We start from the raw sequence: 258,820 nt of genomic DNA, 5'->3' as shown, positions 1-258,820 counted from the left end.
TCTCAGGCGAACCCTCAGCAGTGAAGATGACTTGCTTCCAACCCTGTGAGGATGGTGGAGGGAGGAGCAGAGTCAGCAGAGGGGAACCCGTAGATGTGGTGCATCTGAACTTCCAAAAGGCATTTGACAAGGTTAGTGTGACTCTAATGCCCCCGTCCCACTTAGGAAACCTGAACGGAAACCTCTGGAGACTTTGCGCCCCACCCAAGGTTTCCGTGCGGTTCCCGGAGGTTGCCGGAGGTTGCAGGTAGTGGAAGCAGGTAGGGAGACTGACAAAAACCTCCGGGAACCGCACGGAAACCTTGGGTGGGGCACAAAGTCTCCAGAGGTTTCCTAAGTGGGACATAGGGGCTTTACAGTGACACATACCACTGACATACCCCTCACCCCAGTGTTACAGAGGGGTGTATCTGTGTAACACTGACACACCCCTCACCTATCTCAGTATCAGACTGCAGCACACACTTTACACAAGTTACTGTCATCTGCCCCACTCCAGTCATCATTGTTCCGACAAGCCAAATCCCATTGTCTAGTTGTGACGTTGTTCACACTGAGAGATCTTCCCAAGCCCTGTGAGGAATGTAAGGTGTTTCACTATAACACACCAACACTCCCCTCTGTAACATGCTCCCCCCCAGTATAAAATAGCAATAAACCCCACTTCCTTCAATGTAACGCTCCAATATCCTCTCCCTGTGTTGTTACAATTCCTCTAACAGAATGCAGTTGAACATGGAATGTTTTGTGGTTGGCTGGTCCTGACTTCTATTACAAAATTATAGATTCAACAATTGCCATTTGCTGAATTTCTCATTTTTTTTGGCTGGAAAAATGTTTTCTAATGGAAACCATCTGGGCTCGGCAAGAGAGGGCCGGCACGCTGGGTGGAGGAGACGCAGTGAAATCCAACACCCAGTGCAACCTGCAAGGGAAACCATGCAGAGGGCTGGGCAGAGAGGGGTGGATGGCCGGGTCGATACATTCTTCCCCCAGCGGGACTGGGGTTCGGGGGGATTCAAAGGACTTCAGCAGTCCCGGCCTTCACTGAGACATGGCCAAACTTCATGTCCCACAGGCAAGTTCCAGGCACCAGGCCAAGGACTGGGGGATGAAGTCAGTGGAATTGGGAATTACTGGAGCTCTGTGTAAATTATAATTACAGCGCGGAGCTCTTGTGAATATTCCCCACTTTGTCTTCTCAACAACCGGGCAGGAGAGAGGGGGGGTGAGGGGGTTGGGGGGGGGGGGAGTAGCGGGACATGCAGTGTCAAGCCCACTGTTTCTCTGCAATTCAATGTCAGGACGTTGGCTTGTCAGAGCCAGTAGACCGTGCCAGAGCTCGTACACTGCACACAAGCACCTGGTGTCCACGAACATTACTGGAATGTTTAGTTCACTTCAGTGTAAATTCAGTCAGAAACATGCCCTCCGGCCCACAGCGCCTGCAGCGACCAGCGGTCACCCCACACGCTAACACTATCCCACACACACACGCTAGAGACTATTTACAATCTTTGCCGAAGCCAATTAACCGACAAAACTGCACGTCTTTGGGGTGTGGGAGGAAACCGGAGCACCCGGAGAAAACCCACGCAGGTTACACGGAGAACATGCAAACTCCGCACAGGCAGCGCCCGCGGTTAGGATCGAAGCCAGGGCTCATGCGCTGTAAAGGGGCCTGTCCCACCTGGGCGACCTAATCCGCGAGTTTGCCCTCGACTCATACTCGCAGCATGGTCGACACGAGGTTGCAGGAGGTCTTCGTAACTCTCCTTCATGCTCGAGAGTGGTCTCCGCGAACTCAAGGCCTCAGCCAGGTCGCGGCAGTTTTTTCAATATGTTAAAAAATGCCCACGAGTAAAAAAAGGTCGCCATGGGAAAAATCGATACTTTTTTTACTCGTAGGTTCAGTCGTAGTAGGTCGCCATGCATAGTCTTCAGCATAGTCGAAGGAGATCGAAGGAGGTCATCTTCACTCTCCACTATTCGGTGTCCAATTTTCCCGAAGTTTGTCGTAGCTAGTCATAGCTAGTCTTCAACATAGTTGAAGGAGGTCGAAGGAGGTCTTCAACATGTCATTTTTTCAAACTAGTGGGACAGCCCTACCACTGCGCCACCGTGCCACCATTGTGTTTGTATCGGCTTTGGGAGAAAGAACGCTTGTACTTGGTCTCACATCTTACCATCCACAATTCCTCTACCTTCTATCCAAGCTCTGTATTAGTTGGTTACAGCTGTTGCAGCTTTATAGATCAGAGGTCTCATATCCCAACCACTCGTAGTGAAAGATTTCTCCTCAGCCCTTCTCAATCCACCAATGGTTGTTTCTGTAGTGTAACTCCTCATCCTGTGGGGAAAGTACGACTGTCCTCTGTGCCAGAATGGCCTGAATGTGACTCCAGTGCCTTCCCAACATGGTGGACCCCTTCTCTGCCCACCTCAGTCATCTGGCCTCTTGAGCGCCCTGGAGCAGAGCCCTGGAGTACTCATTGTATCAGATATTGAGAAGGTCCACCCACCTTGTCACAGGACAGCAGGGATGAGGAACAAATGCAGTTTGTACAGCAGATCCTAATAATGAGTCACTGTCAAAGCACCCCACGTCACGGAAACAGGCCCATCCCCACTGCCGTTCCCCAAGACACCATGGAAGAATAGTGAAAGGCCAGGATAGAGTGGATGTGGAGAGGATGTTTCCACTAGTGGGAGAGTCCAGGAACAGAGGACATAGCCTCAGAGTTAAAGGACGTTCCTTTAGGAAGGAGATGCGGAGGAATTTCTTTAGTCAGAGGGTGGTGAATCTGTGGAATTCATTGCCACAGATGGTTGTAGAGGCCAAGTCAGTAGATATTTTTTAAGGTGGGGATCGACAGATTCTTGATTAGTGTGGGTGTGAGGGAGATGGATAAGGAATGGACTTGGATGTGGACACAGGAAGAGCTCAAGAGGCTCAAAGACATGGGGGCATTGGATTTGTCTTTTTGCTTTATTATTGTTTGTTTGTGTATATATACACACAATTATAATAGAAACACAGACATACACACACACACACATTTATATACATATCCATACACACACACACATATATATACACACACATATGCATACACACACACATATACACGCATATACAAATACCTGCATACATATGCACGCGCACATGTATATATATGTCACTTTTTTTCATTTATTATATTGTTTACAGAGCACTATGTTTACATGGAACTGAACTCTGTCTCGGGAGCGGGTTATGGGGAAGGGGGGGGGTGGGAGACAGTGTTAATTTATGTAAATGTGAATCCATGGGTGGGTTTGGGGAGGGAGGGAGTGTAAAAAGTATGAGTATGTGAATGTTTGAAGTTCTTTTAAATGGAGAGACACAGTAATCTCGTTGTATGTGACACATGCAATGACAAGAAAGCATTCTGATTCTGATTCTGATTCTGATTCTGCTGCAAATAAGAATGTAGTGCCCTCCATAATGTTTGGGACAAAGACCCATCATTTATTTATTTGCCTCTGTACTCCACAATTTGAGATTTGTAATAGAAAAAAAAACACATGTGGTTAAACTGCACATTGTCAGATTTTAATAAAGGCCATCTTTATATATTTTGGTTTCACCATGTAGAAATTACAGCTGTGTTTATACTTAGTCCCCCCCATTTCAGGGCACCATAATGTTTGGGACACATGGCTTCACAGGCGTTTGTAATTGCTCAGGTGTGTTTAATTGCCTCCTTAATGCAGGTGTAAGAGAGCTCTCAGCACCTAGTCTTTCCTCCAGTCTTTCCATCACCTTTGGAAACTTTTATTGCTGTTTATCAACATGAGGACCAAAGTTGTGCCAATGAAAGTGAAAGAAGCCATTATGGGACTGAGAAACAAGAACAAAACTGTTAGAGACATCAGCCAAACCTCAGGCTTACCAAAATCAACTGTTTGCAACATCATTAAGAAGAAAGAGAGCACTGGTGAGCTTACTAATCACAAAGGGACTGGCAGGCCAAGGAAGGCCTCCACAGCTGATGACAGAAGAATTCTCTCTATAATAAAGAAAAATCCACAAACACCTGTCTGACAGATCAGAAACACTCTTCAGGAGTCAGGTGTGGATTTGTCAATGACCACTGTCCGCAGAAGACTTCATGAACAGAAATACAGAGGCTACACTGCAAGATGCAAACTACTGGTTAGCCGCAAAAATAGGATGGCCAGGTTACAGTTTGTTAAGAAGTACTTAAAGGAGCAACCACAGTTCTGGAGAAAGGTCTTGTGGACAGATGAGACGAAGATTAACTTATGTCAGAGTGATGGCAAGAGCAAAGTATGGAGGAGAGAAGGAACTGCCCAAGATCCAAAGCATACCACCTCATCTGTGAAACATGGTGGTGGGGGTGTTATGGCCTGGGCATGTATGGCTGCTGAAGGTACTGGCTCACTTATCTTCATTGATGATACAACTGCTGATGGTAGTAGCATAATGAATTCTGAAGTGTATAGACACATCCTATCTGCTCAAGTTCAAACAAATGCCTCAAAACTCATTGGCCTGCGGTTCATTCTACAGCAAGACAATGATCCCAAACATACTGCTAAAGCAGCAAAGGAGTTTTTCAAAGCTAAAAAATGGTCAATTCTTGAGTGGCCAAGTCAATCACCCGATCTGAACCCAATTGAGGATGCCTTTTATATGCTGAAGAGAAAACTGAAGGGTACTAGCCCCCAAAACAAGCATAAGCTAAAGATGGCTGCAATATAGGCCTGGCAGAGCATCACCAGAGAAGACACCCAGCAACTGGTGATGTCCATGAATCGCAGACTTCAAGCAGTCATTGCATGCAAAGGATATGCAACAAAATACTAAACATGACTACTTTCATTTACATGACATTGCTGTGTCCCAAACATTATGGTGCCCTGAAATGGGGGGACTATGTGTAAACACTGCTGTAATTTTGACATGGTGAAACCAAAATGTATAAAAATAACCTTTATTAAAATCTGACAATGTGCACTTTAACCACATGTGATTTATTTCTATTACAAATCTCAAATTGTGGAGTACAGAGGCAAATAAATAAATGATGGGTCTTTGTCCCAAACATTATGGAGGGCACTGTACTTGTTCTGTTTGGGACATCTGACACTCTTGAGTTAAGGCTGTGTGGGTGAACCCGGGGCAGCAACTCTGGGGGAAACTGTTTGTCATGTCAGAGGTTGAGAGAACATGGCAATTTTCTGCTAAGCTCCACTTCTGGTCCCAAACTCCTGCGGCTTGGCTCCTGCTCAAGACTGGAGATCTCAGAATTTTAAATACTTCAATGTCCCAACTTCACCTCAAACTGTGGATAAATTAAACAACGTTTTTCACTCCCCGAGAGTCTGCAACTGCACTGTTTGCTCAGCACGTCATCTGCTTTGGTCCCATCCAAGTGGTGATACCAGACTCCTGTCTCTGGGCAGGAGGGGAGGGGAGGGGAGGGGAGGAGAAGGTCTCTGGCTAGCAATGCCCCCATTAAACAGCCTCAAGGATCGACTGCTGAGGCTCAACGGCTTGTGGCTTCAGTGTCCTGTCAGCATTTAGTGAGGCCTCCACACCATTGTAGAGGGGATTGAGCTGAGGGAATGAACGGGACAGTGAGCCAGGTCGTACAGCATGGAAACAGGCCCTTCGGCCCAACTTGCCCATTCCGACCAAGATTCAGTTCAGTTTAGTTTATTGTCTCGTGTACCGAGGGATGGTGAAAAGCTTTTGTTGCGTGCTAACATAAAGTTGCATCCCCATCTTCACTGGTCTCGTCTGCCCACTTTTGGCCCCTGTCCCTCAAAACCTTTTCGATCCATGTACCTGTCCCAATGTCTTTGAAATGTCACTTTTGAAAGTTACTGCTGTATTGCCTTCCAGATCTTTGCACCTTACAGCTTGAAAAAAAAGTTCATGAAATCACCTCTGGGCGGTTTGAAAGGACTGGTTATTGAACTAATAGCATTAGATCTGTTTTCCAATGTTGTTTAATCATTGGTTTTGGCTGCTTTGTCTCTCTTTCTACTTTATCTAGTTTAGTTGAGTTTAGTTTATTGTCACGTGTACCGAGAGGCAGTGAAAAGCATTTGCTGCGTGCTAACCAGTCAGCGGAAAGACAATACGTGGTTACAATCGAGCCATTTACAGTGTACAGATACATGATAAGGGAATAACGTTTAGTGCAAGGTAAAGCCAGTAAAGTCCAATCAAGGATAGTCCAAGGGTCACCAGCGAGGTAGATAGTTCAGCACTGCTATCAGGTTGTGGTAGGATGGTTCAGTTACCTGATAACAGCTGGGAAGAAACTGTCCCTAAATCTGGAGGTGTACGTTTTCACGCCTCTGTACCTTTTGCCTGATGGGAGAGGGGAGAAGAGGGAATGGCCAGGGGGGCGAGCCATCCTTGATTATGCTGCTGGCCTTGCCAAGGCAGCGTGAGGTGTAGATGGAGTCGATGGAAGGGAGGTTGGTTTGTGTGATGGTCTGGGCTGCGTCCACAATTCACAGCAATTTCTTGCAGTCTTGGATGGAGCTGTTCCCAAACCAAATCCTCCTCCACCCCTTTGTTTTGTTCTGCACCTCACCCCTCTCGTCATCTCCCCTTCCCTTGTCTTCCTTTCCCCTTCTTCCAACCCTCTTCCCATAAGTTTTCGATTCTTCCTTTCCGATATTTTCATTTCACACTCCCTTTTAGCACAAAGTGTTTCTGTTTACTGACTGCATCAACACACTTCATCGCATATCACACTGCTATTAAATCGTCCTTCACCTTCTCGAAGAACAATCGCAGATTTTCCAGCCCATAGTTTTAATTTGAGCATAAGTAATCTTCTCGTAAAACTATGAACTCGAGACAGGTCACAACACTAGTCTAGTTCTCACTAGTAGAAGATAGAACAGCACAGGAACAGGCCTTTCGGCCCACAAGGTCCATGCTGGACATTTGCATATCTTTCATTCGTTTGTTCTTTATCTCTCTCCATTATCGTCTTTATCTCTCATCTCCCTATCCCCTAACTCTCAGTCTGAAGAAGAGTCTTGAACCAAAACGCCACCTATTCCTTTTCCCCAGAGATGCTGTCTGACCCGCTGAGTTACTCCAGCACTTTGTGTCTATCTTCGGTTTAAATCACCATCTGCAGTTCCTTCTTACACAGGCTAAATTAAACTAACCTTCTCTGCCTACACGTGATCCATATCCTCCCATTCCCTGCATTAGGTGCCTCTCTCAAAGACACTTAAATGCCACTATTGCACCTACCTCCACCACCATTGACAATTCTCAGTGTAAAAAATCTTGCCCCACACATATCCTTTAAACGTTGCCCCTCTCACCTCAAAGCTCTGCCTTCTCGTCTTTGATAGTTTCACCTCGGGGGGTGGGGGTTTAACCTGCCGACACAATCTGTGCTTCTCATAATTATATATACATCTATCAGATCTCCTCTCAGCCTCTGACGCTCCAGATAACAGTTTCCTGGTGTCTTATAAGGTCCTTGTTGTTGAATTCCTGCTTCTACTTTTAAAATAATTGTTTGGTGAGCCAAGAATTCAAAATGGCTTTTAACCCCCTTGGCTTAATCCGCCTCCTTGAGCATCTGTGCATCTGCCGGCCAAGGTCCGGGGTTTCTAAGTTTTCATTGCTTTGTAACTCAAAGCTTCTGGGTTTGGATTACCTTGTTTGGTTTTGATCCCAGGTCACCAGGCAGGAGGTTTGGGACGGAGATGAGGAGACATTCCTTCGCTCGGTGGGTGGCGGACGCGAGACTTTCTCCACCCTGGAAGCCCGTGGCTGGCCAAGTTGCTGAATGTTTACACAAAGGAGCAGAGAGAGAGAGTTCTAGATACGATAAGGACAGAGCTGGTGTATGGTATAGAGCTGGAGGATAAGCAACGGTTGTATCGAATGGCGGGATGGGCGGGCTGGAAGGAACGATTGAACTATTTCTGATCCAGCACCGATAGAGTGGATGTGGAGAGGATGTTTCTACCAATGGGAGAGTCTAGGACCAGAGGCCGCAACCTCAGAATAAAAGGACGTAGCTTTCGGAAGGCGATGAGGAGGAATGTCTTTAGTCAGAGGGTGGTGAATCTGCGGACTTCACTGCCACAGGAGGCCAAGTCAATGGATATTTTTAAGGTGGAGGTTGACAGATTCTTGATTAGTATTGCCCCTGTCCCACTTAGGAAACCTGAACGGAAACCTCTGGAGACTTTGCGCCCCACCCAAGGTTTCCGTGCAGTTCCCGGAGGTTTTTGTCAGTCTCCCTACCTGCTTCCACTACCTGCAACCTCCAGCAACCACCTGCAACCTCCGGGAACCGCACGGAAACCTTGGGTGGGGGCGCAAAGTCTCCAGAGGTTTCCGTTCAGGTTTCCTAAGTGGGACACAGGGGCATTAGGGTGTCAAGGGTTACAGACTCTCCCGCTAGTGGAAGCATCTTCTCCACATCCACTCTGTCCAGGCCTGAGTGTAACGACCTCCACTACTTCCTCTGGCAGCTCATTCTCCTCCAGATGAGTTGGTCGGTTCCACACCATAGAAATGTGGAAACAGCGAGTGATTCAAGGCCGACTATTGAGGGATGACATCAGAATATGACGACATCAGCAGGTATTGATGTCAGTAAATTAAATGAAGCCATTAGTCTTCAACGTTGAGCATCCGTTCGTTCAGGTCCCGACCTGCAACAGCGCCTGTCCACGTCCACCAGAGATGCTGCCTGGCCCACTGAGTTACTCCAGCACTCTGTGTTTTACTCAAGACTCCAGCATCTGCAGTTCCTTGTGTCCTCAGTACTATTTATCTTCAATGACGACCAGAGACATGAAGGCTTCGTGTTGTGGGTCTGCCACCTGGTGGCCGTGTCCTGAATGACGAGGGCACCTTGACACTCCTGAAGTCGCATCTCCTCCAAAAGGTTGTTGCAGGAACTCCTTGGCAGCTGTTGACTCACATTTGGAGGAACATCATTAAAAAACCTCCCTTGAGAGGTTCCTGCTCTCACTCCACGAATCCTAACACAAACCAAAGTAATTTGGGTTGGAAATGAACCTGCCCATATCCAGTCCCAGATTAGCCCCGGGTCACGTTCCACTCAAAATATTGACTCAATGTTCAAAGCCTGTAGGATCTTCCCCGAACCTGGGGCTTCAACCACACAGACAAGAGACGAGGGTTCAAAGGACAGAGGGTTTGGAGGGATATGGGTCAAAGGCAGGCAGGTGGGACTAGTGTAGATGGGGCATCTTGGTCAGCATGGGCATGTTGGGCTGAAGGGCCTGTTTCCACACTGTGAGGGTCAGTGTGTGTGTGTGTGCGTGTGTGTGGGACCCGTACCCCAGTGAGGGTCAATGTCACCCATCCGTTTTGTCCAGAGATGCTGCTTGGCCCGTTGAGTTACACCAGCACTTTGTGTGTATATCTTCAGTATAAACCAGCATCTGCAGTTCCTTTCTACACAACCTTGTTGCAAGCGGCTAGTCTGGCCCTAGAGTCTGAAATTCACTCCCTACACCTTTCTGCCTCTCCCTCTCCTCTGTTCAGAAGCTGCTCAACACCCATGTATTTAACGGCTTCAATGTCTTTGCTGGTTCCCTGGGAAGGTTGAGTAAACAATTTCAAGTTGTGAGGAGCTGTAGGAAACGTTAAAACATTAAAGCTTCTATTTCATACAAAATAGTTTTTGTTTCAGGGACAGCATGAAGCTTAAAATTCCTTACATTTCTCTTCAATGTTAACTGCTCTCACTGCCGAAATATTGTCACTGGGTTACACATTTTTTGGGAAGTGCTAGCTTTACAAATTTCTGGAAAGAATGCAAGACCAAGGGCAAAAACTATTAGATTCACCTCCAATAAAGTTAGTTTAGAGACACAGACTCTTCATCCCACCGAGTCTGCACCGACCAGCGATCACCGCACACTAACACTACCCTACACACACATTCGGGACAATTTACAATTATACCAAGCCAATTAACCTACAAACCTGTGCGGCGGCTCTGGTGTGTGGGAGGAAACCGGAGATCCCGGAGAAAACCCTTGCAGGTCACAGGGAGAACGTACAAACTCTGTACAGGCAAGCGCCCGTAGTCAGGATCGAACCTGGGTCTCTGGCGCTGTAAGGCAGCAACTCTACCGCTGAGCCACAGGGTTGAGGGCTCATTCTTGCCCAGACTGAGGTCAGCTAACTCCTCTAACTTAAACCCAGCTCTTCTGGTCTATGGCCACAGATCAAAACATTCATCCTACACAAATTTCACAGCAATATAAGTTACAGAAGTTTTTGAAACAAATCTATATTTTCTTTGTACAACTCAATGTTATTGCTGTTTATTATGTATTTATTTGTTATATTTCTGCATGAATGTGCCTGTAAAACTGCAGCAAGTAAGAATGTAATTTAAAAAAAGGAACTGCAGATGTTGGATTATACCATAGATACAAAGTGCTGGAGTAACTCAGCATCTCAGGAGAAAATGGAGAAGTGGTTTTTCTTTAAACTGAATGTCAAGTAAGACAATCACACATTCAGACAAGTAAGAATGTCATTGTTGTATTCCTGGTACATGACTATTGAACACTCTTGATTCTGTTACCACAAAGATCTCACAGCTCTGAAAGGTACGAGTTCTATGGTGTGTCCAATAGATGGCAGTGTTGTTCCATTATGGGTGTTAAAGATTTCAACTCGGTCTTCCTTGTTTCAGAACCTTGGTTTTTTCCCCCAAAAAAATAATTCTTGGGAAGGTTGGGATCCTGAAAGTTGGGATTTATCACAAAATTAAAATTTCCGCAGAATCACATAATGTTTAGAGCACAGGAGTGCACTTAGCCTGGATTTCATAACTCACTCAATACAAGAGCTTCACCCAATCCACCGATCAATCCCAGTATCCCCAGATAATCTTTGCTTCCCCCTCCATAATGTTTGGGACAAAGACCCATCATTTATTTATTTGCCTCTGTACTCCACAATTTGAGATTTGTAATAGAAAAAAAATCACATGTGGTTAAAGTGCAAATGGTCAGATTTTAATAAAGGCCATTTGTATACATTTTGGTTTCACCATGTAGAAATTACAGCTGTGTTTATACATAGTCCCCCCCATTTCAGGGCACCATAATGTTTGGGACACATGGCTTCACAGGCGTTTGTAATTGCTCAGGTGTGTTTAATTGCCTCCTTAATGCAGGTGTAAGAGAGCTCTCAGCACCTAGTCTTTCCTCCAGTCTTTCCATCACATTTGGAATCTTTTATTGCTGTTTATCAACATGAGGACCAAAGTTGTGCCAATGAAAGTCAAATAAGTCATTATGCGACTGAGAAACAAGAATAAAACTGTTAGACATCGGCCAAACCTCAGGCTTACCAAAATCAACTGTTTGGAACATCATTAGGAAGAGAGCACTGGTGAGTTTACTAATCACAAAGGGACTGGCAGGCCAAGGAAGACCTCCACAGCTGATGACAGAGAATTCTCTCTATAATAAAGAAAAATCCCCAAACACCTGTCTGACAGATCAGAAACACTCTTCAGGAGTCAGGTGTGGATTTGTCAATGACCACTGTCTGCAGAAGACTTCATGAACAGAAACACAGAGGCTACACTGCAAGATGCAAACCACTGGTTAGCCGCAAAAATAGGATGACCAGGTTACAGTTTGCCAAGAAGTACTTAAAGGAGCAACCACACTTCCTGAAAACCGTCTTGTGGACAGATGAGATGAAGATTAACTCATATCAGAGTGATGGCAAGAGCAAAGTATGGAGGAGAGAAGGAACTGCCTAAGATCCAAAGCATACCACCTCATCTGTGAAACATGGTGGTGGGGGTGTTATGGCCTGGGCATGTATGGCTGCTGAAGGTACTGGCTCACTTATCTTCATTGATGATACAACTGCTGATGTTAGTAGCATAATGAATTCTGAAGTGTATAGACACATCCTATCTGCTCAAGTTCAAACAAATGCCTCAAAACTCATTGGCTGGCAGTTCATTCTACAGCAAGACAATGATCCCAAACATACTGCTAAAGCAACAAAGGAGTTTTTCAAAGCTAAAAAATTGTCAATTCTTAAGTGGCCAAGTCAATCACCCAATCTGAACCCAATTGAGCATGCCTTTTATATAATATATAAACTTTATTTATAAAGCGCTTTAAACAACCGCAGTTGCCACAAAGTGCTGTACATGAGAACTCATGGACAAAAAGTTATTACAAACCATTAAAAACCATAAAACGAAGGACTAAAAATAGTAAAAATTAAAAGACATTAAAAGCACTAACAGGAGCAATGTCTGAGCCAGTGTCGAAAGCCAGAGAATAAAAATGTGTATGCTGAGGACTAGCCCCCAAAACAGGCATAAGCTAAAGATGGCAGCAATACAGGCCTGGCAGAGCATCACCAGAGAAGACACCCAGCAACTGGTGATGTCCATGAATCGCAGACTTCAAGCAGTCTTTCATTTGTGACATTGCAAACATTATGGTGCCCTGCAATGGGGGGACTATGTATAAACACAAGCTGTAATTTCTTCATGGTGAAACCAAAATGTATAAAAATGGCCTTTATTAAAATCTGACAATGTGCACTTTAACCACATGTGATTTTTTTTCTATTACAAATATCAAATTGTGGAGTACAGAGGCAAATAAATAAATGATGGGTCTTTGTCCCAAACATTATGGAGAGCACTGTACTACTGCAGTTCCATTTTGAGTTGGATTTTCCACTGCTCCACCCTCTGGCAGTGCATTCCAGACTCTAGACGTTTGCAGTGGAAAAAAATGTTCTTCCCCTCAAATTAACTTTAGTCATTTCAACCAAACACAAACACCCAGTTTGCTTTCTTCTTAACCTTCCATAGGAATGATCTCTATGTCTATATATTTCAAGAGATCGGCATTGACCCCTTTCCCGACGGAACTGGATTTCTCCCACTTTCCACGATGGGATCAACCAGGCAGGAGAGAGCACCTTCAACTTCTGTCAAGGAGAAGCTGTATTTCACCCTCGTTAGACCTCATTTGGACCAGGCAGTTGCAGCATGGGACCTATACACAAATAAAAACATTTCTTCCATCGAACGTGTCCAAAGACAGGCAGCTCGATTTGTTACTAACACCTATGAGAGAGAAGCGAGTGTCACCAAACTTCTGAATTCTCTGGGGTGGAACCCTCTCCAAGACGGACGTGAAGCTCACTGTTTGACCTGTTTTTACAAAATGTTAAATGGTCAGCTCGACATAGACTACAAAACCTACACCAAACCCAAACCAATTAGAAGCAGACGAGGGCATTCGATCCAATTTGTGATCCCAGCTACAAAGACAGATGTGTACAGCAATTCGTTCTTCCCCCGCACAATTAAAGCATGGAATAATCTCCACCCTACTATAGTTACCCAACCAGATGCAACTCAATTTAAAGTAGCTCTTTCCTCCCAATAACCCTTTCTGGCTTAAGCCCTCCCTTCACCACCTCCAGTTTAAATGCCATTTGGAATATTTTGGAGGACCAAGAAACCAAGAAGAACCTGGAAGAAACCCCTCAGTGGCGCAGCGGTAGAGACGCTGCCTTACAGCGCCAGAGACCCAGGTTCGATCCCGAGTAGGGGTGCTGTCTGTACGGAGTTGGTCCGTACGTTCTCCCCGTGGCCAGCGCGGGTTTTCTCCAGGCGCTCCGGTTTCCTCCCAGGCTACAAAGACGTACAGGTTTGTAGGTTAATTGGCTTGGTGTAAATGTTAAATTGTCCCTTGTGAGTGTGGGATAGTGTTAAGGGTGCGGGGATCGCTGGTCGGTGCGGGGCGCAGGGCCTGCTTCCGCGCTGAATCTCTAGACTAAACTAAAAAAGAAACAGAGCAAGAGTAGATTGGTGGAGCACCTGAGCAAGAGGGTTGTCAATACGGCAGGTTTGGACATTTTTGCAGAAAGGGAAGTGCCGAGGCCCAGGGTGGAATAAGCGGTTCCTTGGCGACATGAGTTTAGTGAACGGGCTCACCCACCTCACCCCCAAACCACCAAGGGAACGAGCTGTATCACACAAAGGGGAGCAGCTTTGAAGAAACAAGGCCAAGCATACGGGCGTGTTCCTCACACGAGAGGCACAGACATCTGGCCAATCGCTCACCAAATCCTTACTACAACCCTTTGCTGCACCACAAACACTACTGCCTCTACTGTGCCTGTGTGCCGGCTCTTTAGCAGAGCTGTTCAATTCAGTTCCCTAATGCCCCTGTCCCACTTGGGAAACCTCTGGAGACTTTGCGCCCCACCCAAGGTTTCCGTGCGGTTCCCGGAGGTTGCAGGTGGTTGCCGGAGGTTGCAGGTAGTGGAAGCAGGTAGGGAGACTGACAAAAACCTCCGGGAACCGCACGGAAACCTTGGGTGTGGCGCAAAGTCTCCAGAGGTTTCCGTTCAGGTTTCCTAAGTGGGACAGGGGCATCAGCCTTCACTAGCAATCCTGCAGATCTTATTCCTTCCAACAATTAATTTGAAAACTGACCCTGAATCTAGTTTTACTCGCAAGACAGAGACAATTCTGTAAGCATCCAAAATGGATCCATGGCGGCCTTCAACAGGGCAGCACGTTGGCACAGCGGTAGTGTTGCTGCATTACAGTCCCAGGTTCGATCCTGACTGCAGGCGTTGTCTGTATGGAGTTTGTAAGTTCTCCGTGGGTTGTACGACCGTGTGGGTTTTCTCCGGGTGCTCCGGTTTCCTCCCGCATTCCAAAGACGTGCAGGTTTGTAGGTTAATTGGCTTCAGTAAAAATTGTCCCTTATCGTGTAGGATAGTGTGTGTGTGTGCGGGGATCGTTGGTCGGCGCGGACTTGGTGGGTCAAAGGGCCTGTGTGTCTCTCAACTAAACTAAACATCTGAGAAGCCTGAAGTTCAAAAGATCAGCATTGAGAAACTGTAATGTTGTTCTCAGTCCTAAAATGGTTATACTTTCACTTTGAGTTAGACAATAGACAATAGGTGCAGGAGTAGGCCATTCGGCCCTTCGAGCCAGCACCGCCATTCAATGTGATCATGGCTGATCATCCCCAATCAGTACCCCGTTCCTGCCTTCTCCCCATATGCCCTGACTCCGCTATTTTTAAGACCCCAATCTAGCTCTCTCTTGAAAGCATCCAGAGAACCTGCCTCCACCGCCCTCTGAGGCAGAGAATTCCACAATCTGTTGACGTCCCTTCATTCTGGATTGTGCTGCTGGAGGCAGAAGCTTGGCAGGGCACCCAGCAGTTTAACTATTGACGGGCTCCGACCCGAAACGTGGTCTCTCCACGTCCTCCAGGGATGCTGCCTGACCCGCTGAGTTACTCCAGCACTCACGTGGGTTTTTCCTTTGGTAAACCAGCACCTGCAGTTCCTTGCATCTCCAACTAGTCCTGCAACCTTTGCACCTGTTCATGAGAGCACCTCGCGACCTTCCCAACTCCAGTGGTTCGAAATATAACAAGAGGTGACGCAGGGTAGGGTACAGGGAAACAGTTTATTACATTGAACACAGAAACAAATTCTAAACCAAATGGCTGCAATCACAGGGCGCCCCGATCTGAATGAGGGTCCGAGACCCTGCCCCATAAACTGCTCTCTCTCTCGCTCTCTCAGGCTGGGAGAGCACCTGCACAGCTCGTGGGACCAATCTGAAAAACCCCACAGTCTCCCCTCTCGGGCAAAGAGCAGAAACTCCTGGGGAATCCCACATCAGTCAGTAACCAGAGTGAACTAGACTGCGGTGGAATGCTCAGACCCGATGGGCATGCAGAGCCACTGATTGAAAATTAAAAAACCAACAGGGAACAATTCTCGAACGGCCCCAGCAACACTTGCTTCCACCCTGCAGACTATTAAAGTATTAACATTTACAATAATTCAGTGAAATTCAATCTAACAAAAGGGATAAAGTTTCATTTATACAAAAATAGATTTCTGTAGACATTTCTCTTCTCTTTTTCTGTTTTTCAGCAAGTGTTTGTAGTGTCAACACAGACTGATCACCGTCTCATCTCAAAACTGACTGACCACAAGGCCGGGCACACCCCACCAGTAAGGCTCGGTCACCAGGGAGGGGGAAGGGGGCTGGGGGTACGTGAGATAGAAACCCACATTGTGTTGGGGCGGAGGGGGGGGGCGGCGAGGGATGAACATACACACGCAGAGACACAGTGAGAGAGCAGAGGGACATCTACAGACAAAATAAGGTGCGCGCGCACACACACTCATTCACTCACACTGGCCCACACACACACCCGCTTGCACACACGCCACACAGACCCACCATACAGACACACACGCGCTCTCACACACACAGACCCACACATACACACTCACACACCGCCCCATACAAACACACACTCATGGACCCACAGACTCGCTTAGAGACCCACAGGCCTACACGCCACACAGACCCACACACACACACACGCTCGCACACACTCACAGACCCACACACACACACACGCTCGCACACACTCACTTGCACACACACACACACATACCCGCTCGCACACACACACGCTCGCACACACAGACCCGCACAAACACACACCCCCGCTCGCACGCACACAGACCCAAACACACCCGCTCACACACACACACACACTCACTCTCACACAGACAGGTTGAATGGGAAGACAGGCAGATAAAGGCATACAGGAGAGATTGGGAGAACTGTAGACAAGTATAGATTTAGCTATGATTGGCCATAAAATGAGATTAAACAATGACACGCAGTGGGCGTGGGCAAATGAGGAAAGGCAATAAAGCTGAACGTCTGCATCCTGAATAAAGGCTCCAGGAACACTGTCTCCTGGTGTGAGCCACCTCCATGGTGCTACTGCCCTGTGGCTGTGTACAGAGACTGGTCTGGTGTGAGCGTCTCCATTATTGCATCACTTTCTGTGCTCGCAACAGTTTTAAAATGCAATTTTTAACTTTCATTTTTACAAAATTGCTGTACTTAAAATATTTATATTTTAGGTTAAAATTCCGATTTGAAGTAAAATAAAGACATGAACCAAAACAAGAGGGCGCTGGAGAGAACCCGCGCACAAGGGCCACTCGCCTCAGGGAGCGGGGCAGTGAGAGTGAGCAACTGGAGACAGGGAACTGGGAAAACAGACACAAGCTGCTCAAGGTCAATCTGCATGGAACTCTCCTACGACCCCCTCCAGCCTCCGAGGATAAAGGGAGAGGGGGGGAGGAAAGGCCAAGCAGAGAGAGAGAGAGAGAGAGGCAGAGAGAGAGAGAGAGGCAGAGTGAGAGAGACAGAGACAGAGACAGAGACAGAGAGAGAGAGAGAGAGAGAGAGAGAGAGAGAGTGAGAGTGAGAGTGAGAGTGAGAGTGAGAGTGAGAGTGAGAGTGAGAGTGAGAGTGAGAGTGAGAGTGAGAGTGAGAGTGAGATGTGAGATGAGAGATGAGGAGAGAGGAGAGAGAGAGAGAGAGAGAGAGAGAGAGAGAGGGACAGTGAGAGAGTGAGAGTGAGAGAGTGAGAGGGAGAGAGTGAGAAGGAGAGAGTGAGAGTGGGACAGAGTGAGAGAAATGGGAGAGAGGGAGATTAGTATTAGTGTGGAGGATGAGGCGTGTGCTTGGGGAAGAGTAACGCTGATCAGTGTAAGTGCAGATTGAACAAAAATTGAGCTCCAATGTTGTAAAGCTAAACTCCTTCTGCCTAGCCCTGTTCTATATCCAGGGTTCGACTTTCACTCATTAATTGGACGATTTCCTTAGCAGCAAAGAATCTTCTGGATGCGAGCCCCAGCCCCGGCCGATGATCACGGACGTGGTCTGGACTGAAGGGGTGACCGATGTACCAATCCATCGTTGGTGGGTCTGGGGGAAGGAGGCTGTTGGGGCCGAGTGATTCACTCACATACACAGGAGGTCACTTCACCCACAGCACGTCCGGCTTGAAGCCAGGAGTTTCATCCCAAAAACCTCACCTGCTGCACGCACGGCCCGACGTTTGAAATGGAGGTTCCGTTCCGATTAATCCAAGATTTAAGGGATAGCGGAAAGTATTCTGTGAACCATTCAGACGGCGGACCGAGGGCAACAACGAGAACTACTCCGACTTCTGCCCGGGATCGGTGCCGTGGAAGCGCGCCCGCTTTGTTCGTCAGCCTCACCTCTCCCGCTGGCCCAGCGACAAAGCCCGGAAGGATCCGTGTCGGCTTGGGAGAGTTCGCCACTGAACTAGCGAGAGGGCAGAGTCCGAGGCGGCCGAATTCCATCTTGAGTTGGTCAGATGAACTCCGCCTTGCTCGGCACTTCCGCTGGGAACGTCGTGCCGGGGCTGGAGGCCTTCGGATGTCCTGGCCAAGTCCAGCCTCCGGCGCTGACCCGTCCCTGGAGGCTGCCCCTGTACTCCAGCACCAAGCCGGCAATGAGATCCAAGTCAGACAAGGCCTCTCCTGCACCGGGGGAAGAGTCGGGACCATAGGCCTTCTCAACAAGCAAGTCGTCACAGACCCAGAGATTGATGCAGAGTGTATATAAAAAGAAAATTATTCCTTTGACAACTCATTAATGAGGAATTACAGTTGAGGGGGGGAGGCAGGGGTGGATGGGGAAGGAGGGGCTGTAAATGTAGAGGGGAGGCCGAGGGCATTTGCACCGAGCCTGTACAAAAGGATGGCAGATTAGATTGTTTCTGGGTTGCAGTGCCCACGGCCCACTTAGGTCATCTGGTGAGGAGCTTCCAGCATCTCCATGAGGAAAGTGTCAATGGGTGTGTCGCCGATCAGCTTGAAGAAGAAAAGGTGCTCCAGGCATTTCAGTCCGATGGATCGCAGCGCTGGTAACCGCAGTAGGAGCTTGGCAAACCTGTCCGGCAACAAAGGGAGGGTTCAGAGTCGATACAAGAGCACAGAATGGCACAAAACAGCAGGGTGGCAAGAGGGCGCAGTGGTAGAGTTGCTGCCTTACAGCACCAGAGACCCGGGATCGATCCTCACTACGGGTGTTGTCTGTACAGAATTTGTACGTACTCCCCGTGACCTGCCTGGGTTTTCTCAGAGATCTTTGGTTTCCTACCACAGTCAGTGTGTGTGAGGGTGACGTGTGTGAGTGTGAGGTGTGTGTGTGTGTGTGTGTGTGTGTGTGTGTGCGCGCGTGTGTGTGTCCTGTACCCCACTGAGGGTCAGTGTGTGTGTGTGTGTGTGTGTGTGTGTGTGCGTGTGTGTGTGTGCGCCGTGTGAGGGTGACATGTGTGAGGTGTGTGTGTGTGTGTGTCTGCGTGCGTGTGTGTCCTGTACCTCAGTGAAGGTCAGTGTGTGTGCGCGTGTGTGTGTCCTGTACCTCAGTGAAGGTCAGTGTGTGTGCGCGTGTGTGTGTGTGTGTGTGTGTGTGTGTGTGTGGGGGGGGGAGCTGTACCTGTACCCCAGTGAGGGTCAGTGTGTGGACCTAGTTTCATGAATTCTCAAAATGGAAAGTAGTTCAGAACCAATGTAATATAGTGTGTAGAAAGGAACAGCAGATGCTGGCATATACCGAAGATAGACACAATGTGCTGGAGTAACTCAGCGTGTCAGGCAGCATCTCTGGAGATAATAGGATGCGTGACGTTTCATGTGGGACCCTTCTTCAGACTGGAAGTAGAGGGGAGGGAACTGGAGGTAACAAAAGGCCAGGGTCGTTTGTTGTCGGCCCTGCTCTGCCCTTTTCTTACCTCCAGTTCCCTCCCTTCTTCTTTCAGTCTGAAGAAGGGTCTTGACCTGAAACTTCACCCATCCTCTTTCACCAGAGATGCTGCCTGACCCGCTGAGTTAGTCCAGCACTTTGTGTCTATCTTCAATATAAAAGTGAGGCAGCACACAGTGTACCATCATGTACACGTCTGCAGCTCTGAATGATGCACTGTGCAAGTTACCTGCCAGGTTGCTCTGGGTATTTCTGTTTGCAGAATCCTTCCAGGGATGCATACACCTTCTCCCGAAGTGCCTCCACTTCCCCAGGGTTGGACAGGCCTTTGGCATCTGCAAGAGAGGAAGGGTCACACAATTACCGCCAAATGTTCTCGCACTGCTGGGGGTCAAAATGGGTGACGCGTGGAGCTCTGCATCATGGGAAGGTGGAGAGCCACCTGTGGTCACTTTGAACTCAAGTGTAACAACAGCTGCATTGCCGTGCTGTATGTACGTGGTGGCTGGTTATCTTTACTGAGTTCAAACAGCAGGTTGAAGATCGCATATGTGAATTATTCCGACTAAATGCCTGAGGCCCAAGTGTGGGGAAAAGTCTGAAGAATGTTCCCAAGTTTATTTTTCAGCTCAGCCCACATTGAGTGCAATGGCAATTATGTTAGTTGCAGGACACTAAAGTGACAAAGGCTTTGTGAGAGCATGGAGAGAATACTCACCACGGCAGCATGGGGTATTCAAAAATCAATGCAAATGCTGGATTAACTCAGGAGGTCAGGCAACATTTCTGGAGAACATGGATAGGTGAGGTTTCGGGGAGAAAGCCGGGAGAGAGGAGGGGCAGGATGAAGCCTGGCAAGTGGTAGGTGAGGGGGGGGGTTTGGGAGGCAGGTCATTGGACAAAGGCCAGAGATGAGACAAAAAGATGTGAGACAAAGATAGAAAGGGAGCAACCCAAAACGGAAGCTTCTTCATAAGTTTGATTTACTGACATAAATCAGAGGATGCCATTCAACCCATCTGATTCTTTCCCCTTCCTCTTCACAAATGATAGGGGAAGAATTAGGCCATTCGGCCCATCATGTCTATTCTGCCATTCAATCACAGCTGATCTATCTCTCCCTCCTGACCCCATTCTCCTGCCTTCTCCCCATAACCCAACACCCGTACTAATCAAGAATCTATCTATCTCTGCCTTAAAAATATCCATTCACTTGACCTCCACAGCCTTCTGTGGCAAATAATTCCGCAGATTCACCACCCTCTGACTAAAGAAATTCCTCCTCATCTCCTTCCTAAAGGTAAGCCCTATAATTCTGAGGCTATGACCTCTGGTCCTAGACTCTCCCACTTGTGGAAACATCCTCTCCACATCCACGCTATCCAAGCCTTTCACTTCCATCTTTACACCTGTGACATCTCTCTCAGATCCCTTGGTTCTCCTGCCACTTTGCCAAGGGGTAAATTACAGAAGACAATCTTAACACTGCTCGGGGAAAAGAAGAACAAACAGAAACCCGCGTGGTCTCAAGGAGAATGTCTCCACGACACAAAGTCTACATGCAGGGTCAGCCTGAAAAATACCAGCGATATATTTTTGATTCAATGTTCTCTCAGTCCCGTGCTGAAGAGTTTCAATCTGGAGTAGGTGTAGTCTGGAGTTGGATTTAAACCTGCAGCATTCTGACCCTGGCGAGAAGCAGGGCCATGTATCCATGGAAAGATAAGAGTGATAGGTAAGTCACACACTCATCTCCCCGCTACCTTCAGGTAAAAGGTACAGGAGCCTGAAGACTGCAACGACCAGGTTCAGGAATAGCTACTTCCCCACAGCCATCAGGCTATTAAACTTGGCTCAGAACATTAATAGCACATTATCTGTTATTTGCACTTTATCAGTTTATTTATTCATGTGTGTATATATTTATATAATGGTATATGGACACACTGATCTGTTCTGTAGTCATGCCTACTATGTTCTATTGTGCTGAAGCAAAGCAAGAATTTCATTGTCCTATCAGGGACACATGACAATAAACTCTCTTGAACCTTGGATCTTGAATCTTGAGTGAATATAACAGAGCTAGAGGAGTTTCAAATTCGCAACTGACTGTAGGTGTGAGTAAAGTGACAGTCACAACCTCTTTCCACCAGGGTGGAAATATCAAAGACTAGGGGGCAGAGCTTTATGGTGAGAGGGGCCAAGTATAAAGGAGATGCAATGGCAAGTTTTTCTTTCACTGAGTGTGGTGGGTGCCTGGAATGCACTACCAGGGGTGGTGGTGGAAACGCATACTATAGTGGCTTTTAAGAGGCTTTTAGATAGGCACGTGGACATGCAGAGAATGGAGGAATATGGATCACGAGATTAGTTTAACCTGGCATCATGTTCGGCACAGACATTGTGGACCAGTAGGCCTGATCCTGTGCTGTACTGGACTGTCCTGTGTCTTACGTGGAGCATTTCATTTAATTTTACAATATGTTACTGTGGTAACGAGTCACATAAAATGACTAGGTCATGATTCAAGGCTGTTCAGGCAGCCCTTTGTGGAAGGAGGTTAACATCTGACAAGAGCTGCAGTAGGAGGGAGTTGTACCTTGTTGCCCCTTACCTGGGTTAAAGAGCACGATCGCTCGCAAGCAGCCCAGTTCTGTCTTGTCCATTTGCATGTCCCGCATTTTAGAAACCAGCTCGGTCAGAACTCTGGAAAAAGGAATTAAAAGTTGGATATAAAACTCAGCTGGCTCCATAAACAATCAGGGAAACCCAATTCCTCAAAAACTCCCCTTTTACATTTCCAATGTAGATTACACGACTTTCAAATAGCACATCTCAATATCACGGACACATGGATTCCTCATCCCGAACCACGTCCCAAATTTGGGTGGCACTTTGGCACAGCGGCAGAGCTGTTGCCTTCCTGCGCCAGAGACCCGGGTTCCAATCCTGACCATGGGTGCCACCTGTACGGAGTTTGTACATTTTCCTCGTGACCTGCGTGGGTTTTCTCCAGGATCTCCGGTTTCCTCCCACGCTCCAAAGACGTACAGGTTTGTAGGTTAATTGGCTTTGGTAAAAATTGTAAATTGCCCCGAGTGTGTGTAGGATAGTGTTAGTGTGCGGGGATCGCTGGTCGGCGCGGACTCGGTGGGTCGAAGGGCTTGTTTCCGCGCTGTATCTCTAAACTAAACTAAATTCCCCATCTCCAACCTCTTGCCCTGCAAACTGCAGCTGAAGATTTTAAACATTCTTTCCCCCTGCTGATACCAAGGGCCACCTCTGACCCAGCAAGACGCCAGCAGCCTCCACCAGCGGCCGGGTGATTAAAGTGCTCACCTGTCAAAGATGGCTCCCACTCCCGCACTGTGCGCGCTGTTCCGATGCACGTGGAGACCGGTCGCCAGCAGAATCCCATCTTTCACAGCGATGGATCGGTGAGAGAATGAAGCGATGAGCAGCTCATTCCAGCCTGTGGACGTAACATCAGGAATCCATTGAACTTGAAGACAGACTGCAGATACCTTCCACAATGCATGTGGCCTTTCAAAACGAATCAACCGATAAAAGCTGGGGGCGAGGTCTCAATTCTCACCATTTACAAGGCACAAGCCAAGAACACAATGGAATAGACTCCACTTCTCTGAAAAGTGGTGACTATTCCATTACTCCTCCATTAACAGTCGGGGATCTCAACTCCACCCTTGCTGTTACATTATCTCATCATTTTTAGCATTCTGAGTATCCCCCTTCACAGCCACGAATCCATGGCTGATTGCAGCCATCCCTGAAGCTGCCCACTTCCCCATCTGAGGCTGGCCCATGTTAGAGAGTGTTTACATCTCTTCCCTCAGAGATCAGCAGCAATGAACTTCGAGATACTGGTGCCAGTAGACAAGAGTCCCAATTTACTCTGACCCTGGGTCTCAGCAAATGGTGGCACCACGGAAGGCAAGACGGAAGTTGCCATAGAGGGAGTACAGAGAAGGTTTATCAGACTGATTCCTGGGATGTCAGGACTTTCATATGAAGAAAGACTGGATAGACTCGGCTTGTACTCGCCAGAATTTAGGAGATTGAGGGGGGATCTTATAGAAACTTACAAAATTCTTAAGGGGTTGGACAGGCTAGATGCAGGAAGATTGTTCCCGATGTTGGGGAAGTCCAGAACAAGGGGTCACAGTTTAAGGATAAGAGGGAAGTCTTTTCGGACCGAGATGAGAAAATCATTTTTCACACAGTGAATCTGTGGAACTCTCTGCCACAGAAGGTAGTTGAGGCCAGTTCATTGGCTATATTTAAGAGGGAGTTAGATGTGGCCCTCGTGGCTAAAGGGATCAGGGGGTATGGAGAGAAGGCAGGTACAGGATACTGAGTTGGATGATCAGCCATGATCATATTGAATGGCGGTGCAGGCTCGAAGGGCCAAATGGACTACTCCTGCACCTATTTTCTATGTTTCTATGATTCTATGAGAGGGGGCACTGGGAGCAAGGGAATGGAGGGAGTTCTGCTCCGTGAGAAGATACACTTCCTACACATACTATGAAGCACAGAAAAACCTTGCTGAATCACTATCCAAAGTACTACTCTTTGAGTCAGAACGACATCTGGAATGGACAGGGTTTTCTTAAGAGGAAATGCTTGATAAACTAGCTTGTAACCATTGAAATTTAGAAGATTTAGAAGAAGGCTTGACTGAAACATTTAAGTTCCTTGACAAGATGGATGTGAAGATGTTGCCTCTTGTGGGAGAACCTAGAACTAGGGATCACTATTTAAAAATAAGCAATTGTCCATTTAAGACAAATTAAGATTTTTTTCTCTCTCAGATGGTGTTGAATCTTTGAAACATTCTTCCTGAAAGGACAGTGGAAGCAGATTCTTCAAATAGTTTCATTGCAATGGGAGAGGTGCACTTGATAAGCAAGGGGATGAAAGTTTATTATAGGTCAATGGAAATGCATATTTGAGGTTACTGCCAGATTAGCCATGATGTTATTAAACGGTAGAACAGGATTACTCATGTTCCTGATTCATCTGGTGTACACTTTCAAATATGCTGGAAGGGATGAAATTCCCTATCGAAACCTATCTTCTCCATAAGGCAGCTTATATGCACCTGGATGACAAAGCTTTTGGCTAATGTTTCTAAGAAATAGGCTCCTAATGTTTCTATGTTGAACATGATGCGACGTGACGCTAATCTCCTCTACCTGTACATGAGCCATGTCCCTCCATTCCCTGCATGTTCATGCGCCTATCTAAAACCCTCTTTAATGCCACTATTGTATGTCACTGATATTGAAATGCTGCCTGTCGTTTATATATTATTAATGTACATAAATATTGGGGGGCAATTTGCAACAGCGTTGACAAACTACTAAGGAGATTTGGAGGTAGACACAAAACGCTGGAGTAACTCAGCGGGTGAGGCAGCATCTCTGGAGAGAAGGAATGGGCGACGTTTCAGGTTGAGACCCTTCTTCAGACTGATGTCAGGGGAGGGGGCTGGACAAAGATAGAATGTAGTCGGAGACAGTAAGACTGGTGGGAGAACTGGGAGGGGGAAGGGGATGGAGAGGGAAAGCAAGGGCTATCTGAAGTTAGAGGTCAATGTTCATACCGCTGGGGTGTAAACTACCCAACCGAAATATGAGGCGCTGTTCCTGAAATTTGCGCTGGGCCTCACTCTGACAATGGAGGAGGCCCAGGACAGAAAGGTCAAATTGGGAATGGGAGGGGGAGTTGAGGTGCTGAGCCACCGGGAGATCAGGTAGGTTAAGACAGACTGAGCGGAGGTGTTTAGTGAAACGATCGCCGAGCCTGCGCTTGGTCTCGCCGATGTAGAGAAGGAGATTTGGACGCAAGGATATGAACTTTAACATTTAGATTCCACGCTGGGAAAAGGTTCTGACAGTCTACCCTGTCCACGCCTCTCATAATTTTTTACGCAAGGACGTCAGAAGAAGGGTCTCAACCCGAAACGTCACCCATTCCTTCTCCAGAGATGCTGCCCGCCCCGCTGAGTTACTCCAGTATTTTGTGTCTATGGTCTATTACGTGGTCAGGGTAATAGGTTTGGGAGAATTGGGAGGATGGTTGTCATGTTTGTTGGATTGAGGAGTTAGGATAGATAGGTACTATGAATGAGACACCAGCAGAGGTCAAAGGGAAAAAAAAAGCTCCTTACCTGCCCTCAAAAGGATGACCTGGTCGTCCAACGGGAGCTCGGAGAAGTGTGGAATCCGCTTGGCCCACTCGACCAGAGTGAAAAGCTGTTTGTCAGCTGCTTGGCAGATGTTGGTAACTGGGTCATTCGGCTGGCCAGGAAAGAGAATAGAATATCACAGTAACACATAAGCTTTGGTCGGGATTCCCTGAAAATGCAGGAGGATAGCTCCACAGCTGACTTACAGTTGCTTTCCATTCAAGAACAGGAAAAGGCCATGTTTGTGAATGAACCACGACAACACACACAGTGAATGGCCTGGATTAATAAGGGTTAATCTACAGGCCATTCATTTACTCCAGTCTTTCCTGACCTTCAACCAATACGTACCAATCTAAGTCATGAAAGGGTCATCTGACCCAAGGGATCTTCAAGATTTTGTGTGAGAGTTCCTGATTTCTACTAACCTTAATGTGAAGGTCTCCTGATTTCATTCCTGAATAAAATTGATTTAGTTTTGAGACTCTGCCCTTCTATTGCATAGGAGAGGCGTGGACAGGGTAGACTGTCAGAACCCTTTTCCCAGCCGTGGAATCTAAATTTTAAAGTTCATATCCTAATCCAAATCTCCTTCTCTACATCGGCTATTCTGGATTCCCTTTCCAGAAGAAATCTTTTCTCCAAAATAAGATTATCTAATTAATTTATGATTTTGAACATATTTTTAGATTAGATTTAGATCCAGCTAGGAAACAGGCCCTTTGGCCCACCGAGTCCCTGCCGACCAACAACTTTCCAGTAGATTTTGATTTTCATTTGCCATCCTGCATATAGAGACCCACTTGACTAGTACTTTATTCACCCACGCAAGCATCCGTTCCCACTACAACTGGAGCAACATGGCAGCAGGGCAATGAAAGATACGATGCTGGGGGGGCATATATCTAATCCATTTATTGCTTAAAACGGCTCTCAACTTTCTAATTAAGGATTGTTTACCGTCAGATGAAGGAAATACACAATACAATTTGTTCCCAGCCAGGTTTAGGGGTAACATGAGGGGGATCTTCTTTACTCAGAGAGTGGTAGCTGTGTGGAATGAGCTTCCAGTGGAAGTGGTGGAGGCAGGCTCGATTTTATCATTTAAAAATAAATTGGCTAGGTATATGGACAGGAAAGCAATGGAAGGTTATGGTCTGAGTGCAGGTAGATGGGACTAGGTGAGTGTAAGTGTTCAGCACGGACTAGAAGGGCCGAGATGGCCTGTTTCCGTGCTGTAATTGTTATATGGTTATATGTTATAAATAGCAATGACCAGCAATAATCCATGTTAGCAATGCTGACTGAGGGATGATATATTTGCCTCGACTTGAAGAACATCTCTGCTGTTCTTGGAACAATGCATGGGATGTTTAACTTCCTCCTGAGAGGACGGGTGGAGCTGGGGCTTAATGGCACAATCTGGAACAATGCAAAACCACAAATCAGTGGTAGCACTGACGGAGTGCTGATCAGTAGTGCGATAAATGCGGAGCAGAGACCGGGATTTATTGCCGGAGCAAGTGCGGGGATTTGTTGCCATCCCGTGTTAGTGGCGATGGCACCCAGGATTTATTTATCTCACAGCTTAAGCACGGGGATTAGTCACGCAACGTAGACACTGGAATTAATGACTTTATCGTGTAAAAGAGGGCGCTGGAATTTATTGCCACCACGTCCTGCAGTGTCGGAACTAAAACCTGAAGCAAAAATAAACAAACTGCTGGAGGAACCCCGGCGAGGCGAACAGCACCTCTGGGCAGAAACGAACTGTTGACATTTTGGGTCAAAATCCTGCATCAGGGTTCATCAGTCATGAGAAAGGGCCTTGATCCCAAAACATCGACAATCCTTCCCCCACCCCCAGTAGATAGATACTGCTCAACCCGCTGAGTTCCTCCGGCAGTTTGGGTTTTGCTCCAGATTCCAGTACTTCCATCTCCACAGACTCAAACGTATTGCCGTGACACTGGGATTTATTTCCATTTTGTGTGGGGACTGGAATTGATTAGCAGAGCATGCTTACAGAGGGATTGTTGTCGAGTGCAGATCCAGGGATTTATTCTACCATAGGAATGTAACAGCCCTGGAGGCGACCACTGAGTCTGAGCCATGACCACATCACGTGGGCTGTTTTTGAAATGCATTACATTTTCAATCAACCACAATTTCTCTTTTAGTGCTGTGCCTGCAGGAAGCAGGATTTATCGGGGGTGCACTGTGATTACAGTTTAGAGGTAAGAGAGATACAGCACAGAAACAGGCCCTTCGGCCCACCGATCCCATGCCGACCAGCAATCCCCATTACACTAGCACTATCCTACACACTAGGGAAAAAATTTGTATATTGTATACCAAAGCCAATTAACCTACAAACGTGCACGTCTTTGGAGTGTGGGAGGAGGGTCCGGGGAAAACCCACGCGGTGATGTGGAGAACATACAAACCCCGTATAGACAAGAACCCGTAGTCAGGATCGAACCCAGGTCTCTGGCGCTGTAAGGCAGCGATTCTACCACTGCACCACCATGCATCCAGGTACTAGGATTCGTAGCTGTGGTGTGTGTGTGTGTGTGTGTGTACTCACTGAGCTGCTGCCCATTCCGAGGTTGGAGTCGATGTAAGTCTCAGTCTTGGGCTCAACAGCCAGCTCGGCCTCCACTATCTTCTCCACTGGCATGTCCTCATTGGCACTGCTCGTTGACTCCACCTCATTCTCATTCCTGTCCTTACCCCGCTGTCTCTCCTCTTGTACAGCTGCAGGCAAGAAGGGGGATAACTGTTGAGGGGCCCAACTCACCATCACTCAGCAGAACTCCTCCTGACTGCAAAAACACCTTGCATGGAGTAACGACGTTTCAGAAACACCTTCCTCAGCGACCTGCCCCACACCGATACTGCCGCTGTGCTTCTTTCAAAGCAATTTGCTTTTATTTTGTCTTATTCTCTCCACGCTGAGCTGTGGATTCTGTATTTGCCAGGACATATATGGGCCTCCTCCACTGTCAGAGTAAGGCCACACACAAATTGGAGGAACAGAAACCTCATATTCGCTTGGGCAGCTTAGAACCCCAACGGTAAGAACGTTGATTTCTCCAATTTCAAGTAACCCCTGCATTCCCTCCCCCTCTCTAGCACCCTAGTAGTCCTACTTGTTCCCCCTGTTCGCATCCTTGTATCCCTCGTTATCACCTCTTCCCCAGCCAACAATAGGCCATTGTGGGCTCCACCCTACCTTGCTTTGTTCTCGCCTTTTCTTACCACCAATTCCCTCCCCTTTATTTTTCAGTCTGAAGAAGGGTCCCGGCCTGAAACGTCACCCATCCTTTTTCTCCAGGGATGCTGCCTGACCCGCTTTAGTTACTCCAGCACCTTGTGTCTATCTGCGGATTCCATTTTTGCAGGGCAGCCTTCAGCGGGCATGTCCAACTCACTAAAGTGAGCTGGTATAGCACAGTCCAATCTTATCCTCAACCCATGTCCATAAATATTGGATGGTGAATCAGATCCACTCCTCGCCTCCGTCAGAGGAAGTTACACCAAACAGTGACCCAGGACCGAATTTTAGAGGAGTGAGGATCTGGCCAGGCTGCCACATGGGAATCCCGCCCCTTATAGGTTCCCCGCCAAGTGGCACAAGATTACAACTTAGAAGGGTAAGGTCGGTCCTTCGTACATCCTGGAACTGCCACCCAACATCTCCACGGGAGTACCTTCACCAGGGAAGCTGCAATAGTTCAATGTGGCAGCTCCCTGCAATCGTCGCTTAAGGCCCTTAAGGATGGCAAGCATTTGTGGGACCTTGCCAGCAAATCACAGAACCAAACAGAGTGGTACGCCTCCCGCTATCAGCCGGGCCTGACCCTCATCTAATCCTCAAGGTGCACTGCAAGGATTCTGTTGACAGGGAATGTCATGTTACAATGCACTTTCCCCCAGTTAACAGTTGAATCTTAAAAGATGCAAAATAAAACACAGAACACGAGCATTCACACAATTCACAAGTTGACAATGTTTGTTGAGAACAGCTCAGATCCTTCTCCTCTGTACACGGACAAGTTACAAATGCAAAAATACTTCTGGCCGGGCCTCTGCTGGAGTGTATTATCTGATTCCAACGCCCACACTTTGGGAAAGATGTCAAGCGCTTGGAAACGGCACAGACGATTTGCTTTAATTTAACCAGGGATCATTTCAAATATGTACCAAAACTGGAGAGGTCAGGGTTACTTCACTTCAGATCAGCAGATCAGGTTATGGAGAAATTTAGCAGTAGTCAACATAGTAGCATTTTAGAAAGAATAAATAAGTTACTGGTTTAAGAAACATTTAGGATAGGATAGATTTAGAAGGATAATGGCCAAACACAGGCAGGTGGGACTAGTGTAGATGGGACATGTTGGTCGGTGTGGGCAAGTTGGGCTGAAGGGCCTCTTTTCACGCTGTATGACTATGACTGTACTGCTCCCACTGACAGGAGGAACTGCAACCGAATGAATAAAGAATGATCAAAATCGATGAACAGGTCGAGGAGGGGATGAAGAGCTGTTTGTATGGAATATGAGTTATGATTTGGAATGTGTTGCTTAAAGGGGCAGTGAAGATGATTCAATTGGAAAAATACTTTTAATGAACATTGTGAAGGACTAGAGCAAAAGAGCAAGCAAAAGTAGCGAATTACTCTTCCAAGATCTTGCACACCATGGATCATATGCCTTCCTCTGTGCAGCAAGGTACACGAGCTGAATCAAGGAGGCCGTCTGGAATCTTATGCACAGCTGAGATCCCAAACACAAATTCTAAGTAGAAGAACAACAAGAGTCGGGAGCAGGCAACAACAGTCACAGTCCAGAGACAGAGCATGTAGAAATAGTGTGTCGCAGAGAGGCAAAGATGTTTGCAGAAAAGTAGATGAGGACTTGCACGATTTGAAAACAAGAATGAAAATTTGAAAATTAAAATGAAAACTCCCAAGAGGGAATTCAATAGACATTTGAAAAGTAAATATTTTAGGGAAAAGAGCAAGGGGTTGGTTTTAATTGAATAGCCCCTATTAACTGTCAGTGTAGGCTTTCATCTGTGCTTTAAGATTCTATGCGCATGAAGACCCAGATCAACTGTATATATCTCCATATCACCGTTTAGGTCTCTCGTTTCCCTTTCCCCTGACTCTCAGTCTACAGAAGGGTCTCGACCCGCAACGTCATCTATTCCTTTTCTCCAGCGATGCTGTCTGACCCGCTGAGTAACTACAGCTTTTTGTGTCTATATGTTGTGTTAAACTTAACTTGGAGTGAGTCGGTGGTATTAGGTAAATGATGCATGGGGCCCACTGAAAGGAGCCACAACATCAGAGCGGAGGACATTGGTGGTCGAGGAGGTGCGGCGACAGGAGGAGGCCGCAAGAAGTGCAAAGGCGGTCTCTCTTGCCAAACAGGGGCAATGGATGCAGTGGGAAGGTGTGGAGCGGAGGAAGATCAGCTGGAAAGAACTACGGGAAATGGAAGCAAGCAAGATCAGCTTCATCATCAGAGCGACTTATGACGTGCTTCCATCACCAAAGAACCTCCATCAGTGGTACGGCGAGGATCCAACCTGTGCCCTCTGCCCAACTCCAGCGACCCTCAAACACATCATGGTAGGCTGCAAGACCAGCCTCACGCAAGGGAGATACACGTGGCGGCATAATCAGGTACTAAAAAGCCTGGCATCAGCCCTTGAGAACAGGCGGTGTGCGACCAACTCCTTGCCTCCGAGAGCAAGCAACCCCCCCCTCCCCTAAGGACAACAACCTTTGTCCGAGAAGGACAGAAAACATCTAAACATCCTTCCACCAGATCAGAAGAAGGAAACCTATGCAGGGCCCGCGACTGGAGGATGCTGGCGGACATCAGCCGACAACTAGTTTTTCCACCTGAAATTGCTTCCATCAACCTCAGGCCAGACTTGGTGTTCTGGTCCCCTTCACAGAAGACTGCTTACATCATAGAGCTCACAGTTCCATGGGAGAACTCTGTTGAGGAGGCCTATGAGCGTAAGAAGCTGCGCTACGCAGAGCTTGCAGCAGAGGCAACGCAGCGTGGCTGGAACACCAAAGTCTATCCAGTTGAAGTGGGATGCAGAGGATTTGTTGCGTCATCTACCATCAGACTGCTGAAGGAGCTTGGAATCCACGGTCAGGCTCTGCGGAAGACCATAAGATCACTCTCAGAGGCGGCTGAAAGAAGCAGCCGGTGGATTTGGCTCAAGCGGAAAGACCCATGCTGGGCCCCAAGTATTTCAGGGTGAATCTTTGGGACGGTTTGACACGGGACACGCGCTGAGGGCTGATCATCCTGCAGCGGGCCGCCCTTGTGGAGGGTGTATAGTGTTAAAAGGCCGAAACACCCAGTGATGCAAGGGTACACTACTGATGATGTGTCCTGTGCCCAACTGTCCTGAAGGTTACCCAGGCCAAGATACACGTATCCCCCCCCCCGCCCTCCACCGATGTTGAGCGTCTACCACTCTCAACAATCAACGAATGTCGTGAAATGCTCCCCACCTATTGGGACAAGGGACTTCTTAACATCTTGTCCTGTGTATTTGATTCTTCTTTGTGTTAAACTTAACTTGGAGTGAGTCGGTGGTATTTGGTAAATGATGCATGGGGCCCAATGAAAGGAGAATTCAACGGTGGTTCTCAATTTAAACAGTGGTGTGCAGTGTAGTCAGCAAAACGGGAATTAACATGAACCAAACACCGTCTGACAGGTGTGGGAACAGGCTTCTCACAAGGAAGTAGACACATTCCTCTATTTAAACGGATCCCTGGCTATAAATAAAATAAAACTTAATAGGAGTCTCCTAACACACCCCCACTAACAGCCAGACACCCTCTTGGCCTGATCTAATCTGTCGCTCTCTGTTGGCAGGCTGCAATCTCAAACATCCCCTGGCGATTTGATGATCACCTCATAAATTCCTCTCTCACTTAGTTATCGCCCCATCACTCAGCACAGAGTGAGGCTGCTGTGATTGCAGGCTCTCAATATGGAGCTCCCATTCCAGCTTCAGCGCTTGCTCTAGGGAAAGACTTGTATCATATCCGAAGTTAAGGAAACGTGTGTGTAATAAAAGATCCCAAGACATTTCAAAGGGAGGTCGCCAGAGAAAATCTGACACCTCACCAGATAACGAGACTAAAAGGTTAATCAAAGGTGAATTGTGGTGCAGCTTTGAAGGAGAAGGAATATAGCGAAGGAATTTTAGCTTTTCCCCAACATAGCTGAAGGCATAACCACCAGTAAGGAAGCAATTAAAACATGGTTAGGGGCAAAAGCCCAGAATGAAAGGAGCACAAAGATCGTAGAGGATTACAGGGCTGCGGGAGATTTTTTGAGTTGTGTATAGATTTTAAAACAAGAGAGAGAATTTAAAATTACATTGAAGCAGGCCAAGGTCAAAATGTGTGCAAGACAAACAGCTCCTTTCTGTGCTTTAAGACTCTGACATTGGTGGGATGGGTGAATGGAGCTCTGTATCAATTAGGGAAGATGAGGTTTGGATGAATCGCAACAAGAGAACCTCGGAATAATCAAACCCTAGAGTACCAAATTTTATATACGTATATAAAATGTCGCCAAATAAAAATCAACTCTAATATTACCTCATGAATAACTCAGCCCACTCCTTTGCTGCCAGCTTTCAATCACCCCCATCACATCCCTCTACAGCCGTCAATCCGCTGCCTCTTCACCAATGCAAAACATCCAGTTCATACAACACTCCCGAAACACAAATTGCCCAATTTCTCCTTCCCATCCACGCCACTATTCTCCCCATCAATACACTTCTCTCCTCACGCTCCTCTCATCCTCTTCCCAAACAATGCTGAGCTGCCCCGAGGTTTATTATTAAAGAGCCATGGAGACAGATTAATACAGCATGGAAACAGACCCTTCGGCTCGACTTGCTCATGCCAGCCAACATGCCCCATCTACAGTAGTTCCATCAGCCTACTTGTTCCATATCCCTCTAAACCAATCCTATCAAGTACATGTCTAAATGTTTCTTAAATGTTGTGATAGGACCTGCCTCAATGACCTCCTTCAGCAGCTTGTGCCATACACCCACCACACTTAGTGTAAAAAAGTTACTCCTCAGGTTCCCATTAAATCTTTCCCCTCTCACCTTAAACCTATGTCCTCCTGGGCAAAAGACTGTATGTTTATCTAATCGATTTCTCTCTCACAATTTTGCATACCTCTATAAGATCACACCTCATCCTCCTGTCCTCCAAGGAATAAAGTCCTAGCTTGCTCAGACTCTTCCCCATAGCTCAGTCCCTCGAGTCTGGTGAGAAGGCAGGAACAGGGTACTGAATGAGGATGATTAGCCATGATCACAGTGAATGGCGGTGCTGGTTTGAAGGGCCGAATGGCCTTACTTCTGCACCTATTGTCTATATATGCCAGTAAATCTTCTCTCGACTCTTTCTGAACCCTTTCAAGCTTGACAACATATTTCCTACAACATAGTGAGCAAAACTGTACTAACACTACACTCCAATGTGGCCTCACCAACTATTGTCTTACACAAGTGTAACATGGCCTCACAACTTCTATACTCAATACTCTGACTGGTGAAAGCATTCTTTATCACCCTATCCACCCTATTCTTCAGTAACATCACAACTCAATAGATTATCCTCTCTGTTGCTGTAACTAAGGGTAACATTATGATGTTGCAATGGCAGAGAGCATTATTTTTTTAAATCAAAAAAAATAAATTATTCAATTAATAAAAATAATATTTCCAATACAATAAAACAAAATAGAACCCACCACCATAATACAAGATAAACAAATATACTAAATAAACTACTATACAACGATGTTACAATCCTTGTCAAGGATGCATTCAACCCCCCGCGGTGCCCAGCGGTCCCGGAAATCCCCCAGGGCGCCCGTGGACAGCGCGCCGTCCCTCTCTAACACCACCCGGGCACGGAGGTAACCCCGGAAAAGGGACAGGAAGCCGGCTCGGGAAGAGCCTTCTTCCGCCTTCGTAACCAGCTTTTTCTTTTAATGTAAAATCAAAACCGTGGTGACACACCCACCACATCATTACAAAGTCACCAAACTATTCAAACATTAAATCACAAACAACTAAGTTACAAATAACACCACCTGGGCGCAGACCTAACCCCGGTAAAGGGGCAAGCAGCATCTGGCTCGGGCAAAGCCCTCTTCTGCCTGGCGCTGTGACTAGCAGATGGCCAGGCCTAGGAGCAACCCAACCAGGACATCTTCGGCCCTGCCCGCTCCCTACATCCCGTCATCGGTCCTCCGGTCACTGACCGCAGAGCCGCTCCTCCCCCTGGTGGTGGTGGTGCTCCTGGCCCTCCGGACCCTGGATACAAGGGACGCTCTACTGGTCCCTCTACCCTCAACAGGAACGACGCTGCTCTTGGTCTTGGCATCGTCCTCCAGGTCTTCCAAGATGAGGATGAGGTTCAGCGAGCTGGTGAGCCCGTGTAAGTTTGGCCACCGGAAGGAGGCCAGTCTGGGCCGATGTTGGGCTCCTTCGGTGGCCGCGATGAACTGGTGGATTTCCCCCACTGGAATGTGCGGAGTGGCGTCGGGTGGGCGGGGAGGGACAGAGAGTATCTTGGTGCACCCAAATAACTACACAGGAATTGGTTCAGATGTCAGTGCTTAAAATATCTACTGGACTTTATTACCTCACTGTCATTGTATTTATTTATTCCACATTAAGTATTTTGGAACATCTTTAAATCATGCATTTATTGGCTGTTAGATGTAAATACAAGGAACTGCAGATACTGGTTTACAAAAAAAGGCAAAGTGCTGGAGAAACTGAGCGGGTCTGGCAACATTTCTGGAGGTTTCGGGCCAGGACCCTTCTTCAGACTGACTCCGAGTTACTCCAGCACAGTGCCTTTTATTGGCGGTTTGATGTGGAGGCGCAACAGGGTGTCAGGGGCTATGGGGAGAAGGCAGGAGATTGGGGTTGAGAGGAAAAGATAGATCAGCCATGATTGAATGGTGGAGTAGACTTGATGGGCCGAATAGCCTAATTCTGCTCCTAGAACGTATGACATGTCAGATGCCACATGTGAAGCACTCCTATGTTAGAGGCCACTCGCTATCCCTATTTCCATCTGAGGGCTTTCTGCCAAGAGCCTCCCTGTGCAGCAAAACATCTGGTGCCTCTGTCGGGGATTCCTCCACCGCTCCCCAGCGCTGCTGCTGTCCAGTTTCCTGTGCTGATTGCTGGTACGTGCTGGCTGGCACAAGGCAGTCTGCTGCAAGAAGCTGCTCCTGGCGCAGGCATCAGACGGCTGCCCTCTCTCTCTCTCTCTCGCTCACCAGGCTGCCAGCAACCGGCAGGAGCAAACGCCCACACTACAGCTTGCTGCTCCTTCGTCAGTACACAGCAGCACTGTCCCAAAAGCCCATGCGACCAGCCGCTTTCTGAAAGGCACGATAGCCCACGTTCACACTCGGGCATCCCTAACCAGCCTCTCAGTGGCTCCACTGCCTAGTCCACACACTGACCCCCACCAATCCCAACCTAACCAGCTGTGCAGCACAATTCAGATCGTTGGCCCCAGGCCAGCAAGTACTGACTTTCATTAAATAACATATACAAATTGTTCTAATGAAACTCTGACCGGCTTCCTGAGGCATGTCACAATTTGATTAGTAATGGCTGCATTTCCTCTATTCGTTAATCCATTCAGCTAATTAATCTCAATTAAAAAATTCAAAGCATTTTCATCGGTTGCATACAATCGCATCAATCTGTCCAAGTCACATTCTCTCCCTGTTTTTCCCTCTGCACTATTCGATGTTTCTCTATCAACCTCATCTGATTCTATCAGGTTAATGTTCAGCGCACCACTTTCAGCACAAGCTCCCACTGCAAGCTGTGAAGTGATCATAAATTGATGCGATTAATATTGTCAGGCTGTCTAACCATGGAAGCCAGAACATCTTCAAAAGCTATTGCATCAAAATATCACCCAATGCCATAGAAACATAGAAATTAGGTCCAGGAGTAGGCCATTCGGCCCTTCGAGCCTGCACCGCCATTCAATATGATCATGGCTGATCATCCAACTCAGTATCCCGTACCTGCCTTCTCTCCATACCCTCTGATCCCCTTAGCCACAAGGGCCACATCTAACTCCCTCTTAAATATAGCCAATGAACTGGCCTCGACTACCCTCTGTGGCAGGGAGTTCCAGAGATTCACCACTCTCTGTGTGAAAAAAGTTATTCTCATCTTGGTTTTAAAGGATTTCCCCCTTATCCTTAAGCTGTGACCCCTTGTCCAGGACCCCTTGTCCTGGACTTCCCCAACTGGGCTAGAGTGCAAGTCTGCGAGGTGGTGCTAAAGGGTGGTCTTGGTACATCTTTACAAACAACCAGTGTGGCCTCAGTTCTGAGCAACATGCTATAGGATGTCAAACCAATGGACAGGGGGAGGAAGAGAAGTGTGGATGAGGATCACTGCCACCTGGATGAGATTTTTAGTTTAATTTAGAGATACAACGTGGATACAGGCCCTTCAGCCCTCACCGAGTCCACACCGACCTGCGAACCCCGCACATTAACTCTATCCTACACACTAGAGACAAGTTACAATTATACCATGCCAATTAACCTACAGACCTGTACGGCTTTGGAGTGTGGGATGAAACTGAAGATCTCAGAGACAAGTCACGAGGAGGACATATCAACTCGGCACAGACAGCACCCGTAGTCAGAATCCAACCCGGGTCTCTTGCGCTGTAAGGCAGCAACTTTACCGCTGTGCCTCCCTATTGGCGATTAGGATCGTTCTTTTCCCTCAGAGCACAGATTAGTGGAGACAAATTAGAAATATTCAAAACGACACCATCTCTAGAGAAAATATGGAGAGAATGCTGTGTCTAGGAAATGAATCAATCCAACATTATGGAATTTAAATTAACAGGTCAAAAGATGCAGGGGCAGGAGGAGAAGCTACATCTTCAGCTGTTACTGTTAAGATCTGAATGGACCACCTGATGGGATGATAGAACCTGGTCCAAGGGAAACCTTCACAGAACATCTGCATATGTATATGTATTCGAAGAGAACTAATCTGCAGGAACAAGAAGAAAATCGTAATATATAGGAAGGAACTGCACATGCTGGTTTAAACCGAAGATAGACATAAAATGCTGGAGTAACTCAGCGGGTCAGGTAGCATCTCTGGAGTAAAGGAGCAGGTGATGTTTTGGGTCGAGACCCTTCTTCAGACTGAGAATCAGGGGAAAGGGAAACAAGAGAAAACTTAATAGACAGGACTAATCTCGGCAGCGCCATTAAATCACCAACATAGCCACAAGAGTCCTCCTTTTGTCGCAACCTATAGATCTCTAAACTGTTTCACCAGAAGGAAGGATTAATAACAAGATTATACAAACTTAATGGGTTTGGCAAAAGATCCAGAGTTGGGAATGCAATTTTTTTTTAATAAGAGGGAAAAGGGTAACTAAAGAGAGAGTGGGGCCTCTCAGGAATAAAATCAGTCACCTCTGTGTGGAGCCACAGGAGATGGGCAAGGTCCTCAATGAGTATTTCTCCTCTATATTTACCGAGGAGAAAGACAGTAGGACGGAGGAAATTGGAGCAGTCAATGGAAGTGTCATGAGAGCAGTCAGTGTTACCGTCGAGGAGGTACTGAAGGTACTGTCGTGTTTGAAGTTAGACAAATCTCCGGGGCCTGATTAGGTATATCCGAGGACATTGTGGGAAATCAGAGAGGAAATTGCGGGAGCCCTGGTTGAAATTTAAGAGTCGTCCTTAAATGCAGGAGAGGTGCCAGAGGATTGGAGGTTGGCAAATGTTGTCCCTTTTTTCAAAATGGTTGCAGGAAAAATGCTGGGAACTATAGGCCGGTGAGCTTAACATCTGTAGTTGGTAAGTTACTGGACAGTATTCTGAGGGATATGATATACAGGCATTTGGATGGGCAAGGGCTGATTAGGGATAGTCAGCATGGTTTTGTACGTGTCTCACAAATCTGATGTTGCTTCTCAGAAAGGAGGCCTGTGACTAGTGGTGTGCCACAGGGTTCGTTGCTGGGCCCGTTACTGTTTGTCATCTACATTAATGATTTGGATGAGAACATACAGGGCAAGATTAGCAAGTTTGCTGAGGATACAAAAGTTAGTGGTTTTGCAGATAGTGAAGATGGTTGTGAACAGGATCTGGATCGATTGGCCAGTTGGGCGGAGGAATGGTTGATGGAATTTAATACAAAGTAGTATGAGGTGTTACATTTTGGGACGTCGAATAAGGGCAGGACCTACACAGTAAATGGTAGGCCTCTGGGGAGTGTTGTAGAGCAGAGGGATCTAGTAGTATGGTTCCAGGAAGATCGAGTCGCAGGTAGATAAGGTGGTCAAAAGGGCTTTTGGCCTTCATCAGAGTATTGAGTATCGAAGTTGGGAGGTCATGTTGCAGTTGTATAAGACGTTGGTGAGACCGCATTTGGAATATTGTGTTCAGTTCTGGAATCCATGTTATAGGAAAGATATTGTCAAGCTTGAAAAGGTTCAGAAAAGATTTACGAGGATGTTGCCAGGACTAGAGGGTATGAGCTATAGGGAGAGGTTGAGTAGGCTGGGTCTCTATTCCATGGAGCGTAGGAGGATGAGGGGAGATCTTATAGAGGTTTACAAAATCATGAGAGGAATAGATCGCGTAGATGCACAGTCTTTTATCCAGAGTAAGGGAATCGAGGACCACATAGGTTCAAAGTAAAGGGGAAAAGATTTAATAGGAATCCGAGGGGTAACTTTCTCACACAGACGGTGGTGGGTGTATGGGACAAGCTGCCAGAGGAAGTAGTTGAGGCTGGGACTATCTCATCATTTAAGAAACAGTTGGACAGGTACATGGATAGGACAGGTTTGAAGGGGTATGGACAAGCGCAGGCAAGTGGGGTAGTTGGCACAATGTTGGCCGGTGTGGGCGAGTTGGGCCAAAGGGCCTGTTTCCACACTGTATCACTCTATGACTCCAATGTAATCTATTTCCATTTTCATGAACTAAAATCCACTGGCTGGAATGGTAATGGGTGATTTAACAGCAATTGGCACAAGAGAATTGAATAAATGCTTGAAAATTCCAGAGCCTTGAGCAAAAATCCAATGTTAAGCTCTTCAAAGAACCAGCATTGGCATGGTGGGCCAAATGGCCTCCTCTCATGCTTTAAAATTCAATCACATATCTGATTAGTGAAACGACCTTTTAGTGACCTAACATTACAAGGTTCATCGCTAGGACACTGCCAGGTTATGGACACTAGTAAAGTCATGTTGTCACTGAAAGCTTTCCCCTTGCAATCACTGGCCATGGAGCCTGTGGAGCCTGTGGAGCCTGTGGAGCCTGTGGAGCCTGTGGAGCCTGTGGAGCCTGTGGACCTACGGACCTACCTCCGTGGAGCTAGCCAGCTTCGGAGCGTGGAGAGCTGCGGGGGCGAGCTGCTGCGACCCGACTCCGGTGGATGGTGACACCGGGAGCTCGCGGGTCCCCGGTGGGAGACTGCTTTGCGGGGCACCGGCAACGGCGACTTCTCCCGCCCGAATTGCGGGGTTGAGAGTGACCTGGAGGGGGGCCTTACAACGCCCGGCGCGGCTGTAAATTGCCGTGGACTTGCTAGCGCCCGCCGGGGGCTCCAACATCAAGACCCGGGGCAGGGCCCTACATCGCCCGGCGTGGCTTTGAGTGGCCGCGGACTTGCTAGCGCCCGCCGGGGGCTTTGACCTCGACTTCGGGAGAGGAATGGAGAGCAGGGGAGAGACAAGTCTTTGCCTTCCATCACAGTGAGGAGGAGACTCACTGTGATGGATGTTTATGTGAATTGAATTGTGTTGGTGTGTGTCTTGGTTCTTTTTTTGTATGGCTGCAGAAACCAAATTTCGTTTGAACCACATGTGAGGTTCAAATGACAAATAAAAGGTATTGTATATTATATTGTATGTTTCACACACCCAGCAGTGGAAGACAAGTATAGAAGATGACATTTGTGTGCCTCTGGAATGGATCAGCAGACAATGTGAAACCTGCAAATCACTGGCGTAAACATAGAAGAAATAAACAATCACTTAAATCAGCCCTTTGGGGCACATGCTGTGAACATGACCCACTGTAAGAGAGCTAGTATAGATTATGATTACAGTCTTAATATTCACCTTTGACAGAGACATCTCCATAACTTGGTACTGGAGCCAGTCTGTGCATCAGCATTGGGAACAGCAGCTAGATTACCGAATGTATTCACTGTCAGCAAACCACACGAGGGGCACCAACACAGTGCCAGTGATACCTCCCTTCTCAGCCCACATCCCAAACAGTGACAGATGCTGCACTCATCTTCTGATTACAGGTATCGAGCAGTGTTACACTCAGGTCACAGAATTCATAATCACCTCTGCCTTGATTAAAGGCCGAGTTTGCAGACAACACTTGGGAGTCATTCTCCGTTACGTGTGCACGTACTCTGCCTGAGGAGGCCAGCCCCATTCTGGAGCTGGAGGTCAATGACAGCCCTTGATAAAGAACTGGAGGCCGAGAAGTGAACGAGAGACGGAGAACAAATCCTTAAGTTAATCAAAATCGTGCTGGGGCTCTTTTTCAAAAGCAGGAAAACGTTAATTTAAGAGAAGAAAGAAAGCAAGTAAATAATTAACTGTGCACATGTAGAGAGCAAACTCTACATCACATAGAAAGGTGTCATTCTTGACATGAAGATTCAGCTGATCAAGGCAATGTTAGCAATGCTCTTTGCCTCACATTTCACTGTACGTTAATTGGTGAATGTGACATTTAAATTGAATCTTGAATCTTGCCTGACAATGAATGGAAATATCAACGTGAATCTCTGCTCTCAATCACCGGCTTTGACCCCCAGGTTAGAGATGGGGATATCGGCCAGAGTTGTGGCCGCTAATCACAATCTTGTGATTTCTGCTGAAACTTGGGCTAAATTTTAATATCAGCATCCCACCCATGTTCGGACTTGATCGTAGACCTTTACTGATCATCAAGGCATCATTGGTTTTGTTTCTATTCTTTAAATCACATCCCCAGGACAGGCTAGAGCGAGGGTCTGGTTGTGGGCATACAGGCGAGGAAGGGGGTGTGGAGGGGGAGGGGTGAAAGAATAAAACTACACACCAGGTGGCACCTTGGAGCTGCATAGGTGGTTTCAGTGTTGATTATTCTGCAATAAAGCTGCACGTCACCAAGAGCCTCCGCAGAGTGAGCCCTGCACACGTCCCTTAGCCTAACTAGACACACCTCTGAAGTCTGCGCCCATACCTTCCCGCTTCATCCCCATGGCTAGACACTTCTGGTAGCGGCAGTACTGGCACCGGTTACGCTGACGCTTGTCAATTATACAGTCCTTGCTATCACGGCAATTGTAGGTAAGGTCTTTGCGCACTGTGCGTTTGAAGAATCCTTTGCAACCTTCACAACTGTAAACGCCGTAATGCTTGCCTGAAACAATAAAAGGGAATATTGTTAATACTGAGTGTGAAACCATGGAACATAACTATAGAAGATAGGCGCATAAAGCTGGAGTAACACAGCGGCTCAGCTTTTTGTGTCTATCTTCAGTTTAAAACAGTTCCTTCCATAACATTAATACAGCATCAGCAACTCATCCTTGAGAGAGAGAGAGAGAGAGAGAGAGAGAGCGCCTTTAATATGAAATAACTTTGGACGTACGTACTCTGCTCACCTTTGAACCAAGAATAAGAAATCCCACAACATGCTGATCATGCTCATGCACTCCAGAAATTGGATAAATAATTGAACGAAAATACTTGCAGGTTTAAGAGAAAACATCAGACAAGTGGGACTCGAAGATAAACACAAAAAGCTGGAGTAACTCAGCGGGTCAGACAGCATCTCTGGAGAGAAGGAATAGGTGACATTTCGGGTCTTGACCTTTCTTCATACTGAGAGTCAGGGGAAAGGGAAATGAGAGGTATAGATGGTGATGGAGAGAGATATAGAACAAATGAACGAAAGATATGCAAAAAAGTAACGATGAAGGAAACGGGCCATTGTGGGCTAGGTGAAAGCCTATATCTCGTTCCCCTTTCCCCTGACGCTCAGTCTGAAGAAGGGTCTCGATCCGAAACGTCACCCATTCCTTTTCTCCAGAGATGCTGCCTGACCTGCTGAGTTACTCCAGCTCTTTGTGTCTATGTTCGGTTTAAACCAGCATCTGCAGTTCCTTCCTAGACAAGGACTAATTGGTCAGCAATTTCAAAGATAATGAAGGCTCAAGAAGCCCACCGGCCTCTTTCCGCATTTTGTTGTTATATTATTATGTGGGGAATTCTATGCCTTCTTTTACGCGCTCAAATAAATTGAGATTTATCAAGCAGAGGCCTTCATTGATGCCATGATAAGTGCTTCCCCTGCACGGTAGCACTATGAACAAGCGTTTCCAGACTCGAGTTTTTACTCTGGGTGTTTTAATCCAGCATTTGAGCACAAGATAGACTTGACAATCTAAATCCCTCCTGGCCTACTCATGTGAACAAACAAATAGTGAACTTCACAAGAGTTCTCAAGTCTCCACAATGTCATTCTGGCTGCAGTCCAGCAATGAGCTCCTTGTGGAATTCAGTGGCAGAGTGCCAACATTTGGCCATTTCTTTGTAGTTTCCCCATTCATTTTTGGAATTTCAGAATCAAGTAACTGATATGTATTAATTGTTAAAAATATATAAAAAGCAATTGTTTTAAATGTTTTGTCGTGTTGTTAGTCTTGATTATGGTAAACTTTTTCTCTATAAAACCAAGAAGCATGTTCAAGCTTTTTACACCAAGGGTAGTGGGTGCCTGGAACGCATTGCCTGGGGTGGTTGCGGAGCCACTCACGATAGTGGCGTTTAAGAGGGCTTTGGGTAGGCACATGGAAGTACAAGTAATAGATGGATATGGATCATGTACAGCTAGATGAGATCAGATTAATTTAGCGTAATGTTTCGGCACAAACATTATGGGCTGGACGGTCCATTCCTGTACTGCCCTGTTCTATGTCCCATGGGGCAGCTCACCAGCGACTGGAGCAAGCTGGGCCAAACCATTTCACAGCCTTGTACACTGTGCATCACTGTAATTCAGGTGTCAGCGTAACCTTTCCAACACCAAGAGCCCTGTTGTGCGTTGCATAAATAGGCAAAGCTGCAATCTCCAAAATCATGAGGGTTGCAACAGGATAACGGGATAAGAGATACTCGAGACCTTTAAGGTGCAGCCCTTTAAAGGAGTGATGAAGGAAAGTTCAAGATGAGGACGAGCAAATCTGCCAATTGGTCATGAATGAACTACCAGGGTATTAGTGCAGGCAAGGAACACCAGAGAGACCATGAACACGCACCCACCTGAAGACCTGTCCCCACAAATGGCACAGATGTGTTTGGTGAGCGAAATCGGACAATTTGAAGAATGGGATGGCATTTTAAGCATGCCATTGATTCCTAAAGGTGGCTTCACATCCTCTGTGCTGCTGACTGAATTCATAGGCGAGTTTATCTGTAACACAAGAGCGAAATGAGAAATTTTTAAAAAAATTTAAAAATTGACAGAAAGGACCTCTTCGAAACCATGTTATGCAGTCAATGCTAGCCCACCCGTCCCCGTGTGAAACAGACATATATGGACACCAGGTGATAAAATAGGAAGCATCGAGAATATAGAGAATAGCAGCCGCATTCTTTATTCAATACACAAGGATATAGATCAGCATTTTAGAACAGCACTGACATTCCATCTTCCAAAGAAATTCTATTGCTTTCATGATACTGCCACGTAACATCAGATGAAGTCCTCCTTCTGTTTGCTCCTGGTACAGGAGCTCAGGGAACCATTTTGGATGGTGGCTGGTGAACTTGCCAGGCCCTCTCGCACAGGGTGGGACATGTTGAATCTACCCAAGCAGGACTGGTGGAACGAGAAGAATTCTGGATAGACACAAAATGCTGGAGTAACTCAGCGGAACGGGCAGCATCTCTGGAGAGAAGGAATGGGTGACGTTTCGGGTCGAGACCCTTCTTCAGACTGAGCTCGACCTGAAGCCCATTGCTTCTCTCCAGGGATGCTGCCTGTCCCTCTGAGTTACTCCGACATATTGTGTCTATCTTTGGTGTAATCTGCAGCTCCTTCCTGTACATTACTGGATAGGGATGAGGAGCTGGATACTTTCCTCCTGTCCCATTGACCATCTAACTTAGGGGAACTAATTCCCCAACGCCAAAATTCCCTTCCCCAACTGAGAACCAGAGAACGAAAGTCAGTGCACTCAGCAAATGGCCAGGGAACGTTGAGTTTTCTTGCTGTGTGCCAAGGTTAACTAATAGAAATTAAAGTTCAATCTTTGGGAATCTTGATAATAAAAATAACGAGAAAAGCACAAAGCACACACGGCGCAAGTTTTCATCAGCAACCCTTTCAAGGGAGTGTGTTTTGAACATTGTCAATTGCAGTGTTTCAGTGGCAGCTTGCCTCACCAAACAGTTGTGTACTTACAGCAAGTCCTTGAAAATACTAAGGGCTTTAGAGAGAGAATGTTGTAATTAATTTGCTCTCCCTTGAACAAGCAGTACACTGCATACAATTCTGGAATGTCGAGTTGCCCAACCTACCTCAAAGGAAAAACAAAACAATGCAACCTCTGACTGCATACATTACTTCATAAATGCAGTGAATCTCAACTCTGCATAATGTATTGAAACACCTTTGGTCAAAATGACAAACTACCCCGTAATTCCTCTGTGACTTTTACCACCAGACTTTTTGCCACTCTACTTCGCACCTGCAGGTTATGATAGCTTTCAACACTGCAGAGATAGATTCTTGGTTAGTACAGGTGTCAGAGGTTATGAGGAGAGGGGAGGAGAACGTGGTTAGGAGGGTGGGATAGATCAGCCATGATGGAGTAGACTTGATGGACCAAATGGCCAAATTCTATTCCTATCACTTATGACCTTATGAACACCAGACAGTCCATATTAAATCACCATATTAAAGGCTCTGTTACCGTTCAAATCTGACTTCTTCAACACTCACCCTGGGGTAACAAAATCTTTATCACTGTGAACAATCAGAAAACTGATTAAGGATTTTCAGTCTGAAACATTAAGTCTGTTTCTCTCTCCACAGATGCTGCCTAACCTGCTGCGTGTTTGAACATTTTCTCTTTTAGTTCCTTAATACAATGGATTTGTACATGTTCTCTGATTTCACCCCACAGTTTGTTAGGGGTCTACATATTGTCGATTGTGTTCAAAATCAATAATTACAGCATGACCCAGGCTGGATGATATTGCAGCAAATGGCCCTGGTCTCCATGACCCTGATTTATATACCAAAAAGGACAGGTCAGTAAATCCCTGGGTAATGTAACATCAACATCCTAGGGCATGCGTACTTCTGGATTACATTCATCCCACATTTAGGGAGATGCAACTAATAGAACTGGCAACTCATATTTCAGTGAGCCAGATTCAATCTTGACCTCTGGTGCTATCTGTGTGCAGTCAATATGTTCTCCCTTCTAGTTTCCTCCCATGTCCCAAAACGTACATGTTGTTAGTTAACTGGCCTTAGTAAGTTACCCTCTTGTGTAGAATAGCAATAGAACCCTGCGGGGGTGGGGGTTGGAAAGAGGGTGATGGAGGTAGATGACGCCAGTGAAGGGGAAATAAAATGAGTCAGAGTGGGATGAGTATAGATTTTTTTGATGTTGGAGCAGGGTTACAGGACCAAGATACAGAGCTTCATGATTCCCTTCTGGAGGCACTAACCTGGTTTAAATACAGTCCTTATCCAAGTCCTTATTGTGTCTTTAACACAACCATGGTTACAGCCCTGTCCCGCGGTACGAGTTCATTCCAAGAGCTCTCCCGAGTTTACCCTGATTCGAACTCAGAGATTTACGGTAAGGGCCACTCGTCGGTACTCGGGGCTTTCGTGGACATTTTTCAACATGTTGAAAAATCTTCACGAGTCTTCCCGTGCTTACCCGCCGTTATCGAGTCTTCCCGAGTACCTGCTGTTAGCGTTACGAGCCGCTAAGAGACGTCCCCGAGCTCCGACGTACCCGCTACGTTCATTCTCCGTGCTTACCACGATTTTGATTTTTTTTAAACTCGGGAGAGCTCTTGGAATGAACTCGCACCGTGGGACATAGTTTACAACTAATATTTTCAACATTTAAAGCAATTCAGGGAACAGCCTTTGCCCGGGCATGACAAGGGCGTGGTGGGTGAGCTGAATCCCACAGCACAATATAAATGCTCTAGCTATTTTATTTTAGAGAAATAGCTGGTGTAGTCCTACCTTGGAGTTCTTGATTACTTTAAAATTACTCAAACTGAATTATCTTCCTACGCCTCCAGTTAACATTGTCATAATTATCCTAATAATCGGAACTTAGGCTCAGGATCTGAAGGGCAGACCCTATGTTTGCGATTAGATTATTTTAATACTATTTAAAACATAAGGTGTCCTATCTAATTGAATAATTCTATCCTTTGACCATTTTGGTCAGCATGGTCACATCCATATAATGAACATACAGAAGGAAACTACTGCAGATGTTGGAAAGTTGAAATAAGAGCACAAAATGATCAAATTACTCAGCAGATCAGGCAGCATTTCAGCAGAGGTAAAAGAGTTAGCACAGGGGTGGGGAACCTGCGACCTCACATGCGGCCTTCTAGACCATTGAGTTGGGCTTTTGAACAAATCCAAATTTTGTAGAACAAATCTTTTTCTTTTTATTTAAGAAGGAACTGCAGATGCTGGAAAATCGAAGGTAGACAAAAATGCTGGAGAAACTCAGCGGGTGAGGCAGCATCTATGGAGCGAAGGAAATAGGCGACGTTTCGGGACCCGAAACGTCACCTATTTCCTTCGCTCCATAGATGCTGCCTCACCCGCTGAGTTTCTCCAGCATTTTTGTCTACCTTTTATTTTTATTAATATCTTTTTGTTCGTCTTTTATTATTTTTTATTTAAATCTTAAAATGAACGTATTTAAAATACTAAAGAGTCAACGAAATAATCCTCCCCGACTGACGACCACAATTAAAACATCAGTAAGTCATGAGGGCTATTTTAACAAAATAATGTACATTTTGAAGCACATCTAATTGAAGTTTCTCGGATGCGGCCTTATTAGATTACAGCTAACTTAATGCGGCATTCCAACATGAAAAGGTTCCCCACCCCTGAGTTAGCACTTCACACTGATGACATTTCATCTGAACCATTCTGAAACATTACATCTTTCCTCTCTTCACCAAACCTGCTGTTTTGTTTCAGATTTTCAACATTGCAGTATTTTGCTCTGGGTGCTAAATTATGACCTTACATTTCCGCTCACAAAAATGCTGCATGACATGTTAACTCGCTTTTTCAGCATTGTTCCAAATCAACTATGGCCCCTAGCTCGGTTTAGTCAGTACTCAGATTGCTGCACTTTGATCTAGTAGTACTCAAAAAGAAAGCAAAGATGGGTCATTCATTTGGTATTTTTGGTTGAAGATGGCTGAAAACATCGCCTATTTCCTTCATTCCATAGATGCTATTTTTTTGAAGGAAGGGGTCATTGGGCATTGACCAAGACGATCAACAACTTACCATCTCTCACGTGGGAGAAAAAAAAAATTGGACAGTGATTCGGAGCCGAAACCTAATCTAACTATTTTTCTCCAACTCAGGGGATCAGCAGGAGCAGCAACCTCTGCAGGCTTTCCTTCTAATCTCAGGAATCACTGGTCACTATCAGGAGAACTACTGTTTGTCTAAGCAGGAGGGTCACTCTACAACAGCCAAGAGTAAGGAGTAACCAGACAGTCTTCATTAGCAAGGACCCTGCCCACCAACTTTCCACGAGGAAGGTACCACGACATCTACCACATCTTTCGTGAAAGATGGTGCTCAGATTTTCACACATTTCATGTTCTCTTCAACATCTGAGCAATCTCTTCAGACCTATTCCCTATCTATTTCCTTATAACGTTTTCTATGAAAGAGGGTCTCGATCCAAAACTTCACCTATTCATTTTCTCCAGAGATGCTGCTTGACCCGCTGAGTTACTCCTGCATTTTTGTGTCTATCTTCAACCAATTCTATCGTACACTCATCCATTCCATCCTGATTGTCCCACCACCCTCCTGCACCAGGGGTAACTTAGAGTACATAATTAACCCACCAAAAAGGACATCTCTGGGTGGAAACCAGAACACCCGAGAAAACCACACGATCACAGGAAGAACGTGCAAATCCACGTGGCACTGAGGTTAAGATTGGGCCCAAGTCTCTGGATATGTGAGGTAAAAGTCATCAGGCCTCTATCCCAGTTTATCCATTCAAGATCTAAACAAGCATTTATGAAGTTTTAGCAAGATTTTTTCTATTAAAAAAAAGCATGCCTTATTCAAGCCACATGCTTATTAAACACTTTATCGACATGTCCTGCCACCAGTAAGAAATTATTTCCCCGGTATGTCTGCTCATCTATTCTTTTCACAATGGTGCCATTTGAAAGTAGGATAAAAACGTAGAAGAATCTTGCACCATAACAAGGAGAAAAACAGGTTAACTTGGTCCTGTGCCCAGAAACAGAAGACCAATGACTCAAGCCAAAAAAATCACATTCCTCATGGGATTTAATCGTTCACAAATTAATTCTTTGCAATAATCAAATTGCAGCAATTGAAACCGTCAAGTCGACAAAGGGCTTCAGTGATTCATTATAAAGAAATCATTATTTATACTGAGGACAGGAGGGGCTGAACTGAAGCTAATGTAAGAGTTAGGCAAAAATAAAAAGTTCAGGAGTAACTCAGCAGGTCAGGCGGCATCTCTGGAAGACATGGATTGGTGACGTTTGGGGTTGGGACCTTTCATCGATTCAGTTTAGTTTATTGTCACGTGTACCGAGGTACAGTGAAAAGCTTTTGTTGCATGCTAACCAGCCAGTGGAAAGACAATGCATGATTACAATCGAGCCATTCACAGAGATCCAGACTAGAGAAATGGTGATTGAGGGCAAGACAAGAATAGAAGATAGCCCAGGGCAAGGAAGTGTAGAGGGCAAGTCGGCCAAAGGAATTGAGGAGAAAGGTGGCAATCCGGAAAGAAAGGGAAGTTACCCATGGAAGAAAGGTCAAACAGGGTGAAGGGGAGTCAGCAGAAAACAGGATGAATTATTCCCAGTGCAGTGCGCCTTTAAGAGAGAGTCACTAAAATAGGTGGTATCGCAGATAATGAAGAAGGTGATCAGGAATCTTGATCAACTGGGTAAGTGAGCCTCGGAATGCAAAATGGAGTTTAATTCAGGTAAGTGTGAGGTGTTTCATTTTGGGAAGTCAAATCAGGGAAGAACCTTCACAGTGAACAGTATGTCTCTGGGTCTCATTATAGTACAGAGGGACACAGTTTCCTGAAAGTGGCATCACTGGTGGACGGACAGGGTGGCTTCTATCATGCTGGCCTTCATCGGTAAGGGTACCGAGTGTAGAATTTGGGCATTTTGTTGCCTTTTAGAGATATGTGGAAACATGCCCTTCGCCCACCGAGTCCACGCCGACGAATAATCAGAAATACACTAGTTCTATCCTACACTCTAGGGACAACTGAATGAAGCCAGTAAACCTACAAACCCGCAGGTCTTTGGAATGCGGGAGGAAACCGGAACACCCGGAGGAAACCCAAGCGATCACAGGGAGAATGTGCAAACCTCGTACAGATAGCCCCTGTAGTCAAGATCGAACCTGGGTCTCTGGTCTCTGTAAGGTTGGTGAAGCTGCATTTGGAGCATTGCGTTTAATTTTGGTCACATTGCTGTAGAAAAGATGCGATTAAAGCAGAAAATCCTTCCCTGAGTGCAGAAAAGGTTTTTGAGGACGTTGCCAGGACTCAAGGGACTGAGTTAAAGGGAGAGGTTGGGCAGGCTGTGACTTTATTCCATGGAGTGCAGCAGACTGAGAGGTGCTCTTCTAGAAGTGTATAACATCTTGAGGGGCATAAATCAATGCACACAGTCTTTTTCACACAGTTGGAGAATTGAGAACTAGAGGGCTTAGGTTTTAAGATGCGGAGGGAACATTTTCGCTGGAACTTGAGGGGCAACTTTTTCCACACAAGAGGGTAGTGTGTATATGGAACAAGCTGCCAGACGAAGTGATTGAGGCAGGTACAACATTTAAAGGACATTTGAACAGGTACATGAATAGGAAAAAGGATTAGAGTGATCTGGGTCAAAACACAGGAAAATGGGATAAGTTTAGATGGGCATCTGGTCTGGCTGGGACAGGTTGGGTTGAAAGGACTGTTTTCATGCTGCATGGCTATGTTTCTGTGGCATCCATGATGGGAGGAAAGCTCATTGTGGACAGTGAAGTGTTTTTTACGGAGTGTGAATGTCTCACGTTCTCTATGAATGGGTGTCCTTCCAATATTTAATTCAGTTTTGTCGTTGCAGTTAAATAATGGGAGACGCAAAATCTGATACTGTTGAGATACAAGAATGAAAGAATCAAACTAAAACCAACCCGAGAGAACAGTGGAGATACACGAGTGTGATTAAATTAAAGACGACAAAGGGTCTGATCACCTAAGCAAATGGATTAAATTAACAGTTTAAATTTTCATTCACCACATGCCAAAACTGAGAGCTGCTCATAGACACACAAAGACAGATCTCAGGTAATGCACAGGATTGATTTAGAACCAATCTAAAAAGTTACATAGAATAAGCAGGCCTAATAAGGGACAATTTAATTACAGCTCTGCTGCCGTCTGAGTGCTCATGCCTGGGCTTGACCATGTCCTGCTTACTCTTCTGTGACAGTGAAATAAAGACAAGACAAGATGAGAAACGTACGCCAAGCCCGTCTGTCAACTTTGGATGTGTAATAAGGAAAAGTGCTGTGCTGTTGAATACACTATGACCTGTTTTGAATACATAACACTTCAATGATACCCTCTGCTGAAAGTGAACAAATTAGCTGCAGCCGTAAATACTGCATGCTCCTGGTGATCATGGCCAAAGGGCTGGAGTTAAGAGGAGCTGAGGTTAAAAGAGGTGGAAGGCAGAGGGGAGGCATTAGACATTCTGCAGTGTGCAGCAAAAACATGTTAGCGTTTTTGTTGGTTAACAAGCTGAATGACTTTAATCATTTTAGAAACAATTCTAATGGACCTTCATTGGAAAATATTGTTATATTATTTTTTAAAAATACACTTTCAACGGCTCTTTAAGTAGGTCATGGAGGAAGAGAAAGAAGTGGAAGGGAGGTTGTTACTATGCAGAAAGAAAGGTTTACAAAAGCCTATGTGTAGGAAAGAACTGTAGATCCTGGTTTAAATCGAAGATAGACACAAAGTGCTGGAGTAACTCAGCGGGACAGAATGCTGCCTGCCCCGCTGAGTTACTTCAGCATTTTGTATCTGTAGATGGTTTATGCACTCCACTCCTTTACAGTATCTATTTACAAAACCCTATTTTCCTTTATTAATACATAATCTTCAAGACATTATCATTAGCTTGCAAAGACCAAGTACTTCATTCAAGGTACACAAAAATGCCGGAGAAACCCAGCAGGTGCAACAGCATCTATGGAGCGAAGGAAATGGGCAACGTTTCGACTACTCCATTTAACCCTGCTGCACCCGCTGAGTTTCTCCAGCATTTTTGTGTATCTTCGATTTTCCAGCATCTGCAGTTCCTTCTTAAACTCTTCAGTACTTCATTCAGATCAGTCAGATACGACACATTGTTCAGCTTGGGGTCTGTGCAGCTTAGTTAATGTGGCCATTAACAATGACCATCTGAATTACTGGGGAAATGCTTTGGTTCACCATCTTTCTGTTCCTTGGTGATATTTACAGATCAGCAAAAGATTAGTTCTGTGACAGATATTGTACTAAAGGGAGTCAGTTGAGTGCAAGAGGAATGAATGTGGGGATTGAAGAGCAGTACGGTTTGACAAGCCCTCCCCTGACAGTCAATACTTCTTCCAGCAGGCATGTAATCTTCAACAAAACATCACTTGTTTTATGAGAGGGAGAGAAGAGGAGGGATGTCAATAGAGCAACATCCGAAACTTTGGCTCAGTTGCAGAGTAAAGCTCGCCCTGAACCGTGACCCTAATGTGGCGAACAGAGTGAAGTAGACAGACCCATCAGCCACACACACGACACGTGGGATCAACAAGATTCAAACTATTACACCATCTAAACTATTCCTCAATCGAACAGAAGGCAAGTGAAACACACTTGATGCAAATGATACTTCCAAGTATTCCCCTTTGCAATGTTTTGCGGAAAGGGAAATAGAATGTAAATAAAAATTACACCATTGATTGCGATCTATGAACACAATGTGCTCCTTCGTACGTGAATCATGTGTCGTGCCGTACCTTGGGTGGCAAGGTGGCGCAGCAGTAGAGCTACTGCCTTACAGTGCCAGAGACCCAGGTTCGATCCTGAACACGGGTGCTGTCTGCATGGGGTTTGTACGTTCTCCCCGTGACCTGCGTGGGTTTTCTCAGAGATCTTTGGTTTCCTCCCACACTCCAAAGAAGTACAGGTTTGTAGGTTAATTGGCTTCAGTATAAGTGTCAATTGTCCCTAGTGTGTGTGGGATAGTGTTGGTGTGTGGGGATCGTTGGCCGGTGACCATTCGGTGAGCCAAACGGCCTGTTTCCACGCTAAACTAAACTAAAATAAACAAACTATTACACCACCTAAACGATCCCTGAAACTGAGGGCAAGTGAAACACATTTGATGCAAATTACACCAAGTATTTCCCTTTGCAATGGTTTGTGGAAAAGGAAATAGTTTGTAAAACAACAATCTTACACCCCTGTGCTATCTATGAACACCTAATATGCTCCTGCATGTGTGAATTATGTGTCTCGCATGCACATCAGCTATTCCAGATTGGTATGATACATGGTCATCAAATGGCCTAGTTAATACTCAATCTTCACACATCATAAATGAGAATGAGGTACCACTGTGTCCGAGCCTTGCACCCGAACGTCACAATTCTCGTGCTCACTGACTGACAGACAATGGCTCCCAGGCCCAGGAAACATTATCCACATTCACTGCATGACTCACTCCTCACGATCGCTACTCTCTCACAGCCCCTCAAATGTTTGAGATGTCTGCACTTCTCCACCTCTGCTCTTTGTCGTCCCATCATGGTCAGCCTTTATGCAGCTGCGCAGATCCTAACATAACAGAATTTCCTCCATAAACATCTTGAGCTCCCGGTCGTTAAAGACGTTTCAACTCTCCTCCTCATTCCCACACTGTTCTCGGTCTCCTCTGACGCCAGGGTGAGGCCAAATGCAACTCTTGGGTGCTCAACAGCATGAAGATCGAGGTCTCCAATCTCAGGTAATGCACACCACCCCACTGTTCAATTCTCTCTTCCTCTGAATGACACATGACCTCCCACACACATTTCCCCTCCCAACCCATCCTGCCAGTGTCCTATTCCCCAGCATCTTTCCCCTCCACCACCTGTTTCCAGCAGCCTATCGCCCACACACACAATCCACTGAGCCCCCATTGCCCTCTCTGTTGTTCCCAACTGTCCACCAATGATAGGCATATGCAGGGAATGAAGGGATATGGATTATGTGCAGGCAGATAAGAGTTGATCTTGGCGTCATGTTCGGCACAGACATTGTGGGCCGATGGGCCTGTTCCTCTTCTGTTCTATCCCTTATCTGGTTCCACTCACCACCTTTTATCAGAGTCAATAATCCGCAGCTCCCTCACGTATCATCTCCCAGCATCTGTTCCCATCTCCACCCTCCCCTCCGCAATCCCCACCCCTCTCAACCACACTTGCCAGCCCTTGCCTCCACCTCCACCCCTTGTTTCTTCACATGGCCATTTCCCCTCGACAGCCAGAGTCCTGATGCAGGGTCTGGGCCAGAAACGTTGACTATCTCTTTGTCTCCGCTGATGCTGCCTGTCCCACTGAGCAACTTGTTTTTTTTTTTGTTTCAGTCTGAAGAAGGGTCTCGACCCAAAACGTCGCCTATTTCCTTCGCTCCATAGATGCTGCCTCACCCGCTGAGTTTCCCCAGCATTTTTGTCTACCTTCGATTTTCCAGCATCTGCAGTTCCTTCTTAAAAACGTAAAAACTTGGGGGTTTTTTTGCTCGCATGACCAGTTAGCTTATGCCCGATCATAATTCTTCTCACATACTACCCACATTTTACTGTGGTCCGATAAAATGCAAAAATGCAAATCTAGCTGCATCCCATTTGGACCGACAAAACTTAGAATGTCTGACAGTGCAGTGAAGAGAGGGAGCATGGAAACAGTTTCATAACTTCACACACCAGAGCAACGTCTCACAGCTCGCAGTGAATTAAATCAAACACGATCAAATTACTGTTGCCATTCAAAGGCTCGGATTATGCAATTGGTCAAGCATGTCTGAGAGGGGATGTCTGAAAAAAAGTCGATAGTTAAAGCAGAAACCAACAGACAATTTCCTGAAACTGTTGCAAATCGTCTACTTTAATGAGGATTGTGAGCGCTCTGAAAATTCAGACGTTAATAAAAGACAGAGACAGCCGAGTGTGTGGGGGGGGGGCTGAGAGTATGAGCTAAGAAGCATGAGCAACACCTGCAGGCAATAAAACTCAGAGAGAGAAACAGGAAGTCCAGGCCAGGGTTGCCCGGGAGGAGGTGCTGGTGACGCCAGCCAATTCATCTTGCTGCCGATTAGCAGGAGGCCTTCGCTGGGACAGGCTCCTAGCTCGCAGGCATACAGGAAGGCAGCTAATGAAACCCATAAGGGAGCTGTCTGAATCAGCCATGGAGAATGGTATTCTTGGCACAGGCACTGCTCTGTATTTATCCTGCTGACCTCATGCAAGCTTCCACACACAGTCGTCTCATGACTCTGTCATTTTGAATGCAGCAGTTCAGGAGTGCCAGGGGTTCGAGGCCAGAACAGGGGGTGGGAGGAAGGACAAGATCCTTGGCAATTTAAAAAAAAAAAAAAATTCTCTACCCAGCGCTGGCTTTCTGAGGTTAGCGACTGCCTTACTTGTGTGTTCGAGCACTATCCAGTGCTGTCGCGGAGGTGGGTGCAGTTCAGAATGAAGAAAACATCGCCCCAAGAAGCTATTTAAAAAACACTGACAGCAATCTCACTTTTGCAACAGCACCTCACCTCAGCTCAGCTCAGCAACCCAGACTCCATTTGCTTAAGCTAAGGAAAAACATAGAGATCCAAGGAAAAATGTATCCCATATGTAGATCAGGTTACAAGCTTGGTACACCACACCCCAACTCAGGGTCAGCAGAGTAACGCAGGCCGCTCCACAGTCGAGTTCAGGAAAGATTCAGGCACAGGGAGCCAACTTGCCTCGCCTCGCCTCATGGTGGAAAATGAGGTACACCAGAAGCCAACACAATTCACAAAGCACTCGCAATATATTTCGGGAACCCTTTAACTCCAGCTCGCAAGATCATCTGCCCTCTGGTCACTGCACAAGCAGGGCACTCCCCACCGTAGCACAAGGACACTGTCGGGACACTCAATCCAACTCTCTGTCTGCAGAGATCCGGCCACTCTGTCACCCTGGCTCGCTGTGGGATCCCAGGCAGCTACGCCTCAGCTCATTGTACAAACCCAGGCATTACTTGTACTCGCTCACTGAAATAACCCAGGCAGCCCTCTCCCCAGCTCAACACAACAAACCACGGCACCCCTCTCCCCAGTGTAATGTATGAACCTCAGCACCGCTCACCCCAGCTCAGTACACAAACCCCAGCACCCCTCTCCCCAGCTCAGTACACAAACCCCAGCACCCCTCTCCCCAGCTCAGTACACAAACCCCAGCACCCCTCTCCCCAGCTCAGTACACAAACCCCAGCACCCCTCTCCCCGGCACAATACAGGACCCCAACATCCCTCTGCTCAGCTCATGCAACAATGCAACTGCCCCTCTCCTCTTAGCGCATGGCTAAATTTGGCACCCCTTGCCCTAGCTCAATTGAGGAGGAAACAAGGTAGCCCTCTACGTTCCTGAGCAGGAACCGAAGCACCTATCAACCCTCAATCCCAGCAGGAACACGGGTACCCTCATCCCCAGCTCACGGCAGGACACCGTGCAGCTCACACCCCCAGATTACTGCAGGAACTGGGGCACTCCCGTCCCTAGCTAACAGTGTCAACGGGCACCCCTTTACCTACATCACTGCAGGAACCTAGGTAGCTCTCTCCTGAGCTCACTGAAGAATCCTAATCATCAGCTCACCACGGCAACACAAGCACCCCAATTCCAAGCTCAGCCTCTGCAGGATTCAAAGTACAGGAATTTGGTGACAAAGTGAATTTGAATCATAGTCATAGATTCATAGCGTGTGGAAATAGGCCCCTCGGCCTAAGTCAGCCAACATGCCCCATCTAAACGGGTCCCACCTGCCTGCTTTTGGCCCATATCCCTCTAAACCTACCCTTTTAGCGGAGCTGGCTGTTGTGCTCAAGACTGAGACTTACATCGACTCCAACCTCGGAATGGGCAGCAGCTCAGTGAGTACACACACAGACCACAGCTATGGATCATAGTACCTGGAAGCACGGTGGTGCAGCAGTAGAGTTGGTACCTTATAAACCCAGAGACCACGGGTGCTGCCTGTACACAGTTTGTACTTTCTCCCCGTGTTTTACCCAGGTTTACCCAGTTTCCACCCACACTCCAAAGACGTACAGGCTTGGAGGTTAATTTGGCTTCAGTAAACATTGTAAATTGTACCTGGTGTGCCGGATAGTGCTAGTATGCAAGGATCGCTGGTCGGCACGGACTCGGTGGGCCGAAGGGCTTGCCTCTGAACTAATGTTCATATCCCACTGAATGCAGATGTAAAGCTTGCACCGGATCAACTATACACTGCTATTAATAGTTTTGAAACAAGATCTTGTTTATCATAGGTGGGAACATCAAACAAGCAGAACTGAAGAGTGTTGCGACCAATATATATACCAACAGGTCTCCTGTCCTAGATGCCCAAATTACAGTTCCGTAACCATCACCTACCACCATATCCCCTGGCCTCACCAAGTAAAATATGACTAGGCGACAATGCACCGACTGCCATTCAGAAACTGAAGTGCAACGTTCTGGCACAGAATGTCGTACAGTGCTGTTCTGAGCAAAGAGATGAACTCCTACCTGACTGCTTTGAGTCTGTGGGCTGGTCCACGTGCAAGGACTCCGCAGCCATACTAAATGAGCATGCCACTGCCAACAGTGTGGCATTAGGTGTGTGGAGGATTGCGTGCCAAAAAAAAGTCAGGCCTAGTGTTGCTCCAATTCCATTTACAAGTTTGCAGGTGACGCTACCATAGTGGGCCAGATCTCAAATAACCGTGAGATGAGAGTGGAGAAAGGAGATAGAGGGCTCAGCATCATGGTGTCAAGAAAACAACCTCTCCCTTCATGTCAGCAAAATGTCGGAGCTGATCATTGACTTTGAGAAGTGGGGCTGTGTATAAGCCCCAGTCTGCATCAATGGAGCCATAGTGTTGATGGTCAAGACTCTCGGGATCATTATCGGTATAAATATCACCAACAATTAGTCTTGGACCAACCATATCAACCTATAGTCAAGAAAGCACATCAACACCTCTACGTCCTCAGAAGGCTAAGGATACTAGGCATGTCACCAATGACTCTCACCAGCCATAAAGAACATCCTCTCACAGATTGGTATGTCAAGAGTGCAAAACATTGCAGAGTTGTAACTGCAGTCCATCAACAAACAAGCCACCACCCCAATTATCTTGTGTAAGAAAGAACTGCAGATCGAAGGTAGACACTTTAAAATGCCGGAGTAACTCAGCGGGTGAGGCAGCATCTCAGGAGAGAAGGAATGGGCTGAAGAAGGGTCTCAACCCAAAACTTCGCCCATTCCTTCTCTCCTGAGATGCTGCCTCACCCGCTGAGTTACTCCAGCATTTTGTGTCTACCCCGATTATCTCCATATATCTAATTGCGACCATTACACGTTTTGTAATCCGCACTTTCTCTGCAGCTGTAACACAATATTCTGCACTCTGTTTATTTTCTCTTTGGTACTGCCTGATGTCATCATTGATGGTACAATTTGCCTGGAGAACATACAAAACAATGTTTTCCGATGTATTTTTGGTGCACATGACAATGATAAACCAATACCAAGTAGTAAGAAATAACTTTGGCTCAGAAGTTCAGGAAGTAGAATCCGGTTGGGTGCGGATAAGAAATAAGAAAGGAAATAAATCATTGGTGACGGTAGTCTCTCTGCCACATCATCACAGATTCAATCGTGAAGTAAATTAAGAGGGCATTGTAATTAAGAGTTATTGAATTTAATCTTCATATAGGTTGAGCAAATTAAATTGACAACACAGCAGTTCTTTGAATGCATTCATGACAGTTTCCCAGAAAATAGCATGGCGACAGTAGAGCTACTGCCTTACAGCACCAGAGACCTGGGTTCAATCCTGACTACTGTACAGAATTTGTACATTCTGCCTGTCACCTGAGTGGGTTTTCGCCGGGAGCATCGGTTTCCTCCCACACTCCAAAGACGTACAGGTTAGTAGGTCAATTGGCTTGGTATAAGTGTAAATTGTCACCCTCGTGCGTGTTGGATAGTGTTAATGTGCGGGGATCGCTGGTCAGTGCGCACTCGGTGGGCCGAAGGGCCTGTTTCCGCGCTGTAAACTAAAACAGATTGTGGATATAATAAAAGAATAGTCTAGTTTAGGTCTGGTCATGTACACCTTTTATAGATGATTAATCAGTGATCTGAGGGTAAAGAATGCTCTGGGAAGACTGGTCATAACATGATAGAATTTCACATTCAGTTTGGTCCAAAATTACAGTCTTAAACTTAAATAAAGGCAATCACATTGGTTTGAAGGATATTAGATGAAAAGGAACAAAGCTGGGCAAGCTGTGACAGACAATTAAAGAAATGCATCAGAAGTCTCAAAGATATATATTCTGCCAGGAACAAAGACTCTACAGCAAAGTGGATTCATCTGCAGCCAATTCAAGAAATGAAGAATTGGACTAGAGCGAAAGAAAACATTTATAAATATTATAATAAAAATTGGCAGCGTGAGATTGGGTAAAATGTTTGAAATCAGCAAAGGAAGACTAAAATTAGAATGCAAGAGTAAACCATCAAGAAAAATAAAACAGATTATCAAAGCAAACGGTAAACATTGAACACTTAGAAGCCAAGACAAAAGAATTATTAAAGTGGGGTGGGTGGGGAATAAGGAAATGGGAGAGACGTTAAACAAATACTTGCGTTCAATTTTACAGTATTAAACTAAAAGTGTGTGATGGGACCAATGGGGAAAAAAGGGTCAAGGAAGGTACATATTATGTCAAAGGAGGCAGCCATTCAGCCCATTGAGTCCATGCCAGCTCTCAGCAGTCCCATTCCCACTTGTTTTATTCTTATGTCACCCATAAACATATTCTCTCAAGGCAAACACAAAATGCTGGAGTGGCTGAGCGGGACAGGCAGCATCACTGGAGAGAAGGAATGGGTGACGTTTCAGGTCGAGACCCTTCTTCAGTCATCCATACCTTCTCTCCAGAGATGCTGCCCGTCCCGCTGAGCTACTCCAGCATTAAGTGTCTATCTTCAGATTAAACCAGCATCTGCCGTTCCTTTCTACACATATTCTCTCACATTCACTCTAATTATTTTGCCACTTACCACGAAGGGACAGTTTACACCAGCCAATGTAGCCTTCAAGCATACACTCATTGTTGTGCCATCATGGCACCTCAAGTATATTAAAGGGACTGAAAGTTGACCAGCCCCCTGGACCTGATGGGCCTGCATCTTCGGCTTCTAATTATGGTGCATTTCCAGGGAATGCAATGGTTCAATCTTTGGGCACTCCTGCCAGAGAAGGATCTACTATCATCCAGTACAATCACTCTGCCTGCAAGTATAACGACATTTAACTACAATGATGAGAACTGTATTCTGCACTTTGTATCTACCCCTTTGCTCTTTTATCCTTGAGTTTGACGATTGTAGTTATGTACAGTATATCTGATCTGCTTGGATCGCGTGAAAATCAACGTTTTTCACTGTACTTTGTGACGGGTGACAATAATAAACCTAAACCTCTCAAAATTCTCTACATGCTGCAACATTCCCAGCAAATTGGAACATTACAAGTGTGACACCATGATACAAGAAAGGAGGTAAAAGAGAAAATAAAGAACAATGGGCCATTTAGGCAAAGATCTGTCATTAGGAGGCTAAAAATACCATCCATTGAGAAAGTAAAAACAAAACACCCAGAAAAAAAATCACAACCCAATTACAGAAAATCACAAGAATTTTACAAAAGCATATTTGACTAGCTTCATTGGAATCTGTTTGAGAATATAATAGCGGGGTAAATGAAGGGGAGGCCCTGGATGTAGAGTATTTTATTTTCCAAAAACTTTTGAAAAGTTGCCATATCAAGTGTTACTTAATAAGAGATTTTGTGGTACTGAAAGTATCGGATTCACATGTATTGAGGATTGGCTACCCAACAGAAAAGAGACAAGAAAGTCATTTTCAAGTTGGCAAGTTGCAATTAGTGGGGTGTCACTGGGAGCATTGAAAATTGACATTAGTGACTTCAGATGAAGAGAGCTTTATCATATTGTAGACAAAGATAGGCCAGAAAGTAAATTACAAATGCATAGAAAGTCTGCAAAGAGACACACACAGGTTAAGTGAGGCAGCATGGACGAGATAGACCAAGGGCCTGTTTCTATGCTGTATTACTCTGTGACTCCAAGATGATGGGAATGAGGGAACTGTGAGGTTCTATGCTTCAGTAGGAAGTACAGAAGGCAGGAAACTAATGAAGATTGGCAAGTAGAGAAATCTGATGGCCCTCATTGAGTTTACAATACCAGCAAGAATATTGTAAGGATGGCCATTATTGTAGGATTGAAGTGTAGAAATGAGCACAAGGTACAATTGCTGCAATTGTACAAGGATTGAGTGGGACCCCGCCTGGAATTTTCTCCCCTTAGTGAAGGAAGGATATATTTTCCTTTAGGCAGGCTGAAAAAGGCTTAGCAGATTGATTCCCAACGTGAAGGATTTGTTTTAAGAAACAAAAAGGATAGTATCCTCTTTGCAGGAGAGAGGAAATCAAAGTTAAAACACACAACTCAAAGGGATCTTGTTAGATCTCCTCCCAGGTGACGGAATCTGGAATCGGGAACATAGTCACACGATATAGTGGGATGAAAAGGAATTTATTTTCCCAGGAGTTGCCAATTTTTGGAATTCTCTGCCTCAGAGAGCTTCATTACTTATGGTCAAGGCTGGGATAGAATTTAGACTTCAGGGGAGACAATGACAGAAAAGTGTTGACCAAAGGCATTGATCAGACCAGCTACGGTGTTAATGAATGGCAAAGTAGAATCGAGGGGCCACACTGCCTCTTCCCGTTGCTAACATTACATTCCCGTAGCATGAAGCTCAGTACACCTCACCGCCACTCACTGCAGGAACGCAGGTGTCCCTTATTCAGTGTCAAATGTTGTGGTTAGGGCAGGATTAGAAGAATCCCTGAGCAATACACCACAAGTATATCAGTCCTGTTTAAACAAGTTAAGACACAAATGAATTATATCTCACTGATATGTTTGCTGTCTGAAGCCATTCTGCTGAACTTTGCAGTTTGTTTTATGTTGTGTTCAATGCCCTCTCACCTCCCAAGCACAAGCTCATTTAAAAAACATATCGAAATGAAAGAGATTAATTAGTTCACCAGAATATGTAAAACAAAACAAAAGAATCGAACAGCAGGGAGAATGTCAAATAAAGGGCAGCAAAATATTCACAGCAGAGGAAATGAAAAAGATTGGCTAGAATTTGGGGTGTGCGAGACACTAAATAAAACACTTATTTTTATTCACTAATGTACAAGTGATGAGGAATCGGAAAATGATGCATGTTTCTGCAGAGGCCATTCAGCCAATTACACTTTGTCAGCTCCTTGGCAGTTCCACTACCCTGCTAAGTTTGCCAGAATTCTGCGTTTTCTTTCCCAGTCATTTACTCCAAACATTTTTGAGATAAATGGATCCACTTCCACACTCTTTCAGTGTGCATAATTCCAGAACTTAACACCTCATTTCATAGAAAAAAAAGATTTCTTTCACAATGCATTGGCTCTGGTGTCAATTAACCCAAATCCCCAAACCACTGACGGTCTGGCACTGGAAAAGGCACATCCACTGACATCTCTCAGTGCTGTGCATTCAAGCAAGCAGTTGGGATAAACGACTACAATCTCAGAGGGAAAATGCTGAAGGGCAATGTTATTTGCTGTGGTAGAGTTGCTGCCTTACAGTGCCCGAGACCCAGGTTCGATCCTGACTACGGGTGCTGTCTGTACAGAGTTCGTACGTTCTCCCTGTGACCGCGTGGGTTTTCCCCGGGATCTCAGGTTTCCTTCCACACTCCGAAGACGTTAAGGTTTGCAGGTTAATTGGCTTCTGTAAATGGTAAAAATTGTCCCGAGTGTGTAGGATAGTTCTAGTGTACGGGTTGATCGCTGGTCAGCGCTGACTCGGTGGGCCGAAGGGCCTGTATCTCGAAAGTCTAAAGTTATCATCAGACATGGCATAAAATCATAAACCTGGGAAGAGCCAATAAAATGTAGGTACATCTACCCATTCAAATTTGATGCAAAATATCCCACAGGTTTCAGGATGTAGGAAAGGGAAAGCTCTGGCTACCTGATCAGTATTTATCCTTCAATAATCAGCACTTACAAATACCGTATGATCATTATCACATTCACAGTTGCAGGCAAGTTGTTTACCAGATTTTCTACATTGTAACAACAAATATAGTTAATTGGCATTAACGCACATTGGTCATAATAGCTAGACAAATGGTACCTCTTCCCCCCCCCCCCACGACACACAGGAGGACCAGATACCTTGCTAAATGTTGCATCATTTCAATTAACTTGTTTAAATGATTTGGTTTAGTTTAGTTTAGTGTCATATGTACCAAGGTACCGTGAAAATTCTTCTGTTAAGTTTATAGTCACGTATACCGAGAAACAGTGAAAAACTTTTGTTGCGGGCTATCCGGTCAGCGGAAAGACTAAATATGATTACAATCGAGCCGTCCACAGTGTACAGATACATGATAACGCAATAACGTTTAGCGCAAGATAAAGTCCAGTAACGTCCGATTAAAAATATTCCACGGGTCTCGTCCAAGGGTCGAGAACACCAGAACTAACTGTTGGGCCTTCCCGAGGTATCGTGGGCCTAACTCTACGAAACACCAGTGAAGGGAGGTGCCCACTTGATAACCCCTATGATATACTGGCATCTACACGATTAGTTTTTAAGTGCTTGTTAACTTGGAGATAGCTTACTATTGCACATGGAGTTTGTTATTGTTCTTAGCATAAGTGTGTGTATAAGCAGTTTAAATACTACTTTGGCTTTGGGCTTGGTTTTTTTATTTGGTTGAGCGTTTATCCTGGTGTTATAGCACAAGTACTTTGTGTTTTAATAGTAAGTTCTCATCTATTTTGGAAGGAATTACCGGTATTCAAAACTTGTGCAGGAAGGAACTGCATATGCTGGTTTAAACAAAAGATAGACACAAAAAGCTGGAGTATCTCAGCGGGTCAAATAGCATCTCTGGATCTCAGAAAAGGAATAGGTGACGTTTCGGGTTGAGTCCGTTCTTCAGTCCAAAATCAAAATTTGTGCTTTATGTCAAGTTGATAATGAAGCATTGACTCTTCTGACACACTGCACTGAAATGCCAGTCAGATTGTCATCAGGAAGAGGACGTGTCAGGCCTATAACGATGGTGGATACCCCCACCCCCACCCACCCCAGACAGGAAGTGTCTCTTGCCAAGTATTTCCAGCACGTACAGGAAGTGCTGCTACTCTAACGTCCCCCGACACTCTGGGGCCAGGAAAGCACACACATACAGTGCCCTCCATAATGTTTGGGACCAAGACCCATCATTTATTTATTTGCCTCTGTACTCCACAATTTTAAATTTGTAATAGAAAACATCACATGAATGCACATTATCAGATTTAAATAAAGGCCAATTTTATACTTTTCTGTTTCACCATGTAGAAATTACAACAGAGTATACAAATAGTCCCCCCCATTTCAAGGCACCATAATGTTTGGGTGTCAGCAATACAGCAATGTCATGTAAATGAAAGTAGTCATGTTTAGTATTTTGTTGCATATCCTTTGCATGCAATGACTGCTTGAAGTCCGCGATTCATGGACATCACCAGTTGCTGGGTGTCTTCTCTGGTGATGCTCTGCCAGGCCTGTATTGCAGCCATCTTTAGCTTATGCTTGTTTTGGGGGCTAGTCCCCTTCAGTTTTCACTTCAGCATATAAAAGGCATATTCAATTGGGTTCAGATCGGGTGATTGACTTGGCCACTCAAGAACTAACCATTTTTAAGCTTTGAAAAACTCCATTGTTGCTTTAGCAGTATGTTTGGGATCATTGTCTTGCTGTAGAATGAACCGCAGACCAATGAGTTTTGAGGCATTTGTTTGTAGTTGAGCAGATAGGATGTGTCTATACACTTCAGAATTCATTATGCGACTGCCATCAGCAGTTGTATCATCAATGAAGATAAGTGAGTCAGTACCTTCAGTAGCCATGCATGCCCAGGCCATAACACCCAAAACTGTGTTTCACAGATGAGGTGGTATGCTTTGGATCTTTGGCAGTTCCTTCTTTCCTCCACACTTTGCTCTTGCCATCACTCTGATATAAGTTAATCTTCGTCTCATCTGTCCACAAGACCTTTTTCCAGAACTGTGGTGGCTCTTTTAAGTACTTCTTGACAAACTGTAACCTGCCCATCCTATGTTTGCGGCTAACCAGTGGTTTGCACATTTGCAGTGTAGCCTCTGTATTTCTGTTCATGAAGTCTTCTGCGGACATTGTTCATTGACAAATGCACACCTGATTCTTGAAGAGTGTTTCTGATCTGTCGGACAGGTGTTTGTGGATTTTTCGTTATTATAGAGAGAATTCTTCTGTTATCAGCTGTGGAGGTCTTCCTTGGCCTGCCAGTCACTTGGCGATTAAGGGAGCTCACGAGTATTCTCTTTCTTCTTAATGGTGTTCCAAACAGTTCATTTTGGTAAGCCTGACGTTTGGCTAATGTCTCTAACAGTTTTATTCTTGTTTCTCAGTCTCATAATGGCTTCTTTCACTTTCATTGGGTCAACTTTGGTCCTCATGTTGATAAACAGCAATAAAAGTTTCCAAAGGTGATGGAAAGACTGGAGGAAAGACTAGGTGCTGAGAGCTCTATTATACCTGCATTAAGGAGGCATTTAAACACACCTGAGCAATTACAAACTCCTGTGAAGCCATGTGTCCCAAACATTATGGTGCCCTGAAATGGGGGGACTAAGTATAAACACAGCTGTAATTTCTACATGGTGAAACCAAAATATATAAAGATGGCCTTTAATAAAATCTGACAATGTGCACTTTAACCACATGTGATTTTTTTTTCTATTACAAATCTCAAATTATGGAGTACAGAGGCAAATAAATAAATCATGGGTCTTTGTCCCAAACATTATGGAGGGCACTGTAACTAAACAGTGGGGGAATAGGTCCAAATAAATGTTCAACAGTCACATACGCTTGACAGGAAGCTCTTTCAACGAGAACACCGTTCACTGCTGTATCGTTAGCTTGCAAAGCAGCTATGGAATCTGATAAGTTAATTTACCCGTTGAAACAGTTTCTTCACTGAAGAAAACGCTTCCAACTCCCATTCAGCTACGGAAAGGCTGATTCAGGGCAATTGAAGTACAAGTGAGTTATAATTTCACCTAAAACAGTGGACAAACCTGCACTGTGACTTGATCATACCTGGGACAAGAAGGGTGGGAATCGTCCACGGATTACAAGCAAAAATAGAGCCAGAATCCCTTCCCCCATTCACCTCATTAGAACCTGGTCATGTTCTATGAAATGATTCACCTGGTCCAGTTCCAATCTGGACCCACCTGCAGGGCATGCAGTTTGAGGCACACCCTACCCTATTGCTTGGTTGTCCCTAACCCCAGACTCAATGATGTTCAAGAAGGAACTGCAGATGCTGAAAAATCAAAGGTAAACAAAATTGCTGGAGAAACTCAGCGGGTACGGCAGCATCTATGGAGCGAAGGAAATAGGCAACGTTTCGGGCCGAAACGTTGCCTATTTCCTTCGCTCCATAGATGCTGCCGTACCCGCTGAGTTTCTCCAGCAATTTTGTCTACCCCAGACTCAATGACTCTGATCATCATGCCCTATGCCCATGAACCCGTTGTCTTGTACCGTGTCGCAATAAATGATCCAATTTCTTTCTGAAAGTTACTCATGAATCTTTGCCACCGAGCCGTTCGAGCAAGGCATTTCTGCAAATCACTGCGGCTCTTCATCCTGGCTTTGCTGCTCAGTTACAGTCAATATCCTTTGCCCTCACATTTCAAGCATCTCCACCGACCGGTTGCTGCCTATTTCTACACGTACCTGCGGACTGTGGCCACCGTATCCCATGCTGTGAGACGTCGGGATGGATAGCGTGTGCGGGCCTAACGGCGAGCTGATAACCGAATAGGGAGAGCCCAGTCCATTCATTGGAGAGTTCAAAGTGCTAATGGGTGAATGAAGCTGCCCTGGGGAGGTGAGGGAGGGGCTGATCCCAGACCCCATCATCTGAGGGTGAAGAGAAGGTGCATTCATGGCTGCTTCCGAGGAGTCGCAATTCATGGACACATTCACTCGCGCTGAAGAGTCTGTAAGAAGATCAAATATTTTAAAATGCTGAAATATAACATAACACTATCCTCATTATATGGCTCAACATCCCTTTACAATTGAGGAAAAGGCACAAAACAGGAATTAGTTACACTGACACAAGCCTCAGCATTCCTCAATACAAGGACGTCTTTTTGCCACTGAAGTGATTTTTCAGATTTGACGCATAATTGGCAGAAACAAGATGACTGCAGAATGCACCACATGACTCAAAGGAAATGTACCGTCATATCCAGCCTTCTGAAAGGACAAGTGAATGTAGAGCTAACACAAAACCTGATGTGGGATTATCTTTAACACTTTGTTTTAATAAAAAGTAAGACATATTATAACAAGATAATAAACATGAGAGGCACATTTTGTAAACAGCATAAAGTTAACTCAAGTTAAAAAGTGAGAATGTTGCCAAATTTCAATCCACTTCTGAAATATGTTGGTACTCCTGAAATTGAGAGACGGAGAGACAGTGTTTTACATTTTCCCTAATCAGTCCTGCTCCTCTGACAATGTGCCACTCCCATGATACCATGCTGCAATATTTATTCCTTTGATGACCATTAAAAAGATCTGGTAATTATCTCATTGGTGTTTGAGAGGGTTTCCCATAGGTTAATTTATAGTGACATTTTTGATATCACAGCAGTGACTGCACTTAAAAGTACTTAATTGTCTCTTTGTTATCTCCCGATAGATCAGCCATGCTTGAATGGCGGAGTAGACTTGATGGGCCGAATGGCCGACTTCCTCTCCTATATCTTATCTTCGGGACGACAGATGGCACAATGGGCTAAGTGTTCGGCTGGCAACCGGAAGGTAGCTGGTTCGAATCCCGCTTGGAGTGCATACTGTCGTTGTGTCCTTGGGCAAGACACTTCACCCACCTTTGCCTGTGTGTGAATGTGTGTGAGTGATTGGTGGTGGTCGGAGGGGCCGTAGGCACAGATTGGCAGCCACGCTTCCGTCAGTCTGCCCCAGGGCAGCTGTGGCTACAGAAGTAGCTTACCACCACCGAGTGTGACTGAGGAGTGAATGAATAATGCGATGTAAAGCGCCTTGAGTATTAGAAAGGCGCTATATAAATCCCATCCATTATTATTATTATTATTATCTTATGAACATCACCAAGTGACAGGACTAAAGAGTGAAAGAGAGCCTTTGCTTCATTAGCAGTCTCACCAGGGCTTTGTACAACTGCAGTAGGACCTCCTTGCTCCTAGGTCAGACTTCAGGTCCAAGAACACTGTACATTTACAGCAAACGATCAGCAAAAATAAATAAATAATTAACTTCAACAATATGCGCAGTAGCGAGTAGGTCACAGTTATTGACTGATGCCTGCCCTAATTACGGATTTAGTGAGAGTGTCAATACCAACACCAAACACTCCCAGGGTAGGTACAGCTTGGGTTAGAAAGCAAAATTCCCTCCGTGCTGAAGTGGGAAAGAAATGGGATGGAAAATATGAACAGGGCAGACTATGACTGGAAGGAGGATACCGATGGACCTACCTGGTCAGGACCTTTGCTTAAGATCGGTTTCAATGAAGGATCCACAGCTGAATTTCTCCACAGATCTTGTCTGACCCAAGTTTCTGTAACCACAGGAAAAAATGTAATTAATTCTCCTTGCCTGCTCTTGACCATGGGTTTCTCTGCACTACACACTCACACCGAGCACCTGATCTAACAGAAACGTCATGCTAAATTCCTCCCCAGCGTGTGTCAGCACCTTAGCGATCATGTCATCATATGTACTAATTCCTCTGGGTGTTCCCTGTCCCTGTATTTTTTGTTCTCTCGTCTCACGATAGTCTCCCTATCCACTCCTTTCCAAGTCCCATGTCATTAACTTGTACCAAAGCAGGTTGTACCACTGCCGAAGCTGATAAAAATAGACGCTGTTGGGAAATACTCAACGGGTTGAGCAGCATATGTGGGGAGAGAAACAGAGCTTCAGATCAAAGAGGAAATATTACATTGGTTTAATTCTCCACGAATGGTGTCTGGCTTGCTGAATTTGTGCCACACCCAATTTTCATTTTTATCATTTGTGTATGATGTTGCAATTGTCCCTTTCAGGTTGATTCACAGTGATTTTAATATTGCTTGTTAATTTAACCTCGACAATAAACGGATTCACTCCCAACAAATAACAGCATGTAGTATTGTTTCATCAGAAGGCTTGTTTGTCCCTTCTTTCCAATCCAGGCCCAAACATCGAAATTCACTGATCAATGTTTGTTGATTTTGACTTTGTGACTTTGTGGTGAGATTTTTGATTTGCGAATCAAAAGTCATCAGTTGAATACACTACTGCAGGAGCGACATACTTAGAGGTACGAGCTTGAAAGATTAAACATCGGACAGAGAGCTCGGCCCGTGCATTATCTGAAGAGCGAAGGGAATACTCCCAATGATCTGTTCAATCTTCCTCATTAATAGCCCATTCACTTCAATTCGATATGTGGGATTAGGTCAGGTAGAAAATAGTCATTGCAATGAGTAAAAAGCAATAATCATTTAAATTAATTTATGAGGAGGAAGAGGAATGCCAATTTGTCTTTTATGTTAATATGAAACAAAGGTTTGGGAATGAGAGCTTTGACTGACGTAACTACATCCAATCCCGAACAGGGCTGTACTAAAATAAACTGGGAGAGAATCTTTTTTTACTTCATACTGTGACTTGTGACCTAACAGGGCCATGTCAGAAAGGCAAGGAATTGCACATAACGTACCCTGGGCCAGATTAGCCAAAAGGAATTCTTCAAGCTATTTTTGAGATACCCCACAGAACACTCCATCAGAAGAGATTATACAGTGCCCTCCATAATGTTTCGGACAAAGACACATCATTTATTTATTTGCCTCTGTACTCCACAATTTGAGATTTGTAATAGAAAAAAATCACATGTGGTTAAAGTGCGCATTGTCAGATTTTAATAAAGGCCATTTTTATACATTTCGGTTTCAGCATGTCAAAATTACAGCAGTGTTTACACATAGTCCCCCAATTTAAGGGCACCATAATGTTTGGGACACAGCAATGTCATGTAGATGAAAGTAGTATTTTGTTGCATATCCTTTGCATGCAATGTCTGCTTGAAGTCTGCGATTCATGGACATCGCCAGTTGCTGGGTGTCTTCTCTGGTGATGCTCTGCCAGGCCTGTATTGCAGCCATATTTAGCTTATGCTTAATTTTGGGGGCTAGTCTACTTCAGTTTTCTCTACAGCATATAAAAGGCATGCTCAATTGGGTTCAGATCGGGTGATTGACTTGGCCACTCAAGAATTTGACAATTTTTTAGCTTTGAAAAACTCCTTTGTTGCTTTAGCAGTATGTTTGAGATCATTGTCTTGCTGTAGAATGAACCGACAGCCAATGAGTTTTGAGGAATTTATTTGAACTTGAGCAGATAGGATGTGACTGTACACTTCAGAATTCATTATGCTACTACCATCAGCAGTTGTATCATCGATGAAGATAAGTGAGCCAGTACCTTCAGCAGCCATACATGCTCAGGACATAACACCCTCACCACAGATGAGGTGGTTTGCTTGGAATCTTGGGCAGTTCCTTCTCTCCTCCATACTTTGCTCTTTCCATCACTCTGACATAAGTTAATCTTCGTCTCATCTGTCCACAAGACCTTTTTCCAGAACTGTGGTTGTTCTTTTAAGTACTTGGCAAACTGTAACCTGGCCATCCTATTTTTGCAGCTAACCAGTGGTTTGCATCTTGCAGTGTAGCCTCTGTATTGCTGTTCATGAAGTCTTCTGCGGACAGTGGTCATTGACAGATCCACACCTGACTCCTAAAGAGTGTTTCTGATCTACCGGGCAGGTGTCTGGGGATTTTTCGATGTTATAGAGAGAATTCTTCTGTCATCAGCTGTGGAGGTCCTCCTTGGCCTGACAGTCCCTTTGCGATTAGTAAGCTCACCAGTTCTCTCTTTCTTCTTAATGATGTTGCAAACAGTTGATTTTGGTACGCCTGAGGTTTGGCTGATGTCTCTAACAGTTTTATTCTTGTTTCTCAGTCTCATAATGGCTTCTTTCACTTTCATTGGCACAACTTTGGTCCTCGTGTTGATAAACAGCAATACAAGTTTCCAAAAGTGATGGAAAGACTGGAAGAAAGACTAGGTGCTGAGAGCTCTATTACACCTGCATTAAGGAGGCATTTAAACACACCTGAGCAATTACAAACACCTGTGTCCCAAACATTATGGTGCCCTGAAATGGGGGGTCTTTGTATAAACACAACTGTAATTTCTACATGGTGAAACCAAAATGTATAAAAATTACCTTTTTTTAAATCTGACAATGTGCTCTTTAACCACATGTGATTATTTTCTATTACAAATCTCAAATTGTGGAGTACAGAGGCAATTAAATAAATGATGGGTCTTTGTCCCAAACATTACGGAGGGCACTGTAGTCACCTCCAGCAGCGAGGCTAAGGATATCAGATTTCAGAGCTCTAGACAGGCTCCAAAACCGCCCACGCTACCAGGCATCAGCACAGAAAGAGGAACTGTTGACACAAACTTGGCAGAGCAGGCAATTCCAGGACCATTTGAGAACTGTAGGGGGTTGTTTGGAAGGCGAGCGGAGGACTTCCAAGTCATACAACTGAGGGAGCTTTGCACCACACCGACTCGCAGAAAGCAGCCTCAGGATTTAAACTGAAAATCCCCATCTGATGCTCACCCTTGTCGAGGCAGAGAGACAAGAGAAGCTTTGTAGAATCAGTCCTATGTACCAAAGCACGGCCGCAGCTTGCAGGTGACAAGAAGATTCAAGTGCTGCAGGCAGCCAACAGTTCAGGTTCTGATGAGTTTGATAGATTCTCAACAAGCCTACAGGGAGCTCCACAAATCCAAGTGATCTCGGAGCCCAGCTGGGACTGTTTTGCTAGGGAGCGGTCCTGGAAACTGCAGAACTTTTAATAATTGACACAGGCTTTCACGATCAGGCAAACAGTTAATAAGTATCAGTTACAAGAAAAGAAGGACAGGATACTGAAGGACACCAGCACTACAAACAATATCGGGCAACATTAAAATAAAGGCAAATATGCTCATATTAAATGTCACTTCATTGTACCAAAACTGCACATTTTTCCAAAGGGTCACATACAGATGATTCATGTTACCTTGCTCAGAGAACTTTCAGTAGAATATATTGAGTACAAATTCCTTACTTCCATCTCTCTGTTCTGCAGTTCCCAAATGGTACAGGCTATTCTGGTCACCAGCCCACCGAGGTATCACATATCATGATCTTTCACATGGAAACCCTGAACAGTCCACAAGTCACTCTCCACAGCTTGCATAAAACTAAGCACGAAAGTTCATTAACAAACTTGCAGTTACATCAGTGGATAACTTAAAAGGTGTTTCAGAGCCGCATCGACCAACAAAATATGGGGCAGAGAAAAATGTAGTCAAAGGGGAAACTGTAAGAACAGGAATGTGTTCCTGAAACATTAGGCTTTGCACTACAAGCAATGCAAACCAAGGGAAATCAGCAATGTGGAGAGAGCAGACCTGTGAAATATCTTGGAACAGTTTACACCTCTAAAGACCCGATGGGGTAATGTGAGATATTGCAACAAGCACGAGGCTTCAGAGTTTAAAATTCTTCTTCAGTTTTTCAAATCCTGTCTCATGATCACTGATTAGTTGAACACCCTTTCTCCTGCTGATAGTTAAATAAGTGAGTCTGAGAACGAGTGTTAAACAGCAGATGTGATCCAGACAGTGTCGGCAAAGCCCTTTCCTGGGGTTTAAGAAGGAACTACAGATGCTGGAAAATCGAAGGGAGACAAAAGTGCTGGAGAAACTCAGCGGGTGCAGCAGCATCTTCAGGGTTTCGGCCCGAAACGTTGCCTATTTCCTTCGCTCCATAGATGCTGCTGCACCCGCTGAGTTTCTCCAGCACTTTTGTCTACCTTTCCTGGGGTTGATGTTTACTACCGAATTTGCCAAGTCAGGAGCCTCCCCCAATACTTGCTCAGCCTCCTGACAACTGCCAAAGTGATAGGATCAGAATTAGGCCATTCGGCCCTTCAACGCCACTGCCATTCAGTCATGGCTGATGTATCTCTCCCTCCTAATCGCATTCTCCTGCCTTCTTCCCATAACCCCTGACGCCCGCACTAATCAAGAATCTATCTCTACCTTAAAAATATCCATTGACTTGGCCTCTACAGCCTTCTGTGGCAATGAATTCCACTGATGCGCCACCAAGTGCAAATAGGATGATCTGATCAAAATTAATTATGTCACTACTCCTTGACTAGGGCCTCATTAGGTCAAATCTTTCAGAATCCATCAATCTGATGAATCTCTTTAGACTTGATACAAAGAATTAACTGAGAAATACATTTGGAAAATATCACATCACCATCAAGGTTCAATGGGAGAAAAAAAAAATTTGGAACATATTTTTATTTTGAATATTTGTCCATTACTTTAATTTCAAAATTCAATACTTTCTCCAGCCACCAGGGAGGAGGGAAATTATTTTTTTCCAAGAAAACAAGCCAATCCTTGAGAAGGTTCAGCAGCTGCCAACCACGTTGAACTTTCCATAAACAAAGGGCCTGTGAAAGCTCAGGCTCTGTGATGCTGAGATTCAAAGTAATGAAAGACGTCTGTGGAATCTGTCCCCTCGGGCAAAGCACAAGAGCCAGAGGGCTCCCCTTCCCTTCCCTCTTCTTCCATGTGATGCTCAGAAGCCAGAAAAAAAAAACATGATTACTGGGAAGGATCTATCCACAACAGATAGGGTTTATTTTAAAGCAGGGTTATGAAGCAGATGAGGGAGAGGAGAATAAACCAGAGAGAAGGGGCCTGGAGGTGAAGAAGGAAAATGGGAGGGGAGAGAGAAAAATAATACTTTAAAGTACCTTGTAATATTTTGCAATCAAATGGTACTGGCTATTGATATGTGTTGGAAGGAACTGCAGATGCTGGTTTAAACCAAAGACAGAGATAAAATGCTGGAGTAACTCAGTCTTCAGATCAGTCTGAAGAAGGGACTCGGCACGAAACTTCACCCATTCCTTCTCTCCAGAGACGCTGCCTGTCTCGCTGACTTACTCCAGCAATGTGTGTTTATCCGAGATTGATCCCTGGGATGGCGGGACTGTCATATGAGGAAAGATTGAAAAGACTAGGCTTGTATTCACTGGAGTTTAGAATGACGAGGGGGTATCTTATAGAAACATATAAAATTATAAAAGGACTGGACAAGCTAGATGTAGGAAAAATGTTCCCAATGTTGGGTGAGTCCAGAACCAGGGGCCACAGTCTTAGAATAAAGGGGAGGTCATTTAAGACTGAGGTGAGAAAAAACTTTTTCACCCTGAGAGTTGTGAATTTATGCCATTCCCTGCCACAGAGGGCAGTGGAGGCCAAATCACTGGATGGATTTGAGAGTTAGATAGAGCTCTAGGGGCTAGTGGAGTCAAGGGATATGGGGAGAAGGCAGGCACGGGTTATTGATAGGGGACGATCAGCCATGATCGCAATGAATGGCGGTGCTGGCTCGAAGGGCCGAATGGCCTCCTCCTGCACCTATTTTCTATGTTTCTATGTATCCAGGAAAGTGATATTTCAGTTGAATAACTCAGATGCCTTTGACACTGCTGTACTCCCTCCAAAGGATGCTCCAAAACCACAAAGCACCCAGAATTGAGTACCATGCACCCTTCCCACCCACATCTCTTTCCTCTCCCTCGACGATGCAATGTCCCCTCAGCGCTACTCCGGACAGTCAAACACTACAAATGGCTCAAGATGTGGAGTAGTGCTATTAACCTTCTGACTCGGAGGAGAATATTCTTCATACAAAACATGAAACCTAGGCTGACTGGTACTTGGATCAAGTTTCCAGATCCATTTTGTGGTGAGTTTGCATTGTGAGCTCTGCTCCAGATCCCTGAAGATGGCATTACTGCCCTGGATGATAATGAGCTGCTCTGTAAAGAACGAGTACACCTTTGTACTTTGATACAATGTTGTTCAATGGTCCTTTATTGTCACATATGCACAGCACAGTGAAATTCTTTTGCACAACCACGGAGGCCACAGTGGCCGCAGTTTTAGCGCCGTTTACAATAAAAGCAGAAAACACAAACAGTCCAAAGCCCGGTCCATATGCTGGAAGTCCTGGAACGCCCCCGATCCAGGAAGCCAGCAGGCCTGCGAGCCGGCGGGACTCTCTTCTGCTGACTGCCTCTGTGTCTTGGGGTGTAACTCCTGCAGGTGACGGCGCTGGAGGCAATTCCCTGGGATCCTCTCGTACCGGTCGGGCCACTCTTCCTGTCCGTCGCTGCCAGCGGCTCCCTCCTCTCCGGTCTTCGGGGTTTCCAAGATTCCACTGCATGTTGCCATTGGGTCTTCGTTCCGATTGGCCGCAGGAACATCAAACCAACCTCCTCCCTCCAGGAACACCACTCCCAACATTAACGCAAGCTTTTTTTAAAAAAATGTTCCAGGGGCCCAGGCTAGAAGGTCAAAAATCTCAATTTCAGCAAGCCGAGGTTTCTCTAAATCCTAAAACCCCAGAGCACCACAGTGGAAGGCAGACACTTTCATCCTACTGGTCTGCACTCAGATGCAATGACTTCTATACACAAGCACCTATCACCACCCCAGGACATCTCAAAGCACCTTACAGCCAATGAAGTAGTCCACAGGATCAGTTCCTGTGGACTGGAGGGTAGCCAATGTAACCCCACTTTTTAAGAAAGGAGGGAGAGAGAAAATGGGGAATTACAGACCAGTAGCCTTATATGGATGTTTTCAAGAGAGAGTTAGATTTAGCTCTTAGGCCTAAAGGTATCTGGGGAAAAAGCAGGAACGAGGTACTGATTTTAGATGATCAGCCATGATCATATTGAATGGCGGCGCTGGCTCAAAGGGCCAAATGGCCTTCGCATGCACCTATTTTCCTATGTTTCTAACAGCAGGCTATCTCTGTCAATGCTGTCAAATTCTTGCTTCAGACATTGCATCATGTCATCTTACCGGCTGGGATCCTCAGGTCTCCGAGAGATTGAGTTTGAGACGGTTAACTTGTCTCTCCAATGCTGACAGTCTCAAACTCAATATCCCAGGCACTTTGCTTCCTGAGATAGGACTGGCTTTGCATGAGAACAACATTTGTGCCTTTGCCCTAGTACCGAATCCTTACAGCCGAGGTCATTTGACTGCATCAAATCAAATTTCATTAACCTATCATGGTATATCTGTATTTAGAGTCATCGAGTCATACAGCATGGAAACAGCCCCTTCGGCCCAATTTGCCAACACCAAACAACATGTCCCAGCTACACTAGTCTCACCTGCCAGTGTTTGGTCCATGTCCCTCAAAACCTGTCCTCTCCATGTACCTGTTTAAGAAGGAACTGCAGATGCTGGAAAATCGAAGGTAGACAAAAATGCTGGAGAAACTCAGCGGGTGAGGCAGCATCTATGGAGCGAAGGAAATTGGCAACGTTTCGGGTCGAAACCCTTCTTCAGACTGAAGAAGGGTTTCGACCCGAAACGTTTCCCATTTCTCCAGCACTTGTCTACTCTCCATGTACCCGTTTATTTGTTTTTTAAACATCTGGTCGGTGTTATCTCCACAGAATTAAGTCCCTGCCTCAACTACCTTCTCTGACAGCTCGTTCCATGTACCCACTACCCTTTGTGTGAAAAAGTTACCTCAAATTCCTATTAAATATTTTCCCCATCACCTTAAACCTATGTCCTCTAGTTCTTGATTCCCCAACTCTGGGCAAAAGACTCTGCGCATCTACCCAATCTATTCATGTATACATGCACTTGATCCATCCCTTGCACTGCATGTCATCCAAGTACAAGTATAACATCTTTCTTATCTTTCATGATTAAACTCTCATCATCTCTCAATTCTGATGCAGGATATCCAACTGCATCCGTTTGCCTCCACAGATGCTACCGGACTCACTGACTTTCTCCAGCAGTTTGTCTTTTGTCCATCTCTCAATTCTTGCATTTGCCATCACCAGGCAGTACTTCCCGGGCAGCTGCAACGTAGTCTCATTGCACACTGACAGCGCATCATGCAGGTTTTAATTGATTATTTACTTCAGAAGAACCTTACATGATGCTGCACAGTTGAGATGAAATGTTATTGGCTTTCCTTGCATCTCTTGGCATGGATACATCTGGTCGGTGTTACCTTGACAGAATTAAGTTCATTTGGCATCAAGTATATTGTTTTTAGCTTGTTTCTCCGAATTTGACCTGCAGAGCTCAGAAAGGCCATGACATGGACTTTATTGGACTTGGATTGATTTCTGTGGAGCATCAGAGACTGAGGGGGAGACCCAATACAAGTTTATAAAATTATGAGAGGCAGAACCTTTTTCACATGGAAATGCCAGACCTGAGAAAATAGCTTGAAAGTGGGAGTGGAAAAGTATAAAGGAGATGTGTGGGGAAAGATTGTTTTTTCCCCATAGAGTGGTGGATGTCTGAAATGCGCTGCCAGGGGTGGTGGTGGAAGCGGATCTGATATTGGCTTTTACAATAGGAACATGAATATGCAGCGAATGGATGGGTATAGACGACATACAGATAGTGGGCATCTCTGGGGAGAAGGAATGGGTGACGTTTCGGGTCGAGACTATTCCATCAGACTCGATTCGAAACATCACCCATTCCTTCTCTCCAAAGATGCTGCCCGTTGCGCTGAATTATTTAAACATCTGGTGCCCATTTGGATTGGATTGGATTCCTTTATTGTCATTCAGACCTTCAGACATTTCAATATTTGTGTCTAATCCAATATTATTCCAACATTTGTGTCTATCTTCGGTGTAAGCCATCATCTGCAGTTCCTTCCAACACAAAGAGGCATTGGTGCACTTTCTTGGCCATAGCTTCAATGTGGTTGGCCCAGGACAAATTATCTATGCCCAGGAGCATGAAGCTCTCAACCATCTCCACATCAGCACCACTGATGGTGACTGGGGCATGTAAACCACTTCACTTCCAGAAATCAATGACTACCTCCACCATCGTGTTGACATTGAGGGAGAAGTTGCCGTCTTGACCACCAAGACGTCATCACTCCTTGCAAGGGTGACCTTAAAGGAACAATTTAACGTCCAAAGACGTACATGTTTGTCGGTTAATTGGCTTGATATAAATGTATAAATTATCCCTAATGTATGTAGGATTGTGTTAATGTGTGGGGATCGCTGGTCAATCGGTGGGCCGAAGGGCATGTTTCCGCAATGTATCTCTAAGCTAATCTAAATTAACAATGACAGACAAATAGCATACAAAACATATGCTTCAATATGCCCCCAGTTTAATATTTCATCAAAAAGATGGTACGTTCAACAACGCAACACTCTGTCAGCACTGCTGCTCCCATAGTGCAAAACTCACTGTAGACACAAAATGCTGGAGTAACTCAGCACATCAGGCAGCATCTCTGGAGAAAAGGAATAAGTGATGTTGCGGGATCGGGACCCTTCATCAGTCTCACTGTGACTGTTGTATTTGTAGCGTTGAATTGGATTGCAAGCTAGAGACTTTTGGGGCTCAAATCAACAAGATTCCACTGCAAAAGAAATCCCACACCTAATGACGACTTTACAAATGAGTATTTGGTTCATCAATCCTGCTGACGTGTGGCAAAGCAAAGATTCCATCTACCAATCTGCACTGCAAGCAAAATCAAATTCTCCATTAAAAGGGACCCGAACATCCAATCCCACGCAAACTAATCTGCAGTCTCAAAAGCCGCTCCGTTGGAGGTGGAATCGTTTATCAGTCGCTGCGTGCCACTCTCATGTTCATTCAATTAAAAGGAAATGGCACCTTGATCGTCTCCCCATTTGAACCACAGATGGCAGCTCAGATTACCACAACGCCGCCCCCACCCACCCACGCAAATATTCCAGCAGCACACACAAGGTTATAACTAGGGGCAGAAACTCCAGTCAACTGGCCTCTACCCTTTACATGGGTGAAGTCATCTATTGCTGTCACTATCCCATCAGAAACTTCAGAAAGACTTGCTGTATTGAAATTCCGTAAAACTGGGCATTCAGCTTTTGCAGTATATCATGCTCACCACAAGAATGGATTTTATTAAGAGGGTAATTTTATTTTATACATATTGTTTTCCTGTTACATTTGTCTTTGGCATATAGTTTTCATTTGTAATGGTAAGCGGGTAGTAAAATCTGGTAACTCTGCCGCCTACCAGTCCTCTAGTGAATTAGGTCACCAGCTTTAACTAGTTAGTGGAAGCTATTGCCGACTGACTCTGAACTTGTGGTCATTGTGGTCATTCTGCTAAGGCACACCATGTTTTAGTACAGCGTGCAGTGATCTCGAAAAGCTCCATATTTAAGAGAGTTTACTTGGCTTTTAAGGATCGTCAACAAGGCAAAAGCAATGGTGTAATTTTATACTTAAGTAAACAAAATAGCCTTAATCACATCTTCTCTGTTCTGAATCAATAATTAATCTGATGCACATTTCAAAAACCAAAAAGTCCTGGTTCAGAGATTAGTCTTTTCTCAATCAAATCAGTTTGCTTTGAATTGTAATCCTCTGCATTCATTGAACCAAAACACTGTCATGAAACTAGATTAGCAACTAGAAAAAAAGTTAGAATTAACCAGGATAAATAGCCTGTTGATAAGTTATTAATTAAATACACTGACTAAGACAGGAATGGCAGCATCGGCGATGTTTGCAGTGATAAAATATGGCAGCTGATGGAAACCACCAACAACCACAAACCAATCTACACCACGAGGCTGAGCAGCGGTAGCGTGACTGCCTTACAGCGCCAGCGACCTGGGTTTGACCCTGACTGCGGGTGCTGTCTGTACGGAGTTTGCACATTCTCCCTGTGACTATGTGGGTTTTCTCCGGGTGATCTGGTTTCCTCCCACACTTCAAAGACAGGTTGGCAGGTTAATCAGCCCCTGTCCAATGTAAATTGTCCCTAGTGTTGGATATTGCTATTGCATGAGGTGATCGCTGGTCAGCATGCACCAAAGGATCTGTTTCTATGTTGTATCTCTAAACTTTAAAAGGTAGTACCTAGCTCAGAATTGATCACCTGGAATCCAAAATGTAGCTGCTGCAATTAACTTGGGAGGAAAAAGTTACCTGGACACACTGTTATGTAAAACTGCAATGCCTCCCAGATTAAGGACTGCAGAACTAGTTAATCAAGAGAAACGGGAAATTATTACTAAAGGCGAGGCAAGGATAAGGATTCAGGAGTGGTGCTGGAAGATCACCAGGCCTTGTACTTATTCAACAAACAGAAAATGATCACAGCTTCAATGGGCGAGAACAGAAAACACAGGGATGGTGAGCAAACTGACCACAACAGTTGTTCAAGAAGGAACTGCAGATGCTGGAGAATCGAAGGTAGACCAAATTGCTGGAGAAACTCAGCGAGTGCGGCAGCATCTATGGAGCGAAGGAAATACGCAACGCTTCGGGCCAAAATCCTTCTTCAGACTGCATAGTTGCTGGGGCCACAGGTTGAAGGAATGGAAAGGAATGTAGTATTAATAGGGGATAATATAATAAGGTTAGTAATACTGTTCCTTGCAAACCTAACAGCAAGTCCTGAAGACTGTGTTGACTGCCCAATGTCAGGATCACAAAGATTAAAGAGCTAAATGCACCTATCTACAGTGCCCTCCATCATGTTTGGGTCAAAGACCCATCATTTATTTATTTGCCTCTGTACTCTACAATTTGAGATTTGTAATAGGAAAAAAATCACATGTGGTTAAAGTGCACATTGTCAGATTTTAATAAAGGCCATTTTTATACATTTTGGTTTCACCGTGTAGAAATTACAGCAGTGTTTATACATAGTCCCCACAAGTCAAGGCACCATAATGTTTGGGACACATGGCTTCACTGGTGTTTGCAATTGCTCCTTCATGCAGTTATAAGAGAGCTCTCTGCACCTAGTCTTTCCTCCAGTTTATCAACATGAGGACCAAAGTTGTGCCAATGAAAGTCAAAGAAGCCATTATGAGACTGAGAAACAAGAATAAAAATGTTAGAGACATCAGCCAAACCTCAGGCTTATCAAAATCAACTGTTTGCAACATAATTAAGAAGAAAGAGAGCACTGGTGAGCTTACTAATCGCAAAGGGACTGGCAGGCCAAGGAAGACCTCCACAGCTGATGACAAAATAATTCTCTCTATAATAAAGAAAAATCCCCAAACACCTGTCCGACAGATCAGAAACACTCTTCAGTAGTCAGGTGTGGGTTTGTCAATGACCACTGTCCGCAGAAGACTTCATGAACAGAAATACAGAGTCTACACTGCAAGATGCAAACCACTGGTTAGCCGCAAAAATAGGATGGGCAGGTTAGTTTGCCAAGAAATACTTAAAAGAGCAACCACAGTTCTGGAAAAGGTCTTGTGGACAGATGAGACGAAGATTAACTTACATCAGAGTGATGGCAAGAGCAAAGTATGGAGGAGGGAAGGAACTGCCTAAGATCCAAAGCATACCACCTCATCTGTGAAACATGGTGGTGGGGGTGTTATGGCCTGGGCATGTATGGCTGCTGAAGGTACTGGCTCACTTATCTTCATTGATGATACAACTGCTGATGTTAGTAGCATAATGAATTCTGAAGTGTATAGACACATCCTATCTGCCCAAGTTCAAACAAATGCCTCAAAACTCATTGGCCGGCGGTTAATTCTACAGCAAGACAATGATCCCAAACATACTGCTAAAGCAGCAAAGGAGTTTTTCAAAGCTAAAAAATTGTCAATTCTTGAGTGGCCAAGTTAATCACCCGATTATTATAACCTTGCAGCAAATGAGAATGTGAAAATATCCATTTTGGCGAGAAAAATAAGACGTCATATTTTTATGGAAAATATTGTAGAATTCTGAGATGGAATGGGAGTCCGTCCGCATGTCCAAATGCACAATTCTGATTCCCAAAAGGCTCATACGCTGGTATAGCAAGTACTTCAGAAAGCGACAGAATGTTATAACTTATGGCCAGGGAAATGAATACAAATGTTGGGCAGTTATACTTTAGTTATATAGGGCATCAGCGAAACCATGTTTGAGAACAGTGTGGAATGTTGTTCTCCTTATTCAACGAAACACATGAAATCACTGGAAGCGATTCAAAGGAGTTTTACCAGCCTGATATCATGAATGGTCGGGTTTCCTACTGAGCAAAGACATGTCCTACTAGAGTCTAGAAGAAGAACAACCTGATTAAACAAACAACGACCTGAGCAGGTAAATGTAGAAAGGATGGTTCACGTTCTGGAAGAACATGGGGCTTACTGTTTAAAAAGAGGTTTATGATCAAGACGACAAATATTTCTCTCAGGGGGCTGGAAATCAGAGTCATACAGCACTGAAAAAGGCCCAACTTGCTCATGCTGTCTCAAATGCGCCATCTATACTTGTCCTACATGCCTGCCCTTGGCCCATATCTCTCTAAACTTACCCCTCTACATCCTATACATGTACCTGTCCAAGTGTATTTTAAGTGTTGTTATAATACCTGCCTCAATTACCTCCTTTGGCAGCTTGTTTCATCTACCCTGTGTGGAAAAGGCTGCCCCTCATGTTCCTACTAAATCTTTCCTCCCTCACCTTAAACTTATGTCCTCTGGTTGTTGATTCCCGCTGCTATCACCCTATTTACCCTATCTATTCCCCTCATTTTCATACACACCTCTATACAATCATCCCTCATCCTCTTGTGTTTCAAGGAATATTGTCTTAGCCGGACCAACCTCTCCCTGCAGCTCGGGCCCTCAAGTCCTGGCCGCATCCTCTTAAATCTCCTCTGCACTCTTTCCAACTTAACAACATCCTTCCTATAGCAGGGTGACCAACAGTGAACAGAATACTCCAAATGCGGCAACACCAGTCTTTTGAATTCTCTTCCTCGAAGGGCAATGGACTGCAGATGCTGGAATATCGAAGGTAGACAAAAGTGCTGGAGAAACTCAGCGGGTGCAGCAGCCAGCATCTATGGAGCGAAGGAAATAGGCAACGTTTCGGGCCGAAACCCTTCGGGTTTCGACCCGAAACGTTGCCTATTTCCTTTGGGTTTCGGGTCGAAACGTTGCCTATTTCCTTCGCTCCATTGATGCTGCTGCACCCGCTGAGTTTCTCCAGCACTTTTGTCTACCTAATGTAGACAAGCAATTGCCAATAGTTAATGTATATATCAACAAATTAATATATCTTATGAGGTGCAAAATCCTGACAAGAAAATTGATCCAATCTTGGCCAAGAAGACAATTCTAGCGGGCCAGGCAGCATGCATATCTCTACTCCAGCACTTTGTGTCTATCTTTAGTTTATACCAGCAACTGCAGTTCCTTTCTACACAAGTTTAAGAGATTATTGGACTAAAGGAAAAGGATTATAATTTTGAAAAAAAAAAAAAAAGAGTTTGTAGGGTGAGGGTTAAGAACATTTCACAATTAAGCAGAGGACTAACGTTGATAAGAAAAAAGGCAGAATACACACGTAGCAAGGAACGCAATGAAAGAGTAACGCACTTGAGATATGTACGGAAAAGATTGGCATACTGTGGATCCCTTACGGACTGAGACACGAGAGATTGTTTCAGTGAATAAGGAAAAGCACTGAACAAATATTATGTCTGTCCTCACCGAAGACCACAAAATACCCCCTGGGAATAATGAGCAATTATGGGACTGAAGGTCTAGTGAGGAGACCTCACTATAGTGAGAGCCACATCTATAATGGAAGAGGAGAACACCCTTTTCCTTAAGAATGAGGACATCCCCGATGACCTGGTATGGAAAACCTCATCCTGGGTGCAGACAGAGGAATTGGGAGTAGGGGGATAGAGTCTTTACAGGAAGCAAGGTGGGAAGAAGTGTAGTCTGGAGAGCTATGGGAGTCAGTGGGTTTGTAATAGATGTCAGTCAATAGTCTGTCTCCTGTGATGGAGACGGTGAGATCTAGAAAAGGTAGGAAGATGTCGGAGATGGTCCAAGTGAATTTGAGTGCAGGATGGAAATTAGTCGGGGGAGGGGGGGGGAGCTCGCTCAGTGGCGAGCCAAGATGATCATTCAATGATTGATTTGAATGATGAATAACAGTGAGGGTGATAGATAGAGGAGACACGGTAAAGGTCAGAGGTGGCCAAGGGAAGGAGAGTGAAGGGAGGTGGTCCCGGTAGGAGGACAAAGGGCAGTTTAGGATATCCTCAGCTGTAATTAATAGCTGTTTCCTGAAGCAGATTTACGAATTCAGAAGAGGCAGTCCCTTCAGGTGGCGCCGCCGTGCCCTGTGCCTCTTTCCTGTCCGAATTTCCTGAGCAGTGGAACGAGCAAAACAACCTCCTGCATGTGAAAAAATTCACCAAAGTGCTGCGACCAGTGATGCAGTGTTCGGTTCAAAAGCAGAAGGCTAATTTCTCTGAACAATGCACTATGTTGCAACAAAGCTGGAATCAAACTAAATTGATTACTGTGCTCCCGGCAAATCGACGGCAACCGTTTCAAAAGGTACTGCTTTGAAAGACATTCAAAGACAAGCAGGGGCGGCACGGTGGTGCAGCGGTAGAGTTGCTGCCTCACTACAGTACCACAGACCAGGGTTCGATCCTGACGATGGGCGCTTTACTGTACGGACTTTGTACGTTCTCCCCGTGACTTGCGTGGGTTTTCTCCAGTTTCCCCCACACTTTAAAGACATGCAGGTTTGTAGGTTAATTGTCTTGGTATAATTGTAAATGGACCCCAGTGTGCGTATGGGATAGTGTTAACGTGCAGTGATCGCTGGTCGGCACGGACTTGGAAGGCTGGATCCCTAAAACTACATTAAACATTACCAAAATGCACAACTTTCTTTCAATATTACCTCTTTGATGCAGCAATTCAGACACTAACGTAGGTTAAATATATAATGTGGATCCATGCTATCAGATTCATTGTGCTATTGGATGCAGTCAGTCACCGGTGAAGCCTCTCAACTCTGAGTGCACTTTCATTGACCCAGATGTGTCCGCCTCTGAACCGAGGCTTTGCCGCACCAGCTTCTCCTCCATGCCAACAGGAAGCAGAGGTCACACATTCTGTGCTCAGACTCTGCCACTGTCAGCACGTGTAATATGAGACGTAAATGAGCAAAACACATCTGCATGCACAGACGCAACATGCAAACAGCTGATTGAAAAACACAAAACCAGTTCTTATTACACAAAGCTATTATGGAGCCGAGAGAGATAGATGGTCAAATTACACACGACCCATGATTAAGTGGCAGTAGAGGATAAAGAAATGGAGTCGCTTTCTACTGTTCCTGTGTGACATGCCCAACCAGTTCTCTCCTATTACAAACAGTTGAAGAAGGAATAGGCCACACGGCCCTTCATGCCTGCTCTACCTAACCATTCACCTTCTTGTTTACAAAAAGGTATCAACCTTGGCCTTAAACATGCACAGAGACTCGTTGAGAAAAATTCCAAAAATCTTTAACCGTCTGAAAAATAAACTGCCTTACCACGAGACTGATTTTTTTTTTTTAAACTCGGGAGAGCTCTTGAATTAGCTCGTACAGTGGGGTAGCCCCTTAACACCGCCACAAAATGAAATATCTTCTCCACATTCATCCTATCAAGACCTTTCAGGATCTTTTGCATTTATTACCTAATGCCACCTTTAGTTTAGTTTTGTTATTAGTTTGGAGATACAGTGCGGAAACAGTGCCCCTCAGCCCACCCGAATCGGCTCCGACCAGCGATCCCCGCACATTAACACTATCCTACATATATTTGAGACAATTCACACTTATACCAAGCATACAAACCCAAGCCAGTTAACCTGCAAACCTGCATGTCTTTAGAGTGTGGGAGGAAACCAAAGATCTCAGAGAAAACCCACACCGTGACGGGGAGAAAGTACAAACTCCGTACAAACTGCACCCATAGTTGGGATCGAAAGGCAGCAATTCTACTGGGCACTCGTTCTTCACCCGCACTCGTTTCATGCAGAAGCTTCAAAGCGAGCACCAACAGATTTGTAGACAAAAGTGCTGGAGAAACTCAGCGGGTGCGGCTGCATCTATGGAGCGAAGGAAATAGGCAACGTTTCATCCCGAAACGTTGCCTATTTCCTTCGCTCCATAGATGCTGCCGCACCCGCTGAGTTTCTCTAGCACTTTTGTCTGCCTTCGATTTTCCAGCATCTGCAGTTCCTTCTTGAACACCAACAGATTTGTTCCGGAGTGCCTTTTTTTTTGTAAACCAGCATCTGCAGTTCCTCGTTTCACATACTCAGGCACCCATAGATAAATGACGTTTGGTGACATTTCATCAAATTCTCCCTCATCCACTTAGGATCAGAAACTTAACTGAACCTGCCTCAAAAATCCCATGACAATTGTCTGCTGAGAAACCTATTACAAGAATCTCCAAAGCATTTCTATCTTTCACAACACACAAATCAAGAGTGTGATGGAGCGTTACTCACGTCCACGGATAACAAAACTTCAACGACACTCACAATATTCAACAAGACCGAGGATGGAGCAGCTTGTCAACTTATTTAGTTTTAGTTTTAGAGATACAGTGCGGAAACAGGCCCTTCGGCCCACCGAATCCGCGCCGACCTGCGATCCCCGCACGTTAACACTATTGTACACACTAGGGACAACTTTACATTTACACCAAGCCTATTAACCTACAAACCTGTATGGCCTTGGAGTGCAGGAGGAAACCGAAGATCTCGGAGAAAACCCACGCAAGTCACGGGCAGAAGGCACAAACTCCGTAGAGACGGCGCCCGTAGTCAGGACCCGCCACAGTGTTTTGCACAACCTCTCAAACCTTGAGTAACAGATACACGAGAATGCCATCACTTGCAAGTTCTCCAAATCAAACACTATCATGATTTGCAAATATAATCATGGCTGCTTCGTCATCACTTGATGCAAATCCCACAACTCCCAATCCGGCAACAACAGCAATCACGAAGCTAGCTCACCACCGTTGTTATGTTGAGATACCAGCCTGTTCTGCCAGTTTGTGAATTTTCTGTGATTCTCCCGATCGTTTGCCTTGCCAGCATCACAAATCCATCACGTAATTGAACAGGATCTGTGTGTTGGGTCAGTGGCCCTCTGAAGCGACTCCCCATTACATAGCTATGCAAACTCTCAATCTTAAAGTAAATGCCCAATTGCCGTTTGACAATCCTCTACGGGTTTGATGTGCACACATTCCCAGGTAGTGTGTTTAGATGTTAACAACTCGCGATTTCATATAATAGCTCCATGGCTCTTTTGACAATTAGTTTAAATCTGAGATTGCTAATTATGGATACATTTGCCAGAAGAAATTGTTTCTCCCGACTGGTTCCATTAAAACCTCAGGTGAGAGGTCCCTTCATAACCTGTAGGCTTGCTGCAGAATGCACAATGTCACAAACAGTTGCAGCATGATGTAGTGACGGGTGAGAAGGCTGGATCTTACACTCACTGAAGTCCAATACATGAATCAAAAGGCACGCAGAATAAAATGGGCGGCACGGCGGTGCAGCGGTAGCGTTGCAGCCTTACAGCGCCAGAGACCCCGGTTGAATCCTGACTAGGGCTGCTGTCTGTACAGAGTTTGTGCATTCTTCCCATGACCTGCGTGGGTTTTCTCTGGGATTTCCGGGATTTCCTCCCACTCCACAGACATACAGGTTTTTAGGTTAATTGGCTTGGTATAAATGTAAATTGCCCCTAGTGAGTGTAGGATAGTGTAAGTGTGCTGGGATCGCTGGTCAGCGTGGACTCGGTGGGCCAAAGGACCTGTTTAGGCGCTATGTGTCTCTAAACTAAACTAAAAACGAGGGCAACGGCAATTCTGATTCTCATAGGCAGTGAGCACAAGGAACTGATTACCGCAAGCACACATGAATGAAAGCAGACACTTGGCAGGAGCACAAAACTGCTCTGTGGTCCCAATGAAAGCTGCTGCTCTGACAAAAAGTTCTTTCTGCAACTACTGGCTCAGCCACCACTAGCCCTGACGTGATCTTCAATGTGGCAGCCCACAGCAACATCAATCAGAGAGAGACAGAGAGACACAGAGACAGAGAGACAGAGACAGAGAGAGACAGAGACAGAGAGAGAGACAGCCAGAGAGAGAGAGACAGAGACAGAGAGACAGAGAGAGAGACAGAGAGAGAGAGAGACAGAGAGAGAGAGAGACAGAGAGAGAGAGAGAGAGACAGAGAGAGAGAGAGAGAGAGAGACAGAGAGAGACAGAGAGAGAGACAGAGAGAGAGACAGAGAGAGAGACAGAGAGAGAGAGAGAGACAGAGACAGAGACAGAGACAGAGACAGAGACAGAGACAGAGAGAGAGAGAGAGAGAGAGAGAGAGACAGAGACAGAGACAGAGACAGAGACAGAGACAGAGACAGAGACAGAGAGAGAGAGAGAGACAGAGAGAGAGAGACAGAGAGAGAGAGAGACAGAGAAGGAGCAGAGTAACAGGTAGGTGGTAGGTGTGACTAATGGCAAGATTGCAAGAGGTGACCACAGCAAGAGCAGACAGTGGCACATGTGGACAAGCAGGCATGCAATGGCAGAAGTGGATCGTAAATGAACAAGTGCAGTTGTGAATGGCAGAGAGAGTGGAGGAGATGAGAAAAGAGAAGAGGTGGCAAGTCAACCAAGAGAGAGATAGAGGCCATTGCTTCCTCATCTACTGATACAAAATATGTTGCATCAGAAATTGATTCAAATCGAGATAAGTGCATAACTAAGATTAATTATCCATTGTAACAGAGGGTTACAGACTTTCAGGAGTCAACTGCCCCAGGAGGCTAATCATCAGTAAACTGCCATCAAGCCTCATGCAAATGAATTCATGCCCAAAACCCAAGAGGAAAGGAGATGTTAACGAGTAAAATGGTAGCTCTTTCACCATCTGATGTCCTGCGATCAGCCTCTGCTGAAGAAGGCAAGAGGGGCGAAGGGTTTAGGGATTGTTTTCCAGTGCTTTGGATCGAATCAACTGAAAGTATAAACTTACGGTGTGATGCCCAATAGCCTTGTATTGGAGGGGGGGGGGGGGGGGGTAGAGGGTGTAGACAAAAGTGCCAAAGAAACTCAGCGGGTGCAGCAGCATCTATGGAGTGAAGGAAATAGGCAACATTTCGGGCCGAAATCCTTCTTCAGAAATGAATAGGGTGACTAGTGTAATGGGGAATAGTGGGAGAAATGTGTGTGTACTGGGATGGGGGGGGGAGGGTCAGAGGAAAGAGAGGGCAAGTATTACTTGAAATTGGAAAACTCGATACGTGTGCCATTACGTAGTAGGGTGCACAAGCGGAATGTGAGGTGCGGCTCTTCCTTTATCAGACATCCTTTTCACCTTTAAGCTTTGCCAGTTAATCCACCAATCTGCCAATCACCACCCACTCACAACCTGTATCCAGCTGTTCTGCTCGAGATTGCAGCATCTGCAGTCACTTGGGTCTACAATGGCTACCGGTCTGGACAGAACCCCACTGACACCAGCTGATTACCTGTTCTCTGCCTCCACTCACAGTAAAATCTCTAAGCCTGCCTTGGTTTAAGTCTCCAAGACGAAGACTCCGGTGAATGTGAGCTGCCTGGATTAATCATAATCAGTCTCTGCAAAACTGGATAAAAATAGCACAATCTACTGCTTATGTGGGGAAGCTCAGATTCGCAAAGGGATTTCCTGTGTATGGTGTGTAGTAGGACATTGAAGCTCTCCCACAGGATGTATGTTTTCTATAAAGGCAACCTCAATTATGCAGATTTTCACCGAAATCAAAGTAAAAGATTTGTCAACGAACTCAAGCAACGAACGCTCAATCATAACATATTACCAGAAAAAGTAATCACGACTAGAGAGGGAAAGCGAGGGAAAGCAAGAGAGAGAGAGAGAGAGAGAGAGAGAAAGCGGGAGCAAGTGAGAAAGAGCGAGAGAGAGAGAAAGATAGCAAGGGAGAGAGGGAAAGGGAGCGCGAGAGTGAAAGAAAGGGAAAGTGAGAGAACAAGCATGTGAGTGAACGTGGGAGCATCATGTAATGCGAGACAACATAGCTATCAACTTCAGACATGCCATTTTTGTTAACCAATCCAACCAAATGTCATTGAAGCTGAAAACTGCAACAGTAGACCCAACCACACTAACAATAAAACATGTCAGTTACCACTTCCTCAAGAAACAAGTCTCATTCAATACCTTACCAAGGATGATTTGCAAGCTCAATGCCTGAAATTCAGAATGTCAAATTTAGTGGCAGATCTTATCTTTGGCAAATGGGATTAAGAGTCCAGGGTGCTAAATTAATCCTTCAGGGTGTCCCAAACTTTCTCATGAATTACATCACATCATACCATCTTCAAATCAACACGAAAAGATTGATATCTTCTCACCTCAGGTGTGTGTGTCTTCAGTGCCCTTTCAACTTAACTATCCGTCTGATGAACAAATTTACCCAACTCCCTCCTCATCATCCCATCTGAGTCTGAACCCTTGGGTCAGTTAACCCCTGGGTCAGTTTTATGGAATATCTTCAGAATCCTGCAAACTTCAATGATACGTTTAGATCGTTTCTTGTGCAGGAAAGAAACCCCATGATAGTATCATAATCTTGTATCAGTGATTCACAGATTTGTGTTTCATTTAAGTTCAATTGATTCACACAATAGAAATTTAAAAAAATCTGATTAATCAGGCTTCAATTTTGTAGAGAAAAAAAACAGCAGCAGAGAGGGAAAGGAGGACAGGAGCAGGGAGACGCAGACAGGGGGAGAAAGGGAGTGGGATCAATTCCTGCATTTCCCAGTGCAGTTTCACTCTATCCCTGAGAACATTTTCTAATAATATCCCAACTATTCACGTTGGCCTCCAGTCAGCAAAACAGCCCTCCACCATTACCTGTCTCCTGCGATTAAGCCAATTTTGGATATAATTTACCAGGCATATAAATCCAGGTATAATACCAGCAAGCCTGCATGGCTGGGGAGAGGGGGAGGGAGGAGGTAAGGTGGGCTGGGACAGGGGGAGAGAGAGAGGGAGAGGTGGGCAAGAGGAAGGGAGGGGAGCAGAGGGAGAAAGAGAGAGTGGGGGTAAGGAGAAGGAGAGGTGGAGCAGAGGAGGAGGTGGGCAAAGGGAGAGGGAAAGGGGTGGGCAGAGGGAGAAAGAGAGAGGTGGGCAAGGGAAAGAGGGGGGAGGTGGGCAAAGGAAAGAGGGGGGAAGGTGGGCAAAGGGAGAGGGAAAGGGGTGGGCAGAGGGAGAAAGAGAGAGGTGCAGGTGGGCAAAGGAAAGAGGGGGGGGTGGGCAAAGGAGGAAAGAGGGGGGAGGTAGGTAAAAAGAGGGGGAGGTGGGCAAAGGGAGAGGGAGGTGGGCAAAGGGGTGGGCAGAGGGAGAAAGAGAGAGGTGCAAGTGGGCAAAGGAAAGAGGGGGAGGTGGGCAAAGGGAGGAAGGGGGAGGAAGAGGCAGACACGGGCAGGGGGAGGTGGGCAGAAGCAGACAGTGACAGTAAGATCGAGCTAGGGACGGGTGGGGGTGGGGGCAGGGCGCGGGAGTGGGCCCGGTCCGAGGGCAGTGATGTGGGGGGGGGGGGGGGGGTGGGGTGACAGAGGAGAGGAGGGGGGGGCAGCGACCCAGGCCTGCGATCCCCGATGCCCGGCCGGGGTTAGGATCCGGCGCTCCGCACTCACCATCCGTCAGCAGGCTCGGGGGGGGACGCGCTCCATGCCGGGCCGTGGCCTGTCGCCGGGAATCGGGGAGAGCGCAGCAGGCAGAGGCCGAGGCCGCACCGCCAACTAGGCCAGGCCTCGCCCCCCGACTGTGTGCCCTCCTCGCCAACCAGGCCCCGCCCTCGCCTCCACCCACCGCGGACCAGCCCGCCCATGGGCCGCTCCCCCTCCCTCCCCCCGAGACCCAGCCCGCCCCCTTCCCGCCCCTCCCCCTCCCCTCCTCCCCGGGCAACCAGGGGCCCCTCCCCCCCTCCCCCGGCAACCAGTGGCCCCTCCCCCCTCCCCCCGGGCAACCAGGGGCCCCTCCCTCCCCGGGCCCCGGCCCGCAACCAGGTGCCCTCCCCTCCCCCTCCCTCCCTCCCCCGTGCAACATGGCCCCCCCCCGAGCCCGCCCGCCCCCTTCCCTGCCACCTGCCCCTCCCTCCCTCCCCCGGGCAACCAGTGGCCCCACCCCCCTCCCCCGGGCAACCAGTGGCCCCTCCCCCCTCCCCCGGGCAACCAGGGGCCCCTCCCCCCTCCCCCGGGCAACCAGGGGCCCCTCCCCCGGGCAACCAGGGGCCCCTCCCCCGAGACCCGGCCCGCCCCCTTCCCGCCCCTCCCCCTCCCCCCTCCCCCGGGCAACCAGCGGTCGCACATGCGCGCTGCTACCACCAACAACACCAACCCAGCCCCCAGGCCTGCCCATCACCGCTGTCTCCGCCCCCCGGCCCCTCCCCCCAAGGCCCGCCCCTCCCCCTCCTGGGCAACCAGCCGGCCCCTCCCTCTGGGCAACCAGCGGTCGCACATGCGCGCTGCTGACACCAAGACCAACCCAGCCCCCAGGCCTGCCCATCACCGCTGTCTCCGCCCCCCCCGGCCCCGCCCACTACCCGCCGCACACGTGCACTGCTGCCACCCGCCCTGCCCATCATTCCTCGCCCCGCCCACCTGTCCCCTCCCGTCAGCACTAACCCCGCCACTCACCGGCCCCGCCCATTATGCGCCCGGCCCCTCCCCCCCGCCAATCACTCCTGGTCCCTCCCACTATTGGCCCCGCCCACTGCTCCTGGCCCCGCCCTCCACCCAACACACACTCTGACAATCAAACACACACATTTATCCAAACATATGTGCAGGAAGGAACTGCAGATGCTGGTTTACACCAAAGATAGACACAAAATGCTGGAGTAGGGGGTCCAGAATGGTGACGTTTCGGGTCGAGACCCTTCTTCAGACTGGTCCGAAACGTCACCCATTCCTTCTCTCCAGAGATGCTGACTGACCCACTGAGTTACTCCAGCTTTTTGTGATTATCTTCTTTATCCAAACGTACCCTGTATTTGTGCTGTCAGTCTGCTGGTCGACCTGATCGAGTGCCAGTGGTTAGTCTTTACTTGCTCATTAATACCAAACCATCGCCCCTCAAATATAGATACAAACTGCACTCTCTGGTCAAACCCAGCAAAATTTAAAAAACACACATATTCATCCAAATGCACCCTGCTCACTCTGAAGCCACACCGTATTTGTTCCATCTGTTTAAGAAAGAACTGCAGAGGCTGGAAAAGATCGAAGGTAGACAAAAATGCAGGCAAACTCAGTGGGAGAGGCAGCATCTATGGAGCGAAGGAATATGTGACGTTTCGGGTCGAGACCCTTCCACAGTTCCATCAGTCTGCTCCGTATAGGGCGGCACTGTAGCACAGCGGTAGAGTTGCTGTCTTACAGCGCCAAAGTCCCGGGTTCAATCCTGACTAAGGATGCTGTCTGTACAGAGTTTGTACATTTCTCCGGGTGCTCCAGTTTCCTCCCACACTCCAAAGACATACATGTTTGTAGGTGAATTGGTTCCGGTAAAATTGTAAAACTTCCCTAATGTGCAGGATAGTGCTAGTACATAGGGTGATAGCTGGTCCACATGCACTCAGTGGGCCGCTGTTTTTCGCGCTGTATCTCTAAAGCCTAAAATCCCCATCCTGATCGAGTGCCAGTAGTCATTCTTCACTTTCTCATTAATTCCAATTCATTGCCAGCTTCAAATGGAAATATATGGATAGAATATGGTCAATCCCAGCAAAATAAAAAAAACATTTAGGACAAAGATAACTTGTTTGTAATGAACCAATCTCCACTGTACCTCGATACGCATGACAATAATAATACACTGACTAAACTAACTCCTGCTACTCAACCCCCCCCTCCCCCACATCCCAACATTCTGTAGCTCTGATAAGATCATTAACCACTAAGAGACTGATCAGGACCATTCAGAGGCAGAAATCTGATCTCCTCCAGGGGTTTGGTCACTTATAGATTAGCTGCTCTGTCTGTTCCACTTAACCTCCTCTCAGACACAAAATGCAATCTTAAGGTTCCCTCAGCGAGTACCCTGCGTGGACCCAGGAGCAATCCTAATCCTTCAATCATCCCCGCTGAAGGCGAGCAGCTGTTTGACCTGCTTAAACCCCTGGGTGTTGTGGTGATTACATTTTCACAATTGTTGCGTCACATTATTTGTCCGTGGGATGATTGGGCTGCTGGAATGCCTGGGGTGGAATGTGACCAGTCAACATAACATGATGTAATGTAGACAAAAATGCTGGAGAAACTCAGCGAGTGAGGCAGCATCTATGGAGCGAAGGAAATAGGCAACGTTTCGGCTCTCGGCTCCACCCCCACCCTCACATCAGTCTGAAGAAGGGTCTCGACCCGAAACGTTGCCTAATTCCTTCGCTCCATACATGCTGCCTCACCCGCTGAGTTTCTCCAGCATTTTTGTCTACCTTCGATTTTCCAGCATCTGCAGTTCCTTCTTAAACAAATAACATGATGGCGCACCCTTGGCGCACCTAAACCATCCTCCGTCTCTGGTGCATCGGGGCTTGCTGTCTCTCCCTGCGGGGGAATGCGACTTTTTTGTCGTATTCCCCTTCTCTGCCTCCGTCTGCGCTGAGGCCTAATGGCGGAGCTGGCGACCTCGAGGCTCAGGAGGCAGAGCCCGCCAGGACTCGCCAGGAACGGGGCTCCCGTCGGAGTGGCCGAGCTCGGGGAGGTACGGCGTTCCCAGCCCGAGGGAGGAGTGGTGCCCGGTCGGGGCGGCCCAGCCCGAGGGAGGAGCGATGCCCGGTCGGGGCGGCCCAGCCCGAGGGAGAAGCGGCGCCCAGTCGGGGCGGCCCAGCCCGAGGGAGAAGCGGCGCCCAGTCGGGGCGGCCTGGCGCGAGGGAGGATCGGCGGCCTGGCGCGAGGCTGAGACGGTGGCAGTACTCACGTGAGGGCGATCCGGCTCGGGGCTGGAACGATGCTCCGGGGGCTGGGACGGCAGTTCTGGTGGCGGTGGCCTGAGACCGGGGTTCGGCCGCGGGCCAGCGGCTGCGTCAGCAGGTCTGGTGAGCGGCAGCTTCGACCACCCCGGGCCGCGGTGTTTGAGCCGTGGGACAGGTTTTAACATCGCCCGGGGGGTATCGCCTCAGCGCAGAAGGAGAAGAGGAGGGAAGAGACTGCAGCCCTAAGACTTTTGCCTCCATCACAGTGAGGAGATGTTGGGTGGACTCACTGTGGTGGATGTTAATATGTGTTTATTGTTGTTTTTTATTGTATTGTATTGTATGTATGACTGCTTCAATTTCGTTCAGACTTCGGTCTGGATGACAATAAAAGGCTATCTCATCTCATCTGCTGGTGAATCTGTGGAATTCTTTGCCACAGAAAGCTGTGGAGGCCAAGTCAATGGATATTTTTATGGTAGAGTTAGAGAGATTCTTGATCAATACGGGTGTCAGGGGTTATGGGGACAAGACAGGAGAATGTGGTTAGGAGGGTGATAGATCAGCTATGATTGAATGGCACAATAGACTTGATGGGCCGAATGGCCTAATTCTGCTCCTATTACTTATGAACTCTCTGTACTAATTCAAGCTACATTCTGTGTGATGACACGTCTTACATCACCAAACTCTCACGCAGATTTTGTTTATATCTTCCCGAACTCTGTTGGTCTGAAAATGACTCTTTAAAAGTTTCTGACTTGTATGTCATCTGGCAGTTTGGGTTTCGCACGTACAAAATTTGGAAAGCATCGAACCCCAGGGTTCTGTGCAGTGATCATATTTTGTGCTCAGCATATTGCGATCGTTTGAATCAAGAGTCTGAAATTTGCCAATGATGTAGAAGCAAATGGCTTAGCAAATATTGAGAAAGACTTTGGGGTGGGAGATTGCAACCTTCACGTGGTCCACCCGGTTTCGACGAATGCAATCAACCCGGCGTGCACAATCAAATAAGATCAAATAGAACAAGTTGTCGTACAACTTTAGGCTGTGCACGCCATACGCAAGAAGAAGAAGAGAAAGACTTCAGGAGTTATGGGATGGGAAGACAGAGAGCAGATAATGGAAACCATATGCATGGACATAAATAAGTGTTTTTCTTCGGAAACTTTTAAAGTAACGGTTAAAGGTAAGGCTTTAACCCTATTTTTGCAGGACTTCATGATCTGCCAAGAGGATCTGGAGTTCAGAAGACTCTCACCAACCACAGATTCAATGCTTTTGAATGCGTTATGCAAAACCAAGACTGTACTTGGAGTCCAAAATGATGAGGTTATCTCCAATCATACAAGACAAATGAAAAGCAAAACCATTGATAATGAGCTATCACTGTCCCCATGAATTATACTTGATCAGATTTAAGAATTAATTAAAGAGCATTCGATGCTTCTTACTAAAATAAAGTGAGCCTCTTTGCCTCAAAGAGACTCGGATCAGGGCAAGATTGAGTGTACTCTTCGGCTGAATGACAGTACTTCTGTCCACTAATTGGGGTCTTCCTTCATTCCTGCAGTTCATAGACATTGTGGCCCCACTTTCTGTATGCTCAATATCATAAGATCATAAGAGATAGGAGTAGAATCAGGCCATTCGGCCCATCAAATGTAGTCGGCAATTCAATCATGGCTGATCTGTCTCTCCCTCCTATCCCCATTCTCCTGCCTTCTCCCCATAACCTCTATCAACAAGACCAGGTTCACAGCACCTCGAGTCCCTGCAGCATCCTCTCTGCAACTCACAAAAACCCGGTAACCCAGTTATCATTGGAAGCCATTGTGGAAATGCTACCCTGTGAAATAGCGGAAATACCTGGCTGATTAGACAGAACCCATGGATGGCGAAAGAGTGTTTCTCAGCAACACTGGTCAAGCTGGAAAGGGTACAGTGAAGATTTATGAGGATGTTGCCAGGACCAGTGTCTGAGCTCTAGGGAAAGGTTGAGTAGACTGGGACTCTATTCCTTGGAGCGCAGGAGGACGAGGGGTGATCATATGGAGGTGTATAAAGGTGTATGGAGGAATAGATTGGGCAGACGCACTGAGTCTCTTGCCCAATGTAAGTGAATTGAGGACCAGAGGACATAGGTTTAAGGTGAAGGGGAAAAGATTTAATAGGAATCTGAGGGGCAACTTTTTCCACACAAAGGGTGGTGGGTATATGGAACAAGCTGCCAGAGGAGGTAGGAAATATCCCATCATTTAAGAAACATTTAGACAGGTACATGGATTGGACAGGTTTGGAGGGATATGACAATAGACAATAGGTGCAGGAGTAGGCCATTTAGCCCTTCGAGCCAGCACCGCCATTCAATGTGATCATGGCTGATCATCCCCAATCAGTACCCCGTTCCTGCCTTCTCCCAATATCCTTTGACTCTGCTATCTTTAAGAGCTCTATCTAACTCTCTCTTGAAAGCATCCAGAGAACCGGCCTCCATCGCCCTCTGAGGCAGAGAATTTCATAGACTCACATCTCTCTGTGTGAAAAAGTATTTCCTTATCTCCGTTCTAAATAAGCACCCCTTATTCTTAAACTGTGCCCCCTGGTTTTGGACTCCCCCAACATCAGGAGCATCAGGATAGGAACCAAACGTGGGCAAGTGGAACTAGTGTTGCTGGGACAAGTTGGGCCGAAGGGCCTGTTTCCACACTGCGCACATGACACTCTGCACTCTCACCTTTGTTCCCAGCCCCCTACACCATTTGAAAGAAGTGCCGAGGACAGCATTTTGTTTCTCTTTGAGGAATATAACAGTGTCTGAATTCATCATTGCATCCAACTATTGTACAGTGTATGGTGGTTCTTCCATTGACAATATAAAAACAAAGTATAGTGACTGCCCGACAACTGAATTACAAACAGATAAAGCTGGCAAACTCACCAGGTCAGAGAAAAAAAAGCAAAGTCCTGGAGGAACTCAGCTGGTCAGGCAGCATCTGTGGAGGAAAAAACCAGACAATGTCATCTTCAAATACCTCGATTCTATCTTGTCTCCCCTTATCCAGTGTCTTCCCATCTACATCCAGGACACCTCACATGCCGTTCCCCAGTTTAATAACTTCCAGTTCTTTCCCCCCCATCTCACCTAATATTCCCCTTGCGTAGCCTAACCTAAACGCAATTCCCTTTATCGTGTATCTGCACACTGTGGACGGCTCGATTGTAATCACGTATCATCTTTCCGCTGGCTGGTTAGCACGCAACAAAAGCTTTTCGCTGTACCCCGGAACACGTGACAATAAACTAAACTAATTAACTAATCCAACAGTATGAAAATAGAATTCTCCGATTTCAATAATACCCCCCTAACCCGCTGCCTTTAGCCTAAAGCCCCCCCCCCCCCCCCCCACACACACAACCTGTTACACATATTTGTCCCTCCACCCCAGTCACCTTGCTCCTTTCTCCTCTGAAGTGTGCTGACCTACCATCCGGGTCTCAAATGCTCCCCCTTTCTCTCCCCCCTCCCCCCCTCTCCATGTTCTTTCACCCATATTCCTCCCTCCGACTTTACATTTCACTTCTCCTCCTCTTCTTTCCTCATCTCACATCCTTTTGTCTCCCATTCACCTCTAGCCCATGTCCCTTACTCCAGCCACCTGCCAATCGCCCCCTGACCTGCATCAACCTACCACTTGGGTCGGAAAGAACTGCAGATGCTTGTTTAAATTAAAGGTAGACACAAAATGCTGGAGTACCTCAGTTACTCACAGGCAGCATCACTGGAGAGAGGGAATGGGTGACGTTTCTCGTCGGGACCCTTCTTCAGACTGATGAAGGGCCTCGACCCGAAACATCACCCATTCCTTCTCTCCAGAGATGCTGCCTGTCCCGCTGAGTTACTCCAGCATTTCGTGTCAACCTACCATTTGGCAGGCTTGTCCCACCCCCACCTCTCTTACCCAGCATTCTCCCTCCAACTACATCCGTCTAAAGAAAGGTCCCGAGCCACTGATTGCATGCCTTCTGAAGAAGGGTCTCAACCCGAAACGTCACCCATTCCTTTTTGCCTGTCCCACTGAGTTACCCCAGCATTTTGTGTCTATCCTCCTTAATACCATCTGTTCATTTCCCTCCACAGATGCCGCCTGACCAGCCGAGTTACTCCAGCACTTTGTGTTTTTTTGCTCAAGATCCCACCATGTGCAGTCCCTTGTCGCACAGTACAGTATCTATGGTGGCTGGGAGCACAGTTAATATTTTAAGACAGTGGCTTGTTCTCAGAACTGCACGTAAGTACAGATGAACAGGTTTCATGTTCTGTGATATAGTGGAAGGCAGGAGGGATTAAATAATGGAAAGGTTGACAGTACAAGTTAATACAAGCCTACAGATGAAAATGTTGAATAATCATCTGAAATTACTTAAAAGCATGTGCTAGGAATGCTGGAAATCTGGAATAGGAAATGCTGATGATTCAAAGCTGCCTGTTTTGTAGTCGACCCCAAGAAGGTTCAAACATGCTCAGTCAAAGTTCAGCTGCTGTTCCTCGAACTTCATTGGAGTAATGCAATACCGTAGGAGGTCAAAGACAAGAGGCCAGAGGAGGAGTGAGATGGAGAATTAGTTTCTCATTTCTCCTTATGATACACAAGGCCACCATTTGGACCATCAAGTATATGCCAACCACAAACAGTCCCATCAGTTTCATTCAGTTTGAGCTTGAAGTCTGCACCCTGTTCTGATACGTCCCACTGAAGCTCAATATAACCTGGAGGAAGAACACTTCAACTATTGACATTGAACTCCATAAATCTCCAACTACTAGGGGCAGCGGCAGAGTTGCTGCCTTACAGCGCCAGGGACCCAGGTTCAATCACGACTACGGATGCTTATCTGTATGGAGTTTGTATGTTCTCTCCGTGACAATAGACAATAGGTGCAGGAGTAGGCCATTCGGCCCTTCGAGCCAGCACCGCCATTCAATGTGACCGTGGCTGATCATCCCCAATCAGTACCCCGTTCCTGCCTTCTCCCCATATCCCCCGACTCCGCTATTTTTAAGAGCCCTATCTAGCTCTCTCTTGAAAGCATCCAGAGAACCTGCCTCCTCCGCCCTCTGAGGCAGAGAATTCCACAGACCACGTGGGTTTTCTCCAGTTTCCTCCCACACGCCAAAGACGTGCCAGTTTGTAGGCTAATTGGCTCGGTATAATTGTAAATTGTCCCGAGTGTGTACAGCACGGGCTAGATGGGCCGAAGGGCCTGTTTCCATGCCGCATCTCTAAACTAAACTACTTCTGGCATTCAGTGTTTTTTCCAATCTGTTTCAAATGTTCAGCGTTTGTCTCTTCCTCATTACACTTCCCTCCAGATGTCTTTTGTTACTCCCGTGTCTTTACCACAATCTTTCAGCTGGCATCACCAACTCTTGCATCAATTTAACAATCCCGTGGTATGAATACTGATTTCTCTAACTTCAAGTAACCCCTGCATTCCTCTCTCTCCATCCTTCCCCCACCCCAGATGCACCAGCTTCTCGTTCTTACCTAGCAAGCAGCTAACAATGGTCTGCTTCCTTTACCAAAGTCACTTTTTTTTGTTGCATATCTTTCATTCATTCATTCTTTATCTCCTCCACATCCATCTATATCTCTCATAGAAACATAGAAAATAGGTTCAGGAGTAGGCCATTCGGCCCTTCGAGCCTGCACCGCCATTCAATATGATCATGGCTGATCATCCAACTCAGTATCCTCCTCATTTCCCTTAATCTCTCGTTTCCCTTAACCCCGACGCTAGCCTGAAGAAGGGTCCCGTCCCGAAACGTCACCCATTCCTTCTCCCCAGAGATGCTGCCTGTCCCGCTGAGTTAGTCGGCATTTTGTGTCCGTCCTCAATGAGTCTCCCATCGTTCTCACCCGACCAGACTTTCACTTCAGCTCTCTTTCCCCACCCCCAACCCATAACTATTTTGCAACTGCAGAGCTGTTTAATTTCCAGCTTTTCCCAGTGATGAGGGGAGGTCATTGACCTGAAATTTTTGCATCAGTTTTTTTCTCTCCACAAAGGAGTCCAAGAAACGACGTCGCCAATCCCCCTCCCTTATCCGGTTCCCCAGTACATTGGCGACTGCATCAACACTTTAATCTCCTTCTCTTACCACTGCTCATTTCTTCTCCAACTTCAACTTCCCATCACCGACTTCCTTCATTTCTCTACCTTTATGCAGAAAAGTATGTTAAATGCCAAGCAGCGTGGAGAGGGTAGATAGTCAGAACCTTTTCACCAGGGTGAAAATGTCAAAGACTAAAGGGCATAACTTTAAGGTGGACAAAAATGCTGGGGAAACTCAGCGGGTGAGGCAGCATCTATGGAGCGAAGGAATAGGTGACGTTTCGGATCGAGACCCTTCTTCAGACTTTAAGATGAGAGTGGGCGGCAAAGTTTAAAGGAGTTGTGCAGGGGAAACTTTATTTTTAAACAGAGAGAGTGGTGAGATGGTTATAGAGGCAGATATGTTAGTAGCGCCCAGGAGGCTTTTGGATAGACATGGATATGAGGGGAATGGAAGGATATGGATCATGTGCAGGGATATAAGATTAGTTTATTTTGGCATTATAGTTGGCACAGACATTGTGGGCTGAGGGATCTATTCCTGCACTGCGCTGTTGTGTGTTCGACCTCCAATTCAGAGGATTGCTTTGTGTCCAATTTTCATTTATCCAGCTAGTGCATTTCATTCTCCCCATTTTTTTCCAGCATTCCTTTGGTGATATAGAATTTTTCGAACGTAGACAAAAATGCTGGAGAAACTCAGCGGGTGAGGATGCATCTATGGAGAGAAGGAATAGGTGACGTTTCTGGTCGAGACCCTTCTTCAGACATGTGGTGTTGTTGCTTCCACTCACCCTCAACCACATTGACAAACTACATTGACAAACCACATGTACGAGGATTATCTTCTCACCCTTACCGTATACAGTCTACCCTGGTTATTATTGACCTCTATGTGGTTTTTTTGGTTATAGCGGATCGAGGGCTCCGATCGTGGTGGTGGCTGTCGGGTGTGGTGCAGTGAAGCAGAAAGGCGGCGGTGGGAGAGAGCGTGAGCGAGCAGCAACCATCTTGAAGAGCGTCGCATTGGCCACGGGTTTGCAGCGGCTGCAACAAAGCGAGGTCCCGGGGTGGTAGATGCAGACACAGTGGCATGCAACGCCACTGCAGCTGCGCCTCCCTGGCCATGCATGCCTCCCGGCACCCGTTGCATCGCCCAACCAGTCACCCAACGAGCTGGCGCTTCCAGTTGCGGTAGCGGTGAAGGCGGAGTAAAGTACCGGGACCGTCCAAGGTGCACCGTGTGTTGAGCCGGCAGCTCTGTGGCTCCCTACCCTGTGAACTCCCACTGGTTTAATCCCCCCCCCCCTCCCCTCCTCCCCCAACGCTGCATTTCTTCCCACACGGCTTTCGGATAAACTAGTTCATATTCATTCCCCTTACTGAGTTACAATAGACAATCGGTGCAGGAGTAGGCCATTCGGCCTTTTGAGCCAGCACCGCCATTCAATGTGATCATGGCTGATCATCCCCAATCAGTTCCCCGTTCCTGCCTTCTCCCCACATCCCCTGACTCCGCTATTTTTAAGAGCCCTATCTAGCTCTCTCTTGAAAGCATCCAGAGAACCTGCCTCCACCGCCCTCTGAGGCAGAGAATTCCACAGACTCACCACTCTCCATGTGAAAAAGTGTTTCCTCGTCTCCGTTCTAAATGGCTTACTCCTTATTCTTAAACTGTGTGTGGCCCCTGGTTCTGGACTCCCCCCAACATCGGGAACATGTTACAGCGCACAGTCGGCATTAACAGACACCATCTCCCCGCCCCTTGGTTCATTTACAGCGAGGGTTCTTTCCAGGCTGATTCCTGCAGTGGACATTCATCAATACTTGTGTAGGGAGGAACTGCAGATGCTGGTTTAAACTGAAGACAGACACAAAAAGCTGGAGTAACTCAGTGGGTCAGACAGCAAGCATCTCTGGAGAAAAGGAATAGGTGATGTTTCGGGTCGAGACCCTTCTTCTGTGCTTAGTTCCAGTACATCAATGCTTGGTTTGTATTTAACTGGAGCAGAATAGTTCCAGATTTCATCACAGGCCTGAAATGGCCATTGATGGAAGGATTGTATGTATGAACAGCCCAGGAGTTTGACGTCAACACAACATGACACCAGGGCTCCCAGGAGTAACTGAGATCATTGGGAAGCAGAGAGTCACATGGCTGTGGCTGTCAGAGGCCAATCAACAAAAAACCCAGGACATCACCACTGAAGATAATATCCTTGATCTAATGATCTAAGTCGCTTAATGTTTAACTTTCTTACCAGTGTAGGGTCAGGAATGGAATTATTCAACAATAATTTCCAAATCTTAACTCAATTAATCTCAAGAAGCATCTCACAAATAGCCGACCTCCTCGTGAATAATTGTTGGTCGTGCAGCCTCTATGATTTCAACAGCCACTAACTTAAATAAAAGAACAGGAATACCGTGCATTATGAGGGTGGGGGGGTGTATTCCAAGAAAACAGTCCATATCACTATTTACTGAAGCATCATCTGTGTGTTCGCTTCAAAAAAACAAGGGCTGGAAAATAAATAAACGAGTTTATGTACAGATTCTTACATTGTAATTCTGTTAGAGCAAATTTTTATTCCAGATCTCAACATTTTGGGTCGTGATTTGTGAATTCTGCAACAAGCAATTTGTGTTGCCTGTTTAAGAATAAACTGCAAATGCTGGAAAATCGAAGGTCGACAAAAGTGCTGGAGAAACTCAACGGGTGCGGCAGCATCTATGGAGCGAAGGAAACAGGCAACGTTTCGGGTTGAAACCCTTCTTCAGACTCAAGAAGAGTTGCCTGATCAGCTGCAATATAGAGGGGGAGAGGGGATCACCTGTACATCACTGGTGGTGAAACACTGTTGGACCTTTGAAGTCATGGAAGAAGCTGCAAAAATGCACATTAATTCTTTACTCATCTCTCTCTCTCTCTCTCTCTTTCTCAGTAATTAAGTATTCCATGAAAACTATTATGTCTTTTAGTTTAGTTTAGAGATACAGCGCGGAAACAGGCCCTTCGGCCCACCCAGTCCGTGCCAACCGGTGCACCCCGCACACTAGCACTATCCTACACACACAAGGGACAATTTACAATTATTCCGAGCCAATAAACTTACAAGTGCGGGGGGAAACTGAAGATCTCGGCGAAAACCCACGCGGTCAGGGGGGAGAACGTTCAAACTCCGTACGGAGAGCGCCCGCAGTCGGGATTGAACCCGGGTCTCTGGCGCTGCAAGGCAGCAACTCTACCGCTGCACCACCGTGGTCACCCTGGACAGGTAATGGAGAAACACGGAACTGCAAATGCTGGTATACAACAAAAAAAACACACAAAGTGCTGGAGCGACTCAGCGGGTCAGGCAGCATCTCTGGAGAACATGGATAGGCGAGGTCGGGATTGTGTTCATTCCACAATAATCAACGATGGCAGGTTGATAGGCTGGCTAAGAGAGAATGCAGATTCAATTTCATGCGATCAATCCCCTTTATATGGATATCCCCTTAATCAATGAGGTGTAAAAGTAATACAAGCTCCTCGTTTACAACAGCGTGTAACCACTTGGACTGCAGCCAGGTAACAGGCAGCATCACAGATACACACAAAATGCTGGAGTAACTCAGTGGGTCAGGCAGCATCTCTGGATGCTTATTCACTACTAATTTCCATCCTGCACTCAAACTCACTTGGATCATCTCCCTACCATCTTTTCTGATCTCACCATCTCCATCACAGGAGATAGACTATCGACTGACATTATTTTATAGATGTCAGTCGTAGGCTTGGCGATCGTTTCGCTGAACACCTCCGCTCAGTCCGCATTAACCAAGCTGATCTCCCGGTGGCTCAGCACTTCAACTCCCCCTCCCATTCCAAATCCGACCTTTCTGTCCTGGGCCTCCTCCATGGCCAGAGTGAGCACCAACGGAAATTGGAGGAGCAGCACCTCATATTCCGCTTGGGCAGTCTGCACCCTAGCAGCATAAACATTGACTTCTCCAATTTCCAGTAGCCCTTGCTGTCTCCTCCCCTTCTCAGCTCTCCCTCAGCCCTCCAGCTCATCCTCTTCCTTTCTCCTTTCTCCTTTCGTCTCCCCACATCAGTCTGAAGAAGGGTTTTGGCCAGAAATGTTTCCTATTTCCTTCGCTCCATAGATGCTGCTGCACCCGCTGAGTTTCTCCAGCACTTTTGTCTTCCATCTATTTTATAGAGTCTGAAGAAAGGTCTCAACCCGAAACATCACCCATTCCTTCTGTCCAGAGATGCTGCCTGTCCCACTGAGTTACTCCTGCTTTTTGTGTCTATCTTCGGTGTAAACCAGCATCTGCAGTTCCTTTCTACTCAAGATGGAAAGCATTATCTCCACCATCTCCGGGAAATAAAGAATGGGAAGTAAATGTGTAGGAAGGAAGTACAGACTCTGGTTTACACTGAAGAAGGGTCTTGACCCGAAATATCACCTATTCCTTTTCTCAGTAACCCGCTGAGTTACTCCAGCTTTTTGTGTCTATCTTCAATGGGAGGTAAATGGTGATCTTGTCAGCAGTGTTTACATTTCATGGCAGAGAGCGGAGATGAACAAAGGGATTGGTCACACTGAGGTACTAACAGTAAAAGCATTGAGGGAGGAAGAAATGCAATGAGAATAAAGAAGAGGGGGTCTGTGGCTAATCCAGGTCTCTGATGCTGTAAGTCAGCAACTCTACTGCTGCGCCACAGTGCTGCCCTGTTCTTGCTTAGTTCTCCGCCCTGGAACCCGGGCTGACTGCAGCAATGCAGACATCACCACAGTGCTGCAAGACTGCAGCAGCAGACCCATGCGAGGACAGGGTCAAATAGACATCAAAGATCGACTCAAAGAGCTGGAGTAACTCAACGGGTCAGCTAGCATCTCTAGAGAAAAAGGATGGGTGATGTTTCGGGTCAGGACCCTTCTTCAGACTGCCAAGTAGTCAGTGATGTCAAATAGACATGACTGGGCATTAGGGGCATTTAAGTGCTGCATTCTGAGGATACTGAGTTGGATGATCAGCCATGATCATATTGAATGGCGGTGCAGGCTCGAAGGGCCGAATGGCCTACTCCTGCACCTATTTTCTATGTTTCTATTCCCCTGCTGCACCCATTAATATATTCCCCTGAAGCTGGAGTGACTCAGCGGGTCAGGCAGCATCTCTGGAGAAAAGGAATATGTGACGCTTTGGGCCAAGACCTCTCTTCCTCGTGCCTAGCTGAGAGTCAGGAGAAAGGAAAATATGAGACACGGAAGGTAAATAGGACAAATGAATGAAAGATGTGCAAAAGGCAATGACGATCAAGGAGATGTGGAACCCACAATGCTCCATTGTTGGCTGTGGGGTAGATGAACATGTGCAAAATGCAACGATGATCAAGGAGATGTGGAACCCACAATGCTCCATTGTTGGCTGTGGGGTAGATGAACATGTGCAAAAGGCAATGATGATCAAGGAGATGTGGAACCCACAATGCTCCATTGTTGGCTGTGGGGTAGATGAACATGTGCAAAATGCAACGATGATCCCACCATGATCCAAACTTCCCGTTCCCCAGACAAAAGCCCCACTCCTCCTCCAAATCCAACCTATTCATATGACGTGGCCTCAGAAAATATTGCTTAGTCCACTTTAACTAAGCCCTCGCATTCAGGGGATACATACGGGGAAGCCATTCGAGCTCATCACAACCACTACCCGTGGCAGGCTTAGACGGTATTCTGTGCAAGCACCAGTGCAGAACTAATGCGATGAGTGAGGTACTGTGTGCATTACACCTGGGGGCCGCAATTCTTCTGTTCTGCTTCACTTCCAGGTCAATAAAGATGAAAAGGATCCAATTAAATTGCGGGCAAAGCTGTTAAAAATCATTCAATTAGCAAGCGTGCTTCTGCAGCGGAGTCTGATCTAAATGCAGCAGGACAGTGAGCAAACTAAAGGGCCTGTCCCACTGTACGAGGTAATTCAAGAGTTCTCCCCTGATTCGAGCTCGTGTAATGTACGTAGCGGGTACGTAGGGGCTCGCACGAGTAAAAAGTAACCATTTTTTTCATCACGAGTATTTTTTTACTCGTGGACATTTTCCACAGTGTTGAAAGAAACGTCAAGAGTTTACCGGATTTCCCAAGTACCTACCGTTACTCGTACGAGCCGCTACGTGACATCCACGAGCTCCTATGTACCCGCTACGTACGTTACATGAGCTCGAATCAGGGGAGAACTCGGGAGAACTCTTGAATTACCTCGTACAGTGGGACAGGCCCTTCACTCTCCACGTCTTGACCGCAGGGACTGAGCAAGGCATTGCATTACTGTGCAAGAAGGAACTGCAGATGCTGGTTTAAACCGAAGATAGACACAAAAAGCTGGAGTAACTCAGTGGGGCATCTCCGAAGAGAAGGAATGGGTGACATTTCGGGTCGAGACTGCGTAGTAATCAAACTTCTCCATTGGTAGAAATCAGAAAATCGTGAAACAATCAGTGTCTAATGAAGGTCTAATTGCACAATTGTGCAACAACAAACAATGCGATGAAAGCACAAAATCTGCGGATGCCATAGATCACACTACTCAACAATGTACCCCGGTGACTGCCAATCACCCCCCCCCCCCCCCCCCCCCCCCCCGGACACTCCTCCCACAGGAAAAACACTATGACTGTATGCATGTAAATAGATTTATTTATTGAAATCATATTCTATGTCGCTCTTCCAGGGAGATGCTAACTGCATTTCGTTGTCTCTGTACTGTACACTGACAATGACAATTAAAGTTGAATCTGAATCTGAATCTGAATCCAAATCTTTTGAAAAAGATAGACACAAACAGCTGGAGTAAATCAGCAGGTCAGACAGCATCTCTGGAGAAAAGGGATAGGAGACGTTTCGGGCCAAGATCCTCCTTCCATCACCTATTCCTTTTCTCCAGAGATGTTGCCTGACCCTCTGAGCTGTTCCAGCATTTTGTGTCTATCTTCGATTTAAAGCAGCACCTGCAGTCCCTTTCTGCACATTTAAAAATAAAGAAATGGCTGGAAATATTCTGCAGGTCGTGGAGCAATAACAGAGAAAAACTGTTTCAGGTCGACGGCCTTTCATCATGATCCAGAGAAGATCAGAGGCGGGTGGAAGGTGTTCACACACAGATCGTCGATTCTGAAGGCAAGTGAAAGGATGCACTGTGTGGGTGAAGGGTCCTGGCCAAATACGTTGCCGTGGAGATGAAGGCAGTGGAAGAGGAACTCGACATCGGGCCAGACCTCGCTGGCTAAACCTGGTCATTCTGAACAAAACCAGAACCATTTGGCAGCACACACGGCAGCGAGTTCAAGACATCTACGAATGAATACACATTCAAAAACAAAAAAAGTCCTGGCCTTTCTGACAGATTTGGAAGGCGGATCCCAGTCTTGGTGAGATCCCCTTATTTAAAATTCTTGGATTCGACACCAGGATCTGCGAAGGCGATGATTTCAACAGAATTGTATTAGGATGCAGTGAGCAATGTAACTACTATATACTTTTATTATTGAATGCTTCAAATTATTTAAATATTTTAGATACTTTTGGTCAGCCTTATTTTTTCTTGTAATTTTAAACGTTTTATATATTTTAGGTCAACTTGGCAACACTGTGGTGCAGCGGTAGAGTTGCTGACTTAAGGGCCTGTCCCACTTTCACGACCTCTGCCGAGTTTGCCCTTGACTCATACTCGCAGCATGGCTGTCACAGGGCCGTAGGTAGGCCGTGATGCTAGTCGTAGGCACTCGTGGCATCGTAGCACTGTAGGTCGGGGCGTTTTTTCTAGCCTGATGGAAAATGTCCACGAGTAAAAAAGGTTGTGAAAGTGGGACAGGCCTTTTACAGCACTGGAGACCAGGGTTCAATCCTGACCACGGGTGCTGTCTGTACGGAGTTTGTACGTTCTCCCTGTGAACATGTGTGTTTTCTACGGGTGCCCCGGTTTCCCCTTAAGGGCCTGTCCCACGAGCATGCGACTGCATGCGGCAAGCGCGACCAAATCAGAAGCGGGGGCCGCGCGGAGGTCGAGTGAGTGACATGAAGTTCAAGCAAAGTCCGCGGGAAGTTCACGCGTGACGTACGGTGTCGAGGTGGCTGCGGGCCGGCAGGCCGCTGCCGCGCGAAATTTTTGAACACGGTCAGTTTTTCGGAGTCCCGCGCGATGTCGGGACCAGCTCCGCACAACTCCATACGGCTCCGGCGATCGAAGTGGGACCGGCCCCTCGAGGCCGTACGGCTCAAGCGACCACGTTAGGTCGCGCTTGCCGCATGGAGTCGCATGCTGGTGGGACAGGCCCTTTACACTCCAAAGATGTGCAGGTATGTAAGTTAATTGGCTTTGGCAGAAATTGTAAATTGTCCCTAGTGTGCAGGGTAGTGTTAGTGTACGGGGTGAACACTGGATGGGGCAGACTTGGTGGGCCGAAGGGCCTGTTTCTGCGCTGCATCTCTAAACTCCAAAATTATTTTCCTTATCATTCCTTACGGCTTTTACAATCAGCGTATCTGGAGCAGACTTTGGCAATTGTTGGAGCTTCTGTGGGCGTTTCAATGGTCAGGGCAGCAAGACCATGGTGCTGGAGTCAGAATGCTTCACGACATGATGGGTCCTCTGCATTCCAATCACGCAAGTGCAGGCATGGAGAGGATGCAGTGGATGTTGGGAGATGAGGAGGTGTGGGTTGGATGGGAGAATGTGGCGGAAGGACATGGCCTAGCTGAAAATGTACTGAGGTCTACGTTTACATTTATTACTGTCACATGTTCCAAGGTATTGTGAAAAAGCTTTTTGTTTGGCAAGGTATCCAATCAGATCAGATAATACTACATATAAATACAATCAGGTCAAACTCGAGTACAGTAGGCAGAGCAAAAGGGAAGATACAGAGTGCAGAATGTAGATCTCAGCATTGTAGCGCATCAGTTCCATAGACAAGGTCCAATGTCCACAATGGGTTCGATGTGAATTGGAAAGTACTCTCATTTATGGAAAGACCTTTCAGAAGCTTGATAACAGAGGGGAAGAAGCTGTTCCCGAGTCTGGTGGTGTCCTCTTTCATCTTCTGCACGATGGGGACAGAGAGAAGAGGGAATGACAGGGTGGGATAAGTCTTTGATTATGTTGGTTGCTTTTCAGAGGCAGAGTGAAGTGAGTCAATGGTGGGATGTCCAGTCTGTGTGATGGTCTGGGCCACATCTACAAGTCTCTGCAATTTCTGTCGGCCTTGGGCAGAGCTGCTCCCAAACCAAGTTGTGATGCAACCCGATTGAAGGCAGGGCAAATCTCCTCAGTCTTCAATGGAAGTGGAGGCGTTTGTGTGCCTCCTTGGCTGTCACTTCAATGTGGTTAGTCCATGGCAGATCTTATTAACGCCATGGAACGTGAAGCACTCAACCATTTCCATCTGAGAAGATTCAGCCAAGATTCTTGCAGAAGATCCTAAATAGATCGTCGACCAGAAACGCTGACTCGACTCGATTCTATTCCACACTCGTCTGACATTTCTTCAAAATTTTAATTTAGCATCAAACGTGGGGAGGATGTTTCCACCAGATTAGATTAGATTAGATTTCCTTTATTGTCATTCAGACCTTTCGGTCTGAACGAAATGTTGTTGCCTGCAGCCATACATGTAATAATAACAACACACAATAAACACAAATTAACATCCACCACAGTGAGTTCACCAAACACCTCCTCACCGTGATGGAGGCAAAAGTCTTAGAGTTACTGTCTCTTCCCACCTCTTCTCCCTCTGCGCCGAGGCGATACCCCACCGGGCGATGGTATCAGTCCCGCGGTTCAAGCTCCGCGGCCCGGGGGTGGTCGAAGCTGCCGCCCTCCAGTCCAGCGGACACAGCTGTTGCAACGGGAGCTCCGGAAAACAGGCACCAGCCTGTGACCTGCGAGCTCCCGACGATGTCGTCCACTGGCCCGCGGCCGAGCCCCGGATCCAGGTCGCCGCCGCCAGAACGCCGCCTCAGCCACCGGAGCACCGTCTCCGCCCCGCGGGAGCACCTTCCTGCCGGGAGCCGGTCCGCCCTCACCGGAGCGCCTTCCAGCCGGTAGCTGCGCCGCCTACACGGGAGTGTCTCAGCCCCGCGCCGTCCGCCCTCACCGGAGCGCCGGAGCTGCCCGGACGTCGCCACAGCTCGAAGACGGCCAGCCTCGCGTTGGTGAGTCCTGGCTGGCTCTACCTCCGGACCCTCGAGGTCGGTCGCAGGTTGGAGGCCGCCAGCTCCGCCATTAGGCCTCAGCGCAGGCGGGGGAAGAGAAGGGGGATACGACAAAAAAGTCGCATTCCCCCGAAGGGAGAGACAGAAAGCCCTGTTTCACCCTCCTCCCACACACATAACACCACCTAATAACCAAAATATTTACTAAACTAGACAAAAAAACAACACAAAAAAGTAAAAACAGACAGACTGCAGGCGAGCCGCAGCCGTATCACTTCCATTAGTCTAGGAACAGAGGACATAGCCTCAGAATAAAAGGATGCACCCTTAGAAATGGGATGTGGATGAATTACTTTAGTCAGAGGGTGGTGAATCTGTGGAGGCCAGGTCAATGGATATTTTTAAGGCGGAGATTGACAAATTCTTGATTAGTACGGGTGTCAGGTGTTACGGGGAGAAGGCAGGAGAATGGGGTTGAGAGGGAAAGATAGATCAGCCGTGATTGAATGGCGGAGTAGACTTGATGGGCCGAATGGCCTAATTTTCCTCCTATAACTTATGAAACTGATGAACAAATTGCAGCAGACCTTAAAAAATAGAGACTAAAAGTTGGGAATGGGATGGGGAGCAGAAGTGCTGAGCCACCGGGAGATCAGGTAGGTTAAGACAGACTGAGCGGAGGTGTTCGGCGAAACGATCGCCAAGCCTGCGCTTGGTCTCGCCGATGTATGGGAGTTGACACCTGGAACAGCGGATACAATAGATGAGTTTGGAGGAGGTGCAAGTGAACCTCAGCCTCACCTTGAAAGACTGTTTGGGTCCTTGGATGGAGTCGAGGGGGGGAGGTAAAGGGACAGGTGTTGCATCTCCTGCGGTTGCTGGGGAAAGTACCTGGGGAGCGGTTGGTTTGGGTGGGAAGGGACGAGTTGACCAGGCAGTTGCGGAGGGAACGGTCTCTGCGGAAAGCAGAAAGGGGTGGAGATGGGAAGATGTGGCCAATAGTGGGATCCCGTTGGAGGTGGCGAAAATGTTGGAGGCTTGTAATCATGTGTTGTCTTTCCGCTGACTGGTTAGCGCGCCACAAAAGCTTTTTCTCTGTACTTCGGTACACGTGACAATAAACTAAACTGAACTGGGCAGCAGGAGCCGAGCAATCCCAGAGATATGAACCTGAGATGTGGGCAGATTGTACCAGGTTTATGGGAGGTGGGAAGGAGGACAGATGGGCAAGAGAGGCAAGCATCTCATCGCAGCATGGCAGCCAAATTCAACCTTGCCCCGTACAAAACCTTCCCTCCACACCAGAGTTCAGAGCAATCCCCTGACACTTCCCCTCTCAAGGAGACGGGATGTCTGTGAGATATTTCAGCGAGAAGCTCCAACCAGCCTTGTGACTGTTCCCTTTGGCTCCGTTGCAAAAAAGAGAAGTCAAAGAAAGCAGGCACCAGATCGAGCGATGGCAGGGAGTTCAGCGGGAGGTCAGCAAGTGTCCTCAGCAAAGCCTTGTGACTTCATCTAACGAGGAACATTGTCAATGGAGCAGCCCGCTGGCTCCCTTGTACATCTGAATCGGGCTCCATTCCGTTTTTCCACTTACTGAACTTAAAGAATTCACAACAGGTAGACACAGAGTGTTGCACCACAGATGCTAGTTTACACGGGAGATACTGCAGCGCTTTAAACGCACCTCAATCAATCTTCCCGAACAATTAAAGAGAAATGACCCTCCAACCCTATCTTTGTTCCAGATACAGACACAAAATGCTGGAGTAACTCAGCGGGTCAGGCAGAATCTCTGGAGGTAAAGGATGTGCGACGTTTTGGGTTGGGACCCTCCTTCAGACTGAAGGTATATTGTATTCGTTCTGATTCTCATCCCCTTTGATATCTCGTTTTCACACCTTACACTTCCTTATCTCTGTGTCTCCCTCGCCCCCCCCACTCTCAGTCTAAAGAAGGGTCTCGACCCGAAACATCACCCATTTCTTCTATCCAGAGATGCTGCCTGTCCTGATGAGTTACTCCAGCATTTTGGGTTTACCTTCAATGTTCATTACGCTGGGTTGTAAGCTACCCAAGCAAAATATTAAGCAAAAATATGAATTCACAATTCAGTAGAATCAAGTTATGGACAAATTTGCCCATCTAACAAACCACACGCCCTAACTTCCCATTTAAACACATCATCCATATAAACAAATCAGTCTATCCAGTGAATTGGAGTTAGTGTTCAAACAGAGTTAAGGGCCTGTCCCACTATACGAGTTTACCCAAGAGCTCTCCCGAGTTTAAAAAAAAATCAAACTCATGGTAAGTACGCAGAATGTACGTAGCGGGTACGTCGGAGCTCGGGACGTCTCTTAGCGGCTCGTAACGCTAACGGCAGGTACTCGGGAAACGCGGTAAGCTCGTGATGTCCACGAGAGCCCCGAGTACCTACGAGTGGCTATTACCGTAATTCTCCGAGTTTGAATCAGGGGAAACTCGGGAGAGCTCTTGAATTAGCTCGTACAGTGGGACAGGCCCTTTAGTGTGGAGACTCTACTCCAAGACACACTTTAATTTCTCAGTCTCAACGTCTTGGTGATGTTAAAATGAAGGGCAATGTACTCAATAAGCATTATGAACGCAGAAGTACTGTGTCAGTGTGTCGAGACATTTCACTGTAAAACTCTGGCTGAATGATATTAGTTTTTCTTTTAGTTCTATTTTATATATCGTCACTTTTACCGAGGTACAGTGAAAAGCGTTTTTTGTTGTGTGCTATCCAGTCAGCGGAAAGACCAAACGTGTTTACAATCAAGCCATCCACAGTGTACAGATACATGATATGATAATGGAATAACATTTAGGACAAGATAAAGTCCAGTAAAGTCTGATTCAAGATAATCCGAGGGTCTCCAATGAGGTAGATGGCGGCTCTCTAGTTGGTGATGGGATGGTTTGGTTGCCTGACAGCAGCTGGGAAGAAACTATCCCCGAATCTGGAGGTGTGCATTTTCAAACTTCGATACCTCTTGCCTGACAATAGACAATAGGTGCAGGAGTGGGCCATTCGGCCCTTCGTGCCAGCACCGCCATTCAATATGATCATGGCTGATCATCCCCAATCAGTACCCCGTTCCTGCCTTCTCCCCATATCCCCTGACTCCGCTATTTTTAAGAGCCCTATCTAGATCCCTCTTGAAAACATCCAGAGAACCTGCCTCCACCGCCCTTTGAGGCAGAGAATTCCACAGACTCACCACTCTCTGTGAGAAAAAGTGTTTCCTCGTCTCCGTTCTAAATGGCTTACTACTTATTCTTAAACTGTGGCCCCTGGTTCTGGTCTCCCCCAACATCGGGAACATGCTTCCTGCCTCTAGCGTGTCCAAGCCCTTAACAATCTTATATGTTTCAATGAGATTCCCTCTCATCCTTCTAAACTCCAGAGTGTACAAGCCCAGCTGCTCCATTCTCTCAGCATATGACATCCCGGGAATTAACTTTGTAAACCTGCGCTGCACTCCCTCAATAGCAAGAATGTCCTTCCTCAAATTAGGGGACCAAAACTGCACACAATACCCGATGGGAGAGGGGGAAAGAGGGAGTAACCAAATCAATGTGAAGTGTATAGATGATATAAAACTAACTGAGATTACAGCACCATCCGGGTCTGAGGAGAAAGGGATGGTTAATCCTGCCAAAGATCCAAAAAGAAGGACACAGGATTTTGTTTCTCACAATCAAATGCATCATAATGAATACGATAGCTGTTTTGGGCCCTTTTCCTGAACAGATCAAACTGGATTCAGTCCTGTTGGGAAGAGGCTCGTCACTGAGTTACTGCAGGGTATAGAACTCTCACTGTTTCGGAATGGAGTTCAGTGTTGACATTTTCTCGCACCGGGGTCATTGTACAATTGGGCTACAGACTTTAAGAAAGAAGGTGCAATTACCAGATTAACTGTGTAAAGGGCCTGTCCCACACGGTTGTGAGTAGTCACCCAAAGAGTTGTACCTTTTTCTGGTCGCCGCTGGATTTTCAACATGTTGAACATTTTCGGCGACCTGCTGCGACTATGACGGGTGCCGGCAAGTCACCGAAAAAATCTTGTAAGTGAGACAGGCCCTTAACCGATTCTCTTATTCTCAGACAGATACAATGTAGAGAATATTTTATCGAGATGAAGAGCAAATTATGATTTTTTTCTTTGGTAAATATGTTCTTCACACAAGAGCCATTCTGCGAAACAGCATTGAAACATGCTATTTTGGGCCATCTTGCCCATGGCATGACGACCAAATTGGTGTTCCAAATGGTTCCATTTGCCTGAATTTGACCTCTATCCATCAATATCCTTCCTATCCATTTCTGATAAAGTCGTAGAATTACATATATTGGCATTGTAGCCTCTATTTCAACATTAATACTGAAACGGGCCTGTGGGGATAAATAAAGGATCTTAATTACTGTTTTAATCTTGGTTCCCACCAAACCAGCTGGAAGTCCTAAAGCCATTTGCCACTCTGACATTTAAAAGGCCAAGGACTTTGATTCTCTGATATTCTCTAAACTGATCAAAGCAGACAGACAGATAAACAAACTCTGAAGAAGGGTCTCGACCCGAAACGTCACCCATTCCTTCTATCCAGAAATGCTGCCTGTTACTCCAGCATTTTGTGTCTATCTTCGGCAGAGTAGACTTGATGGGCCGAATGGCCTAATTCTGCTCTCAAAACGTATGAACTACAGTTGTTCAAAGGTTATTTATTGGTCACATACACCATAGGTGTAGTGAAATGCTTCTTGCCATTCTGACAGTCCTGTACTCCTTCAGTACTTGTTCTCTAACATGGTAGTTCCCTCTCTCTGTCTCTGTCTCTCTCTCTCTGTCTCTCATGTCTTTTTGAGAGGACAGTGCTCCCTCAGCACCCAAGACTCCGTCTGCACTGACTCTCCGGAATCCCATTGGTATTTTACTTGCATTTAACCGAGATCTAGATTAGATCTTGGGCTCAGGATCTTATGCAAGAATTGCATCTTCAGAAATGCGTGCTACTAACCAAGCCAGAATGTAGAATCATAGTTCGACACATTTTCACAGGGAGTAACAGAATAAACATGGAAATTAAAAATATCTGCGGGCAAAATTGCCTGCAGATGGTACTTAAAAAAAAAATTGTTTTCCATGATCTGGGTATCATATAATGTGTCAGATGCAATATGGTCTTGATCCAAAATATTTTTCGACAAGAGAGGGAAAGCTAATTACTTAAAGATGACAACTTTTGACCTGGTAACTGAATACACAAATACTTTTTGCAAATACCAATTCAGCAGCAAGAAAGTGGCTCAGAAGTGATGAAGCCAGGTTCATTTGTGCCTATTGCAGCTATAAAGAGCCAACTGTTCTCAGCTGCAGAATGACACCGTACAAAATTCCTACCAATGTTAAGCTGATGCCGAGATTTCCACTTGTCATACAGTGAGAGGCGAGAAGTTTACGCATATTGTCGTGTCATTCGTAAATGTGCGTTTTGTATCAAAGCAGGTAAAATGAATCGGATTTAAACTTTAGAGACACAGCGAGAAAAAAAGGCCCTTCGGCCCACCGGGTCCGCACCGGCCAGCGATCACCCTGTACACCAACACTATCCTACACACTAGGGACATTTAAAAAACAAAACAATATACAACAGGTGCAGGAGTAGGCCATTCGGCCCTTCGAGCCAGCACCGCCATTCAATGTGATCATGGTTGATTGGCTACAATCAGTACCCCGTTCCTGTCTTCTCCCCATATCCCCTAACAAAGTCAATCAACCTACAAACCTGTACGTCTTTGGAGTGTGGGAGGAAACCAGAGCACCCGGAAAAAACCTACGCAGTCACAGAGAGAACATGCAAACTCCTTACAGACAACACCCGTAGTCCTGGCGTTGTAAGGCAGCAGATCCAACACCGTGCCACCCTTGTGAAGAGTGGTTTAGTTTAGTTTATTGTTGTCACGTGTACCAAGGTACAGTGAAAAGCTTGTTTTGTTTCGTGCTACCCAGTCAGTGATAATACAATACATGATTACAATCAAGCCGTCCACAGTGTACAGATACTGGATAAAGGGAATAACATTTGGTGCAAGATAAAGCCCAGTAAAGTACGATTAAAGATAGACTGAGGGTCTCCAATGAGGTAGATGGTAGGTCAGGACCACTCGCTGGTTGGTGATAAGGTGGTTCAGTTGCTTGATAACAGCTGGGGAGAAACTGTCCCTGATTCTGCACTGGGAAAACAAAGGAACTTCACAAAATGCCGGAGTAACTCAGCATGCTGCCTTCATCTTCTTCTTCTTGCGTATGGCGTGCACAGCCTAAAGTTGCAGGTCAACTTGACTGACCCGCTGAGTTACTCCAGCGTTTTGTGTCTTTCCTTGGTAAACCACCATCTGCAGTTCCTTGTGTCTACATTTTAGAAAAACAAAGATGCGTGTTTAAAATACAATGCGTTTCCTGATTAGGATCCAACCTAGTTCAGTGAGTACAGAGGTGATCAGGATGTGCGTTATGTTGGGAATCAGGATACAGGCAAATGAGCTGCTTGACAAGGCATGGAAAGTGGAGTGTACGGCATGATGGCCAAGGAAATGGCTGCACCCGTACTTTAGCTGGGGCAGAGGTGGAGACAGGCAGTGTCAGGTAGGATTTGACAGGTTTTGCTAATGAAGTGGATGTGGGTGGTTGGAAGGCTCACCTCAGGGTCAAACAGGATGCCAAGGTTGCAATGATATAGTGGCTGTGAAGGGAAAGGAATCAGGGAAAGGCTAGTGTGACCAGCTTGCTCTACCCGAATCCCAGGTTAATTACCGGGATGGCGGGACTGACATATGATGAAAAAATGGACCGACTGGGCTTGTATTCACTGGAATTTAGAAGGATGAGAGGATATCTTATAGAACCATATAAAATTCTTAAAGGATTGGACAGAGTAGATGCAGGAAAAATGGTCCCGATGTTGGGGGAGTCCAGAACCAGGGGTCACAGTTTAAGAATAAGGACATTTAGGACTGAGATGAGGAATAACTTTTTCAACCAGAGAGTTGTGAATCCGTGGAATTCTCTGCCACAGAAGGCAGTGGAGGCCAATTCACTGGATGTATTCAAGAGAGAGTTGGATATAGCACTTAGGGCTAAAGGAATCAAGGGATTCGGAGAGAAAGCTGGATTCTGAATGATCAGCCATGATCATATTGAATGGCTGCGCTGGCTCGAAGGGCTGAATGGCCTACTCCTGTGCCTATTCTCTATGTTTCCATAACGCAGAACGTTACAACCCAAGAGGGGAGATTAAAATACATAAATCACAATAAATTCACGTCAAAGGCTAGAGGGCACAGTTTTAAGGTGAGAGGGGAAAAGTTTAAAAGGGATAAGTGGGGCAAGTTTTCTTTTACACAAAGGGTGGAGAGTGCCTGGAACGCACTGCCAAGGGTGGTAGCAGGCAGGTACAATAGTGCATGTTAGGATATGCGGCAGGCAGACACAATCGTGCAGCACAGGCATTGTGGGCTGAAGGGCCTGCCTCTGTGCTGTACTGTTCTATGTTCTAAATTCATATCCCTACTATTTGATTCAGCACAGAGGAAAGTTTCTTCTAAAGCAGAAATGTGGTGTGAAACTGGTCTTCTCGGGGTTTGGACGCCTAAACCCAGGGAGCCAGGGAAAGGGATAAAATGCAGTTTAGATTTCACCAGTGAATCCTACAAAAGCTTGTACAGATTCTCCGAAGGAAGAACATCCTATGATTAGGCAGCAAACGAAAATCTGGGTCAACCAGTCAGCACCGTGTGACATGGCAGGCGTGGCTACAGCCAGAGCTCACTGTAGATTTAATAAAAACAAGACCCGTGACGTTGGTTTAAGTTCGCCGCCAAGTTTTTACTCAGCTTTACATCGCCGTGTGGTTCATACATTTTCCACTTCATTATTTCACCGCAACCCTTCTTTGCTGAACTTCTTCCAGGCGTCAGACTTCACTGGCTGTTGCCCACCAGAGTGGAGTCACCACCCACGCCAATAGCCACCAGACCGTGGGCACACCGTGGGTATCCCCCACTAGAATCCCCTTCAGCTATTCAAGGGGGCAGCTCAATACCACCTTGTCAAAGGAGCGTTAGCAACGGACAAACACCGAGTAATAAAAAATAATGTTCCCACAGGGACAGAGAGCGAAGGAACTGCAGAGGCTGGTTTACAAAAAAAAATGACAAAGTGGTGGAGTAGGCAGCGGTAGAGTTGCTGCCTTACGGCGCCAGAGATCCGGGTTCGATCCTGACTAAGGGTGCTGTCTGTACGGAGTTTGTACCTTCTCCCCGTGACCTGCGTGGGTTTTCCCCGAGATCTTCGGTTTCCTCCCACATTCCAAAGACATACAGGTTTGTAGGTTAATTGGCTTGTTGTAAATGTAAAATGTAAACTGGGGTTAGGTTAGGTAAGGGGTCACAGTTTAAGGATAAGGTGGAAATCTTTTAGGACCGAGATGAGGAAAACATTTTTTACACAGAGAGTGGTGAATCTCTGGAATTCTGTGCCACAGAAGGTAGTTGAGGCCAGTTCATTGGCTATATTTAAGAGGGAGTTAGATGTGGCCCTTGTGGCTAAAGGGATCAGGGGGTATGGAGAGAAGGCTGGTACAGGATACTGAGTTGGATGATCAGCCATGATCATATTGAATGGCGGTGCAGGCTCGAAGGGCCGAATGGCCTACTCCTGCACCTATTTTCTATGTTTCTATGTAAGGGGGAGGTGCAGCGAGACCTGGGTGTCCTTGTACACCGGTCACTGAAAGTAGGCGTGCAGGTACAGCAGGCAGTGAAGAAAGCTAATGGAATGTTGGCCTTCATAACAAGAGGATTTCAGTATAGGAGTAAAGAGGTTCTTCTGCAGTTGTATAGGGCTCTGGTGAGACCACATCTGGAGTATTGTGTACAGTTTTGGTCTCCTAATTTGAGGAAGGACATCCTTGTGATTGAGGCAGTGCAGCGTAGGTTCACGAGATTGATCCCTGGGATGGCGGGACTGTCATATGAGGAAAGATTGAAAAGACTAGGCTTGTATTCATCGGAGTTAAGAAGGATGAGGGGGATCTTATAGAAACATATGAAATTATACAAGGACTGGACAAGCTAGATGCAGGAAAAAAATTCCCAATGTTGGGCGAGTCCAGAACCAGGGGCCACAGTCTTAGAGTAAAGGGGAGGCCATTTAATACTGAGGTGAGAAAAAACGTTTTCATCCAGAGAGTTGTGAATTTGTGGAATTCCCTGCCACAGAGGCCAAGTCACTGGATGGATTTAAGAGAGAGTTAGATAGAGCTCTCGGGGCTGGTGGAGTCAAGGGATATGGGGAGGAGGCAGGCACGGGTTATTGATTGGGGACGATCAGCCATGATCGCAACGAATGGCGGTGCTGGCTCGAAGGGCCGAATGGCCTCCTCCTGCACCTATTTTCTATGTTTCTATGTCCATAGTGTGTGTAGGATAGTGTCAATGTGTGGGGATCGCTGGTCGGTGAGGACTCAGTGGGTTGTTGGGCCTGTTTCCACACTGTATCCTTAAACTAAACAAATTCAGCGGGTGAAGCAGTATCGCTGGAGAACATGGATCGCTGGAGAACATCTTTTCTCAGATTCTACATTGATTCTCACTGGGTTATGGGTTTCAAGTATGTGCTCTCGCTGGTGTATTTCTGCCACAGTACAGGTCCAATTTGAAAGGCAATGAAAGATATTAAGGAGAGATGCAGCGGGGGCAATTGGCTTGATATAGCGTACTTCACAAAATGGCTACTCCCTAAGGACAGGCCTAAGCCGACGAATACTCTCTTGAACTTCTGCAGGTGTATAGCGGGGAGCAGATTGGCCGGTTGCATCATGGCCTGGTTCAGCAACTCAAACGTCCAGGAACGAGGAAGATTGCAAAAAGTCAGGAACACTGCCCAGTCCATCACGGGTTCCGACCCGTCCCCACCATCGAAGGGATCGATACGAGTCGCCGCCTCAAAATGGCAGCCGGCATCGTCACAGACCCACACCACCCTGGCCACTCTCATACCATTGGGAAGAAGGTCCAGGAGCCTGAAAACTGTAATGTCCAGGATCAGGAGCAGCTTCTTCCCGACAACTAACAGGCTATTAAACACTACAACCTCCAAATAAGCTCTGAACTACAGTCTTGGGGGCGTTATTTTTGACTTTGCACTCTTGTTTGTTTATAGATATATGTTTATAGATATATGTTTATATATATATATATCGATACATACATATATATATATATACACATATAAACACACACATATAAACACACACATATAAACATACACACACACACATATATACACACGCACAATAAACAATATATATATATATAACATGTGTGTGTGTGGGTGTGTACATACATATATATGTGTATGTTTATATATATATATATATAGAGAGAGAGATATGTGTGTTTATATACATTATTTACATATATACACACACACAGAATAAACAATATATATATATTTTAAAAGTTATATATAGATTTTTTAATTGGTGTATATTATGATTTTTACAGAGTACTGTGTCTACATATCTGTTGTGCTGCTGTAAGTAAGAATGTCATTGTGCCATTGACAATATGACAATAAGCCACTCTGGACTTGACGTCACTGAAGTGACTGTAACTAAATGAGATTGCAGATGGAGAATGCTCATCTGTTCTGAGTATCACCGGTGGCCAGCGAACAATATCCATTTCTGGTCCGCTGATTCACCAGGGACCACACAATTAGCAGCAGCAAACCGCACATACACAACACTTATACTCTCAAGATTCTCCGCACAGGTGTTAACAGACAACTGACATGGTGCCACATGAGCAGATGTCAGAGATAGGCGCACTGAGAATTCCGCGTGTATTTTTTGTGTTTCTATTATATTACAAATAAAGTTTACTTAAAAAATGTTTTTCATTGGAAATAGGCAAGAAACAAACTTTTGTAAAAGTCCAAAGAGAATGTTTAAAAAGTAAGCACCCAGTAGGTCAGCCAGCGTCCGAGGAGAGAGAAGGAAAGATTTCAGGTCGATGACCTTTCATCTAATTCTGACGAAAGGCCATAGATCTGAAACATGGACTCTGTTCCTCTCGCTGCATCTTCTGCCCAAATACTTTGAAGATTTTTCTGCTTTTAAACCAGATTTGCAATATCAGCAGTTTTTATTCCTGATTTAAGGTTTGGTCATAATAGCTGTGGGATTTAAAGGGTTTTAAATTAATTAAAATTAAAATAATTACTTAATGAGAGTTGGTGCATCGGCGCAAGAAGCCTAAAGCACCTCACCACAGTTCAGCTGAAGGATATTGTGGTCAATTGGTGGTCATTCATTGTGATACCACAATAACACTGCGTATCCTGTGCTGAAAGCACCAGCAGACCAGGTCAAGACCAAGTCAAGAGAGTTTGTTGTCATGTGTCCCAGATAGGACAATGTAATTCTTGCTTTGCTTCAGCACAACAGAATATAGTAGGCATGACTACAGAACAGATCAGTGTGTCCATATACCATTATATAAATATATACACACATGAATAAATAAACAGATAAAACGCAAATAAAGAGATAATGGGCTATTAATGTTCAGAGTTTTGTTTCATTTGAGTTTAATAGCCTGATGGCTGTGGGGAAGTAGCTATTCCTGATTCTGGTCGTTGCAGTCTTCAGGCTCCTGTACCTTCTACCTGAAGGTAGTGGGGAGATGAGTGTGTAGCCAGGATGGTGTGGGTCTTTGATGATACTGCCAGCCTTTTTGAGGCAGCGACTGCGATAAATCCCCTCGATGGAAGGAAGGTCAGAGCCGATGGTGGACTGGGCAGTGTTTACTACTTTTTGTAGTCTTTTCCGCTCCTGGGCGGTCAAGTTGCCGAACCAAGCCACGATGCAACCGGTCAGCATGCTCTCTACTGTGCACCTGTAGAAGTTAGAGAGAGTCCTCCTTGACAAACCGACTCTCCGTAATCTTCTCAGGAAGTAGAGGCGCTGATGTGCTTTCTTTATCATTGCATCAGTGTTCTCGGTCCAGGAGAGATCTTCAGAAATATGCACGCCCAGGAATTTGAAGCTCTTGACCCTTTCAACCATTGACCCGTTGATATAAATGGGGCTGTGGGTCCCCCTCCTACTCCTCCCTAAGTCCACAATCAGTTCCTTGGTTTTCCCGGTGTTGAGGGCCAGGTTATTGCGCTGGCACCATTTGGTCAGTCGGTCGATCTCTCTTCTATACTCTGACTCGTCCCCATCAGTGATACGTCCCACAACAGTGGTGTCGTCAGCGAACTTGATGATGGAGTTCGCACAATGACCGGCTACACAGTCATGAGTATAGAGTGAGTACAGCAGGGGGCTGAGCACGCAGCCTTGAGGTGCACCCGTGCTGATTGTTATCAAGGCTGACACATTTCCACCAATACGAACAGTCTGTGGTCTGTGAATGAGGAAGTTGACAATCCAATTGCAGAGGGATGCGCAGAGACCAGGTGGAGTTTGGTACACGAAGCGTATGCACACACTTGCAAATGAAAACTGCAATTAGGGACCTTAACCACAGCAAATTTTAGGATGTATGTGGGGGGAAGGTTTCTTCGTGTGGGAGAATCTAGGACCAGAAGTCACTGTTTAAAAATAAGCATTGCTCATTCAAGACAGAGGTGATGTGATTTCACCCCCCCCCCCCCCCACACCCACCCACCCCCCAACCTTTGAGGGCTACCAGTCTTTTGAACTTTCTTTCACAAAGGGTAGTGGAACTGTAAAGACAAAAAGAGATAAATTCTTGATAAGCAAGGAAGTGAAAAGTTACCAGGAGTAGATGGCGGATTAAAATCAGACCAGACCTGAATAAACAGCAGGAAAAACACAAAGTGCTGGAGTAACTCAGCGGGTCAGGCAGTATCCCTGGAGAACATGGATAGGTGATGTTTCACGCATATTCTGAAGACTGTAAAGGTCACCTATCCATGTTCTGCAGAGATGCTGCCTAACCTGCTGAGTTACATTGTGTGTTTTTTCTTGGCAAACCAGCGTCTGCAGTTCCTAGTTTCACTTACTAAATGGCAGCACAGACACAAAGAGTCTCTTTTCATGTTCAGAAGTTCTCGGAGCAGAATTAGACCATTCGGCCCATTAATCAAGAATCAGACTGATTCCTGGGATGTCAGGACTTTCATATGAAGAAAGACTGGATGGATCCGGCTTGTACTCGCTAGAATTTAGAAGATTGAGGGGGGATCTTATAGAAACTTACAAAATTCTTAAGGGGGTGGACAGGCTAGATGCAGGAAGGTTGTTCCCGATGTTGGGGAAGTCCAGAACAAGGGGTCACAGTTTAAGGATAAGAGGGAAGCCTTTTAGGACCGAGAATTGAGAGAGTGGTGAATCTGTGGAACTCTCTGCCACAGAAGGTAGTTGAGGCCAGTTCATTGGCTATATTTAAGAGGGAGTTAGATGTGGCCCTTGTGGCTAAAGGGATCAGGGGGTATGGGGAGAAGGCAGGGATGGGATACTGAGTTGGATGATCAGCCATGATCATATCGAATGGCGGTGCAGGCTCAAAGGGCCGAATGGCCTACTCCTGCATATTTTCTATGTTTCTATGAACCAAATGCCGATGCGCTCGCCTGCGGCAACTACCTGAAAGACGTGATATAGAGGATGGCCAGACACGAGGAAGAAGAACTCTAGATTAAACTCCATAGAAGGCTTCTAACCCAAAATATATCTGCTCATTCTCTACCGATGTTGCCTGACCCACTTTTAGAGATACAGCGTAGAAACGGGCCTGAAGAAGGGTCTCGACCTGAAACATCACTCATTCCTTCTCTCAGTTACGCTGCCTGTCCCGCTGAGCTACTCCAGCATTTTGTGTCTCTCTTCGGTGTAAACCAGCATCTGCAGTTCGTTCCTACACATAGGAACCAGCCCCATGGCCCACCGAGTCCACGATGACCATCGATCAATGATTCGACAATACATTATTGTCACATGTACCTTGGTACAGTTACATTCTTTGTTTACAATCCAGTAAAACCATACAGCCGACCTCGCCTGGGCAGCACACAAACAGTCACCATGTATCTGGAGCAGACAAAGTTTAAAAGGTTCACACTAGTTCTGTTATCCAACTTTTCCATCCACTCCCAACACACCGGGGACAATTTATAGAGGCCAATTAACCTCTCGAAACCCACACGTCTTTGGGACGTGGGAGGAAGTCTAGCCGGTCACAGGGAGAACGTGTAAACTCCACACAGACAGCACCCATGGTCAGGATCGAACCCGGTTCTCTGGCACCATGAGGCAGCAGCTCTGCCAGCTGCGCCAATGTGCCCAGCATTTTGTTTCTTTAGCTCAAGATTCCAGCATCTGCAGTCTCAAATGTGCTCCAGATTCATTTCATATTTGCAAGTGGAAATAAGACACTAACAAACTGGTGTTCCCCACTCAAATTCGACTGTCAGCAGTAAGTCCCCACAGTGGAGGCCAAGTCAATGGATATTTTTAAGGAGAAGATTGATAGATCCTTGATTAGTACAGGCATCAGTGGTTATGGGGCTAAGACAGGAGAATGGGGTTGAGAGGGAAAGATAGATCAGCCATGAGTGAATGGCGGGATAGGCGATGGGCCGAATGGCCTAATTCTGCTCATATAACTTAGGAACCGGTTTCATCACGACAAAACTTTTCTCCTCAAACTTAATTCTCAAACTAGCCGAAGCAATAAAGGAAACACGTCTCAGGCTGTAAGCAAAGAGTTAAAAAAATATCTACAGGATGGCGCTCTCTGGTTTAACACATCTCGCCCTGTGGACCCATCCTCAAGTGTAAAATGTGTTAAAACAAATGGAGAAACCTCCACCCCTCCCTGGGGGAAAAAAAGAGACTTGGAGAAGAAGGCATGATCTATTTTTACACCCAGGAGTGCGATAGTACAAGGGCTTTCTCTCAAGTCGTGTATAATGAGACTAAAAGTTCAGGCGGCGTGTGTGGCGCTGGAGCCGGCACCACCCATCCCCCCCCTTCCCTCTCCTTCCCTCTGTCCCTCCCTCTCTGCTTTCCTCCCCCTCCCTCACCTTCCCTCTTCCTCTGTGTCAATCTCTCCTTCCCTCTCTCCTCCCCCTTTCCTCTCTCCTCGTCTTTCTCTCTCTCACCCCCCTCTCCCCACACCCCTATCTTCGTCCCCCTCGCCTTTCCTCGCTCTTGACTCCCCCCCCCCTCTCTCCACCCCTCCTTGCCTCTCTTCCCCTTCCCTCTCTCGTCCCCCTCTTCTCTCCCACCCTTCTCTCTCCCCCATTCCCCTCCTCTCCCCCTTTCCTCTCTCACTCCTCACCCCTATCTTCTTCCACCTCCACTTTCCTCTCTCCCCCCTCTCTCTCCCTCTCCTTTCCTCACTCCGCCCTTCCCTCTTCCCCCCTCTCTCCCACCCCCCCTCCCTCTCTCCCACCCCCTCTCCCTCTCTCCCTCTCCCTCTCCCCTGTACAACAAACTTCAGCTGGCAGCTTTTTGCTTGCTCAGCCTTTCACGGGAAAGGTCCCGATTGAGCAATCTCTCACACACACACACACACAGTGCGACCAGATTTTGTTCTTTAAAAACAAAAACAAAAAAAACTTGCAGAACATTTCAGTGTTGCAACACACAGGGGGCAGATAAAGCAAAAAACAACAGCACCCTCCCTCCCTCCCACAAGCAGGGGGGAGCAGATTTACCCCCTCACCCTGCCTGCCTGCCCCACTCCACACACACACAGCAGACTCCCCTCCCCGCCCGGGAGGAACAGCAGCCTCACCTGAGGAATCATTCTGTCATCTTTGCCGGGACCTGTGTGTTGTCCCAGGCAGAGAGAGCCCTCGTCCCGCTGGGCGGCGGCGGCGCTCACTCCCCGAAGCTGCAGCCAGCGACGGGCAACAAAAATCCCAACAGGCTTCAGCAGCCACGCTGATTGACTGGAAAGAGAGGAGTTCCTTCACTCGCCGGGAGCGAGAGCTTTTTTTTTTCCCTCTCTCTCTCTGGTCGATCATTTACCACTCCCGTTCCCTCCCCACAGCGGCTGCCCCGGATACAGAGAGAGCAGCACACCACACGTCAAAAACATTCCCAATCCCAGCGGCAAGCTGAACACAGCTAGAACCGTCCCAGTACTGTATACACTCCAACAGAATATTACCCCAAACCCTCCCAGTACAGGCTCCAGCAGAACCCTCCAAGTACAGACACACCAGCAGAACCCTCCCAGTACAGACACACCAGCAGAACCCTCCCAGTACAGACACACCAGCAGAACCCTCCCAGTACAGGCTCCAGCAGAACCCTCCAAGTACAGGCTCCAGCAGAACCCTCCAACTACAGACACACCAGCAGAACCCTCCAAGTACAGACACACCAGCAGGAAAAAACCTCAACCCCAATATAGGAACCAGCAGAACACAGCTCAGACCCTCCTAGTACAGACTCCAGCAGAATATTACCTCACCCCATCCCAGTATACACTCCAACAGAACACACCTGAAACTTTCTGAGTACAGACACCAGCACAACACATCACAAACCCAATACAGTCACCAGCAGAACACACCTCAAATTCAATCATTGTTGTCCCCTTTATCCTGTATCTGTACACTGTGAACGGCTCGATTGTAATCATGTATAGTCTTTCAGCTGACTGGATGACAGGCAACAAAAGCTTGTCGCTGTACCTTGGTGAAACATAGAAAATAGGTGCAGGAGTAGGCCATTCGGCCCTTCGAGCCTGCACCGCCATTCAATATGATCATGGCTGATCATCCAACTCAGTATCCTGTACCTGCCTTCTCTCCATACCCCCTGATCCCTTTAGCCACAAGGGCCACATCTAACTCCCTCTTAAATATCGCCAATGAACTGGCCTCAACTACCTTCTGTGGCAGAGAAATCCACAGATTTGGTACACGTGACAATAAACTAAACTAAATAGGAACCAGCACAACACACCACAAACCCTCCCAGTACAGAGACACCAGCACAACACACCACAAACTCAGTGCAGTTACCAGCAGAACACACCACAAACTCAGTGCAGTTACCAGCACAACACACCACAAACTCAATATAGGAACCAGTACAACACACCACAAACTCTCCCAACACGGAGACAAACATAACACACCTCAAACAAAGGACACAACATGGTGGAGTAACTCACTCAGCGAGTCAGGCAGCATCTCTGGGGAACATGGATAGGTGACATTTTGGGTCCCTACCCTTCTTCAGATTCTCCAGGGACTGACTTTGTGTCCTTTTCTGTAAATAAGCATCTGCAGTTCCTTGTTTCTATATTTCACTGCTCTGCTGTACAAGGTATACCTATTTTGAAGAAGTTCTCCTCCTCTCTCTGAATTCTGTGAGACCTGAGTCTGAAGACATGCCCCCTTCCATCCATTACTCATGCTCTCCAGAGATGGTACATATCTGTTGTGCTGCTGCAAGTAAGAATTTCATTGTTCTGTTTCGGGACAGAGGGCAATTAAACTCTCTTAGCGCTCTTAACAAAGCAGCCAGCACAACACAGCACAAATCCTGCAATATTAGGATTAGTGTAGTGTAATTTAGAGATGCAGTGTGTAAAAAAAGCCCTTCGGCCCACCGAGTACGTGCTGACCAGCGATCCCCGCACGCTAACACTATCACACACACACAAGGGACAATTTACATTTATACTAAGACAATTAACCTACAAACCTGTATGTGGGAGGAAACGGGGATAAGGTACAAACTCCATACAAACAAGCACCCTTAGTCAGGATCGAACCTGGATCTCTGGTGCTGTAAGGCTGTAGCTCGACTGCTATGCCACCATGCCGAAGAACACATCTCAAATACCTTAACACAAAGACCGCAGAACACACCTCAAAGTGTCCCTCTTCCAAAACAGAAACCAACAACCACCAACATCATGGACTAGTGGAACACACACTTACCACCACCACCTAAAACAGGAATTCTCATCGGAGGGGTGAGAAGAACTTTGAAGAAGTCAAATTATCCCAACAAACCTGAATGTAGATACAAAAAGCTGGAGTAACTCAGCGGGTCAGATAGCATATCTGGAAAAAAGAAATAGGTGACGTTTCGGGTTGAGACCTTTCTTCTCGACCCTAAATGTTGCTTATTCCTTCTCTCCAGAGATGCTGTCTGACCCGCTGAGTTACTCCAGCCTTTTGTGTTTAAACCAGCTCTCTGCAGTTCCTTCCTACACATCCTACAAACCCGCATGTCTTTGGAGTGTGGGTGGAAACTGGAGCACTCAGGTAAAACCCATGCAGCCACAGGGAGAACATACAATCTCCATACAAGACAGCACCCGTCGTCAGAATTGAACCCAGGACCCTGGTGCTGTAAGGCAGCAACTCTACCGCTGCACCAGCTACTACTTACAGAGTCTTAAAGGAAAGACAGGATGAAGCAAGTTTATGAATGGCTGGGACAGCCTTGGGCTCTGGGGCAGGTCAGACCAGTTATCCATCCATGGTTCCGTCACAAGACCATAGGACACAGGAGCAGAGTTAGACCATTCGGCCCATCAAGTCTGCTCCACCATCCGATCAATTTTTCCCTCTCAAACATTCTCCTGCCTTCTCCCTGTAACCTTTGATGCTCGCACTAATCGATGGGTTTCAAGCACAGTCAGTTCCAGGTTCGGAGTTAGTTTTATGGCCCTTTGGTCATTAACCATGTCTGAGTGTTGTTTCCCAGGTCGGGGGCTGGTTTCATAGTTTCTGGGTCATGTCTGAGGTTAGTTCCAAGGTCATGCAATCAGAGCCTGAGTCAGGGTTCATTCCCGGGGTCAGCAGCTGTGATTTAACACCCGGTCTTGGGAACGGGCTTCCCTAAATTCCCTAGGATCTGGCCTATCTCAGAGCCCAGACCTACCCAGGCCCAAGCCCGCACACCGAGGGCAGCATGGTGGGGCAGCGGTAGAGTCGCAGGTTCGATCCTGACTACGGGTGCTGTCTGTACGGAGTTTGTACATTCTCCCCGTGACCTGCGTGGGTTTTCTCCGGGTACTCCGTTTTCCTCCCACATTCCAAAGACATCCAGGTTTGTAGGTTAGTTAGCTTGGTGAAATTGGATATTGTCCCTAGTGTGTGTAGATAGTGTTAGTGTGCGGGGAGCACGGACTCGGAGGGCCGAAGGGCCGGTTTCCTATGTGGGTAGAGAGTGAGGATATTGTTAATGAGAGTGAGCCACAGAATGAGGCAGAATGTGAGGCATTGGAGAGAGTAAAGAGGGCAAGGCAGGTTCTGAGGTAGATAATGGGGCGGGGAGAGGGAGAGAGGGGGGAGAGGAGAGAGGGTGAGGCCAGGAGAGAGAGAGAGAGGGAGAGGGAGAGAGAGGGGAGAGGGTACGGCAGAGAGAGTGACAGGAGAAAGTGAAGGCCATGTAGAGAATAAGACGGAGAAAGAGAGAGACAGAGAGACAGAAGGATAGAGAAAGAGTGTGAGGTAGAGATAGAGTGAAGACCATGAGATAGAGAGCAAGGTAGAGAGAGAGAGAGTGGTAGTGCGAGACAGAGAGAGTTAGAGAGTATGGTGGGAATCTCAATAACGTGACTGGTAACTGAACAGTTGCATCACAAAGTCACTTTACAATCTAATCCACATCGTCCAAAGTTGTGCCGTATTCGAGGTTTACAAATGACTGTTAATGACTGCACACTACCAAATTGTACCCACTTTGCAACATACACACAGCATTTCAAAATAACTGCTGCTCCTGTCTTAACTTGCACCAAATCCTACCCACACATCAACCATTGCCTGCTAGCCTACAGTAGTCTAGCCACACCTTAATTCTCAGATTCTCCACTCCCATCTATGACCTTGGTCAAGCTTCAGTTCTTGATTAGTACCACGGGTGCCAGAGGTTGTGGGGAGAAGGCAGGAGAATGGAGTTAGGAGGGAGAGATAGATCAGCCATGATTGAATGGCACTGTAGACTTGATGGGCCGAATGGCCTAATTCTACTATTCCTTCTGGCCTTATTGGGGTTATCAAGTGGACACCTCCCTTCACTGGTGTTTCATTAAGTTGAGACTCGATGGGCAGAATGGCCTCTGTCTGTGCTGCAAGAAGGAAATTACGCTAAAAATACATAACTACCCATTCACTCAACCCAGGAATGTAGATCATTTTGTCATTCTCAGAACACTGCTTGCACGAGTCAGCTAAACATGTTGGCTTCTGTTTCCTCGATCACAAGAGCGGCCCCGATGCCAAAATATTGCTTTGGCAGTAAACTATTTTTGGCACAACCTAAGGTCATTAAAATCAATATATAGATAGAGTCTTTCATTCTGAGTTAGGGTCACCTCCCTTAATATTTCCGTAGGTGGGTCGATGTCCAACTCAGTGCCTTGTTCCAAAAAGCTGGAGTAACTCTGAAGAAGGGTTTCGGCCCGAAACGTTGCCTATCTCCTTTGCTCCACAGATGCTGCTGCACCCGCTGAGTTTCTCCAACACTTTTGTCCAAGCTGGAGTAACTCAACGGGACAGGCAGCATCTCCGGAGAGAAGGAATGGGGGGGGTGACGTTTCAGGTCGAGACCCTTCTTCAGACTCGACCCGAAGCATCACCCGTTCCTTCTCTCCAGAGATGCTGAGTTACTCCAGCTTTCTCCGGTTTAAACCAGCATCTGCAGTTCTGTTCTCCACACTCAGAGTCTTGGTAGATTTGTGGAACTCTTTCGGGATGTTTCACTATGTTGATGGTCTGCATAAAAGCAGGTTGGTGCGGCAGAGCCAGCGAATGAGAAGTAAAACCTGGGCATACGTTTCAATCAATGTTCCTCTGTTTGTTGTGAGCAGGAGCGTTTGCATTTGTTTGAGCTGTGAGTTGAATTCCATTCAGTGGCTCCCTGCTGCTCCCCCCATCCCCTTTTAACAAGGGCTAAGTGAGCCATTAATCTCCTCACTGACCCTGGGGAGCAGCACAGTGACGAACGAACCATCCCTCACCCCAGAGAGGAAACTCCTCGTTTTTGTTTTTAATTTCACATATATTGAAGGAACAATGATAGGATTTGTATTGGGAAGTTTATCATCGACCTGTTTTCCTTTTCATCCCCTGACAGACAGAGTTTAAGGATTTCAAACCAATTCCCTGCCTGTGCAGCATTTTGCCCGTATGGTTAATATTCAGGATTTCTTCAACCCCACCACCAACTCCTCACCTTCTGCTCACTCACACAGCCACCGACCACTTTGTCTCCCTGATTTATGCTCTGCTGTCCAGGCACACACAGCAAGTGAATCTGATTCTCACTTGGCTGACAGGCCAGGACTCTTCCTCTCAATGTAGACACAAAAACCTGGGTGGGTGACACAGCAGCTCTGGAGAGCAGGAACAGGTGACGTTTCGGGTCGAGACCCTTCTTCAGACTTCAGACACGAAACGTCACCCGTTCCTTTTCTCCGGAGATGCTGCCTGACCCGCTGAGTTGCTCCAGCATGTTGTGTCTATCTTCTGGAATTGTGGAATTCCCTGCCACAGAGGGCTTGGAGGCCAAATCACTGGATGGATTTAAGAGAGAGTTAGATGGAGCTCTAGGGGCAATAGTGGAATCAAGGGATATGGGGAGAAGGCAGGCGCGGGTTATTGATTGGGGACGATCAGCCATGATCACAATGAATGGCGGTGCTGGCTCGAAGGGCCGAATGGCCTCCTCCTGCACCTATTTTCTATGTTTCTATGTTCTATGTTTCTAGCCTTGAGTCCTGGGCGTTATAATGTTCCTGAAAGGTGCATCACAGGGAGACTGTTTCTGAGGGTCATGGCCCAATGAGTAACACTATGCCATCAGAGTCAGAAGGTCATAGGTTCATATAGATGGAGGGGCGCACTGTCAGAGGGGCAGTACTGAGGGATGGCCACAGAGGGGCAGTACTGAGGGAGCACTTTGTGCAATGAGGGAGTTAGATGTGGCCCTTGTGGCTAAAGAGATCAGGGGGTATGGAGAGAAGGCAGGTACAGGATACTGAGTTGGATGATCAGCCATGATCATATTGAATGGCGGTGCAGGCTCGAAGGGCCGAATGGCCTACTCCTGCACCTATTTTCTATGTTTATGCCCACAGACACTTTTTGAGAGGAACATCCCTGCTATATCTTCGGCAACCTCCTCGATTCCTTCCCATAACATCCTGGAAAAAAATCCTGTCAGGCCCTGGGGATTTATCCATCTTAATGTCTCTGACATTTCTTCCTTCCTGACTTGGATATGTTCCACAATATCTGCATGTCCTTCCCTAATCTTCCCACCGTCATTCACATCCTTCTCCCCGCTGGATACCCATGAGAAATATTCATTTGGGATCCAGACCATTTCCCCTGGCTCCACACTTACTTTAGACTTGAGAGATACATTGTGGGAACAGGCCCTTCGGCCCACTGAGTCCGCACCGGCCAGCGATCCCCGCACACTAATACTATCCTACACACACTAGGGACGATTTACATTTATACCAAGCCAATTAACTTACAAATCTGCACATCTTTGGAGTGTGGGAGGAAACCAAGGCACCCGGAGAAAACCCACGTGGTCACGGGGAGAACATACAAACTCCATACAGACAGCACCTGTGGTCAGGATTGAACCCGGGTCTCTGGTGCTCTAAGACACAACTCTACCGCTGCGCTGCAGTGCCTCCCATTACCCATTTGATCACATAGAAACATAGAAAATAGGTGCAGGAGTAGGCCATTCGGCCCTTCGAGCCTGCACCGCCATTCAATATGATCGTGGCTGATCATCCAAATCAATATCCCATAACTGCCTTCTCTCCATACCCCCTGATCCCTTTAGCCACAAGGGCCACATCTAACTCCCTCTTAAATCTAACCAATGAACTGGCCTCAACTACCTTCTGTGGCAGAGAATTCCACAGATTCACCACTCTCTGTGTGAAAAATGATTTTCTCATCTCGGTCCTAAAAGACTTCCTTCTTATCCTTAAACTGTGACCCCATGTTCTGGACTTCCCCAACATCGGGAATAATCTTCCTGCATCTAGCCTGTCCAACCCCTTAAGAATCACTGAGGGGACTCACTCTTTCTCCAGCTAATCCCTTGCTTCAAATATAGTTATAAAAGGTTTCGGGTTTTCCTTTCTCCCTCTTACCAAGGCCATTTCATATTCTCTTTTTGCTCTCTTAAATTCTCGCATACACCCTCTGCAAACCTCCAAGGACTCACTCGATACCAAAGGTCAACACCTGACACAAACCTCCTTCCTATTTCCGACTAAACCTACAATTTCCTTTGCTAGCCAAGGTTCTCTAATCCTGCCACCGTTGCAGCTTACCCTGACTGGAATCAGCTGACTTTGAGATCTGACTATCTTGCTTTGTAATGCCTCACACTTTTCGTGTATTGTTTATCCCTCGAGGAGCCTTGTGTTACCTGTAGGTGGCATGAATCATCAGTTGGCAGATGACACAACAGAGCCAGTAACGTCGGTGATGATGATGAGAATCGTCACAGACTCGTAATCAGCATTAATGAGTTGGCAAAAACAGAAAACGTCGGAAAAACTCAGCAGGTCAGCCCGCATCTGTGGGAAAAGTAACAGAGCTGCTTCCTAACTTCATAAGTTCTAGGAGCAGAATTAGGCCATTCGGCCCATCAAGTCCACTCCGCCATTCCATCATGGCTGATCAATCTTTCCCTGTCTTTGTCCCATAACCCCAGACACCCAATACTAATCAAGAATCTGTCAATCTCCACCTTAAAAAAATCCATTAACCTGGCCTCCACAACTATCTGTGGCAATGAATTCCACAGACTCACTACCCTCTGACTAAAGAAATTCCTCCTCGTCTCCTTTCTGGAGGTACGTCCTTTTACTCTGAGGCTGTGGCCTCAGGTCCTAGACTCTCCCACTAGTGGAAACATCCTCTCCACATCCACTCTATCTAGGCCCTTCACTATTCGGTAAGTTGCAATGAGGTATTTGCCCTTGTCCGTGATGACAATGTGGGTCTTTTGCGCCCACACCTCTTGGATGGATGTGACTTTAGTTTCATGCCGCCCGCACCTGACACCCATGAGACAGACCTTCAGTGTGTAGAAAGGAACTGCAGATGCCGGTATATACTGAAGAGAGACACAAAGTGCTGGAATAACTCAGCGGGTCAGGCAGCATCTCTGGAGAAAAGGAATAGGTGACGTTTCGGATCGCGACCCTTCTTCAGACCCTTCATAAGTTCAACAGTCTTAGGAGCAGAAGAAGGCCATTCAGCCCATCAAGTCTATTCCGCTATTCGATCATGGCTGATCTATCTTACCCTCACAACCCCATTCTCCAGCCTTCCCCCCAAAATCTCCGACACCCGTACTAATCAAGTATCTGTTAATCTCCGCCTTAAGATTACCCAAATGACTTGGCCTCCCCAGATCTGAAGCGGGGGTCTCGACCCGAAACGTCACCCATTCCTCCTCTCCAGAGATGCTGCCTGACCCGCTGAGTTACTCCAACAATTTGTGTCTATCTTCAGTGTAGACTTTCAGTGCAACCCACAACGTCTGTCTCAGACAGCAGGCTGCTGCCTCCCAGCCAGGGCGAACACCGTCACTCCCACTCACCCTTCCAGTTCATCTTTTCCTCACCGCAAGCATGGATGTTCCACTCCGACAGACAGCGAGCCGATTCACACACAGGGCAAAGCGATGGCAGAGATTACTTTACTCTTTCAACCAACTTTCCTTTCTTGTGGTGTTCGAAGTGAGCTGCAGACAGGAAACATTTAATAGGAAACTGGCAGCGATGACTCTTTCCGTTGAGTGAGTGTCTCAGTGAGTCCACGTGTCCTCAGCTGGCACCGGGACCACAGGGTAGAATCAGATTCACCCACCAGTGGAAACTATGAACCCAGGCTGAACCAGTTCAACTGAGCCATTCATCCCCCTGTGATTCACTTTAGTCCCTGTGTTCAGTTTAGTCTAGTTTAGTTTAGAGATACAGTCCCTTTGGCCAACCAGGTCAGCGCTGACCAGTCATCCCCACACACTGACACTATCCTACACACACTAGGGACCATTTACATTAATACCAAGACAATTAACCTACAAACCTGTACGTCTTTGGAGTGTGGGAGGAAACCGAAGATCTCGGAGAAAACATATAAGATTGTTAAGGGTTTGGACACGCTAGAGGCAGGAAACATGTTCCCGATGTTGGGGGAGTCCAGAACCAGGGGCCACACAGTTTAAGAATAAGGAGTAAGCCATTTAGAACGGAGATGAGGAAACACTTTTTCTCACAGAGAGTGGTGAGTTTGTGGAATTCTCTGCCTCAGAGGGCAGTGGAGGCAGGTTCTCTGGATGCTTTCAAGAGAGAGCTAGATAGGGCTCTTATAAATAGCAGTCAGTGGATATGGGGAGAAGGCAGGAATGGGGTACTGATTGGTGATGATCAGCCGTGATCACATTGAATGGCGGTGCTGGCTCAAAGGGCCAAATGGCCTACTTCTGCACCTATTGTCTATTGTCTTTGTAGTGTGGGAGGAACCCGAAGATCTCGGAGAAAACCCATGTGGTCACGGGGAGAACGTGCAAACTCCATACAGACAGCACCCGTAGTTGGGATCGAACCCGGATCTCTGGCGCTGCAAGCATTTTGAGGCAGCAACTCCACCCCTGCGCCACCCTGCAGCCCTGTGTGTTCCTCCGTCAGTACCAATACATGTGCAGCACAGAATGTGAAGGGAAGAACTGCAGATGCTGGTTATCACAGAAGAAAGATGCAAAATATGGGGTAACTCAGCGGGTCAGGCAGCATCTCTCGAGAAAAGGAACAGGTGACTAGCATTTTGTGTCTATATTCCGTGTAAACCAGCATCTGCAGTTCCTTCTTCATACGAACAGGTGACGTTTCGGGTCTGAAGAAAGGTCTTGACAAGAAACGTCACCTATTCCTTTTCTCCAGAGATGCTGCCTGACCTGACCTGCTGAGTTACTCCAGCATTTTGTGTCTATCTTCATTTGCAGTAACGCATGGATGAAAGGGATCAAACCCAAGAAGTGTTCCTTCTCAATGAGTTTCCAGTATGTCGAAAGCAGTTTATTTCAGCGGGGAAAAATATGTGAATATGTAGTCCCTTCAATATAGAACATAGAATAGTACAGAACAGGAACAGGCCCTCTGGCCCACAACATGTGTGCTCAACATGATGCCAAATTAAACTAAATACTCTGGAGCACTAGAGATCCGGGTTCGATCCCAACTTCTCTGTGGATTGTCACCTTGTCGTGGTGGAGAAGCTTGCGTGGACCTGAGATCCTGAGAGCGATGCTGTCTGGAGCTGTGCTCCTGGTAGGGCCACCCATGGCGGTAAGGTCGAGGGGGAGGTCCCAGACAAAGAGTAATCCAACCAAGACCTCAACGGTGGAGGACGATGGCTGACCTTAGTGGACCTTAGTCACAACGGCTGGGAAGGCGGATGAAGGCTGCAGCAGAAAAGGGTCTCCGGTCGTCTTGAACTCCATGCCACTGGATCCTGACCCAGATCTGTCAAGGACCGTGTGTGGGGTGGCTGTCTGTGCACCAGTCTCCCCACGTTAAACAAAGTCACGCACAGGCGTCCTCCATGTGAGGACAGTCATAATCGTTTTGAGTGGCCGCCGATGAGATAATTCTGGCTTCACCTGACCCATATCCCTCCATTCCCTGCACATCCATGCACCTATCTAAAGGTCTCTTAAACGCCACTATAGTAACTGCCTCCAGCACCACCCCTGACAGCACATTCCAGGCAAGTACCATCCTCTGTGTAAAGAAATGACCCCTGTAAATCTCCTTTGAACTTTGCCACTCTCACCTTAAAGCCTCGCCCTCTAGTCTTTGACATTTCCACCCTGGGAGAAAGGTTCTGACTGTCTACCCTATCTATGCCTATGATTTTATAAAGCTTGTTTTAGTTTAGTTTAGAGATATACGCCACAGAAACAGGCCCTTCGGCCCATCGAGTCCACGCCGACCCGCGATCCCCGTACAGTACCATTACCCCACAGTGGAATGTGGGAGGAAACCGGAGCTCCCGGAGAGAACCCACATGGTCACGGGGAGAACGTAAGCAAGTAAGTACGTTTGTTGGCCAAATATTCACATACAAGGAATTTGCCTTGGTGCTCCGCCCACAAGTAACAACGTGACATACAGTGACAGTTACGAATGACTCAGAAAACACTAAACATTAATAATAATAAGACATTAATGATAAAACAGTACAAACAAGCACCCGTGGTCAGTATTGTACCCGGGTCCCTGGCGCTGTAAGGCAGCAACTCTAACCCCGTGCCATTGTGCCGCGTGAGAACACTTCGCCACAGTGTCCGAGGGCCCTTCAGAAGGGCTTAACCATGCATAAAAAAATTGTCAACTAGATAGAGAAGTAGTTGTTACACTAGCCTAGCAAAAACCTCTAGAAAAAGGCAGGCTTTAAAAGGCACAGTGTGAAATAGCAAGGGCCAAAAGGTTAAGGAGAGGAAGCCTGAGAGCTGAGGCTTTGAAACTGAAGGCTCAGCTACTAATGATGTGCTGATGAAAATTAGGGGCCGGTGTTGGAGGAGTTCAGAGATCTCAGGGGGGGGGGGCGTGGGACTGAAGGTCACAGAGACATGGAGACATTGAGTCACAAAAGAATTGAGCAGAAGAAGGGGGATTTTTAAATGCAGGCACTGCCAGGTTGTTTGTGGAATTGCAAACATTCTCCCTTAAACTCCCATATAGGTTTGTATTAAATCGTCCCCCACCCCCCCCCCCCCCCCCACCCCTTCACCTTAAACCTATGTCCGAAGATAGCTGGAGTAACTCAGCGGGACAGGCGGTGCCTCTGAAAAGGGATAAGACCCTTCCTCAGACCTGATACATCACCAATTCTTTCTCTCCAGTGAAGCTGCCTGTCCCGCTGAGCTACTCCAGCTTTTTGAGTCTATCTTCGGTTGAAACCAGCGTCTGCAGTTCCTGGTTTTGTACAATTTTTTTTTTACTCACGTTGGCAGGGGATGGGATATGATCCTGGTTTTCTGCTGGCACCAACCTGCGTTCCCTGCTGCCTCAAAGTCAGATATTGACTGAGGAGCGTTTAACTCCCCCTACTAATGATCTGCCATTTCTGTCATTGCTGTATAAAGTGACGGAGCCAGGGGTGGGGGGGGGTGGGGGGAGGTCACCACCGGTCAAACCTGCAAAAGACCCTCTCCCTTTGTGCAGGGAGCTCCTGTGTTGTGGGCACTGAGGGCAACTCTTTTAACCGGCCTGCTTTTCCCATACTCACCATGTCATCCAACGCTGACTAATGAATTAACCCTGACAAGGATGGATGGTTGTCTTTACATCGACCTCTCTCCCCCCTTCTCCCCATTCCCCAGGGTTAATCATCACAGCCTCCCTCTTCCAGTGGCTCTGGCCACATCAGGCAGCAAAGGGCCCCCCGCCCCATCCATCTTCAGCTCCCCTCACACAGAGGTGGGGGACACACCCCCCTCCCCCTCGATCCACGGTGGCCTTTTGTGTCCTGTGCGCCACGAGACCGGCAGAGACAAAAGGGCGAGGCGGTAGATGGGAACTAAACATTAACGCCAGGGGCTGCACCTGCTCGGGGGTCTCGCTGGGGGGGGGGGGGGGGCTGTGGCAGGGATATCGGTCAGGCTCAGTCCCTCCCCGACCCACAGAGACAGGCCGAGTTGGGAGCGCAAATCACAACCAACAACCAGCCGGAGAGGAACGAAAATAATGGAGTCATTTCAAGAGTCAAGAGTATTTTATTGTCATGTGTCCCAGATAGAACAATGACATTCTTACTTGCAGCAGCACAACAGAATACGTCAACATAGCACACTGTAAACAATAGAATAAACGAGAAAACAGTTCAGTGTGTGTCTATATACATATATACGCACATTATACATACATACATACATACATACACACACACACACGCACAAACACAAGCTATCTATATATATATAGAATAGACTAAGTGGGACCCGTTGGGGGCTGTGGGGGAGGGGGAGGTGTGGGGGAGGGGAGGTGTGGGGGAGGGGGAACCTTCAAAAGCTTCATTACTTTTGTACTATTTCACCCATCGGAACAAAACCTATTTGACGCATCAGAGGAGAATGGTGAATAAGGTGGCGAAAAATCGTAGCGCTATGGGGGATCGTTTTTGCGCAAATTTAATTACAACGCAGACAGGAATTGGTCAAGATGAGAGTTTTAGAGATAGATAGATAGATAGATAGATAGATAGATAGATAGATAGATAGATAGATAGATAGATAGATAGATAGATAGATAGATAGATAGATAGATAGATAGATAGATAGATAGCCTGAAGAAGGGTCTCGACCCGAAACGTCATCTCTTCCTTTTCTCCAGAGATGCTGACTTGACCCACTGAGTTACTCCAGCATTTTTGTGTCTATCTTCAGTTTAAACCGGTTTGCAGTTCTTCCTATATATACTGTATATATATATATATATACACATACATACGTACACATTTTAAAAACGCAATAATAGTGTCATGAACCATTGGTGATCAACTACACAGAGTGCATAGTACAGGAACAGGCCATTTGGCCCAGCTAGTCATGCTGGTGTTGTGAACCACACAAACCTCCTTGACCATATTTCATCTCCATATAACCATATAACAATTACAACACGGAAACAGGCCATCTCGGCCCTACAAGTCCGTGCCGAACAATTATTTTCCCTTAGTCCCACCTTCCTGCACTCATACCATAACCCTCCATTCCCTTCTCATCCATATGCCTATCCAATTTATTTTTAAATGATACCAACGAACCTGCCTCCACCACTTCCACTGGAAGCTCATTCCACACCGCTACCACTCTCTGAGTAAAGAAGTTCCCCCTCATGTTACCCCTAAACTTCTGTCCCTTAATTCTGAAGTCATGTCCTCTTGTTTGAATCTTCCCTATTCTCAAAGGGAAAAGCTTGTCCACATCAACTCTGGCTATCCCTCTCATCATTTTAAAGACCTCTATCAAGTCCCCCCTTAACCTTCTGCGCTCCAGAGAATAAAGACCTAACTTATTCAACCTTTCTCTGTAACTTAGTTGTTGAAACCCAGGCAACATTCTAGCAAATCTCCTCTGTACTCTCTCTATTTTGTTGACATCCTTCCTATAATTGGGCGACCAAAATTGTACACCATACTCCAGATTTGGTCTCACCAATGCCTTGTACAATTTTAACATTACATCCCAGCTTCTATACTCAATGCTCTGATTTATAAAGGCTAGCATACCAAAAGCTTTCTTTACCACCCTATCTACATGAGATTCCACCTTCAAGGAACTATGCACAGTTATTCCCAGATCCCTCTGTTCAACTGTATTCTTCAATTCCCTACCATTTACCATGTACGTCCTATTTTGATTTGTCCTGCCAAGGTGTAGCACCTCACATTTATCAGCATTAAACTCCATCTGCCATCTTTCAGCCCATTCTTCCAAATGGCCTAAGTCACTCTGTAGACTTTGGAAATCCTCTTCATTACAGATTCTCACCCCATTAAATCTTTGTTCTCCTTTCTCGTTCTTGTCTTTATCTGACTCCTGCTTGAACATGAGGGATGGAATTCCACAATCTTATCGTTCTTGGTAGAGAGGTTGGGACAAAATGTTCCTTATAGAAAATATCAATATTATTACTGATAATATCTATTATCACTGATAATGGATATATTCAGTAATAATATAGATAACTTCTATAAGGATATTATCACCAATAATATCTATTATCAGTGATAATCTTATATTTATGGAATTTAATTCTAGAATCCCCGATGATAACCACTGTTCCTATGTCTACGCTGTTAATTCATAATAAAGATTCCTAGCAGGCTCGTTTTTTCTAAGTTGTTACAGAATTGTGGTTCTGCTTTCATTCTTGCCGATTGTTTTGTAAAGTTTATAGAATCTTTGCAGGATTTTTATAAAAGGGGAGAGGACTGAACTGTTCAACATGTGCCAGATCGAGTGCGATGCTCTGGTGCAAGTTTGCCATGGCTTGCCCTGCTCGTGAGTAGGTGACTGTTTGAAGGGAATGTAATCCTGCTGTGACCTCCCTGGGGAACAGCGTCTGTCTCCCGCCTGACTCCGACTGCGGCCGCTCCAAGTGAAAACCTCCTCGAGGCTCCAGGGAAAAGGCCGTGCACGCTGGCCGACCCCGGGACATTTTTTCCAAACAGTATCAAAACAAAACCCGGGAAACACAAGAATCTGATGTGAAAACAAACATGGGCCAGAAAGAAGCGTCACACTGGTCGGCGGCTGAGACACAAGACGGGGTGTGATCGCACATTCGTGAACACATCTGACATTTCTCCTGCCTGTCTCCAGCACATTTAGAAACATATAAAATAGGTGCAAGAGTAGGCCATTCGGCCCTTCGAGCCATGGCTGATAATCTAAAATCAATATCCCGTTCCTGCTTTTCCCCCATATCCCTTGATTCCTTTAGCCCTAAGAGCTAAATTTAACTCTCTCTTGAAAACATCCAGTGAATTGGCCTCCACTGCCTTCTGTGGCAGAGAATTCCACAGATTCACAACTGTCTGGGTGAATTCCACAGATACACAACTCTGTGGGTCACCACCGCCAACCCCAGACTAGTCCAGGGCATTTGGGTTTTAGCCCGAAACGTTGCCTATTTCCTTCGCTCTATAGATGCTGCTGCACCCGCTGAGTTTCTCCAGCACTTTTGTCTACCTTCGATTTTCCAGCATCTGCAGTTTCTTCTTAAACACATTTGCAAGCTGCGTCGGGATGAACTGTGGATGCTGGTTTACACCGAAGATAGACACAAAACGCTGGAGTAACTCAGCGGGACAGGCGGCATCTCCGGAGTGAAGGGATGGGCGACGTTTGCGGGTCGAGACCCTTCTTCAGACTGGGAGCCAGGGGAGAGGGAATCTAGAGGTGTGGGAAGGTACAGAGAGCAGAGCCTGCACTGATGAAGCAGGAATGGTGGAGCCCACAATGGTCCATTGCTGGCTGGGGACGAGGTGATAACGAAGGGGTACAAACAGTGAAATGAGCAAGAGGACTAGGGTGGGGGAGGGTGGGTTACTTGAAGTTGGAGAAATCAATATTCATGCTGCTGAATTGTAACCTGCCCAAGCGAAATATGAGGGGCTGTTCCTCCAATTTTACAAGCTGACTGGCTTGCCCTCTGGAAGAGACTCTGGATGGGTCAGTCAATTAAAAGGCCATGTGATCAGCATCAATCTTTTTAGTCATGCCGGCAGGGTTAGGATATGAGCCTGGTGCCTGTTGGCTAAAAACCATAAACTCAGGCCTGTTCATCCTGCAACCCACCCTGACTAAGGATTCACCCAACATTGACCAGGCCCATCATAAAAAGATTCCCAGTTTCCATCTCTGCCTCGCACTCTCCCTGTGTCCAGCCTTTCCCATTCATCCTCTCCATGTCTCAGATCTTTCTTTTCCCATTCTTTTATTCCTCTTGTCCCATTCTCGTGCCGTTCCCTCTCTCTCGGTCCCCCCGCTCTCGCCTCCTTCTCTCTCTCTGCTGTCCACCACGTTTGTGTAAACTCCTTCGTTCCTGGGTGTTCACGATCCATTGGTGCAGGTTTCAAATCCACGCCTTATTTAAGTTTGCAAAAAAATGGACACAAAGTGCTGGAGTAAGTGGACCAGGCGGCATCTCTGAAGGAATTAGCTTGATGATGTTTCAAGGGTCACCTATCTATGCCTCCAGAGAAACTCTGACCCTCTGAGTTGCTCCAATGCCGAGTATGATTGTCCTCCTCGTGCGGCCTTTCTGAGGGTCATGAGATGGCCAACGAGGCTGACCCTGGAGCCACAGCCCTTGCTGCAGTGAGGGTATGAAGTCCTTGGCGCCTGCCTGGAAAGAGGCCCTTCAGCCCACTGAGTCCATGCCAACCAGCGATTACCCCATACACTACCACCATCCTACACACACTTGGGTCAATGAACAAGTTTCACCAAACCCAATGAACCTACAAACCTGCGTGACTTTGGAAAGTGGGTGGAAACCGGAGCTCCCAGAGAAAACCCACGCGGTCACACAGGGAGAACGTACAAACTCCGTACAGACAACACCCGTAGCCAGGATCGAACCGGGGTCTCTGGCAGCAACTCTACCGCTGCGCCTTAGATGTGGATGGACTTTTCTGTCTCAGATCCCACTTCTCCCCATCTTCCATCCCCCAAATGGTGAAAGTATTCTGCACCCTTTCACCCAGAGAGTTGTGAATCTGTGGATTTTCACCCAGAGAGTTGTGAATCTGTGGAATTCTCTGCCACAGAAGGCAGAGGATGTTTTCAAGAGAGAGTTAGATTTAGCTCTTAGGGCTAATGGAATCAGGGGATATGGGGAAAAAGCAGGGACAGGGTACTGATTTTGGATATATTCAGCCATGATTATTTTTACACCTAGAGTGGTGAATCTGTGGAATTCTCTGCCACAGAATGTAGTTGAGGCCACAGTTCATTGGCTATATTTAAGAGGGAGTTAGATGTGGCCCTTGTGGCGAAAGGGATCAGGGGGTATGGAGAGAAGGCAGGTACAGGATACTGAGTTGGATGATCACCCATGATCATATTGAATGACGGTGCAGGCTCGAAGGGCCGAATGGCCTACTCCTGCACCTATTTTCTCTGTTTCTATGTTTTCTATGATCATATTGCATCAATATGAAGGGCCGAATGGCCTATTCCTGCACATGTTTTCTATGTTTCTATCAGACGCAGGACAACCGGAGGTGGAACAAGTGAGGGCAGAGGGACATAGCCGCTCAGTTTCGTGGCTGCTGCTCAGATGTGATGTTGCAGGTAGGGTTGAGGAGAGCTCCCAGCGTGGGCTGAATCTGCGGGGGGATTGCCAAGGGCACCTTCCTTGCCAAGGAGAAGTCTCTCCCAGGCCACCCAGGTCTGAATCAAGTGTTTGTGCGTATGTTTTTAAGTCACCAAAAAAAAAAAGTACTTCAAGCCAGGCCACTCCCTACAGACCAATGAAACTTGTAACAAGTACAGAAACGGGTCCAAAACACACAGAATGGCAGGAACTGCCAGAGGACATTAACCAGAAAGTAACCTTTACCGAGAGAAAGACTCCAAGCATCACTCACCACATCCCCAAGTACTTTCAATTATGGTCATAGCTGTAATAGACACAGCGTGGAGACAGGCCCCTAGGACCAACAAGTTCCCACTGACCAGCGATCACCCCGTACACTAACACCATCCTACTCAATAGGTGGCAATTTACAATTTTTACCAAAGCCAATTAACCTACAAACGTACACGCCTTTGTAGTGTGGGTGGAAACTGGAGCACCCAGAGAAACATAGAAACATAGAAACATAGAAATTAGGTGCAGGAGTAGGCCATTCGGCCCTTCGAGCCTGCACCGCCATTCAATATGATCATGGCTGATCATCCAACTCAGTATCCCATACCTGCCTTCTCTCCATACCCTCTGATCCCCTTAGCCACAAGGGCCACATCTAACTCCCTCTTAAATATAGCCAATGAACTGGCCTCGACTACCCTCTGTGGCAGAGAGTTCCAGAGATTCACCACTCTCTGTGTGAAAAAAGTTCTTCTCATCTCGGTTTTAAAGGATTTCCCCCTTATCCTTAAACTGTGACCCCTTGTCCTGGACTTCCCCAACGTCGGGAGCAATCTTCCTGCATCTAGCCTGTCCAACCCCTTAAGAATTTTATAAGTTTCTATAAGATCCCCTCTCAATCTCCTAAATTCTAGAGAGTATAAACCAAGTCTATCCAGTCTTTCTTCATAAGACAGTCCTGACATCCCAGGAATCAGTCTGGTGAACCTTCTCTGCACTCCCTCTATGGCAATAATGTCCTTCCTCAGATTTGGAGACCAAAACTGTACGCAATACTCCAGGTGTGGTCTCACCAAGACCCTGTACAACTGCAGTAGAACCTCCCTGCTCCTATACTCAAATCCTTTTGCTATGAAAGCTAACATACCATTCGCTTTCTTCACTGCCTGCTGCACCTGCATGCCCACTTTTAATGACTGGTGTACCATGACACCCAGGTCTCGCTGCATCTCCCCTTTTCCTAGTCGGCCACCATTTAGATAATAGTCTGCTTTCCTGTTTTTGCCACCAAAATGGATAAACCCACACAGGCCACGGGGAGAACGTACAAACTCCGTACAGACAGCTCTCATAGCCGGGATAAAACCCGGGCCTCTGGTGCTGTAAGGCAGCGACTCTACCGCTGCGCCACCGTGCCGCCCTTAAAGGAAAAAAAACAAAATTTTTCTTCAAGTGACTCCATTTCATGATGTTGTCTACCCGAGACTCACTCCAGGAGGGACCCCTGGTAGACGCAAGGAACCGCAGATCCGGAAATCTCGTGTAGAGTACAGGATGCTGGAGTAACTCAGCGGGCCAGGCACCATCTCTGGAGGACATGGATAGGCGACGTTTCGGATCGGGACCTTACGTCAGGCCCTGTGAGTCTGAAGAAGGGTCCCGACCCAAAACATCACGTATCCATGGCCTCCAGAGATGCTCCCTGACCCACTGAGTCACCCCAGCACCTTGTGTTCTAAGCAGAGATCTCTGTTCCATTGATGAGGGGAAAGGGTTACTAAAACTCCAACTTTGCCGAGAGTAATTTTTGTGGTCAGTAAGATAAAAAAAAGTATGTGTTGCTTTTCCAAATTAGAGATTTTTATTCTGAATTTAAATTCCACAGCTCCCAGAGTGCGGTTTGAATTCAGGCCTACATCACTGCTCCGCTGAATCGCTACTATGTATATTTTATTTCCCTCTCCTTGCCTCCACCCACCTCATAAAGTATCTGAGGTGAAATCCTCCCTTCTTCCACAAGAGTTTGTTCATCTTGAGAAGGGGTGGTCTCTCAACATGCCCAGAGTGTGTGGGTGGACTGCAAAGGGAAGTCCAGAGGGCTGAGACCAACTACACTGGCCTTCATTGTGCTCTGCCTTTCCATGGCTCTATTATCTGCAGTAAATATTGTTCCTTCATGTTTGTCTTTGGCCAGCGGCAATCCTGCACCAAACACATCATCTCATCGTGTTTGCTTCAACTAGTGGGATCTCTGCCTCCGCAGTCAGGGCCCGACTGATTAACAGGTAGACACAAAATGCTGGAGTAACTCAGCGGGTCAGGCAGCATCTCTGGAGAGAAGTTTCGGGTCGAGACCCTTCTTCAGACTGAAGAAATCTCACCCATTCCTGCTCTCCAGAGATGCTGCCTGGCCCGCTGAGTTTAGCTTAGTTTAGTTGAGTTTACCGATGCAGATTGAAGAAGGATCTCGACCCGAAACAAGTTCAAGTTCAAGTTCAAGTGAGTTCAAGTGAGTTTATTGTCCCTGTATAGGACAATGAAATTCTTGCTTTGCTTAAGCACACAGAACATAGTAGGCATTTACTACAAAACAGATAAATATGTCCATATACCATATAAATATATACACACATATATATACACCTTTCCTTCTTCAACCTGAAGAAGGGTCTCGACCAGAAATCTCACCAATTCCTGCTCTCCAGAGATGCTGCCTGACCCGCTGAGTTACTCCAGCATTTTCTGTCTACCTTTGATTTAAAAACTGCACCTGCAGTTTTTTCCTGCACCCGGCTGATTAACATTGGGCCATCCATCCTTCTCGGGACGGAGTCCTGACTCAGACCTCCTGGTGTGGGGTCTCGACGCTAAGATATTCGAAATGACATTATTCGTGTAAAGAAGGAACTGCGGTTGGTTCCTCAGTTCTGTCCGTTAACAGTTCAGCTTTTCCCCAGTACTGTTCCATCGATAGCTCAGTTTAGTTTGGAGAATCACCATGGTATCAGGAACTTTGGTCCACCGGGTCCAAGCCAACCATCGATCACTCATTCGCACTGGTTCTATGTCCAGAACCAGGGGCCACACAGTTTAAGAATAAGGAGTAAGCCATTTAGAACGGAGACGAGGAAACACTTTTTCTCACAGAGAGTGGTGAGTCTGTGGAATTCTCTGCCTCAGAGGGCGGTGGAGGCAGGTTCTCTGGATGCTTTCATGAGAGAGCTAGATAGGGCTCTTAAAAATAGCGGAGTGAGAGGATAGGGGGAGAAGGCAGGAACGGGGTACTGATTGGGGATGATCAGCCATGATCACATTGAATGGCGGTGCTGGCTCGAAGGGCCGAATGGCCTGCTCCTGCACCTATTGTCTATTGTCTCGCCTTACTAACAAGGGGAGGCCGATAGTGGGAGGAAACCGGAGCATCTGGAGGAAACCCACACAATTACAGGGAGAACGTGCAAACTCCACGCAGACAGCACCCGAGGCCAGGATTGAACCTGGACCTCTGATGCAGTGAGACAGCAGCTCAACCTGCGCCGCCCCTCAGTGCTGCCCCTCTGACGGTGTTTCTCCAGCATTGAGTAGCAGTTGCTAGCTGCTACACAGCCATATATATGAGCTCTCTCTATCCTTGTTCCGCCCACAGACAGATTTGTACTGGAGCTGTGATGTCGGCTCAACAAACTTAATTCATCTCAGCGTGTATCAGATGTTAAAGGGTATAAAGAGTGGGTTGTTTCCGCGAGTCCCCCACTGTACCAGGGCTACGGGTCTTGACTGGACACCCCCCCCCCCCCCCCGGACCCAGCCCTGGCCCAGACTGGTTTCTTCATTGACAGGGTGTTCTTCCCCTTTCTCCCTGAGTCCGGGCGTCAATTCAAAACCACTGGAATGCACCACATATGCTGACACGGATCCTCCCAGTGAAGCAGCAGTCTGATGCAACACAGCCAGCCGTCGGGCTCCAGGGTAGCAGCAGTCTGATGCAACACAGCCAGCCGTCGGGCTCCAGGGTACAACAGCCCAGGCACTTGGACCCAGATGAGGGAGTGAAAAGGCTGCAATTTAAAACCAATTACAAGACCTCCAGCAGTCTGGATGAGGCAAACTCGAGCCCTCCCTGCAGTTGTAAATCCCACCTGAACTCACATCTGAGGAACAGTGGCAGGGTGGCACAGCTGGTAGAGCCGCAGTCTCGCAGCGCCGGAGACCCGGGTTCAATTCTGACCTCCAATGCAATCTTTGTGGAGTCTGCACGTTCACCCCATGATCCCATGTGTTTCCTCCGGGTGCTCCAGTTTCATAAGTTCATACGCTATAGAAACATAGAAAATAGGTGCAGGAGTAGGCCATTCGAGCCTGCACCGCCATTCAATATGATCATGGCTGATCATCCAACTCAGTATCCTGTACCTGCCATCTCTCCATACCCCATGATCCCTTTAGCCACAAGGGCCACATCAAACTCCCTCTTCAATATAGCCAACGAATTGTGGCCTCAACTACCTTCTGTGGCAGAGAATTCCAGAGATTCACCACTCTCTGTGTGAAAAATGTTTTTCTCATCTCAGAATTATAGGAGCAGAATTAGGCCATTCGGCCCATCAAGGCCACTCCGCCATTCAATCGTGGCCAATCCATCTTTCACCCTCAACCCCATTCTCCTGCCTTCTCCTCATAAGCCCTGACACCCGTACTAATCAAGAATCAATCTATCTCTGCTATAAAAATATCCATCGACTTGGCCTTCTGTGGCAATGAACTCCACAGATCCATTACCCTCTGACTAAAGAAATTAGTCTTTGGACACTCCCACTAGTGGAAACATCCTCGCCACGTCCACTCTATCCAGGGTCAGTCGGCATCTATGGAGAAAAGGAATGGGTGATGTCTGAAGAAGGGTCTCGACCAGAAACATCACCTATTCCCAAACTGAACAGGTGTGTGCAGGTGGAGTTTGAACGTTCCGTGTTGAAAGGCAGCGACTCCTGGGGGAAAATCTCACTAGGACAGGCAAATAAATCACAGAATTGCTTAAAAATGGGAAGTCAGAGAGGATTGCCCAAGGTGAGGTTGGAAACTGGGCGTGAGGAAGTGAAAGCCCACAGTCTCTGGCATGTCACCACCCTCGCTGTGTGTTGCAAGAAGAGGAACCTCAACAGGAGACAAGGTGACTAGGTTGTGACTCACTCGCTGCTCAGGAAACATCAGTCGTCAGCAAAATCTCTCTCGCGTCCCCCCCACCCCCGGCCCCCCTTGAACCCACGTGTTAGCCCCGTCACCCTCATGGAAAGATTCTGTTCCAGTACCACACAGACGTTATTTAGACTGAGGCAGCAGCTTTGGCCAGGCCACATCATTGACACCAGCCTTCTGACACAGACGCACTGTTCTGGGCACTGTCACTGCATGAGATCATCGGGTGGGTGGGCGGGAGGGTGGAGGGAATGACCTTCTCAAAATCCTCCATGGAAAAGTGCGGCATTTTGCACCAACCTGTGGAATTCCTGGCCAGTGACGGCTCAGGGTGGGGAATGAGCATTCAGTGGGGCACTGGGAGACTGGTGTATGTGTGTGTGTGTGTGTGTGTGTGTGTGTGTGTGTGTGTGTGTGTGTGTGTGTGTGTGTGTGTGTGTGTGTGTGTGTGTGTGAGTGTGTGTGTGTGTGTGTATGAGTGTGTGTGAGTGTGTGTCTGTGTGAGCGTGTGTGTGTGAGCGTGTGTGTGTGTGTGTTTGAGTGAGAGTGTGTGTGTAAGTGTGTCTGTGTGTGTGATTGTGTGTGTGTGTGTGTCTGTGTGTGTGTGTGTGTGTCTGTGTGTGTGATTGTGTGTGTGTGTGTCTGTGTGTGTGATTGTGTGTGTGTGTGTGATTGTGTGTGTGTGTGTGTGTGTGTATGTGTATGTGTGTGTGATTGTGTATGTGTGTGATTGTGTATGTGTGATTGTGTATGTGTGTGTGTGTATGTGTGTGCATGTGTGTGTATGTGTGTGTGTGTGTGTTTACACACGTGTCTGTATTTGCATTTTCATGTCTGTGCATATGTGCGCACAGAGCAACACACACACACACACACGGAGACCCATTTGCACAGGGAGCCGCAGAATGATGCAGCACAAGAGGCCTTTCATCGTGTGATCCATGCTGGCTTTTAGCAACAAGTCTCCAATTTGTTCCACTTCTCTGCACATCCAAGTATTTTTCCCTTCAAGCGTTTATCCAATCCACTTTTAATAAGAAACCAAATCTGCTTCCTTCGCTCTTTGGGTTAACACACTCCGGATCACAACCCCCCATGTCACGTCTGAAGACCCAGTCCGACCCAAACGTCACATATTCCTTTTCGCCAAAGATGCTGAGTTACTCCAGCGTTTATGTATCTAACCCGTATAAAATACTAGTTTCCTCTCATAAGGTCATAAGTGATAGGAGCAGAATTAGGCCATTCAGCCCCACTCCGCTATTCAATCATGGCTGATCTATCTCTCCCTCCTAACCCCATTCTCCTGCCTTCGCCCCATAACCCCTGACACCCGAACTAATCAGGAATCTATCTATTGTATCTCTGCTTCAGAAATATCCATTGACTTGTGGCCTCCACAGCCTTCTGTGGCAAGGAATTCCACAGATTCACCACCCTTACTACTCTCCTCCCCTCTCATACTCGTTCAATTATCCTAACTCCTCTGATTTAACAACCCGCTTGCTGATGCAGACTCAGCTAACAATGAACCGTTCTACATCTCCTCTTCATCGTCTGCTTTGATCTGCCCGTTTCCACACCTTACCCCTCCATATCTCTAGACTCCCTCTCCCGACTCTCAGTCTGAAGAAGGCTCTCGACCGAAACGTCACCCATTCTATCTCTCCAGTGACGCTGCCTGTCCCGCTGAGTTACTCCAGCATTTTGTGCCTATGTTCGGTGTAAACCAGCATCTGCAGTTCCTTCCTACACAATGGAAACTTTCAACTTTGCAACTCGACTCTTAATCCTGATCTTGAGCACCTTCAACAAGTCTCTCCTCAACCTCTGCTCAAGGGAGCACCATCCTGATAAGGCTTCTCTCCAGGCACTCCAAGGCCCTGACATGCATCCTAATGTCAAGTGCCCAGCAGTAACCCCACCGCTTCGGCTAAGGCATCCTCGGTCTTTCTTTGACACAAATTCTTAACACCATTATTTATTATTTTGCCACCTACAAAATTCACATGAGACAGGAAATGGCGTTGGGAAGACTGATGGGACTGAAGGCTGATAAATCCCCAGGGTCTGATGGTCTGCATTCCAGGGTACTTAAGGAGGTGGCTCTAGAAATCGTGGACGCATTGGTGATCATTTTCCAATGTTCTATAGATTCAGGATCAGTTCCTGTGGATTGGAGGGCAGCTAATGTTATCCCACTTTTTGAGAAAGGAGGGAGAGAGAAAACAGGGAATTATAGACCAGTTAGCCTGACCAGTGGTGGGGAAGATGCTGGAGTCAATTGTAAAAGATGAAATAGCGGCACATTTGGATAGCAGTAACAGGATTGGTCCGAGTCAGCATGGATTTACGAAGGGGAAATCATGCTTGACTAATCTTCTGGAATTTTTTGAGGTTGTAACTCGGAAAATGGACAAGGGAGAGCCAGTGGATGTAGTGTACCTGGACTTTCAGAAGCCTTTGATAAGGTCCCACATAGGCGATTAGTGGGCAAAATTAGGGCACATGGCATTGGGGGTAGGGTACTGACATGGATAGAAAATTCATGTCTGAAGAAGGGTTTCGGCCCGAAACGTCGCCCATTTCCTTCGCTCCATAGATGCTGCTGCACCCGCTGAGTTTCCCCAGCAATTTTGTGTACCTTGGATAGAAAATTGGTTGGCAGACAGGAAACAAAGAGTAGGGATTAGCAGGTCCCTTTCAGAATGGTAGGCAGTGGCTAGTGGGGTACCACAAGGCTCGGTGCTGAGACCGCAGCTATTTACAATATACATTAATGATTTAGATGAAGGGATTAAAAGTAACATTCTCAAATTTGCAGATGACACAAAGCTGGGTGGCAGTGTGAACTGTGAGGAGGATGATATGAGGATAGAAACATAGAAACATAGAAAATAGGTGCTGGAGTAGGCCATTCGGCCCTTCGAGCCTGCACCGTCATTCGATATGATCATGGCTGATCATCCAACTCAGTATCCTGTACCTGCCTTCTCTCCATACCCCCTGATCCCTTTAGCCACAAGGGCCACATCTAACTCCCTCTTAAATATAGCCAATGAACTGGCCTCAACTACCTTCTGTGGCAGAGAATTCCACAGATTCACCACTCTCTGTGTAAAAAATTATTTTCTCATCTCGGTCCTAAAAGACTTCCCTCTTATCCTTTAACTGTGACCCCTAGTTCTGGACTTCCCCAACATTGGGAATAATCTTCCTGCATCTAGCCTGTCCAACCCCTTAAGAATTTTGTAAGTTTCTATAAGATCCCCCCTCAATCTTCTGAATTCTAGCGTGTACAAGCCAAGTCTATCCAGTCTTTCTTCATATGAAAGTCCTGCCATCCCAGGAATCAGTCTGGTGAACCTTCTCTGTACTCCCTCTATGGCAATAATGTCCTTCCTCAGATTAGGAGACCAAAACTGTACGCAATACTCCAGGTGTGGTCTCACCAAGACCCTGTACAACTGCAGTAGAACCTCCCTGCTCTTATACTCAAATCCTTTTGCTATGAATGCTAACATACCATTTGCTTTCTGATGCAGGATGACTTGGGCAGGTTGGGTGTCCAAGCCCTGTGCTCAACCTCCAACCTGGAGGACCAGTGGATCGCACTTCGTCTCACCTCTACCCTTCAACCTGTCCAGCATGGGAGACCCTAACAGGAGACGAATCTCCCGCTGGCCTTGCTCTAGGGGTCACTGAGACACACACAAGCTCCCTGACCACGACTAGGTGGTAATCCAACCTCATGTGCCTATCTAAAAAACTGTTTTTATTCATCCACTAATATCACCATAACAGTGTCAACATTTGGAAGTCTGGCTGCCTCATTGTCTCCATCACACAGTAATTAGGTTAAGAATCATCTTTGAGTGGCTTGGCGTGGTGCAGGGTGAAGTATAAAGAACTCATTAGTCAGTTCTACGAAGATCTGCCTGCCTGGGTTAGAGCACCGTGTTGGGGCATCGTGAATGTTCTGGTGTTTGACCCCAATCTGTTTTTTTGAAACTTCGAGCGATGATTTCACAAGCCGTAGGTAAACAGCAGCTGACAGTGTCACTACAGTGACCCAACATTGCATCAAAGTAAAACTCCACACGTCAAATAGAAGGCCGAGGATAATGTTTGGAAGATCGTTTTGCAATACTGCCTTTACCAAAGGCTCATCAGCCATTAAAGAGCCTCGTCCATTGCTTCTCTGGCCAAAGACTCGGGTGGCCCCTGAGTGAGGCGGAGGCACCAGAATAAAAGCTTCCAAAAGACACCGAGTCAAGAGTCAGGTCAAGAGTGTTTCATTGTTGTGAGTCTGTGTAAATTCTCTGCCTCAGAGGGCGGTGTAGGCCGGTTCTCTGGATACTTTCAAGAGAGAGCGTTGGGGGGACAGACCCAACGGGTCTGCACTTGGTCTAGTGGCTCTTAAAGATAGCGGAGCCAGGGGATATGGGGAGAAGGCAGGAACGGGGTACTGATTGGGGATGATCAGCCATGATCACATTGAATGGCGGTGCAGGCTCGAAGGGCCGAATGGCCTACTCCTGCACCTAGTGTCATATGTCCCAGATGGAGCAATGGAATTGTCCCAGATGAACAATGGACAATGTCCCAGATAGGACAATGAAATGAACAATGGAACAAACTAAATTGGTTGACCAGACGGTGAAAGAGCAGGTACCAGGAACAGAGTTGGTACTGGACAAAAAGTGGAGGCAGGACATAGAGAGGGCAAGTATAGTATAGTTTAATTTATTGTCACGTGTACCGAGGTACAGCGAAAAGCTTTTTTGTTGCGTGCTAACCAGTCAGCGGAAAGAGAATGCATGAATACAATCGAGCCGTCCAGTGTACAGATTACATGATATATCAGGGACTAGCTTTTACTGAACCACTCCACTGCTTTTTTTAAAAATTGCTGTTTTTTTCCCTTTTTCCTTCCGTCCAACGATATTTAATATGTAAAAGAATATGTGATTCTGTTCCATTCTGTTTGTTTGTCATTTTGCACAAAGTCCGCGATCATCGCCACTTTTCATTTCACTGCACATCTCGTATGTGTATGTGACGAATAAACTTGACTTGACTTGATAAAGGGAATAAAGACACAGAGAATGGCAGAGGCCTGGGCAAGAGGGCCATAGCAGGCAACAAGGGAAGAGACGGTTGCAATGGGCAGAACATCACACAGGGAAAGGGGCAGAGTGAATTGAAGGGTTGGGTGGGCGAGGGGCAGGATTATTGAGGGGAAACCATAAAGGGGAGGAGCAAGGGGGGCTTAAAGCAGGAGGGACATGTGGCAACGTTGAGACTGGAACTGGATGGCCGAGGCTCAAAGTGCCAAGGCTCCGTGGTATGACGGACTGAATCCACGGGTTCTAATGTGACCACACATGGTTAAAAAAAGATCAAAAGTGTAAATAACCAACCAATCGATTCCACCTCTTATCTCCACATTCTGTTTACTGCTAATGTCCACAAAGCAGAAAGCAGTAAAACAACAAACTGAATATACAAATATATCTTGGACCTGTACCCCAGTGAAGGTCAGTGTGTGTGTGTGTGGGACCTGTACCCCAGTGAAGGTCAGTGTGTGTGGGACCTGTACCCCAGTGAGGGTCAGTGTGTGTGTGTGTGTGGGACCTGTACCCCAGTGAAGGTCAGTGTGTGTGTGTGTGGGACCTGTACCCCAGTGAGTGTGTGTGTGGGACCTGTACCCCAGTGAAGGCCAGTGTGTGTGTGTGTGTGGGACCTGTACCCCAGTGAAGGTCAGTGTGTGTGTGTGTGTGGGACCTGTACCCCAGTGAGGGTCAGTGTGTGTGGTTGTGTGTGTGTGGGACCTGTACCCCAGTGAGGGTCAGTGTGTGTGTGTGTTGGACCTGTACCCCAGTGAAGGTCAGTGTGTGTGTGTGTGGGACCTGTACCCCAGTGAAGGTCAGTGTGTGTGTGTGTGGGACCTGTACACCAGTGAGGGTCAGTGTGTGTGTGTGTGTGGGACCTGTACCCCAGTGAGGGTCAGTGTGTGTGTGTGTGTGGGACCTGTACCCCAGTGAGGGTCAGTGTGTGTGTGTGTGTGTGGGACCTGTACCCCAGTGAGGGTTCATGTCTATAGCAGAGGTTACAATGCTGCATTTGGGAGTACAGAGAATGAGGTGCATTTTTTGGTCAATAGCTGTTCAATTCTGAGATTTGGACAAATGTATCTGCAATTTACATATTCCACCTCTGCACCCAGTCCTTCCTGCGCTGCTGCCTTTGATTTCCATCAGTTCCTTACCTGGAAAGAATATTCTGTGTTCTCTCTCTCTGTGTCTCTCTCACTAGGAAGGGAGGGATCAAACTGGGGTCAAAGCTCAGGGAGGTCAGGCCTTCTTCACTAGTTGAGTCCCTGATCAGTGAACTGACTGCCACCTGGTGCCCTGCTTTTGTACTGCAAGTCACCCATTCCCATCACTCATGCAGACCTCATGGGAACACCAAGAGATATTGGGATAATCCGCTCGGGTTTGGGGGCCAGGGAAACTCTCACTACTCAGGGAGCCAGTCCAGTCGTAACAGAAAGAAGCTCCCTGCATTTATGTAGCACCTTCCTTGGCATCCCAAAGTGTTTTACATACATCGAAGTCGCGGTTGAAATGTCCACACCATTGCTGTGTAGAAGGTACACAAAATTGCTGGGGGAACTCAGCGGGTGCAGCAGCATCTATGGAGCGAAGGAAATAGGCGACGTTTCGGGCCGAAACCCTTCTTCAGACTGTGTAGAAGTTGGGGTGACCAACGTGGACGCTCCCAGCATCAGCACTAACAACCAGATAACTATAGGGCCTGTCCCACGAGCATGCGACTCCATGCAGCAAGCGCGACCTAAAGGGCCGGTCCCACCAGCATGCGACTGCATGCGGCAAGCGCGACCTAACTAGAAGCGGGGGCCGCGCGGAGGTCGAGAGTGACATGAAGTTCGAGCAAAGTCCGCGGGAAGCTCGCGCGTGACGTACGGCGTCGAGGCGGCTGAGGGCCGGCAGGCCGTTGCCGCGCGGAATTTTTGAACACGGTCAGTTTTTCGGAGCCCCGCACGATGTCGGGACCAGCTCCGCACAACTCCATACGGCTCCGGCGATCGAAGTGGGACCGGCCCCGCGAGGCCGTACGGCTCAAGCGACCACGTTAGGTCGCGCTTGCCGCATGGAGTCGCATGCTGGTGGGACCGGCCCTTTAGGTCACGCTTGCCGCATGCTCGTGGGACAAGAACTTTAATGACACAATAGTGGTGGAGTAACTCAGCAGCTCAGGCAGCATCTCCGGAGAACATGGATGGGTAACGTTTCGGGTCAGACTGAAACTTCACCCATTCCTTCTCTCCAGAGATGCTGCCTGTCCCGCTGAGTTACTCCAGTATTTTGTGTCTACCTTCGAATGATACCAACCCTATTATAGCCTGCAAACCTGTACGTCTTTGGAGTGTGGCAGGAAACCGGTGATCCCGGAGAAAACCCACGCAGGTCACGGGGAGAACGTACAAACTCCGTACCGCATGCACCTGTAGTGTGGATCGAACACTGGTCTCTGGCGTTGTGAGGGACTGACTCTGCCGCTGTGCCACCGTGCTGGCCATCGATAAGGTACTAGAATGCCGAGGTTCTGGAAGCAGAATGTATGGGGGGGGGGGGGGGGTTGGAGCCCATGTTTGAAGAACACTTTATTCAGCATTGCAAGGCATTCCAAATATAATGGAGAAAGAACTGGAGTGATGGGCTGAATGGCCTTTGGTGCTTATTTCAACTAACGTGAACTCTGCTTCAGCATCTTGATGAAACTGTTGGCTTTGACGTGAGACACAGGGAGAGGAGGAAGAACCAGTCAAGGCACGAGATAACATGATGGAAAAAGTGAGAGGTGGGAAGAAAGTTGGTCATCAGTTAATGAAGGGAGGATGGAAAGAGGAGAACCAGCCATTACCTCATGTCCCGGGAAGCTTGGGTGGCAGGAATTAGAAGTCTTTACCGAGCCTGCTGCTGGATCCTCAGTGCCGGCTCGTATGGTGCAGTGGCTGAGACACTAAACTAAACTCAAATACAGTGAATAACCCACTCTGAGTTGGGGAGAGGAGCGGTGATGCTTGGGGGAGGATTAGAAACACAAGGCCTTATACATTTAAACCTCACTTATGGTCCACATTCTTCCAAGGTCAGTGTTGATGTTGATTCCAAGCCATAGAATCATAGATACAGTACTTGATATCCGTAGAGTTTGTACAGAGTTTCTCCCTGTGACCGCGTGGGTTTTCTCCAGGTGCTCCGGTTTCCTCCCAAGCTCCAACGATGTACAGGTTTTGTAGATTATTTGTTTTAATATTATGTAACATTGTTTAGTACAGTGTTAGTGTGTGGTCACCTATTCCTTCTCTCCAGAGATGCTGCCTGTCCCACTGAGTTACTCCAGCATGTTGTGCCTATCTTCGGTGTAAACCAGCATCTGCAGTTCCTTCCTGCACTGTAAATAAACTTCCATCTAAATCCACAACTAACTCCCCCGCCCGCAAATACCCCCTTAATATCCCCAGCGGCCGCTACTGGTGAATGAAACCTTGAGCCATTGCCAAATAACAACTCATGAATTTGTCCCCTCGAATAACAGTCCTCAATACAATCTGTTCAAAAACCACCTTCAAATAATCAAACCAAATGTTCAAATAATCCCTCGGAGAATGCCCTGTTTGAGTGCTCTCATTAATCGTCAGAAAATACTCTGCTCGAACCTCGTAAAATAAACCTCACCTTCAACAAACCCCCTGAAAAATAATCCCCATCCCACTTAACATTCCATGAAAGAGCCAGAGTTAGAACTAAAGAGGGCTCCTGCTTTTCTTGGACGGGTGCCAGTGTACACGTCTAAAATATTAGACGGCTAAAACTCTCATCTGAAGGACAGCCCTTCTAACAGCGCAGCTTTCCCGCGGTCCAGCATCCGTGTGGCGCTTTAGTTTAGTGATACAGCGCGGAAACAGGCCCTTCAGTCCATCGAGTCCGTTCCGACCGACCAGCGATCCCCGCACATTTACACCACCCTACACACACCAGGGACAATTTGACATTTATACCAAGCCAGTTAACCTACTAACGTGCACGTCTTTGGAGTGTGGGAGGAAACCGAAGATCTCGGAGAAAAACCCACGCAGGTCACGGGGGAGAACATGCGAACTCCGTAAAGACAGCGCCTGTAGTCAGGGTTGAACCCGGGTCTCCGGCGCAGTAAGGCAGCAACTCTAACGCCGCGCCACTTGCTCACAAACATCCCTCTGACTGTACAGTGTTCCACTGGCCACAGGAGACTTCAACCAACGACCTCCAGAAGTTGAAGGTAGACACACAATGCTGGAGTAACTCTGCGGGACAGGCAGCCTCTCTGGAGAGAAGGAATAGGTGACGTTTCATGGTCGAGACCCTTCTTCAGACCCTTCATAGGTTCATCAGTCATCGGGGCAGACATAGGCTATTCGGCCCATCGAATCTACTCCACCATTCATTCATGGCTGATCTATCTTTTCCCCTTAACCCCATTCTCCTGCCTTCCCCTCGTAACCCCTGACACACGGACTAATCAAATATCTGTCAACCTCCATCTCAAAAATACCCAACGACGGCCTCCACAGCCGTCTGTGGCAATGAATTCCACAGAATCACCACCCTCTGACTAAAGAAATTCCTCCTCATCTCCTTCCTAAAGGTATGTCCTTTAATTCTGAGGCTATGGCCTCTGGTTCTAAACTCTCCCACTAGTTGAAACATCCTCTCCACATCCACTTTATTCAGGTCTCTCACTGACCTTGAAGTCTTTGGAGTCATCGTGAGGGAACTACAGTGTAAAACGGTGCCGAAATGGCGGCTCTTGTATATGGACTCAGTGTGCTGCTCTGTACATTCAGTACGAACTAGGGGATTGTGCTATTGTGTGGTGGTAGTCTTGCTGAGCTGTATGCAAAAAATAAAAAAGCATTTTGCTGTACCTTGGTATACCTAATAATAAATAAACAATTGAAACCATAGCGTGAGTTACGTCAGGCACCGTTTTAAGCATAAGCAGAAGGAAGCAGTAGAGTTGCTGCCTTACAGTGCCGGAGACCCGGGTTCGATCCTGACTACGGGTGCTGTCTGCGCTTAGTTTGTATGCTCTCCCCGTGACCAGCGTGGGTTTTCTCCGGGTGCTCCGGCTTCCTCCCACATTCCAAAGACGTCCAGGTTTGTAGGTTAATTGGCTTCGGTAGTGTCCCTAGTGTGTGTAGGATTGTGTTGGTGTGCGGTGATCAGCCATGTTCACAGTGAATGGCGGTGCTGGCTCGAATGGCCGAATGGCCGACTCCTGCTCCTATTGTCTGCTGGTCGGCCCGGCCCCGCTTCCTCTCTGGGTGCCCGGAGCTCGTCAGGCAGCAGCACTAACCGCTGCAACACTCCGCCATGGGGAAAGCTGGGAGTTGGGAGGGAATAGTGAGATTGGCACAGCTGCTGCCTTACAGCGCCAGAGACCCAGGTTCGATCCTAACTATCGGTGCCATCTGTACTGACTTTGTACGTTCTCCCTGTGACCTGCGTGGGTTTTCTCTGGGAGTTCTGGTTTCCTCCCACACCCCTAAAGACGTACGGGTTTGTAGGCCAATTGGCTTGGTATAATTGTAAATTTTCCCTAGTGTGTTTGTGTGTGGGAAAGTGTTAGCATGCGGGGATCGCTGGTGGGAGTGGACACGGTGGGCCGAAGAGCTTTTTCCGTGTTGGTTCTCCAAGCAAAAACTAAAACTAAAAAACACGAGAGCGAGCAGCAGGTGCAAACAAAGACCTGAAATGCTGGAGGGATGTTGACCTCGTCCAACATTTGTATCTCCCACAGAGGGCGTAAGGAGGAGTTTGCTGCGGAATTTTTAAGTTATCAGCTGCACAGAGAGCAATATTATTTCTGGGCAGAACTGACATCTCCATGATGGGCCGAAGGGCCTTTTTCTGCACTGCCGCTCCTCAGACTGAACCCATTGTGCAATTGGCCACCTCCTACCATCCTGCCCAGCCACCCTCCCCTGCAGCCACGGCCTCACGGAAAACATCAGAAGTCTTCGTAAAGTTCCAGTTCGCTTGGTGACCTCTGGTCCAGGTCAAAGCTCTCAAACCCCAGTAGTGGCTGCGATTCCTCCTCACAAACCAGCTTCTGGTCCCAGCGCATTAGCACCAGTGAAAGGAGGAAGAGCAGGGATCCTGCAAGACAAGACAGTGTGGTAACACAGTTTAGTTTAGAGGGGTAAGGGGAGAGGCAAAGGGGAAGGGGGGAAGGATGAAATGGGGTTAGAGAAGGCAAAAGGAGACTTCTTCTTCTTCTTGCGTATGGCGTGCACAGCCTAAAGTTGTAAGACAACTTGTTCTGTTTGATCTTCTGTTTGTGCACGGCAGGTTGATTGCATTCGTTGAAACAGGGTGAACCACGTGAAGGTTGCAATCTCCCACCCCCCACAAAAAAAAGGAGACTAAGATGGAGAGACAATAGACAATAGGTGCAGGAGTAGGCCATTTGGCCCTTCGAGCCAGCACCGCCATTCAATGTGATCATGGCTGATCATCCCCAGTCAGTAACCCGTTCCTGCCTTCTCCCCATATCCCCTGACTCCGCTATTTTTAAGAGCCCTATCTAGCTCTCTCCTGAAAGCATCCAGAGAACCGGCCTCCACCGCCCTCTGAGGCAGAGAATTCCACAAACTCACCACTCTCTGTGAGAAAAAGTGTTTCCTCATCTCCGTTATAAATGGCTTACTCCTTATTCTTAAACTGTGTGTGGCCCCTGGTTCTGGACTCCCCCCAACATCGGGAACATGTTTCCTGCCTCTAGCGTGTCCAAGCCCTTAGCAATCTTATATGTTTCAATAAGAAAACCTCTCATCCTTCTAAACTCCATAGTGTACAAGCCCAGCTGCTCCATTCTCTCAGCATATGACAGTCCCGCCATCCAGCCAGAGGCTTGATACAGGAGATAGAGGAGGAATGGATACAATGTTGTGGCCATAATGGATTTGCTACAGTCAGTCACGTGAGGTTTGGCCTTCCCCGTGTGTTGTCATTACGGGGTGCGTGTGCCACGGGGTGGGTGTTGGACGTACCGGCCACGAACATGCCGGGACACAGGACGAGCAAGGCAAGGCGCAGGCTCCAGCGGCGGGTGAGGGGGGTGACCAGGAGAGGGGCGTTGCCACCGATGTTGGATATGATGAAGATGTAGATGGCCACGACGGGAGTGCGAACTGCGGGCGCGACCAGCTCCACCACGATCGTCAGCGCCACCCCGATGCCCATCTCACCTGCGGGGGGGGGGGGGCAAAGAGAAAGGGTAAAGGTCAAACCAAGAGAAACATCAGCAGAGACTCGCAGCTCACGGAGATCCCTTCACCGGACACACAACCCCCCCACATCCTCGTGGGAGCACAAACGCTCCGCACGCCCACCTTCCTTATTGTACGCAGGCTCTCTCCAGCACAGTGGCGCAGCGGTAGAGTTGCTGCCTTAAGCCCCTGTCCCACTTTGGAAACCTGAACGGAAATCTCTGGAGACTTTTCGCCCCACCCAAGGTTTCCGTGCGGTTCCCGGAGGTTTTTGTCAGTCTCCCTACCTGCTTCCACTACCTGCAACCTCCGGCAACCACCTGCAACCTCCGGGAACCGCACAGAAACCTTGGGTGGAGCGCAAAGTCTCCAGAGGTTTCCGTTCAGGTTTCCTAAGTGGGACACAGGGGCATTACAGCGCCAGAGACCTGGGTACAACCCTGACTACAGGCGCTGTCTGTATGCAGTCTGTACGTTCTCCTCTGTGACCTTTGGGTGGGTTTTCTCCGGGTGCTCCGGTTTCCACCTACACTCCACAGACTCCAGCGCAGGTTTGTAGGTTCACTGGCTTCTTGTAAATTGTCACTCGTGTGTAGAATAACATAGAACTAGTGTACGAGTGATCGGTGGCGGGTGCGGACTGGGTGGGCCGATGAGCATATATTGCCACACTGTGTCTCTAAAACTGAAACTATAAACAGTGTTGAACCTCCCCGTATGCACACGGAATCCATGTACAGTGAGGGCCTGTCCCACTTGGCCGTCGTTTACGCAACAGGCCGGTCGGTAGTGTCTGAGGTGTGACGGTCGCTCATGTCATCATGCGTCCGCACAGCCGTCTGGAGCGTGTGACGTCATTTGAAGTTAGACACAAAATGCTGGAGTAACTCAGCGGGACCGGCAGCATCTCTGGAGAGAAGGAATGGATGATGTTTCGGGTCGAGACTCTTCTTCTGTCGGAAGAAAGGTCTCGACCAGAAACGTCACCCATTGCTTCTCGCCGGTTCCGCTGAGTTACTCCAGCATTTAGTGTCTATCTCCGATCGTCTTGGCCCCGCTCTGGGAGTAGGAGTGGGGGCGGATCTGGAACCGCAACGGCCGTGAGCCCCAGGCCGAGCTTGGCGATCGTTTGCCTGCTTCTGCTGGAGGGGAGACGTTGCGCCGCGCCGCGCCAGGGTCTTGGGCCTGTCCCACTTTGGCCGTCAGTTACGCCACAGGCCGGTGGCGGGCGAAGGTTTCATGCAGGACGAAGTCCACACTCCTCCACGCCACTCCATGCGCCCGTCCCGCGCTACCCACACACTACCCAAGGGTTTCGGCCCGAAACGTTGCCTATTTCCTTCGCTCCATAGATGCTGCCGCACCCGCTGAGTTTCTCCAGCAATTTTGTCTACCTTCGATTCTCCAGCATCTGCAGTTCCTTCTTGAACAAACTCACCAATTATATTGGCCGGGATTAAAGAGATGAAGGAATATGGCGGTTTCAGCCAGAGTGCCCCGGCAACGAAAGGAGCTGCTGCTACCTGTAGGAGAGAGAGAACGAGAGAGAGAGAGAGAGAGAGAGGGTAGCTGTCCACTGTGACGGTGTGGATAATCACACCTGCACTGGGGCAAACCATGGGTAGTGTTGAGACCAGAACAGGCTGGCAATGGACCCTGGGCTCTCCCCACCTACAAAGGACTTCCGTCACTGAAGGTGTCCCCTCAACGCACGTCTCCGAAGCGTTGCGGCAGAGGGTTAGCGCGGCAACCATCTTGCAACCTCCCCGAGACGGCAGTCTGATCAGATGATTGCAATCAAAAGCCAGATAGCATGTGTTCAAACATCCCTCTGACTGTACAGTATTCCACTGGCCACAGGAGACTTCAACCAACAACCACCAGAAGTTGAAGATAAGACACACAATGCTGGAGTAACTCAGCGGGACAGGCAGCGTCTCAGGAGAGAAGGAATAGGTGACGTTTCATGGTCGAGACCCTTCAAAGCCAGACGCAAAATGCTGGAGTAACTCAGCGGGACAGTCAGCGTCTCTGGTGAGAAGGAATGGGTGACGTTTCGGGTTGAGAGACTTTTTCAGACGTCACCCATTCCTTCTCTCCAGAGATGCTGCCTGTCCCGCTGAGTTACTCCAGCATTTTATGTCTATCTTCGATATCTCCCTCAGTACTGCCCCACTCTAACAGTGCAGTGGCGTCCCAATATCTAACGGGGCCTCTCCTTGCCTTCTGGCTGCCCTTCACACCCACCATCCTCACCTTTGGACACCCCTATACGTAATCCTGATTGGGTCGCTCCTGGGCCTGGCCAAGCTGGCCATCCGCCAGTCACGGCGCCAGGCGGGAGAGGGCTCTGCCCGAACCAGCTGTCTGCCTCTTTTCCAAGGTTTTAGAGAAGGACTGTTTGGGACCGCTGGGCACCGCGGGGGGGGGGGGGGGGGCATTAGATAGACAAAATTGCTAGAGAAACTCAGCGGGTGCGGCAGCATCTATGGAGCGAAGGAAATAGGCAACGTTTCGGGCCGAAACCCAAGAGTTTCGGCCCGAAATGTTGCCTGTTTCCTTCGCTCCATAGATGCTGCCTCACCCGCTGAGTTTCTCCAGCATAGAACCATAGAAGATAGGTGCAGGAGTAGACCATTCGGCCCTTCGAGCCTGCACCGCCATTCAATATGATCATGGCTGATCATCCAACTCAGTATCCTGTACCTGCCTTCTCTCCATGCCCCCTGATCCCTTTAGCCACAAGGGCCACATCTAACTCCCTCTTAAATATAGCCAATGAACTGTGGCCTCAACTGCCTTCTGTGGCAGAGAGTTCCACAGATTCACCACTCTCTGTGTGAAAAATGTTTTCCGCATCTCGGTCCTAAAAGATTTCCCCCTTATCCTTAAACTGCGACCCCTTGTTCTGGACTTCCCCAACATCGGGAACAATCTTCCTCCATAAGGATTGTAATACAGTTATTTGAAAATGAACGTCTTAGATAATGAGTTAATTTTGCATTATGGGGGTGGGTGCGTTACCACAGTTTTCGTTTGTAAATGTTATTTTGTATCGTAATTGAATAAATTATTTTAGATTATTTTAAGAAGTCAGTGCAGTGGCCATGGTGCCAGTGAATCTGCCAAACCACACAGGCTTTGACATCCCCTCAGTGGAACCTTTCCCCTCACACCCTTGTAATGGATTGTCCGAACTACTTCCTACCGGCAGACGTTACAAGGCCTTCTAAGCCCGCACCTCCAGACTCAGGAACAGCTTCTTTCCCAGAGTTATAGCGGCTCTGAACCGGCCCTGCTGAGTGCCCCCCCCCCCCCTCCCCCCCCCCTCACGGACGGTCTCCCTCGGATGGTCACATCGCACAAACACATCTGCGCTTTAGTGTATTTTGACTATTTTACTGTTGTAATGATATTTTACAAACCATGTTCTCGGGGTATCTAAATCTAATTTTTAGTAGTTACTTAAGTTATGAAATCGGATGGAAGCTGCATACCTAAATCTCATTGCACTTATGTGTAATGACAATAAAATATATTATTATTATTATTATTATTAGTAGTCGGTCCAAAGGAGAGTGTGAGAGATAGCGGCCAGTGTGAGTCAAGGCTTACCTGACTGAAGACCAAGACCCACACGCGGGCGTACAAGCCTCTTCTCTTGACCAATTGATCCGCAATAAGCCCTCCAGCAACTGCTCCAATGCAGCCCCCCACTAGCGGTATCCATGACAACCAGCGGCCCACGTCCACGCCGCTGAAGTACAGGTTGAAATATACTTGGGTGTTGTAGGCCCAGACATACCCTGCTGGAAATGGGAAAACAATATCTCAACACCAACACCATTCCCCCCCCCCCCCCCCCCCGGTGAGATGTAGCAACACAAAACATCTACTGACCACACATCTTTCTCTCGTTTCACACAATGGGTGGTGGGCGAATGGAACGAGCTGCCAGAGGAGGTAGTTGAGGCAGGCAGGTACTATCACAACATTTAAAGGGCATTTGGACAGGTACAGGGATAGGAAAAGTTTAGAAGGATATGGGCCATACGTGGGATTATTATAGATGACCAGGGATCACCCCCTGCCCAGTAACCGACACACACAAAGGACAATTTGACAATTTACCAAAACCAATTAACCAACAAGCCTGTACGTCTTCGGAGTGTGGGAGGAAACCAGAGCACCTGGAGAAAACCCACGTGGTCACAGGGAGAACTCCGTACAGACAGCTCCCGTGGTCAGGATTGAACCCGGGTCTCTGGTGCTGTAAGGCAGCAACTCTACCACTGCGCCATAACTGCCCACCTCTCTTGGCTCTGGATTGTCTCTCTGTATCTCTCTCTCTCTCTCTCTCCCACTCACTTACCAGCATTCCTGACAGAGCCAGCGAAGGAGAAGAGCAGGAGTGAGGGCCTGAGGAAGGGCCGCAGACCCTGCACCAGCTTGTGCCGGAGGCCGAGACCACGGGCGCTGGCGCTGCCCCTCCTGGTCGCAGCCTCCCGGACCGTCAGCAGCAGGACGGCGCTCACGACAAACCCGGGGAGAGCGCTGAGGAAGAACGCCCATCGCCAGCCCTGAAACAAGCACAGGGTCACACACGTGCACCCACCCCACCCCCCCCCCCCCCCCCCCGCCACAAACCTGCTCAGATTAACCCAGGCGGCAGTGGACCCCAAGACGATGGGTATGTTTAAGGAATAGGTTGACACATTCTTGATTAGTACGGGTGTCAGGGGTTATGGGGAGGAGGCAGGTGAGCGGGGTCGTGAGGGAAAGGTGGGTCAGCCATGATTGAATGGCGGAGTAGACTTGTTGAGCCGGATGGCCTCACTCTGCGCCGACAACTTATAAACCCTTTAAGGTCACGAACAGCAAAACAAGAACTCCTCCTTCTCTCCCCGATGGCAATTCCCACGTGTAATGATCTATAACCCTCCCTGTCAATTCTGTCCAAAGCACCTCATATCATCCGTGGCTCGGACTAGTGGACCAGCTGGCTGGATTAATGCACATTCAGCATGAAAAGTTGGTTGATGGTCAGCATCAACTCAATGGGCTGAAGGGCCCGTTTTGGTCATCGAATTGTATGGAGCTAGTCGTGATCAGAAAGTGGTTATTGCCGTATCATTAGTGAGAAGGTGAGGAGGAGTTTCTTCAGTCAGGGGCTGGTGAATCTGTGGAATTCATTGCCACAGATGGCTGTGGAGGCCAAGTCATTGGGTATTTTTAAAGCGGAGATGGTCAGATTCTTGAATAGTAAGCAAGAGCACCTGGACCAAACCCACATGGGCACAGGGAGAACATGAATAAGTTAGGTCTTTATTCTCTGGAGCGCAGAAGGTTAAGGGGGGACTTGATAGAGGTCTTTAAAATGATGAGAGGGATAGACAGAGTTGATGTGGACAAGCTTTACCCATTGAGAGTAGGGAAGATTCAAACAAGAGGACATGACTTCAGAATTAAGGGACAGAAATTTAGGGGTAACATGAGGGGGGACTTCTTTACTCAGAGAGTGGTAGCTGTGTGGAATGAGCTTCCAGTGGAAGTGGTGGAGGCAGGTTCGATGGTATCATTTAAAAATAAATTGGATAGGTATATGGATGGGAAAGGAATGGAGGGTTATGGTCTGAGTGCAGGTAGATGGGACTAGGGGAAAATAATTGTTCGGCACGGACTTGTAGGGCCGAGATGGCCTGTTTCCGTGCTGTAATTGTTATATGGTTATTATATGGTTATATGCAACCTCCGTACAGACAGCACGGAGGTCAGGATTGACGCAGTGAAGCAGCAACTCTACCAGCTGCGCCAGTGTGCGGCCACGAAGGGCAAGGTTTAGCTAGAGTCGGCGGGTACAGGAATGCCAGGACAGGTGAAGAACCGTACCTGCCCCAGGATGTTGGCTCTGGTAACGTAGTTGCCAATAGCGTAGGAGAGGCTGTAGCCAGCGTAGATGCCCCAGTTGTAGAAGCCAATGGCCGAGCCTCGAGTCACCTTGGGGAAGTAGTCCACGATCAGACTGATGGCAAACGGCGTGCATCCCGCCTCACTGAGAAACAGGGGACACCAGGCGTTGAAAACAAAGCATCGCAACATAGGAAACATTCATGGTTTTAGGGAATCAGCCAGAATAGAAAAAGCCTTTCAATACATTGAGCCTGTGCCTTCACTTCTAGAAGCTGCCAATGAGACATCGAAATATAGAAAAATAGGTGCAGGAGTAGACCATTTGAGCCAGCACCGCCATTCAAGGGGGGTTTCGGCCCGAAACGTTGCCTATTTCCTTCACTCCATAGATGCTGCTGCACCCGCTGAGTTTCTCCAGCACTTTTGTGTACCTTCGATTTTCCAGCATCTGCAGTTCCTTCTTAAACACATTCAATATGATCATGGCTGATCATCCAAAATCAGTACCCCGTTCTGGATTTTCTCCCCATATCCCTTGATTCCCATGCCCCAATAGCTAAATCTATCTCTCTCTTGAAAACATCAAGTTAATTGGCCTCCACTGCCTTCTGTGGTAGAGAATTCCACAGATTCACAACTCTCTGGTTGAAAAAGTTTTTCCTCATCTCAGTCCTAAATGGCCCACCACTTATTCTTAAACTGTGACCCCTGGTTCTGGACTCCCCCAACATCGGGAACATTTTTCCTGCATCTACCCTGTCCAATCCTGCAAGAATTTTATATGTTTCTATAAGATTCCCTCTCATCCTGCTAAATTCCAGCGAATACAAGCCCAGTCGACCCATTTTTGCATCATATGTCAGTGCCGCCATCCAGGGAAGTTAACCTGGTGAACCTACGCTGTACTCCCTCAATAGCAAGAATGTCCTTCAGGACCTACTCCAATGTCCTAGACCCAGAGCTTCCTAACTTCCCTCCTGCAAGTTGCCACATAATCTGCTTCCCATCTGGTCAATTGATGCACCTGGGTCATAAATACATGAAAGGCAATCCCACCCTCCTCAACTCTTGTGTCCGTCACCTTGTACACCATTGAATCATCTTGAATCACCATCACCTTGTTGTTTGACGACAGGCCCTTCAGCCGATTGGAATAAGTTCTCGTTTATCCCATTGTAACCTTTCATGGACCTTCAATATTAGTGGCCCAGGCTTCCCCTGACCCTCCAGACATGGTTCCATCCCGACTATGGGTGCTGTTTGTATGGAGTTTGCACGTTCTCCCCGTGATCGGCCTGGGTCCCCCCCCCCCCCCCCCCCGAGATCTTCGGTTTCCTCCCACACTCCAAAGTCACACAGGTTTGTAGGTTAAGGAAGGAACTGCAGATGCTGGTTTAAACCAAAGATAGACACAAATTGCTGGAGTAACTCAGCGGGACCGGCAGCATCTCTGGAGAGAAGGAATGGGTGACGTTTCAGGTCAAGACGTAGGTACAGCAGGCAGTGAAGAAAGTGAATGGCATGTCGGCCTTTATAACAAGAGGACTTGAGTATAGGAGCAAAGAGGTCCTTCTGCAGTTGTACAATGCCAAAGTGAGACCACACCTGGAGTATTGTGTGCAGTTTTGACCCCTAATCTGAGGAAGGACATTCTGGCTATTGAGGGAGTGCAGGGTAGGTTTACAAGGTTAATTCCCGGGATGGCGGGACTGTCATATGCTGAGAGAATGGAGCGGCTGGGCTTGTATACTCTGGAGTTTAGAAGGATGAGAGGGTATCTTATTGCAACATATAAGATTATTAAGGGTTTGGACCCACTGGAGGCAGGAAACATGTTCCCGATGTTGGGGGAGTCCAGAACCAGGGGCCACAGTTTAAGAAAAAGGGGTAAGCCATTTAGAAGGGAGACGAGGAAACACTTTTTCTCATAGAGAGTGGCGAGTCTGTGGAATTCTCTGCCTCAGAGGGCGGTGGAGGCCGGTTCTCTGGATACTTTCAAGAGAGAGCTAGATAGGGCTCTTAAAGATAGTGGAGTCGGGGGATATGGGGAGAAGGCAAGAACGGGGTACTGATTGGGGATGATCAGCCATGATCACATTGGATGGCGGTGCTGGCTCGAAGGGCCGAATGGCCTACTCCTGCACCTATTGTCTATTGAGACCCTTCTTCAGACTTCAGGTTTGTAGGTCAATTGACTTGGTGTGAATGTAAGATTGGCCCTAGTTTGTGTGGGATAGTGTGTGAGGGTCGCTGGTCGGTGCGGACTGGGTGGGCCGAAGGGCCTGTTTCCGCGCTGTATCTCTAAACTAAACTGTAAACGGAGTGTGCTGGCATCACCTGATCCCTTGCCCAAAGCGCAGCAGTACCAGGTGCCAGTATCGCTTGGCAAAGCCCATCAGGAACGTCATCAGGCTCCAGAGGAAGACACTGGCCGACAGGAAATTCTTCCGATTCACAGAATCCGCCATAAACCCGACGACAATCCCTGCGACAAGAAAACGCCGGAATCTGGTATTAAAGTGTTGTCATCAGATGCCGGGGGGGGGGGGGGGGGGGGGGGGGGGGGGGAATGATCTCAATGTTGGAAAACCTCTGACTCAAAACACTGCGACACACACCACTCAAACATAGAGGCTGTGTAACATCTGTAGGATGCAACCGCAGGTGCTGGTTTATGCCAAAGACAGACACAAAATGCCGCAGTAAAGGGCCGGTCCCACCAGCATACGACTCCATGCGGCAAGCACGACCTAACCAGAAGCGGGGGCCGCACGGAGGTCGAGTGAGTGATGTGAAGTGCGAGCGAAGTCCGCGGGAAGTTCGTGCGTGACGTACGGTGTCGAGGCGGCTGCGGGCCGGCAGGCCGTTGCCGCGCGGAATTTTTGAACACGGTCAGTTTTTCGGAGCCCTGCGCGATGTCGGGACCAGCTCCGCACAACTCCATACGGCTCCGGCGATCTAAGTGGGACCGGACCCGCGAGGCCGTACGGCTCAAGCGACCACGTTAGGTAGCGCTTGCCGCATGGAGTCACATGCTCGTGGGACAGGCCCTTAACTCAGTGGGACAGGATGCAACTCTGGAGAAGTGTAATGGCTGACGTTTCGGATCAAGAACCTTCTCTGAAGAAAGGTTTCGACCCGAAACGTCACCCATTCCTTGTCCCGCTGAGTTACTCCAGCATTTTGTGCCTAGCAAAGTAACATCGCGCATTGGACTCAGAGGTAAGTCCCTATTCCATGTGGACATAGCCTGATCCAAAATTGACTTCCATCTCTATGGGATCTGGAGGACACAATTGTTGGGCTTTTATTCGTTGACTCCTCCCCTCCTGTAGAACTATGCATTGTATTTGTAACACCCACTATTCCTACACCGACCCATTGCATCTGCACCTGGCCTCCGCACCTGTACCAATATACCCTTACCTGCCCACCACACCTGTACCGACCATGGTACCTACACAAGCATACCATACCTGTATCTACATCAGCCCACTGCACATGTACCAATTACTGTACCTACACCAATCTACCACACCTGTACCAACTCATTGCAGCTGCACCAGCCCACACCTGTACCAACTATTGTACCTACAACAGCACGCCACACCTGCACCAACCCACCACACTTATGCTACGCCAGCCCACACCACCTGTACCGACCTACTGTATCTACACTAGCACACACACCACCTGTATCGGTCATTGTACCTACAACAGCCCACACCTGTACCAACCACGGTACCTCCACCAGCCCACAGCACCTCTACGAGCCACTGTAGCTACACACCAAACACCACACCTGTACTAACAACTATACCTACACCAGCCCACTACACCTGTGCCAACTTACAGCCCACCGCACACCTGCATCAAACCAGGTGGCTTCCCACCTGTCGCCTCCCTTACCTGGAGCAGGATCGCACCAGGTAGACAAAAATGCTGGAGAAACTCAGCGGGTGAGGCAGCATCTATGGAGCGAAGGAAATAGGCAACGTTTCGTGCCGAAACGTTGCCTATTTCCTTCACTCCATAGATGCTGCCTGCACCCGCTGAGTTTCTCCAGCACTTTTGTCTACCTTCGATTTACCAGCATCTGCAGTTCCTTCTTAAAACAAGAGGACATGACTTCAGAATTAAGGGACAGAAGTTTAGGGGTAACATGAGGGGGAACTTCTTTACTCAGAGAGTGGTAGCGGTGTGGAATGAGCTTCCAGTGGAAGTGGTGGAGGCAGGTTCGTTGGTATCATTTAAAAATAAATTGGATAGGCATATGGATGAGAAGGGAATGGAGGGTTATGGTATGAGTGCAGGCAGGTGGGACTAAGGGAAAATAATTGTTCGGCACGGACTTGTAGGGTCGAGATGGCCTGTTTCCGTGCTGTAATTGTTATATGGTTATATGGTTAAACAGCATCGCACCAGTACTGGTCATCTGATGCCATGTCCCTTAGAGTCAGCAGGTCAATGGTTCCCAACTGATACAGATCCAGACGAACATCAAACGTGTGCTCCAAGCTTCACTTGCTCACAGCGATGTGCTTGGTGCGTTAGACAACACTGCTCAAATAAGCACTCACCTGTCAAGGTGTAGACAAGGACGAAGACAGGACCAGCCATGATTTGATACTCCCATCCAGTCCCATCGTAGTTCCATTGACAATATTGTGTCTGGTTCTCGCTGTGGAAGGAGAGACAGCTGGGAAGGAACAATAGCTTTGGTTATTTAAAAAACTGTAAAAAGCACAGAGCTTACAGCCATTGTGTGGGTCTCTTCCTCTTTCACTCATTTTAGATGATGTTGCAACCACTCCCCGACACTCTCCCACGAATGGTCGGTCAGTGACTATTCAAACCCCTTCTCATCTTTCGCCTTCATCCGTTATCCAACAGTCACAGATTGTACAGGATGTACCTGTGGTCAATTTTATCTGCCATTATCCTGTGCATTGGACTGGAGGGCGGCAGCTTCGACCACCCCGGGCCGCGGAGCTTGAACCGGCTCGTTCGCGGAGCTCGGTTGAGCCGCGGGACTGACTTAACATCGCCCGGTGGGGTAACAACATATCGCCTCAGCGCAGAGGGAGAAGGAGGAGGGAAGAGACAAAAACCCTAAGATTTTTGCCTCCATCACAGTGAGGAGGTGTCTGGTGAACTCACTGTGGTGGATGTTAAGGTACACAAAAATGCTGGAGAAACTCAGCGGGTGCAGCAGCATCTATGGAGCGAAGGAAATAGGTCGTTTCGGGCCGAAACCTTATTGTTAATGTTGGATGTAAAGGTAGATGTTAATTTGTGTTTATTGTGTGTTTTGTTGTTTATTATTATATGTATGGCTGCAGGCAACGACATTTCGTTCAGACCGAAAGGTCTGAATGACAAATAAAGGATCTAAGTCTAAGTCTAAGTCTAAGTTCAGTCTCCTAGCTGGTCTTCAAGGAATACCTGCTATATAAACTTGCAAATAATAAGGGAGCCAACAGGGAATATGTTTCTACATTGATTTTTGGATAGGCCAAAAAAAGACACAAAGTGCTGGAGTAACTCAGCGGGTTAGGCCGCATCATAAGGTCATGGGGAATAGGAGTAGAATTCTCTACTGAGACCAACACTCAGCTGGTCACAGCCTCCCAACTCAGAGATTACCCTGGGACCACTCCATTAACCACTCCTCAATCTCATGCCAGTGTGTTTCAATAGTACATTAACGGTAGAGTTACACAAAGTGTATTTCGTATCAGTTTATAGCAGGGGAAACTGAGGAAATACAAAAATAGAAGAGAAACTAAAACTAAATAGGAGGAACTTACTGACTGCAACATTAGTTGTCGAGTGGAGATGAGGAAGATGGGCGTCACGGTGGAGTTACTGCCTCACAGCGCCAGAAACCCAGGTTCGATCCCGACTACGGGTGCTGTCTGTACGGAGTTTGTACATTCTCCCTGTGACCCTCTGGGTTTCTCCGGATGCTCTGGTTTTCTCCCACACTCCAAAAACATACATGTTTGTAGGTTAATTGGCTTGGGTAAAATTGTCCCTAGTGTGTAGGATGGTGCTAGTGTACGGGGATCGCTGGTCGGCACGGACCCGGAAAAGGGGAAAAATAGATCAGCTGTGTTCGAATGGCAGAGCAGACTCGATGGGCCGAATGGCCTAATTCTGCCCCGATGTCGTGTGGGTCTTGTAACAAAATCAAGAACATTACCTGGAGACACAAGGAACAGCACATGCTGGAATCTTGCCTGGAGGACAAAGTGCTGGAGTATCTCAACAGGTCAGGCAGCATCTGTGGAAGGGGAGTCTGAAGAAGGGTTTCGGCCCGAAACGTCGCCTATTTCCTTCGCTCCATAGATGCTGCTGCACCCGCTGAGTTTCCCCAGCAATTTTGTGTACCATCTGTGGAAGGGCCTCTCCATTCCCTCCACAGATGCTGCCTGAGCCACTGAGTTACTTTGTGTTATCCACCCACTAGCGATTAGGCTCGGTGGTAGCAACCTCGCTTCAGTGTAAGGTGGCTGCAAGTTCAAACCCAAGTGAATGACTCAATCCAGAGAGCACTGCGCTTCCAACCCTTCTGACCAGTGGTTAGATCGAGACCTCTTACATAGCCCAACTTGGACAGTGAAAGGGCATGTTCCACTTGTTGCTCCAGCCAGTAGTTCCAACCCCCCCAACCACCCCTGCCCCCAATCATTCATCGCCGAGCTGTGCATAAAATCATTGGGACTGCTTGTATGTTTTTTTTGCACAAAATGAGTTCTAGTAAAAGACCATCAATTGGAGAGTAGGTAGATAAAAATGCTGGAGAAACTCAGCGGGTGAGGCAGCATCTATGGAGCGAAGGAAATAGGCAACGTTTCAGGCCGAAACCCTTCGTCAGACTGATGTGAGGGTGGGGGAAGAAGAAAGGAAGAGGTGGAGTCAGAGGGCTGAGGGAGAGCTGAGAAGGGAAGGAGAAAGTAAGGACTGCCTGAAATTAGAGAAGTCAATTTGCATACTGCTGTGTGATTTACATGACCATGTCAAAGGAGCAGATTTAGGCCACGTGGACCATCGAGTCTGCACTGCCATTCCATCACAGTTGATCTGTTTTTCCCTTCACCCCATTCTCCTCCCCTTAACCTATAACACCCTTCTGCAGCATATTTCAGCATTTTCTGATCATATTTGTAAAATGACGTTATTTCTATCCCTCTCTTCACGCTCACTGTCATTTCAATTTCCCGGCGTTTCATCCTCCACCACCTGCCATTTTCTCGACATGAAAAACCACAAGGGGTACTTCCTAGTTCCATTTAATTTGGTTGAAAATCCCCCCCGTGAAAATTATCTTCCTGTTTCCACAAACCTTGGCCTGGTTTAAAGTTGCTGCCCCAGTCAATAGACAATAGACAATAGGTGCGGGAGTAGGCCATTCGGCCCTTCGAGCCAGCACCGCCATTCAATGTGATCATGGCTGATCATCCCCAATCAGTACCCCGTTCCTGCCTGCTCCCCATATCCCCTGACTCCGCTATCTTTAAGAGCCCAATCTAGTTCTCTCTTGAAAGTATCCAGAGAACCTGCCTCCACCGCCCTGTGAGGCAGAGAATTCCACAGACTCGCCACTCTCTGTGAGAAAAAATGTTTCCTCGTCTCTGTTCTAAATGGCTTACTCCTTATTCTTAAACTGTGGCCCCTGGTTCTGGACTCCCCCAACATCGGGAACACGTTTCCTGCCTCTAGCGTGTCCAAACCCTTAATAATCTTATATGTTTCAATGAGAACACCCCTCATCCTTCTAAACTCCAGAGTGTACAAGCCCAGCTGCTCCATTCTCTCAGCATATGACAGTCCCGCCAACCCGGGAATTAACCTTGTAAACCTACGCTGCACTCCCCTTAATAGCAATAATTGCTATTCTTGACAGTCCTCCTGCCCCTTGCCTAGCCCAGCCCACCACAGAACCAGGCCACCGTGATCTGACCCCACTCCTGCTCAGACACCTCAGACAAAAGCTCCACGCTTGACATTCATCCTCTCCGGCCTTTCCAAAGCGTCCAGAACGCCCCTTGTCGCTGAAACCTTATTCTCTCATCGTGTTCTCTCGCTTCCGACACTGGGAGTTTTGGTTGGTTGGTTGAAAGATACAGCGTGGAAAGATACAGGCCCTTCGGCCCACCATCGATCACCCGTTCATACTAGTTCTATGTTATTCCACTGACACATCCACTCTCTACACACCCGGAGGCCAATTCACCAACCAACCCGCACGTCTTTGCGATGTGGGGGGGGGGGGGGAGGAAATCCATGAGGTCACAGGGGGAGCGTGCATACTCCACACATACAGACAGAACCAGAGGTCAGGATTGAACCTGGGCCTCTGGCGCTGTGAGGCAGCAGCTCTAGCAGCCGCGCCACTGTCTCGCCCCAAGGTTGAATCGTCACTTGAGCCTCTCCAATAAAACCCAGTTTATTCCCAATCTTATTCATGGTACAATGAATGTCAACCCAATCTCAGTCTTGAACCAATACTCAACCACCGTTCCTCTGAGGCCACTCCTCGCCCCTCCCTCGTGTCCCAGTCATGGCAAATGTTGCTAATGTGTAGGAAGGAACTGCAGGTGCAGGTCTAAACCGTAAATAGACACAAAATGCTGGAGTAACTCAGCGGGTCAGGCAGCATCTTGAGAAAGGGAATAGGTGATGTTTTGGGTTGAGACCCTTCTCCTCAAACATATTCCCCAACCTCAAGTCCTGACCCCCCCACACATACACACATTCTCTCCCTGATCCCATTCTCCATCTCGCCCCCTCCCCTGACTCAGGGAAGATGGGAACACTCAGCGGGTCGGGCAGCATCTCTGGAGAGGAGCAGCATGAAGCTTTCAGGTGGAACTCGTGTTGCCAGCTCTGGTAACCCCCCCCCCCCCCCCCCCAATCTTCTCACCTCTCTTGGGAGCTGGCGTTGCGACACTGCACCTTGCTCCCCTCCGCACCCCCGGCCGAAAGACAGCTTCTATCCCCAAACTCCAAGTCCTGCGCCAGCGGTTGTATCACGATGGCCAGGACATAGCGATCAAGCTGGTTGAGCAGATAGGCGGCGAGGAGACAGCAGAGAACATACACAGGGTAGGAGCCTGCCTGGCAGAAGCCGAGGGCTCCCATCGACTGGAGCAGTGGCGCCCGAGCAGGTTTAACAGGAACGTCTCACTCTAACAACCCCGGGACGGGAACAAGGCTCACAGCTTTCTCGTGTTTGCAGAAACATCCCTCCCCCCCCCCCTCACCAACCAACCAACCACCGCGGAGGCAGACGTTCAAATCTCAGGTTAATTTCACTTCCCGAAACGCTGCAGAGACAAGTGTAGGAAAGTCCAGCAAAGGCGATGGCGGCCGAAGACAATGCTACTTACTTTGTTACTTTATTACTTTGCTACATGCCTCGGCAACACAAAATATTCCGCATGGAGTCAGGTGGTGGTGGTGGTGGTGGTGGTGGTGGGGGTTGGGGGTGGGGGTGGGGGTGGGAATCCCTGGAGAGTCAGCTGATATAATGAAACTTTAGTCCTTCAGCGAGGGTCAGCTGTGGAACAGAGAACTCGGCGAAACACTCAGCTTGGAGGGAAATGTGGAGAGAGTGGATGTGGGGAGACAGATGTGTACAGCAATTCGTTCTTCCCCCGCACAATTAAAGCATGGAATAATCTCCACCCTACCATAGTTACCCAACCAGATGCAACTAAATTTAAGGTAGCTCTTGCTTCCCAATAACCCTTTCTGGCTCAAGTCCTCCCTCCACCACCTCCAGTTTGAATTCCATTTGCAATATTTTGGAGGACCAAGAAACCAAGAGGAGGATGTTTCCACTGGTGGGAGTCTGGGGCCAGAGGCCAGAGCCTCAGAATAAAAAGGCATGCCTTTAGATATGAGATGGAATTTATTTAGTCAGAGGGTGGTGGCTGTGTGGAATTCATTGCCAAGTCAATGGATAGATTTAAGGCAGAAATTGACAAGATTCTTGATTCTTCTTCTTGCGTATGGCGTGAAGTTGTAGGACAACTTGTTCTATTTGATCTTATTTGTTTGTGCACGCCAGGTTGATTGCATTCGTCGAACCAGGGTGGACCACGTGCAGGTTGCAATCTCCCACCCCAAAGATTCTTGATTAGCGCGGGTGCCAGGGGCCGCAGGGCGAAGGCAGGAGAAACATAGAAATTAGGTCCAGGAGTAGGCCATTCGGTCCTTCGAGCCTGCACCGCCATTCAATATGATCATGGCTGATCATCCAACTCAGTATCCTGTACCTGCCTTCTCTCCATACCCTCTGATCCCCTTAGCCACAAGGGCCACATCTAACTCCCTCTTAAATATAGCCAATGAACTGGCCTCAACTACCCTCTGTGGCAGAGAGTTCCAGAGATTCACCACTCTCTGTGTGAAAAAAGTTTTTCTCATCTCGGTTTTAAAGGATTTCCCCCTTATCCTTAAGCTGTGACCGCTTGTCCTGGACTTCCCCAACATCGGGAACAATCTTCCTGCATCTAGCCTGTCCAACCCCTTAAGAATTTTGTAAGTTTCTATAAGATCCCCTCTCAATCTCCTAAATTCTAGAGTATAAACCAAGTCTATCCAGTCTTTCTTCATAAGACAGTCCTGACATACCAGGAATCAGTCTGGTGAACCTTCTCTGCACTCCCTCTATGGCAATAATGTCCTTCCTCAGATTTGGAGACCAAAACTGTACGCAATACTCCAGGTATGGTCTCACCAAGACCCTGTACAACTGCAGTAGAACCTCCCTGCTCCTATAGTCAAATCCTTTCGCTATGAAAGCTAACATACCATTCGCTTTCTTCACTGCCTGCTGCACCTGCATGCCTACTTTCAATGACTGGTGTACCATGACACCCAGGTCTCGCTGCATCTCCCCTTTTCCTAATCGGCCACCACTTAGATAACAGTCTGCTTTCCTGTTTTTGCCACCAAAATGGATAACCTCACATTTATCCACATTATACTGCATCTGCCAAACATTTGCCCACTCACCCAGCCTATCCAAGTCACCTTGCAGTCTCCTAGCATCCTCTTTCCTGGATAAAGTCCAGTAAAGTCCGATTATAGATGGTAAGGTCTCCAATGAGGTAGATATTAGCTCAGTACGATGTCCAGTTGATCATCGCCCATCACTGAACTCAAATAATGTAGGTGTTGGAAACCAATTATATCAACCCAAACTATTGTACAAAATTCGGCCTTCTTAAACTCTCGTCAATCTACTGAATGTTAAATTATGTTCCAATGGGGATGAGAGGGTAAGATCAGCCATGCTTGTATGGCGGAGTAGACTTGATGGGCCGAATGGCCTAATTCTGCAGATGGACACAAAATGTTGGAGTAACTCAGCGGGGTCAGGCAGCATCTCTGGAGAAAAGGAATAGGTGACGTTTCGGGGCAAGACCCTTCTTCAGACCGAGTCAGGGGAAAGGGAAACAAGAGATATAGAGGGTGGTGTAGAGGGATATCTAGAAGAAATAAATGAAAGATATGCAAAAGATGTAATGCCGATAAAGGAAACTGGTCATTGTTTGCTGGTTGAGAACGAGTACAATGAGACTCAACAAGATGACTTTGAAGCTGGTACGACTTGGGTGGGAGGGATGATTCTTAGAACGTGAGGTCGGCTAGAGAAAGGAGACGGCAGATAGCTGGACAGGAATTATAGATTTCAGGAGTTACGGGGTCAGGATTCCTAAAATTCATTCGGGGGAAGGAAGGGACGCCTGAGTGATATTCATTTTAGTTTAAGGTAGACAAAAATGCTGGAGAAACTCAGCGGGTGAGGCAGCATTTATTGAGCGAAATAGGTGACGCTTTGGGTCGAGACCCTTCTTCAGACTGATGTGGAGGTGGGCGGGAAGAAGAAAGGAAGAGGCAGAGACAGTGGGCTGTGGGAGAGCTGGGAAGGGGAGGGGAAGGAGGGAGAAAGCAAGGACTACCTGAAATTGGAGAAGTCAATGTTCATACCGCTGGTCCTCCAATTTGCGGTGGGATTCACTCTGGCCATCATTTTAGTTTGGTTTATTGTCCTGTTGCATGCTATCCACTCATAACCCCAGGGAGGAGGAGGAGGAGGAGCCAGCTGGGAGAGGTATCATCCGCTCAATAATCTTTAGGTACCATGGCAGGATCCCTCAACGTGAATAGGAGGAACGAGAACCTCACTCCTTCAACTCCCAGAAAAATAATTGGTGGAGATTTGCAGAACGGGGCGCTGAGCTATTCTCAGCTGCTCTACAAAACTTGCATGAACTTTAGAAAAGTACATCACAGGAAAAGGCCCTTCGGCCCACTATGTCTGTGCTGAACACAACTGAGTTTAGTTCATTGTTACGCGCACTGAGGTACAGTGAAAAGCTTTCTGTTGGGTGCTATCCAGTCAGCAGAAAGACTATACATGATTACAATCCAACCGTCCACACTGTACAGATATCGGATAAAGGGAATAGCATTTAGTGCAAGATAAAGTCCGATTATAGATGGTGAGGTCTCCAATGAGGTAGATATTAGCTCAGTACGCTGTCCAGTTGATCATCGCCCATCACTGAACTCAAATAATGTAGGTGTTGGAAACCAATTATATCAGCCCAAACTATTTAGTTCCCCAAAATATTGTACAAAGTTCGGCCTTCTTAAACTCTTGTCAATCTACTGAATGTTAAATTATGTTCCAAATTCAGTTAGTCCAAGATATTATCTAGGACGGTGAAATTCATTTTTGTGTACAATGCAACAAAGGTATCACTATACACAAGTAGGCAGATAATATTAGATAAGTATCTCAGATACAGTCCAACTATATAGCAGTAGTGCACTGAGTCAGTGCAGTCGCCAGTTTGGTGCCATTTTCAAGTCCCAGTTGTTGTAGATGCAGGGATCTCGATCTGACCATGAAGGTCTGTTGTCCTGGTGGCGTTGCTGGGTCGGCCCGACCCAGCGTAGCCGTTGGTGGCCTCCGCCGCTGTAGACTACGTGTGGTCCACACGCTCGGCCTCTTGGAGCGGCGCCCGGTCCAACCGAGCCGCAGGGTCTCGAGCAGCCCACTCCACCATCGATACAGTGCACTGCCTCCCGCAGCCAGTCCTCCAACCGGCTCCTTCCACTCTGGGCGGGTGAGCTTGGTCTCCCGGGTGTGTTCCCGGTCCATGGCGCAGTGCCCTCGATCCTGCCGGGTGGGTCTTCCACCCATGGCAGCCGGGTCTCCGGGTGAGTTCCTAGTCCGCGCCGCAGGGTCCTTGATCTGCAGCGGGCGAGTTGGGCCGACCAGGTGGGCATGTCCCCGGTCTCCAGCGGACAGGTAGGGCCCCATCAGGTGGGACTTACCAGTACCATACCACACAGGTAGCAACGTTACACCTCAATACTTGTCACCCATGCTACAGAGACTGCCCCGCACTGATTCAGATCCCCGGTGTAGAGAGACGGCAACATCCACCACTGAAGCCCTTTGAGAGTCAAGGCCAATCCATTGAGCAGCGCCACAATGGGATTTGCATGCACCAGTATCACACTATCTAAGGTCACCTTGGTTGCACAGGTATTTTTGTCAAAAGGTATTTTGGACAAAAATACCTGTGCAGCCAAGGTGACCTTAGATAGTCATCTGAAGGCCCCATTGGGATTAATTTGGCCATTATGCAAGGGTGGGTGAATTTCACACATAGAACACAGTTCACAATCTGATCCCAGTTGCTGTTTCACTGCTAACTGGTTAAAATAATACAAAAGCGAGTTTTATGTTCAAACCTCTTGTATTAACAGGGAATCAAGGGGAAATTACACCAACACCTCAGAGCTGGATGGACTCGACCCCAGCATTCCAGGAGAGATCATCACAACTGCAACACTATTCACAGGTAATGGAAAGATTTCCACAGTGCCTACTTAGTACTGTCGTCAATTCAAACTAAAAATATTAAAAGATACTGGCTCCACAAAATCATGAGGTTCTGTAGGCCGTGACCAGGAAAATCTGTCCGCCGGTGGTCAGAGGAAAACATGGGAGGGGAGGGAGGGAGGGGGAGAGAATTTCAGCTCCAATCTCCGTACAACTCTTCCATCTTCCACGTCACTCCCGACATCACCTTGCTTGAAGCTCCGTCAGTTTCCAGCAGTTAGCAGGGCCCTACAGCTACCAGCCATGGCTCTGCCATGTTGCTTTATCCAAGGAGCTCAGACAAGGAAGATCCAAGTCCCAAACCTGGTCTGTAGCTTCAGCTGATGCCCAATAGTGATTTGCGTTGGCGAATGAAGGATCTGCTCAGGATCACGGACCCCGGCTGATTTTAACCCCCCCCCCCCCCCCCCCCCCCCCTTGTCGTGCCAAGTGGCATTAAGACCACGGGTGAGCCTTACCTGCTATAAACCAGGGCAGGTGGGGTGAACCTGGTGCGTGCTGTCTCACACAGCCCCACAATACGAGGCGTAATCACTCGCACCACCCTACGCAGACCTGCAATGCAAAACATCCGATGCCAGTGTGCCTCCTGTTCAAGTACACCTTCAGGAGTGCTCGCTTATAAGAATGCTTTCTCTCAATTTGGGTCTGTGCAATGGAGATAGAATCACTATTATCCGCCCTTATTCCAGAAATGAAATTTAGAACACTATCAAATCCAATCCCTTCAATGTTCATTGCCCCAGGTAAAGCCTACTTCGATTTCATGGCACCTAGCATAAGGGAGGCAGGTGAGGGGAGAGAACCAGGAGTATGTCCAAAGTCACAAGGAACAATCATCTTCGACACTGCTTTGAAATTGTGATGCATTGGAAGAGTGAGGGACTTATAACTCTGCTCCTCCCAGCTTTCTGCAACACACAGCACTGCAGATGATCAATATTATGTATGGGGAGGGGGGAGGGAGTGGGGAATGATACCAGCACGCAATCTCGCCAGAGCTGTATCTCTCAAAACCCTCTGGCGAGGAGAGTTAGGAATCCCAATGGAGACCATTATAGCACCAATCCTAAAATAGCTCCCCCACCGACCATGCCCAGTATAGCTGGCAGCACTGCCTATAATGCTGTGTTGGCTTGAGTACCACCAGGAACATTCTGCTTGAAGGTTAGCCGGAAGGGCACAATTGCCAACTTGAATCTTTCTGGATGGTACTACCACCTGATCTGGGAGAAGAGATGGCCAATACAGACTCCTGCAGCAGGACCCTCCAAGGTCCCAAGGCCAGAGACAGTGAGTGCTCATTATAAGTGGTATGTTAGTTCAGGGTCAAGGCCATAGAAGCACTTGAGGTAAAGGCAGGGAATTGAGGAGGGCAAGAGGAAAGGGCAATGGCAGACAATCGAATACCACGAGATACACAAGAGGAGGAATTTTAAAGACAAATAAAAAGAGAGTTGACTGGCTAACTTTAAAACACAGCCAACCGCCAACAGCATGTTTATATATAAAAAAAAACATTCCACTACCAACTAAACCCACTAATTAAAAGATAATTTTCACAAGAATGGACAGGGGGATAAAGTCACAAGTGATTTGGTCACAAAAAAAAAAATCTTTAGACGGGGGAGTTTGTGAGAGTGCGTTTCTGCGCACACGAGGGTGTGGTTTAAGCATACAATAACTCGATAAGTGTTACGAGTCCGCAGTAAAAATGGGATCTGTTCCGACACTGCCGCAGGGTCTGTAATGCTGGGTCACCAGTTTGAGCAGGGACTGCACAGTCTCAGACGTCAAGACTACCAGGGGCCTGTCTCTGTGTCCAGGCAGGCAGGCAGGCGGGCAGGCAGGGACAGGGCACAGTTCTCTCGGTGGTAATGCTGCTTGCTCTCTAACAGTCACTTCTCCACAATTTGATCGTCTTGTCGTTCTCCAGCGCCGCCGACGCGATGATGTTCTCTGTTGGGTGACAGGCCGTGGAGATCACAACGTCTGCAACAGAAGAGGACACGGTGAAGCAGACCCCCAGAAGTGGGACGGTGGATAGGGAGGAGATTGGGGGAGAGAAGGAATGATTCCTTCAAGAATAGGCACCAGTGAATTTAAAGAGACGTTCGTCAAAACAGAATGGACAGAGAAATTCTGGAGGTCAGGTCAAGAGATGGTTGATGTTTCAGGTTGAGACTTTTGGGTTAACATATGTTAAGTGTTTGTCGGCACTGGGCCTTTACTCACTAGGGTTTAGAAGGATGAGGGGGTACATTGAAACTTACCAAATAGTGAAAGACCCAGATAGAGTGGACGTGAAGAGGATGCTTCCACTAGTGGGAGAGTCTAGGACCAGAGACCATAGCCTCAGGATAGAACATATCTTTAGAAAGGAGATGATGGAGGAATTTATTTCGTCAGAGTGTGGTGAATCTGTGGAATTCATTGCCACAAAAGGCTGTGGAGGCCAAGTTAATGGATATTTTTAAGGTGGATATTGATTGGCCCCTGGTTATTTAAGGGTGTCAAGAGTTATGGGGAGACATCAGGAGAATTGTGATGAGAGGTAGAGATAGATCAACCCTGATTGAATGGCAGAGTAGACTTGATGGGCCGAATGGACTAATTTGGCTCCTACAACTTATGAATTGATGCGAGTCTACATCAGGTTTGAGAGTGTAAAGGAGAGATCGGCAGTATAAAGAGAGGAGGGGGGGACGATTGAGGCAGGAGTTGACAAATGATAGATGGTTCCAGGAGAAGAGGGGTTGATGGGCAGATGCCAGAGTCAGGTGGGGGAAGCGACAGAGGCTGGCAGATAGTTAGGGGAGGCAACAAAGGGCTGCAGACTATAGACTCTGATATAGAAAGTGCTTTGTAGAACCAGATGAGGGAGGGATGCTGTGCAGATGGGAACAGAGGGGGTGGGGGGAAAAGAGCAGGCACACAACCGCACACTCTAAGGAATGATGCTAATCTCAAGTCAGAGCTGTGTGTTTAGGGGCTTTGGGTTGAGGACATTATGTTCCAGAATGAAGGAGCTATCAATGTCCAGAACATGAGGCCGAGCCCGAATTAGCACAGGGAAATTCAGGAACGATGCCACGAAAAATGCATTGCATAATGGGTTTTACCATTTATAATCTCGGTGCTTCTGAGTAGACGGCCTAGCCCAGACATGGGAATCAAGCATGATGTTAATGGGATCTCATTAACCAGTCACACAATGGAGCTGCTGCCTCAATGACAAATAGTGGCTCGAGCCAAATCCTGACCTCCATTGCAATCTACAAAGTCTTAACTGGCGAATGTAAATAACCCATAGTATAGGGAAGTGGTAGAATCTGGAGGGAGTGGATGGCAACGTAGGAAGAATTAAATGGAATTAGTGCAAATAGGTGGATGATGGCAAATGGCCAGTTTACTCGCTGTGGCTCCAAAGTGACATTCAGAATAACTGAAAGACTGGAGAATGCACCAATGATAGATATAATGTACACAAAACCCCCACAACACTTTGTGTAGCTCAAAGCTAAGTCTTCATTTAGGTCAATATTATAACATCACTGGCTGATGCAAGAGCAATCCAGGTATAATGGAATTTTGTGGCAAAGTCAGCCAGTAAAGCATGTTACAAAACACGTGTTAAAATTCCACATCAGTATTACGCTGACCACAACTACAGCACAAGACACACTCTGACCCCGCCTGCTCCCTTCAGTGCGAGACCAGTTCCCTTTCCTACATCTAAGAATGCGATTAGCGATGCATCCTCAAATGTTCAATTCCAACCTCATCTTTGTGCATTTTTATTCCTTTAACCAACTGATTTCATAAGTAATATGAGCAGAATTAGGCCATTCGGCCCATCAAGTCTACTCCGTCGTTCAATCAAGGCTGATCTATGTTCCCCAACCCCATTCTCCTACCTCATTCTCAACCCCATAACCTCGGACACCCACATCAATCAAGTATCTATCTCTGCCGTAAAAATATCCATTGACTTGGCCTCCACAACCTTCTGTGGCAATGAATCCCACAGATTTACCACCTTCTGACTAAACAAATTCCTCTTCATCTCATTGAAACATCCTCTCCACATCCACTCTTTCCAGGCCTATCACTAGTCTGTAAGTTTCAGCGAGGTCTCCGCTCATCCAAAACAGAGGGAGAGGGGGAGGGAGAGGGAGAACAAATGAGGACCCGATGTGGGATGCATTGTAACTTTGTCAGCGACTCTTTGCATACACTGGGTATGCAAACCAAAAAGAATTACTGTGACTTATAACATGTGACAAAGCATTAATTTACAAGACCAAATGGAAAGTTATTTTTCATCTTAAGGGACTGGAATACAATGGGGGAAACCTACAGTGCTGCCGCTACCCCTAGTTGGACCCCATAAAGAGCACTGTATTTAGTTATGGGGACTGAGATTCAGTGACAATGTGCAGAATTTAGAAGGACACGAGTTAAATGAGTTGAGATTAAGAAGGTTACCTTTGAGAATGTGATTCATTGACTAGGCTTCTATTGTTTGGTACAAGTGACCTCTTTGGTATTGAAGTTGGAAGGATTTGATGTGGTGCAGAACAAGGAAGAATGGCATTAAACAGATGTGCAAAGGCTGCCTCAAGAAGAATGTTATCTCATAAAAAGTAGTGCAAATCTGAAAATACTGTACACGCACTCCAACAGTAAATAAAGACCGAGGCTGCATATCTAACTGTTTCACCCAATGAGTGGAGCGTTCATGTTGAGACATCTACACAGCCAGCCCAGGCAGGGGTTCCCAGTTGCTCACCTGTATGCCCCTGTAACTTCTGCACAATCTCCTTTGTCTGAAGATTCCAGATATAAACAAAATTGTCTTCAGATCCTGAAACGATCCACTTCAAAAAGAAAGAAAAATATTACTTATCAAATAATTGGGGAAAAAATTACAGGCGGAGACGGCTTGGGAACAAACCATTCACTTTTTTAAAAGTTTAGAGATACAGCATGAAAACAGGCCCTTCAGCCCACCGAGTCGGCACCGACCAGCTATCCCGCACACTGAGACTATCCTACACACACTAGGGACAATTTACATTTATACCAAGCCAATTAACCTACAAACCTGTACGTCTTTGGAGTGTGGGAGGAAACCAAAGATCTCGGGAGAAAACCCACGCGGTTGCCGTGAGAACGTACAAACTCTGTACAGACAGCACCTGTAAACAGGATTGAACCCGGGTCTCTGATGCAGTAAGGCAGCAACCCTACCGCTGCGCCACCATGCCGCCAACTGGCCTGTATATGTTTACGTTCCACAAGAGCCATCTCCCATTGATTTCATTCATTTCATTTAATTCCTTGTCCCAAATCTTGTTTCCCCCTTAAATGCATTTGTTATTCATTGCAAATACTATGAGTAGGTTTGGCATTCTCACCACTCGCCCATAAAGAATTCAGAGTTCCTCATTGATTCAAGTCACAATTCCCCTTTGTGAATAAGATTAAAACTAAAACTAAAGACCATGCCCTCTTGGAAAATCGTAAACTCAAGCTGACGGGCTGGCCCAGACCCATTGCCAATCTGCACATTGTTATCCAGTTCAGTTTATTGTCACGTGTACCGAGGTACAGTGAAATGCTTTTGTTCCGTGCTATCCAGTCAGCAGAAAGAAAACACATGATTACAATCGAGCCATTCACAGTGTACAGATACATGATAAGGGGATAACGTTTAGTGCATAATAAAGTCTGATCAAAGATAGTCGGAGGGTCACCAATGAGGTAGATAGTAGTTCAGGACTGCTCTCTTGTTGTGGTAGGATGGTTCATTTGCCTGATAACAGCTGGAAAGAACTGCCCCTGAATCTGGAGGTGTGTGTTTTCACACTTCTATACCTTTTGCCCGAAGGGAGAGGGGGGGAAGAGGGAGTGGCCGGGGTGCATCTCGTCCTTGATTATGCTGCTGGCCTTGCCAAGGTAGCATGAAGTATAAAATGGAGTGAATGGAAGGGAGGTTGGTTTGTGTGATGGTCTGGTCTCCATCCACAATTTGCTGCAATTTCTTGCGATCTTGGATGGAGCTGTTCCCAAACCAAGTTGCAATGCATCCCGATAAAATGCTTTCTACGGTACATCTGTAGAGGTTGGTGAGAGTTGTCGGGGACATGCCAAACTTCCTAAGCCTTCTAAGGAAATAGAGGCGCTCAGTTCAGTTACAGTTTAGTCGATTGTCACGTGCATCAAGGTACAGTGAAAAACATTTGTTGCATACTAATCAGTCAGCAGAAAGACAATACATGATTACAATCGATCCATTTACAGTGTGTAGATACACGATAAGGGAATAACGTTCAGTGCAAGGTAAAGTTAGCAAAGTCCGATCAAGGATAGTCCGAGGGTCATCAAAGATGTGGATAATAGTTCAAGCCCGCTCTCTGGTTGTGGTAGGATAATTCAGTTGCCTGATAACAGCTGGGAAGAAACTGTCCCTGAATCTGGTGGTGTGTGTTTTCACACTTCTATACCTTTTGCCTGATGGGAGAGGGGAGAAGAGGGGATGGCCAGGGTGCAACTCGTCGTAGGGTGGTCCAGGAGCAACAACCAAGGACAGTCATACAGTGAACGTCCAAACCCATTGACAGACTTATCCTTGTTCATAACTGATGGTGCCAGATCCAAGGGCATTGCCAGGCATGGTTCCTCAGTTCACTAACCCAGTTCATTTGGAGTATTTTAGAAATAACAACCCAGACTCCAGCAGACAGCCAAAGGTTTCAGGGGAGGAAGAGCAAAGAGGGAACTACAGCCCCACCACAACGTCTCGCCAATGGCCCTGCATACATGTCAAAATAAAACATGCAGGCGGAGGAACTGCAGAAGCTGGTTTAAATCGAAGATAGACACAAAAAGCTGGAGTAACTCAGCGGGACAGGCAGCATCTCTGGAGGGAAGGAATGGGTGACGTTTCGGGCCAAGACTGATCGGTCTGAAGAAGGGTCTCCCATTCCTTCTCTCCAGAGATGCTGCCTGTCCCACTGAGTTATTGTCAAAATAAAACAACACGCTTGAAATAATCACGAAGTCATGAATAGTCATTGGGCACAGAAACAGTTAACATGGGCTCGGTCGACAATTTATTACAATTACATCACGGCAGAATGAAAAGAATTCTTCAGCACTGCAATAAACGCTGGCTGAAGCTGACCCCAATGGGTCCTGCAATCACAATTAAATTATAGGGAACTGTAGCACACTAGAGTCCTGAAATAAAAGCTGTGCTATGACAGAGCAAAACGTAACCACAGACCTGCAAACAATAGCAAAAAGTTGATCTTACCTTCCCACCGGTAACAGAGAAGTTGGCAAATATGCAGTACTTCTCATTTTTATGGCATGTGTAAGTCTTTAAACACTGCAACACAATATTAACACAGTCATCCATCTCAACCAGTAACAAACATAATCAGCTAGTATCAGCTAAAGGCAGTGCACAATGGCTAGTTAACAATCATTTTATTTATAAATATAATGTATGAAAATTGTCAAAATAACATATGTAGGAAGGAACTACAGGTTCTTAAGTTAGACTCAAAAAGCTGGAGTAACCGAGCGGGTTAGGCAGCATCCCTGGAGAAATGGAACAGGTGACGTTACTGGCCTCCCCTGACTCTCAGTCTGAAGGGTCTCGACCCAAAACACCCCGTTACTTTTCTCCAGAGATGCTTCCTGAGCCGCTTAGTTACTCCAGCTTTTTGTGTCTGTCTTCATTGTCCAAATAACATGTATTTACAGAGACAGACACAGGCATTCGTGCTCCAGAGTATCTTGCATCAAGGATACGGGATGCACCGCAGATGCCTTCTTGGTGCTGCCACATAAACCAAGGCCCCAACTGCCCGAACCCTGAGGTAGGAACATGGTGGAGCAGGTCGCCATTTAGAAACAATTAAAAAAAATGTAGGCAAGTGGCTCCTCCTTGTGGTCTGAGTGATAAAATTATTTTTAAATTAATAGTGTAAAAAGAGGCCTTCCCTTCTTGCATATGTTTTGTTAAAAAGCTGTTCCAATTGCTGCACTCCTCCTGCCTTCTCCTCATGAACCTACTTGAGTTCTTTCCTTATACTCATCAAAATTCTCTTTTTAAAGTCACAACCACATCTGGCACCTCTGCTTTCTGTTATCAGAACGCAAAAACTTCATTAAAAAAGTCCCTGTCTTTGTTTTTTAAACTTTGTTTCTTAAATTCCAATCCAGAGTTGTGAAGACCAGGCAAGGGTCAGGTTCCATCTCCTAACAGTGGAGCGCAAAGCAGGAAAGGGAAAAGTTGGTGGAAAACTACTCATAACATGTGATCTGTCCATTCCTGTCAGAAAACACAAGAAACCAAACAACAGACAGGATGTGCACAGGGCACGTTCACCAATCTATCCTGACGTTCAGCACCCAGGGGTAACTGTGTGAGAAACCTGGACCCCAGTGAGGGTCAGTGTGTGTGTGTGTGTGTGTGGGACCTGTACCCCAGTGTGTGTGTGTGGGACCCGTACCCCAGTGTGTGTGTGTGTGTGTGTGTGTGTGTGGGACCTGTACGTGTGCGTGCGTGTGGGACCTGTACCCCAGTGTGTGTGGGTGTGTGTGTGTGTGGGACCCGTACCCCAATGTGTGTGGGTGTGTGTGTGTGTGGGACCCGTACCCCAGTGTGTGTGTGTGGGACCCGTACCCCAGTGTGTGTGTGTGTGTGTGTGTGTGTGGGACCCGTACCCCAGTGAGGGCGAGGGTGTGTGTGTGTGACGCGTGTGTGTGTGTGTGTGACGTGCGCATGTGTGTGTGTGTGTGTGTGTGTGTGTGTGTGTGGGACCCGTACCCCAGTGGGGGTGAGGGTGTGTGTGTGTGTGACGCGTGTGTGTGTGTGTGTGACGTGCGCATGTGTGTGTGTGTGTGTGTGTGTGTGTGTGTGTGTGTGTGTGTGTCCCATACCCCAGTTGCAGTCATCACCCTTGCAATTCATATTCTGGTCAAAATGCTCACGGAACCCACGTGTCTCTCCAATTCAGTGCCAAAAAGAACCAGTATTCCACATATTAATCTCCATGGGATCAGTATCCCTTCAATGTACCATTGCAGAGTCCATTTGTCGTGGGGGTTACACTCCAGTACCACAAGATCATGCACACTGCAGAATGTGAAGAGTAAAGTAAGCGAACTAGTCAGAAAATACAAAAGTGGAATATGTACCTTTCCTTTACTGTAGTCCCAAAGTTTCAGAGTGCTGGAAAAAATAGACATTTATTTTAGAAATGAGTGTCAATGAAACTGGTCCCATTCCCCAATCCCTAGTCATTGCCATTGTTGCTTGAACATGATCTGTCTAGGTTACTATATCACTGGGAATTGCTTGCCCAACACCATGCAACTCATTAAGTTAAAGTCAAACACATCCAGAATAGCCCCCTGCCCCCGGTGCAGGCAGGCTTGCATAGTTTACTCTGCAATGCCTTTACACAACCTCAACAGGAGCCCCACTTCAAATAGGAGGCCACCCAGACACAGACCCTTCCTCCCAGTCAGTGTTACTGAGTCCACAAGGAAAGGGAGCAGGGCACAAGGCCAACCAATTGTAAGAGTCTACTTGGGCCAATGGGCCCCCTTTTACTGTGTCAAACCGCTTACTCGGGTAGTCCCAGTTTGTGTTCCAGCTGGGTGTTATCTAGGTGGTAGGTCAGGGGATGGCATGAGACTTTGGAGAAGATACATGCAGCTATTTTGATCCCTTCCTTACTGCATCAGATCTCCTCTCCTCAGAGTGCAGAGGTTAGAATGAGCTGGCACTCCCAGGAACAGGATCATACTGTAGCTCCCAACTGAAATGGGAAGGCTGCCAGTGTCATGGGACAATGCATGGGGAAGATGACTTTCGCTTGCTTTAGTAACCAGCAGAACTTTTGGTGGCAATAAACGAGACCAGTGGCAGATTCTTTGCATGTTTGATCAGAGCCTCCTTACTTGTCAAGTGTTGCTGCCAAAATGTATTTTCCATTTGGGGAGAATTTCACAAAAGACACAGGAGGATTATCATCATCTGTTGAAAGAAACACAGTTAGTTTGCACTTAAGAAAGCCCAGGACAACCCGAGGCTGTGAAATTAAGTGAAATGATTCATGAACATGCTCCCGTGAAACGGCAACATTTAGCAGTGTGCATAGAGATACAACACATCCCCGAGCTTCCATTAATGATGACACTCTCTGGTGTGCATCAGAGCCCTGCAGAACAGAGAGGATTTCTGGCTCCTCTCCTTGGCCCAAATAGAGTTATTCAAACATGTCAAGAGTATTGTAGTGTAAGGAAGAGATGATAATTTTTGGGGGTAAGGACAGAATTTATTTGGTTGGAGTTGTGGAACAAAAAAGGGGACAAGCAAATTACTGGTGATATTTTAGTTTAGTGATACAGTGTGGAATCAGGCCCTTTGGCCCACCAAGTCCACACTGACCAGCAACCCCTCTCCCCTTGCACAGTAGCACTATCCTACACACTAGGGACAATTTACAATTTTTACAAAAGAAAATTAAACTACAAACCTGCACGTCTTTGGAGTGTGGGAGGAAACCAGAGGACCCAGGGAAAACCCAAATAGATGGGAGAAAATCCAAGAACTTATGGGACCTCCAAATAAAGGGAGTGAAAGAAAGAGCAAATCTATGGGGTAAACTACTGTGACTGAAGAATGTTGGTTCATGGACTCTTCAGGTACCCAAGTATCAACAGGGAAAATATTGGAAGCACATGGAAAAGAGAGGGAGGAATTTGTTAGAAGCAATCAGGAGAACATTATTACTCAGTATCTTCTTGGTTGAACTAAGGAATAGGCATTGCTGGATCCAGTGCGGGGAAAGACGAATAGCAAGTGGCCTCTATGAAACGATCATTATTCTTTTGTTGGGGAAACTTTTTTTCAATCTCTTATCTCGCCAGAGATGCAGTTTTTTCGGTATTGGATCCCACTATCTCATTAGGCTTGACAATCACTTACCAATCAGTGTTTTAAGGCATTGCCCTGATGCAGTGTCCCAAATTCGGCTGCAAAAACAGAGACAACCATTTAATGACAATCTTTAACATAAGTGTATCCTTTCCTTCAGGTGTTGACCAACATTTTCATTTTGGCCAGTTAATGTCTCATGTAGGAATATGGGACTTCAGAGGTTCTTGTAAGAGAAACTACACGAGGCACATACTGGCTAATTAAGCGAAGAACCCAAAGGAAAGTTTTATATTAAAAAAAATAATGACCTTTTGTGATGTGAAAGAGAGTTGGATGCAAATTCAAAAATGTTTGAACTGGATAGACATTGATATTGGGGACGGGCAGATGGAAACTTTGATGCTCTGGGGAAAGTGGAGGTTGTTGAAGTATTTAGATAACTCCATCAAAGAACAAGACATACCACGTGGGTTCTACCTGTGCGGAAAGTAATTAAAGATTCTGAGAGACTTTGAGAAAATTATTTTGAACTAGTAAAAGTTTAAGAGAAAAAACAGTAATCTTTGTTTTGAAAAGGAGTTGGATGCAAATTCAAAAAAATTTTGAATGCTAAACACTGATTAGACTTCTTTTACTTTAGAAATACAGTGCAGAAACAGGCCCTTCGGCCCACTGGCAATCACCCTGTACACTAATGCTATCTGTGGAATTCTCTGCCTCAGAGGGCAGTGGAGGCAGGTTCCCTGGCTGCTTTCAAGAGAGAGCTAGAAAGGGCTCTTAAAAATAGCGGAGTCAGGGGATATGGGGAGAAGGCAGGAATGGGGTACTGATTGGGGATGACCAGCCATGATCACATTGAATGGCGGTGCTGGCTCGAAGGGTGGAATGGCCTACTCCTGCACCTATTGTCTATCCTAGACACCAAAGACAATTTTACCAAAACCAATTACCCTACAAACCTGAATGTCTTTGGAGTACAGTAGGAAACCGGATCACCTGGAGAAAACTCACACGTTCACCGGGAGAACGTACAAACTGCATACAGACAGCACCCGGACTCAGGATGGAACCTGGGTCTCTGGCACTCTACCGCTGCGCCGCCGTGCTGCCCTGATATTAGGGGAACCGGGGCGGATGAAAAACTTTGAAGCTCTGGGGAAAGTGAAGGTTGTGGAGTTAATTAGATAACTATTTAAGGATAAGAGGAAAGTCTTTTAGGACCGAGATGAGAAAATCATTTTTTACACAGAGAGTGGTGAATCTGTGGAATTCTCTGCCACTGAAGGTAGTTGAGGCCAGTTCATTGGCTATATTTAAGAGGGAGTTAGATGTGGCCCTTGTAGCTAAAGGGATCAGGGGGTATGGAGGGAAGCCAGGTATGGGATACTGAGTTGGATGATCAGCCATGATCATATTGAATGGCGGTGCAGGCTTGAAGGGCCGAATGGCCTACTCCTGCACCTATTTTCTATGTTTCTATCAAAGAGCACAACGTGCAAAGTGGGATCCCCCTGTGCTGGAACATTTTAGAGATTATGTAAGACTCTGATAAATGATTTAAAATTAATTCTGCATTCAATTGGAAGCTTCAACTCTGAACAAGCTGCACAACCTGAAACAGTCCAGGGCTCTGCATGCTTGTCTTTGTGCAGATGCTGGTTTACATTGAAGATAGACACAAAGTGCTGGAGTAACCCAGCGGGTCAGGAGAATCTTTTTTCCTCCAGTGATGTTGCCTGACCCGCTGAGTTACTCCAGCACTTTGTGTCTATCCTTGCTGTAAATATCCCTTGGTGCTGCTTGCGAGGCAACTGTCCTCAAAGCTGGGGTATAAACTGTAACTACGCTTTGCTAACACTCCATTACCCATATAGTCGATGAGCTGTGGAAAATGGCTTACAACTGCATGTTACTTCTTCACCCTTTTATGGTGACATCGACAGCATATGTTTCTGATCAGTAAGCAAAATGTTTTACCGGGCAAAATTCAGAAAGTAACACTTACCACAGGCCATCGTAACTACTGGAGACAATGAGGGATCCATCTCTGTTAAAATGTACCTAAGAGGATGAATTCAACATACATCAGTCATATAAACAGCTGAGAGAACATCACTATGCAACATGAATTTACACAAGGCGATTCCGCATCTACACACCTCCCCCCAACAATGTGCACTTTATGAGAGAGTAAATCTGTGCTGTGGGATAGGTGATGCTATAAACGTGGATTTTCCACAACAGAATTTATAAACAAGAGAATTAAAACTACTGATGAAGTTATGATGTATTTATCCAGCCACTGGTATCGTCAAAGTTAAAGCATGCAGTTCAGGTGGCAAATGTGTTTTGTGGTCATAGATTATAGATTCAGAGCAATGTTCCCGAGGATGTGGTATTGGAGTTAAGAACAGGGTCAGATATTTATGTTTTTCATTTGGTGAAAAGATAATTTAACGTTAGCTTTTTTGGATTAAGGAATGGACTACGATGGGGTAAACTGGGAAAAAGAATAGTTATCTGGCTGTGGACCTGTTGATAAGGGGGGGAAATAAATTAAAGACATTGAGGTGGAGAATCTGGAGAAATTACTTTGCATGTTGCTGGACTGCAATACTTTGCCACAGGAATGAGCAATTGAATCTTTCCATATAACCATGTATGTAAATATTCATTTGCCTCACCCTAACTATAAAGAAACACAGCTCCGAGAACACAGGGCGGGAAAAGGAGTGTGGAAAACAGGAGGTGGGATTGGGAAGTTTGGGATTGCTGCAAGCTGGAGATACAGAAGACTGAAGATGCTGGAACAAAAAAATATATATGGTGGAGGAACAAGCAGCAATCCCAAACCAGCAATAGTCAGTTTCTGGTTTAAATCAGCTCCCTCTGTGAGTAGGTATGAGGCATCAACACTTACAGCAGATACAGGGTCAGAATGGGCTGGCAGGGTCTTCAGGCACTTCCCAGTCTTCACGTCCCAGATTCGTACACTCTCATCAAACTTGCAAAACAAAAGTCAAATCAAAGATCAGCCAAGAACCGCAAATTAAGCAGCCGATTAGTTGTTTTAGAGTCATAGATTCCTCCAGCACAGAAACAGGCCCTTCACCCCAGCTCACCCATGCCAACCAAAATGCCTCATTGTTGCCAGTATTTGCCCCGTATCCCTCTAAATCTTTCCTATCCATGTAATAATAATAATACATTTTATTTGTGGGGCCTTTCAAAAGTCTCAAGGACACCTTACAGAATTTAACAAGAGTAAAAAACATATAATCGGAGTAAAATAAATAATAAAGACATCACCAATACACAAATTAAAGACAGAATTCGATCCAAAGACAAAAAAATCAAGAACACAATGTGAAGAGAGAGCAGCGGCAGCTAAACCGCGCCAGCGTACACTCTCCCTTCCGACAGCCATCTTGGACACAGACTAACATAATCACTTACACACAAAAATCATCCCCCCACAATGGTTACCACTGTGGGGGAAGGCACAATGTCCAGTCCCCATCCCCAGTTCTCCCAAAGTCAGGCCATGTACATGTTTTTTAAATTCTGTTATTGTACCTGCCTCGACTAAATCATCTAACAGCTCGTTCCACATACCCACCGCCCACTTTGCGAAAAATTGGTCACACGGGTTCATCTTTTCTCTCTCATCTTAAACCAGAGAGCAGTGCTGAACTACTATCTACTTCATTGGTGACCCTCAGACTATCCTTGATCGGACTTTGCTCGCTTAACCTTGCACTAAACGTTATTCCCTTATACATGTATACACAGTAATGGCTCGATGGTAATCTTGTATTGTCTTTCTGCTGATTGGATAACACGCAACAAAAGCTTTTCACTGTACCTCAGTACACGTGACAATAAACTAAACTAAACTGAATCATTTGGATTCCCTAACCCTGGGTAAAAGGCTCTGCATTCATCCTATCTATTCCCCTCATGAGTTTATACGCCGCTATGAGATCACCACTTCACCTCTTGCAGTTCAAGGAATACCTGCCCAATCTCTCCCTGTAACTCAGGCCCTCAAGTCCTGGCAGCATCCTCGTAAATCTTCTCTGCACTCTTTTCAGCTTAATAACATATTTTCTATAGCAGGGTGACCAACAGTGAACACAATGGTCCAAACGCAGCCTTATCAACGTCTTGTACAACTAACATTAAGTTCCAACTTCTATACACAATGCACTGACTGATGAAGACCATTCTACCAAAAGCCTTCTTCATCAATCTACCTCCGGTGACACAACTGTGTACCTGTACTGCTCGATTGTACTGCTCCATAGCACTCCCCTATCATTCACTGTGAAGACCCACTAATACTGCTAAGTTGTTTTGGTCCTACAGCATTCTCTACACTGAACCTGGACAATCAACTGCACTTCATCATTAAGAATCAGTTTTGGTTAAGCTGGCAGCCCAGTATATAAATGTTTCCCATTGGATGGAAGTCCCCCAGCCACAGTACTGAATATGTACTGTACTGTCAGAGGAAGACGGCTGAAAGACTAAGGTACTCTCAGAAGTGACAGCATTTGAAGGAAACAGTAAATGAATAAGAAATTTAAAGACCCCACAGTATTTTTCCATTTGAACAGCTGGGGAAAGTTTGAGATAATGGATGGTTAGACTTTGGACTTTACATGAAGGAAGTGAAATTTAAAATCAAATGGCTGCCAAATTAAGAGGCAAGTGTAAATGACATGGGTAACAATGGGTAAACAGGACCATTACATAATTACTGAGAGGCCCAGTAAGGGTCGATGCCGAGGAACCCCACGCCTCAGGGAGGGTCAGTAAAGTGGGACCCCGTGCCCTGCGAGGGACAATGACCGATGGGCCCCATGCCCCAGTGCCGAAGAAACTCACACTGCAGTGAGGGTCAGTGCATCCACCGGGCAACCTCGCCCCAGTGAGGGTCAGTGAAGTGGGCCCCCATGCCCAACGAGGGTCCGTGCCTGATGGGCCCCATGCCACAGTGCGGGTCAGTGCCGAGGACCTTTTATGAGAAACAAGAGCCATACCACTTATACCCCCGGCACGGGTCCTGCTTCCACGGACAATAACTACGTCCTCAACAGTCTGGTGCAATGCACGTACATCCTTAGTTTCACTCTCAAAACAGCAAGAAAAAAAAAGTCAACATTTCGAGCCAGCTACTCACCGATCCTGAAACAATCAGGTTTGACTGAGGGTTGAAATTACAGCAGAAAACATAGTTACTGTGGCCCTTCAGCGTCTTCAAGCATTTTCCCTGAAATCATAGTCAATTCAAACAGAAAATTCAGAATTATAAAGTACATGTCATAAACCAAGTCCAAAACACTCCTCAGCCAAATAAAGTTCATTTTCCCACAGTCCATGCTTTTTTGCAGTGCCCCATTTGGACACATTTCAATGCTCCAAACAGCAATGTGAAAATGGGCAGAATCTCCAATTCAATTAGTTTGGATGAGGAATGAACAATGGCTTGGAGTTTTGGGGAACTTTCTCAGATTTAATACACAAGACTAAATTCATCCTGAAGGCAGTCTCCCCGGCGGCTTGGAGCCCCGGCTTCCGACTGGCACGGTGTACCAGCGAACCCCTCTTTAGCAGTTCACACGGCTGTCGTCGCGGGTCACGTTTGTAGCCCCTGGGGATGGCGTTTTCTTCGGGTCACCGCCCACCCACTGCTCGCTTTAGCCCCAGGATGACCAGTGAAGCCTAACCTCCCGCTGGCCCTGCAGTCTTTACGCTGGTGACAACCCCAGTCCCTGTGATAAGCACCGATTTTTCTTACCGAGTTCACGTCCCATATTTTAAGGGTTTTGTCATCTGAAGCCGATACAAGCAGGTTTGAATCTGTGGACCAGGCAACATCCGAGATTCCCTATTTCAAAGCAGAATAAGGGAGCATGAGCACTGAAAAAGCAGTTTATATCTCTGAAGACAACAGAGCACCACAATGACAAGAGTACAACAATATCTTTAAGCTCACTCCCCCACTGCCACATTCATAATAGGTTCATCTGCCGCTTTTTAGAATTTAGAGATACAGTGCGGAAACAGGCCCTTCAACTCACCGAGTCCACGTCGACCAGTGATCACATCGCACTGGGGACAATTTACTATTTTTACTGAAGCCAATTAACCTGCAAACTTGTATGTCTATGGAGTGTGGGAGGAAACCAGAGCACCCGGAGAAAACCCACACAGTCACAGGGAGAACGTACAAACTCCATGGACATCACCCACAGTCAGGATTGAACCTGGGTCTCTGACGCTGTAAGGCAGCAACTCTACCACTGCGCCATCCATTTTGCAGACAAACTGGAGGTCATCCCATGGGATAGCCTAAACCAGTTTGGCAGGGTGCTGAAATGAAACTTATGACTGGCTTAAATGGGTTGAGTGCATGACCACAAATGCGTCTGGCATGGCACGCAAGGTAGACACAAAATGCTGGAGTAACTCCGCGGGTTTGACCCGCCGAGTTACTCCTGCATTTTGCGACTACCTTCGATTTTACCAGCATCTGCAGTTCTTTCTTTCACATAGCAAGCAAGGCTGTAGCACAAGTGGAATCCTGATATAGTGGCAATATATCATAAATCAAACATATGCGCAAACTAGAGATTAATATGCCTGGCATTCGGGAAATATAGGGAAGAAATAAAAATCAGGACATCATTGAATTGATTCAAGTTAAATGTGAACCATGTGTACAATGCATAGCTGCATCAATGCTACTCACGTCACCATTATAACGTAGGTATACAAAAATGCTGGAGAAACTCAGCGGGTGCAGCAGCATCTATGGAGCGAAGGAAATAGGCAACGTTTCGGGCCGAAACGTTGCCTATTTCCTTCGCTCCATAGATGCTGCGTTTCTCCAGCATTTTTGTGTACCTTCGATTTTCCAGCATCTGCAGTTCCTTCCTAAACACCATTATAACGTAGCCTGTTTGTATCAGCTGGTCAGAGTAACACAGAAGTTTGGTCCCCAAAATTGTGCTGAGCCTCAAGCACTCAATGTTATATCAATGTTACACTAAACCCACTAATCTTGACATTCTTGTCAATTCCCCACAGATTCTCTCACTCAGCAACACACTGGGACCATTTACACACAGTGGACAATTAATTTACCAAGTCACATGTCTTCAGCATGTGGGAGGAAGCTTACACGGTCACAGAGACAATGTCCAAACTCCAGCACCAGAGGTCAGGATTGAATGCAGATCGCTGGAGCTGTGTGGCAACAGCTCTGCTAGCTGTGCAGCTGTGACTCTGCAGGGAGCATTATCACAGTATTTCAGCTCCCAGCACCAACACCTCATTCTAATGTAGGGCCAGGAGAAGCATTGGCCGAGTTAAACTGCTGGGCATTGACTGCAACACAATTCCTACATGTACAGTCAGAGGCAGGCGCAAACTCTTGAGTCTATGCTATTCTAAGCCCTGCTGTTTTATTCATGTCATCTATCCTTATCAATCACCAATACTTATCTCCCTAGTTTCCTGCCTGTCTTCTGTCAAGTTTTCTAACACCGAGTTGGAAGGGTCATGGACATATTACAGTACAAGATACAAGCCCTTCGGCCCACAACGTCCATGCCAAGACCATCACTTATCTTCCTGCACCCATACTCCTCCATATTGTGCATATCCATATGCTTTCTAAAAGTCTCTTAAATGCCACTAATGTATCTTCTTTGACCACCCCCCTAGCAGTCTGTTCCAGACACTCACCATCCTCTGTGGCCGGGGGGGGGGGGGGGGGTAACTTTCCTCATACATCTTTAAACTTTGTCCCCCTCATCTTAAAAGTTATGCTCTCTAGTGCATTTCCATCCTAGTAAAAAAGATTCTGACTCTTTACCCCACAATGCCTCCTGTTAAGGGCCTGTCCCACTTGGCCGTCATTTACGCGACAGGCCGGTAGTGACTGACGCGCGACGGTCACACGCGTCATCATGCGTACGCACAGCCGTCTGGAGCGCGTGACGTCATTTGAAGATTGACACAAAGTGCAGGAGTAACTCAGCGGGACCGGCAGCATCTCTGGAGAGAAGGAATGGATGATGTTTCGGGTCGAGACTCTCCTTCAGTCTGAAGAAGGGTCTCGATCCGAAACGTCACGCATTGCTTCTCTCCAGAGATGCTGCCGGTCCTCCAGCATTTAGTGTCTATCTTCAATCGTCACCTCTGCCCCAGTAGAGATCCCAATGGTCTAAAAACTGAATCCCTCCCCCTGCACCAATTCCTGAGGTATACATCCATCCATCCTACCTTCTTATTTCTACCCTCATTAGCACGTGGCAGTGGGAGTTATATAGAAATCATTGTTATTCGTGAACATTTTATTGCCAGTCATGAGATTGTCAATAGAATTGTCATTCATTCAGAACACAGATGATCTGCAATGACTAACTGTACCTGACTTTAATAATGCCACTCACAAGTCATTATTTGCATGTTATATTGTGTTATTCTTAATAATATCCGTTGACATTGGGTTAAAGGAAGTACTGAATGTTGTATTAATATTTCTCACACTCACCAGTTTGTGTCCTGATATGGTCTTCTCAAACTTGCCATCATAAGCACCCCATATTTTAATTAATTTATCAGCAGCTGTGGAATTAGATGGAATAGATATCAGGTTCCAGATAGAGCAGATCTCTTCCTCCTCATCCACACCATGCACCGCTCCGAAATGGTCTACTCAGCAAATTCACCATCGCTGGAAAACTTACACGAATAAGATCCAGCCCATCTGCAATTTCTATTATGTCCATGGATTGTGGACAGGGGTGGTGGTGTAGTGGTTAAATTACTGGCTCAGCAGCCAGAGTTCTAGGTTGTTGGTGGGTTCAAATCCCACCCTGACTCTGCAGGAATTTGAATTCAAGTCATTGAATAAAGTGAGAATTGTCTGAGCATTACAATGACACAGCTAAGTAGAGCCGCTGGCTCACAGCACCAGAGACCAGGGTTCACTCCAGACCTCAGGTCAGTCTGTGTGGAATGTGTGTGCTCATCCTGTGAAGGATTTCTTCCTACATCTCACAGATGTGCAAGTTGGTAGGTTAATTAGCCACAGTAAATTGCTGCAGTGATGTAGTGAGTGGAAGGAACTGAGGGAACTAGGATAGAAAACTGGGATTAATGCTGGATTGTTGTAAATAGTGGCTGACTGTTGGTACAGACACGCTGGGCTGAAGGGCCTGTTTCTGTGCTGTATCGCTGACCCTATCTTGGTGTGCATTGCCTCCGGAGGGGCAAGAAGAGCCCACCCATCTTCTTCCCACTCATGTCTGCAGAGCTTATCCAGCAACACTAGATACATCCTCCCTCCAGGAAAAGCAGCCAAGGGCAGAAGATGAGCATGGAGACAAGGAGGTCTGGTTTTGATTTATGGTTAAGTTCAGCTTCTATTGGCCTCGATGTTATGGAGAGAGGAGCAGTGACAGCACCTGCTTTAATCACATTCCAGACACTATTAGGCAAAGTGAGGTGGTCGGAGTTGGGCAAAAAAAAAAACACACCTGGCAGGGAAGATTAGGACTAATTCTTGAAAAAAAAAATCACAACCTATTCTGATGCAGAGGCTCTGTAAGGCACTGGTCAGGCCACTTTTGGAATATTGAGCGCGGTCTTGGGCCCCATATCTGAGGAAGGATGTGCTGACATCAGAGAGGGTCCACAGGAGGTTTACAAGAATGATCCTGGGGAGGATTAGGTTAACGTATGAGGAGCGTTTGATGGCTCAGGGTCTGTCCTCGCAGGAGTTTAGAAGGATATGGTGGGTGGGGAGGGAGGAATCGCATTGAAATCTACCGAATAATGAAAGATCCAGATAAAGTGGACATGGAAAAGATGTTTCCAGTAAGAGAGTCCAGGACCAGAGGGCAGAGCCTCAGAATAAAAGGACGTACCTTTGGAATGGAGATGAAGGGGAATTTATTTTGCCAGAGGGTGGTGAATCTGTGGAATTCAGTGCCACAGATGACTGTTGAGGTCAAGTCATTGGGTATTTTTACATAGCAAAGATTGATAAGAGTCTTGATTAGTAGGGCTGTTTAATGTTATGGGGAGGAGGCAGGAGAAGGGGTTTGAGCGGGAAAAATAGATCAGCCATGATTAAATGATGGAGTAGACTCAATGAGCCAAATAGCCTCATTCCGCTCCTATGTCTTAAGGGATGCTTTTATGTTACAAAATACTCTACATTTATTGAATGAACTGATCAATATAATACTCACAGGAACTTGCCAGCCATTCTCCATTTGGACTGAATTTAACAGAGGAGACGGCTTTCGTGTGTCCGGCCAATGTAAATTTCAAAGTATAGTTGGGCTTCACTGTAGAAGGCTGGAATCCAAACACAAGGGAGAGTTAATTTAAAGCAACTTGCATTTATCATTACCAGGTCAAACAGTAATTGCAGGTAGTGTTTAAGTACTGCTCCAACAGATGCCCAACCTGCACTCACCCCCCCACACCAGCTCAACGATCTCACAGCTACCGTAATACAACAATTATAAACATGTCAGACTGCAAAACCCACCCCAACCTATAGTTCATTCTTCATAGCTTATGTAAAAATCATGGTTCATTATCTTTGTTTGGACTTCTTTTACAGAACACATCAACTGCAGAATCACTTTAGATTAAAGGACCTCGTTTTGAAGGTACTAGTCACCACCTACCTTGACCAACGGAGAGATAATTAATTCTATCCCTCTGCTTCCTTGTGTGTAGCAAATGGTTGAAATAGACAATAGGTGCAGGAGTAGGCCATTCGGCCCTTCAAGCCAGCACCGCCATTCAATGTGATCATGGCTGATCATCCCCAATCAGTACCCCCCCGTTCCTGCCTTCTCCCCATATCCCCTGACTCCGCTATTTTTAAGAGCCCTATCCAGCTCTCTCTTGAAAGCATCCGGAGAACAGGCCTCCACCGCCCTCTGAGGCAGAGAATTCCACAGACTCACAACTCTCTGTGAGAAAAAGTTCCTCGTCGCCGTTCTAAATGGCTTACCCCTTATTCTTAAACTGTGGTCCCTGGTTCTGGACTCCTCCAACATCGGGAACATGTTTCCTGCCTCTAGCGTGTCCAAACCCTTAACAATCTTATATGTTTCAATAAGATACCCTCTCATCCTTCTAAACTCCAGAGTATACAAGCCCAGCTGCTCTATTCTCTCAGCATATGGCAGTCCCGCCATCCCGGGAATTAACCACGTAAACCTACGCTGCATCCCCTCAATAGCAAGAATGTCCTCCCTCAAATTAGGGGACTGTAGGATGTCACCATTATACATCTTCCAAACACCTTCCAGCGTATTATTTTATCCAGTCCAGTTAAGATTTTATCCAGTCCAGTTAAGATTCTGAGCACCGGTGACTTACCGGGACTATGTCTGTGACAATGCCATTGGCTACCAGGAGTAAGTGCTTAATAGTGTTCAGATCATTGCTGAGCAGAACATATTGTAACTACTGATATGGGCCCCTGTTTGGTCCACACTCCTTCAACATCTCGCTAATCCAATTTTTACATCTATTCCCTTAATTTTTGGCCTTTCTGCTCCGACCAGTAAACTCCTCCCTTTCACAGTCTGTACCTCATTATTGATTAAGTCTCTCTTCAGCCTTCTCTGGTCCGAAGAAATCAGCATCCGCCAACATAATCTTTCCTCGAAACCAAACGTTGCCATCCTCGGCAACATCTCCTTAATCGCCGATAACATCCTTATTGTATTGTTATTCGAACACACAATGTTATATCTGGAAAACCTTGATGTGGTCTAACAAATGTTATTCCAGCACAATCTCCCTGCTTTTATGTTTATGGTTTGATCAATGAGGTATTCCATATGCCTTCTTAACCATTGTCTACCTGCCCTGGCATTTTTGGGGAAATGTGAACATCCATTCCAAGATCGCTCGGCTTCTTTGCACCTATTTAACATTGGCTAACACTGCTTGCTTTCCCCGAAACAAATTGCCCTGCCTTCAATTCCTTTTCCACTATTATGCCCAGATGATCAATCCATCATTATACTGGCAAAGATCAATAGATTTCTATTGTAACTACTGCAGACAATGTTTGTATCCTCTGGAAACATTGTAATTGTGCGATTATTAATGTAATGCACATGCAGAGAACACACAGAGCATGGAACCCTGCTACAGACAGTCTTCCACTCACAAAAACTTAATATTGCATCCTGTCACGGAGCCAGTTTTGAATCTTGCCACTTCACTTGGATCCCATGTGACTTTAATCTTCCAAGCAGTTTGCCTATTCGGATTTGGTGAATACCATGTTAAAACCTATGCACATTACATCCAACCATTATCAGCACTGAAATTCCCTGCAACTTGCTCAAAATGTCCAATTGTTAATCAGACACAACCTTAATTCATGAAGAAAGGTCTCGACCCGAAACGTCGCCTATTCCTTCTCTCCAGAAATGCTGCCAGTTACTCCGCAATTTTGTGTCTACCTTAATTCATGTCAACGGTTTCTGTTTCGTCTTTTTCCCCATCTCAATGATTTAAACTGTTTCTCCGAATATTGTCCAATTACTTGCTTAGCACTGATTGCACAGGCTGACTGCTCTGGAATTGTAAGGCATGTCGCTGGCTTCCCTTTTAAACATCAGTACTGCATTTTGCATCTTCCTGATATCTGACACGTGCAGCCTGAGGGGATTGCTGCTTTTAACAGTCTTAGGCACAACTCATCTGAGTCTCGTGTGTCCATGTTGTATAATTATTACTTCACGCTCAATCCTTTTTAATATCTTCCACTGCTCATGGCATGAACTTCTTGCAAAAGCTCCTGTCAAATAGAGCATTTACTTCAATCCCCTACCTCTGTCCCATGAATCTTTTCGAGCTTACATCCACCACTCCAAATGCTCCTTTCTATTCTCATGACTAGTTAAAACTGGAACTTACTTCCTTACAGAGGTATATGCTGCTCATTATTCACAGTAAAATGAAGCAGCTTTACCAATAGTTAGAAGTGGGATATCACCATTTTTGAGCGCGAGGGCATATCCTTACATCTGTGTAAGGATATGGTGCAGGCTCGAAGGGCCGAATGGCCTACTCCTGCACCTATTTTCTATGTTTTCTATTTTCTAAAGGCGACTGTTCCCACAAGAAGCAGGAATCCTGATTTACTGCTTATGTCCACTTCAGATGTTTATCAACCCTATTCCCTGATATTTCAAGTTCAAGTTCACGTTTATCGCCACATGCACCAGTTAGGGTACAGTGGAATTTGACTTGCCATGCAGCCACACAATCAAAATGAGCACAATACACCATAGAATACAACGCGAACATCCACCACAGTGGAATCAACATTCTTCACTGTGGTGGAAGGCAATAACGTTCAGTCAGTCCTCCTCCTTTCAATGCGGATGCAACTTCTTAACGCAAAGCCTCTTAGCAAATGGATTCTCAAAGCCTCCATTTTAAAACTTCCACTCTTAGGCACAACTTCAATTCAAAGGAAGTAAAATTACGACAGGCAGCAATTGTCAAAGAGCTGTTGAAACATTCACTGCATTTATTTTTAAGAAATCACCTTATTAATAATTTAGTTTCGAAAAACTTGCTATTGTTAGGACAGTGACCACAGGTTTATATAATTCATGCCCGACACAAATTAAAGAGTTCTTCCATTTGAGAAGAAAAGTCACTTAAACAATCCCTCAGTACTCTGGCAAAAATATGTGCATTTAAAACACTGTGATTAGAGTGATATTTCCCCTCTGATGTCTCATAAATCCAAGTCATCAGGGTTCAGAGACCACTTAGAGTTCCACCACAGGAGACAGAGTACATGCAAAATATGCAAGCTGCTTCACACACTTGGGGTTTAGTACAGATCAGGTTTGAGCCTAATCTGCAGAACTCCCTCAGAATTGCCACCATCAATACCTTCCCTCAGCACCAAGAGATCAGTGTTTTGTCTGCAAACTCAATCGTTATGTTTAACTTGCCTTATTTTGATTGGAGGAAGAAGGCGCTGACTGTGTTTTTGTGCACTCGGTCTCACATTTCTTGTCTTCGGTCGCCATCCTTGCTGTCTGTATAAACCCGGCAGAACTTGTGATGGAGCAGCAGGTAAGTGGTGGCCAAACCCTTCAGAATACAACCGCCTGGCCAGATACACGCAGCGAGAGCAGTATCTACAAAAAGAAATGGAGCTGTCAGAAGCATAGTATAAATCCACGCAAACATGACCATGAAGCAGCATAAAAAATATTTCAGAGCTAGACGTTGTATGTTCACACAGAAAATCTCTCGAGCAGTGATCTGGGAATAGCTTCCAATTAACAACATTAAAAACACCATTAACATTTGATTCTGCAAAATGCTTATGGTAGAGAAAACAACTACTAACAAAAGGCACAAATACTTTGGCTCCCTACTGGGGAATAGTGAAGGAGAGTCAGAGACAGATTCAGAACACAGAGTGCACTGGCATAACAATTCAGAACACAGAATGCTTGAAGAACTCAGGCAGCAGCTCTGGAAGATATAAGGTCATAACCATGGCTGATCTATCTCTCCCTTCTAACCCCATTATCCTGCCTTTTCCCCATAACCTCTGATACCTGGATAGGCAATGTTACGGGTTGGGATCCTTCTTCAGACTTCACATCTCTATGTATGTCCTCCAGATCCTTTGGAGTTACTCTAGCACTGTGTTCTACACAAGGTTCCAGTATCTGCAGTTCCTTGTGTCTGCAAGACAGTTCAGGGATGGCTTGGGGTAGTGAAGCTAAGGAAGCACAAAACTGCCATCGGTCAGCGAGCACCACATTATCACTGATGGTCACCAATGACACAAAAATAGGTAGGCGGATGTTGGTAGACTGCAGTTGATGAGAGATAATTTGAGAGAATGGGCAAAAGCTTGACAAATTTAATTTAATGTGGGAAATTGTGAGGTTATGCACTTCGGTAAGAATCCAAAGACATAATTTACATAGACGGGGATTGCAGATGAGTGAGGTACAGATCTGTGTGTTCTTGGGCACAAATTGCAAAATTTTAGCAGGCAAGTGCAGCAAATGGTTAGCAAGGCAAATGGCACATTGGTCTTTATTGCAAGACAGTTGGGAGTTTAGAAAGAGAGAAATATTGTTCAAGGGTACTGCCTGGGCTACTTGTGTGCACGTTTAATGCAATTTAAGAACGGATATACTGGCATAGTAGGCAGTCCAAAATAATTCACCAGACTATAATGAAGAGTTGTCCTACCAAGAGCGGTTCAAGAAATTAGATCTATATTCTTTGAATGACAGCAGAGTAAGGGGTGATCTAATTGGAACGTACAAGAACCATAGGGGGCAGGGAGGGATGGGAGAAAAGGACATTGTAGATGTTGTTAAGTTTCCATTCGTGGTAGAATCTCAAATGAAGGGATACAGTTATAAGCTTAGGGGACAGCCATTTAAAACTAAAGTGCACAGGACTTTTTCAGTGGGTAGTATATCTAGAATTCTCTAACTTGTTAGGTTGTGGAGACGAGCTCACTGGAGGTATTTAAAGAAGTAAATACATTTGAGTAAGAACAGTGAATAGAGGGCCATGGGAACTGGCACAGAAGAGAAGAGGAGGCCTGGGCCAGATCAGCCCTGATCATACTGAAATGCTGCCTGACCTGCTGAGTTACTTCACCACTTTGTGTCCTTTTGTGCATTAACCAGCATCTGCACTTTGTCGTTTCTACATATTGAAAGGCAGAACTGGTTTGAGGGGCCGAGTGGCCTACTCCTATTTCCTGATGCTCCAATGCTGTTATTGAAGACACTCTGTTGCAGGATGATGGTAAGAGGGAACCGTGGAGTATGATTGAGCACCGGCTGTTTTAATATCACACCCAGGTGAAAGAAATGTGTTGGCATATTTCACACGGCGACGTCTCTGCAATCAGCAAAATGACAGCTTTTTATTGCTGATGAACTGGAGAGTATTCATTGCAAAGTACGCAGGCATTTTGCTTCGCTTTTATGCAAATTACACCATAGGTCAATGGTGGTTTGTAAGCTGTACACTGGCAATCTCTGTTGGTCACCATTGTTCATGAATAATCGCCTCTTTGGGTTCCGGTTCACCTGCCGCCAATATGATCCTTTCATTCAAGCATGATTTCCCTCCCCTTTATGTACTGTCACTGTACTATTATGTGTCAGAGCTTGATCTATGACCAGTAGAGCAATCTGAGGAGGAAGCACAATGCAATGAGAGGGCATTCTTTGGTATCAGACCTGTATATGAAGGACACAGAAATTGCTGGAGTAACTAAGCAGATCAGTCAGCAGCCCTGGAGAACATGGTTAGGTTATGTTTTGGGCCTGTATCCTTGTTCAGGATGAAGCATGTCTATACAGTTAGAAAGGATAATCAAATTAACCTGAACCTAATAAAATGAATTGAAATTCAAAGTGAAAAAAATCATTCAACATTGTTGGCTTTGGATGTTGTGACACCTCTATGCAAATAAAGGACACCCACTTCTCAATTTATCATTAGCAGGAAAGGTTCTAGCACCATTTCAGAAAAATACAAGGTATTTCAGAGAATAAGAGAGAGGCTTAGATTCTCATGGTGTGGAAACAGGCTCTTCGGCCCAACATGCCCACACCAACCAACAAGCCACATCTACACTCGTCCCACCCACCTGAAATCCATATACATCTGGCCTTATCAACCTTTTGTCACATCTTCAAAAAACTCAACCAGATTCGTAAAACACTATCTCCGACATACAAAACCTTTAACTACCCTTTAAGAAAGGTAGGTAAACTAACCACCCTTAATCTGCTCATCCATCTACATGCATGCATATTTTATCCCTCAGAACATTCTTTTGTAACTTTCTGACCACAGACATTAGGCTCAACAGATCAGATTTATGAAGAAAATACGATTCTGTTTTTCCCAAGTGTTTTTAAGAATTTATAACTCAGATGGGATGACGGTTAAAAAAAATGAGGGTGGGTAATAAACTGAAGAAATAATTTATCTTTTTAAGCACAAAATGGAGCCGTCTTTAGGTCAACAGGCCAACCAGTGAAAGGCATATAAATAACATAATAGGGAAACTGGGGAGCCATGCAAAGAACTGCATGTAATTTTGAGGATGAAGGGTCTATAGGGGAATAAAATAACAAAACATCCTGAAGATGCTGAAGTCTTGCAATAAAATAAAACAAAGTTCTAAAACAAGCAAATTAGGAATATGTATGGACAAAGAAAATGGATGTTTGCACCAGATCTATGACTGCCTAGTCAAGACTTTCAACTTTACTTCAAGGTGAGAAGTTGATAATTAAATATCCAATAAAGTTAATTAGGGAGAGTTGCAAGGTGACAGTTTGGAAGGATGAATGGGATAGGAAGTGCACGCTGATAAAACTTCAACAGAAAGACTTTAGGCAGAAGGGCTAATATGCACAACAATTTATTGGAAGACAGTAAATAAACCTATAAATAAATCACATGAAAGGTTTTATTAAAAAGGGAGATGTTTTAACGGAGGAGTGTTAAACCTATGTACGTATGTAAATGTTTCTCACCCGAGATAGGATCTGCTGTTTAGTTTTGGGACGTCCATTAAAGGAGTAAACAGAAAACAAAATCCGGGAAAAAATCCGCTCAAAATCCCAGACGTAAGAAACTTTCACTTTATCAAAAACTGAAGTGATTAGAAGTTTGAAAATAAATCTCAGAGATATTTAATAATCTTATGCGATTCACCTTGATAAAGAAAAACTATGATCAGTGTTCACCGAGTCAATCCCAAGCAAATTCAGGTTCATCACAAAAACAACGGCAAGTTTATAAAATATTTGACTTTATACACATTCTTTTTTGGACAGAATATCTGAGCAGGAAGTGGGAGCAGTCACAATAAACACTTAAAATTACTGGTAGACAAAGGTGCTGGAGAAACTCAGCGGGTGCAGCACCATCTAAGGAGCGAAGGAAATAGGCAACGTTTCGGCCCGAAACGTTGCCTATTTCCTTGCTCCTTAGATGGTGCTGCACCCGCTGAGTTTCTCCAGCACCTTTGTCTACCTTCGATTTTCCAGCATCTGCAGTTCCTTCTTAAACACTTAAAATTACTGAATACTTTCAGGAGATATACTTAGCCAGGTTGGGATAAAGGGAAGAGCTGAACCGAATGGCCTCCTTCCACACTGCACAAGTTCTACCTTTACAGCAGTATAACTAACTGAAGCCAGGACAGGTCACGACGCCCCACTGTGCCGCGTTATCATTTCATAAGATCACACCATTTCTACACATCATACACTTATCTACCCAAACCCCATGCTTCTCAATCTTTCTTTGTCAGTCTCAGTAGTAAATTATATTTAATTACTTCGTATCCTCAGCCCCTTGGATGGAAAACTCCATGGTTTGCAAACTTGCAATGAAGAAATTCTCATCTCATGAGCCAACACGTTATCCTCAGATGCTGGTTTACACCGAAGATAGACACAAAATGCTGAAGTAACTCAGCAGGACAGGCAGCATCTCTGGAGAGAAGGAATGGGTGACATTTCAGGTTGAAACCCATCTCCAGTCTGAAGAAAGGTGCCAAGCCAAAACGTCACCCACTCCTTCTCTCCAGAGATGCTGCCTGTCCTGCTGAGTTACTCCAGCATTTTGTGTCTGCCCTTAAGACAATGCTCCCGATTCCACAATCCACAGCCTGATGAAACGGCCTCGCTGCATCAACCTTGTCACACCTCACTCAGAACCCTGTAAGCTTGTGGGATCTGCTCCCATTTTCAGGTGGGTAAGGATTAATTTTACTCAGTTTCTCCTCAAGGAATACACTGTCCATCCCAGTAATCAATCTAAATTGGACCATCTCCTTGTCCTCCTTCATGGATGGAGACTACAATGGAAAAGCAGCAGTTCTGTGTTGCACTCAGCATGATCCTGTATAGTTGCAGCAAGTCAGTCCATCATGTACGCCCGTTCCCATTGCTCGTGTACAATTCCACAGTTCACAACCAATCCCATTTGTTTACTACTTTCTGGAGTATTGGAGTACAGTTTTGGTCTCCTAATTTGAGGAAGGACATCCTTGTGATTGAGGCAGTGCAGCGTAGGTTCACGAGATTGATCCCTGGGATGGCGGGACTGTCATATGAGGAAAGATTGAAAAGACTAGGCTTGTATTCACTGGAGTTTAGAAGGATGAGGGGATATCTTATAGAAACATATAAAATTATAAAAGAACAGGACAAGCTAGATGCAGGAAAAATGTTCCCAATGTTGGGCAAGTCCAGAACCAGGGACCACAGTCTTAGAATGAAGGGGAGGTCAAAGACTGAGGTGAGAAAAAATGTTTTCACCCAGAGAGTTGTGAATTTATGGAATTCCCTGCCACAGAGGGCAGTGGAGGCCAAATCACTGGATGGATTTAAGAGAGAGTTAAATAGAGCTCTAGGGGCTAGTGGAGTCAAGGGATATGGGGAGAAGGCAGGCACGGGTTATTGATAGGGGACGATCAGCCATGATCACAGTGAATGGCGGTGCTGGCTCGAAGGGCCGAATGGCCTCCTCCTGCACCTATTTTCTATGTTTCTATGTTTCATCATTTAAAACATGTTCTCTTTCTATTTTTGTCACCAAGGTATATACCTTTGCATGCTCCACATTATACTTGATCCGCCATCTCCTTGCACTTTCACTTAAATCTCCATCCCTTCAGATTCACTGCAGCTCACTTAGCTGTTAATGCAAACCAATGTCTCTCTCAAAAATATATTACAAATAGCTGAGTGCCATGTACTCATGCCTGTGATAACCTACCAATTGTAGCCCGTCAACACAAAAATGGTCCTTAATTCAAATGGCTTCTATCCTTTATCCAAGATTCTTTTCATATATTGCCCAAATCCAATGATCCTTTATTTTATGTTACAACCTTTGAATTTCATATTTAATAAAGTGCTTACAAGTTGTACTGGTGATGAAAACGGCAATGAGCGAAGTAGTGGAAATTGTTGTGGAATAAAATGGGGAGATTAAAGAAGCAAAATAAAACTCTATCATTCCATCAAACAAATGGGGGATGATTCTTGCAAAGTTCAGGTCATGGTACTGCTGTTCTGAAACAAATAACAGATTTGTGGTGACTATCCAGTGGCACCACTGCCACCTCTTTGACCCATCAACTCCACACCGACCAGTGATCCCCGCATACTAACACTATCCGACACACACTAGGGACAATTTACAATTATCTCACGCCAATTAACCTACACACCTATATGTCTTTGGAGTGTTGGAGGAAACGGGGGATCCCGGAGAAAACTCGCGCAGGTCATGGGGAGAACGTACAAACTCCGTACAGACAGTACCCGTAGTCAGGATCAAACCCGGGGGTCTGGTGCTGTAAGGCAGCAACTATTCAAGCGTCACCGTGCCACCCAATTGGTATTTCTGCTGCCTCTCACTTTGTGGTAATATTTCCAAAATATCACATTACACCCTACTTTCACCCATCTGGGATAGTGACTGACACCTGGCTACAATTCCACAGGCCTTCTACTGCCTCAGCATTCGTTGTGTGAAAGTAGCTGAGCTCCAGTGGGATGCTGTGGTACAGTCTGACACTACCTCTGCAAAACAAAGAGTCACTACGCAGTGAATTGAACCTTCACATGCTCTTTCTAACATACCACTCCTATTTGTAAATCCAAGGGCTAGTTTAATTTTGTTTAGAGATACAACATGGAACTGTCCTTTTCAGAATGGCAGGCAGTGGCGAGTGGAATGCCGCAAGGCTCGGTGTTGGGGCCGCAACTGTTTACCATATATATTCATGATTTGGAAGAGGGAATTAGGAGCAACACTAGCAAGTTTGCAGATGACACAAAGCTGGGTGGCAGTGTGAACTGTGAAGAGGATGTTAGGAGGTTGCAGGGTGACCTGGACAGGTTGAGTGAGTGAGTGAGTGAGTGAGTGAGTGAGTGGGCAGATGCGTGGCAGATGTAGTATAATATAGATAAATGTCATGTTATCCACTTTGGTGGCAAAAACAAAGGGGCAGATTATTATCTCAATGGGGTTAGGTTAGGTAATGGGGAGGTACAGCGAGACCTGGGTTTCCTTGTACACCAGTCACCGAAAATTGGCGTGCAGGTACAGCAGGCAGTGAAGACAGCTTATGGAATGTTGGCCTTCATAACAAGAGGATTTCAGTATAGGAGTAGAGAGGTTCTTCTGCAGTTGTATAGGGCTCTGGTAAGACCACATCTGGCATATTGTGTACAGTTTTGGTCTCCTAATTTGAGGAAGGACATCCTTGTGATTGAGGCAGTGCAGCGTAGGTTCACGAGATTGATCCCTGGGATGGCGGGACTGTCATATGAGGAAAGATTGAAAAGACTAGCCTTGTATTCACTGGAGTTTAGAAGAATGAGGGGGGATCTTATAGAAACATATAAAATTATAAAAGGACTGGACAAGCTAGATGCAGGAAAAATGTTCCCAATGTTGGGCGAGTCCAGAACCAGGGGCCACAGTCTTAGAACAAAGGGGAGGTCATTTAAGACGGAGGTGAGAAAAAAACTTTTTCACCCAGAGAGTTGTGAATTTGTGGAATTCCCTGCCACAGAGGGCAGTGGAGGCCAAATCACTGGATGGATTGAAGAGAGAGTTAGATGGAGCTCTAGGGGCTAGTGTAGTCAAGGGATAGGTGGAGAGTGCAGGCACGGGTTATTGATTGGGGACGATCAGCCATGATCGCAATGAATGGCGGTGCTGGCTCGAAGGGCCCAATGGCCTCCTTCTGCACCTATTTTCTATGGTTCTATGAAACAGGCCTTTCAGCCCCCACTAACCATTGATCAATCACCTGTTCACAATAGCTCTATGTTACCCACTTTCTCATCCACTCCCTACACCAGGGTCAATTTACAGCAGCCAATTAATCTACAAACCCTCATCTCTCTGAGATTTGGAAGGAAATCAAGGCACTCGGAGGAAACCCACGCAGTTACATGGAGAATATGCAAACTCCATATAGACAGCACCCGAGGGTGGGATTAGACCCGGGACTGTGCAATGTGAGGCGATGGCTCTACCACCTGCATTACTCTCTCCAGATCAGATATGGAATTCAGATCCACAAACTACTTAGTGACCCCAAATGTAGACCAACGACCGTGAGAAAAATGAGCCTCGATGAAATTGAAAGCTGTTGGTAAATTGTAGGAAAACAAAAAGGGATGAAAAAGAGGATTCAGGGGTATGGTGGGGGTGGGAGAATAATGGAGATGAGACTCATTAGGAGAGTTATCAATCATTGCAACTGAAGATATGGAGGAGACTTGGATAATGTGGAATTTAGGGATGGAGAAATTAGGGAGCTGCCTGGGGAATGGGGTGGGATTATAGGGAATGTGGTTTGGAGAAATAGGAGGCTCCCTGGGGAGGAGGCGGTGGGATTACAAAGAGGGTGGAGGCAGGATTGTGAGGAAGGTGGGGGAATGGGGGCTTCCTAGAGTGGCAGGTGGGATTAAGGTGGTGGGGTGGGATTAAAAGGAAGGTGGATGAAATTATAAAGGTGGGGTAATAGATAAAATATAGGGTGGGGTAGGATTATAAAGGCGGTGGGGTGGATTGTAAAAGCGGTGGGGTGGGATTATGAAGGGAGTAGGGTGGGATTATGAAGGGGTGGGGTGGGATTATGAAGGGGTGGGGTGGGATTATGAAGGGGGTGGGGTGGGATTATGAAGGGGTGGGATGGGATTGTGAAGGGGTGGGTGGGATTATGAAGGGGTGGGATGGGATTATGAAGGGGATAGGGTGGGTGTAAAGGAGGTGGGGTGGGATTATGAAGGGGTGGGGTGGGATTATGAAGGGGGTGTGGTGGGATTATGAAGGGATAGGGTGGGTGTAAAGGAGGTGGGGTGGGATTATGAAGGGGTGGGGTGAGATTATGAAGGGGTGGGTGGGATTATGAAGGGGGTGGGGTGGGATTATGAAGGGGTGGGGTGGGATTATGGGGGAGGTGAGATTATTGGGGAGGTGGGTGGGATTATAGATAGAATATTAGGTGGGTGGGAGGGGTGAAATAGGGGGCCTTCCTGGAGGAGGGATTATAAAGTGAGGCGGGGGGGGGGGGGGGGGAACAAGGGGTCTCCAGGGAGGTGGGGGTGAGATTGGGGGGTGATAGTTTGTTGGGAGAGGGGGGGAAATCCACGACCCAGTCACTTGGGATGTCTAGAGAAGCGAATGCTATGGTAAATCACGGGGGAGATGAACTGCCCCGGGGGTGGGGGGGTTTAGAGCCCCTCTCTCGGGGGGGGTGGTGGTGCCTGAGCCCCCGGGCCCACGCTCGGTCCGTCCACTCCTACCTGGCGCTGCTGCTGCTGTTGCTGCTACCGGCGCCTCTCGCTGCAGCTGGGGGTTGATGGACGGAGGGAGGGAGGGAGGGATGGAGGAGGAAGGGGGTGGTGGGCTGGCTAGTGTTGCTAGTGGCGCTCCTGGTGCAGCCCGGGCCCGGAGCTCCAGCCGCCGCCGCCGCCGCTCCTGCCACTCGAGGTGGCGGGAGGCCCGAGTGCGCATGCGCCGCGCCAACCCCCCGCACCCGGGCCCCGGCCAACGAGCTGCCGACGCACAAGAGCACACCCCAGCCTTGGTCCTCCCGCGCCGGCGCCCCCTGCCGCCGGAGGACTGCAAGCTCATTCAGCTGAGTTGAGTTCTTCTTCTTCTGGTTCTTCTTCTCCTTCTTCTCAAAGGTTCAAAGGTTGTATTTATTGTTACATACACCTAGGTGTAGTGAAATTCTTTTTGCCAATGCAGCACATAAAAAAGAATACAAACATAGCAATAATAAATAGCTTCAACATAAAAACATCCCCCCACAATGGTTCCCATTATGGGGGAAGGCACAGAGTCCAGTCCCATCCCCAATGTCCACCCATAGTCGGGCCTATTGAGGCCTCCACAGTTGCCTCTACGGAGGCCCGATGTTCCAGGCCGTCCTCGCCGGGTGATGGTGTTCCGGCGTCGGGAGAGCCAAGGCTTTTCTTCTTCTTCTACTTCTTCTTCTTCTTCTTCTTCATCTTCATCTTCTTCTTTGGAGTTTTACGGCAGCCGGCATCCACAATGTTGCATTGCTGCCAGTTGGCTTCACTCCACTGTCCTCATGTCTTTACATGATATCCTTTTTATAAGGCCAGAGGCCCTCAAGAAATTAAACAACACCTTTACTCCTTTTCCTTCCCCTCCACACTCTAGAATGTTCTTTTCTGATATTTCTGTCATTCCAATTTTCTTCATTTCACTGATCAAAACTCTTCTTTCTGTTTCATATCTTCTACATGCAACTAGGGCATGCTGAACTGTTTCCGGCTGATGGCATTCCTCACACAGCCCAGTAGGGTGTTTTCCCAATATTTTTAATGTGCTGTTCAGGTGAGTGAGTCCTATCCTCAATCTTGCTAATACTACCTGTTCTCTCCTGTTCCCCCCTCTTCTTGCTGTAACGCCCACTCTATTTTGTAGCGAATAGAGGTGTCTCCCCTTTGTCTCCTGTTCCCAGTATTGTTGCCATTCCTGATTTATTTTTTTCCACACAATGTGTCTTCCTTCAGATTTGGATAATTGTAGGTTTACTTCTATGTTCTCTTTTTTAACGGCCTCTTTTGCTAATTTATCCACTTTTTCATTTCCTAGCACACCATTGTGTGCTGGGACCCACAACAAAGTCACGTCACTGGCCTTCCTTGTTACTTGGCTTAATAATAGTAGAATTTCATACACTAGGTCAGGCCGCCTATGGGATGCACCAGACCCAATACTCTGGATTGCAGACAATGAGTCGCTACATATTAATACTTTGCATGGTTGCACCTGTTCTATCCACCGAACTGCCATCAAAATAGCGTATAATTCCACTGTATACACTGCCAAATAGTTATTTGCTCTTTTGCAAATCTCAACATTCATCCCTTGCACTACCACAGCTGCCCCTGTTGTTTCAGCTACTGGGTCCTTTGATCCATCTGTGAAAATTAAGAGGTGTTCCCTGTATCTATTATATATATGGTTATGGTATTCTGTTTTTAGGCCCGAATTTTTTTCCCTCCTTTTTGCCTCCCATATCTCCAGATCAACTTTTGGGATGTTCAGTAACCATATTGGGACAGATGGCCACAATACTGCAGGGCAGAACTCTTTGTCCTCTACTTCCATGTCCCTTGCCACACCTCCTCCAACCCAGCCGAAGCTTCCAGACTGAGCCACCCCTCTCTCCCAGCACTCCTGTACTACCTGTTTTGTTGGGTGGTTCTCTCCATGACCCTTAAGGCTTAGCCAGTAATTAGCCATTAGTTGTCTGCGGCGCAGTCTCAACGGCATCTCCCCAGTTTCCACCTGTAGTGCACATACAGGTGACGTCCGCACACCTCCTATACAGATTCTTAGAGCTTCCGCTTGGACTTTGTCTTCTTTTCTTTGTAATTTTCTTCCTTGTGAAAACCATTGTCTTTGTCTTCTCTATAGAGAATTTAAAACCCCATTTCACTCCCCACTCTTCCATCTGGGCTATCCCTTGCTGCATTTTTTCCACGATAAAATCTATATTCTTCCCCTTTCTCCATAGGCTGCCATCATCTGCAAAGTGCGATCGCCCCATCTCTGGTTGAATGTTTGCAAATATATCATTGATCATGATTGAGAATAGGATCGGGCTTATCGCACTTCCTTGGGGAGTTCCATTCTCGACTACACATTTACTAGAGATGTCTGACCCTATTTTAACTTGGATACTTCTACCGTTAAGAAAATCCATTATCCAGTTAAAAATATTTCCTCCTACTCCCATTAAATGCAGCTTTATTAGAAGACCTTCTCTCCACAACATATCGTAAACCTTCTCTATATCAAAAAATACGGTAACTACAGATTCTTTTTTGACTTGTGCTTTCCTTATATCATCTTCCAAGCACAGAACTGGATCATTAGTACCTCTCCCTTTTCTAAAGCCACTCTGATAATTAGCCACTATACTGTTTTTTTCCATTAGATGCATTAATCTTTCATTTACCATTCTTTCCATCAGTTTACACATGTGTGCTGTTAAAGCTATAGGTCTATAATTTACTGGATTACTTGCATCTTTCCCTGGTTTCCTAATAGGCACAATGATTGCTTCCTTCCACCTCTCCGGTATTCGCCCTTCTTCCCACACCTTGTTATATAGTGCAAGTATCTTTTGGAGTCCCTCCTCACTTAGATGCTTTATCATTATGTAGCAAATATCATCCTTCCCTGGGGCTGAGTTCTTACACTTGGCCAGAGCTCTCTTTAGCTCCCCCAAATTAAATGGAATATTGTACTTGTCCTCTGCGATACCTTTCCTTTGTAAGGCCTCAACATTTCCCTCTCTTGTTCTTTCCCTACCTCTTCTTCCTTCATCTGACAAGTTGCGGGAGCGGTGAACCCTACTAAAAGTGTTAACCATTAGTTCTGCTTTGTCTTTATTTGAGACTACAGTTTGATCTCCATTTGTTAAGATAGGATAACTCCACTCCCTTTTATCACCTTCCATTTTTTTAATCATCCCCCATATCTCCCCTACCTGTGTTGTGTTTCCAATTGAATCACAATACTTCCTCCAATATGCTCTTTTTGTTTGTCTTATAGTCCTCCTTACAATTGCCTGAGCCTGTTTGTAATTAATCATGTGTTGGTAGTTATGAGTTCTTTTTAATAATCTGAATGCTCTGTTTCTATTCACCACCGCCTCTTTACATTTATTGTCCCACCATGGCACAGCTTTCCTTTTTGATCTTCCTTTGCTTTTAGGTATGGAAACTAATGCTGCTCTTTTGATACCTTCTGACAATTTATTCTCAAAGTTTTCTATATCTGTCTCTTCTTGTATCGGTTTTACATATCTATCACTTTCCTCCTTAAATTTCTCCCAATTAGCCTTTCCAAACACCCATCGTCCACTTCTGTTTTCTTTACTCATAGTTAAAGTAATATTTATTTTGCATAGCACAGGATGATGATCACTTCCTATGGTACCCTTTTCATATACTTCCCAGTTACATTTAGCAGCAATCCTATTAGAAACAAATGTAAGGTCCAACACAGACTCCTTCCCTGTCCTAACATCTACCCTGGTCTTCTTTCCATCATTTAGACATACTAGATTACCATCATTTAATAATTCCTCAATTACCTCTCCATTATTATCTGACTTTCCACTGCCCCATAATGTATTATGTGCGTTAAAGTCCCCACACCAAATAACATTAGATTTGCTCTGGCCTTCTACTTCCTGTAACTTATTGACCTCTAATCGCTTACATGGATTATAGTAATGTATTACCACTATTTTACTCCTCTCAGACCACACTTCTATTACCACATATTCCTGTTCCTGCCCAATTCCTAATACCTTGTATGGTATCCCTTTTTTAATGAAAGTGGCACAACCCCCTCCTCCCCCATTTCCCCTATCACATCTCACTGCAACATAATCATATAGAACAAAATCTAAACTTGGTTTCAACCAGGTTTCCTGGATACATACGACATCTGGTTTTTCCTTCCTACTGTCTATGAATTGCTTAAAGTCTTGCCCATTGGCTAACAAGCTTCTTGCATTCCATTGTAGGATTAACATTAATATTATTAACCCACACATGTTGACTCTTGGCTCGCCTGGATACTGAGACCATCATGTATTTCCTCCCACTTCAATTCTGCCATGCCCAAGTGGTGGACTGCAGCCTTTACAATGATTTGGATCCTTTCTGTTTTGGATTTTACTTCTGCTGTCGCATTTATTACTCCTGCTATAAATATAACCAGGTTTTTCTTTTCTTTCCATATACTCTTTTCTTTTTCTTTTATTGTTTCCATTATGCCCATATCTTGCTCCCTCCTGATCCTTCTTTCATTCATCTGTTTTGTAGGGTCAGCCCTTTTTGCTGCCTCTGCATAGGAGACCTTTTCCTTCACTCTTATGTTTTGTACTTCAGCTTCACGTTTCATCACCTCACAGCCCCAGTAAGCCACACTATGCTCTCCTCCACAATTACAGCACTTTGGTCTGACCCCCTCTCCACACTGACCATATTCATGGTCCCCACTACACCTTGCGCATTTCCTCGCCCCCTTGCACATTTTAGCTATATGCCCAAATTTCTGACATTTGAAGCACCTCATTGGTTTGGGTATGTACTCTCTTACACTATATCGCATGAATCCAAAATGGACCACTTTTGGAAGGGATTCTGTCTTGAATTCAAGCAGGACTGACTCAGTTTCCTCTTTCTTTGCTCCTTTGGTCATTCTTTTGGCATTCATAATTAATTCACATCTCTTTCTGAGTTCCTGAACCAGTTCACTCATATTGACTTTGAGAGGGATTCCATAGATAACCCCTTTACACCCTGCCCTCCTCCGTTCTCCCACTCTCACTACTTTGATTATTTTGATTTTGTCAATCTTGTTCATTTTCATTGCCTTTTCAACTTGAGCCTCACTGTTGCACCCTATTAGCATGTTTCCATCTTCCAGCACTCTTGCATACTTTACTTCCCCAACCTGGGCTCTGATTATTTTTGTCAGCTTCATTGGCTCTATCTTCTTTACTCCTCCTTCTCCTTCAAACCTCACCACTACATTTAACGAAATTTCCTTTTCTGGTTCCTTGTCTTCACTCTCCGATCCACCAATATTGCTTTTCCTTCTTTTACGGCTGCTCTTCCTGGGACTACCCCGCGTTCCCACGGTTTCCCACTCCTTCTCAACATTTCCTTCATTATCCTCTCCTCCACTGGCCTCCATACCACTAGACCCACTCTCTCCTGTCATTTTGTAACAGCAGGGAATATTGCCAGAGCACCGTTTACCGGACCTATACAGGCTGTCGGCCGATCTCCAGCAACAGTCAATCAACCGCTGAGTTGAGTTGAATTGAATAAGTGTTTAAGAAGGAACTGCAGATGCTGGAAAAAATTCAGATTCAGATTCAATCTTTATTGTCATTGTGCAGTGTACAGTACAGAGACAACGAAATGCAGTTAGCATCTCACCCAGAAGAGCGAACATAGAATAATGAACAGCAGAATATATATATGTAAACATAGAATAATGAACAGCAGAATATATATATGTAAACATAGAATAAGGGACAGCAGAATATATATATGTAAACATAGAATAGTGAACAGCAGAATATATATATGTAAACATAGAATAATTAACACAGCAGAATATATATAGGCGGCGCGACTCTCGTCAGCAGCGGCCTCTGTAGTCCGTCTGGGTTTTATTATTTTTTGTCTCGTTTTTATGTAGTTTTTGTTATTTTTTTTGTTGGGGTATGTGTGTGGGGGGGAGGGGGTAACTTTAAAATCTCTCCCTGCACGGGAGACCCGACCTTTTCTTTGTCGGGTCTCCGTTGTCGTTGGGGCTGCAACGTGGAGCGGCCTCCAACAGGAACGACCTGGTGTTCCAGCTGCGGAGCTGCCGACTACTCACCTCACCGTCACGGGGCTGGCCGAGTCCGGAGCGGGTGGAGCTATGGTGGAACGCTGCTGCGACCCGACCCCCGGAGATTCGGAGGCTGCAACTGCGGGTTTGGCGGACGGCGGCACCGGGAGCCCGCGGGTCCCTGCTGGGAGACCGCTTTTCGGGGCTTCCGCAACGGCGACTTCTCCCGCCCGAGTTGCGGGGTTGAAGAGCACCTGGAGCAGGGCCTTACAGCACCGCCCCGCGCGGCTTGGAATGGCCGCGGGACTTTGCGAGCGCACGCCGGGGGCTCTAACAACAAGACCCGGTGTGCGGCCTTGCATCACCCGGCGTGGCTTTAATGGCCGCGGGACAATCGCCATCGCCAGCCGTGGGCTTTGACTTTGACTCTGACATCGGGGGGGAGAGTGCAGTGGAGAGATAAGTTTTTTTTGCCTTCCATCACAACGATATGATGGATGTTTGTGTAAACTGTGTTGTGTCTCGGGTCTTTTTGTTTTGTAATGTATGGCTGCAGAAACGACATTTCGTTTGGACCTCAAGGGGTCCAAATGACAATAAATTGAATTGTATTGTATTGTATATATATGGAGGCAACGTTTCGGGCTGAAACATTGCTTATTTCCTTTGCTCTATAGATGCTGCTGCACCCGCTGAGTTTCTCCAGCATTTTTGTCTACCTTTGAATTGAATGTCAAGTCTGTATACATACAAGGAATTTGCTTTGTTTAAGAAGGAACTGCAGATGCTTGGAAAATCGAAGGTAGACAAAAATGCTGGAGAAACTCAGCGGGTGAGGCAGCGTCTATGGAGCGAAGGAAATAGGCAACGTTTTGGGTCGAGACTGAAGGAGGGTGCTGAAGCAAAGCAAGAATGTCATTGTCCTATCTGGGACACATGACAATAAATTGACTTGACTTGACCCAAAACTTTGCCTATTTCCTTCGCTCCATAGATGCTGCCTCACCCTCTGAGTTTCTCCAGCATTTTTGTCTACCAAGGAATTTGCCTCGGTGCTTTGCTCGCAAGTAACAACACGATATACAATAGATCAGTTAAGAATAAAACATTATAATTTAAACATGTGAAAAATGAAATAAATTTCAAAAGGAGACTGCAGACTTTTGGTTTGTTCAGTAGAGCTACTACTCATGGAAAAAAGCTGTTTCAAGGCCAGATAGTGGGTCCAATGGTACTTACTTGATGAGAGACACTATCAATAACTTTACTGGTACTTTATTGATAGGTCTGAAGAAGGGTCTCAACCTGAAACGTCACCCATTCCTTCTCTCCAGAGATGCTGCCAGTCCCACTGAGGTACTCTGTATCTGCAGTTCCTTCCTGCACATTTGGCACTTTATGCTTTTTTTATATGGTACAAATAATACTTTTTTGCATATCTTTCATTCACTGTTCTATATCTCTCCACATCATTGTATATATCTCTCGTTTTCCATTCCCGTGAATTTCAGTCTGAAGAAGGGTCTCCACCTGAAAAATCACCCATTCCTTCTCTCCAGAGTGTCTCGCTGAGTTACTCCAGCTTTTTGTGTCTATCTTCGTAATTTATTGATACTTTATTGGTACTTTACCGAAGATAGACGTAAAATACTGGTCTGCTACCAGTCAAAAACTGAACTGCAAATCCTGGTTTATACCGGAGATAGGTAGCACGATGGCACAACACTAGAATTGCTGCTTTACAGTGCAAGAGACCCGGGTTTGATCCTGACCATGGGTGCTTGTCACTACGGAGTTTGTGTGTTCTCCCTGTAAACAGTGTGAGTTTTCTCCGGGTGCTCCGGTTTTCTCCCACACTCCAAAGACGTACAGGTTTGCAGGTGAATTGACCAGTAAAATTGTAAATTGTCCCTAGTGTCTGTAGGTAGTGTTAGTCATTGGTTGGCATGGACTCAGTGGGCCGAAGGGCCTGTTTCCAGGTTGTAACTCTACAAAATAGACACAGTGCTGGAGTAACTCAGCGGGTTAGGCGGCATCTCTGGTAAAAACAATGGGTGATGTTTTGGGTCGGAATCCTTCTTCAGACAGAATTACATTTTGGAGATTTAGATTTAAATTTAGATTCCTTTATTGTCATTCAGACCTTTCGGTCTGAACGAAATTATGTTGCCTGCAGTCATACACAGAACCAATAAAAACAAAACATACAATAAACACAAATTAAACATCCACCACAGTGAGTTCACCAAGCACATCCTCACTGTGATGGAGGCAAAGTCTTAGTCTCCGTCTCTTCCCTCCTTCTTCTCCCTCTGCGCTGAGGCGATCCAGGCCGGAGATGCCGCCCTCCAGTCCAGCGGACCTCTGTGGTGCCGCCGCCGAAAGCCGGAACGCCATCTCCGCTCCGAGACGGCCTGCCACAGCATTAGCTCCGGGCAGCTGCCCCAGCTCCAGGCCGCCGCCCCAGCTCTGGGTCCTGCAGTCTCCGCTCCGGGCCGCTGCCCCAGCTCCGGGTCCCGCAGTCTCAGCTCCGATCCGTTAATCCACACAGCGCAGTTATGAGCGTAGGGTTACTACAGTAAAAATCTGTTTTGTATACAATGCAGTATAATGTTAAGCATATCATACTAATTACAATAGAGCAAAATTTGGAAAGGAGATGAGTAATTTCTTTAGTCAGAAGGTGATGAACATGTGGAATTTATTGCCACAGACGGCTGTGGAGTCCAAGTCATTGGGTAGTTTTAAGGTTGAGATTGACAGATTCTTGATTAGTCAGTGCGTCAATGGTTATGTGGGGAAGGCAGAAGAATGGCCTTGAGAGGGAAAGATAGATCAGCCATGATTGAATGGTTGAGCAGACTCGAGGGGACGAATGGCCTAATTCTGCTCTGACTTATGAAGTCTAAGAATAGTACATGTAACAAATTGTACAGTGTAATGAATGTAGTGTAAGAATAGTAACACAACAGCTCTGTTTGTACTGAGGCAGTATGCAAAGAGTCGTCACGTTCCGGTGCCATCTGGTGCTCTTTGTTTGAAGGTTTTTAAAAATGTAAAATCTTATCTTGGCCTTGAGGCCCGTTGTCCCGGTGAATGTACTGGGTCGGTGTTGCTGGTGTCAGCCTGGCAATGTTGTCAATGTTCTCTACTGCTGCTCTGCCATGGTGAGAGAAGATTAAAGAAAGAACCTGAAAAAACATTAGACAGCATATTTCTTAAGAGGATTAAATAAGCCTTTGGAATGGAAAAATGTACAGGTCTGTGTTGCATACACATGACAATGCACATTTCCAATAATGAGCAATAAAAAAATTAATGGACTGAATGGATTTCTTTCATGCTCAGTCTGCTCAGTTCATTGGCCTGTTTCTCATATTTACAAATGATGATCCACCTGCAACAGCACAATGGGGGGAACTGTGGAGGTCTCTGTAGATTTGTTGGGGTCCAAATACACAGCCAAGATGTGGAGATGAAGGCAGGAAAATAGGGTGAGGACGGAGAGATAGATCAGCCTTGATTGAATGGCGGAGGAGATTTGATGGGCCGAGTGGCCTAATTCTGCTCCTATTACTTACGGAAGTATAATTGTAAGGGGCAAAAGAAGGGGGAAAAAAGTTAGCCCTGAACAATGGGAAAGGAGGATGTAAAATAACAGGTATTACATCTCCTATGGTCTCACAGGAAGTTGAGGTGGAAAGGGTAGCTAGTGTTACTGGTATTGAATGAGTGGATCAAAACATTCCAGAGGGAACAGTCCCACCTCAGAAGGATATATCATGATGGTTACATTTAACAGAATGCTGCTAGAGCTTGTTCAAAAGGGAACTGCAGATGCTGGAATATCGAAGGTACACAAAATTGCTGGGGAAACTCAGCGGGTGCAGCAGCATCTATGGAGCGAAGGAAATAGGCGACGTTTCGGCCCGAAACGTCGCCTATTTCCTTCGCTCCATAGATGCTGCTGCACCCGCTGAGTTTCCCCAGCAATTTTGTGTACCTGCTGCTAGAGCTTCCCTTGTAACAGACTATCTGAATTGCTAGGCTTTCTAGGCATTCCTTACTATTTCCGAATACAACTAAAGGGCTATGATGTGTATTTCAAAGTTCCAGCAGTTTTCTGTTTACTTTACTTTAGAGATACAGCGTGGAAAATGGCCCTTTGACTCACAGAGTCCACGCTGATCAACGATCACCCGTACACTAACACTATCCTACAAACTGGGGACCATTTACAGGAGCCAATTAACCTACTAACCTGCACTTCATTGGAATGTGGGAGGAAACCGGAGCACTCGGAGAAAACCCACGCAGTCACAGGGAGAACATACAAACTCCGCAAAGACAGCCTATGAGGTCAGGATCAAACCCAGGTCTCTGGCGTTGTAAGGCAGCAACTCTACTGCTGCGCCACTGTGCCGCCCTGTTCTGTACTCCCTTTATTTAAACCCCTTTTAGACATAAAAACCAATAGTTACAAGCTCAGTTAATATATTTAATACAGCATCCTAGAAAGATACAAAGTGCTGGAGTCTGCATTTTTTTTTTTCACCAGCAGCTGCAGTTCCTTGTTTCTACATACAGTCATAGGCACATGTAGAATAGATTAAGATTTTAGTCAGCCAAGATCTTATTGAATGTCCAAACAGGTTTGACAGACTGAATCATTTACCCGGGTTCTCATGTTCCTTAGCTATATATTTTGTTCAAGTTTTCTGCTTTGTTACCTTAAGTTTATAGAAAACCATCGGGGATGTGGAGAAGTTGCTTTCCTGTCGGGGATCAAATTCCAGAAAGAAATTCCACTGTCAAACTAAAAAAATTCTTGTTGCTCTGAAATACCCCTCGCATCCTCTTGCGACTCCCACTGTTTGGGAGAAATCTGGGCTGAAGCTCACAGATGTGTAGGGAGGAACTGCAGATGCTGGTTTACACCGAGGATAGACACAAAATGCTGGAGCAACTCAGTGGAACAGGCAGCATCTCTGGGGAGAAGGAATGGGTGACGATTTGGGTCGAGACCCTTCTTCAGACTGACTGCCATATGTCAGACTGGCTCACATATGCTGATGGACGCTTTCGAGGGGCAAGGACACATAATGCTCATTGTACAATTAAGAGTCTGATAGCTGATTGTACAACACCAATAGTGATTGTGTTTACAGTTCTTATTGCTGCTGCAATTAAGAATCTATTTGTTCCGTCGTTGGTACATATAACAATTAAACACTCTTGACTCACGGCAAGAGGTCGAAAGATTGATAAAGTGCCCCACCATGTCTTCAACTGCATTTTGTTGTTTTTCTGATTGGTTAAACAAACTTTAAAGTATTATTCGCATCCAGATCAATAAAGAGACATTAGTTTAGAAATTAGAACCATTCTCACGAAGTTTAAGGAAATGTTAAAACGTCTTGGCTTAAATTTAAAACTACAAAAGTGAGTCTGACGTATGTGTTTTGTAGGAGTATTTAGGATTACAGAACAAAGGTGGATAAATGGAGTACAGATACACCTATAGCCCATTTGAATGGTTTGAGAATCGAACAAGCTCCTCAATTAACTGTTTTAGTCCAACTGCTATTGTCTTAGTATTGGTATTGTATAAGTCATACTATACATGCATACAATCAAGCCAAACACAAGTACACCAGATAATACAGAGAAAAATTTCAGAGTGCAGAGTATATTATTACAGCAATATAGCTATAAAGTGCAGATTAAAAAATGCTTTCAAGCTTTTGAACTGTCTGCCTGATGGGAGACGGGGGAGAATGACCAGGGGTGGAAGGTGAGGGGATGGTTCTTTATATTGTTGGTTGCTTTCAAGGCAGTGTAAGGTGTAGACAAAGTCCATGGTAGGATGCTGGTTTGTACGATGGAATGGACAACATCCACAACTCTCTACAGATCCTTGCAGTCTTGGGCAGAGCTGTTGCCAAACCAAGTTGTGATGCTTTCTCTGCTGCACTTGCAGAAGTTGGTGAGAGTCGTTGGACACACGCTGAACGTCCTTAGTTTTCTGAGGAAGTAGAGGTGTTGGTGTGCATTATTTGCCATGGGTTCAATGTGGGTGGTCCAGGACAAATCGGTGGTGATATTTATACTTATATAAGCTTGAATCACTTTATCATTTCCACTTAGGCACCTCCTTTCCTGAGGTCAATAACTAGGTCCTTTGTCTTGCTGCTATTGTGGGGAGGTTTGTTGCCTTGACACCATGCTACAGAGCTCTATCTCCTTCCTCTATTCCCTCTCATCATTGTTTGGGATCCGGCCACTACGGGTATCATTTGCAAACCTGTAAATGGAGTTAGAGCAGACTTTGGCTGCACACCCGTGAATGTACAAGGTTGTTATTTAATTGATGTCTCCCCTTGTGTAGTGATCCCTTAAATCAAATACCTGTACAGCATAAGTAGACTCTTTCAGATTGATATTTAACAAGTCATGTAACGAGGTCTGAACTAGACAACAAACATATTTTATTGAAGACAGTCAACAGTACCAGTACCTCCTGTATATCGGCGAGACAAAGCGCAGGCTTGGCGATCGTGCCGCTGAACACCTCCGCTCAGTCCGCCTTAACCTACCTGATCTCCCGGTTGCTCAGTACTTCCCCTCCCATTCCCAATCTGACCTTTCTGTCCTGGGCCTCCCCCATTGTCAGAGTGAGACCCAGCTCAAATTGGAGGAGCAGCACCTCATATTTCGCTTGGGTAGCTTACACCCCAGCTGTATGAACATTGGCTTCTCAAATTTCAAATAGCCCTTGCTTTCCCTCTCTCTCCATCCCCTCCCCCTTCCCAGTTCTCCCACCAGTCAAACTGTCTCCGACTACATTCTATCTCTGACCCTCCCACACCCCTGACATCAGTCTGAAGAAGGGTCTCGTCCCGAAAGGTTGCCCATTCCTTCTCTCCAGAAATGCTGCCTGCCCCGCTAAGTTACTCCAGCATTTTGTGTCTACCTTAGATTTAAACCAGCATCTGCAGTTCTTTCCGAAACAGTACTGGTTGGTACAATAGGGTATGAAAAGTCTCACCATAAGATATAATTCTTAAATATGCATGAACACTCAGGTTACACTACATCAAACTACCCATTTGTCCTGTGATAAGATTACAAGTATAAACGATCTTATTAGTTAGTATAGATAAACATGTTAGTTAAGTGTTTGAGTAACTGGACAATATTGTGCCAGTCGAAATTCTACACCTGAAGCAACATGTTGTATTATCAAAGGTTTAGATTTCAATGGGATAGATACTGCCCCAGTGCCGTGACTGAGTTCCAGAAGGTATAAAACATACCCGAATGGGCTGCACGGTGGCGCAGCGGTAGAGCTTGCAGTGCCGGAGACCCGGGTTCAATCCTGAATGTGGGCGCTGTCTGTACGGAGTTTATTCGTTCTCCCCGTGACCTGTGTGGATTTTCTCTGAGATCTTCGGTTTCCTCCCACACTCCAAAAAGACGTACAGGTTTGTAGGTTAATTGGCTTGCTACAAATGTAAATTATCCCAAAGGTAGACAAAAATTCTGGAGAAACTCAGCGGGTGAGGCAGCATCTATGGAGCGAAGGAACAGGTGACGTTTCGGGTCGAGACCCTTCTTCCGACCCGAAACGTCACCTATTCCTTCGCTCCATAGATGCTGCCTCACCCGCTGAGTTTCTCCAGCATTTTTGTCTACCTTCGATTTGTCCAGCATCTGCAGTTCTTTCTAAAGGGCCTGGCCCACTTTCACAACTGAATTCAAAACCTCTGCTGTGTTTAAAGGACAAAAAAAAAAAATCAAGATCGTGGTAATCTGCGAACTCCTACGACCCTCCACGACTATATTCACGAACTCCTACGAGTCTGTCTACGAATTCCCACGACTATTTAGATGCCCTCCTTACGAGTAAAAAGTTGCAATTTCTTTCATCCCGACCATTTATTTACTCGTGGACATTATTTATCGGGCTGGAGAAAACGTCCCGACTTACCTATGCCACGAGTACCTACGGCTAGCATAACGAGCCGCTACGATATATCTACGAACTACGACCTTCTATGGACTCGTTACGAACATTCTGCGAGTCTGAATCAAGGGGAAAACTCGGGAGAATTTGTGAATTACCTCGTGAAAGTGGGACAGGCTTTAAACATAAGACTTTAAACATCTTAAGTCCTATGAGCACACCAAGAGACAAAAAATATTACAACAGGCATCCTGGGCACTTAAGAGAATAACTGACACCATAGAGTCCTCTTTATACTTGAACTGAAAGGGAGAGGGTCCTAAGCCTAAGAACAGAAAATGTTGCAAACATTCAATAGATCTGGTGGCATCTGTGAAAAGATGCTGTGAAAACTGTTAATGTTTTAGGTCCAGGACTTTTATCAGTACTGTTCTAGGAAAGAGAGAAAAACAAGTTGGGGGATGGGATGCGTTAGAACAAAGGTGTCTCTGATAGGGTGTGCATCTCTCCCCCACTTTATCCCCTTTGTTTCAATGATTAACCATGCATTCTTTTGAGTCCGACAAGATTGCTCATCCAAATCAATTTCCTCAGTTTTCTCAAGCCAGCGATCAAACTGGAGAACTTTTGCTGTATTATCTCAAGACCGAGTAAGTACTTCCAAACATGCAGAGATGGAAACTGATTATGATACGCAGTCCTGCAATATATTCTTATTTTTGTACTGCAATTGCAACAAGGTTCAACAAACTGAAACAGCTGCTTTATCTTCATGTTAATTTTGTATTTCATGTACAAGATCAGACAAATTCCACCGAACACCAACTTTGAAGATTTTCACCTTTTAAAAATATGCTCTTTTACTTTTCTTCCTTTTCTCCTGAGAATTTGATTGTTGGTGAATCATTAACATTCATAATTAGTGTTTGAACATCTTGAAAAATTATAGCTAATTGGGAGATTGAATAGATATGTAAAGGGTCGATTATGCCTTTATTAGAAACATAGAAAATAGGTGCAGGAGTAGTAGGCCATTCGGCCCTTCGAGCCTGCACCGCAATTCAATATGATCATGGCTGATCATCCAACTCAGTATCCCGTACCTGCCTTCTCTCCATACCCCCTGATCCCTTTAGCCACAAGGGCCACATTTAACTCCCTCTTAAATATAGACAATGAACTGGCCTCAACTACCTTCCAGAGTTCCAGAGATTCACCACTCTCTGTGTGAAAAAAGTTTTACCCATCTCGGTCCTAAAGGATTTCCCCTCTATCCTTAAGATGTCCTGGACTTTCCCAACATCAAGAGAAATGTCTAACTGGACATTTATGAATTTTGATGGCAATTTTGTCATAATATACAGCTGACTACAATTAAATCTGAAGTTGGAGTGAAAGTGTTGACCTGAAATTGGATGAGTGATAGAATATAAAGACCAATAGTGAAAAATAGTTATTCTGATGGCCTGTGATACCCACACCATAGATGCTGCCTCCCCCCGCTGAGTTTCTCTAGCATTTTTATCTACCCACAAAGATCAATATCAGGTTACAACGATTCATCCTATTTAAAAATGATGTAAGTTATTGCCAAACAATGGCAAGTTACATGTCCCAGAGGTAAATGACACAAATGAAGGTGGACCTGCACACAGTGTGGATGGAAACACAAAATCATTAAAGGACATTAAGCAAATAAGTAAAATCATGATTAATCGATTTAAATAATAGGTTTATTATATTGTTTACAGTGTACGATGTTTACATATTTTGTTGTGCGGCTGCAAGTGAGAATTTCATTGCTCTATCTGGGACATATGACAATAAAAAACTCCTGACTCTTAAATCCAAAGGCAAGATCAAATTTGGTACTTAACCATTATTATTCACTTAACGCCAACTACTGCGAACTACACTCCACTACTATCCTCACTCTTTCTTCTTTCTCTCTTTTCCTTTCTCTTTTTCTATTATAGCTTAAAGTTAAAAAAAAAAGAAGTTGTACAAGAAATGTAATATGTTGCATATTATGATTAAGATGTAAGTACATTGCTTCTAATTTAAAAAAAAAGAGAAATAAGATCTAATTTGGACGTAAAAGAAAGATAGATCAAAGTTGTTTCTAAAGAGTGAAAGTCAATGAGTACCGAAGAACGTTACTCCCTTATCATGCATCAATACGTTGTAATCATGTATTGTCTTTCTGCTGACTGGTTAGCATGCAACAAACGTTTTTCACTTTCCCTCAGTACTGGTGACAATAAACTAAACTGATACGGATCAGAAACGGAGGGTAAATTAACATGCCATAAGAGGACATTGAAAATAAGCAAAAAGGATAGAATGCTGTCTAACCGTCCAGTGGACTTGGAGATCATCAAACCCACAGGGCAACGAGTCACGTGCAGTATCTTTCGGACATTTGAGACCCACTTTACATGCAAAATTATTCTCTTTTTTGTGTGCTGATATTTCAATGCGTGACACTTATAGAAAAATGTCACAAGACATTTGCTGCATTATGTTAATCACTACAAGATGTTGAACCTTGAGGGTCTCCAGTCTGGTCCATACTTCTTTGGAAATCTCGTACCCATACGAGGTGACCACAGACGTTACTTAAAATTTAACTGGATGGAACAACTCTGGCAATATAAAGTGCTGCCAAATGGGCAAACATCAGCCAAGGCTGTACACAAAAATGTAAAAACCAGGCCTAGCGTTTCTACGCAAACGCAAACATATGGTTATGGCATATTTGGATGACATACTCATGTGGGCATAACTTTGGAATTGGCCATACTAACTGTAACAGCCACAAAAACAGTTGTTGGGGAAAACTGGGATTTATCATCCATCCAATTAAATCTAAACTAACACCGTCCACTACTATGGACTACTTGGGATTCACCATTGATTCAGTTCACAACGGTGACACTACCCAAGGGAAAGGCCAGAGAAATAATAGAGGTTCTAGCAACCTCATTGACATCACAAATCCATCCATCAGATTGGTAGCCAAAATAATTGGTAATATGGTGGCTGCTTTCCCAGCCACACAATTTGGATTACATTACCAAAAATTACAGAGAGCTAAAAATCAAGCTCTAAAAATCAATGCAGGTCACTTTAACAGACCTATGAGACTACCAATTCAAGCCAAAACGGAGCTAAAATGGTGGATCGATAACATCTGGCTTTGTTTCAAACCTATCATTGTCAGTAACCCTTCGATGGTACTACAAACGGATGCCAGTGCACTGGGGTGGGGAGCCACCATTACCATCACCAGCTGTGGAGATAGATGGACAGTGCAGGAGGCATCCTTCCTACTGACACTGGGTATAAATTACTTGGAAATGTTGGGTGCAGTTCATGGACTTACACACCACCAGCATGTTAGATTACAAATAGACAATACCACTGTGGTAGCATACATCAACCACATGGGCGGCAACAAATCGATATCATGTGACAATCCCGCTAATTCAATTTGGCAATGGTGCATCCAGAGAAATATTTGGATATCAGCCACTTACCCACCACGGAGACTAAGTTTAGTGGCAGACACCAGGTCACGCAAATTTAATGAAAACACCGAATGCATGTTAAACAAAACAGTGTTTGCTGAAATCACAGCAAATACGGGAAACCGGATATCGATTTTGTCGCATTTAGAAGATATCTAACTATGTTTTATGGGAACCAGACCCTGGGGCAACGGCAACAGATGCATTTTCGTTGCATTGGGGGAAATGGTTCATTTACGCATTCCCTCCCTCCTGCCTCATCAGTCGGGTATGAAGCAAAATACAACAAGACTCTGCGTCTGGTATTTGGGAGTACCCGATTGGCCTACTCAACCATGGTTCTCAGTGGTGCAAAACATGGTATTCGAACCATGTATTACAATCCCACACAGACCAGATCTACTACTACATCCCGTGACGGGATAGCCATCCAAGCCATAAAGCTGGAACCTGCTAATTTGTAGAGGTTGTTTAAAAACAACGCTTCTACAACTGGGACTCACGGACCGAACAGCAAACATCATCTCGGAGGCCCAAAGAGAGTCAACCAAGAAGAAATATCTGGTCTACATCAGAAAGTGGGAAACGTACTACCATAAGAACAAAACCACCAACAGAAATATCAACATCCCATCTGTTCTGGAATATCTGGCAGGCCTCCACTATGATGAGGGGCTCAGCTACAGTGCCATCAACAGCGCCAGAGGTGCCCTGTCGACATACCTATGGCAAGGGACAGAGCGTTACACGGTAGGGACTCACCCTCTGGTAACCAAGCTCATGAGGGGAATATTTAACACAAACCCCCAAAAAACCAGGTACTCCCATGTATGGGATGTAAGCATTGTCCTGAAAGTACTCAGGAACTGGTCACCAGCATCTACCCTGTCCCCATACAGACTAACGTTTTAAAAAACAGTCATGGTAATGGCACTGGTCACGGCACAGAGGGTTCAGTCACTGCACAGACTGGACAACATGACCTCCTCACCTGACGATATTACGTTCCATATTTACGAACTAGTAAAACAGAACAGACAGGGATCAGCAGGCCTCAATATCCAATGTAGGTCATACCCTGCAGATGACCGCCTCTGTATAGTTAAACATCTATCACTATACATGGTGAAACTAAAAACCTGAGAGGCATGAGAATGGACTGCTGATCAGCCATAAGAAACCTCACAAAAAAGTGACGGTCCAAACGACCTCGAGATGGCTGAAAAAGGTACTGACGCAGGCTGGGGTGGATACTAATGTGTTCAAATCTCATTCCACCAGGGCCGCAGCTACATCAGCGGCAGTACGACTGGATCTGCCCATGGACCAAGTCCTCGAAGCAGCAGGATGGTCAGGGGAAAGAACTTCCAATTATTTTATAACAAACCAGTTAGAGAGACCGGAACATTTGCAGAAAGAAATTTAAATTCTGTAAATTAATTAAAACCCATAAATAGGGTTATATTTGTGTTAATACATTTTATGATTTCAATAACGAATCATGTGCAATTGTGTTAACACTATTCCTCCCACAGTCAAGGCAGACGTGTGCATGGACGTTTCTACGGCATGAGATCACAGAGCTTTGAAGTCTTCACGTAGTCACTCACGTGACTCCGAAGTAAAATAGTAAGATTAAACGAGAACTTACCAGTTTGAAGTTTGATCTGTATTTTATGAGGAGTTACGATGAGGGATTACGTGCCCTCCGCTCCCACCCAGGTCATATATACTTAACTGGTACCTCTTCTCTAATCTTACTATGTTTAGTCATTACAGTTATCTGTGATCTCACACCGCTGCTTTGAAGAATGACACGCATGCGTGCTGAGCGGGTTCTTCACGTAATCCCTCATCGTAACTCCTCATAAAACACAGATCAAACTTCAAACTGGTAAGTTCTCGTTTAATCTTACTATTAAACACTCTTGATATGGGATGTGAATTATTGATACAGCCTCTCAAAATAAACTTCCGAACAACTAGTAATGATAAAACTCTTGCTCATTCTTGGTTGTTTCACAAGTTTGTAATGTTCAAGTTTCCAAATCATCAGAACAATTTAACCCCAAATTCAGTTTAAGTTTAACCTCCAGTTTAAATTCCATTTGGAATATTTTGGAGGACCAAGAAACCAAGAACCAAGTTTAGTTTATTATTGTCACATGTACCGAGGTACAATGAAAACCTTGTTTGCATGCTATCCAATCAGAGAGTATACATAAATATAAACAATGAACAGATTTGTTCTGACAGTTATGGTAATAAATGCATTTTTTGGAGAATTATAAAATAAAATTGGAAAGAATATTAAAAATGTGGATCTTAATACCTAGTGCATGTTGGTGCAGTGGTGTCTCGGCATTCCTAGACTCCTATTTTCTACTCAAAATCTACAAGCGAAAAATAAATTATATAGCTCCTTTGACATAAAGTGCTGCTAGGCTTATGGAACTAAGAACAAAGCAATAATGACAACATAATCTGGATTTAGTGATGGGGAATAAATGTTGATTAATACACCAGGGAGTAGTTTCCAGATCTACTTCTAATCACAGTGGGGTCTTTTCCATCGTTTAAAGGGACACCTGCGTCCAGCTTTGAAGGGTCTCGACCCAAAACGTTACCCATTCCTTCTCTCCAGAGATGCTGCCTGTCTCGCTGAGTTACTCCAGCATTTTGTGTCTATCTCCAGCTTTGAACATCGCACTCAAATAACTCCATTTCCAATAGTATAGCGGTACAAAGATTATAGGTTAAAGTCTATTTTGGGGTGGAGGGGGCTCAAATTTACAACCGGCTCGATCAGGCTGAAGGCTTGCACAATTAAATCATTTTGGGGGAGTGTTATTGGTTCCATATGTCTGGAAATGCTAATACAGCAAGAGTTCCACCTGAAAGAACAAGTTAACAAGAACGAAAGGAAGCAGTAATTAAATGTAACTTGAAAACAATGTTTCAAAGCACAAGAGGCAGGCGATCGGCCTCTCCGTGCTGCAAGCCAGTAGCTTCTTTTGCCTTTGCCCGATGTAAGGGAGAGGTGGAAAAGCGCCATTATGTAATGGAGCCGCGACTTGGCGCCTAGAAGCAGCTCACTGACAGTGCAGCTCACTCTCCCGCCCACAGAGGCGAACAACTCCCCTCTGCTCTAGGATCTTTGCCTCTGCCGAGGTGACACAGAAGGGAGGGAGGGAGGGGGGGTCTCCAAAAAATCCCCAGCCAGAGTCCTCCACTCCGGGATCATTAAAAAACAAACTAACCCAACTGGGATCAATTTTCTTGCCGCTACTTAGTTTAGCTTTAAAAAAAAATACACACCTCAAACAGCGGGGAGAGTACGCCTGTATGTGGGGAGGGAGGAGGAGGGGGTTGCCTGTTGCATGCTGGGAGTTGTAGTCCTCGCACGCTGAACCCCAGGCGCTTCCGGACGGGCGGGCGCCAGCGAGTGGGACTACAACTCCCGTCGGCGCCCGCGCGCCCGGCGCAGGCGCAGTGTCTCGGCGGGCTCCTGTCTGTGGCCGCGGAGGATGCACGGAGATTAGACGCGGGCGAAGCAAGCGGCCGCTGCCTACGGCGCTGCGGAGCCGCGGGGGCCAGGTACACACTCTCCCATTTCTCTTGTGTCCGTCGGGATGAGGCCGCCCAAGCCTGGGGGGGGGTGGGAATGGGAATGGGAGAGGGAGGGAGAGGTGTGTGGAGTTGGAGCACAAGGAATAGCTGGGGCCAAGTCCCGGTCGATACATTGTATCCAAGGGGCCGCCGTGTAACAAAGCGATTGCTACATTGTTTCGGCTCCACTCAGATCGCCAGTAACAGGGCGAATGTATCAATCTCCGCCCCGTTACAGTGTCTCCGGCTCCCGTGTATCGAGCTCGGTCAACCCTCCCGAGCGGTAGCCAGTCTCAGCGACTAACCCGCGGGAGGTGGCCGTCCAGCCCGCCATCTTTTGTGGCCGCTCGGGAAAAGTGGGGAGGGAGGGAGGGGGGAGAGAGAGAGGGAGAGAGAGAGTTGGTGGTGGCGGTGTTGGGAAGAAGGGAACAGGACACAGACGCAACTCGCGTCCCGTCCTCGCTGCCGGGGAGGGAGGGAGGGAGGGAGGGAGCGGGTTCCCATACCGCCGCCTGCTTCCTGGAGAATTGTAATCCGACTGGCCGTGGCGAGCGGGAAGTGGGTGGTCGTGCGATACATAAATGAATGATGGATACGGCTTGTTTGTCTCCGGGATTGGTTGCAAACAAACACACCTCGGTGTTTTGGGAGGAGCAGAGACGGCTCACGGCGAGCCCCCAGTATTAAAAAAAACAGCGTGAAACAAGTATTTCCCTTGTTCCGATTGTTGTGGTCCAAGACCGACCGGATTGGTGAATAAGGCTAACGGAAGTTCCAGCGATTTTAAATGTTAGTAGCCTTTTAAAGAACAACATACCAGTGATCAATCCCTTTCCGTTTGTTGGGGGCGGGGCACCTGCTCGCTTACGAAATAGTCCAAAGATAGACACTAAAAGCTGGAGTAACTCAGCGAGACAGACAGCATCTCTGGAGAAATAGTCCAAAAGTGTGAATCGTGAACCCCATCGGAGTCTTTAGTCTTGGTCCGGATCAATACCAATAGCAAAGTGAATTGAAGCAGGAACTTCTCATTGCCACGCTAAAAGCGAGGATTCTAAAACTCATCTGGGCAGATACAGACTGGTTTCAATCTGCAACTGTGTACAGCATCCCCCTTCCCATCAGAACTGCCCCCTCCATCGACTGTTTTAAGTCTAGACTAAAAACTTATCTGTACTCCCAAGCCTTTCCTGACGTCCTCTGAGCGAGGGCTATATGTATATATGTATGTAGTTTGTTTGTTTATACTATTCTTATAACACATGTAAAGCACTTTGGTCAACGAGAGTTGTTTTAAATGTGCTATATAAATAAATGGGACTTGGCTTGACTCTTATTAGTAAATATATCATTCTGTATCATTTATTTAAAACAAGCTATGTTTAATTGATTAATCTGGGCACAATTCCACGATGTTTATCTAAAAAGTTCAAGAAACTAGCTTAATTTTTTTATAACGTAGACAGATTGTAAGAACAGGTCCTTCCAATCACTCTACAGTTTGTATGTATCTTTCTTGTCAAAGTAGTAAAGCAGCACATATTTATTTCAAGCCTTTTTAGAGTTGGATGGTTGCTTGAGCAGATTCATGTTAATTTTGCAACTATTTGTTTGTGTGATCATTGAATACAAGTAGAGATTGCAGTCCCTGTGGAGAGGGTGGTTCCTGGTTTCCAATAGTTTATCGATAACAACACCTTTAATTCACATCGGATGCAGTCCTGATGCTATGTCTAATCGGGAAAACTCAATATACAAACAAACTGTTGTCAACTCCAGCAGGAGATGCAAACTATATTCATTATTTCAGATTCTGTTTTATGCCTCACTAGCCCAGTCCTAAAAAGGGATTCACAAAACAGTACAGCACAGTAGAGGCCCTTAGGCCCACAATGTCTGGGCCAAACATAATGGCAAGATAAACTCTCAACCTGCGTTTGATCCATATCCCTCCATTCCCTGCATATCCATGTGGCCATCCAAAAGCCTTTAAATATCACTATCCTATTTTCCTCCACAACCATCCCTGACAGAACATTCCAGGCACCCACCACTCCACAATAAAAAACTTTTGCCGTGCGCATCTCCTTTAAACGTCGCCCCTTTTATTGCTTGAGAACTGGATAAAGCCATTAATCCTTTGATACGGGTATCAGGTTATTATGGGGGGGAAGGCAGGAGAATGGGGTTAGGAGGGAGATAGATCAGCCATGATTGAATGGCGGCGTAGACTTGATGGGCCAAATGGCCTAATTCTACTCCTATCACTTATGACCTTATGATCCTGTTCTCCCAGTTAACCTTGGTTCACCTGTCGCACAATCTATGCTCCTCCTCCCCCGATCATTTTCATTGATATCCAAAAAAAGTCCATTCAGCTCAATGTTGATATATTCAACAATTTATTTTGGAAAGGAGATGAAAAATGTTGCACTTTTCCACTCTTATCTGTGGGGGGAAATGCCCCCTGATACTGGCTCAAAATAGCACGCTATAATCATAAATAGGAGATATTAGAAAAACTCTGAGGCAGGCAGCATCTGCGGCAGGAGAAACAGAAATAATATTTCAGGTTAAAGACCCTCTTCAGCAGCGAGTTGTAATTATAAGATTGTGTGTCCACCAGATAGTTTCTCCCTCCATCAACAGCACTTTTAAAAATAAAGTTGTGTTGTTTTGTAAACATTTTTTTGAAACACTGTTTTAAGTCAAAAAAGCTTGAGCAGTATATTTTAACTACCTACATCTAATCATTTAGTTAATGAGCAGAAGATGTGTTGTTCGGTTCTGCTTTATGGAGCAAAGCAGAACAGGGAGCTGTGGGACTTGTCTTGCATCCCAAGAGTACGTTGCTGACACCTTGCTTACTGACTTAGTTTGAAGGTTTGCAATGAATAAATCAGAACTGTGATGTGTTCATGTGAAATCGTGAGTTTTAAAAGCTATTGTTTGGGGATCACATTCTAAGATTCCGAGTTCAATGGAACTCAGATAATTCGGCATCGTTAGCCTGGAATGTGAGCCGGGGGTCTAGAGTTGCCAGCAAGGTGTGTGACCAAACCCAGAGGCCGGAAGGTGGGTCGTGTGTTGGACCCAGGTATACAAGGGGGTCAAGAAATGTGGATACCCTTATGGGTATCAGGCTTCTATATATTTATTGTGTCCTTTAATCTCACCAGGTTTGCAAAAACAATTATTATATCATTGTGTGGGAAGGAATTGCAGATGTTGGTTTAAACTGAAGATAGACACAAAAATAGACAATAGGCAATATGTGCAGGAGTAGGCCATTCGGCCCTTCGAGCCATCACCGCCATTCAATGTGATCATGGCTGATCATCCCCATTCCTGCCTTCTCCCCATATCCCCAGACTCCGCTATTTTTAAGTGCCCTATCTAGCTCTCTCTTGAAAGCATCCAGAGAACCTGCCTCCACCGCCCTCTGAGGCAGAGAATTTCACAGATTCACCACTCTCTGTGAGAAAAAGTGTTTCCTTGTCTCCGTTCTAAATGGCAAAAGCTGGAGTAACTCAGCGGGACAGGCAGCATCTCTGGAGAAAAGGAATGGTTGACGTTTCGGGTTGAGATCATATCATTGTGTAACATGTAAGAGAAGAGAAATCAAGCTCTGTTTTGGGTGTTAGAAACTAAAAGCTGGAGTAACTCAGCGGGTCAGACAGCTTCTCTGGAGGGGATCAATGTGAGAAGATGTTGTGGAACTCGTCGGAGAGAGGAGAACTTCTTCAAAGTTGGCATACCTTGAGGAGATTTAGCAGTGGAGCAGACAGAATGTGTCGTAAGAAACTGCAGATGCAGGTTTAAACCGAGATGCTGTCTGACCCACCGTGTCACTCCAGCTTTTTGTGTCTGTTTTATTGTTAATAGGAATAATGTTCACCTGCCTGGAACATCTGCCAGTCTGGCATTAGCAGTCCCAAGGGTGCTGAATTATCAGCGTTTCACTGTATTTGATTTGAGGTTTGGTTGGGATTTTTTGATGTTTTTTTGATAAGATATCAGAGAGGAATTTGGTTTGTCTGATGTTTTGTGGTTTTCTTGAGTGTGTGTGTGTGTGTCGTTTGCAGAGTCATGGGTAGCTTTATTGGGGTTTGCATTAGTTTGGAGTTTGGTAATGAACAGGTTGCATCGTTTTTGGGTATTTGATTCTGGGTGGTATTGTGGCCAACATGGAGCTTCAAATAATTGTAATTTATTTAGTGGGGTATTGGATGGATGGTGCTGCATTTGTGCTGTATTTGCTGGCTGGGTTGTGGTTGTTTCTCAGGTGTTTGGTTTGTGGATATTTGATTTATCGGGGTATTTCTGGGGTATTTGCATTGTAGCAGGGGATTGAGGGTTATTTGACGTGTGGATAGTTCTGACACTGCTTTTAGAGTCATGGAGTGATACAGCGTGGAAAACTTGCCCAACTTGCTCTCACGGCCAACATGTCCCACCTACACTAGTCCCACCTGCCCGCGTTTGGTCCAAATCCCTCCAAACCGGTCCTATCCATGTACCTGTCTAACTGTTTCTTAAACGTTGGGACAGTCCCAGCCTCAGCTGACTCCTGGCAACATGTTACACACACACACACACACACACACACACACACACACACACACACACACACACACACACACACACACACACACACACACACACACACACACACACACACACACTGTGTGGACCTTTTGGAGCATTGTAATTGATATGAAAGTCATCAGTGATGAACGACTTGCATTGTTACATGACTTTTATGATAATCCTTTCCTGGTAATTCATAAGATAATTATTTTCTGGTTATGATAGCACTACCTTCAGACTAAAGTTAGCATCGTGATGTTATCGCATCATGTATGGTCGTGGAGCACGGCGACATGCCCTTCGGCCCAACTTCATGCAACCAAGATGCCACATCTAAGCCTGACAATAGGTGCAGGAGTAGACCCTTCGCCCTTCAAGCCAGCTCCGCCATTCAATGTGATCATGGCTGATCATCCATAATCAGTACCCCATTCCTGCCTTCTCCCCATATCCCCAGACTCCGCTATCTTCAAGAGCCCTATCTAGCACTCTCTTGAAAGTATCCAGAGAACTGCCCTCCACCGCCCTCTGAGGCAGAGAATTGTGTTTGGCCCAGCTTCCTTTAACCCCTTCCTATCCATGTACATATCCAAATATATTTTAAATGCTGTTACAATACATGCCTCAACTACTTTCTCTGGCAGCTTGTTCCATAAACCTACCACCCTCTGAGTGAAAAAGTTGCCCCTCGTGTTCCTATTAAATCTCTCACCTTAAACCAATGTCCCCAGGTTCTTGATTTCCCCTCCCCTGGGTAAAAGATTCTGTGCGTTCACCTTATCTATTCCACATGGTGTAGACGTCAATGGCTTTTTCTTTGTTGGATAACAGCTTTAGTTTATGCTCTGTGAATGGTTTCAGTTCTCATATTTCCTAATAGCCCTGTTGCTTTGTCATGTGCATTGAATGCCTTGTGAGATCAACAACAAGCCCGTAAAATACTTGAAGTTCCGGATATCATGAAATGCACGACCAAAATCATTTATCTTTGATGCCTCTCTGACTCTGACACAATAACCTGGATAATTTTGGTACTTAGAAAACGTAGAATCTGATGGTAAAATCCAGTATTCATTCTGAAGAAGGGTTTCGGCCAGAAACGTTGCCTATTTCCTTCGCTTTCCTTCGCTCTATAGATGCTGCCTCACCCGCTGAGTTTCTCCAGCATTTTTGTCTACATTCATTTCTAGATTTGTTTTCAATGTGTCCACCGTTCAGCAGGGAGGTACTCACGGTGCCCTCCATAATGTTTGGGACAAAGACCCATCATTTATTTATTTGCCTCTGTACTCCACAATTTGAGATTTGTAATAGAAAACATCACATGAGGTTAAAGTGCACATTGTCAGATTTTATCTAAGGGTATTTCTATACATTACAGCAGAAATCATAGTAGTGTTTATACATAGTCCCCCCCATTTCAAGGCACCATAATGTTTGGGACACAGCAATGTCATATAAATGAAAGTAGTATTTTGTTGCATATCCTTTGCATGCAATGACTGCTTGAAGTCTGAGATTCATGGACATCACCAGTTGCTGGGTGTCTTCTCTGGTGATGCTCTGCCAGGCCTATATTGCAGCCATCTTGAGCTTATGCTTGTTTTGGGGACTAGTCCCCTTCAGTTTTCTCTTCAGCATATAAAAGGCATGCTCAATTGGGTTCAGATCGGGTGCTTGACTTGGCCACACAAGAATTGACCATTTTTTCTGCTTTGAAAAACTCCTTTGTTGCTTTAGCAGTATGTTTGGGATCATTGTCTTGCTGTAGAATTAACTGCCGGCCAATGAGTTTTGAGGCATTTGTTTGAACTTGAGCAGTTAGGATGTGTCTATACACTTCAGAATTCATTATGCTACTACCATCAGCAGTTGTATCATCAATGAAGATAAATGAGCCAGTTCCTTCAGCAGCCATACATGCCCAGGCCATAACACCCTCACCACCGTGTTTCACAGATGAGGTGGTATGCTTTGGATCTTGGGCAGTTCCTTCTCTCCTCCATACTTTGCTCTTGCCATCACTCTGATATAAGTTAATCTTCATCTCATCTGTCCACAAGACTTTTTCCAGATGGTGAAACCAAAATGTATAAAAATGGCCTTTAATAAAATCTGACAATGTGCACTTTAACTGCATGTGATTGCAAATCTAACTGCAAATCTCAAATTGTGGAGTCCAGAGACAAACATTATGGAGGGCACTGTATTCCCAGGATTCTAATTGGGGTTTTTGGTCAAAGTTTTGAATACATGTAAATTCATGTAATGTCCAAAATGCTAATGGAGTGTTCAACTCACAGCTAACCAAAACAAAGAATTTTGTAGTACCTAGGTACATGTGACAATAAAGTATAATTGAATCTGGTGTGAATCGGAAATACATATTTTGGCACAGGCAGAGAGAAATGAATGACTGGCTTATCTTATTTTATCTTTGAAGTCCACCTAGAAATTAATTGAAAATGGCTACTCTACCACAGGTAGTTGAGATTTGTTTATTGTCACATGTGCCGACTTACAGTGAAGAGGTTTTGTTAGACATACCTTCAGTGTTTGTACATGCTCCGGTTTTCCTTCATTGAAAACATTCTGCCTTTTTCTTCTTTAAAGATGGTCCCTAGATACCACTTGAACCAAACTATCTCAATAGACCTTCCTTAGCTCAGCGTCTAATATCTGTTGCGTAGGAAGGAACTGCAGATTCGGATTTAAACTGAAGATAGATACAAAAAGCTGGAGTAACTCAGCGGGCCAGACAGCATCTCTGGAGAAAAGGAATAGGTGACGTTTTGTGGAAGATGGACTCAACGCGAAATGTCACCTATTCCTTTTCTCCAGAGATACTGTCTGACCCACTGAGTTACTCCAGCATTTTATATGCAATATCTGTTCTCTTAACTGAAACGTCTTGAAGTGTTTTACCGTATTAATGGTGTGATGTAAATTCAAGATGTTGCATTTGAATGTTGTGATAAACCGTTTGCCTAATAGCTACCTCTCGATACCATCCACACTCTTGGGGGAATGATTATGTTTAAAAGGGAAGCATATTGGTCAACTGATACAGAAATTATGTCTGTGTCTGTTACAGATATTAAAGTTGTCCTTTGACAGGGCGGTTATAACTTTTTTTAAAGTTTGATAGGGTCTTGGATGCCTACCTTCACAAGGAATCCAGGATCATAGAGAGGGAGTAGAGAGGATTCAGTAAGGTGTTCCTAAAGGTGAAGGATTTTGTGAGGGAAGAAAAGAGTGCGTTTCTCATTAGAATTAATAGTATTTTACTTGGGGAAATTTGGGGAGTACTATTTCTCGTCATTAATTTCTGAGCAATCAGAGGACGTGGCATTAAAACAAGGACGGAGAATTCTAAAGAACTTTTTGCGGGCGAAGAATAACTTTTAAGTAGATATAAATACAAAAGCAACTAACATTTAACATGATCTGTGGAATGGGCAAAATACGAGTCTTTCACAGAAAGAGTGTATGGATTGAATAACCTCTGCTGCAATACAATGATGGTGCTTTTATACTTTACTATGGTTTTTATGGGAGGTTTTTAGGTTAGAAACTATCTCCAACAGCCCCACAAGGGATGGTGAGTGATAGAAGCAGGATCATGACAATTGTTGATGCTGGTTCACACGGATGTTCAACATAAAATGCTGGAGTAACTCAGCGGGACGGGCAGCATCTATGGAGAGAAGGAATGGGTGACGTTTCGGGTCGAGACCCTTCTTCAGTCAACCTGAAACGTCACACATTCCTTCTCTCCAGAGATGCTGCCTGACAATAGACAATAGGTGCAGGAGTGGGCCATTCGGCCCTTCGAGCCAGCACCGCCATTCAATGTGATTATGGCTGATCATCCCCAATCAGTACCCCGTTCCTGCCTTCTCCCCAAATCCCCTGACGCCGCTATTTTTAAGAGCCCTATCTAGCTCTCTCTTGAAAGCATCCAGAGAACCTGCCTCCACTGCCCTCTGAGGCAGAGAATTCCACACTCACCACTCTCTGTGAGAAAAAGTGTTTCCTCGTCTCCGTTCTAACTGTCCCACTGAGTTACTCCGGCACTTTGTGTCCATCTTCATGAGAGGTTGGATATCAAAATGAAAGGTTGAGTTCCTCAAGGGTAATGGCATGAGGGACTGAATGGGCTTTATTTACCTCGCTACATGTTCTTTTACCCATTGAAATGCTGAGTATTTGTTCTGTGTACTCAGCCGCATACACGTTGAGTGCAGATGGATGCAATCCCAAGTACTAGCTTCAGTGAAAAATTGAACCTCCGTGCTCCGCAGTTCAAAACTGTGAACTTTTATTGCTCATCCTTCTTTTGCCCACGAGCAGCCTTTTTGAACTGTGCCAAATTATTCTGGGTTAGATCATAAGACATTGGTGCAGAATTAGTCCATTCAACCCATCGAGTCTGCTCTGCCATTCGATCATGGCAGAACTATTTTTCCCTCTCAACCCCATTCTCCGGCCTCCCCCCCCCCCCCCCCCCATAACATTTACTAATCAAGAACCGATCAATCTCCATTTAAAAAATACCTACCACCTCCTGTGGCAATGAATTCCACAGATTTGTCACCCTCTGGCCAAAGAAATTCCTCCTTGTCTCCATTCTAAGACGTACAACACAGATTCTTAGGCGGATTGCATCTTCTCTTCCGTGTTTTTCCAATCCTTTTTCTCGTTAGCCTTTTTTGTCTTTTGCCCTCTCTTCCGTAACCTCTTTCCTGTATTTCACACCCCTGATGCCTGTGCCACCTCAGATTAATGAACATCTGAGATGAGAATCTGGGGCTGAGATCCACCTTGTTGGGTTGGGTGCTCTAATTCATTGAAGACCTTTGAGCTATCTTGACTCGGACATTATCTTGCACTCTACGATATACCCTGTATCTGCACACTGTGGACGGCTTGATTGTAATCATGTATTGTCTTGTGGTTGACTGGAGAGCAAGCAACAAAAAGGATTTTCACTGTACCTCGGTGACAACAATAACCGAAACTAATTCCAGATTAATCTGTGTGTCTTCTTTTCCTGTCCTGCAACAAACTTTGGCTATTTTTAGTCACTTGGTATTTCATAACCTTTTTAATACATGACACAATCAAACAATAGGGCATGTGAAGTAACCTACTGACAAATTTCGTCACGCAACCAGCCCGGTTTCCCTGTCAGTTCTTGTTGATAGCCGTGTGTTGCTGGCTGGGTGATTTTAAAACATCGTATGGCGTAAAAGACATGTCGGGATGGTCTCATCAACTTCCATCTCTGGTTCAGTTTGTAAAGTAAGCAGAGGTATTGTTTGTTTTGTTTTTGTTTTTTGTCTTTTGTTTTTACCTTGTTTGGGATGTGTTTACCTTGTGTGGGACTAAAGATGGAAATTAGCTACTGGCTACAATCTTGCGTATTACATGTAAATGTTTATTAATATGCACTGTCCCTAATAAAATCAATTCAATTCAAATTGCACGCAAAGGTACACAAAAATGCTGGAGAAACTCAGCGGGTGCTCAGCATCTATGGAGCGAAGGAAATAGGCAACGTTTCGGGCCGAAACCCTTCTTCAGACTGCGCCTCTAATTGCAAGCACCTGATTAACCTTGCACTCAATTTGCACATCTTCGGAGTTTACTGAGAATCGTGTTAGTCACCAGAGTCGGTCACTGGCTAATGTCTGGCTCCAAGCGTGCTGTAAGCAAAATAATTTATTGGTTTGCAAAGTGATTATTAATACCGTACCTTGGACAAAATCTCTTCCTTGCAGCAGATGAACTTTCAATGTCATGCTCAGTGCAGGCTGTTGGCACAAAATTACTGGTTCAATCCAGTGGCAACACGATGGCGCAGCGGTAGAGTTGCTGCATTACAGCGCCAGAGACTCGGGTTCGACCTGACTACTGCCGCTGTTTATATGGAGTTTGTACCTTCTCCCCTGTGACTGCGCAGGTTTTCTCCGGGTACTCCGGTTTCCTCTCAAACTCCAAAGACGCACAGGTTTGTAGGTTATTTGGCTTGGTATAATTGTAAATTGTCGCTGTTGGGTGTTGGATAACGTTAATGTGTGGGGATCGCTGGTTGGAGCAGACTCGGTGGGCCGAAGGGCCTGATTCCATGCTGTATGTCTAAACTAAACTGAACAATCTCCATAAAGAACAACATCTCACGTTGATCTTTGGTGTGATGCAGCGTGTATCACGTCACTTGACCTCTTGTCATCTCATTCTAACGCGACTTTTTTTATTTTTCCAGGTTGCACCGTGGGCGAGAGGTTGGAGATGGGATTTGAATCGGCTCTGGGGTCCGTTGAGCAAGAAAGAGAGTCGAGAGGTTGCCATTGATGTGTAACGTGTCGTGGTGCCTACAGATGTCAGCAGCAGCTCCAGCTCCTCAGCCACTGGCCTCTGTTGGGACAGCTCTCGCTTTGTCTCCAGAGGTAATGAACCCCAACAAGCCTGGGCGAGTGACGAACCAACTCCAGTACATGCTGAAGGTGGTGGTGAAGACACTGTGGAAGCACCAGTTTGCTTGGCCTTTTCACGTACCAGTTGACTCGCAGAAACTTAACTTGCCGGTAGGTCATGGCTTTACATAGACGGCGCAGTTGCCGTTGCGAAGTGTCTCGATCAAAAAACGGCGCTTTACTTATTGCAGCTTCAGTGGTGGCTGGCAGGTTGACCACGCACGGTGCGGAAACAAGCAGGACTTTCGTCGTCCCAACCCCACCCAAGGGCTGTAGTGTGTTGTCAGTCTCACGTTGGGGGAAGGATAGACACAAAGTGCTGGAGTGACTCAGTGGGTCAGGCAGCATCCTCTGGAGAAAAAGGATGGGAGATGTTTCGGGTCGGGACTGAAAGTAGAGGGGAATTAACTGGTGGAAAGAAAGGGAATAAACTAGGGTTGGTAGCAGATGACCAAGGAAGGGTGGAGCTCATGGTTGGCTGGAAAAAAGGTGATAGCTGGGATTCAAGGATGCGAACAGTGGAACTGGTAGGATGACTAGAGTGTGGGAGGGTGGAGGGGGGGGGGGGGGGAGATGCAGGGGTTACTTGAAATTAGAGAAATGAATGTTCATACCACTGAGTTGTAAGCTGCTCAAGCAAAATATTCTCCAATGTATGTGTGAGTGTTGCCTCACTCTGACAGTGGAGGAGGCCCAGGTCCGTATGGGAGGGGGAGTAAAAATGTGTGGAAACTGGGAGATTGCTAATAAAAGGGGTACAACTTGTGACTACAGGCATCAATGCTGTGGTTATGAAAGGAAGGGGTGATCCAATGTTTGCCATTGTCTAGCGACTAGAAGGGAAAACCAAGCCAGATGACTACTCCTGATCCCAATCTAGTATCCTGTTGGCAAAATAGAGGAGAAATCCGGCAGAATTGCTCTTCCTGGTCACCGTTCAGTAACTCTTGCATCAGAGAACGGGGACATAAGCCAAGTGCCTGATCTTGATCAATGTCCAGGATTCTCCGGGTTAGAGAGTAAGATTCCTGCTTCTGATCACCGTCTGGTGACTTCCAGCTCAGTGGGTAAGGAAACCAGCCAGAAATCCCCATTGTCATTGCTATGAAGTATATACGTGGAGACTGGATGAGGAATAGACCAGGGATGGAGACAATGAGATAGATGGGCGCTGGGTCCTTGTAAAATACTGATAATAATGAGCCTGCAGCTGGACAAGGTGACAAAATAATAAAAATATATCCTTGCATTAATAGCAAGAGATAACAATATGACAGGAAGGAAAAGCCAATATGGTTGCACCTGATAGGAAAATTGATTTGGAATTATGTGATGGTTTCTGGGGTCTTGCCCGGGACAGGCAGTGACACCAGACAAAAGCCCAGTCATGGTTCCCAGAGCTGCTGCAAGATTGAATTTTGGTGACAGTGCTTCATACAGGTGTGGTTGTACCATGAGATGAGGTGTTAAAGGTGGAGCGATCTTACTGCAGGCTGATAGGAGTATGGTGGCTATGGACTGAAGGGTTAAGATATATATTTTATTGGGTTTCCCCAAAACGGGAGGGTAGGATCCTCGGAACAGTTCGCTAAGGCATCTTTGCAGAATGTACAGTGAGATTGTGGACACATTGGAGCACAAGCTTGGGTTAAACATCAAATTGAGAGCTATCAGAAAGTGAATGAAGAAAAGTTGGTGTTGGTGGAATGACTGGCTATCGTTGTGCATCCTGGATGATGTGACATTGCCGGCCAAGGACATCACAATGCCAACTTGTAGGATGCACTGAGGAAGCACTCAGCCCATCCAGATGGAAGGTGATCACGGTACCATTATAGTTCAGAGGTATTTTTAATATCACGTCTGCAAACACAGTAACATTCTTTACCTACACCCTGTGCTGCTACGGTCAGGCAAACGCCTCCGTTGCCATGCTGTGAGAACGGAGAGGTTGAGAAGGAGTTTCTTCCCAGAGGCCATTCGGACTGTAAACTCCTATCTCACCAGGGACTAACTTTACTGAACGTTTTTCCTTCCAATATTTAATATGTAAAAGAATATGTGTGTGTTTATGATTGTGTTTATAATTTGTTTGGTTGTTTGTTTGTTTGCCTTTTTGCACAAAGTCCGCGAGTTTTGCCACTTTCATTTCACTGCACATCTCGTATGTGTATGTGACGAATAAACTTGACTTGACTTGCAGTGAAGTATTGCCATGCCCAAGCACATTAGCAAAGTGTACAGAAATTGTCTACTGGGATGCAAGAGACGCCTTATTTTGGCGCTATTTTCAAAGTCCAGTCCGCGCTCCAAGTCTAATGAGCGTTGCCCGATCCTGACAAGCCCCAGGCTGCTGCGGGCCTCCACCCATCGCCTACCTTGGATGTGTGGATTCTGAATACCTGCCTCATGTGTATAATCAATGTGTCTGTGTCTTAAATTAATATCTCATTCTTCCTTGGAAGGAGATTGGACCCAATGAGGTTTCAATTGGTACGCAAATATGTTTAAATAGCTGTGCAAGGGTGACAATCTGATTGAATAATGGCTAAGTTAGATTGTTAACGAGTATGAGGTTACTATGCCTCGGTGCATCGTTAGATTATGGAGGTTGGCTGGCCAATAACTGTGGGCATAATGCATTAATGTACAATAAGTGTACAAAATCATGAGAGGAATAGATCGGGTAGACACACAGACTCTCTTGCCCAGAGTGGGGAATCGAAAACCAGGGGACACAGGTTTAAGGTGAAGTGGGAAAGATTAAATAGGAATCCGAGGGGTAACATTTTCACGCAGTGGGTATGAAACGAGCTGCCGGAGGAGGTTCTTGAGGCAGGTAGTATCGCAACATTTAAGAAACATTTAGACAGGTGCATAGATAGGACAGGTTTGGAGGGACAAATGCAGGCAGGTGGGACAAGTGTTGATGGGACGTGTTGGTCGGTAAGGGCAAGTTGGGCCGAAGGGCCTGTTTCCCACATATATGACTCTATGACTTTAATATGGGTTCTCAGTTTTCTAGCAGGATGTTATATTATTTTCTGAATATCCTTCCTTCCAGGATTATCACAAAATCATCAAACAGCCCATGGATATGGGCACGATAAAGAAAAGGTTAGAGAACAACTATTATTGGAGTGCGAGTGAATGCATGCAGGATTTCAACACTATGTTCACCAACTGTTACATATACAACAAGGTAATGCATCACCATATCTTTTATAGACATATCCTTATTTCCCATTGATTATCTGCACATCCTTTTCATTTTGTATCTGTCCCCTTTTGAGTTGGAGTTAAGAGACTTGTCACCTGCCGATCCATAAAAACCTCACTCGGTGACTAACATTCAATATATTTAATTCTGGATTATTTCCCTTTGGGGAGGAGCTTAGTTTAGTTTAGAGGTACAGCGCGGAAACACTGAGTCCGTGCCGACCAGCGATCACCCTGCACACTAACAGTGTCTGGGGAAGCGTCTCGACCCGAAACGTCACCTATTCCTTCGCTCCATAGATGCTGCCTCACCCGCTGAGTTTCTCCAGCATCTTTGCCCACCCTGCACACTAACGCTACCCTACAGACTCGGGACAATTTACAATTTTTTTGTAACCAAAGCCAATTAAGTTACAAACCTGTAGGTCTTTGAAATGTGGGAGGAAACCAGAACTCCCAGAGAAAACCCACGGGGAGAACGTACAAACTCCGTACAAACAGCACCCATGGTCAGGATCGAACCCAGGTCTCTGGTGCTTTAAAGCAGCAACTCTACCGCTGTGCCATCCTGCTGCCCTGTCCTTTAAAGTGAAGGAAAGGATAAATTCACCAACTGTGAAAAGTGTCCCTTGGGCTTCCTGAGCATTTCACACGAGCGAGAGTAAATAATAAATAATCCAGGCCAGTCCATTAAAACCAGAGTGCTGGGAATATTCACTCTGTGCCATCGTCTCAGAGAGGGGTAGCCTCTTGATAGTTGCTAACCTGCTGTTTTCTTTCATTTGCTAACAGATCAGCTGCAACTTTCTAGAATATGCCTTTCTTATTTTGCAGTAACAAATAAAGTAGCACATTTGTTGATTTCTGTCTGACATCCTAGATGGGTGGATTCTTCTCCAAAGTGGGGAGCAAATTAGGCGTGGGTCTTGGTAGACCTAATGCATCATGAAGCATTTTTTTTTTTTAAGTGGCAAAAGGCAAAGAAATCAGAGTGAGGATTAAACAAAGTGGGTTGTTATAATCTGGAGTGCAATTGTTGAATGAAGGATGGAATTAGTTTCAATAGCATCGATTGAAAGTAATTTAGATACATACTTAAAATCCAGCAAGGAAAGGGATGAATTAAACAGTAGATCCTAATAGCTGCATCAGGGATGTAAAAACTTAAGGGAGGGGAACGGGAGAAGACCATCTGGCCATTTGAAATGAATCTGTCATTCATCAGACACAGCTGCATTTTCACCATGTTTTTGCACTGTTCCCACGTCCCAGAGATCTGTCAATGTCTGTTTTGGATTGTCGGGGAATTTACTTAAAGAGTCGCTGCCGGAACCAGAATTCGAGGTCTGCGAGGTTTTTTAATGTGATATCATGGAGAGCCTGTATGCTGGAGCCAGGCTCACTGTGATATCATGTTAATAAAACCTCGCAAGCTCGAAGTCGGGTTCCGGCAGTGTTTCTTTAAGTAAATTCCCTGACAATCTGGCGTGGTCGGCAGGATCCTTATTAAATGGCATCCAAGAAAGTCGTTTAAAAGAAAAACTACAATTAAAAATTAAAAGATTAAATGTAAAAAGTCACGTGGGACGCTCAGCCCAGTCGTGTTTCTTTAAGTAAATTCCCTGACATGAATGAGCGTAATGACTAAGTTTCACAGCCATCCATGTCGAGAATTCCCACCCTCTGTCAGGAAAAAAAATCTCTATTTCAGTCTTAAATGACCTACTTATATTACAGACTGCTTGTGCTGGTCCCAGACTCTGCGGCAGAGAAGTATCCTCACTGCAAGTGACCTGTAAAGCTCTTTCAGAGTTTTATGAATTTCATTACGATTCATTTTGCTGAACTCCTTTAGGTTTAGGAATAGGTTTATTTTGTACTGTTGCTTGGTACTTTTACCAAGGTACTGTAAAAAGCTTTGTTTTGCACGCTATCCAAATTGATCAGATACACAAATACAATTAAATCAAACTCAAGTAGATCATAGGGGAGGATACAGAGTGCGGAATATGGATCTCAACATTGCAGGGTTGTAAGAATATGTTTACATATTCTGTTGTGCTGCAGGAAGTAGGAATTTAATTGTTCTATCTGGGACATATGACAATAAAACACTCTTGACTCTTCCGGAGACAAATCCAATGTCCACAATGGGGAAGAGGTGAATCGGAACAGTGGCCTTGCTTCTAGGAAGGGCCATTCCGAACCCTGGTGACGGAGGGGGGCAAAGCTGTTCCTGAACCTGATGGTGTGCTCCATGTAGCTTTTGCACCATCTATCGGAAGGGAGCAGGGAAAAGGGAAAAAAAAGGAATGACTGGGGTGGACAGGTCTTTGATTATGTTGGCCACTTTTGCAAGGCAGAGCGAAATGCAGATGGAGTCAATGGTGGGATGTCTGGTGCGCGTAATGGATTGGGCTACACCTGCAGCTCGCTGCAATTTCTTGCGGTCTTGTGCAGAGACGTGATGCAAGCCGACAGAATGCCCTCTGCGGCGCATCTATAGAAGTCTGCAAGAAGCTGAATTTCCTCAGTCTCCTCAGGAAGTAGCGTCATCCGCGTGCCTTCTCGGCTGTAGCAACAATGTGGTTGGTCCATGAATGATCTCCTAACAATGCAGTTCCTGTCAACTCAGCGACATTTCACTATACTCCCTCAAAGCCAAGTAGACCCTACACAGATAAGAAGACAAAACTGCACAGTATTGGATAGTGTCACTAAGGCCCGATACAACTGCGATAAGACTTCCTCATTTCCATAATCAAAGACTCTTAACAACGGACTATATATATATATATATATATATATATATATATATATATATATATTATGTGCCTCCAAACTGTTTGTTCCACTGCATGTTGCCTTTCAGAAACTTGTGTTCAAAAAGCAGACGAGATCCTTTTGAACATTTAGCACTATCCAACATCTCGCTGTTTAACAATGGGAGGCCCATAGCTAAACCATTTACTGTGTAATAAGGTAGTATGAATCTCAACTGCACGCTGCACCCTCCTCCATGTTCACAGCCTGCTGACCTTGCTCCTCTCTTGCAGCCTGGTGATGACATTGTGTTGATGGCACAGACTTTGGAGAAGATCTTCCTGCAAAAGGTTGCTCAGATGCCTCAGGAGGAGGTGGAACTGGTGCCCTCGGTACCAAAGGGCAAAGGTCGAAAGCACCCAGGTAGGCTCAAGTTTGCATATAGAAGTTGGGAGGTCACGTTGCAGTTATATACGACGTTGGTGAGGCCACATTTACAGGGTTTTTTTGTTCAGTTTTGGTCACCGTGTCATAGGAAAGATGTTGTCGAGCTAATGGTGCAGAGAGGATGTTGCCAGAACTGGAGGGCTTGAGTTATGGGACGAGGTTGAGCAGTCTAGGGCTTTATTCCGTCGAGCGCAGGTGGTTGAGGGGTGATTTAATCGAACTTGATCTTATAGAGGTGTACAAAATCATGCGATGAATAGATCGGGTGGACGCACAGGGTCTCTTGCCCAGAGTAGGGGAAACGAGAACCAGAGGACTTAGGTTTAAGGTGAGGGGAGAAAGATTTAATAGGAATCTGAGGGGTGACTTTTGTACACAAAGGGAGGTGGGGGTATGGAATGAACTACCAGAGGGGGTAGTTGAGGCAGGTACTATTGCAACGTTTAAAAAACATTTGGACAGGTTCATGAATTGAATCGGTAAGGAGGGATATGGGCAAACTGCAAGCAGGTGGGACTACTATTGAGTTTAGTTTAGAGATACAGCGTGGAAATAGGCCCTTTGGCCCTCCAAGTCTGCACCGACCAGCGATCCCTGTTACGCTAGCACACACTAGCGACAATTTACAATTTTTACTGAAGCCAATTAACCAACAAAATTGTACGTCTTTGGGGTGTGGGAGGAAACTGGAGGACCCGGAGAAAATCCACGCAAGTCACGGGGAGAACGTACAAAAAACCGCACAGACAGCACCCACACAGTCAGGATCAAACCCGGGTCTGTGGCGCTGTAAGGCAGCAACTCTACTGCTGTGGTACGGTGCCAGTGTGTGGCCTTCTGTGGGGGAGCCTGTTCTGCTGGCCATGCGTAGAGAAGCAGATGGCAGGCCGGTTCTCAGTGCCAGGCATTGGCTGGTGGTGAGTCAGTAGCAGCCACAGCAATAGGGATGCGGTTCCCAGTTCCCAGTCCTGGCTTTGTGTTTGTTCCTCCTGATGGGCCAGCCTGATTTTTGACACTCGACCTGGCTCAGAATAGGATCGAGTTCCTGAGGACGGGCATGTCTGGGAGACCAGTTCCAATGAGTGATGTGGTCACTTTCTTCCTGCTGGCAGGGACCGCTTGCCCAGTACTGATCTGGCTGCTGTCAGGTCAGTACTTGGTGCCATAGAAACATAGACATAGAAAATAGGTGCAGAAGTAGGCCATTCGGCCCTTCGAGCCTGCACCGCCATTCAATATGATCATGGCTGATCATCCAAATCAATATCCCATACCTGCCTTCTCGCCATACTCCCTGATCCCTTTAGCCACAAGGGCCACATCTAACTCCCTCTTAAATCTAGCCAATGAACTGGCCTCAACTACCTTCTGTGGCAGAGAATTCCACAGATTCGCCGCTCTCTGTGTAAAAAATGATTTTCTCATCTCGGTCCTAAAATACTTCACTCTTATCCTTAAACTGTGACCCCTTGTTCTGGACTTCCCCAACATCGGGAATAATCTTCCTGCGTCTAGCCTGTCCAACCCCTTAAGAATTTTGTAAGTTTCTATAAGATCCCCCACCAATCTTCTAAATTCTAGCGTGTACAAGCCGAGTCTATCCAGGACTTTCTTCATATGAAAGTCCTGCCATCCCAGGAATCAGTCTGGTGAACCTTCTCTGTACTCCCTCTATGGCAAGAATGTCTTTCCTTGGATTAGGAGACTTGGGGAAGCCAGTTCCCAGTTGGTTGGCATGGCTGGGCTAAGCCGAGCAGGGGAGGGGAGGTCAGTCTCAGGTATTTCAATGAGATACTACATCTGAGTGAGCCACAACGCTGTGTGTGGAAACACACTTACAAAGAGTGTGCAAAGGGTGTGTAGTCATACCGGGGAGGCCACTGTTCTAGGAGACAATATTGAAAGGCTCCAAGTGCCAGAAGGTGTGGTGTATATTTAACTGCCCCCTGATTTTGCTCTGCTTTGTAACACATTGTGTTCGGGGTTGGTTCTCTGCAGGAATGCAGCAGGTGGCCGCAGTGTCTTCGGCCAGCGAGCCGACGCCTTTCCCAGAAGCTCCTGCCGAGGCCTCTCCACCTCCCATCATCAT

At 46.3% G+C, this 258,820-nt stretch overlaps 4 protein-coding genes across 9 annotated transcripts in view; 1 reads left to right on the top strand and 3 right to left on the bottom strand.

The window, feature by feature from the left end:
- Positions 1-15,520: 15,520 nt before the first annotated feature.
- Positions 15,521-128,339, bottom strand: rxra (retinoid X receptor alpha). 4 transcript variants are annotated; one of them, XM_033048978.1, is made up of 12 exons: positions 128,132-128,339; positions 98,886-98,940; positions 69,403-69,485; positions 67,607-67,872; positions 44,351-44,501; positions 42,246-42,446; positions 28,490-28,659; positions 25,885-26,014; positions 23,031-23,163; positions 22,306-22,397; positions 19,921-20,026; positions 17,491-18,875 (listed from the first exon to the last, which is right to left on the bottom strand). In XM_033048978.1, exons 4-12 carry the CDS (start codon positions 67,844-67,846, stop codon positions 18,728-18,730), a joined length of 1,371 nt encoding a protein of 456 aa, XP_032904869.1. In that variant the 5' UTR covers positions 67,847-67,872; positions 69,403-69,485; positions 98,886-98,940; positions 128,132-128,339; the 3' UTR covers positions 17,491-18,727. The 4 variants fall into 4 exon arrangements, with proteins under 4 accessions (XP_032904871.1, XP_032904867.1, XP_032904869.1 ...); XM_033048980.1 differs by lacking the exons at positions 98,886-98,940; positions 128,132-128,339 and adding an exon at positions 92,661-92,804 and having other exon boundaries at positions 15,521-18,875; positions 42,267-42,446; XM_033048976.1 differs by lacking the exons at positions 98,886-98,940; positions 128,132-128,339 and adding an exon at positions 92,661-92,804 and having other exon boundaries at positions 16,990-18,875.
- A 33,803-nt stretch (positions 128,340-162,142) lies between these two features.
- On the bottom strand, positions 162,143-178,917 carry LOC116990963 (probable galactarate transporter). Its single transcript, XM_033049165.1, has 9 exons — positions 178,624-178,917; positions 174,275-174,393; positions 172,032-172,179; positions 169,674-169,836; positions 168,157-168,364; positions 167,400-167,593; positions 165,223-165,307; positions 163,566-163,763; positions 162,143-162,672 (listed from the first exon to the last, which is right to left on the bottom strand). Exons 1-9 carry the CDS (start codon positions 178,839-178,841, stop codon positions 162,524-162,526), a joined length of 1,482 nt encoding a protein of 493 aa, XP_032905056.1. The 5' UTR covers positions 178,842-178,917; the 3' UTR covers positions 162,143-162,523.
- Positions 178,918-183,465: 4,548 nt separating this feature from the next.
- On the bottom strand, positions 183,466-218,214 carry wdr5 (WD repeat domain 5). 2 transcript variants are annotated; one of them, XM_033049166.1, is made up of 15 exons: positions 218,026-218,214; positions 208,752-208,818; positions 208,630-208,716; positions 204,868-204,976; positions 203,163-203,236; positions 200,400-200,489; positions 199,782-199,871; positions 197,517-197,600; positions 196,602-196,657; positions 194,645-194,691; positions 193,615-193,690; positions 192,847-192,880; positions 190,952-191,026; positions 188,423-188,510; positions 183,466-185,622 (listed from the first exon to the last, which is right to left on the bottom strand). In XM_033049166.1, the coding sequence occupies exons 3-15, from the start codon at positions 208,705-208,707 to the stop codon at positions 185,522-185,524; spliced, it is 1,002 nt and encodes a 333-aa protein (XP_032905057.1). In that variant the 5' UTR covers positions 208,708-208,716; positions 208,752-208,818; positions 218,026-218,214; the 3' UTR covers positions 183,466-185,521. The 2 variants fall into 2 exon arrangements, with proteins under 2 accessions (XP_032905057.1, XP_032905058.1); XM_033049167.1 differs by having other exon boundaries at positions 208,752-208,820; positions 218,182-218,197.
- Positions 218,215-239,113: 20,899 nt separating this feature from the next.
- brd3 (bromodomain containing 3) overlaps positions 239,114-258,820 on the top strand; it is a 40,644-nt gene continuing 20,937 nt past the window's right edge. For both annotated transcript variants that reach the window (XM_033049243.1, XM_033049242.1), the window contains exons 1-5: positions 239,114-239,221; positions 250,092-250,413; positions 253,367-253,504; positions 256,578-256,707; positions 258,730-258,820. The exon at positions 258,730-258,820 is cut by the window's right edge and continues 109 nt beyond it. In XM_033049243.1, the coding sequence (XP_032905134.1) occupies positions 250,180-250,413; positions 253,367-253,504; positions 256,578-256,707; positions 258,730-258,820 (593 nt within the window). In that variant the 5' untranslated portion in view covers positions 239,114-239,221; positions 250,092-250,179. The remainder of the gene's footprint in view (positions 239,222-250,091; positions 250,414-253,366; positions 253,505-256,577; positions 256,708-258,729) is intronic.

This window comes from Amblyraja radiata, chromosome 32 (assembly GCF_010909765.2).
Source record: "Amblyraja radiata isolate CabotCenter1 chromosome 32, sAmbRad1.1.pri, whole genome shotgun sequence".
Lineage (NCBI taxonomy): Eukaryota > Metazoa > Chordata > Chondrichthyes > Rajiformes > Rajidae > Amblyraja > Amblyraja radiata.
Note: the sequence above shows the minus strand (reverse complement) of the source record. Positions and strands in the feature narration are given on the sequence as shown.

Excerpts from the sequence above, each read along its gene's own strand:
- rxra (XM_033048978.1), bottom strand. The coding sequence starts at position 67,846 with ATGAATTGCGACTCCTCGGAAGCAGCCATGAATGCACCTTCTCTTCAC. Across the intron at positions 23,164-25,884 it reads GGTCATCCTTTTGAGGGCAG|GCTGGAATGAGCTGCTCATC; the intron begins GTAAGGAGCTTT and ends TTACGTCCACAG. Across the intron at positions 18,876-19,920 it reads TACCCAGAGCAACCTGGCAG|GTTTGCCAAGCTCCTACTGC; the intron begins GTAACTTGCACA and ends GTTGCCGGACAG.
- LOC116990963 (XM_033049165.1), bottom strand. The coding sequence starts at position 178,841 with ATGGGAGCCCTCGGCTTCTGCCAGGCAGGCTCCTACCCTGTGTATGTT. Across the intron at positions 172,180-174,274 it reads CCTTGTCTACACCTTGACAG|GGATTGTCGTCGGGTTTATG; the intron begins GTGAGTGCTTAT and ends TTCTTGTCGCAG. Across the intron at positions 165,308-167,399 it reads GGGTCTTGGTCTTCAGTCAG|GTAGCAGCAGCTCCTTTCGT; the intron begins GTAAGCCTTGAC and ends TCTCTCCTACAG.
- wdr5 (XM_033049166.1), bottom strand. The coding sequence starts at position 208,707 with ATGGCGACCGAAGACAAGAAATGTGAGACCGAGTGCACAAAAACACAG. Across the intron at positions 204,977-208,629 it reads CTTCCTCCAATCAAAATAAG|CCTTCTACAGTGAAGCCCAA; the intron begins GCAAGTTAAACA and ends TTTGGATTCCAG. Across the intron at positions 192,881-193,614 it reads TTGGCAGCAACACTTGACAA|CACTCTGAAACTTTGGGACT; the intron begins GTAAGGAGGCTC and ends TATTTTTTCCAG.